Source organism: Scleropages formosus, chromosome 17 (assembly GCF_900964775.1).
Source record: "Scleropages formosus chromosome 17, fSclFor1.1, whole genome shotgun sequence".
In the NCBI taxonomy this organism is placed as follows: Eukaryota; Metazoa; Chordata; class Actinopteri; order Osteoglossiformes; family Osteoglossidae; genus Scleropages; species Scleropages formosus.
The window spans coordinates 20,241,675-20,530,032 of record NC_041822.1 but is presented as its reverse complement, the minus strand read 5'-3'; the positions used below and the strand labels follow the sequence as shown (position 1 = coordinate 20,530,032).

At 45.5% G+C, this 288,358-nt stretch overlaps 10 protein-coding genes across 20 annotated transcripts; 3 read left to right on the top strand and 7 right to left on the bottom strand.

Moving 5' to 3' along the window:
• Positions 1-20,593: 20,593 nt before the first annotated feature.
• Positions 20,594-54,954, bottom strand: LOC108937981 (NMDA receptor synaptonuclear signaling and neuronal migration factor-like). 4 transcript variants are annotated; one of them, XM_029259680.1, is made up of 15 exons: positions 54,513-54,954; positions 38,065-38,126; positions 37,109-37,762; positions 36,691-36,760; positions 33,234-33,302; positions 30,310-30,362; positions 29,521-29,610; positions 28,605-28,732; positions 28,192-28,275; positions 27,988-28,021; positions 27,758-27,828; positions 27,132-27,211; positions 26,924-27,026; positions 24,783-24,858; positions 20,594-22,491 (listed from the first exon to the last, which is right to left on the bottom strand). In XM_029259680.1, exons 1-15 carry the CDS (start codon positions 54,581-54,583, stop codon positions 22,394-22,396), a joined length of 1,743 nt encoding a protein of 580 aa, XP_029115513.1. In that variant the 5' UTR covers positions 54,584-54,954; the 3' UTR covers positions 20,594-22,393. The 4 variants fall into 4 exon arrangements, with proteins under 4 accessions (XP_029115513.1, XP_029115514.1, XP_029115515.1 ...); XM_029259681.1 differs by having other exon boundaries at positions 36,691-36,757; XM_029259682.1 differs by lacking the exon at positions 33,234-33,302.
• A 34,183-nt stretch (positions 54,955-89,137) lies between these two features.
• On the bottom strand, positions 89,138-116,432 carry pnpla7b (patatin-like phospholipase domain containing 7b). The gene is made up of 34 exons (XM_029259724.1): positions 116,394-116,432; positions 114,897-114,971; positions 114,556-114,643; positions 113,348-113,430; positions 113,104-113,195; positions 112,842-112,982; positions 111,199-111,358; positions 110,407-110,487; positions 110,185-110,331; positions 109,728-109,808; positions 108,945-109,086; positions 107,862-107,926; positions 107,625-107,777; positions 107,370-107,447; positions 106,232-106,437; positions 105,958-106,089; positions 105,747-105,870; positions 104,832-104,945; positions 104,630-104,705; positions 104,059-104,205; positions 103,671-103,734; positions 102,511-102,679; positions 101,164-101,346; positions 99,227-99,345; positions 97,435-97,591; positions 96,512-96,628; positions 94,391-94,460; positions 94,162-94,278; positions 93,779-93,927; positions 93,407-93,559; positions 91,910-92,023; positions 91,717-91,801; positions 91,484-91,596; positions 89,138-89,950 (listed from the first exon to the last, which is right to left on the bottom strand). Exons 1-34 carry the CDS (start codon positions 116,430-116,432, stop codon positions 89,909-89,911), a joined length of 3,876 nt encoding a protein of 1,291 aa, XP_029115557.1. The 3' UTR covers positions 89,138-89,908.
• A 1,633-nt stretch (positions 116,433-118,065) lies between these two features.
• mrpl41 (mitochondrial ribosomal protein L41) lies at positions 118,066-120,510 on the top strand. 2 transcript variants are annotated; one of them, XM_018758229.1, is made up of 2 exons: positions 118,066-118,117; positions 118,717-120,510. In XM_018758229.1, the coding sequence occupies exon 2, from the start codon at positions 118,743-118,745 to the stop codon at positions 119,148-119,150; it is 408 nt and encodes a 135-aa protein (XP_018613745.1). In that variant the 5' UTR covers positions 118,066-118,117; positions 118,717-118,742; the 3' UTR covers positions 119,151-120,510. The 2 variants fall into 2 exon arrangements, with proteins under 2 accessions (XP_018613745.1, XP_018613746.1); XM_018758230.1 differs by lacking the exon at positions 118,066-118,117 and adding an exon at positions 118,176-118,196.
• A 78-nt stretch (positions 120,511-120,588) lies between these two features.
• dph7 (diphthamide biosynthesis 7) lies at positions 120,589-125,545 on the bottom strand. 3 transcript variants are annotated; one of them, XM_018758226.2, is made up of 10 exons: positions 125,469-125,545; positions 124,710-124,892; positions 124,400-124,533; positions 123,745-123,832; positions 123,512-123,606; positions 122,984-123,141; positions 122,330-122,402; positions 121,883-121,948; positions 121,300-121,472; positions 120,589-121,171 (listed from the first exon to the last, which is right to left on the bottom strand). In XM_018758226.2, the coding sequence occupies exons 2-10, from the start codon at positions 124,848-124,850 to the stop codon at positions 120,675-120,677; spliced, it is 1,425 nt and encodes a 474-aa protein (XP_018613742.1). In that variant the 5' UTR covers positions 124,851-124,892; positions 125,469-125,545; the 3' UTR covers positions 120,589-120,674. The 3 variants fall into 3 exon arrangements, with proteins under 3 accessions (XP_018613742.1, XP_018613744.1, XP_018613743.1); XM_018758228.2 differs by having other exon boundaries at positions 120,589-121,168; XM_018758227.2 differs by having other exon boundaries at positions 125,473-125,544.
• A 46-nt stretch (positions 125,546-125,591) lies between these two features.
• On the top strand, positions 125,592-129,421 carry paxx (PAXX non-homologous end joining factor). The gene is made up of 7 exons (XM_018758220.2): positions 125,592-126,053; positions 126,904-126,964; positions 127,136-127,185; positions 128,050-128,234; positions 128,384-128,425; positions 128,898-128,988; positions 129,089-129,421. Exons 1-7 carry the CDS (start codon positions 125,950-125,952, stop codon positions 129,135-129,137), a joined length of 582 nt encoding a protein of 193 aa, XP_018613736.2. The 5' UTR covers positions 125,592-125,949; the 3' UTR covers positions 129,138-129,421.
• A 188-nt stretch (positions 129,422-129,609) lies between these two features.
• On the bottom strand, positions 129,610-133,663 carry clic3 (chloride intracellular channel 3). The gene is made up of 6 exons (XM_018758218.2): positions 133,560-133,663; positions 131,613-131,722; positions 131,118-131,243; positions 130,774-130,880; positions 130,512-130,687; positions 129,610-130,371 (listed from the first exon to the last, which is right to left on the bottom strand). Exons 1-6 carry the CDS (start codon positions 133,593-133,595, stop codon positions 130,207-130,209), a joined length of 720 nt encoding a protein of 239 aa, XP_018613734.1. The 5' UTR covers positions 133,596-133,663; the 3' UTR covers positions 129,610-130,206.
• Positions 133,664-135,195: 1,532 nt separating this feature from the next.
• abca2 (ATP-binding cassette, sub-family A (ABC1), member 2) lies at positions 135,196-216,764 on the bottom strand. 4 transcript variants are annotated; one of them, XM_018758405.2, is made up of 50 exons: positions 216,414-216,764; positions 177,971-178,064; positions 176,670-176,672; positions 174,491-174,602; positions 173,693-173,856; positions 172,260-172,381; positions 170,756-170,866; positions 170,069-170,245; positions 169,713-169,934; positions 168,570-168,922; positions 168,317-168,476; positions 165,500-165,628; positions 164,986-165,153; positions 163,303-163,399; positions 162,936-163,109; positions 159,070-159,172; positions 158,561-158,675; positions 158,063-158,253; positions 157,652-157,802; positions 157,246-157,450; positions 156,881-157,039; positions 155,928-156,108; positions 155,543-155,755; positions 154,555-154,751; positions 153,126-153,305; positions 152,759-152,961; positions 151,770-151,890; positions 151,342-151,617; positions 151,011-151,226; positions 150,378-150,480; positions 148,776-149,101; positions 147,475-147,688; positions 147,269-147,374; positions 147,078-147,189; positions 146,893-146,953; positions 145,788-145,962; positions 145,576-145,691; positions 143,883-144,030; positions 143,648-143,771; positions 143,425-143,557; positions 143,205-143,325; positions 141,343-141,521; positions 140,551-140,692; positions 140,311-140,445; positions 139,469-139,572; positions 139,286-139,378; positions 139,010-139,112; positions 138,701-138,838; positions 138,369-138,578; positions 135,196-138,245 (listed from the first exon to the last, which is right to left on the bottom strand). In XM_018758405.2, exons 1-50 carry the CDS (start codon positions 216,612-216,614, stop codon positions 138,210-138,212), a joined length of 7,677 nt encoding a protein of 2,558 aa, XP_018613921.2. In that variant the 5' UTR covers positions 216,615-216,764; the 3' UTR covers positions 135,196-138,209. The 4 variants fall into 4 exon arrangements, with proteins under 4 accessions (XP_018613921.2, XP_018613923.2, XP_018613922.2 ...); XM_018758407.2 differs by having other exon boundaries at positions 216,422-216,576; XM_018758406.2 differs by lacking the exon at positions 176,670-176,672.
• A 12,852-nt stretch (positions 216,765-229,616) lies between these two features.
• On the top strand, positions 229,617-232,155 carry LOC108938039 (alpha-(1,3)-fucosyltransferase 7). The gene is made up of 2 exons (XM_018758314.2): positions 229,617-229,871; positions 230,994-232,155. The coding sequence occupies exons 1-2, from the start codon at positions 229,786-229,788 to the stop codon at positions 232,096-232,098; spliced, it is 1,191 nt and encodes a 396-aa protein (XP_018613830.1). The 5' UTR covers positions 229,617-229,785; the 3' UTR covers positions 232,099-232,155.
• Positions 232,156-237,152: 4,997 nt separating this feature from the next.
• Positions 237,153-243,228, bottom strand: LOC108938066 (POU domain, class 5, transcription factor 3-like). Of its 2 annotated transcripts, XM_029259608.1 has the most exons (6): positions 242,894-243,228; positions 241,878-242,781; positions 240,425-240,536; positions 240,069-240,199; positions 238,964-239,131; positions 237,153-238,298 (listed from the first exon to the last, which is right to left on the bottom strand). In XM_029259608.1, exons 1-6 carry the CDS (start codon positions 243,175-243,177, stop codon positions 238,080-238,082), a joined length of 1,818 nt encoding a protein of 605 aa, XP_029115441.1. In that variant the 5' UTR covers positions 243,178-243,228; the 3' UTR covers positions 237,153-238,079. The 2 variants fall into 2 exon arrangements, with proteins under 2 accessions (XP_029115441.1, XP_018613861.2); XM_018758345.2 differs by having other exon boundaries at positions 241,878-243,156.
• Positions 243,229-247,071: 3,843 nt separating this feature from the next.
• On the bottom strand, positions 247,072-288,063 carry LOC108937960 (neural proliferation differentiation and control protein 1-like). Its single transcript, XM_018758204.2, has 9 exons — positions 287,505-288,063; positions 268,047-268,193; positions 256,659-256,751; positions 255,795-255,983; positions 253,071-253,137; positions 251,857-251,941; positions 251,658-251,737; positions 251,365-251,464; positions 247,072-250,522 (listed from the first exon to the last, which is right to left on the bottom strand). Exons 1-9 carry the CDS (start codon positions 287,638-287,640, stop codon positions 250,451-250,453), a joined length of 969 nt encoding a protein of 322 aa, XP_018613720.2. The 5' UTR covers positions 287,641-288,063; the 3' UTR covers positions 247,072-250,450.
• Between the last annotated feature and the right edge of the window lie 295 nt (positions 288,064-288,358).

Below are 288,358 nucleotides of genomic sequence, written 5' to 3'. Positions count from 1 at the left end.
GCCCTTGCAATAACAAACACGAGGCGGCATATTAAGGCTGACGGGCCTCGGGGGGGGAGTTGGGTTTGTCTGCTTGGCAGGGCAGTTTGTCGCAGATGAATGCGGGACAGAGTCCCTTGAGATGCGAACAGCAGGTCTTAGTGCCGAGAGGTGTGTGAGTCGCCGAGGAGCGCTAAACGGCAGGAGAGAAGTTTCGGGAGCGGAGGAACTAGGATGGCCCACATTCTCAGAATGGAAGCGTATTTAACAAAAGGCCGAGAGAAGAGTGTCGTTTATCATATTTTTAATGGCGCGAACCATTTGTTGCTGGATTTGTTTTCATACTCGCAACCGCAAGCAATGCAAAAAACGTAAAAATGGGCAAACGCACAATGTCAACCATTTCTAAGAAAACCGCACCACACACAGCCGGCTTTTTCTTTTTATAACCGACACAGATTTCTTGTACAACCACAAAAACACACATTGTCCTTTACCACTAATGAATGTACACATACAGTCAGAATGGAACAAATCCCCTGTCGATGGAGCACTACTTATCTGAAAGTACTACTTCTTCACCCCATCTATCTATCTATCTATCTCCTTCACACACTGCTTTACCTCTCATGAGTCCACAAGTCATATCTGGCCTTTTCCATTCTTACGAGCCACTGAGAGAATTATTGTAATCGTCATGTCAGGTCTAATCAATACCCATCCATAGAGGGCACCATGGTTGACCCAACAGCAGTGAAGGATGCTGTTTTGGGATCGAGGAGAAGGGTCAGGTAGGTGCGACGAGAGCGGAGAGAAGTACTCACAGTGCCATTTTTCATCGACGTGTTGGCGCAAATGGGGGAAAGGCACAGAAAAACTGATAGATGGAAGGAAACTGTAAATGGAAAACGTGGTAAGGCAGTACGAGTGAGCTGGAATATGAAGAGGAACAATAACTACGGGGAAATTACTCTGGCTATTGTATGAAATGAAATCTGAAATGAGCCACCCACAGCAGGGTAGTAGATGAAATTTGCGCATGTCGTGGTGCGTTGAAAAGTGGGCTGCGTCGGACACCTCCCACTTAAAAAAAAAAAAAATCGTCTATAAAATAAATATCTTCAAACATGCTTACCTTTTGTTTGTCATACTTCTTCAGTAATATTTACCTTTACATCCAGTAATTTACCAGTTTCCTCTAAAACATCATACAACTCAGACTTGAGCTGCAGTTGGAGTTGTGGAAATACAGAGGTGATTGTGATGGCTAAAATAGTGTGAGTTTTTGGAGTTAGGAGATCAGGGGCGAAGCGAGTCCAAAAGATATGTCCCAAGACCCTTCTTTAATGCAGAGAGGGATTCAGCAGCTCTGAGTGAGAGAGGGAGTTCATTCCATCACGCCAGAGACAAATGGAGAACATTCAGGCTTTTGATTTTGGGCCTTTGGTGGATGGAACCACCAGGCATCCAGAGATGGCGCACTGGAGCACCCTGGCTTGGGCATGGTGAGAGATCAGGTCCCATGGGTGTCAGTGTGCGGATCCTTTAATTATTTTTTTCAATATTACCACTCTTGTTTCTCAGTTCTGCAATCCCTATAACATTCAGCACCCATCCATCACGGGTAAAACTACCAGGTGAATGCAAAGGCAGTCTTCCTAGTCAAGCCACTGCGAAAATCAGTTCAGTTCAAATCAAGATTTGACAAAGTGTGCGACAATATTTAACTGTCATGCCCTAAATTAATGTGGATATTGGCACTTTGGTTACACATTAAAGGGGAGATTCATAAAGGGGTGCAGTATGTTGTCTGAGAAGGGGATCGAGAATATGCAAGTGGGAAAACGATTAAAGGAGTCTTCAGTTATGAAGTGGAGGAGAAGAGGAGTAGAGGTAGGTACAAGGGCATGGAGATGAGTGGATATGGGGGAGGGGGGTCAGGGAATGAGAGGGAGCAGATAACGGAACTGAAGTGATGGAGGGGGGATCGTGGGGAATGAGGAGGAAGGACAGCGCTGCCGTGATGAATGTAAGGCAGCGACGGGGGGAGCCTTAGAAGAAGGCAAAGAAATAGGCCACACTTTTCACCTCCAGCACTGGGGAAGCAGGGAGGTGGTGCCGGTGGAATGCTGGGGTTAGAGGAAAAGTGTGTGTGCGCTTGCGTGTGTCTACGCGCTCACGTGCCTGCATAGACACACGTGAGAGTGTGCGCCTACACGCAAACATCTGCAGGCAGAAGGAGTCTAAAAGTGCCGGTATGTGGGTCAGGTGGCAAGCGTGTGCACGTGTGTGCGTGCAAGTGTGCACGTGTGTGCGTGTGTGGATGTGAGCATGTGTAATTAACTGGTTTATTGCCAAGAAGCCCGGTGAGTGATGAGCTCTTGGTGTAAAACATAGTGCCCTCCTAGAAAAGCCATTAATTTTTAGTTCACAACCTCGCTCCATTGGGGTGGTACCGGGGATTGGGGTCCTGCGGAAAGGGAGGATTTAAAAAAATGGAAGCAGGTGAAAAGTTCATTTAGAAAAAAATGGAACTTGACACTGGAGCGGGATCCAAAGTGGTAAGGGCAGGATAATACGATATGCGGAGACGCTGAAGTGGTCGGCGGCGGAAGGTGATAGGGGTGCGGCAACATGGTGCGGAGAGCTGGATGGAGCAATATGACACTGTAATTTCCCATCACGGAGACTACAATCTGGACCCCGGGCGCCAAGATAAAGAGGACACCGGGAAAGCACTTCACTCAAGCTCATTTGATTGTGAAACACAGCGTGACCATTTAGTCGCCCAAAAAGGGAACTCAAGTCTGGCAGCGCTTGAGGAACAGAGAGGAAGAGAGGAGCGCGCTGTTAGGTTGCAGGAATTGTGAGACACAAGAGGAAGAAACACTGCGGAGAAGAACGGAGAGAGGCTCGGGTTTGCCAGAGACGTTGTCATGGTGCTTCTGAGCGAAGAAACTGCATCCCGGCTTTATCTCAGAACTGAGTTTAATATTTGATTTGCCGCCATACTGTCGTCTCGTAGGTGATTAGTGTGGATCAAACCCGAGTCCGGATTCCGGTTTCAGCACTTGTGTCTTACTTGGAGTTGGGTGTTGACTGTGCGGATACCTTACATACAACACTTATTCCCGCTGTCCAGTCCTAATTCATTTCAAAAGCAGACAGAATATCTAAATACCGGATTATGAATTTACTTATTCTGTTATTTCCGAGGGGGGCACAGTGGCACAGCATGTTGGACCGGGTCCTGCTCTCTGCTGGGTCTAGGGTTCAAGTCCTGCTTGGGATGCCTTGTGAGAGACTGATGTAATGTCCTGGGTGCGTCCCCTCCCCCTCCAACCTTATACCCCGTGTTGCCGGGTTAGGCTCCGGCTCTCCGCAACCCTGCATGGGACATGTGGTTTGTGTGTGTTATTTCCAACGGGGAAAAAATTCTAATTCCCTTTCAGCATATTCCACGTTCACCCCAAAATCACTTTAAATGATGTCTAATCTTCATAAAGAAAAAGTTGTGTGTTGCATTAAAACAGAATGAATAAAAGTGAACAAAAACATTATATGTGACATTTTTAAAAAAATATTTCATGAAGGTGCCTTGACAGTGTGCGTCGACTGGCTTGGGGAAGGTTATATGTCATATTTAAATTTAAAAAATTAGGAAAGTCAAGTACAAAACAGTGCAAAACAGAGAAAGCAAACCGAAACATAACATAAAACAGGCAAAATTATACAGTGCCAGACCATAAGTGAGAGTGCAGGTACACAGTCCCCACAATGCATTGCGTCTCACGGTCTCTCGCACAGCCGCTTCGTGCGATTTTCGAATGTGGCCTCAGTTAACGCACAGGACCAAATGTTGCAACTGGGACCAGACATCACAGACTGGATAAATGAAAATCCAGACCGATACAAGAATTGGTACTAATAATCATGGACTAGATAAGTAAAAAACAGGGTATTGAGAGACAAATAAAGAGGGATGAGTGTAGTGTGTATTTTCCCATGGCATCATCCACTGATCCATTCATTATCAATAACCACTTGTCCAAAGCAGGGTTGCGGTGGTCCAGAGCCTATCCTGGAAACATAGGGCACGAAGCCAGGTACATCAAGGTCCAAACCAAGAGCCCAGGACCTCTGAGCTCTTCCCACTGGCATCAACGTGTACCTTAACTAATAAAGTAGTCCACCAGAATCGTTCAGGTGAGAAACTTTTGCCAGTAAATGTAAAAAGAAATAAATTTGTGACATTAAAGACTTCAGCTCATGACTGACGATATGACTTGTGATGGCATGTGATGACATGTGAATGACATGTACTCTTCCCACGCTAGCGGATTCCTTCAGGCTCAAGGCAAAGGGGCCCTTGCTAACCGTCTGCACCTTGTTTCTGACAGTTTCCTTCATCGGTGTCTGGCTGAGCGATGAGGTGGATTTTCCGTGAGCTGGAGAACAAGGAGCAGAAAAGAGGAAGAGGGAGCGTGCATCGTGACTAGAGGTGGGGGGGGGGGGGGGTTGTGAGGGCTTCCAATCAGCTCCCTGACGACTGTCACTAATATGCACATCTTGGATGATTATGATTAAAGTCTCAATTAAAACAAAAGTTTCAGAGAAGATTCAAACTCCAGTGACGAGAAGGAAAGTCTACTTAAAGACTTTCAAACCACAAAAAGCTCATCAGTGATGATGAGTGCACTTCACGCATTGGCTTGAAACATTACGGCCTTACTATCCTATGAACTTACCACCATGGGTGTCAACCACCATCTGCACCCGGAGGAGGAATAAGAGCGGACTTGAGCAGCGATGTGACCTCGTGCGACAAAAAGCGCTTCCTGTGCACGGCTTCATCAGAGGGCGGCCGTACGCGTACACGCACACTGCGGGCAATTTAGAGACACCAGTTCACCTGAAACACGCGTCTCTGGACTGTGGGAGGAAACCAGAGCACCTGGAGAAAGTCCACACCAACAGCAGGAGCAAGAGAACGTGCAAAATCCAGCAATAAGATAGTCTCCACTGCCTGGCATCACAACCTTTTATGGCATTGAGGAGGAGATAGCTTTCAACATATTATAGAACAAAACCTAGCATTTCCCACTCTTCCTTCAACAAAGAGAAAAAAACCTTTAAATAAATTCCATGTGGAGACATTTCTCTATTTCTGGGATAGCTGGTAGCACAGTGGTAAGAGCTACTGCTTTTGGATCCAAAGGTTGCAGGTTTGATATCTACCTCCAGCTGTAGTACCCTTGAGTAAAGTACTTACCCTAAATTGCTCCAGTAAAACTACCCAGCTGTATAAATGGGTAAATAATTGTAACCTTAAAACTATAAGTCTCTTTGGAGCAAAGTGTCAGCTTAATGAATAGATGTAATTTCTGAGGCACATCAACAAGATCAATTCAGCTTTGAGGAGGGGAGTGGTGAGACCTATAGAGTTTCTGCCCAGACTGGCTCTCCAGCCTCCGATTTCTACTTTGCATGGGTGAAAGTCGAAGTTATTGACATGAACATTGCTCCTACCCCTTGACACCTCCTTGCAAGAGCCCCCCCCCCCCTCCCCAGAGTCTCCAGAGGGTGGGTGAGACATGCCAGGAGGAATCAAGTCCTTGTTTGTGCACTGGCAGACGTCACTGCATGACAGGCTACCTGGTGCGATGGAAGACAAATCAATGGGCTTCCATGGCTGTGGTGTATTTTAAAAACCTCTCTGGAGCCCTTAAGGAGAGAACATCAGTGGCTTCAGAGAGACTGCACACACAGTTTGTGCATTTAGCTTTGTCGATCAGGACTTTGACCAGTGAGAAGTCTGAGAACACCTGGGCAACCTGGGCATCACCTCTATGGGGACAAACTGAAGAGAAGAGTGGAACCAAAGCAACCCACTAGAGTCCTACATCTCTGGGAAGTGCTGCAGAAGAGCTGGGAAAACATGTCACAGGCTCATTTCCTGAACACAAAACCAATTTTTACAGCCCTATCAGAAAAACTGGCTTTGCAGTAAATGAATAAATAATCTCTTGCAGATTTTGAGCTAAATCCTTCACAAAAGCCCCTGGTTTTATATGTGGGTCACACAGCAAGCTGAGGCTCATCATGAATCTATGTGATGCGCATGATGGGGATCAAGTCCTCGGTGACTTGATTCAGGCGGACAGGCCCACCTGGCGAGAGAGCTGCGGGTGGGGCCATTATAAACCCGACAGGAAATGACAACAGTTTGGAGAACGGGGCCACAAAGCAGAGCCCCAACCTGTGCCCAATTCTAAGCTCTCATCAGAATCCTCCTTGGACGGAGAATGCCAGTGTAGCTGCTGAAGGGTACTACTGCTGGAGGTGGGATTCAAGCCTATGACTTAGAGTCTAAAAGCTGCATTTATAACCACTATACTACCGCTGCACTTTCAAGCATTTGGTTACAAGTTCCATTTTTCAAACAGTTATCTGTCCCTGTCACCTCGAGCCGCCACTCAAGCGGTCACCATTGCCCCACTCAACCTCAGCTTTGCCATTTCCCCCTTGCCTCCCGCCGCTGTTGACGGAGAGTAGTTGAGACGAGTTGATTAGATAAATGAGCATCATAATTAACGTTGCAATTTTCCGAGGAAGCTCGGCTGGAACGTAAGCCAAGGCGGCAGCGGGAGCGCAGGAGACACGTTAATTCCGTCTTATTCAGAGATTCCTCCCAGTGAGACGCACAAACACATCAGTCAAATGAGTATCTCAACAAAAAAATAAATCCGTTTTCCAAAGTGATGTGCTTCCATCGGGCATTCTGTCCTTTACCATGACTAATAGCTTCAAAGCAGCTGTATCAGTAATATTATTGACAGATCATCCACTTATTCTGAAGAAGCAAAACAACTTCAGAGAGAAATTCAGCCACATGGCACAAAATAAGCATAGTGATCAATGATGTTTTGAAAAAAGAGTTATAAAGATGCATTAAGAAGTATTCATCTGTATAACAGGAACAGAAAAATAACATAATAGGAACTAAATCCTCACCCAACATGTTTCTTCCCTGTCCTTCTGGATGTCTTGCTTAGCGCTGAGCTTCTTAAAATTCGGTACAAAGTAAGAGAACAGGAGATTGAGGGGCAAAACAGGGTTGTTATAACGAGAAGAAACCTCACGTTTGTTCCTAAGTCATTGTATGGCTCTATATATGTTTCATATCAATATTCATCCCAATCCAGTCAAATTTTCGTGTATCACAGAATTTATAGCACAACATATAGACAGACCCACATATTTAAAATATAACATTTAAAAGCCAATGTAACTGCTGTTCAGCACAAACCTTAACTGCAGTAGGCAGGTGTTAATGGCTCAGGAGTGTGATGGTGATGAAAACAGAAGAATTTCCCGGCGGTCCAGCACAACGTGACATTTTCCTTCCTCTGACAATAGGCAGGAACATTTAAAACATCTGGAAAGCAAATGTCATGGCATAATTTTTGGAAATCTTTAGATGAACATTTAATAAATCATGCCCACCTGGATGGTGTGAGAAAACATGGGTTTGATCCCTGCTCAGTCAGTGTGGAGTTTATATGCTCACCCCACGTATGTGCTCTGGTTTCCTCCGACCATCAAAGACATTTGCGCTAGGTAAACTGGTGACTCTACATTGCCCATAGTGTGTGTGAGTGTATTACATGGCTCTAGTGTACAGATAAGTGAATGACTGTAGATAGTTTAGAGCTGTTAACCAGCACTCTAAGTCTCCTTGGAAAAAAGCGTTAGAAATATGCGATGTGGAATTCATTGTAAGTTGCTTTGGAAAGTGTCAGTTAAATAAATAAATGTAATTAAAGTGTAAGAAGTGGGCCAAGACATTGACAACCTTTTGACCATCTGTAAATCAGAAGTTCATGCACGCTACAGCAAGTAGCGCTGCTGTCTCACACCGCCTGGGTGGTGCAAGAGAGTGTGGGTTAAATCCTCACTCAGTCTGTGTGGAGTTTGCGTGTTCTCCCTGTGTCTGCGTGGGTTTCCTCCAGGTGCTCTGGTTTCCTCCCACAGTCCAAAGACATGCTGTTCAGGTTCCCCCATAGTGTGTGAGTGACAGAGAGAGAGTGTGTGTGTTCCGCTGATGCATGGATGAGTGACCCATTGTAAGTAGTGTATCTAACAGTGTAAGTCACCTTGGTGAATAAGGTGTGTGGGCTGATAACACTACATAGAGTTCACTGGAAGTCATTTTGGAGCAAAGCATCTGCTAAATAAATGAATGTAATGTTAGGGGGTAAGTGAAAAAATTAAGTAAATAACTGATTATGCAGTTGACCTTTGTTTCATATGCATGAAAATGCTTACAGAGTGGGAATATTTGGTGTTAGCACATTCTCACATGTGAAGCAAAAATGTCACCCTGTTTCAAGAGTGATGTCTCATCCAACTTCATTAACTATGTTTCATCAAGCAACCCAAGCTAGGTGTCTGTGTTTTCCCTCCCTTTATTTTTTGGAATGCCCAAAATGAGATTTAAATTATTCCCAAACTACTTGTTAACTAGCGTAGTTGCTCACACATTCACACCACATGAAAACGATAATAAAATTCCAAAAGTTTGATGCAAGATCACATATGTTGGCTGCAAAAGATGGTCATGACACAGGCTAACATCATAAGTCTTGGAAGGTGCTCTGAAATTGTGGCTGTGAAAATCTGTTTATCTGTTTCTTAATTTCAGAAAATTCAACATGCAGCAAGCCCGAGGGTAGTTTAAATACTGCTACGGGAAACACTGTGATTTTACCTTGTTTTAGTCTACCTGTATCAGTTTTGCTGTACAGTCACAACCAAGATTCTTTGCATTGTAGTCATCAGCAAAAATTTTAAATGGTTTTTACACCTTACTTATGACCGAATGTGATTGCTTCTGTGATATTTAAATTTATGTATAGCACAGAATACACAAAAAACATTTTTTAAACGTTTGGAGTTCTTGTGCACCTATATGCTGCCACATTTTAAAGAACACTTGGTTTGACACTGATTTTTAATGGAAGGGGACCTAGGGTTTAACTGACAGGATAAGTATACATTTTATTTCTCCATTGCAAAAGCAACCATACAATTCGTTAATTGCGGATATATGTTAATTGCTTCAATGAGTTATGACTCGAAGTTCTGAATTAAGCTTTAGTGTCTTTATTTTGTAATTTGAATCTTAAATTCCGCGTTCTCATGCTTTTGCCTCGACCAATTATTCGTTGCTCCCGCGTTCCCAACAGTAGTCTAGAATATTCTCTACACTTTCCATGCCAGACTAACAACTATATTATCCAATGGGGTTTACGTCAGAAGCTTTGAGCTTACCTGATTGGTGTTCTCAAATGCCTGTCATCGAGCGGTAACTCTCATAGGTTCCTTCAACAGGCACCCGCAAGGCGGGAACTCTGTTATGTGATTGAAGAAAATGGCGGTGCGCGTGAATAAACGAGACAATCGTGGAAACTTGAACATAGAGTTTTGTGTTTCTCTTTAAGAAAGAAATCGAGTAAGTAGGATGTTCAGTTAAGATGTAAGCACCACATCTGTAGGAAAACAAAAAATAAACCCATAAAAACTTGACTGTAAATGACAAACGTAGCTTTCACGATTTTACATTTGAATATCACGTGAGCAACACTCTGAGAGAAGAAAAAAACATTAAGAAAAAACTCTCTCGCTTTCTGAAGTAGGAATAAATATTCCATAATGTATTTTAATACCACACGCAAATTTAATCATGAAATGTAATTTACTGAGACTTTTTTTCACATTTTATCCTTGTTAATGTATTTATTGCTGTAAAAGTATAACTTTTAAGTAAGAATAGTAAGATGATAGTGGAAACTGATTTTTAAATCTTTTAGATGTTTACCTGTATAACGGTAGCTGGTAAAGTAGTGGTTTGAGCTGCTGCTTTTGGACCCAAAAGTTGCAGGTTTAAATTGCACTTCCAGCAATTGTACCCTTGAGTAAAGGTATTCTAAATTTCTCCATTATTCTAAATTTCTCCATTAAAAGTGCCTAGCTAGCTGAATGCTGCAAGCGCCTTCGGCGAAAAGTATCAGCTACATTAATAAAAAGTGTCTGCTAAATAAGAAAATATAAATAAAAATAACAGGAATAATCTAGTGTAGATATAAACATAGTAGGACACGCATAAACACGAATTGCAAAAGCGAAAGCTTGACTTTATTTTCTCGTTTATTCATTTAGCTACTGCTTTCTTCAAAGTGACATATTACGTTAAGCTACCTACAGTTGTCTTTTTTTTTTTTATTAAATAAACTGAAGCCCTTGAGGGTTGTTACCTCCCTCATGGTTACTACAGAAGGAGATGCTCTTGAACCTGCAACCCAAGTCCAAAGCAGCAGCTCTATCCATTGCTCTGTCCTCTGCCCTTGATGTACAACCATACTTTGAAATTTGATACCAGTTTGTTCTGTTCTGTTTGGTTCCAAAATGTTGTAAACAATAAATTGGGTTAGTTGTATTTTAGAACATTCATAGGCTCCTTTCTGCTGACAGCCCTCGAGCTCTTCTGCTTGTTGATGGATTCCCACAGTCCCAGCATCTTTTTTTTTAATGTTTTTGCTGATTTTTTTTTTTTTGTCCTAATCTGTCCTGTGAAACCTTCAATCTGTACAGCCATCTAGAATACAGTTTCACTGAATAATAAATCTTAGGTCAATGTCCTTGTGTGTTGTTTTAAAGAAATTTAGGTTTTTCTCTTCAGTGTTTTTGAGGTCGTGGACATATAAATATTGCAGCTGAACCGACGAGAAAAGTCGGTGAGGTCTTTACTGCAGTTCTGCCCCCAATTCATATTTCCTTAGGATGTCTGTTTGAAGCTGTGTAAAATCAAGTTTTTTGAGACCCTTTGTTGATGTTCAAGGTCTATAAGATCATCTGAGCAGGCTAGGACATACAGGAAAATTATCTGGGTATAAGAAAATCGGATCTAGCTGCTAGCCTGGGTAAGGTACTGGATTTGTGACCTAAATGTTTGGTTCAAGACTAAGGAATCTAATTTTATTCCTTTTGTACAAAAAAACTTTGATCTAGTAAATAAACAGCTGAAGAACTAAGAAATGATGTTTGAAAAGGTATGATAAAAGCTTAGGCTGGCTTAGACATACATGCAGCAAACTACATGGAAAATATGACTTTCTTAAGCTGTGACAAAGTGAGGAGGTTACTGCCCTTTCGAGGGCCACACACTCCCCATAATGGCACACCACTTAATTTGGACCAGTTATTGCGTGTGTGGTCAGGTAAAGCTCAAGAGTTCCTTTTCTCCTTAATTTTAAGTTGTTCGTAGTGTGCGTTCTTTGGTTTGTTCGAAAATGTATTCTAATAACAGCTTGTGTAGATGTTAAAGGCATAATTTATGATCATATCACGCTGATGAAGAGCATTCCTGAGCTCCTCTACAGTTTCTGCAGCAGCAACTTGAGCACTAAGACAGAAGCTGTTTTCCTGCCATGAGTGCTTGGCACACTTCTGTTTCACAAAGTGAGGAGTGGGGCAGGGAAATACACCTGTCACTCTACATTTATACTTATTCATTTAGCAGATGCTTTTCTCTAAAGCCACGTACGTCTCATAGAAGATGCGGTGTGTGCATTACATTAGCAGAAAGAGACTTAGATGCAGATGCGTGATTCTTAAGGGCAGTTAGTTTCTTGCCACCATATGTTTCTTACCACTTTACAGCAGGGTGACAGTAAATCAACATGTCACTGGTATGCATGTGGAGTCAGGTGTCTGCAGAGCACTTGCTGTGATTGGATTCTGTGCGGCCCCTGTGCACCTCGCAGTCCTCTATAACGTGTCAAATGTTGAGAAGCCTTGGTGCGTGAAAGTTGTGCTATTTGGTGTCCGAAAAACCGAACACAGGAAATGCACTTAAGGATATCAGTTTAATGTGGTAAATAAGCAGCATGTAGTATAGTTGTTAAAGCTGTTATCTTGCAGCCAGTGAACCTGGGTTTGAATACCCGTTGTTGCCATAGTCCCCTTGGGCACAGTACCTATCCTGAAATGATATAGTAAAAAAAATTCCCAGCTGTATAAATCACTGAATATATAGCTTAGGGGGTGCGGTGGCGCAGTGGGTTGGACCACAGTCCTGCTGTCCGGTGGGTCTGGGGTTCGAGTCCCGCTTGGGGTGCCTTGTGACGGACTGGCGTCCTGTCCTGGGTGTGTCCCCTCCCCCTCTGGCCTTCCGCCCTGTGTTGCCGGGTAGGCTCCGGTTCCCCGTGACCCCGTACGGGACAAGCGGTTCTGAAAATGTGTGTGTGTGTGTATATAGCTTAGTATGGTAGGCATTTTGATGTTTTCCTGCACAAGAGTTTCAGCTACATAATAGTGAATAGTAAAAATATAGTAATCTAATAAATAAAACTGATAAAATACTTCAAAAGGTAGGTACTACAGGTACAGGTAGTTGAGACTTCATCTCTGATTGCAGATGGCTTTAGCATTTAATATCAATAAGTTAACTTTTCTAAAAAATTAGGACACTGAATCCTGTCTTTTTGTACGGTGCAGCTGCTAATCGTGACTCTGAAGGCTCCAGGTTCTTCTCTGCTGGTTCATCTGCAGGTCATATTCATAGTCTAATCTCGACAGCTTGGAAGCTCTGCTTCCATCAATGTTGTCAGTGTGGAAAGACAGTGGGGATGACTCACAGTTAATGAAGTGTACAGAAATCAAATTATTGATCGGGGAAATGTGTCATGCCAAATACTAGATCTATGAAACGGGAAGGTCACAGGCAGCACAGTCTGGGTGTGCTCTCAGTTAGGGTGTCACTGTTGTGAACTGCAATGCTGCTGACTAATTCTAAAGGATTAGAATTGGCAAAAGGACAGTATGAAAAGAATTATGTACTGTAGACCTATCAGTAATTCTTTTCCCTTGTGTCATTGCCTTTTGTGAGACTCCCTCTGTAAAGGCAGGAATGAAAGCAGTGGGAAGAGATTAATCTTAGTAAATAATAAGACACATTATTCCTTGGTGGCAGATCCTCCCAGACTTGCTCAGGGGTTCTCAATTTTAAATGAAAAAATGTATTTTTTATTTTTCAGACATGCTACCTACAGTGACTATGATACAATTACAGATGATACAGTTTTTGTGATTCTGTGCATCAGATCAGACTCAAGTTACAATTTTTGGCATACGTTAGTCAAGGAGTGCAGGTCAATTAGTTTCTTTATGTACACAATGGGTGACATGAACATCAGATCAGATTTTCTGCATGTTTACCTTAAACTTTCAGTGCACTACATTTACAGATAATTAAGGGTTATCAAAGTTAAAATGCAGTGTGTGTGGATATAAGATCTGGACAAAATGAAATTAATCTTTTCCATTAAGCTGATTCCTTTATCTAAGGAACAATACAATATGACATTAGAATAGTAAGCAACTTCATGATTTTTAACGATTTACTCATTTATATGGCTGGGTAACCTTTCCTGGAGCAATTTAAGTACTGTCCTCAAGGGTAGGGCAGTAAGAGTGGGGATTCAGACTGGGGTTGTGGCACTGGAATGCTTGGGCAGAGACTCTCCATGTGGCACCTCAGTCATGGGAGAAATGATACCAGCGAAGATGCTGACCCTATGTGACTCTTGCAGTGATGGGATTCGTGAAAGTGGTCCTACTCTCAGTTGAAGCACTCAAGTTTCTGGTTTCATCCACTTCATACAGTCGGCTGATTTATTGGAGCACTTTAATTAATTACTGTACTCAAACCAGCAACCTTCTTGATAAAAGTCAGGGTTCTTAACCGCTGCAGAACCTGCTACCTGCTGTAATTATAATTTCCATGAAACAGCGTGATCTTGTACATTCTGACATGTTTCATTTTTGAACTTAATTGTTACAGAAGCATACTTGGAGTTCTGTTCAGCCAAAAGTTTAATGTTTCACAAGCAGTTACAAAACTTTTCTTTGTTTTCTGGTTGCAAATCTGCCGTAACCACATGCAATTTATTTCACAGTTACAGGTTGCTTCTGTTCATTTATTTACATACGTGAATTATATTAATTCCAAAATGTGTCTGCTCTTCAGTTTTTTGTTCATTGAAGCTCAGTAACCAGAATTATGCCCCAAAAAGCTGCTGATAGATTCTGCTAGGAGATCTATAACAGGGCTTTGATTTCCCCATAAATTGGAATAAAATCTTTTTTCATAACTGTACTATCTGTGTCAGAAATATCAGGTCAGCAATTCCTATTCCACAGGCTAAGGAAAGAACAATATTTTTAATGCAATGATTTTATTATCTGTGGGTTTGGAAATCAGAGTCAATGTGCTTCAGCAATGCAGCATCTAATATTGCTGTTTTATTATTGCCTCTGAAAGAAGTGATGAAATTAAACACGCTCTTCATGCGTTAGGCATTTCAGACATAATCCTTAAACAAAATAATCAGTTTATGCATGAATGTGTGCACTATTGTGGTTATAGTTTATTAATAAGTTACAACTACTCGTACAACATTAATTATGGACTGTACTGCAGGAGTGATGCTGTGTTCCATTTTATGTACCAGGGCCATTTTTTACTCTGCCTAATGCTATGCAACATGGAACTTTAAGGTACATTCTTTCCAGCAGATTTAATTATTGAGGTTATGTTAGGATTAATAGGATCTAGTTAACAGTATTGTATTATTGTAGTGGCTTTATAATGTTCAGCATAGTGTTAGAGTGAGCCTGAAGAAAGCCAGTGCTTTCTAAAAGCGTAGCGTTAACATGGGCCTGTTCAAAGTAATGTTTCTGTCACAGGAATGTGAAAGTATTTGGGGAAAAGCCTAATATGCATGCATGAAGGGCACTTTAACGTGACTTTCAGCAAAGCGTTATTGCTCAGTGCTGAACAGCAGAAGCTGTTTCCATGTACATTTAATGAGGCTTCTTTGCTGTGTTCTGAGTCACATGTTGGTACCACATCCTGTCCAACGCACGCATGGCTTATAGCAGCGGCAGCACGGTATTGCATCCCAACTCCATGGAGCCTGTTTTCTCCATCGGTCAGAGCAGGCGTTGGGGGAGCGATAAGTATAGGCTGCCTCGCCCAGGCTTGCTCCACCCTGGGAAGGTGGAGGAAATTGATCACAGTCCCAGTACCGCTCTATGCTTGCATTTGCAGAGTTTGTACAAGCCCAGCTCACTCTCGCAAACAGAGGCCCCAGCGCAATTTTCACATTGTCGGTCTGGGATGCCTTACCCGAGGTGAGAACAGAGCCATCCAAAGCCCTTTACATTTTCATCAGCTTTAAGCAGCATTCCTGCCTGTTTTTCACCAGTCTTATGCCTCATAAAGCTATATGAGTCATAATTTTTAACAAGCAACTGCTCACGGACCCTCTAATGATGCCCATGGAATGCTTGAAAGCCTAATTAGATGCACAGAACCTCCGAATACATAGCATAACTTCATTGCCTGACCCTTTGGGGTTTTCTTGTATTAGGAGAGAGTGCCTGAGATTCCCATCTCACTTGAAGTAGCTTTGTCCCTTAGCGAAGACGTGCTGTACTGGCATGCACTCCCAGGGCTGTGTGTGTGTGTGTTTATGTCCTGTGGTGGAATCTTGGGATGGATTTTACTCTGGGCTGGGAAAAGCACTAGAAAGGCACAAAAATTAATTTGCCATGCTAGTCTCAAAGTTTTTTTTTTTTTTTTTTTTAATTTAAAGTATCCTGCGCTTATCACAGCTTGAAGGGGAAAGGTTGGAGTGAAGGGGCTTTAAGGGACATACAAAAGTTAGACTGTATTGGTTGTACAATGTGTGTGTGTGTGTGTGATTTGTGCAATGTGTGTGAGAAACATGACATGGAAAGCGTGCACATTGGAACATAGATGGAGTCCAGGTAGAGGAAAGCAATATCTCTGAAGTGCTGTTATTACACAGTGCATTTTTAAATGTACTTCCCCTCTCTTCTTGTCTACGCAGTCGTATCCTTGTATTAAATTAAACTTCAGATGGCCCTCATTGTCATGTCAAAAGACTTCCGTATTGTCCCAGTTGTACAATAGCACTTTGGCAACAAAGTCCTTTTGAGGATTAATTTCTAATGGAGGGTGCACAAGTGGTTTATTCCTACCTTTTTTACTCATATCGTACCATGGGAGGACATGCAGACTCCACTGTAATGAAGCCCATGTCCAAACCCAGAACCCAGGAGCTGTGAGACACCAGCACTATCCACAACTGAAGTTGAAACTAAGCTGTTGACATGTGAACAAGTCTTCTACTGTCGTACCCTTGAGCAACTGCTTCTGTTAAATGTCAGCTATATAATTTGATCAATTTTGTAACTGTAGACTGTGTAATGGCTTAGACTAAAAGTTTGCCACGTAACCTGATTAATTAATTTTGTTTATGGAAAGTGAAATTAAGGGGTTTTTTTTAACCCAAACAAAGGTAATAGTGGAGTGTGTCTTGATTGCAACAGCATGTGGCAGAAGAGGATGGAAGCTGATGTGCGTTCTGCTGATTGTTTCTATAATCACTGCTTTTGTCTGAAGCTGCCCCAGCACTCCGTGCTGTCCTGTGTAAGCAGTAATCCTGTGTGTTCACTGCAGCACAGTCACCTGGCAGGCTCACCTATCTAGCAAAAGGAGTTGACAAAGTTCCAGAAGTGGCGTACCATGCCGTCTACCGTACTGTGGAAACATGGAGCTGACGTCAGTAACACGGTAGATGAATATTTATGTTCAGGAGTAGCATCAGCTTTTTTTACTGTGCCATGAAGACAGGCACCATTATATGAACACAGCAGTGAAGAAAAATCAGTTCTGTTGGTAATTTGTTTTGCCCTTTAATATCTGAATATGGTGGATAAATATTTACATATTCAGGTTTTGTATTCAAAAGGCTCATCAGAATAACTGTGATGCCTTTCTATGTCTTGTGTGGTAAAGAATAACTCCAGTGCAGCATCATTCACACAGGGAATTCAGCTTAACCGTGTACATTACCAGAGATACATTGTGCATGTTTGAGTACTGGAGGTGGCATTTAATACTGAATCAGCCATAAAAACACTGGCAAATTGTGGATTTAAAACTGAATACATTTTACTGAAAAAACTATTAAAAACATTTGAATGCTGGTCAATATTTTACCAGTATCATAGTTTTACATACAGTACTGAAGATCCCATAAATAACAGTAAGCATCTCCCTTTAAATGCTACGCACTTAACATTTACTATTCATATTTTTGTCACTAGTAAATTTCTATTTTGATATTATTCAGTTATATTTCATTATTATGATAATGTTTCTCATCTTAAAACACTTCCTTGATTTGAAGAGCCATTTCTGATAAGTAATCACGAAACCTAAACTGGATTAATGGATATTCATTTTTCTAGCCCTCGCAGAATGCTACTCAAGGCAATCTACTTGCTACGGAAAATCTAGTTAAACGTTCAGTTACTCAGACACTGGCAGCAAATAAAACAAATCACACAAAATGATGGACCACCTTCCACCACCCCCCAGATGCCCTCCATCACAGATAAACAGACTCCACAAATGTGAGTCCCGTGGTGCCTTCCCAGCGGGCCGAGTCCAATCAAAGTGTAAGCCAGTCATTTCCCCAGACGTGGAAAGCCAAGTCATCTCTCTAGATGAAGTGTCATGTGACTGACGAGGAAAGCAGGAAAAAAGTCACAATCGCTGGGGGAAACAGTTACTTAATATAAAGCTAAAATATGAAGGATTTTCAACTCTTGGTTGAAAATGAGTATCCGTCCATGGAAGCTCCTTTTTCGAGGGCTCTGTGTACATGTTGTAATCACATTTTATTTATTATTCCGTCCTCAGCAGTGTTTTGCCGAGGAAACATTCTCTGACAAAGGAGCATCTTTGTTATCTCGTTCTTCCTCGGTTGATAGACGAGTGGCTTCTGTATCCCTCCCATGTGCTCATCCCGTATGATCAGTCCTTCATCACTCTTCCAGAATCCAAAGGTATGGGCTGTGTCTGGCCGACCGTCGGCTGTTCTCGGGTTCTGAGGCCAGTTTGAGTAGTCCACGAAGCAATCCTTAATTTTTTTTCGGTCCTTTCCAGACTTTGGTAGCTTTCTATATATTGCCATTCTGATGATTCATCTGCCCAGAGTTCATGAAAAGTCTTTTTTAAAAAAAAATTGGATGTTTCTAAGCATCTTTTTATGACTTTTATTTGGAAATCTGGCAAACATTTTTTTTTCTTTTTTTTGCACCTGCTATATTCTTGGCAAAGGGAAAATTTTGTCGTCCTGAAGGAAGGTGATCTTCAATTGATTATTAGTTACCTGGAACAAGCAGCAATTCTGAACAATCAAAAGCAGCAGTTAGTCACAAAAAAATCTGTACGGATCTGCCGTACCAAACTAACCGCAAACGGCAAGCAGCACGTAATACGTGACACCTGTGCATCTCCACACTGGTCCCCCACAATCCAATGCAAAGTCACTAGTGTTGAATTCCTGATCTGGGAAAAAGACCAGGCACATGGAAATGCATTACAAGGAAATAAAGGGAACAAGTGCTCTTTTAACAGTACAAATACTAAATTCTAATGTCACATTGTGTATTGCTACTGAAGAAACATTAAAACATTTTATTAAATGTTATACACTTCCACAGCTGAGAAATTCAAGCGCGCACACAGACACATGCGGGTTCCAGATCCACACATCAGCCTGGTGTTCAAATGTGGAAACTGTTGAAAATGTGGAGCAGCTGAAAAAATATACTGAGATAGAAGAGCTTTTCCATGGCTTAGCTGCCGCATGACTTTTCCATGTGGCCATCACTCCGAGAGCTGCCCTGTCCCTCACACACAGACACGACTGTCTTATACACACTCTACAGCTATGGTGCGATTCTGTGCAAGATGAGGTTTATTGCTATAGAGCTCCCCTCCCACTTGGGTCATTTACACGTAGTATCTGTATCCTATCGACAAACTGAAGCCGACTTCTGCCCAAGCCAGCAGACCTCGTTCACACCTCTACAAAGTGTTGCAGATGGCTCCCTAATTACCGAGTCTCTTCCTCATCCGTCCAGTTCGTTAAATCATTTATTCATGGCTGGATGGAGTCCCGGCAGGGGGACAGAAGGACTGGACGCCGTGTTGGCGTGCTTGTCCTGAGGGGTGATGGTTGCCCTGCCAGTGGACCTTGGTGAACATCTAAATCCCATGGCCACCTTGCTGAAAAAAGAATATCCCAATGACGCAGGGCGAAAAGCTAAAAATATAAATCGAAGCATCAGAGCCTCTCTCTGTTGACACATGATGAAAGTTTTAAATGTGGCCTCAGTCATGACAAAACACAGAGGCTGTGTTGAAGAGTGCTCAGCTGGAAAGTGTTTTATATCTCAAGACTAAGCTACAAGGAAAAGTAAATCCTTACGCCCTTAGCTATCATCATCCACAGTAGTCCATATAACCAGGAGCTCAAAAATCGTTTCAAAAGTAGTTGTGGCACACGGAGCTTAATTGCAGAACACTGACTTTATCTCTGCTGATTTTACCGAACATGGTTACAGGCAATCCTCAATTTATGACCGGATTACACTCCCATGACCTCACTGTACATAGACATCGTTGTTGGTCCAAAATCCCCTTATACTGTATTATATAAACCAAAAGGTTATATAAACAACACGCATGAATGCTACATTGTATAATAGGGCTTTATATTTTTCACTAATTCACACATTATTCCTGTTAAAATACTAATATAGAATAAAATAAAAAAAAAAAACAGTACAGTACTATTATATTTTCATGCCGCACTATTTTCACTTTCAATTTTAAGTCTTATTTCTTTTCAGCACCACCAGAATACTCCCTTATTTTGCTTTCTAGCTATTGGGAATAAAAAGTAACTTGATAGGAATCACAAATGAAAAATTTTGTAAATAAAATGCAGTTACTGCTAGACGGCCAAACACTGACAGAGCCCCAGACAGAAAATAACAGACACGGATGTCTTGCGGCAGCACAGCCAGCCAATGTTACCGTACAGCAGATGGAGCGGTTGTCGTTAGACATTACAACCGAATGTCAGGACTTGAAAATAATAGGTTGATAGGAGGGTTGTCGTTAGTATGGCTTGTCATAAGTCACATATGTTGTAAGTTGATGACAACTTGTACATTGAATGTGCCATTAAATAAAATTTCAACCTCATTTCAAAAAGATGAGGGAGAGATTCACAGCTATAACCCTTTCCCTGTTACTGCCGTCTGCTTCAGATGTGCAGAAGATGAAGTTACAGTAAAGGCGGAAGAAAACAATCTTTCCCTCACACCCTTTGCAGTTCCTGGACCAAACAGTCTGCAGACTTGTCTCACACAATTTCTGTTCCAGGACTGACATTCTGTGAGTGAAATTTAAAAAAAATGTAGCCTTCTCTGTCTTTATGGGCCTAGCATCTGAAGAGCAGCTGGCGATGAAGAGGTGTAGCGACCAGAGCACTGGGGCACTTGGACATGCACATTTTCCAGCCCGCAGTTACTACAATGTTCTTCATCTGCTATACCAAGCAATTCATCCATCCACCTGTCTATCCGAGTGAAAAACAAATAACACTTAACAGATCCTTCTCTGGGTTGCGGTATCACTGTATAGGCCAGGACCCAACTTTCAATTTGTCTGCTTCATTGGATTGATATTACCAAACGATAATTTTCAGGGCAACTGAATGATTCCATTAAGAATACAAACATAATTCAGTAAAAACTAATTTAAGAAATCAGTGGCTTTCCTTATAATTGAAGCTCAAGAGGAAAGCTTATATAATTTTGCTAAATATTTCACCCTGAATTTTTAGCCACGGGCAGCGGATGTAAAGTCTTGTACGGCTCTCATAAAGCAGTTGGCTCTAACTCTTCTGCAAAATGGTCAACCAATCAAGGGGGCAACATATATCTGCTTGAAACATCTAGTGACTATGAAGAAATTTATACAACACCCAAAAAACAAGCCTGACAGGCCAATAAAACAAGGGCATCAAGTAGCTCAACGTGTAAAGAATTGGATCCAGGCCCCATTTTAAAAACCTGTATTATAATGTTGCACTAATAGAGCAGTGATAGCGTTAACAGAGCAGTTTTCCAAATGATAAGGAGCTCTAAGGACTGAGTTCTTGCGTTTATTTTGATTTGTGCTACTTTGCCCTTGGCTTATATAGTGCGTTCAAATGCCCAGGCAATGTGTATGGTGAAAGTAAACAGTTGCAGAAGTCAGACAGCGATGTTTGACCCAGTAGGTTCTTCCTCCTCCGAAACTACAAGCACAACATTACAAGGCAGCCTGGAAAAAAAAGAAAGAAAAAAAAAAAAACTCTGCTTCCTTAAGCCTGGGAGCATTGGAGCCACTGCTGTATTAGCTGAAGCATGTGGGCAGAGCTGCCTGTTTACAGTCGTGTCTTTACAAAAACACATCTTTTTCTGGTCACCAACGCAGGTTTCCTCTACTGCTGGAAGGGAGCTGACACTAATAAAAAGCTTGCATATGCTCACTAAAGTGGTTGGGCTCCAGCATGGCACTGCTAGACATGCTTAAGTCCTACTTGACCCCTAATCAATGAAAGGTATAAAAACACACAAGAGCCCCCAAATGGTCACATTTCTGACCCAATAATCCCAGCTCTGAGTGACTTCAGTGATTTTTAATAACTTTGGAATATCCTTGAGTTACTCTTGAAATCCTTGAGAGACTCAAGTATCTCTTGAGCAAAGCAGTTCAAACCTCAAACTGACACAGCACAACCATGGATGGGGGCAGTAATCACTAAAAACCTGAGATATTCAAAGTAGTTCAGGAACTAACACCAATACAGTAAGTTTAAAATACAACTCTTAGTATCTAAATACAGAATATTTGTACCACTATAGATGTACGGTCTTCATGTGGCATGTATAGATGGTGTGATTTTTTTTTTTTTTTAAAACTGATTTTCATCCTTGAAAATGTTCATACAAACAGTGTTTGTGGACCCATTGCAGAGGGCTTAAGACAACTGACTGTTGGGTTCCTTAGTCACTGTAGAAGAAACTGAGATACTGGCTCTACCAAAAGGAGGTTCGCATCTCGCATGGTCTTCCTGCTGCCGTCTCTTCGCTCCTCTCTTCTGAAGGCTGGCCTCTTGACCTGGCCGAGTTCTCTTCAGCTCCTTCTCCACATCCTCCCGCCACAGAAAAATTGACAGGTCACTGGAGGACTGTTTTTTGTTTTTCTTAAAAGGAGGGTGGAACGTACACACTGCCACGGCGACCCCCTCCACTTCAACATCTCCGCTTCGGTTTCCATGGTGAAAACCATTACTGGAGGCTCTAGAAGTGCCACATCCAGCCAAATGTGCCGGTTTTAAAGACAGCCTAGAGGTCACAAGAGATCATCATAATCAAGCAATTTGGAGTGTTGCCGGGCCTTCCATAGACGGAAGAGGCGGAAGTCAAAGTACATCTCGATCATCTCTTTACCTGGAGAGAGAACAGGAGCAGGATGTTGTTTGTATGCACAGCTTATAGTACAACTTTGCCATCCTCTTTATTATCGCTCATGAAGATATATTTTATCCATCATCTCCTAAGTGTCTTTTTTAGTGGAAGCAGGTAGCATTGTAGTTAGAGCCACTGCTATGCGCTCAAAGGACCTGTCCTGACGCACATCTAACAATGACTACCATCTAGACCATGTCCTGCTGCAGTACTCTTGAGCAAGAGAACTCTGAATCAATAGTTTATAAAGAGGAGTATAAATCAGTATATCATAGTAATTTGCTTTGGAGAAAAGTGCCAACTACATGAGTAACTTCAGCTATCCATTGAAGAAACAGGGCCTCCTGTTATCGTGATTGTGTCTTTTACATTTACATTGACGTTTATTTGTTTAGCAGACACTTTACGCCGAAGTAACTTCCAGTGAATACTATGTACTAATAAAGTAAGTTGGGACAGCTGGTAGCATAGTGGTTAGACCCACTGCCTTTAGACCCAAAGGTTGCAGGTTTGAGCCTCACCTCTGGCTGTAGTACCCTTGAGCAAGGTACTTACCCTGAGTTGCTCCAGTAAAATTACCCAGCTGTTTAAATGGGTAAATAATTGTAACCTTAACATTGTAAGCTGCTTTGGAGAAAAGTGTCAAGTAAATGTAAGTCTTCTGATGCGCAAGCAAATGACACACTAGCTATGTAAGGGAACAGTGCTACTTTTGGCCAACTTGAGCAGTGGTGACAGTCTCACAAACATTAGATGATTTAGATTCTTCACACTTTTACAGGGAATTTGTTGGAGTCTGATCAAACTTGGGCCTGAAACTGAGCTGGCAGAGAGCTGCAGACAGAGACGGCTTGTGGCTCCTGAGGAAGAGTGACAGCAAGCAGTCGGGAGTGGAGCTTTGCTTATAAACTTAAGAAGTAATTATAAGGGCATCAATAAGTGTCACGGTAGTGTGGGGTACCAGCCCAGTTGTATTGACATCATTTCAACTGTGTGCTTTGTAGTTGATTAATTAAACTCATCATTATTCCCCAGTGAGTACCATGTTTTTTACATTATACACTATGCATTGCATGGTTAGAAGATGAGATACTTATCAATTTGATGCTATGCTTTTTTTGTTGTAAAGCATAAGGATGAAAATACGTGTATGGTAAGTGTGTGATTATGTAAAGTCAATTAATCGTTATTTAGGTGCGTTCAGATGAGTCCTTGCACATTTTTCACAGAAGCTCTCATACATTATAATTAAAAGTAATGCTCATTAGTTACAGCATAACCACTCTTCATGCTCTGCTACCTCTGTGATTACTGGCACAACAGCTCATTTATGGAGACAGCAGTAGATATCTGCAAATTGCGCCGCTATCAGTGCCTTTGGCTTACTATAATAAGATTTTAATGCACATCCCTTGTATCTGTTCTCTTGTGTTGTGGTTATAGTTTCTGACTCTTAAATATTTCTAATTTTGTGTAAAAGTAATGTTTATTATTTACATTTGTTTATTTAGCTGACACTTTCCTCCACAGTGACTTATAATGCTGATCTACTTACTATTATTTGCCCATTTATACAGCTGGGTCATTTTTACTGCAGCAATTTAGGGTAAATCCCTTGCTGAAAGGTACTACAGCTGGGATTAAAACCTACAATTTTTGGGTCCAAAGGCAGCAGCTCTAACCACTACGCTATGAGCTTATGCTTTTAGTGGTGTAGCACGTTTTCGAAAACATGGCTGCTAGAATGTGCAGACGTGTTTCTGTGGCATGCAGTTCCATACAGCTGTTTGCACAAAGTCTATGTTTAGCTGATGCTTTTCTGCAAAGTGACTTTAGAGTTATTTACCTGTTTATATAGCATGGCCATTATTTACTGAAGCAATTCAGGTGGCGGGGGCGTGGTGGCGCGGTGGCGCAGTGGGTTGGACCAGGGTCCTGCTCTCCAGTGGGTCTAGGGTTCGAGTCCCGCTTGGAGTGCCTTGCGACGGACTGGTGTCCCGTCCTGGGTGTGTCCCCTCCCCTTTCGGCCTTACGCCCTGTGTTGCCGGGTAGGCTCTGGTTCCCCGTGACCCCATATGGGACGAGCAGTTCCGAAAATGTGTATGTGTGCAATTCAGGTGAATATTTTGCTCAATGGTACTACAGTAGGATGTGGGATTCAACCTTGCAGCCCTTAACTCCAAAGGCATCAGCTCTAGCCACTATGGTACCTACTGCCCTGTGTCCATGTGTGTGGCCAGGAGTGTGTATTCATACGTGTGTGATCTGCTCACCCTGTGCCGACAGCTCCAACGGAGACTTGAATTCAATAGAGTAAGGCTTCATCAGATTCTTCAGGTTTTGGAACAGCTGCAGGGAAACAAGTCCGATATAAAGTGTTCAGCTCAATGGCTTTTACTGCTGTTCAGAAAAATTCCAAGAGCAGAAAGGAGACGTACTTTTACTACCACTGACGGTAACACATAAAAATGACTCTTTTTCAAGATTAATTGATCTCTGTAAATGCAAATCCATAAACTTTGCCATTATTTAGCTCACCTTTTCATCCAGTGTCACTTGGGATGTGAGGTTTCTACACTAAGCTATACTTAGAATGATTTACCAGTTTTTGCAGCTATGTAATTTTTGCCTTATAAGTTCAAGCTAAGGATGCTGAACAACACGACTACAGCAAGACTGGGCATTTGAACCCAGAGCTTTCAGGCAGCAACTCTGACCACAACACCACATGCTTTCTTTCAGCTTTTTTAGATGGAAGTGGAGCTGATGAAAGCAGTTAACATCAGGTGCCTTATCAATCAGCTTTATTAATTTTGTGGTATATCAGTTATGTTTTATACATTTGTTGAAAGGTCATATGTTTTGGTAGAAACCAGTGGAAAAGCTGTGCTTGTCTTACTGACCAATGTGTATTATGCTTATTTAGTTATGAATAGGGGGCGTGGCGAAGCAGAGGGTTTGCTGGGTCCTGCTCTCTGGTGGGTCTGGGTTTTGAGTCCTGCTTAGGATGTCTTGCGATGGGCTAGCGTCCCGTCCGGGGTGCGTCCCCTCCCCCTCCAGCCCTGCGCCCTGTGTTGCCGGGTTGGGCTATGGTTTGCTGCGACCCCACTTGGGGCAAGTGGTTTCAGACAGTATGTGTGTGTGTGTGTGTGTGTGTGTGTGTGTGTGTGTGTGTGTGGTTATGAATACTATACTATATGCAGCTGTTTCCACTGTAAGTCACTCTGCACACAGCAGTTCAGCATGAGCATCAGTCTTGTGTTCAGCTGAACCAATCTGTGGCCTCTGTGGAATAGTTTTTGAACTCGGAGTGCTGGACACTCTGTTAGGAGTCCATACACCCGTCGGCTCCTAAGAGACACTCAACGCCCCACCCTGGCTGGACAGCAGGATTACGCCCAGAGAGAGAATACAGTCAAGTTCCACCCAAACAAATTCCAAGGGCTCTTCCCTGAATATAAAGAGGATGGACAGGGACGTCAGGGTTGTGGTGAGGAGAGAGCTCAGTATTTACCAAGTGTGTAAAAGCAGGACTTTTGGCTCCTGGGGTGTGTAAAGTGGGTTGAGAAGAACAGCCTTGTTCTAAGATCTCCTCACTGGACCAGTAAAGCTATTATTAGACAAGCAACAAAAGTTTTTGGAGCAGATGCAGTTACGCATACTGACATTTACGGGGATGAGATAAAGGTAAAGCAGAAAATGCTCACAGTTTTTTTTTTTTTTTTTTGAGTCTTCTCCCGCACCACGTGTACCCGTCAGCACCTTTCTCACTGTGCCGTGCAGGTGGTATTTATGTGGACCATTATGTCTGTAGGCTCTATGTTTCTGCACCGTTCCAGGTATACCTGCAGGTGTGTTTATAATGACTGTGTGTCTGGCATGTGATTTCTATGAGTGCGGGATTATGTAAGTGTGTGTGTGAGCGAGCGTACAAGTGCGTGGGCGTGCGGCGACTGTGTGTCTGCCCTGTGCCAGCTGTCAGTCTAACTCAGCCTCTCTGGGCGCCGATTGTTGGAGCGGCGTTGGGGGTTGGGGATCTATCAGTCACAGCACAGCCACCCATCAATGTGGGCCTCCTCTTATCTCCATGGCTACAGCCTCAGCAGAGTGAAGTCCACAGCACGAGGCCTGCGGCACACCTCCACGACCCCGGGCAAAAGTGCTGCTCCGGAGCTGGGAAGCAGCTAGATGCAGATGCCCTGTTCTCATGATGCCGTAGGAGAAGAGGTAATAAAAGCCTGGTGGGAGGTGTACCGCTGCCACGCAGAATTAGGCCATATGGAGCAGTAAATATTAAAAGTCTCCGGGCTGCTGGAGAGCAAGAGAACGGAGCAGCGAGGGAGGTGATGCGCGACAAGGAAAGGGTTTTATCCAGGCTGTAACGACGGAGCGCGGTGCTGTGATGCACCCATACCTTCTCTCCGTTGGCGTTTCCCAGCACATAGCAGCCCATGATGTGAATGAGGTTGGGCTCGGGGTTCAGCTTGCTCATGAGCCGGCTCAGTCGCTTCCAGAAGCTGCAGACGGCGATGCAGATGAGGGTTAAGGTAAAGTGGGGTGAAGTGATTGACACTCTAACACAGCAGGCAGCTAATGATGCACAGCGATGGAAAAGGACTTACTTGATCATGTCTTCCTCCTTCTCCACTTTGGCAAAAGTGGCCACCTTGTTCTTCAACAGGTACAGGTGCCCTGGGCCTCCCTGTGATGTGGAGAGACTCATATTTACACTGACGTATTCATTTAGCCAACGCTTCTTTCCAAAGTGACTTACAGTGCTAAGCTACATACACTGATTTACCCAGTTATATAGCAGTGTCTTTCTTACTGGAACAGTACAGGGCAAGTACCATGATCAAGGGTACTACAGCAGTGGTGGTACTCAGACCAGGGTCTTTTGAGGTCAAAGATAGCACATGCTATTCTACCTGCTCCCTCTTATTGGGCACTACACATGCACACAAATTGTTTATCATTGTGAGGATGTCACACACTCTTGCCTCTTGTGGTGAGTACCACACACACACCTGAAAAACCCAAAACAACAATGCTTTTAGTTTCTTTGGAATAGCAAACTGTTTTAATGAAAATCAGTTTCTCTTATGGGTTTGGCTTGGGTGTTTTACTATCCTTGTGGGGACTTTTTTCACCAGAAACTGCCCCTGCAGTGTTAGGAATACACACACAGAAGCATTCAAGAAGAGGCTCTTTCTCTTCCTCTGCTTTCCCTCACAATGCTGCTGCTCACCTGACAGAAAATGAGCATCCTCCAGATCTTACAGCCGCGCCTGTAGGCCGTCAGTTTCTTCTCGATCTCTTCTGCAAGAAGATGAAAGAAAGACATTTCTACGCATGTCGGCTCCACAGGAGCAAGCGCTGAATAAAAAGCTCCCTTTCTGCTGCGTGACCTTCGGTAAACCCCACTAAAGGGTGGACTGGTGACACACGCAGGAAATATGTGGTCGGACTGATTCTCACCAATTATGTCATCGAAGGTGGCGTGCTCGTGATCCTGTGGAGAGAGGGAGGGATTGAAGAGTAGCTGTCAGTACCGAGCTGGCATGACCCGCTTTCACACACCCACATTGCCAACATTAGAACATCCAGGCTGGTGAGCGCAGAGCGACCACAAGGCCATTTCCGCGCACAAGGGTCCGGGGGCAGAGGCATGAGCAGACTCACGTAGAGGATGGGGATGATGGAGGGGTCGTCCCTGCGGATGATGGTGGGCACGTACTCTGCCTTCGGCACCTTGGAGGAGATGAGCTGACGGAGGGAAAGAGAGAGCGTGAGACTCGCACAGACCTGACTGCTGAGACTCTGTCTGACAGAAGAAGGGCAGTGGCCCCAAGACTGAGTGTTGGGCCTTTACCCTAAGTCTAACTCAGGTTCACTGCATCATGGAGACTTTTTAGCAGGTGCCACCCCACCAAGACTGTTTGTAATATTTGGTTTGCATTAACATTTATTTAGCTGACCACTGAAGGAGAAAAACCTTTGGATTTGAGACAGAGAACGTTTATCTCCGTCTCAAGACATCTGACACAAGCAGCAATGTCAGCGTATAGAGTTAAACAGCAGTTGTGCCTTCTCACCATTATTTTTGGGGGGATGAAGTCATCGCCCTGGCACGCCAATTTCTCCGCCTCGCGCTCCTCCTCCCAGTCCAGGTCCTCACACACCTCCTCATTGAGGGCCCCCGAGGAGGCCTGAAGATCCCCACCTTAGGACGGGAGTCACAGGGAGACGTTAGAGACGAGAAGTGAGGACGACAGATGATGGGACCATGTGGAACGCAAAGGTGGACCGCTGTTGTACAAAGGGGACAGAGACAGATACCCAGGTGACTGCTTGCCTGTCCATCGTGCTCCCGGACATGCGTGGCCGAACAAAAGCACACAGATGGACAGGCAGACGGCTGCCAGATGTAGGTGAGAAAAGAAAAACACACAGGCAGAAGCACACCAGAGGTGACGAACTGAACAGAGCCAAGTGCGAGCGTAATTGTGTGTGTGTGGGTCTCACACACACACACACACACACACACACACACACACACACACACACACACACACACATACATATACTGTATATCGATATTTCTTTTTGCACATTTATTCATTCAGCTAACATAGTGTTCAGCTACTCACAGTTGTTTACCCATTTATAAAACTGGGTGGATTTTACTGGAGCGTTTTAGGGTAAGTACCTTGCTTACTAAATCAGGAGATGGGATTCAAACCTGAAGCCCCAAAGGCAGCAGTTCTAACCACTACACTACCTGCTGTCCCATAAATATAATGGGAACATGTATATACAGTGTGTATGTGTGTGTGTGTGATATAATATGTATATACACGCACATAACGCACGTGCACACAGCATATGTATGATGTTCCCACATTGATGGTGCTTTATGATTTCTCCTTACTAATGTACTGGAGTGTGTGTGTGTGTGTGTGTGTGTGTGTGTGTGTGTGTGTGTGTGTGTGTGTGTGTGTGTAGACTCACTGTCTCTGGAGTCGTGCAGGGATTCAGGCTTTACGGGGGTGGGGTCACTCCAGGAGCGGCTGAAACTCTTCGCTCTGCGGTCGGCGAACGCTGGTGGAGGAGGTGGTGGGGTAAGAGAGCGTCTCAAATAAACACACACGGCCCTTTGCACATAAACACACACACAGAGGTCCTGCAGCCAGTTTCCCAGGGATGCTGGCTCTCTCCCACTCGGTCCCGGTCGCCCCAGTGCCGCAGGGGAGCTGGTCTCCAGCGTGGCAGCCAAGTGCAGCCTTTGTGGAGAACACCAGGGGCATTCTGGGGCTTTTAGCGTTAGGCATCCCTTTCGGGAAGACTCTCAACATCCAGCATCATCGGGACCCTCTAATTCTGCTCACCAGACACTCACATGCCCTTCTTCACAATCATTACAGAGCACAGCACAAAACAAAAGAGTGATTATATTCTTTTTTCTGCTGCTTCATTTGCATAAACTGGGAAATGAACCATTACTGCATCGTGTGGTATTGCGATTTAATGTCTGACATTCTTCTGCAAAATAACCCCAGAGAATCGAAGGAGAAAAAAAGCCCAAGAACTGAGAACAAGAGTGGAAAATCTCAGATTTTGAAAATTCTGCTGCAGATTATCACTACCTTCTCATCTACGTCATCTGGTATAGGCGTGTTGACAAGCATGCACGTGACAAACACACATACACACACACACGTGAGTACACACGTGTCAATGAAGGTGAACACAGAAGGGGTGATAGCTTTGAGTACAACGCACACGGACTGAAGGACTCACTCTGAGCTTTCATTCTTCTGCTCCCCACCATTCTCAGATGTTTCCGGAAGTTTCTGCGGAGGGGAATCAGAGGACAGGGTGGTGGTTAGAAATAAAATTGGTAGAGAGAAAAACGAAGAAACAGACATGAATACGGTGGAGGGTAAAAGAAAAGATGTCCAAGCAGTTAACACTGGACACTGGGGGTGTCTGTTCATGGAGACTGAAGATGAGTGTTTGAAGTTAAATGGAAACATCTCCCCTCCACCTTACACTCACTTTACATACCACGTTAGTCCCGTAACATAGTCAACGCAGACTGACACCGGCATGTTACCGGACTAAATGCTAGCAAAGAGGACTGTCCTTCATGAGATTAGAGCCTGGATTCTGAAATCGAATCGATACCAAACTTAGATTGTTCCGGTAATGTGGAAAAAAAAAAAAAAAAAAAAAAAATCAGACAATTTCACAACTTTGAGCAGATTTTGAGATACGCCCGCATTCATCCTGCTTTAATTACCTTCAGGAGCAGTAATTTGTCGTCTAAATCTACACGCCTGCGTCTTTCCAGCCTTTGATGTTCGGGTTTCTCGCCATTTCGTTCTTACGTAAGCCCATTTGCCGCTGCTCACTTTGAACCGGCATGTGCGCCGACACAGGTATATTTGTGATTCCAATAAAGGAGCCTATTATTAGCATTGAGAATCTTTTATTACCAAACACACACTACTCTCCCTGCTCCGTGTGTTGCCTGCTGTCTCTGACCTTTGCGGTGTGTGTCGTCGCTCGCAGGGATGCTCGTTCCAAGTCTTTTCATCTCCCGAAACAAAAAGGCTCTAAGGCATCAGGACCTTCCTTGAGTGCGAAAGACAGCACAGCGTCCCCCTGGAAGTGCTCCATAGTGCCTTTGTAACCATCTTATTATTGTGCGCGTGCGTGCGTGTTCGTTTATGAGTTGCGTATCCCTGTGTGTCCTGGCCCATTCTCCGTACCAACCTGTCTGCTTTCTGCGGTCTCCTCTCCATTCCCTCCACCCCCAGCCCTCGTCTCCCTCACGAGACAGCAAGATACCAGCATCCTGTAACCGCGGCAACAATCCGTACCACTTCAGAACGGGCACGCGTGGAGAGCTGTGCGAGGTACGAGAGAGAGCCTCTACGTGTTCGTGCGCGTCCTCGCCGGCCCAGAAGAAAAGTGTCGGAAAAACCAAAGACAAAAGGAAAACCGTGTAAATGTGTGCAAAACCACGCAAAATAACTGACAAGCCCAGGAATTGAGTTGTGTGCCGTTCACTCGGGTGCTGGTCCGCTTCCATTAGGCACCGGGACGCCATCCAAAAATGCGCCGCAGACGTGTCCACGATCTCTGGCAAGAGACGAGGCTCGGCGGAACAGTGCACTGCTTTGCGGCGTACTCACAAACGCTGCAATTGTATTGCACGGGAAACGGTGGGGAAGACGAGCAGAGCACCTTTATTCTCACCAGAGTCTCGCGTAATGCAACGCAGGTGTATTTATGTCTGACGGCGCTGAGAATAACATCTCATCTGAACAATGAATGTTAAGGAAAGATATGCCCAGAGATGAAATGTGTCTTTTATGACTGTTTGAGGCACCACTAAGAAAAAAATTGATAAACATAAACAGATGATATGGTACGTCGTGACAATTTATTTTCAAGGGTATAGACAGTATAGGCAGAGCATCCCTGCAAATTATAGCTTTAATCTGAGTGACGGCAAAATTGAAGAAACGGCACGGCCCTTAGTTCGGATGCACCGATAGAGTAGGGAGTGTAGCATCTTACAAAATAAAACATGAGGAGTGGAGAAAAAAAATGTAATAATTCCAAGGTAAGAGACAGGTATGGCTCGGCCTTTCAAAACATAATAAAAAAAAAATGAATAAATTTTCCACTGTTTCACTCTGTGACTCAGACAAGCAAAGCACTGGGGTAGACATACTAGCACATTACCGTAATTTCTCGTAATTATGCCAGCTTTACAGAATGTGCAGGTTTGTTGAGTCATGCCAAGCTGAACTCCGCCGGCAGCTTTCAGCCAACAAACGCAGGAGAAAAAAGGCCTTTCTGCTCTCAGAACGAGTGTGTTGTGTCCAGCATGTACAGAAAATGTTGACCAGCAGTTGTCTCCTCTTGTTTATGCTCCAGTTGAGATCCCACTGGAATTTGCCTGCTGGTACCTTGGTCTAAATGGGTATTTTTGTCTTGTCCCAAGTACAAAGCCCTGGCTACCCCCAGGGTGGCACCCTACCTGTTGCTACGGCAACAGTCTGTCGGCATGCTAACACCTTGCCGGTCCAGAGGGCAGACTTCCCCCTCAGCTGGTCCACAGGCCAACACCCATCTTCTTTTCCCAAGGGACACAGCGCCACACATTGCTGGACACCAATTAAGTGTGCCTCGTGCAGATTTCTCCCATCGTCTGCCCTCTGTACCCTCCCACAGCACAGTTATACACATTGAGCGCTGATTTATAAAGCCAAACAGCTCGATGATTAACACCATCACACGGCGCTGTAAGTCTTGACACCTTGATTTACACGTGTTACACATGAGTGGCCCCCTGTCAAATAATGGCATGGGCTGATTTATTCGGCGGTCCACCGCAGGCTCACTGTACAGCCCTGCAAGCGTGCTGGTTCAACTCGCTGCAGCTCCAAAGCAGGAATACCAAAGGTGGCTCCTTCCTGCATGCTGGCTCAGTTCCGACGGCCTGTGGAACACTGTGCTGGGGTGTGTGCTGGATGGCAGATGCGTGGTCAAAAATGGGACCACAGATGCTGTGCACTTCTGAGTGTGGTGTTTGCATGCATGCAGGACATTGTACACCAGTGAGTGCATCATGGAAACAAAGCCACTGTGTGCGGGTGTGAGGGGGGCGGAAGGGGGCAGAACAGGACAGGACAGCCAGGACACGGTACCTCTCAATAGTGGCGGTCGCCTCTTGCTCTCTTTTCCTCCTCTTTTTGTCAGCAATACCCCGGAATGCCCTGCTGGGACGTGTTACAGCATTAATGGGGGGGGGGAATGTTGGGGGCGCTGGCTCGGTTGGTGTGCGGGCATGGTGGGGTTACTGGGGCACGGGGCCGGTTTTGGTACTGGGTTGTTGGAAGTCATCCTCATAACTGCTGCAGAATCACAACATAGGATAACCTCAGAGTCAGCCGAGCCAGCCAATCAGGAGTCAGGAGTTTCGACCAGCAAATGTACTGTATGTGTATATGAATATGTGCATCTTTGTTTGTTTTTAGGTTCAGTCACTGTCACAAAAGCATAATTGAAGAGAATATTTGCTGTACCAAATGATCGAATGGCATATTTTCCCTGAATTACTTAACTGATACTTCTGTTCAAAGGAATTGGTTTTTACCCTTTTATACAGATGGATGGAGCAATTGAAGCTAAGTACCTTGCCCAAGGGTACTACAGCAATGGTAGGACTTAGGACTTAAACTGGCAACCTTCAGGTTACAAGCCATGTCCTCAGCTGCTACATGACTCGATGCTTGTTTCGTCCATGAAAGTGTTGGGATTTAATGGAGAGTCTAACAGATTTCATTAACACGATACACACAAAAGCACTACAGCACACTAGGACTAAGTCAATACACACTGCACACACACGAAAACTAACTAAAGCACAGAGGAACTGGCATCTGCTACAGCTCAGAGACTGAGCAAGCCCCTGCACTGAAGCCTGCATACTGACTAACTTCATACTTTGTGTTTCGATTGTGTGGAGTACCTTATAAATACACTGGCTCCTCACGATTCCAGCTGGGACCGGAAGTCTCTCTGTTTACTTATCTACTTGCTCATTTACGGGTTAGGTTTTGTAAAAAGTTGAGACAAGGCAATAAGAAGTTAAAAAAAAAAAAAAAAAAAAAAAAAAGTCTTTTGGTTTGGTTATTATTGTCTTCAAGCTATATTAAAACTCAAATTTATTTAAATTAACTGATAATAAAAAATACAAAATTTCCACTAGCCCCTATTCAGTGTCACTTGTTGACCACTTCATCCCATAAACATTTGCAAGGTTCATTGTCTTCTTCATTACTGACACTCAGGATCATGTAACTTGTAAACACTTTGGAACCAAGTTGACTTTAGAGGGTCTCACACTCCTTTGTTTTTGGGTGCACTTTACTGCCATCTGTTGACTTGGAGGGTAAATACAGGTCATGTTTACGCCACAAATCTAAGAAGAAAAACTAGTGCAAAAGCAATTGAAAATAAACTAAATGTAAAATTTTTATATTTACATTTCTCTGACACTTTTCTCCAAAAAAACTTACAATGTTAAAATTATTTACACATTTATAGAGCTGGGTTATTGTACTAGAACAATTAAGGCTAAGTACCTTACTCAAGGGTACTATAGCTGGAGGTGAGGCTTGAACCTGTAACCATGAGGCCCCAAGGCACATCTTCTAACCACTACACTACAGGCTGTCCTCATAGGCAGCGAACATACATTGTGCTTGTGTGAAATTTTATGCCGACAGTCACAAATGCATTAGGCTTTCATCCACCTCCATAATGTCTCCTGTGATAACGAAATGATAGTTTGTCTCATTTTCCCTCGGGTTGGAATCTCATGTATTTAATTGCTAAAGGTTTATTTCATGAATTTAAAAATTAGGCTCTACAAAGTACCACCAGTCTCTGTCAGTTTTTGCAGTTACTATGGTACTATAGCGCGTTACATAACATGACCTTCTGTTGTCCTAACAGTCTTCGTGAACTCTGCCTATAATATTTATTTCCCTTTGATGAACAACAGCTAAAAATGTAATAGAGCTTCAGTGATAACAATTGGGACTACAGGGTGATGGGGACTACAGGTGATCCCTGATTTACAACAGTTTGACTTGAAATTTTTTCGACTTTACTATGGTGAGCTGGCAATAGACATTCAGTAGAAACTGTATTTTGAATTTTGATTTTTTTTCCCGGGCAAGCGATACGCGGAGCAATACTCTCTTGCGATGCTGGGCAGCGACAGCGATCCGCATCTCCCAGTGTGTCACGCAGAGGCGTGTATTAGGTGTATTAAATGCATTTTTGACTTATGATGGCTTTCGGGGAACGTAACCCCATCGTAAATCGGGGACCACTTGTAATTGAAAAGTGCCTCAAAGAGGCTATTTGTTATCTACAAATTCTGTCGTGGTTGAAATATACTTGTTAAAAAATGTTAAAATCAAAAACATCTATGCCAGTTCATTGCTACAAAGCAGCTGTGGGCGACTTGGGGGTTTGAAGTGCTGTAACCATGTTCCTCTGTAACTTCAAACACTCAGCCCAGGACTTGGGTGTGAGGGACTGGGGTTGGGGAAGGTTGTAGTGCAACAGGATGGAGGTTGGCCACAGGAGAGCAGGGCGGGGTACACTGGGTATAGCTACAACACCCTGGAGGAAAGCCCATATGGCACAGTGAGGTACTTACGATATCCTTGAGGCCAAGAGGGTGGGGAGAGGCGTGAAAAAAGACAAGAGAAAGAAGTCAGGTGTCTCTGAGAGAATCAGTCACATCAAACAGCAAGAGAGACAGAGAAGAAAGAGATGATGAAGAGGAGATTCAGATGGATGGACGGAGGCAAGTGTCAGGACATGGAGAGAGAGAGAGGCTCCATGGGAGAGAATGCGGGGGACATAATTAGCACCTCCAGCAGACAGGTGATAATTAAGCAGTCAGCGGCACAGAGGCCCTGCGAGCATGGAGAACAATGAACCCACAACAGCAGCGTGAACTCCCTGGGTGCCCATCACTGGCCCAGAGGACCTGACGCCCTTTCTCTGCAGGGCGTCGTGCCAATAACCCAGCACCTCACCTCTTCTCCCTGTGCTGTCTCTGTGAGTCGGGTCAGGCTCCGTTCATGAGTTTATGAACGGCAAACATTTACATTTATGTATTAGCTGATGCTTTTCTCCAAAGCGACTCACAATGTTAAGCTACTTGCAGTGATTTTACCCATTTACATACCTGGGTAATTTTTACTACTTCATTTCTGGGTAAATACTTTGATCAAGCCTACTACAGCAAGAGCAAGGACTGGAACTGGAGTCCTTCGATTGGAAGGCATCAGCTATAAGCACTACGTCTCCTGCTGCTCAACTGCCTCGGACATTCACAGTCGCAATGTTTGCGAGCATGAGCATGTTTGTTTTGCTGGGGGTCTTTGTTAGACAAAGCAGTCTTTTCTGCAATCTAGTCAAAGATATTTCAGCACAAAGATGTTCGCCAGAAGCAGAAAATAACCAGTCAATTCGAGGAGTGAAAATGCTCATCTGTTTGCAGGACGCTACGTGACAGTGCGACTGTGAGCGTAGGAGTGGGCGCCAGCCTGTGCTGTGCCGGGGGTGTCCTGTACTCACGCCTGCATAGTCGTGGTGGCTGTCTGGAAGCTGAACATGTTCTCTTTCGGGAACCAGCTGCTGATGTCTTCTGAGGAGACAAAATGAGGGAATTGTAACTGATGAGACACTCATCTGCTGGGAGGACATGTAGTCTTCGAGACGAAAGGTGACTGAGGAAGACCTGATGCACCAGCTTCCCTTAAAGAGAATAACATTGAGATCTTGGGGTTAACCCTAACCTAAACCCTCGCTGTGCAACTCCACCCTTCCACACTTAACACCTGACTCTGCCCTGTCCAACCCTAACCCCACCTCATCTGTCTGACTCCACCCTGCCTTACCTGATCCAGATGTACCTGTACTCTTCTACCCCATCCTGGGAGCAAGCAGGAAAACCTCAGAGAAGTGAGGGGAATTAAGCACCACTATTCCTTACCTCTGTCCTCCCCAGACATCCGGTCTTCACTGTACATTCTTTCCAGCTTTTTACGTGCCTTGCTTGTTTCCCGGGGACAGGTCTCCAAGTCTAGGGACCGATGGCTGTGAGATGGAGGTCCCCGGCAGGCCTCGCAGTCCGGGCTACAGTCATCCCTGGAGCCCCCTCTCCGGACGCCCCAGTCACGGATGTTGTGGGCACTACCAGAGCTCTGCAGAGGCTGTGAGGGCTGGCCTGTGCGGTGATGGCGCCCGCGGTGGTGGCCGGCATGGTGGTGGTGCACACGTGGCTCCTGCACTTGGAGGCTGGGCTTGGAAGGCACTGGAAGCTGGGCTACCGGGGGCTCCTGACTGACCTTCAGCACCTCTAGCTCCAGGCTCTCCTGGCTGGCTCGGTCACCGAGCATGCCCCCCTCCCCGGTGATGGTGTAGACCTTTGGTGACTGAAGAGCACCCTCCTCTGGCTTAGACTCTGGCTCCTCTATGGAGAAACTGTGCTCGAGTGACAAAGAGTGCCTGGACGATGGGTGCAGCTGTGGGTTGCTGGGCTGGGGCTGTTCTGATCCAGGCTGCTCCGCTGGCGAGGGCTGGGGCTGCGGGCGGGCGTCTGGAGACTCCGAGTCTTGGCCGATGAAGGTGTCGGACAGCAGGTGGTCTAGATACGGGAGAGGCGAGATTGCTCATCTCAGTCCCAATGCCTTAGCAACCGCCAAGAGCACAGCAAACAAGGGCCCTCAGAGATCAAAGCAGAACGCAGCTCCGACACAAGAGCGGGGGCATGAGAGAGGTCAGCTATACATAAGGAGGGATAATTTGTGAAGAACTAAAGGGACTGTAACAAGCAGGAGACAGAAGGGGTGGATGGATACAGGATGAGGGGTTAGCCTATTATCGGGCAGCTCTCATGCACTACAATGGGAAGTAAGAGAAACGGGAAGGATGTGCAGGCTGTCTCACCTGATCCGTTGCGGTTCTCAGGGTTACTGTGGGACAGATACTCCCCAAATGCTCTGGCTGCTCTGGAGACAGAAAGAGTAATTGTAATTGCGTGACTATCTATCTATCTATGAGAGACAAGCAAAACACTGAGTTTGGGACACCTTTCTCACCCTCAGTTACTCACTGTCATCTAACTACCGTTTCAGCCATAATTTAAGACTATTTTTATGCTTTTTTTCAGCCATACTTGTATCTAAATTTATATTTCACTGCACTATCTCCCATGATGGTAAGCACTTTTTAAGTTTACTCAACACCTCTCCCAAAAAACTCTCGGCTGTGTCTATTTTTAGCTCAAAATATAGCTTACACTTCTTAAAATTCTCAAAGTGTTGCAGCAGTTTTTGGAATAATATAGCTCTCTGGTTATTTAAGGAATGTATGAACAAATAATCACCAGTGAAGTACTTTACAGTAGTACTGCGAACTCTGAGCAAAAGTAATTTAAATTCATCTACTGTTTTCCCTTGGTATTTGTATGAGATACAAGAAGGTGTACAGAAATTATTAAATTCTACTTTGCTGCATAATTTACAGTGATAAATATTTAACTTTACGCATGTGGGCACTCAAGTAATAGTGGTAGAAAGTGGTAGAAACATGAAAAGCCACTATTGTTTTAAAAATAGTGTGAAATGTGCATAAACTAACCAGACTCAGAGAGTGGCTCTATCCACATGATTGTTTCTCCTTTCATCACTACAGACCAGTGTCTGAGGTATTTTGTCAGTACTTTTAGCTATATGAAAGTAGATAACATGAATTGTAATTTTCTCATAATAAATGTCACAGTCAGTCCAGGTCTCAGATCACTTCTCTGATGCACTAATACTGACAGCACTTATCCCAAAGGAAACTGCCCAAACCTTAATACATAATAATAATAATAATAATAATAATAATAATAAAAACTGAACATCAGTGCCCCCTGCTGCTGAATATATCATGGAGAACACTCCCTAAGGAATGAAGTTAACCACACTTAGTCGCTGAAATTTTACATTTAATTTACTTCCTCTTCAGGACAGACATTGCATTCATACCACATGTATACTTCAGTGAAAACAGTTGCACTGAGAAGTATATACAGCTTAATATTTCTCTGCAAAAATATCAATCAATATCAATAATAGATATTAACGGATATTTTCCAGTTCAGGGTCAAGGTGGTCTGGCCCAGCAGAAGCAGACGACAGCACAGCTCTCCAGCGCACGGTGTCACAAACCAACATCTGGCCAATATACTGATATTACTATACAGCCATCAAGGTCTTCAAGGCTTAATGAAGTTTGATTTTTAATGGCTCTCTATTAATATCTATTAATATCTCCCTGACTTTCACTATATGTGTTCTGTAATGTAGATCTGGTACATGGGACTGCAGGCCTGTAGCTTTGGCACAAGGGATCTTTCTGGTGCCACGAGCAAAGGCATGTTCAGTATTCGTGGGACATCTCATAGCAATCGAAATGCCTCTGGTCCATCTCATCTGAGGTCGGAGATGCTGTTTTTGAAAGGCTGCCAGCCTTAAATGTGTTTGCGGGGGTAGCAAGGAGCGTACTCGTTAGAGATGTCCCCATCCACTCAGAGGATCCAGGTTCAAATCCCACTCCCACTGTAGTACCCCTCATAAATGCACGTACCCTGAACTGCTATAGTAAAAATTACTCAGCTACAAAAATGTAGCTAAAAATGTGATTTACACTTGCTGTGAATCATCGCATGTGGATTAAAGGTGTAAAGTGCTTTGGAGAAAAATAGCTAAATGTTTAAATGTTTCTCTTACAGTGGTGATAACCTTGTATTAGGTAAAATACCATCCGGGTTAGAAACTCATCAGGTTTTATGTATTGGGCATTAAACACTTGACTTGATATTAATTTTCTCAGCACTGACTGGGATTTTCATTGAACACATTGCAAAATACAGCATGGAATAAACTTTGTTACTGCAAAGAAAATCTGTAACAAGTGCATTTGTGCTAATAAAATGTTTTCCTTATTTGTCAAAGGCATAGAATAATTAACAGATGGTAATATTATTTTTTATTTTTAGGGACAAAAGAAATATTTAGAAACTGTCTTTTAACCATTACGATACATTTGTTCTTCGATTAATATTAATTCAGTTTAAGAAAACGCAGAAACAATTGCAACCAACATTTTTTGTAAACGGAAAAGAAAAACTTTCACACAGTCCGGACTGATTGCAAAAAGGCTTAAAATATGACTAATTACAAATTATAATTTTGACCGGCATGTGCTATGCTAAGTAAATGTGTCTGGTTAAAATGCTAGAGCCAATTTCTGGGAACTACAAAAATAAAAAGGCTTAAATATAGACTGTGCAGTAGCAGTATTAAGCATGAGTGTCACAGTATTGATATTTCGTGATTACCATGTAGCCCTGGTACCATAGTACATATGAACCTGATCCTACCCTAACCTACAGTGCACAGCCCACATCTGCATCCATGTCCTGTCCTGCGTATTTATTGTCTTGTACTCCTGTCCTTTGGTGCACCATGGTCTTCGGAGAAACAACATTTCATTCCACCGTATACAAGCTATATAGAGGAATGACAATAAAAACAACTTGAACTTGATACACATTTCTCATGAATGAGTCATGAGGGTCTTAAATAAGTTTGTAGAGACCTTTATAGAATATATTAAGTTCATGAAAGTATTTCTGAAGGCTATGCACATGCTTCAGAATGTGCTCCATCTTTTTTTTTTATTTGAAACTTTCCCCCCATTTATACAGCTGGGTAATTTTACTGGAGCAATCAGGGGTTAGTACCTTACTCAAAGGTACAGCAGCCAGAGATGGGACTCAAGTCAGCAACTCCTAGATCCAAAGGCAGTAGCTTTAACCACTACACTATCAACTATCCTGATTTGCTTTATTTAACAACAGAACAGAAGTAGGTCATAAGAGGTACTATGCGGAGTAATACAACACCAGGGCAAAAGGTTACGATATTAGCAGGGGTGGTCATGTAGCACAGCATAAAAAGTTCCAGAAAGAGAACCAAACATTCCAAAATTCATTAGAATTATGATGAAGGTCAAATATTAATTGTTCAAACGGAAGTAAGTCTGACTCTTGAGTGAACCATATATGTGTGGTGGGAGCTTCTGCTATGAACCATAGTCTAAAAAAAAAACACATTTTAGGTGCTCACCATGACTTTACATTTAAACCATGTCCTATGAAGATGTACTGGAATCAGTTTTGTTCCTGGATATGAAGAGAAGTATAGACAGAGAAGACATAAACACATAAGGAACCATCATCACTAAACTACAAGTGAAGTTCCTACTCCCACGTCTCCCAAAAAAGCACCATAAGAACAAGTACCAGTAGTTGGTAATACTGTATATAACATAGGCACTGTAGCCCTGGACGTGTCCAGAGAGACGAGCACTTTTTCCACTTTGGTAGCTCTAGCTGTAGTCTGACCTCAGAATGTTGTCACAGACAAAAAGATAATGATTTCTTGAAGTCCTTTCATAACATTATAGAACAAAAACAATAATTCTAAAGTGAGCATGGGATTTGCATAAAGTTTTATACCAAGCACTTATAAGTGTATAGTGGAGATACTGAAATGGTATATGATGTTATTATATACCTGATAGGAGAGATAAGGAGAGAATGCACCTCTTTTGGTTGTGTGTCCTTTGTACTGACTGATGAACTGATGAAGAATGGACCAAAGCAGCTGAGAGGAGAAGAAATTCTCCCAGCATAAACTGGACAAATGAAATATTGCTCATGGGCATTGATTTCTTCTTCCTTTTCGGAGCTGGGAAATTGGTCTTTCTTTTTTTTTTTTTTTTTTTAAATAGCTCAAAAGCTGTACAAACAGTGGTTCTGGCAAGTTCAGCAGCTGTCAGTTTGGTCAATTTACGGGTAAAAATTACAACCAGAATTGAATTCATGCCTTAGTGAAAATATATGGCGCTTTAGTCTAGTAACTACCAAGTTCTGTCTTTATTGAGCAAATTATCTCCATACCTATAGTAGGGCTGTTTCTGTGTGAAGAGAAAGGGGACAGTAAGGAAAGGGACCTTCACAAGCTCTAATGACAGCATGGTGACATAACTCAGAGCGCAATGGGCCGAACACTTATTCACCAGGACCACTGTCAGCAACAGCCCAACGGTTTCAGGTTCAAACCCTGGAGTGCACTACAGAAAGTGGTTTGGCCACAAAATCCAGGAGCTGTACACATTTTAGCTACAAAGAATGTTGCACACATAAGTGCTGTAGGGAATAGGTGACCTAGTGGTCAGAGCTGCTGCTTTCCACGCAAAGGACCCAGGTTCAGATCCTCCTCCTGACTCTGTTACGAAGATGTCCTCTAAAAGGTATTGAAACCTTGGGACCTCAACATTCCACTTTTTGATCTCAGATATACTGAACAAAGGGGCTTCAGTTAAAGAATATCAGTTTAATAAGCTGTAAACAAGCAACATACAGTATAGCAGAGTGGTTAGAGCTGTCACTTTGCAGTCAAAGGAACTAGGTTTGAGTACCTGCTCTTGCTGTAGTACCCTTGTGTACAGTACTTAGCATAAACTCATATAGCAAAAAATACCCAGTTGTATACATGAGTAAATAGGTGTGTGTAGCATGGTGCTGTACATCACTTTCAAGACTTTGAGTGAAATAAATGTATTTGTGTGACATGTTGTCAATATGATGGACAGCAAGATGCATTAAAGTAAACACAAACCATCCATAATAAGCAGAAACCATGTGCAGGTGGACACTACCATACAAATGAGAAAGGGAGAAGCTTCTGTGATCCTTGCTGTGTTTGGCAGTTGCTGTTGGCATCTAACTGGATCAATATTTAGAGTCAAAATTGTGAGTACACTTGTTGGAAAGTGGTTGTTGTCCACATTCGGAAACTGAATAACAAGATTCAGCAGGGAATGAGCCTCTGTGCGTGCGTGCGTGCGTGCGTGTTCATTCAGCAGCTCCCAGAGATGTAGGACACTTGTGTGTTGCCTTGCTTTCACTATCCACTCCAGTTTATACCGTACAGGTGGTGCCGAGGTGCCCAAACACACACACACACACGCACAGCATGCCCTCCCATACGTGGCCCACTTGAAGCAAAGCTCCAAGGAAGACTAATCCTCATCACAGAATAAATGGTCTCTCATGGAAAGATGTGGTTTATATACTCGTCCAGTTATTAATCTTCACATTTCCCCTTCACAGCTCTCTGTAGAGTAGATGCTGTTCTGACCACATGCAGCAGACCAGCTTTTAACACTGGGGTGCGAGCTGATGCAACATGGCCCAACTGGTTAAAACTTTTTTTTTTTTACCCATTTTATGTGAGCCGCTTTGGTGGTTGGAGAGGCGGGAGGCTGAAGGCACTGAGGATTCAGCCCTGATGCAGCTTTAGAAGCTGTAGCCCAGGGATGCTGAGCAGCATGTGCCATGTTTGTAAGACATCAACATCATCATCATCATCATCATCATGTCACCAAAGGCTAGAGCACATTTCTCCTGCGCTGCTCCAAGTTGAAACCAGTTAACACACCAGTTTGTCAGACTGTAACCTATCTGTGTGTAAATACCGTTCCAAAAACACTACTGAGCCGAATTCAATTTTTGCAGAAAATGTGACCTGGTGCAGTTTGCGGATGGCCATGTATAGGCTGGACCAGACCAACTGTACCTGTCACTGATATTCATCATTTTTTGAAAAAAAAACAGTATTTTTGGCATCTCCTCTTATTAAAAAAAAAGGAAAAGAATGTGTTCAGTTTGTCCTACATAGCCACATTTTTTCTTGTTCTGTCCCAAGCTGGTGATAACACCAGCCCACACAAACACGTTCCACAGATGCGTACTCGCGCACACACAGAGACAGGGGCACAAGGAACACACACACAAACACACGGAAGAACACAAACCGCTTCAGAAACACACACACACACACACATACAGAAAAAAAAAAAAAAAAAAAGAAAAAAAAAAAAAAAAAATATATATATATATATATATACACACACACACACACACACACACACACACACACACACACAGTACATAAAAACATGGAATCGCAGCAACACATTGATGCACACACACACACACGCAGGCAGAAAAAAGAAATAAAGCATAGTCAAGGGCAGCAAATTCAGATACGTTCACACACGCTGCTGGGCTCTTGCTGTATCCCTGGTGGGGGGAGAAAGCGGTAAGATGCAGCCGTAGCGTTTGTGGCTCCGCAACATTTCCACACAACGAAGGTCTTAAGTGAAGCCAACACGTTCGCTTCTCAACTGGATCTCCGGAATCCGACAGGGAAGGTGGTACCACTGTAAATTTAATGGACTGGACAGCATTAAGAAGTCATTTCACTGAGAAAGCACATAAGACACAGTTGAAGGACTGGTAACACCACACTACAGGTAATTAATACATTAAAGTAATAAAGGACTGGTAATGTACTTTGGCAACAAAACACTGGAATATACCTTGCTAGCAGAGTGCTGGTAATACACCACTCTGATGGAGGACTCAGTATACTTTACTAAGAGAGGACTGCTAATAAACTGCTTTATCAGAGGAGCGGTAAAATACCTTAAGAGAGTACATGTAATACAGCACTGGGGTGGCACAGCTGGGAGCGTAGTGGTTAGAGCTGCTACCTTTGGACCCAACAGTTGCAGGTTTAAATCTCTCTTCCCTTCAACAATAATCTCACCCATAAACGCTCCAGTAAAATTACCCAACTCTAAAAATGGGTAAACAATAATAAGAGGCTTTGGAGAAAAGTGTGAGCGAAATGAATAAATTTGATGGAAAACTACCAATATAGTACTCTGCCTGCAGAATACTAGTGGTGCACCGCTGTAATGAAAGAATAATAATATACTTTACCAGCAGAGGACTGGTAACACACTTTGTTAGCAGGGCACTGGTAATCTACCGCACTAACAGAGGACCAGTAATGAAGCTCATTAAGCGAGGACTGAAATATACTGTGCCTTGCTAACTGAGTACTGGTAAAGCTGTACATCGCTCTGATGGAGGACTAACAATATGCCCTAGTAACAGAGGACTGGTAACAACAAACTGCCTCCGCACTTGGAGACTGGAGCCAATGTCCGTTAAAGAGTCACCAGAGACTTTACTCCCCAAAGCCTCGAGTGCTGTTATATATAGAAATGAAGGCATGGGAGCCTCTGTGTGACCCTCCCCAGCTCCAGTGGTCTCCCCTGCCAGCTGCTCATGCCCCCGGCGTTGCGAGGACAGGCCTTGGCGCTACTAGTGAGGGCTGCTGAGAGCGGTGCGTCGAAAGCCATTAGCGAGCGTGTCCATGACCAGAGCGCTTCGCAACGACCGGGTGAACTCTGATTGAAAACAACTAAACACATTTACTATACTATGTATATGGCTGGGGAAGGGGTGGGGGGCTGCTGTATATGGAAAGATTACTGATTCGTGAAGAGGGTGTGGTGTGAGCAATAAGAAGAAGCTGTTACCTCTCCCCACACACGCACACGCACACAAGATCCCCACTGTCGGTGAACCGACTGGAGTCGCGTGCCACATGCTTGCAGGAGCCCACAGCTTGCTCTGCACCACGTGATGGACACAGGGACTGTAAGGGAGTGCATGAGGAGTGTTTAGAACAAAGTGGCTGGAGGAGGAAGAAGCAAGGAACACGGAACGGGGGAAGGATGGCTGAAGTCAAACAACCAAAGGTCCTGGATTTGAATTCCACCTCCCGCTGAAGTACCCTTGATCAAGGCGTTTACCCTGAACTGATGCAGTAAACATTACCCTGCTGTATGAATGGGTGAATCATCATAAGTCTCGTCACTTCTGGAGAAAGGTGTCAGATGAATGAATGAATGAATGAATGAATGAATGAATTTCAATTAAATATCATGTACCGTGACCTGTTAGTGCGTTTTCTGTTTGGCCAAAAGCATTAAGAGTCATCTCCTCTCTGCGATGTTTCCACCTGCAATTTTACACCTGTATTATGTGCCTAATGCAACTTCCTGGCAGCCTGCGTCCTCCCACCGTTCTCTCCCGCCGGGTCTCAGTGCCGGTAAACTGTGCTGCTTTAGTGCGTCACGCTCACCGTTGAAAAGCAGAGTGAGGCTGTCTTCCGTATTACCTCGCTTTCCTGGCAGCCGAGGCATCGCTTCAAGAAAGCAGCTCCTTCCTCCAAGCCGACCTCCTTCAGGGCAGCGTGCAGCACATCCCCCCTTCCTCCCTCCCTCATCCTCCAGCTCTCCTTTTCTATCCTCGGTGAGTTTGGCTCTCTTCGTTTCCTCCATCTCCCTTTCTCAAGTTCCCCCTGAAGAACAGACACACTTGGCTGGGCTGGACAAACTGAACAAACACTGCAGCAGATACCACACTGCCGTGAGCTGTGGATCCACCTTTACCTCACTCACTCTACGCTGTGGAGGGGATGCCAGTCCATTGCAGCCTTTACGTTTACATTTATTTGACTTTTCACCAACGCAACTAACAGTGATTTAAACAGGTACACAGCTGGGTCATTTTTACTATGAGTTCAGGGTAAGTACCTTAGGGTTGGATTTCCCATTAAGCACTATGGGAACAGTGCCTGGAGCCTACGAAATTCTTAGAGCTTGCAAAGGAAGAAAAACATTTAAAAAGCAGAAAAAAATAAGGGAAAACATAGTAAGATCAAATTTCAAAAATATAATTCCAGAATTTCAAGAAAGCTTCATTGGCTTCTCCATCGATGTCGTGGTTTAGCATTAGACCTGCATCGTGTCGATTCAACTGCTGTTTACCGCACTTTTCTCCAATTTTCAGAGTGAAAGTGCCCAGGGGCTGCAGAGACCAAAATCCAGTGCTGAGTACCTTAGGTCTCTCCAAAGCCAAAGAGCTGGAGCCACCATGAGTGGGTGTCACTGCTGTAGACCTTGTCAAAATCTCCTGCTTGCATTCAGAACCTCAGTCAAGTTCAAACTCAAAGACCTTGATTGGCACAAAGTACAAGAGTGTTGCCAAAGCGTCTCACTGTCAATGAAATCTCGACATTTTGACAATGAAACAGTCTTTCCCATTCGCCTATTCTACCACCATCCAGAACCCACTCCACCCCCCAACTTTACCCTGATCTTCAACATCTTTCCGTGTCCCTAGATCTTCGAGTCTGTCCTAGAGCGAGATGTGAGCCACTGGCTCTCTGTGCCTTTCTGATCACTCAACTGTCCCATCTCTACGAGTCTCTCGAAGAGTCGCCTTCCTCCCCCATCACGTTCACTCAGGCTGCCTTATCGCAAGGAAGACAAGTGTGAGAACATAACTGGAAGGACTGAGGAAACCCAATCGGATTGATCCCATATCAGGGCTCCCGAGGCGTTCCCGTCCTCCGGAGAGCAATTTTACCATAACCTTGCACTCCTCACCAAATAATCACGCAGCTGCATATTAGAAAGAAATATGGCACAGAGGAAATCAATTCCTTTTCCTGTCACTGAATAATATAGAGAGCGTTGCACAAAACATAATTTTCTGAAGAATTTATATGCAGCGATGAAAAACCAAGGGTTTGTGAAAAATAAATAAATAAAAATAAAGACATAAAGAGATGCTTCTTATTGGGAAAAGACTCTCTCTCTGGAGAAGTGATCTGAGACTCCTCACATGCGCTCAGTGAGCCCTCAGCCCGGGTCCCGAGGTGCTCAGGGTGGAGCATCCAGCTGGCCCCCATTGAAGAACAGAGCTCTCCGCTCAGACCCGTGCACATGGCCCGCCCCGCCGCCGCCTCAATGCTGTAATTGCACATTGTCTGCTCCATCCTGCCATCAGCTTCATCATGGGGAGGGGTCATCTAGTAATCGCTGTAATTACAGCCTGTGGGCTTCATCTTTCAGCCCTGACTGGGGAGGAGGGGAAGGAGCAGGAGGAGTGGCGAGCCCCATTATGGTGCCTCCTTTCGCTCTTGCCTCGCCTTATAAATTGTAGCTCTTCTGTAAGAGGAAATGACAAACAACACAGCTTTACAGAGGCCCACCGTAATGCACCATGGACTGCCATCCCAATTATAAAACCCCCAAAAAGATCAGTGTCCAGGCAGCATAATGTGATGCAATCCATGTGGCAGTGTTCACCTCCCCCCATCCCCTACACTTGCGGAGGAGTATACACACCCATGTGCTACCACATACTATAGCATTACAACGGAGGCAGCAGGGGTATAGTGGTTAGCAATGTCACCTTTGCTTTCAAAGGACCCAGGTTCAACTCTCATGTCCTGCTGTGATACCCTTGAGCAAAATATTTACCTCCAATTGCTCCAGTAAAAATAACCCAGCTCTATCAGTGGGTAATTAATCGTAAGTAGCTTAACACTGTAAGTCGCTTTGGCGAAAAGCGTCAGTGAAATGAATAAACGTACTATGTTTAACAGCAGTGATCTACGGGGCTCCATTTCAGACACTGACCCCTCATTCACCACTACATTTTGTACCAACAGAACTGAACTGCCACCCATTACAACTAATTCCTCGCACAGAGAGCTTTAATCAGTGTAGTGTCCATCTGATATCGAGTGGTCAGTAACTCCTGCCGGAGGTAATGAGCAGCGCTCGACTGTGAACCCGGCACCTCGACCGACAACCATCCTCCCCCGCCATGCTCCTTTCACAGGCCATGACCGTGCGCCACAGCAGACATGAAGCCTAGGGCGGAGGTCTGGTCCCCAGTCCTCCCGTGACCCCATCAACACTGCCGAGACGAGACCAGGCCGCACAACCACTGCCTTGAGGGACTTGTTCTCCAGCTTCCTGTCATCATTCTGTCAAAAAAAGTGCTGATGGAGAAAGAAACAACCCAAGACACTCAGGAAGCTTTTCTTTATATTAATGCTGACCGGTCCAGCAGGTGGCACAGAGGGTAGAAGCATCACCTTGGAGTCAAAACACCTGGGTTTGAATCCCCACTCCTTTTGTAGTACCCTTGATCAAGGCACTTACCCTGAGCTGACACAGTGAAAATTACCCAACTGTGTAGGGTGTGCAGCGGCAGCTGAGAGTGTAGTGGATAGAGCATAGAGGTGCTGCCCTAAGATCCGAAGGTTGCAGGCTCAAACTGGCTGTAGTACCCTTGATAAATGTACTTACCCTGAATTTCTCCAGTAAGAAAAAGTCACCCAGCTGTATAAATCAGTAAATGGTAAACTGTAGGTAGCATAACGTTGTAAATAGCTTTGGGGGGGGGATGTTGGGTAAGCAAATAAATGTGAATATATAAATAGGTGAATCAGTGTAGGTCACTTGGCGTACACACCTCACATCGTATATCTCTTTGGATAAATGCATCAAATAAGCAACCAAAGAATAAGCAACATTAACTCAAATCGTGCTGGATGATGCAGAAAATTCACCAAAGACTACAATATCGTAATCACAGAGCATCCCCATCGCAGACACCCAAACCGAAGTGCATCATTCCAGATAAACCGTGTAACGGCACCACTGCGTTACCAGGTTCCATACCTCGACCGCGTCCCGTTACGGCTTATTAGCAGCATTAGTTGCGCAATAGCGTGAAAACAACCATGTACAATGGCCTACTGTAATCCCCTGGAGAAAATAACTTCCCATTGGCTTGCATGGTAATTACATTTTAAATGACTCCCACAGCTCGTACTACAAAAAAGCTAAGCCCATAGTCCCTGTGCCCCCAACTCAACGCTTGGCGTCAGTCGCCCCTCCGCACGCCAGCCGAAACAGTGCCAGCCGGATTACACAACAACGCACAATAGACCCCAGCAAGCGCCGAGTCGCTTGTACGGCCTCGTACACAAAAGAAACACAACTACCGCAAGTTATGAAATAACCCCCCTGACCTCAGCTGGCTTGCAGTCTCTGGTATTATAAAACAGTACTCAGAGTGTAACTGGCAGCTGGGAATGTTTTACTTTTAATTGCTCAGTGATAAATTGCTTTAATTGCAATTTATCCCCCACTCCACACAGAACGTCTCGGTGTCCTTGAGCACATAACTGTCTCCATTAAGGCTTGCGGAAGATGGGTGGAATATAGCCAGCAACGCTCATGTAAAGGAGACGAGCCATGAAGGATGCTTCTGGAGCTTCCGTGGTCCTTCGGAGTGGGTTGTAGTGCTGCCATCCCCCAAAATACAGCACGAGCTCCCAACCCATCCCACCCAAAGGGTGCTGGGTTCAATGGACATCGTTACTGCAAGCAGTTCGCTGCACTACACTTACAAGGTCTGCCAAGCTTGTTCTCTGTCTAGGGCAGGACCACAGAAAGACTCCGGAATCACCATGCAGAAATCGTAAGGCTGCGAAAATGCAACACCAAGTTAGGGTCACATCTCTTTTTACGGACAGAACCGTGCTAGGATAACACAAGATCCATGGCACCATCTTGGTGGCAAGGCCACGAAGGATGGCCATGTATTAACGCACGATGCGAGTTACATTAGTGTTAAATGCCAAAAAACTATTTTTCCAAGCAAAATATGATTAAATAATCCTGAGATGTAATTTGTAGTAAATTCCACAGAGGAACAAGCTTCACAGAAAATTGTGTTTACTCTGACTCGGCAGGAGGTTAAGGACGTCACAAAAACGCTTTGGTACATTTTAAACTGGGGCACCCTCAGCAAAGCTCTGGGTTCACAGCAGCTGCTAAAAAAACACGGTATTACTGTATATCACCGGCAGACAAATACCTCATAGTCTGCAAACAAGGCAAAACAGGCACAGGCTTTGCTTTGATATATTACAATATAAAAACAGTGATAACTTACTTAAAGGTAAGTTCCTTAAAGGTATGAGTTACATGATAAGCCAGACACAAAAATATTTTATGGCATACTCATAATCCCTAATTTTTGTGACCTCAAATTACTGAAGACTTCCATTGCAGAACGGTATAATGTAAAAACTGCACAGTGTGCAAAGCAGTCTAACAATGATTTTGTTGCTGAATTCATGGTCAATCATGGAGTGTTCAGTAGACATTCCAAAAAAAAATCACTATAAAACAAATTTCTTCTGTTTTGGGGTTATTTTCAAACATGTTGCTTTCATTATATTAAATGGTCTCATATTAAATGGTTTCTTCCTTAATAAATAAATGGTAACAATGATAATTATAATAATGACATCATTATTAAAATGACAAAAAATTGGGTACCCATGTTCAGAGTGCAAAAACAGAGAGATTTTTTTTTTTTTGAAATTCTGACACTGAGTGTTTCCCACAGGACCATTTATCATGTTCAAGTAATTAGAGACCCATAACGGATCTTTGGCAGTTTAAAATGCGCTGCTGGCACGGTTGTCAAAGATTACCTGGGGCATTTTACTACACTCCAGCATATAATACAGACACTGCGCTGTGCACCCAGTGCCAGCAGTTTTTATTGCGTCCTGTGCTCAGGGTTTTACAACTCACAGAGCGCCTCTGTACGACAGTGTATGTCACAGCCGGCTGTGAGCAACTAGTGGGGACTGTCTCTATACTGGGGTGTGTCGGTGAATGTGTATGACCTCCTTTCTGCAGAGAAAAAATGTGAGATACAGAATGAGAAACAGTAAGATTATTTTGAAGGAACGTGGAATGACACTTGGTTCCCTGCAATAAAGTGGACCAGTAAAACAACAGACCGCATGTCCAAGGTGGGACTACAAAATAAACACAACCACATGGTCGATAACACTGCAGTGGGATGGGAACTTGTTTTGAGCCCACAGGGTTGTAGGCTCAAATCCGACACAGGGTGATGTTTCATTCAGCACAGGAAAATGGAATTCTATAAATAAAAATGCACCTGTGTGATCATAAATACAAAATGATATTGGACTTTTCCATCATGGATCCAAAGTTAAAAGAACCTCACTGCTACTATAGTATTAATTTACTTATATTTTTACTTAGATCTTTCTACATCTTACATCTGCCTCTGTGGCAATAGTTCAAAAATGCACTGTACACCATTGAATTGATATAGTTAAAATTAAATGAAATGATTATTTATATATTAAATTAAAACATTAAAAGCACAAGACAGGAGTATTCTCTGAATAACAGCCACAGGTAAATGCCACAGCTCTTTCTTCACAGTCACACACCCCCAAACGGGTCAAAATATAATGAAATTAACTGAGTCAAGCATGGCTGATAAATGAGTGGACGTGTTTAAAGAAATTATTAGTTTCCAGCTTTCGCAAACCATATGCACACACCAAGTGCCCCTTATTTTGGAGAGACAGGTATGCATATTGAGGTAATAAAGGGGAAAAAAGATTCTTTGCTTTGTCCTAATATAGTCTGAATAAAGAAAAAGGTTTGCTGTAATGTTATAAAGAAACGCTCACAATTTCGGTTCATTATGCATTATGGTCGTATTCCACAGAACAAATATTGACTCCTTATTCTGTTCATATGCTGATGTTATTCTCACAAGATGAATCCAGCAGGTACATTGACTCAACAAACAGGGAGTCATTGTAACAATAATAATTGATAATAAGCATCCTGTATTATACTTCTGTTATGAACACAGGACACCCAACAGTCAAAATATGTTGTTTGTAAAAGGTCCTCCTTCAGCCTGACGAATAAAAAATACAGGTTAAAGAATCACAGACAGAAAGACTATGTATTAAACAAATAAAACATCTGAGAAACATACGACATGCAAAAAAAAACACATGATCAAAATAAAGGTCATTTAACTCTCTAATCACCTGCATGTTTGGATACACACTGAGGTTTCAATGTGTTTGAAAGATTCACTTTACCATCCAGGGTGTTTTGTACTTCTGGGCTCGACAGATAAGGCACTAAATGTTTTGGCCCCCAATACTCAGAGAATACCGACAAACTGAATTAGAAATAAAGTATTTTACACATCTCCTGAGCCACAGAGAGCCACTGACAAAACCCCAAAACCAAGGGAGTCAGCCGCCATTCACAAAGGACGTGTTTACGCATTTTTTTTTTATTCCAGCCCATTTGCCAGGCATAACTGGTCCACTTAGTAGTTAATTATGCATACACAAGGGCCTCCAGGAGCTGAATATGACACCACGGCCCTAAACACAACACATGCCATATGCGAGGCACACTTTCGGCACAAGGTTCACTGAAATGGGAGGCAATTACAATGAAATTAAACCAACAGTCTGCTTTCAAATACTGTGATCCAGCTGTACTGTTATTATTTTATTATAGCCTGCTGTATGTGATGCACCTGTCTAGACTTCCAAAAGTAAGGAGATGTTTAGCAGAATCCCTCCAAACTGGTGCAGCGTTCTGGGTTATAGGGTCACACTGTCCTGGGTGAGCTGTTATTGAAGCAGGGGCGTTTAAATCTCACGTGCTGGGGGATCAAAAAAATATTACCAATATATTTCAGTCAGTTATATCCAGGGTTTCATGAACACTGGGGAACACACACCCCCTCAACCATACTCCAACAAACTGAAATAATAATCAGGCTTTTCCACCACACACACAGAATCACTGTTGAGCATCACTGAATACTGCTGGACTAATGCATTATTATTATTATAATAATTATTATTATTATTCATGCGTGTGGATGTGTCCCCAGAAAAAAAAAAAAAAAAAAAAAAAAAACACACACACACACACACACACACACACACACACACACACACACCAAACTTGTAACTCACGAATACAAACCAGCAAGTTTGCAGCGCCGCCGCCGCCGCCGCGCACGAGCCCGCAGACCCCGGAGCGCGCGGGCGACACGAGCGCAGAAACTATAGTAACCGTAGTAACAACAGATGCGACGTCGCCGCCGTGTACTTACTACACGACAAATAATGTGGACTTCGCTAAAATCGCGACGGAACGCGCTACAGATCGCACGCGCGCGCACACACACACACACACCGCCATACGTCACTGCGACTTTGTCTCAGAAATATAAAAAAAGATGCAAACGATCAAACATAAAAGGTCTCCGTGACAGTGATGCCGGCGATGAGTGACGAGGTGCTAGAACACAGCGGTCAGTTATTCATCAGTGGTCGTGCGTGGTGGTCGCTGAAACTGCAGTGTGTGTGTGTGTGTGTGTGTGTGTGTGTGTGAAAGTGGCTGAGGCTCGCGATTCTGCAGATATAATAATTAAGGCAGCACGATGCCGACGTCCCTCTCGATGCAGATGCTGCTCGTGATGCAGATGTGTTGAGCTCCCCCCCCGGGACGCTCCCAACTCTGGCGATGTCCGTCGCGGCGCGGCCAGGAGCTGCGCGTAACGGTGCGCCGCTGCGCTGGGGGTCGCGTTGCTGCACTGCACACCCCACAGCACCCGCACCCGCACCCCCACCCCCACACCGCGGACCCCCTTCCCCTCCAGAACTCACCGAACTTTTGCGGCCACCGAGGATATCGCATCGTTCCTCAGAGTCTTCCTCTTGGACACGGCAGTTCCCATGCTGGAGTGGAAACGACGCGGGCGTGGAAACCGCTCATTCCACTGAGCACGACTGACTCGGGGTCCGAGGAAAACACAACAGCAAGCAAGGAAAGAAACAAAAAGCAAAGAGAGCAAAAACAAGCGTGTCGGAATCAGAAAACGCTTCTTTTACGTATTTGAACGACTGACGAGAAGTGTGTGGCGGCGCTGCGACTTTTTGCCGCTCAGCTGCGGCTGGAAGGGCGCGAGGGTGAGTCCGAGCGCTCGCGCCGCTCCCCACGCGACTCCGTAGTAGGAATGAGCGCGAGGGACTCGGCGCTGTCAAAGCACCCAGTAAAAGAAAAAAAAAAAAAAAAAAGAAAAAAAAACAGGGATGCTCATAAACCGCCCCTCCCTCTTCCCCCCTCCCTCGCTCTTGTCCCCTCCCCTCATTGATCTGAAGGCGGGGGCCGGTCAACCGGAAGGAAGACACTACCTTATTAGGAGACCATGTGGAGACGCCCCGCGTTGACCACGCCCAAAAGTCCCAAACCCCGCCCACGTACCCGCCTTAGTGACGTCACCGCTCAAAAGGTGAGGTGAGCGCGTCAGTTCCCCAGAGAGGCTCCTTGAGGGAAAAATAGGTTAGACTGCAAAAAAGTAAGAGTAATAAAACACAATGTACTAACTGAATAAAATTTTATTTATTCAATAATCTGAATTTGTGTACTTTCTTATCGTAATCACCCAAAGAAAAAAGTTATGCAGTGATATTCAGTTAGTATGTTGAAAAGTGATTTTTATTTTTTTGTAGAATTTGCATTCGCACAGAATAACTGAGGGTCATATCAGGTCAACGTTGACTGGATAAACTTGAAAGTGTGTTTCTTTTTTCCTTAACAGTATAATTTAATAGCGGTGAACTAAAGAAACCCAAATGCAGTTTATACTTAAGGAAACAATGTAGAGGAAAAACAAGACTACGGATAGATGTCTTTTTCTTCTGTGTGTAGTGGTGCATGGGTGTGTGTGTGTGTGAGACATGAAGTGACAGGGTTGGACGGATGTTTTCAGTCAAGCTGTGTGAGGACAATGCAGCGATGCTGTGCAAGTGGGTGGACATGTTTATCAGCTTACTGTCAGCGCTGGGAAACAAATTATTATTTCAGTGCTGGGACTGTGCTCCTGTTATTATGTTTGCGTATCCGACCCATGTAAGCTGTAAACGGAGGTACAAACATGACGACTGGTGGATCCACAAGCACGTCTCCGGAGTCAAGAGCAGAGCGGACGCATCTCCGGAACAATCTGAGCTATGGCTGATTTGTGCCAAACGCTGAATATAGCATGAGCCGTAAGCCGGTTGCCATCCATTCGAGACACAAAGCTGTGCAGTGAGATTTTCACTACGTCTGCCATGCGCCTAGGGCCCCGCACGCACGTAACCAGGTAACGTAATAGCTTAGGTCAGTCAGTTTTGCTTTAAAGGACCCAGGTTCGAATCCCTCCTACTGCTGCAGTGCCCTTGATCAAGGTACTTGTATCCCGAACTGCTGCAGTAAAAACGACTCCGCTGTATAAATGGTTCAATAATCGTAAGTACTTTAGTATATACACCTCATTTTAAGTGCCTTTGGAGAAAAGTGTCAGATGGATGAAGAAATCGTAATGAAAACCAGGCTGTTCGCTTGGTTTTTATTATTTTGCAGTAATACCTGAGCCCAGAGCTGGAGAGAGATGCTTTTGCGTGCGATCTGGGCAGAGAGGTTGGAGGATACAAGCGTGGCTCCCAGGGGGTGTGAGTGTGTCTTCATGTGCATTCATCCACACTCCCCCCCCGTAGCTCTCCATACATTTTCTACAAGTTCATCCGAAACACCTGGCCAGCCTTGCGTTTCTGGCCACATCTCCGCGGGGTACAGTTAAACAGAGCTGCTCCGTGATTTACCGATGCTGTCAGTCAACACGGAGATGGAGAAAAATTTCAACAGGAACGGGCGGTTCATCAGGTTTCGTTCTGAAAAGTAGACCCGGAGAGGTGACGACTGGAATAATTACTTCAATAAATCCTGCAAGAGAAGGGCTCAAGGAGCAGGGCTGACCACCCTGGGTTACACTATCAGACATTTCATCTTGCCCAACGGAATGTGAGCGGAACACCGGAACGTCAGCGCCGGCCCCGATCGATGATGCAATCTGGGAAATCAACCGATCCCAGGCCTTGCAGCATCCTGGCCACCGTGGACTTACTCTCACTAGCTCTGAAAAGAGCCACAAATTTAGCAGTGTGTAATGACAGGTGATTATCAGTTCCTGATGACCGTACGAGGCATGATTATTAATGCCTTTTTTGAGCGATGCGAGTGCAGACAAGTGGGAGACAGACAGTGGCTGACTGCTGCATTGAGTTATAATGTCTTCAGTTTTGGTTCATTAAAGTTATAACCATCTACAATATGTTAGATCATTGATCCATAAACAAGAACATCGTGACAAGGTGCACTGTTGCAAGACATTGCCTCGCACTCTGTGTTTTTGGGATAAGCTCTGGACCACCATGACCCTGCGCTGCAAAAGCGGTTGCGGGAAATGGGTGGATGGATGGATGGATGGATGGATGGATGGATGAGGTGAAAGGTAATAGGTTGCAGAAGAGTAAGGTAAACAAAGGAACACGTGGAAAAAGCAAAGGCGACCTGTATTCTACGCTGGTCTGCAGTACCCATCTGTGAAATGTTGTGTGTGAGTGTGTGTGTGTGAGACAGAGAGAGAAGAAACTGTTTCTTCCTTATTTACAGTTTGAAAGGACTCTGTGTGAGTGTAAATGCTGAAATCAGAGGAGGAGATACTTTGCCAGAGGAGGACCATTTTCAGGCAGCGATGAATAATATACGCGCTTACTCGAGCGGGAGCTGCTGCTGTGTGCTACGGGTCGCCGAACCCCACCCTGCTTATGAAGGCGCATCGTTTCACAGCTGCGGATAAATGCAGGAGACAAATAACACGTAAGCGGTTTGCAGAACTCGGCGAGGTGGCGCACGCCGCAGGAGAAGCCACCTCCGCAGAGCGTTCGCACGGGCCTGTCGCGCCGCAGCAAAGGCAGGTCAGCAGAGCTCTCTCAGCGCTCTCGGTGCACCTGCACACTTTCCAGCACATGAACTCGTTCGAGTGGCATCAATAAGACCAAACCAGGCCATGAATCATACCGCAGTCGGTACACATCCCCTAAAAGAAGTATCATATATAGTAAGTGTCACATACTCACACATAGATGCATCACACAAACAGTATACAAACACATTTTGTCCACTTTCCTTCTCATTATTTACCTTACTATGATTTTCTCTCAATGCCGTGGTCTCTCTGTTGTTCTTTTGCTTTTTTTTTAATGCAGGTATGTATTACAAATGTCTTTGTGTTAGAGTTACAGCCCAGGTATCTATTTTCTTTATTCTAAGCACTTAAAGAAGCTGCTTTTTAAATTATTATTATTATTATTATTATTATTATTGTTGTTGTTGGTTGCTTTATGTGTGTACTTGTGTACATATATGTCATGCATTTCTCTGCATGTTATACATTGTATGATGTTTCAGTTAATATCGATTTACATATGGCAAGAGCAGTAGTCTGCACAAAATAATCGCAATCACATAAATCTCACCAAGATGTACTCACAATGTCAGGGTACCGTGATGCCTTAAAACTCTACCATTTCAGCCACATTATCCCAAGTGCCTTTGTGGTCTCGGTCAAAAATAAATGTTCATGTCCTTTTTCCCGAATCCCTGTCCTTTGAAAAACGTGAAAAAGCCCTGATGGGAGTATGAACTGGCACTGTGTGTTTAACCCCTATCTTACTGAGGAAGGATGAGCTCCAGCTCAGTGTCCTGAAGCAGACACACACAAAGTCACACACACCAACACACAAACTGACACACACATTGCTGGATGTAGCCATTTTCTCTTCATTAGCTGATACCTGGTCAACCTGTAAAACAAAATACTCAAGAGAATGTTCTGGAAACAAGGCAGTCACTGCATGTGATGTAGAGAAGAGGTCACATTTCTCCATATCCAAGCCTCACCAGACTCATAAGAATATTAAATGACTGAAAATGCTAAATGACTTCTTGTAGTAAAATAAAAAATGCCTTTTTGACGAGGAACCTCTTGACAACCCCGGAGAATCATCAGTCTGCAATATCTCTCGTGGCTCTATTAAATTAGCATTAAATATATTCTCGCACAGAGCAGTACCAGAGCACCAGACTTCTGCTGTGTGAGTCTGAGAACTTAGTGAACTGTTGTCTACAAAATCTGTAGTGAAACCTTGGATTAAATTTAGTGCAACAGATACAACAAACAACAAAACAATAGTATATGCAAATCATTTAACCCAAACCCTAACTCTAACCCTAACCCTCCTTGAACCCTCCCCTAACCATAACCCCTAACCCTAACTCTAACCCTCCCTAACCCTAAACTATAACCAAATTGCTAACCCTGACCCTTCCCCTAACCCTAACTTTAACCCTAACCCTAAACTATAACCAAAATGCTAACCCTAACCCTAACCCCTAACCCACTCCTTCTCCCCTAACCTTAAACTCTAACCAAAATGCTAACCCTAACCCTAACCCCCTCCCATAACCCAAATCTAACCCTAACACTAAGTATGTCCAGTACAGTAATTTTCAAAACCTAGCAGAATTCCTCAGAAAGATGACAATCCACCAGTTTCAAAAAAGTCTTGGAGAAGGGCTGTTTCAGATGCAAATCAGCCTTTGCTTCCATTTACTAGAAGACTCTCATATCTCAGAGAATGAAGCTCTTCAAGTGCAAGACCCTGAGAAAAAGATTAGAGATGCCCTGCCCCTGCTTTTCAGCTTCCTATATGCATAAAAACACAAAGGTGCTTGGGTTGTTATTTCCCCTGAATACACTCCCATATCAGGGAAATACAGTATGTTGTAGCTGTAGGTGAAACAGTGTGAAAAAGTGCACACAGTTTTGGTACCTGGTTCCACCAGCTGACCACCTAGACTGAGGTAACATGGGGTATAAAGCTGCTCTGCCAGTTTGGAGCTGTGTGCACTACTGCTCTAATGTACACACACACACACACACACACACACACACACACACACACACACACACACACACGCTCAGATCCCTAGAAGGTGTCTTTATATATTCACTCTATTAATGTTTAAACTCAAAAATGTATTGCATAGTTCTCTTGACCATCACTGAAACATATTTGCACTGAACTGAAATGTTACCTTGTATTTAGTATTTGGATGCAGGTTAGATGCGGAATTTTGAGGAAACTGGCCAAATCTCTTCCATGAGTTGAAGCGATGTGAAGCTGAAAGGTGAAAAGATGAGCATGCATAAGTTTTTCCCTTTAAATATGAAATCCGTTCAGTGCTCAATATGTCTCATTTCACGACATTATTTCTGGTGAGTGTGCATTTGAATGTACATGTGTTTTTTTGGTGTGAAATGCAGTTTAGTGAGCCTAGCACTTTATAACACACTCAGGTATGGCAATAATATTATTGCTTTTTAGCAGTATAAAAAGGTGGAGTAGCTTGCATGCAATTTCATTGTAGTGCTCAGCAATGTACTTAACCTGGATTGCTGCAGTAAAATACTCAGCTCTACAAGTGGGTGCTGGGAAAATTATGTAAATTAATTAATCTAAAAAAAACAGATAAGCAACTAAATCAGAGAAAACACTCTTTCCATTTTCATAAATAAATAGCAATGAACAACTGTTGTAGTTTGTTGTGTAACAGAAAACATGAAATAGCTTATAAAAAACTGAAATGATAACTTTACAAAATACAAATTTTGTGGGATGATTTTTTTTTTTCTTTCCAGTAAATCCAGTTATTGTTACCAATAGCACAATTTATTATGATTACTACACTGTGGTTGTTTGGAGTTTTCCTTTAGCTCTAGTAACACTTTCAACATAGCCATCCACATACTGTTAATGACTAATTAATATCACACACACACACACACACACACACACACACACACACACACACATTTTCAGAACCGCTTGTCCCATACGGGGTCGCGGGGAACTGGAGCCTACCCGGCAACACAGGGCGTAAGGCCAGGGGACACACCCAGGACGGGACGCCAGTCCATTGCAAGGCACCCCAAGTGGGACTCGAACCCCAGACCCACCAGAGAACAGGAGTGTGGTCCAACCCACTGCACCACCGTGCCCCCCATTAATACTATAAATGTCCATTATTGATTAAGAAGCTGAAAACGGTTTGAAATAATGTGATATTAACCCTTGCAGCTCATTAGAAACTGCGTTCTATTTTTGGCGTTCCTATCCAAAACTGGGCAGTCCTGTTTGCAAAGCAGTTATAGAACATAAATGATCACCGAATGTTGTGCTTCGTCTTTTTGCCAACTTCGTTCCAAGTCATTGGCTCTGATCTGACTGTACAGATCTGAGCACACCACAGACAGACAAAACTAGAATAAAACATGTAAAACTTAAGAAAACTTGTGATTATTAATTTATATACTGTATATCTATATAATTTATATATTCAGATGCTTGGTTTGGAAGATGTCATTAAAGATCATATTTATTTATTTAACACCCAGGAACTTTTCCCTGAAGTGACTCACAACCATATATTACCTACAAGTATGTTCCCAGTCATACAGCCGAGTAACTATGGGAACAGTTGAGAGTGAAAACCTTGCCCAGGGGTCCTAGAGTAGGAGTGGGATTTAAACCTACGACCGGTGAGCCCAAAGCCAGCAGGTCTAACAACTATGCTCCTTGCTGCACCTGAGTTATGCCAGTCAGATGAAAGAAACCATATTTATGATAGAGAAAAGCTGAAAATGGGTCAGATTTGATGGGAACACAGCCTGAGGGTTACATGATTTTTCACACAGGTTTTCAGATCAGTTTCAACATAAGCTCCATTTGAATCCCGAAGGGATGTAACGGCAAGCTTGCTTTCATAGAGAGGTCGTCCGCCTGCCTTTGTTGCTTGTGGTTTTAGGATCAGCTTGGATGGTGAACCCATTTCACTTGGTAGGGCTTCCCTGACTGCCCTCCAACCCCTCGGTTTCACACGTTATCTCCCATCTTCACATATGTACAGTCAATGGTGGCAAGTTTGTTCTCCTGTGCAATCGATTTAAATAAAAGCTCTCTGAACTGAGTCTCCCCAAAAGGAACGAGTGTACAAGTTCATTAAGTCTACAGAGACCAGGAGCTTTTCATTGAAGGTTCATATTAACTGGAATTAGTGGTCCGTACTTCTCAGATTTTCACTGTCTTGGCTACATCCACTAGGATGTTCTTTTTTCTCATTTCTTTGAAAAAGGTATTATCTGTTGAGCTTCTAATATCGCTGTCTAGCAGCATCATGCAGAAACAGCAACGACTTACACCTTAAGCCACGTATGATCATTTTCACTGGCTTAATCAGTATTTTTTTTTTCATGTGCAATGACATATGGATATAAGAAAGTAAAATCTGTGTAAATTTAAAATGTAGATATCTGAAAGAAATTAATTATTCAGTCCCGATATCCCTAACCGTAGCAAGGAGGGAATATAGATTTTACTTTGTATTCACAAGATGAAAATTTAATTAGAAACCCTGTAACTTAGATGAAGAGGACATGGAAAAGAAAGTAGAGCTCACATAAGCGCTGGGGGAGACATCCACCTGTAGCGAAGTAAGACGTGAACGAGGTCAAAAAAGGCCCAGCGATGGACAGCCGGTTTCCAAGGGGGGCGCAGGAGATCACACCACCCCTTCTCGAACCCTGCTTTGTAGGCTGCGAGACAAGCTGAAACACGATATGGAGAAGGTTGCTGGATCAAACCCACCACTCCGTCGACTCAAAAAGCCGAGCCAGGAAACCAGAAGATGGGATCCAGTTTCCAATTTAAGGATCCTTCACTGCAGGAACTGGGCTCTTCGGGCTGAGAAGCTCGTTTGAGAAACTCGGTTTGGCCTCCGAATTACATGCAGAAACTCATTTGCGGAGCATATGGCGGCGGATGATTCACACCGTCTCACATTCCTCCACAGCTCCGCAGCCTCCAGCACCGCTGAACTTGCCTGCAGCATCGCCAGGGGCTACGAGTGGGTATTGCTTAGCAGCCATAGCTACACTATTCCATCCCAGGAGGTGTTTGTCCTTCTCTGCACACAGGGATGAAGAAGTCCTCAGCCCACACTGGACTCCACGCACAGCTCATCTGTTGACTGTGATTTTTATTTAATTCATTTTGAGGACACTGTTCTCCAAAGCCACTACAGTGCTAGGTTTTCATATGAAGGTACTTACAACGATTTACCCATTTTTACTGCTGGGTAATTTTTACTGGAGCAATCCAAGGTATGTATAATGATTACAGCTGGTAAGAGTAGTACTTAGAGCTGCTGCCTTTGGACCCAAATGTTGCAGGTTTGATATCTACCTCCAGCTGTAGTACCCTTGAGCAAGGTGCTTACCCTAAATTGCTCCAGTAAAATTACCCAGCTGTATGAATGGGTAAATAATTGTCGGTACCTTAACATCACAAGGAGAAATGAATGAATATGTTGAATGTAAATGATCAAAGACCCTGCAGCAGGAGTAGGATTCAAACCCGGGTCCTTGACTCTAACCATTGCACCCTGGAGGCTTCAGCGATGTGCACCTGATATTGAACTGATTTCAGTTAAAACTCTACCCTGGCCAAGTTACATATATTTCCTGCCTCATTTCACTTAGGCACTGATCAGTTCACACAAGTTAATTCCAATTTACCAGCAGTGGTACTTACACACACCGGCTGAAACCGCTTGTCCTGAGTGGAGTTGTGGCAAGCCAGAGCCTAACCCAGAAACACAGGGCGCAAGGCTGGAAGGGGAGGGGACACACCCAGGACAGGATGCCAGTCCATCTCAAGGCACCCCAAGCAGGTCTCGAATGCCGGACCCACCAGAGAGCAGGACCCGGCCAAACCCGCTGCGCCACCACGCCCCCCCCGGTGGTACTTAGCAAATATTTAACTGCGGAAAATTGTCACTGTGAGCAATTAAACTGTGAATGTAACATATATCAGAGATATAACAAGGCAACAAATTCTATTCCACTGCTTCCTAAATTTTCTTCTCATGGGAAATCCTGCGAACACGAGAGTCCGGTCCTTCCATGCTTATTTTAATATGGCTTTGTGGCAGTATCTGCTTAAGTGTGACCTACAGGGCAGCTTATTCTGCGCAGACACACATGATAGGTCTGATTCTAAGGTAATTAAATTCTTTCCTGGTTTGTCGGGATTTTAATAAACTGCTGCGGAGCGCCGGTGTGGTATGTTGGTGGGAGAAGGAATGACAGACAAACAAAGAATCAGCCAGCAAAGAGTAAACATGAAGTAGGACAGGAGGACATGGGCTTCCAGATGGAGATCGAACTCACATTACAAAGCAGGGGGTAACAGGAGGCACATGGAGGCAGAGGGAACGTGCACGGTAGTGCGGACGTGGGGGGTGAGGTTGGGGGCGGTAAGTCAGGTAAAGCGCGGACAGGTAACTGGATTGGGGAAACGTTTAATTGGATCAGCCTTCTGTCTTGTTGAGGAGACGATGGGATGTCAGGTCCAACACAGAGCTGCCATCCAATATCCTCGCCTCCAGTCCTTTTCCTTCTGTTGTAGCCTCATCCCACTTGCAGTCACGCTTTCCTTTTTTCTCTCCAAATGTCATCCCTGGAACTCCCTCGCTCAACAGTGTGGTCCGGTGTGTATTCTCCCTAGCAAAAAGAACAATGTGCGTAACGTGGTTGTTCCACTAATAGGTTGAAATCCCACTTCATACTGTTGGGGCTTTGCTCAAGGTGCCTAAACTGAACTGATACAGTAAGACCAGACCCAGCTGTGAACATGGGTAAATTATTGTAAGAATCTTGAAACTGAAAGCTGCTGTGGAGAAAAGCATCATCTAAATGACTTTGAACATCTGCTACGCCCCAACCAGGGCACTACGCTCCTTCGTGGTCCCGCGCACAAGAGGTAAAATATGAAGGTTCTTGGTTCTGGATCCGTTGTGGTGGAACGACCTCCCCCCTCACTCAGAACCATTGAAATTCTGTCCACATTTAAAAAGGGTCTGAAAACTCACCTCTTGCAGACTCACTTCACCCATCATCTCTTAAGTTCATGTAAGGTGTAGATGTTCATACACTTTAACTTCAAGATCATGCCCGATAACCCTTTACGCAGCTACTCCTGTGATGTAATGTAGATGTTTCCATGTATCAAAAAAAAAAATTACTAGGAAGGTAATCTGGAATTGTCGATCTTTGGATGAAGTTTTATGCAGCTGCCCGTGTGATGAACATTGGTTCATATGGTGGAAAGAAACTAACTGCACTTAAGAGTCACACGTCTGCATCTATGTCTCTTTCTTCTAACGTAATGTACACATTGTATTTTGTAAGGGATGTACATTGCTTTGGAGAAAAGCATCTTCTAAATGAATAAATGTAAATGTATGAATAAATGTCAACTTGGTGAAAAATATGCATGTGAAAATGGACTCTGGCCATCCTGAAGATCATGGGGATTAAAACAGACTCACCATAATATAAGTGCATCCATTACATGGAGAAATTGTTACAACAGTTTATGCCAATTACTAACCTTTTCTCAAACAATCGACTTTATATTGTGTACCTTTTTGCCCGTTATGTGATCATCTGACTTCCACAACAGGTATTTTATTCTGTACAGTGGCTTTGCCATTTATGCCAAATGTTCTGAGAGAGATACAATTGTTGCCTCAAATCCAAGTGCTTTTGTCATGCAACGCTGTAGAATTGGCTATTTTCTGGCTAAATCGAGTGTATTGATCTCTACATTATCCTGGAAATAATGCCCACTGACACAAAAAAGCTTTAATCTGGCAATCAAATGAAGATTATCCAGCACTGGATGTAATAATATCCAGCTTAACGCTGCTGTTTCGGTAAAGCACGCAAGCTCTGCAGTTCTCAAGTGCGGCCAATACTGCATCATCACAAACACTGAATTAGTCACCCAGTGCGTTTTGTGAAGAGTCTGCCGCTGTGTACATTGTTTGGCACATACAGTAATACCCCGCTTAACGCTGCCCTGTTTAGAGCTGTTTCGTTATAGTATGCGTGCCAGTGGAAACCAGAAGTGCTGTGCTCTTTCTCTACGGTTAGGACAATTACAAAAACACGGGTTATTTAGTGTTCGCCAGCTCTGTTCCGTGCGTGGCATCCCTCCAGATTCAACGCTGCAAAGTGGTAAAGTGGCACTAGGAGCACATCTAGCTGTGCCACGTCCCCATGTCCATTCAGCTAAGCAACATGAAAGGGATGTGATCTTGTGAAATTTTTTCTTTATGTCATATGCCAAAATCCACAGAATACTCGTCCGGTGTAATATGCAGTACAGACAGCAACAGCATGGTAAAACATCTTTAGACATGGCAATAATATTATTGCTTTTCAGCAGTATGAAAAGGTGGAGTATCTTGCATGCAATTTCACTGTAGTGCTCAGCAATGTACTTAACCTGGATTGCTGCAGTAAAATACTCAGCTCTGTAAGTGGCTCCTGTGTAAGTTATGTAAATGGGCTTGTCTGAAAAAAAAACCTGACAAGCAACTAAATAAACCACCAGAGGTTTATTTTGAAGAGACTGTTTATAGTTTTTCATTTTATCATAAATAGATAACAATCACATCAATCAATGTAATATTAAATTTCAGAATTTACTGTACTTATATTAACAGATTTGTAACAATGTTACAAAAAGTTCCAAGAGTTACTTTCAAAGGTACTAAATGCAAGTGATCTAGGATGATTTTTAAAGGTAAATCCAGTTATTTATGTTTTATGAAAAGCTAGAGAAGAAAGTGCGAAAGACTATTTTATTTTCATTAGTTTTATGTGACATATTTTTGAGTGAGAAGAAATAATGGCCATTTAGTCCCCTCACAGCAAGAAATCTGCTAATGAGGCCATTCAATTGAATGAGTTTAACCCTGTTATGTAAAGAATGGGTAAATCGTGAGGCGCTCAGACATCTTTCAGATCACTCTCTCAGGACATATTTAATGCAACGGTGATATCCTAGCAATGCAATTGACACTATCCATAGTCGTCCTGAACTTCTCCATCTCCTAATAGGTCATATGCATCTTATGACTGTCAAAACTGCTGGGCCTCTCATTAGTTTTTCATAAGTTATAAGGTTTCCATCCTTGGACAAAGATCTCCATGGGACACATAGCACTGACATGCAGCCGGGCAGGAGAAGAAACAGTGGCATGGATGATCAAATTTAACACAGGTTTTCATGCATCTTACCAAGGCTACATCTCTGGGCTGAATGAGCGCTAAGTTAAACTGGCAGGAGGTGGTGGAAGGGGGTAGAGAGAAGCAGGCCAAGCATCGAGTAAAATCAGGCTGATGGAAGGATCTCTGCCAGCTGACTGCTGCGAGCCGACCAACAACACCTGTAAAGTTATACGCACACTCATACATGCACAGAGGGATGTGCTAGCCAGATGAACAATTGTTATACTGACCTCCAAACCAGCATTAAATTTATTAATTTAGCAGACGCTTTTCTTCAAAGCAATGCACAAATGTTACTAACAAGTATTTAATTGGTGCTTTCTAAAAGGTGACAGTGTTAGATACACTAAAACTCCCTAGTCATTCACCCATTTATACAGCATGTTGGTGTGCACTAACTTTTTATGATTTCATTATTATTTACTCTTTAATACATCATTATGATTTACTTTTAATTATCCTTTACTTACTTTTTAAATCATTCACTATATGCTGTTTTTTGGTGTCTTTTATTTTTACTCCATTGTATCTTATTTGTATTCTTTCCCTTGCCCTTTGTGCATTCCCTTTCCTTTGTATGTTGGGGAAATTTGTAGAATACCAATATGAGAGAGAATGAGGGTGTATAAGCACGGTGCAGCCATCTGTGATGGGGTAACTGATGAGAGTCTGCAAAATTATAAAAAACCACTTTTAATCTTATTTGTGTCTCATTACTGAAACTCCAAAGAACCTGACATTGTCCGAAAAACATTGATTCCAACAAGTGGATCGATGTAACGCTCAAATTCACCTGAAACACATGCTTCAAACACAAGGAGTACGTGCAAACTTCGCACAGACTGAGCCAGATTTGAACCCACACACAAATGCACAGCCCAGATGCTGTGGGCACCACAAATTGCAACCAGCTGATCAGCATAAGCTAGCTTCCAGCTGTGCAGTTAACTGTGTGTGTATGCATCCTCATTTGCATATGTAGTCATGTCTGCATGAGTATCTGTGCATTTACAACACTATAGTTGCAGATATGTGTTCTCACATCCTCGGCCGTGTGTTTTTCCGCATCTACTTTGGTGTAGGCGCACGAGCACGACCGAAGTGCAGGCTTACAAACTCTGAAACACCTCACAATATCACTGCCCTCACCTCAGCACCACTGCATCGCTTTCATAAAACATAATCCACTGTCTGCTGAACTCTGAAAAGGCGCACCACTACCTTAACTACAAAGTGGACGTGGCGGCAGCAAGCAGGGAAGGTGAGAACACATGTAACAAGACATGACATCTGCCACGCATCGCTGACCTCAAATACTAACGCTTGCCTTTTGTGTCTCTTTACGCCTGTGTGTGTGGGTGTAGGTGTTTTGTGTGGAGGTAGAGGAGGGGTCTGAATTATGATCATGTAGTAGGGGTAGTTTTGCTTAAAAAGTCCTTTACCTTGTCTAGGCTGCAGACTCTTAAGAATGTGATGAAAGCTAAGGATCCCCTCCTTGAAAAATGACCATGAATAAATTCTGAGAAAGCATTGCGTTAAAAATTGATTACATTTACATATTTATGTGATGCTTCTCTGCAGAGCGTCTTAGAATGGTCTGCACACCTAGGTGATTTTTTTACTAAACCAATTCAACGTAAGTACCTTGATGAAGGGTACAACAGTAAGAAGTAAGAACTGAACCTGGGTTTATTGACTGCAGGCAGGCAACAGTTCCAAATAATACACCACCTGCTGCCACTATGATTACATTCACATAGAATTATAGCATAAATAGTAATAGTCTGCTCTTCATGGAGCCCCGGAGGCTCATTGCCGCAGCTCCAAGGGTTTCGCAGACCCCAGGTTGAAAGGAAGCAGTATTTTGTACACGCTGACCACTGTCCTCTGCATAAGTGAGTTGGGGGAAAATATAGGTAAAGGAAGTCGGAGTGTGTTAAGCAGACTCGTAAGATGAGCACAAAACACATAGGAGAAAAGTCACGTTTCATTTGAGCTGCCACTCTTTTTATCAGCGAAAAAAAAGCAAACCTGTGCATCTGTGATGATTCTTCCAGTTTAGTCATTTCTAGTTCGGTTCCAGACTTGGCAGCTCTGTTTTAAACTTGGCTGTCTCAAACACCACCCACGCCCAACCAGGTGTCTCAAAAGCAGGATTTTCTCCCCTGATAAGCACCCCATCAGGCAGAATGCTTTCTTTACACACTGCGGGTCATATGCCAATGTGCAGGGGAGTTGGGGATAGTGGGAAGAAAGGTGGATCTCTCACTGCTGTCAATGGGCAGCCTGTAGGTATCTGACAGGCCTGATGAAGGTGCTTGAAGGTACATGTCCAGATGCCAGCAGAGTTAGTCCTGCTGGACTCAGACCTCCTCCAACCCTTGGCTCACAGTATGGACCAACAGTGCCGACATTATGCCAGAGTGCTGTGATCTCGCTGAGAAGAACCATCTGGAAACCACATTTCCCAAGACCCGTTTCACAGCAAAGGTTTCGAACACGGGGAACTAGCTGGCAGAAAATGAGACACCAAAAAAAAAGAAAAAAGAAGAAAGAAAACGAACAAGGAGGAGATGGAACGTGGGTAGAAGCTGGAAACAGCGAAATGACCTTTCCCAATTGAAAAATGTCAGAGAGCTCCCTGTTTGGGAAAATGGACAGAAAACCTGCAACATAGCGATGGCTTTTATGAAGTTCAGAGAGAAAGGATGATGACAGTTATTTATCTTTTTACAAAAGAGCAAACAAGCTTTTCACATAGAAGAAAAAAAGCCAGGCTTTGTGGAATCCCACAACGCATAGAGTGTCCATCAAAAAATAAATGACTAATGATTAATATTAATATCTAATTATTTTGTCCATTAAAAGGGGATCGATTATATCACTTGATGGGGTAGTGGGGTATTGGGCTGGAGCACCAAGGCTAATGCATAACCTCTTTGAAAAAATACTTCTGCACTGGCCTGACCATGAGATACAAGGAGCTCAGTATCACATTTAATTTACAAAATATCGTCAATATTTATCAACAGCTACAAGCACGGCATCCCTCACTGAGCTCCTCACAATGCTTTAGTATTTAAACAGATTGACTGTGATGCATGGGAAACAATGTCAGGAACACTTAAAATGTACAGAGAGCTCATGTGGGTGTGGATTCGATGGGGTGTACAATGTACATGTACAATGTACTAATACATTATTTATTAGCTAAGCAGATGTTTTTAAATCTAAACAAAGACATACTATATTTTTTCCATGTTACGTCCCTAACTAAAGTCTACAACAACAGGAGGCCTCAAGAAATTGAACTGGTTACTTTTTATAATATGCTGAGTCCTTTAACAACCCTGCCGCCTGCTGCTCCTAGCTGGATCCAACACGTGGCTCCTATAAATTTCCACTTAATTTAAATCAGACATCTGTACACATATACAACACTTCACACACATACACACACGCACATCATCCGAACTGCTTGTCCCATACGGGGTCACGGCGAGCCGGAGCCTAACCCGGAAACACAGGGCGTAAGGCTGGAGAGGGAGGGGACACACTCATGACGGGACGCCAGTCTGTTACAAGGCACCCCAAGCGGAACTCAAACCCCAACACCCACTAGAGAGCAGGACCTGGTCCAACCCACTGCACCACCACATCCCCCTATACAACACTTGCCAGCTGCATTACATACATTTTCTTCACCAGTGAAGCAAACTGGGTTTTTACTTTCAGCAGGTGGCCTAATGATCATGGTCCTTGAGACCAAAAAATTTGCATGGTACTTGAATAAAAACATACAGCAAAAGTTCAGCTCAGGTGGCCTTTAGACACTTAAATCTATATAAATTGTGTTTAAAATTCAGTACCGTTACTCATTTCCACAGCTGCACTGAAGTTCCTGGGCATCTTTTGGTTACAAGTTGCATAATTCCTAGGTCATCTGCCGGAAGTGAGAGTGTACAGGTGGGGAGAAGTTCTTTGGAGCAGCTAAATGACAGCAGTGGTCTAAATGGAGGACTGAGTTCAGCCCGGTGGGTGCGTGGCCCCCAGGTTATTAACCTAGAAGCCCCAAAGAGAGTTGCATCTGCTGGTTGCATATTTAGTCCAAGTTTTATATGAAATTTCCAGAGAGGAGCTTTCAGGCTTAACCCACAAATCAGGAGAAAGGTTTATTCTGAAATGTTAAAAACCCATAAAGCTTTCTGGTCCTGTGGAAGCTGTTGATGGTACTCTTCTCCTTCTACCTCATCCCCATCTCTGTATTCACACACACTGGCTGAGGCCGAGGCGAACCGGAGCCTAACCCGGAAACACAGGGCACAAAGCTGGAGGGGGTGGGGACACACCCTGGACAGAACACCAGTCCATCACAAGGCACTCTAAGCAGGACTCGAACCCCAGTCAGGCCAACCCGCTGTGCTACAGCACACCCGCACCTCTGTATTCTTTTGCCTATAGCCTCTGTATCACACAGTATATAAACAGGGGCCTCAACATCCTTGCCAATATAGTCAAATGTGATCTTTTCAGCAGACCCCAAGCCATAATGTTATTATTATTATTACTTAGGTAGCGTAGTGCTTAGAGTTGTTGCCTTTGGACCCAAAGAGAGACAGTCTGGATTCCACCTTCTGCTGTAATAGCTTTGAGCAAAGCACTCAACCAAAATTGTTCCATTAAAAAAAATTACCCAGCTGATGGGTAAACCACTGTAAGTTGCTTTGGAGGAAAACGTCAGGTAAGTGTATTATTATTTATGAGTAATTCATTTAGCTGACGCTTTTCACTAATACTCCTCACCATGTTCAGTTTATACACCCAGCTACTTACAGTTATTCCCCCAACCATACAGTTGGGTAGTTTTACTGTATCAATTCAGTACCTCCCAGCTGTAAAAGACTGCTGTGTTAATATTAGTTGTGTGTCGCATATGTGACGCACGGTTGCCTCCGGCGACCACAAGTCCCAACATGCAAGTGGGGTTCTTTTCAACGGAGCTTGGGGAATCGGAAGCAGATTCCCAGCTCTGCTGCTAGAGCTGACAGAAAAGGCAGCCAAAGCTCTGCTGAGCTCCTGCACCTGCCTGTGGACCCGACTGCCCCGACTCCGGATCGGAGTCCACACACACACACACACACACACACACACACCACATCCCCACCCTTCCAGACCCTCTCCCACTGTGCCAATGTCACAAGGCTGACCTCACACTAGACATGCATAGTAAGAGCCTAATTCTCAATGCCCGGCTTAAAGGGCATCTGATTGCATCGTTGAACTCAAACCTATATTTTTCCAATCTTCTGAGACCAGTTGATTTCATTTAATATTCAATCAGTCTCCTGTGTATTCAAAAAAGGTCACTTATAGGTGGTTTGTAAATTATTTCCCATAAGGTCAAATTTAGGTCTTGTTTCAAACCAACTTCATTATGTTTTGATCAATATGTTCATGAAAATTGGACGTCACGATGCATCGCATACGTCACCCTGCTGGGATTTTTCTGCTCTTTGGACAATTCACAAGAAGGAGCATTTCCATATTTTCACTGACACCCTCCTGTCCGGGTCCCGCGGGACCAGGCCTCCCCTGAGGGCCAGACCACACGGGAACAGCGGGGAAGTGAAAAGCGAATGCTCACATTTTCACAGCTGATGGTGTGACTTTTTTCATAAAAGGGACAAAATCAGCCAGACGGTAAGGTCAGCAAAATTGAACAGAGTCACCTCCAAACTATTCACCCTCTTTAAACTTCACTTAGTTCACTTTCATTTTACTGGACGTTCCCAAGATGCCATGGAATCATACAGAGTTTATAAATGTCTTATTTTATTTCAGTTTATAAATGCCTTTTCTCTCGTATTTTAAAAAGTTAGATAGATAGATAGATAGATAGATAGATAGATAGATAGATAGATAGATCTTTATTATTCACTTGACACACAATGTCCCATAATGACAAACCGAAAACAAGTTTAGGAATTTTTGGAAATTTACTAAAAGCAAAAAGCTGATATTTATTCGTACTGTAACTCTAACAAGGTAGCTTTTTCTGCATCAAATCCGGATCAAGTACCTCGATTAAAGATGATACAGCAGTGTATGGGACTCGAACCGCATTCCTTCAACTGCAAGGAAGTTCTGGCAACTTGAAAAATTAATATATCTAAATTTAAGCGGGAATCCCTCAAGGATTGACCTGCTGACTACGGTGACCTTGTAGATGTTCCTCCAACATCCGTTCCTCAGAAGACGGCTTCAAAGAGCCGCTGACCTCACTTTAGCCCCTTTAACGTGAGACTCGGCGTCTCAGGTCAACGCAGACGTCCTGCTTTCACGTCAGGGCCTGTCAACGCAGCCTCCGCAGAAACACAACACTGCACTTATATCAGACACATGGAGCACTTTGCCGTGCTTCTCGCAAAGGTTTGCAGTTTAAGGACACCCAAGGGAAACGGGGCCCCACTAAATAAATAACTACCCCAGTAATGCCGAAATGACATCAGATCCACTGATCATGAAAAATAGATTACAAGTTTTCCTAATTTATAGCTGAATAATTAACCACAGAATATTTTTGATAATGTCACAACAATTAATTGATAATTAATTGGGGACCCTGATAAATGCTAATAGCTGTAAAGGTTATGACCCTGCATCTCAATTTAGCAGACAGAATATTGCCAAGCCATTGTACTGACTGTCCTAAGTAGACCAGGCATCAAACTGGTCTGGTAAGCTCTACGAGTCACTTTCTTCCTCCTTCATCCACTGCGTGGAGGAGTTGCAGGATTTTGGCAGTATAATAAGCCGCAGATTGATTCTTGTGGTTAATGGAGGCTGTTCTATGCAGGACAACCTGAGTCATTTGTGCCGAGTCATTTGAGGAAGCTCTTCCTCAAAGGAAAAGGAAATTTGGGCTTACTAATCAGCATTGTTATCCAAGATCACATATGAGTCAGCCACGGCTCCAGAGAAAAGCCATTTAATGGAATTATCTACTGTACGACTAGTAAAACAAGTTGGGCTGTTTTTCTATAGCCTCATTCATCCTTATACCACACTTATCAAAACATCCATCCATCCATCCATCCATCCATCCATCCATCAAGAGCTGCTTGTACTGTAGAGGGTCACAGTGGACCAGAGCCCCTCTTCAAATCACAGGGCATGAGGCAGATATACCCAGTGCAGTCATGCACTATGGGCAATTTAGATTCCCAGTTCACCTAAAACAAATCTTTGGACTCTGGGAGGAAACCAGAGCACATGCGAGAAAAAACACAGGAGTTCAGGAGGAACTTAGAAACTCCACACAGATTGAGTGGAAGTTGAACCCACTTCTGAATGCACCGCCCAGATGTCACAAGGCACTGGCACTGCCTGAAGTGTCACAAAACGTATATTTAATAACTCGGGTAATTTTATTTACAACCCCCCTTGAACACAATTCTAAGGCACAGCCAAAGGAGCAGCTGCACCTTCCCATGTGATGGCCATACCGCGGTGAGGGCTTGTCCAAGAAAACACACCCAGGCACATCTATATAACACAAACTGAGCGCCATTCAATGCTCGAGAGATGGAGTGCAAAGGTGAAAGATCTGTGGACAGAAGAGAGTCTGGAAAGTTGGCTTTTAGGTTATTTTTTGCACTTTTATTGTGTTGTAACCTAGAAGGATTTTCTCTCTCCTTTTTTGCCAGTGTTTCAGCCTAGAGGTGCTTTATGTTTGATTTTTCCATTACTGTCATCTAGCGGGGTGGAGGTATTGTAGTGGTTAAAGCCACCTGGGTTTGAATTCCACCTCCTGCTATAACTTCCTTGATCATGGCTCTTATCCAGAACTGATACAGTAAAATTACCCAGCTGCATAAATAGATAAATCATTGTATTTTCATGTAAATGCCTAGGGAAAAAAAAAAGTCAGATAAATAATGGTTAATAATAATAGCGGCTTACCAGTTTTTCTAGGCTAGTAATGTGTAAGACAGGAAAGAAAATCTGGAAGTCAACCAACTGCCATCTCATACCTGGACACAACTTGTTGTGTCACAGTATTGCATTTATTCGTTTAGCTGATGTTTTCTCCAAAGTGGCTTACAAAGTTAACTACCTACAACTACTTACTCAATTACACAGCTGGTTAATTTGTATGGTATCAGATCAGGCTAGAGGGTACTACAGCAGAAGGTAGGCTTTGAACCAACAATCTCCGAGTCTACTAAGTCCACAAACCACTATGCCACCAACTGCTGATATGTGGCTATGACTATACAACTTAATAATTTGTGCATCTTCCTCAAGAATTTTCCCAAGAGTAAATAAAAGCCAAAATAAATTAGAATATAATAAATTTCTTCGTTCTAAGCACTATCTTCAATGTCTTTTTACATTTTCGGGAGGCCAGTAATTGCAAGTGAACAATATCAAAGCCATGTTTCGATGTGTCACACGCAGAAGAAGTTCTGCAATAACAGGAACATAAATATCACATGTGGATTGTATATTGCAAAGTAAGGTAACACTTCACAACAATTAAGCGTCAAACTCGAAAATGCGGTTTCGGGTAACAGCGAGCGGGGAGCTTATTCTGTTTCTAGTTGCAGCGGAACAGAGTGATGCCCTTTGAGTACTGCGACCATGAAGTGCCGAGGCAATTTATCATTGGCAGGCGATCGTTGAGGGAAGTCGCTACATGGAAGGGCAATGAGGCCAACGTCGTAGTTTAACAAGACTAATGGGCTCTCATGTTAAGTAAGTCAGCGCTCTAAGTCACGCTCATTGCCCAACACACTTCTGTTCTTCATCTTTCTGTCATGCCTGATGTGCCGCCCTCCTTCCCATCCTCTTTTTCTCTTTGTATTTAATAAAGCTTCACTTTACTCTCAAGCAGCATTAAGATATGCATTAGCTGATCTGATCATGCAGTTTTGATTGCAACGACCTGACTGATGTGTTCATGAGAAGCTCAAGTTCCTCAATCAGCTACCTTGATTTCAGCTGCTCTGTAGCACATCATCAGTGATAAGTGTCACACCAAAGTGTTCAACCTATCAATAAAGACAGTTTTAATACATATACAAGCCCTCAATTTATGGACTCTCTTTATGCAAAATTTCGGTATAAAGGCTCTTATCTTTGATTTCTTGAAAAAAACTGTGCAATGAAATTTTGTCTGAACCGTGTCCAAAAAATTTGAACATCATGCATCATGGAAGCCAAGCTGAAATGTAGTAACGCACTGTAGTTGGTGCAAGTGCACCATCAGCTGTTTCCTGCCTCATTTTTTCTGTTTTCCCCACCCATGCAGTAGCAGTGCAAGAACAACTGCCAAGCCTCCTCTCTCTTCCATCTCCCCACAACTCAGAATCATCTGATCTTTTTACTCAGCGAGAACAGTAACAGTTCATCACATTAAACTACCTTGTTTTATTTTAAATTGTTGTCTCTACTATTTTTCAGACTACATTAATTCATTTAGCTGACACTTTTCTCCAAAGCAACTTACAATGTTAAGGTCACAGTTACTCACCCATTTAATATACAGCTGGGTAATTTTACTGGAGCAATTCTTTTTTTTTTTTTGGATAGGTACCTTGCTCAAGGGTACTATAGCCAGAGGTGGGGATTGAATCTGCAACCTTTGGGTCTAAAGGCAGTAGCACTAATGACTACACTACCAACTGTCCTAGATAAAGGACATTACTGAATGCTTGTTGTTGTCTGCTTGATATGTGGAAAATGAAACATAACCATTAATGACATTCATGAAGTGAAATCACGTCTTTCTCTAGATCTCTGTTTGATGCCTTGCACAGTTGCATTGTCTTCTGAAATGTGTGTTGCTTTGGAGGAAAGTGTCTCTAAATGAATAAATGTAAGAGTAAATGTGTTTTAAATCATGGGCTGCGTCAAGGTGTCCCCCCGGTGGGGATGCGTCGGACCCAAGAGCGGAGCACAGGAAGTGAAGTCGAGGGGCAATCCAGTAGACATGGTCAGGAAAACAGGCAAAATGGTCACCGATCTGTGAACGGAATCCAAGGGTCAAATCCGAGAGTCGTTGTTGTCCAGTAAACAGGCAGGAAGTCATAGACAAGGAGCAGGACAAGGTTCCACAACTTCCTGCACTCCGGGCTGTCCTTTTATGTGCCCGGACCCTGATCAGCTGCAGACGTTGCCCGTTACTGAGGTGGAGGGCATGACAGGTTAGTAGTTATGTTGGTGTTTTACAGAGTTTTACTGATATTTTGGAAAATCTGTTTGGGGTTTTCACATAAACTGAGAATGTATTATAATTTTTAGCATTTAAAATTATAGCAAATAGGCTTTCATATCTGCACTTTTTTTCAGGAATTTATTCAGTACATTGAGGAATTGTCATATATATTTTTAATTATGGAATTTCTGTTTTAAAATTTAATTTAAAAGAATACAATTAGGTCATAAAAATATAAGCAATTCAATTAAAAAAAAAAGTACAACAATAAGACACAAATACAGATGCACAATACAACAAAGGGCAAAATGTTAATTATGGTCATTTAAGGTGGTCATGAAACAGTGTCTCAAAAGTTCCAGATGGGCTGCAAAATCCTCCAGAATCCTTAAGAATTTGGAGCACTGGTTCATTATTAACTTCTCTAGATGAAGAAAATTGGACACTTACAGAGGGATTTTCTAGTGGGCATTAGCAATAAGATGTTCTCTGGGAAATAGGTCAGAATAATTTTTTACACATTTTTATCTTCATCAAAATGAAAATATTTGTTGGAAAGTAACAGCAGTTAAAATGGGGACAAATAAAATGTTTTGTAAAAGTTTGATTGAATTAGTACCTTTCCGGTAAGCTTGTACCGAGCTACATTCCCACAATTCTCCATTTCAGCAGCGCTATTGTAATTAAAAGGTAAAAACTCATGCGGGGCTGTAGATTTATGACCGCAATGTTGTTATTTTAAATCCCAGCCCAGGCACTTTAGATTTCAATAGGAAATATAACTAAATTTAACAAACGCACGCAAGATGGCGGCACATTGAGGCGGCGGCTTTGCGCTCCCGTAAAAGTTCTCTGTTTTGTTTGTGCTGCTTTTTTTTTTATCGTTTATTTTGGACGGTAAAGTTGCCGCATGCTTAGCGTATAGCCGTCTTGATCTTCTCTATTATTCCGTTGTATTGCACAGCAGCACAATGACGATAAAGTCTTCGATTCAGTTCAGTTCAAACATGGCCGGAGGTTTTCTGAGGAAGAAATGAATCCTGAAATATCTGGGCTATGTTTCTTCGACTCACAAGTAAATTGTGAGTTTATTTTCGAGCAGCGCTGCCGTGTTGAGCCACATCTTCAGAATCCCGTCAAACTCTTCGCCGTGACGGGGCCATTAAAACGGAGCGTGCCTCACGGGTTTAGCGCGGGCTGGGCTTTCAACACACCTCATGGTGTCCGCTGTCAGGAAGTTTCAGCATCATAATTTTCTCAGGTAGGAGAGAATACATTATTTTGCGCTGCAATAGGGGGAGAAACCTGAGTGAACCAATAAAGCTTCTGAAACTCATCAAGGAGCGGAAATGTGGTTTCGATTCAAAGAATTACAGGTACCTGGCAGGACCTCCTTTCTTCTGTCCTTAATATAATAACAGTAGTACAACTGAAATGCATTTATAGAGCAGGGTAATTTCAGGTCTCTACTAACTTCTGGAACTGTCTTCAGCATGGTGGAAACAAAGCAGCGAGTTTATTTTTCAGCTTAGTAAATCCTTTCCTACCGATCGAGATTTTTCCATGGGAGAAATAATGGCGGACACGGACACCTGCTGCAGAACGGAACATGGTAAAGTACCTTCATTGATAGTTGAATAGTGGCAGACACTTTCTGGCGGTTGCACTCTCCATCACAACCGCAAAGGACACGACCCTTTTAAGGCTAAGGACACTGGTGGAGGACGGAACATTCTGGAGAGATGCCATACATGCGGCTGCCAAGAGTCAACTCGGACTCGAAAGCACTTAATGACAATAGTACGGCGGCACATTGAAACGTAGTGACCTACGATCAGGGCAGCAGGTGTAGTCGGCAGGAACGCACACTGGAGTGGATGAGCCAAAGCCTAAATTTTTATTCATTTAGCTGATGTTTTTTTTTCCAAAGCAACTTACAATGTTAAGGTTCTTACAGTTATTTACCCATTTAGACAGCTGGGAATGTTTTTTTACAGGAACACTTTAGGGGTAAGTACCTTGCTCAAGGGTACTACAGACAGAAGTGGGAATGAAACCTTCAACCTTTGGGTCCAAAGACAGTAGCTCTAACCATTATGGTAGCAGCTGTCCTGTTCCAGTCCAACACGCCATTGTCATGACCAGTTATTATTATTATTATGATTATTATTATTATTATTATTATTATTATTATAAATTAAATATTTTCTGCAATAACAATAATAACTGGACATGTCTTTCCACAGCAACATTAAGCCACTTTTCACCTATTTATACAGCTGGATCAGTTGTCCTGTATTAATTCAAGGTAAGTAGAAGGTGGGGTTCAAACCTGGATCCTTTGAGTGGAAGGTTGTGCCACCAGCCTCTACAGCACCAGTGGCCCCAAGGGAGTTGGGTCGCACTGATCACTCACATGTGACCAACCACTCAATAAACCCCCTTCTTTGACAGCTGAAGATGAGCCAACTGACATTCATCGAAAGTGACCGTGTCTGCCCAAGATGGGGCGGATATTTTGGAATGCGTCTCGTTCAACGGCAGGGTGCGGTTGACGTTCGGCGCAGGGCCCGGCACAATTAAGTAGGCTGTGAACTAGTTGTTTGTAACTGTGAAAATGTGTGTTGACGGATTCAGCTGCGCACTGATTGTGAGTCACTGGCACGCTGAAGAAAGAGCGCATCACCCTCCTTTACTGCACATTGCTTGAGAATCACTAGGAACAAATGACTCACGGATCAAAAAGGTTATGATTTAAATGTCATATTTTAGTCGTGGATCACGTATAAAAACAGTCGTTATCTTTAACTTTGTTCTGCAGTTTGCTTCTTCCCTCCTTTCTTTGCAGTACTCGTGATCTACATGTCCATGTGGGCTACTTCATAGGTGATGCAGGAGAGGTTATGGGATGTAGTGGTTAGCGACGCTGTCATGCACTTCAAGGACCTGGGTTCAAGTCCCACCTTCCACTGCAGTACCCTCAAATAAAGTAATTACCCTGAATTGTAACAGTAAACATTACACTGCTATTAAATAAGTAAATCATTATAAATAGATAAAGAAATGTAAACAATGTAATGCTGTTATTGGCTTTGGAGAAAAGCATCCACTAACATGTAAATGCGTAGTGATTTGTAATACTGTAGGACGGGGGGGTTGAATCCCGCTGCTGCATTAAATTTAATTAAAGTGCTTACTTTGAAATGATATGGTAAAAAATACCCTGCTATGCAAATAGGTCAATTTTTGTAAGTGGCTTACTGTACAGACTTAGTATTATGATTTGAATACATACAACAAAGTCTCAGTTATCTGGCCTTCGGTTATTCTATGTTCCAGAATATCCAATATGACTGGCAGATCGTGTGACGTCATCTACTCCAAGGCGCAAGCGTTCTGATACGAAACCGACTGATACGGAGGACAACATAACAATACAGGAGGGCTAAAAGTACATGGGTTCAAGAGTTTAGGATTTAGACAAAAAACACAGCCGGTCAGCAAAATCTCCATGCCCCTGATCAGGACAAGTGGTTAATGAATCTGGATCAATGTTCAACAAAGTAACAATGCTCATTCAATGTTCATCAAACTAACCGTATTTAGGAGTCACACGTCTGCAGCTGTGTCTCTTTCTCCTAAGGCAATGCAGAAATTGTATTTTCTATGAGATGTATGTCGCTTTGGAGAAAAGCATCTGCTAAATGAATAAATATAAATGTAAATGCAACACATGAAAACAACTTAAAACACTACACACACACACACACACAATCTGAAACCCCTTGTCCCAAGCAGGGTCACGGCAAACCAGAGCCTAACCTGGCAGCACAGGGCTGGAGGGCGAGGGGACACACCAGGACGGGGCGCCAGTCCGTTGCAAGACACCCCAAGCAGGACTCGAACCCCAGACCCCCTGAAGAGCAGGACCCAGGCAACCCCACTGCACCACCACACCCCCCACTTAAATCACTAATTTTATCTGAAAAAAAACTTTTATGCTGAACATATGATACCCTCAATCCAAGAGATTACCGTATTAATAAAAATGTTTTCCAATAAAAACTCTTTAAAAAATGTTTTATTCCGGACTTCCGTGTTTTTTTAAATCCCTCGTGGAACATTTCCGTATTATTCGGCATTTTCAGTTAATCGACCTGTCGTCTGTCCCGTTTAAATTGAATAATGGAGACTTTACTGTAAATATAAATTCTATTAGCGGCGGAATTAAGGTTGGGTTCGTGACGGCTGACTGAGACGAGAAGCAGAATAATATTGATGACGTTTCTGTTTGGACACACACCCTACCGGTGCTTATGTGAAGCATTTCAAGGCCCATGTTAGTGTAACTCTATTTATTCCCTTCCTCATAATTCACATCCCACTGTGTCGGAGATGGACAGGCACAGCAGTTTATACAAGCCCTCAGCTTCGCAGAAAATGTCATGTGTGACCCACTCTGTCACGATGTCCCCCCCCCCATCCCCACCCCCGGCGTGGGGTCGGCCAGGTCTGACTGACAGCAGGCTCTCATTGCACCGACGCAGACGCACACACACGCTCGCACACACACACACACACACAACTGTGGAAACACACTCTAGAAGCTGGACAAATATGCACCAGATGCGGTTTCTCCCCCTTTGCCATGTGCTGTGAATCAGAAGGGAAAACAATGCATTAATGACCAACTAAGAGAGGAAGCTCCATGACCGTCGCAAATTGAATGAGTAATCGGACAAATTAATAAATAAGCGGAATTTCGAGACTTCCCCGCCGTTGCCTCCTGCCTTGAATTGCAATTACCGAAACCGCTGATTCTTGATTGCTGCCGAACTGAATGACGGCGCGCCGAAGACAGGCTGCACTAAGTAACAGGACGGCCTCGGGCAAACTGGTAACGGCGCCGCGGGCAAGTGACCGGAAACAGAAGTGCTCGAGTTCAATTCCGAGTGGAAACTGAATTAAAACGCCTGGCTGTCCGCTTCACGGTCGATGAAGGCACATTTAGAGCACGCTGAGTGCACGTCAAAGGGACGAGCTGCTGAGCATCCTGTGGTTTCTCCAGGGACCTCTGAGTCATGGGGCACACGTGTCTGTCTGTGCATGTGTGTGTGTGTGTGTGTGTGTGTGTGAGACTTTAGCACCGACCAGGGAGGTCAGGGATTAGATCCAATACAATGCCCCATCTACCAGCAGAACGTGTGATCTAAAAATGACAGCACGGCCTGAGCAAAGCCGAGCCGCCATCCTACGGGGGTGGTGGAAAGCCACGTCAGATCAGGACGTCACGATTTCACGGTCTTATCCTAATCTAAGCTCCTCTTTTGTTCTCTTCCTGCTCATGTCCCTCCGAGGGCTCCGTCTTGTTCGATCCAGCTCACGGTTCTTCTACCCCGGCAGCCTGCCGTACTGTTTACTGTGACCTGCTTACTAATCCCCTTTTGTTCCATCACCTTCTCCTCGTCTGCTCTGCTGCCATGGCCCAGTTACACGGCGGCCTCGTGCTCTCATCCCCCCCTCTCCGGAACGGCCCCGCCTCCTTCCCCAACCTCCTCCGCTGCCCCCTCTGCTCTCTGCAAATCTAGTCAGATCTCAGGAAGAATCATCTGCACAATAGCGTCACCAGGTGGTTGCCCACACAGCAAAAGTACCCCCCCCCCCCCATTGTCTCTTTTTAATGTTGACCATGAGCCATAATCATATCAATAAAGACTGCAATAAAGGTAATGAGCTAAATCTAAATCAGACTCTCCTTGTTTAATGGCGTAATTCACTTTGGCTAAGAGGAATGCAGTGCATGTGGGCCAACGGATACGGCAGCGGATAAACCCGTCGTCTCGCATTTAAAGGACTCGGGTGCAAATCCCTGCCCCTGCTGCAATACCGTTGTGCAGAATACGTAACTCGAATTAATACAGTAAAAATTAACCCACGGAATAAATAGATAAATCGTTCTAAGCAGCTTACTGAATAGGCTTAACACTGTAAATAAATGGACAAAGGCATCAGATAAGTAAAAGTAGAACGTTTGGATCTTGACTCAGTTGACATATAATATTTAATAGCCAAAGAGGCTGACTTAGGTCACTTTTGTTTAAGGGGAAATTCTGACAACAGATACAGAGGAAGGAGCTATATTATTATGAACTTGAATAATAATATTCTTTTAATTATCAGAAGTTAAAAACTGAGGTTGGCTGTGCCATATTGCCTCTTCTTGGAGTCTTTTGGAGATTTCTCTTGACCTAGTGGGCTGTGATCAGCTGAAGACTCCGCTGCCTAATCTCTTCCCAGGAGGGGAACCCGACCTCTTCCCGGCTGTGAAACTGGAAAGCGCCTGATGTGTGAGGAGAAAGCGCTGGAAAGGGCTGGAAAGGCAGTAGATTATGCAGAAGACACACCAAGCATGCTGGGTAAACAGACGGCTCAAAGCGAACATTTGGCATTTCCATTTACCACCATCCGTAATAACCTGAAATGGCTAAAAATATTCCTGTCATGAGCTTGACTTATTTTTCTAGGATATGTAACCCTTCTTACAATCTTGGGTTTGGTCACTTATGCGTTGCAGTGCTCAGGTTCCTTCTCAGTCTAACAACCGCTCATACCTGGAAGACGTAGGAACGGACGACACAGGAATGTTCAAAATTAGTGCGGACATACCATGACCCCTACCTACCCAAAGTTCAGCAGTAATTATATGTCAAGGAACCTAGAGTCAGCTGGGCTCCCCTGGAGTGAAGTTATATCTGCAGGTCATGGGTTTTGGGAGGGACTTTCTGAAGCTTGGAGACACGTTCTCTGCTTTATGGATGACTGCCCGCATGTATTGTTCTACCTGAGCACTTACATCAATAACTTAACAATGGTTTAGATGTATCTTCTCAGTCTTCAGTGTTAATTCTTATCCACTACAAACAGAGTCCCTCCACGATGTTCTGTCCTCAACTCATGTCCTTCAGTTAAAGCATCCGTCCAATTCTAGGCCTGATCTATGACATCCCACTTGAGACTTCTAAACATTTCCAAGATGGTGTTGAGCTGTTTCGGCAATACTGATGAGCTGTTTGACATCATGTCATTTCACCACTCTTTTCTGCCTCTGATGTCCACGTGATTGAGTCCATCCATCTGGGTGCTGGTCATCCTCTTTATGCTCTTCTCTGGACGTCACAGTCTATTCCAGAGAATCCAGTTCTCTCATGATGTGTCCTAAGTCTTAAAATCTCAACCTCAGAATTTCTGCTTCCTTTGGGATTTCTGACCCAAAATGCATCTATTGTCCATCTCTCCTCAGTACCGATCTCTCCGATTCACCGCAACCTGAGCGCTCTGTTGGCCCTCCAGCACCCAAAGTGACGGACAACAACCCACTGAACTCATTACATGGGGAAAACACCTCATCTGGTGTCAAAAATTTCTTCACCAACTGTGTCTACGCATTTCCTGACAAAAGACAATGAAGCAGCGTCAGACTTCCAACCATCCCGTACGGCATGGCAGGGCTTTGGAAAGAAGCAGTTGCAGTCAATACCATGTGTCCTGCAAGATTAGTGTAATTAGTGGAGATCTGGGTCTAATATTGAAGATGTCACCGCAGGATGAAGAATTCTGAGAACTGCCCTAGGTGAGATAAGAAGAAAAAACTTCTCAATATCAATCAGCAAAGACATCAGTCATGCTTGCAGTTGCAGCCAATAAGGGATATTTTACGTAACGTATTTGTGCCAAGCCAATAAACACTGTTCTTTAAGTCAAAGTGGCAGCGAGGCCTTGGAGCTGTTTGAAGAGTTATGTAATAATATTAAAATAAGAGTTATTGTTTAGCCAACTATATGAATATATGGAATGGTTGGATTCCGCTCAGGAGCTGTGGTATCTGCTGGAACGTGAGCTGTGAGTTTGTGTGTATGTGTGTGTGTGGCTCTGGGTGTGCCTGTTAGAGCAAGATCTGAGCATTGCTGGAGCTCCAGTGTGTGTGAAGCGCCTGTCCTCTCCGTCACCTGCTCTTCGCTCGTCTTCATCTGGGAGAGCAAACGCTCGTGGGCGGCCTTCTGAGAGAGCAACCCCTCTCGGTGCTCCTACACGCAAACACACGGTCTAACGTACAGAAGCACACAGTGTTTTCACCAATATGAAATATTTCATATTTTGATGTTCTGCTCGATGTTTAAGCAGGCAGAGCATTAAATGTAACATTTGTAGATCTAAGTCTTCATTGGTCTCCATATAAACTGTCCCCTGTGAGGTGGGGGGGTGATGAAATGTGTGGAAGATGTTGCATAAGGGTGTCGAACATGAGGCTTGCTGTTTCCCGTAACAACATCTGTAAAATTATCACTCTACGGTATACCTACCATAAATACTACAAATTCTATTGAATTACGTAATAGTTTGTCACTCATTTAAACACACAGCATCTAAATAAAGCACAATGAAATAAATCATAATTTTTCTGTTTAGACATTTAAGATACAGTGTGTCACTAAGTAGAACTGTTACACCCGTGACCCTAGGACCAGTTCGTGGAGGTGACTGTGACCCTTGTCCTAAAAAAGGTCGGACATCCCTGGTGTAGGATGCTCTTTGCGAACCGTGTTGTTTTCTTGATTCATAGGAGGATTTTGGAGGATTCTATTGATTAAGAGTGCCGTTCATGTTACAGACCATCTGCAGGTCTTGGAGTTGCAGGATCATCTTGGTTTCTTGGTCTAGTTTCCAGGCTGTTTTCTAGCTGATATACTCCTAGACCAACAGGATCAGAACACACACACTCTGCGCTTCTTGGTCATTCGTAAGCAAATCGAGCGATCGCTTGAACTCGTGATTGCTTGGTTACATCGAGGGTACCGCGCCTCTCGTAGCGAAGACATTGCCTCCTGTGGATGAAGGTAAAAATGCGCGAAAGTCGCGAATTTCAACTTTGCTTCGATAAATAACGTACTTTCATTTGCAGCGAAAGTTTCGTGAAGATACGATTACCGTTTGTCGTGATGTTTGGTGACCCAAAATCTGGCACGCTTTTAAGCTCAGTATAAATGAGACATGCATTATCAAATTAAAATTTAAAGTAAAAATGAACTCTGCAACATACACACACACACACACACACACACACACACACACACACATTTTCAGAACCGCTTGTCCCTTACGGGGTCACGGGGAACCGGAGCCTAATCTGGCAACACAGGGCGTAAGGCCGGAGGGGGAAGGGGACGCACCCAGGACGGGACGCCAGTCCGTCACAAGGCACCCCAAGCGGGACTCGAACCCCAGACCCACCGGAGAGTAGGACTGCGGTCCAACCCACTGCGCCACCGCACCCCCCTCTGCAATATATATTAATCTAAATAACAAGCTAATTAAACTAAAACATATTGGACACATACATTGTCATTCTGTTGCCAGATGTCATTAAGTATGAAAGCTATAGACTGGTACTGGATATTAATTAAACGCAAAGTCAAAATAACTCTCTAGGGTTTATTCCTTTAGTTAAATGTAAAGCAGCAGTGATCAACAGCAAGAACTTTAGAGACCTGCTCGTGACACTGGCCAAGGAGATCCAGTAATAAAAGTGATCTATGCAGTAGGAAAGGTGATGAGGAAGAGTGTTTCCACAGCTCTTCATAGCTCTGTTTCCAGATGTCTTGAGTGCCCTTGAGGTCCTGGGTCCATAAGCTCATCTACAGGTCCAACAGAGACTTCCCTTGCATAAATGGAGGATTGCCAACAGCAGAATTTTAATGTCCATTCAAGTGTCGTACAGGTCGTGACATGGACTTCAGAGGTTGATGAGGGACATTGCTTGAGGGGAAAAAGTAATTTTTGCACCTTTTCCTTTGAATCCTAATGACCCTGTGTTGCTTCCAGCATGGAGTGGTGACAGGATGTGATGGCTGAGGTGTGAAGGGTCTACAATGACCTTGATCACTCTCTTTCTGGTCCAGGAAATCATAGATGTCTTGGTCTTTGGGTAGGGCACAGCCTGTCCCGTGCGGTGACCCCACAAACCAGAGCGGTATGGAGGAGGTGAAAATGAGGATGAAAGATGGTCTAGAACTGGACCAGCACTATAGAACCAGCAGAACAGCATCGCATCCCTTGGACAAAGGCATCCGATACATCATTTAGTGTTACTCAGGATCAGTTTCTTAATATCTCACTCTGTTCTAAACTCTTGCTTCTTCATAACAGATTGATTTCCTCTACTGCCACAGAATATTTCGCTCCTGGTCTCTATCACCTGAAATTCTGAGTTGGATTAAGCAAATATTGCATGCAATAATGCACAGAGATATTCATGTTCTCACCAAACGTTTTTATAAAGCGAAACAGTTTTGTCACTCAGGACAGGCCACAGGACAGCCAGTATTTTTACTGACAGACTGGATGAGATTTTATTCATTCATTTACAATATTATTGAATCATATACTAAATTCAACACTATACTGCTTGGAAAATCAGTACTGAAAGGACTCAAAGACATTATATCTTGTCTCTTATGTGTCTCTAATATTTCAAATCAAATCCTTACACTTCAGTATTACTGTATTAGAATGTGTAATAATATTTTAATATCCGTGATTTCTTAAATGGATAATGGTATTCATAAGGTTTGTTGCGGAGGAATAATAATCGTTCACCACTGAGTCATTCTTACCTTTAGCAGACCTGTGTCTTAGGATAAGAAGAGCATATGATATAAGAATAAGAACATGTCATATAAGGCTATGAGTTCAAATCCCATGAGTAGACATGGTGTGTAGACCCTTGGAAAAGTTACTTAACCTGAGCTGCTGCAGTAAATATTCACCTGGATTCAATAAAGTTGATGAGAACAAGGTGTAAAATGTACAGTATTTTGATAGGAAGTAACCAAAAATTGAGGGGAGTGCGGTGGAGCAGTGGATTGGACCGGGTCCTGCTCTTGGGTTGGTCTGGGGTTCGAGTCCCGCTTGGGGTGCCTTGCAACGGACGGGCGCCCTGTCCTATGTGTGTCCCCTCCCCCTCCAGCCTTATGCCCTGTGTTTCCGGGTTAGGCTCCGGCTCCCTCCGACCCCCTATGGGACAAGCGGTTCAGACAGTGTGTGTGTGTGTGTGTGTGTATAATCAAAAATTGTGGTAAAGCATATATGTACCAAAGAAACCTGAATCAACACTTGAATCTATACTATGAGTTCACAGCACTAACTACATTAAGCATATCAAACTGATGCCCAAAGGAAGATCATAATCCCTTATGATCATGTATCTCTTTGTAAATGGATATTTTGCTGCTGACTGAAAAATGTCACTTTACAATTAAATAAAAACTGTATAAATGTAACAACCGTATTGTATATTACAATTTTTTGGCTCAGTTTACAGAACAACAAATTGGAAATCTCATTCTTATTTGACCATTATGTTGGGTCATCATACTGGTAGGTAAAACGCGCACGCGCACACACACACACACACACACACACACACACACACACACACACACACACACACACACACACTACTGTGTAAAAGTCTTAGGCACCTAGATGTTTCACAAAAATATTTGTTTTAGACAGTTGTCTTCTGCATTAGTGTCAATGGGAAAGAGCATATTTTACATTTCCAAGCATTCTTTTTGCAAAAACTTACAGTATTACAGTAAGGGTGTTGTATGTCATTAAAGAAAGAAAGTACACACACACACACACACACACACACACACACACACACACACACACAGTCTGAAACCACTTATCCCAAGTGGGGTCATGGCAAAACGGAGCCTAATCTGGCAACACAGGGCGCAAGGCTGGAGGGGGATGGGACACACCCAGGACGGGACGCCAGTCCATTGCAAGGCTCCCCAAACAGGACTCGAACCTCAGACCCTCCAGAGAGCAGAACCCAGCCAAACCCACCGCAACCCCGATCAGGACAAGGAGTTGCTGGCGATGGATGGTTACTAAGCTTTATGGGAAGTTTATTAATTAAGAGCCTTATTTTTGGAAGCAATCTCACTTTACAGCTTTTCTCCCCAAGCGCCTAAAAGCTTTGCACAGTACTGCATATGTACATTATGTTTTATATATAAAGTCTTGCATTGATCCGCTTATCTGACAAAGTTTTGTGTGCATGTGTGTGCGTGTCACACCGCGTTTGGACGCGTCCATCTAAAGCGCGAGTCACCCAGGAAGTGTCAGTGTGTGATATACTGGCGCTGTCTGCGCAAATCATTTTCTTTGACACTTCTGATTTCACGCTGCATCCCAAAGCACCATGGGAAGGCTCAAAACCCTCCTCTCGTTCAGCTGAAAGATGCCAAAGATTAAAAAAGAAGTCGTCCCGGAGACAAAGTGTTTCTGCGTACGTGTTGCAGTGAGGCGTACTGCTCGTCCTCTGCGTGCTCGTGCGTGTGTGTCCGTGTGTGTCTGTGTGTGTCCGTGTGTGTGTGCGCGCGTCTTCATCAGCCTGTTGTGTAAGCGGTGTGACGTCTGGCACTTTCAATGGACTTGCTGAGGTTCACAGTTTGCCATCGATCTGCTTCTGCTTCTAATTCTTGTCAACTCAACTTTTGGAAACTTAAGTAATTCTAAAAAAAAAAAAAAAAAAAAAAAAAAAAAAAAAAAAAAAAACTGAAAATTTGATATTTTCTGCTCTCGTTACTGGAAATTCCCCAAAAATATCATAAAACACTGCAAAGTGGGAAATAAGAGCCATTTCCAGTACTGTTTTTGAAGCGATGTCCAGCGGGGCTGAGGACTGATCAGAGGCTTCGACCCCCACGCCTCATCTCCACTTCTTCATCCTGTGGGAAAGGAGCACAAACACGGTCCGTGACTGTGAGCTCACTTTTGGAATGGGATCCTAGTGGGGGAGAAGGTCCCTGGGGGCCAAATCCAGACGAGAATAAAAAACAGTCAAGCAAACACTTCAATAGCTTCTTAACTGCATATAGGGGCAGCGGGAGGGGTCGTGCTTACAGCTCTCGCATTGCAATCAGAAGGTTCTGGGGTCAAATCCCTGCCCTGCTATAATGCCCTTGATCAAGGTACTTATTCTAAATTGATGTGGCAAAAACACACACCCGAATATATGGTTAAATCTATGTAAGCAGCTTAGCGCACACACCGATGGATTCAGGACCATTTAAGATGCGTCATTTGTATCAGCTGTAACATTTATTATTTTACCCTATTAAATATATTTATTTCTTTTTTAAATCTTTATTATTTGACTTGCGGGCGTTGTTGTGACACTCCGCTGCTGTACAAAGTGCAAGAAAATTCAAAAGTTACCCTTGTTTATGATTTTCCATGCAGTTTTCCGTTTTCCGCGCGTACGTGCAAGAGTGAAAGACTGTGATTTGGGATTTTTTTAAGGGATGTTACTGCTAAGACTGTGTGTCCCTACAAGCAGAAATTAAGAAATTATTTTTGATGCCGAATTCTGTGCGGAAGAGAACAGAGCAGCTGCGTGATGGTACCATCTGGAAGGAAATTGTGAGCAAATAAAATATCTTAAAGTTTTATGGTGCCTCATCACTGGGCCGCCAATGAAGAGAGTAATCAGGAAGAGATCAATTCCAATAAAGTGTAAAATTTCTAAGTCCTTTTGAACAAATGTGTGAGCTAAATTAATCAATGTACATGTCTTGTATTAAGACCATGCTTTCCAATTATTTTGCATGCTGCGTTTCCCGAGCTCCGGGACACGTCGGCACCTCGATTCCCATTCCGCAAACCATCGCCGCTCCTTCGCCGGGATCTCGAACAACACTGACCACAATCCAGCATCGGAAATCAGCTGAAGCTGAAGTGCGAAAATCTAAATTACGTAACGATGTCCCACTTTTACTTGTTCTTATTTAAAAACTTTCTCACGCAGCAGTTCCTTGGCTTTCCTCGCAGGTACTTTATATTTCCTGCTACCATTTCCAGATCATTTTACTATAGGTTCGCTGTGCTTTTTCGATGTTTTGATGCATATCTCATCCGTAGTGACAGATGCATCCCAATAACCCATGAAACATCAGGTATTCTAACATCCTTCTCAGTGAAAAATGAGATCTTAGAAATTGGTACTGAGTGTAGGGATGGAGCTTGCGATCGAAGAATCTGGGATCAAATCCCAGTCCCGCTATACTACCCTCTATCAAAGTGCTTACCCTGAATTGAGTATATATTTAAATTTATTTTTTAAATATATTTCAAATTTATTTAAAAGAAATAGTACCCAGCTGTATGAATGGGTAAATCTCTCCAAGAGGTTTGGTGTACAGTCACTTTGGAAAGAATATAGTGGAGGAACAACGTGTTTTGGACCCAGCCGTTGGGCTCACTGTGTCCGCCGTGTCCTCCTCGGTGTGTTCGCTGTCCTGGTTGTACAGCTCAAAGTCCGACGGCGCGCTCTCAACCAGCTCTTCCTCGTAGTCTGTTTGGTAGTCCGACTCCTCTGGGAGGGGCAAACGGGAGAGTGAGGGGTTGGGGGGTGGCAAAGGAGAAGTCTGGAGAAAAGACAACAGAGGCGGCCAGGCTTCTGAAGGACGTCCTCTCTCCGCAGCCCCTCGGTTACCTTCCTCAAGAGGCTGTTTGACCGGCTCGATTCGGGACACGATCTCCGCCAGGTCGGTGAAGGAGGCATTGGGACATGTCACCACCTGCGGGCGGGACAGCAGACGCAGAGGAGGACGGTTGAGGAGTCCGTCCGCGTACGAGCTCACGCACGCCTATTGCGAGGTGTCGCCTGTGTGCCGCTCGCTACTCACGTGGCTGCTCTTGGTGTTGTGGTGCTCGTGGTGTCTGTCCTTCAGCATCTTGTCCATTACCCCGCTGCGACGCCACACGTCGAACACGGTCTTCCCGTGCTGGTAGCCCACTTCCTGAGAGGGACAGCGAGGGGAAAAGAGAGCGCAAGAAAAACAGAAAGAGAAAACACCCATGAACAGAAAACCTCAGTTATGGTGACAGTGGACACTTAATAAAGTGTTAATTATAATAAAGTTCTTATTATTATTAGAAGTACTACTACTATTATTGTTGTTGTAATAATAATAATAAGAAGAATAATAATGAGAATAATAATTTTTTTATACATATTAAATCCAAAGCAACTTCCATACAGGTTACAAGTCTTCCACTACAGAGATTTATAAATTTTCTTTTATTAACCATTATTTAGGCAACACTTTTCTTCAACTTGATTTACGGTGTTATGTTTGCAAACCAAGCTGCTTACAACTAATTTCCCATTGTTGAATTTTTTGAATTCTGAGTAATTTTTATTGTACTAATGGATGGTAAATGCCGTACGACAGCAGAGACGGGAATTCGAACCCAGGACCTTGGATTGCAAGGCCGTGGTTGTAACCTGTACGCGACTCCCATTGCATTTATTCCAGCAATTAACAGTTAAATACTTTGCTTGTTGGCCCAGGTCCTTAACCACCATGCTCGACCTATGGCCTTACTGCAAGGTGCTGATCTCAATCACTGCTCTAATTATCCATCGGAAATTTAATAAATAAAGAAAATGAAAGCTCAGTAAATTGCTCTGGATAAAAACATCTGCAAAGCAATTACCGTAAATAATGTAATAAAATTCAAAGAAGCACATACTTTTCATGCACCAGCAGTAGTTCTCTAAGTTTTCTGAAGAGGAAGAGGAACTGCTGCAAGGACATTTCAGCAACAGCAAACAAGTCCAAAACCAATTTTTATATTAATAATTATTAATTATTATTAAAAAAGAGCATTTCTGCACTGCCTGCCCCAGTATATCTATATAAACACTAAGGTGTGACTCCAGAAAAGGGTAAAACGATTTTAAAAAACGCCTTCCCTATAGGACATACTTGTTAAGATATGATTATACGCTGAGGGTTTGGAAATGGGTTCGAATCCTGCTCAGAATGTGCAGACTTTGCATGTTCTCATGTTTGAATGCATTTCCTCCAGGTGCTCTGGTTTCCTCCCATAGTCCAAATGTGTGTTTCAGGTGGACGGGAGCCTCTGAATTGGCCTTTGTGTGTGTGTGTGTGTGTGTGTGTGTGTGTGTGTGGGCGAATGTGTTTGTGATTGCCCTGCAATAGACTGTTGTCCCATCCTGACGCCCTATGCTTCTGGGATAGACTCTGGACCACTGCAACCCTGCACTGGACAAGCAGGTGTAGACAATGGATGCAGGAATGTTTGAGTCATCCTCCTGTCTGGTGTCCAATGGGGGTACGACATCGGGCTGGGGGGAGGTCGGACGCAGGACTCACGGCAATCTCGTCGAACTTGCCAAAGTCCAGCGTGCCGTAGCGGTCGATGGGCGGCCGGATGTACTCGCAGTAGTCGCTGTTCTTCACCGATTCCAGCTGCCGCACGCAGCACACGTAGGCGAGGCGGGTCTGGATCTCGTCCATGTTCAGAACCTGGGGGAGGGGCAGGAATTCACCGAAAAAGTGCTCGGAGTGAAAATGACAACGTGTAAACAGGAAAGCGGCGCGTCGGGAGTGTTACGACGCGACAGGGTAAACAGAGTGATTGTGTGGAGAGCAATACCTCTAACAGGGGGCTGACATGCAGTTCTGATTGGGATAATTACACAGGCATCAAGTGACATCCCAATGGGGGGGGGGCACTCCTCTCACCTTCACTCGCTCTGCCAGGGGGTTGAGTCGTCTCCACAGCAACCACCATCCCGACAGGGAGTCGCCGTAATTCGTGAGGTCCGTCTCGCCCTGGTTGCCCACGTCGACGGCGATGACCACCTTTGCTCCCATGGAGCGGGCGACATCCGCTGGGTGAGGGGCGGAGAGGAGGAGAACAAAAGCCGGCAATGGCCGCATAAAACCGCAGGACCGTCGATGGGTCGAGTCCGTGGGCGATGGGACATTTGCCCTGCTCTGCAATTTGTCAACGTTCTCCAACGTCGCCCCCTACAGGCACCATTTTCAAGCTTTGCTGTGCCTCGTCATCGAGGCTCCGAAGAACCTCGGAGGGTCTCGAGATGATCGATTCCGGCTGCACCTACCTGGTAAGTTGTTAATGTAACCGCCATCCATGAGCAGGTGTCCGTCCTTGGGGTCGCACAGAGGGGGCAGGTACCCCGACAGGGACATGCTCGCCCGGACATACCTCCACAGGGACCCTGACGGGGAGGAGGAGGAGGAGGAGGAGGGTGTAGGTACAAGGAGGCCCAAGAGGTCAGCTGCGTGTACGGGAGGGTCGTGATGAGAAGAGACCGCGGACCGTGGACTGACCGTCCGTGTGGACTCTCATGGCCGAGGCAGTGATGTCGGTGGTGATGGTGAAGTAAGGGATCCACAGGTCCTGCAGTGCGCAGTGAAGGTGCGAGAAGCAGCAGATGAGAGCAGAACTGCGGCTGGTTGAAGCAACAAAACCAGGTCGTAATTAGAGAAGCACAAACTCTACAGTGGAACGGAAAAATTCAGGCGCTACAAAAACAGAAAAAACTATGAAAATCATTAAACCACGATATCAGACACATGGGCTGTCTGTGTTACAAATAGTCGGTTGTACATTTTTTAAGGTGGCAACTTTATCCAGTTTAAAGTATTTGTTTAAATTTAAGAGCGACTTCTGTCTGAGTCGGAGCAAAAGCCTCCTGCATTTCTGCACCGAGCCACTAGATGGCAGTAAAGTGAACTGAGTCTGAACAACGGAGTGGAACCACCTTAGTTCAACTCGCTTCCACAGTGTTTATACCTCATCTGGTGTTCCAGAGAGCTGCTCGTTTCCGGGACAAATTGCTCCACAACCGGCAGTTTGTGAAGACAGTGCATTTTTACTTCGTCATTTAAAAAGTTTTCACTTTCAATGTCGCTCCAGCTTTATAAAAATCTTAATAATAATAATACACACACACATTTTCTGAACCGCATGTCCCATATGGGGTCGCGGGGAGCCGGAGCCTACCCGGCAACACAGGGTGTAAGGCCGGAGGGGGAGGGGACACACCCAGGACGGGACGCCAGTCCACCGCAAGGCACCCCAAGCGGGACTCGAACCCTAGACCCACCGGAGAGCAGGACCCGGTCCAACCCACTGCGCCACCGCGCCCCCTAAAATAATAATAATAATCTTTCAAACTATTGATTTTATTTGTTACAGCTGTATTTGAGACTTCAAGAGAAATTACCTGTAAATAAAGGTATGACCGTCATATTTTTATCGATTGTGACACAGGGGTGAAAGTGAATTCCAATTTACGAACAAACCGAGTTATGAACACGCAGGTCCAAATGTGGTCTGTCGGGTGAGGTGCCAGAGTATACGGACATGGGTCCTCAGCACCCAACACCTGCTCCTACGCACAGAGCAACGAACTACAACAGGAACCCTCCGCACTTTTTACCCATATAGGCATCGCACAGATTTAGCGCATCAACAAAATAACCACAACGTTGCACGGAGACTTTGCCTTATTTCGCAGCATGTATGATTTGCCCCGAAACGCCCCCATAAAAGGTTTAAAAATGCAGCAAAATAAAAACGATGCCGATGTGTAATTGAGTCAGTTGGAGTCACACAGATGTAAGTGTGAGACATGGCCGGGAAACGCATCACACCCCTGGCTAACGTACCACCCGTGACTCAGTGTATTCTGACACTTCGACAAGTTTGCATTTCTCTGCAGCTGCAAACAAAAATATAAGAATTTGGAATATGCGTCTCTTCATCTCTTCAAAATGTGTCAAATCTAAAAAAAAGAACTTTCTTCAACTATGTATAATGACATGACGCAACAGATGCTAAAAAATAATAAGATACTGTTGACAATATGAGAAATACGGCCCCTTTGCCTGTATTTGAATATTGTGAGAATGTCCTCTTTAAACAAAAGTGGCCTCAGTGACCCTGTTAAAATGCTGCGATATGAAACATTACATTTCAGCTGAATCAACATTTAACCGCAAATATTAATATTATTAATATTCATCTGACACCTTTAACCAAGACAACTAACTTCACTTACTATGTTTTACCCATTTACATTATATTTACTGTGTCTGTTCAGGGTACGAAACTAGATCCCAGCCGGAGTTCAAGGCAGGGACTGCAACCACTACACCACCTGCTCTCTTTAATATGTATAAATTCAACAGAAAATGTACAATTTCCACCAGAGACTGGTGAGAAAGGAGGAGGAATAAATCCTGAAAAAGACTGAATGGAAACATCGGAACATCTCACACGGCTCACACTTTCACGGATTTGACCCGGGAGACGCGACAGCGGTTAAGGTAAACATCGCATAGAGAGCCCCTTTAATTTAATGTTATACGTGATAATTATGTGGCGCTACAAGCTGCAATGTACTGGAGCGCCGCTGCGAGAGGCGAGGCGACGGGGTCTCTCGCCTCAATCTGCTTGTCCTTGAAGACGCCGCCGATGCTGGAGTTGAAAGCAGCTCCGGAGAACATGGAGGTGACTGGGTAGGTCAGGTCTAGAACCTTCTTGAACACCGATGTCATCTCCTGAAGGATAGTAGAGGTGGTGGTCATGTAACATCTTGTTATTATTTTGTTGCTTGTCCACTCTTTCACCCCAGAGTACCCATTTACATTTACATCTATTCATTTAGTAGACGCTTTTCTCCAAAGCGGTGCAGATCTCACAGAAATACGTGCGCATAACATTAGGAGAAAGAGACATAGTTGTAGACGTGTGATTCTTAAATAAACGTAGTTTGTTTCTTTCCACTTTATGCACCGATGTTCATCGCACGAGCAGCTGCGTAAAACTCAGAATATCGATGATTCCTGATCGGCTTATCTGAGGATGATCATAAAGTTATGGTGCGTGAACATTGACACCTTACATGAGCTGGAGAGATCTTGGGCGAAGTGAGTCCGGAAGAGGAGCGTTTTCAGACCCTTTTTGAATGCAGACAGAGATTCAGCAGTTCTGAGTGAGGGGGGGGGGGGAGGTCGTTCCGCCACGACGGAGCCAGAACCGAGAACCTCGGTGCTTTACCTTTCGTGCTCGGGACCACCAAGCGAGCAGAAGTAGACAAGCGAAGCGGACTGGTTGGGGTGTAGAGGTTGATCCAGTCTTGTGCATAGCTAGGAGCAGCACCTATTATGAAGCTCGTATCCAAGAGCATACAGGTGCACCACCTCGCTCAATGGCAGAACCTACATTGGGTCTCCTCCCGAGACCTGAACCGACAACCTCCGCGTCACACGCCCACATCGTTTGCTATGACTCTCCCGGCCACTCGCCGCCTTGCTCTGCGGGAGCGATGGAACGAACGTAGTAACCTCCTTGCCGTCCTGCTCACCTTGGACCACTCCCGAGCCCTGACCCGCATGCGACTGCTGCTCCGGTCCTCGGCGTACAGCGCCCCCATCAGGGAGCCGATGGAAGTGCCGCCCACCAGATCCGCAGGAATTCCCGCTTCGGTCAAGGCCCTCAGGACCCCCACCTGGGAGCACCCTCTGCATGCAGACAGAAGGACAGAGTCACATCACTCCATATATAAAGATATGAAATGTGTTTTATTACTGCAGTCCAAATCAGAAGCTCTGGCCACGAGAATGTTTCTGACCCAAGCGTCTAATTTATTTCTACTAGTAAGTGCAACAGAACAGCTCCTACGGTAGTGGTTAGAGTTACTGCCTTTGGATCCAAAGGTTGCGGGTTTGATCCCCACCTCTAGCTGTAGGGCCCTTGAACAAGGTACTTACTCTAAATTGCTCCAGTTAAAAATGACCCAGCTGTACAAATAGGTAAATTATAGTAACCTTAACACCGGAAGTCGCTTTGAAGAAGAGTGTCGGCTAAATGAATTAATGTCACGTAAACTTAATATCGTGATACTTGGACGCACTAATGGAAAGACAGACAGGAGTGCGTGGGGTCTGTGTCCATGAAGGACAAGCAGGAGGCAAGGAAACATGTGGGGGAGAAGTTAAATGAACTAAACGTGTGTGTTAACACACATCTGTATGTATATTTACATTAATTCATTTAGTTTATGCTTTACTCCAAAGTGAATTACAATGTTAAGGTACTTATAATTATTTACTCATTTATACAGCTGGGTAATTTTACGAGAGCAACTGAGGCCAGGTAACTTGCTTAAGAGCACTAGAGGTGGGAATCGAACCTGCAACCTTCAAGTTGAAATGCAGAAGCTGTAATCGCTGTGCCACCAGCTGTCCTCATGTTCTATATATGCCCACAGATTCTAAGGATCAAGGGAAAACTGCCATATTTAACGGCGTACAGGACGGGGTGATCAAGCCACAGAGGACAAAGCAATAGCTGAGACCGAAGTGGTTTTGTCAAGACTCTATTGATTCGGGGTTGGGGAATCGGGGAAGGCAAGGGAAGGGAAGGTCCAAGGGGTGTGCCCATGTCGACATGCCCTGACACTGAGAAACAAATCCCTCATATCAAAGGGACACATTCAACAGCGGTTACTAGGCAACAACCCCTTTTAAGTGTGGTAGTGTGTGTAACTGTACACATCATAAAACCAGTGACATCCATTTCCGTGGATGCTGCTTCAGCTGAGAACCTCAGTTACCCGAGCGGGGGAAGAGCTGAGCTGGTCAGTGACGGATGACCCCGGTGACCTCGGTGACCCTGCTGGCCACACCCCTCCAATATGACTTCTATGCCCCTCTGTAAAAAATGCCCTGGTTCTCATATGAAATTATAGTTAAACAGCTATTGCATCTAAATACTTCACCCTGGTCTATTTACAGACCATGAAAAGCAGTTAATCGCCCAGCTGCCTTCAAGTCACATTATTATTATTATTATTATTATTATCATCATCAGTAACAGTACTACTGTTAGTAGTAGTAGTAGTACATTAATTTATTTAATTGACACTTAGATCTAAAATAATTTACACTGTTATGTTTGTACACCAGGCTACTTAGTATTATATACTCATTGATGCAGCTGGGTAATTTTTACTACAGCTATTCAATCGATCAAGGGTACTACAGTGGGTGTGGGACAGGAACCCGCGCCTTTCAACAGTCAATAATATGTCTAAGGGCAGAGTCTGAATCTGAGCCAACAGCCCCACAGAGTCCGAGCGGCGCTCCGCAGCCTACCTGGCTCCGCCCCCTCCCAGCACCAGCGCGATGGCGTTCCCCGTGAGGACTCGGGCCAGGCGGGAGAAGTCCGAGTGCCGGTCGGGAGGCTTTTCGAACACACGCCGGTACATCTCGATCTAGTGGGGGCGACACTGCATTGGTACAGGCAGAGGGCGTTTTCAACGTACGGCTGTGAATTATACTATATGAACAGTAAGAGGGTTCAACAAAAATGGGAAGAAATCACAGCACTTGTATGGGAGCTGCCGGCAACTGGAATAACACTAAACACCAGTAAATGTGGGCGTTGCTATAGATACCCTCTGAAGATGTGGATTCTGAGGTCTAGCAACCAGAATAGGAAGCATCTCAAGGAAAAAAAAAGTGTGTGGAGTTTGCATGTTCTCCCCGTCTTTGAACGGATTTCCTCTGGGTGCTCTGGTTTCCTCCCACAATCCCAAGACACCTGTCTCAAGAGAACACGTGACTGTAAATTACCCACAGTACCCACTGTGTGCGAGAGTGTCTTTGCCTGTCGGTAGTGTACCGCACTGTACTATATCTAGCACAGTAAGTCAACACGGATAAAAAGGTGTCAGTTAAATTATACATGGTATTCATGGTAAGTCACTTTGGGGAAAACCACCTGCTACATTAATAAATGTAAAAGTGAAACAAACAATGAATGCAAATTGCAACAACCAAATCACAGTGGCAGAGGACAACTGACCAGCCAACACATTAAAAGGAGCCCTGAACAAAGGTGTCGGATAAACAGGTAATAATAATAATAATAATAATAATAATGACTGGTGGAATAACAGCTAAGCTACCCACATCCAGTTATTGTAAACAACATCCATATTTCACATGTACTCCATCACTTCATTATTCCAAAAGTGACAGCTTTCCCTCACCTAAGAATATTACATAACTCCATTGCACAAAGCACTTTAACCGCTTTCCTTGGCTAAGGGAGCTCTTACTGGATTTAAGAGCAGTTTGACATGAAATTTCCAGTTTCCATGGAGATTACATATAATTCCCTTAATTAGCTACCATGGCTAACTGATGTAGTCTTCTTTTATTCAGCCTAATAATCTAATTAACTGCAATAATCTTCTTAACTGGGAACCTTTACCCTACAATTCTTTGTTAACACGCTATATACATGCTATATCAGAGGTGATTCATTCACAAGTCACTGGAAGGTCTACTATCCAGTCCACTAGAACCAAGAAGCAGATGTGCAGCTATAGATACAACAGGGTAATTTTTACTGGTTCAATTCAGGGTAAGTACCTTGATCTTAGGTACAATAATAGGAGGTGGGATTTGAACCTGTGTCCCTCAAGAAGAAGACAGCAGCTCTAACCGCTACGCATCTAGAGGCACAATGACACGGAGAGGACTGCAACCGGTGAACCGTTGCACCATGTGTCTCTGGGATAGGCTCCGGACCACAGCAACCCAGACCCAGTCATTTTAAGGTGTTTGGTGCAATGAGAAGCCGAAAATGGGGTTGCGCAGTGATTAGCGCTGCTGCCTCACAGCGCCTGGGTGGTGTGAGAGGATGTGGGTTTGATCCCCACTCAGCCTGTGTGGAGTTTGTATATTCTCCTTGTGTCTGCGTGGGTTTCCTCCGGGTGCTCTGGTTTCCTCCCACACTCCAAAGACATGCTGTTCAGGTTCCCCCATAGTGTGTGAGTGACAGAGAGAGTGTGTGTTCCACTAATGTATGGATGAGTGACCCATTGTAAGTAGTGTATCTAGCAGTGTAAGTCACCGCGGTGAATAAGGTGTGTGGGCTCGTAAGACTACATAGAGTTCACTGGAATTTACTTTGGAGGAAAGTGTCCACTAAATAAATAAATGTAAAATGACACCATTATAGGAAAGGAAAAGGAATCGAGAGCGCGGAGGGAGAGGACACGCATCGGAGGCAGCCGAGGTACCAGCTTGGGCAGGCTCCTCCTGGAGAAGACCCGGCGGGGGCAGGACAGGTGCAGGTGCCTGGAGAGCCAGCTGCGCATGTTGAGCCACTCCACGGTGCCCTGGGGGGGCGGCCCGTCCTCGCGGTGCAGCAGGACGAGCTGCTTCTGGGCCCGCACGGCGCCGACCTCCAGCATGCGCTCCAGCTGCGGAGAGGCCGAAGGTCAAAGCTCCGCGCTCCTGTCCTGCGTCTCGTCTCGCCCCCTATTTCCGGCCGACGTGAAAATACTTGATCGCGGTTTCATCCGTCTTGTGTGTATTTGCATTCTTCTCCTTTGTTACGTCAACGTTATGTCAAATTAATTATCCGAAATAAGAGGCTCACTGAATGCTCAGTAATTCACGCTGGTAAGTTCATATTTTTATCTGTATGAAGCCCCAACTCATAACAATAACGAGTATATAAATTATACTATATATTAATACCATTATATGTATTAATAAATTACCCGTGTGACACCCAGATATGTTTTTATTGCCTTTTTACTCTGCCTTACATCCAAGTTCAAATGGGTGAAATTGAGCTGATGATAAATAAGTGACAAATTAATAATCTGGTTTTGCCACAGAGGTGTTGCTTTGCTCATGCTATTTTGTTAGTTTTTTAATCCGCATCGATCTGTTCTGCCACTAATTTGTTCATGTGATGACAAAAGGAAAAAACACCTTTTGCCAACATCCTCTGTCTCAGCACCAAAGCGCCCCCTACTGTCCAACATGAGTGCAGCTACTTTTTCTAACACTTTGACTCCAACCCTCCTTACATCCTCAACATCTTCCCCTCATCTCTCCCAGCTCTAGCCCCATCTCCATCATACCCTGCCCTACATCTTCCAGATGATCCACGCCCCCTGCTCCACCCCTCATCTCCATCATGCTCCACCCTACATCTCCCAGATACTCCGCTCCACCCCTCATCTCCATCATGCTCTGCCCCACCCTTCGCTGCTCCATCCCTCCTCTCCATCATGTCCTGCTTTATATCTCCCAACTGCTCCACCCCTCATCCTTCACTGCCCCACCCCCATCTCCTTCAAAGCCCACCCTACATCTCCCAGATGCTCCGCCCCATCCCTCCCTGCTCCACCCCGCATCTCCATCATGCCCTGCCCCACCCTTCGCTGTTCCACCCTCATCGCCATCATGCTCCACCCCATTCTTCGCTGTTCCACCCTCATCGCCATCCACCCTCATCGCCATCATGCTCCACCCCATTCTTCGCTGTTCCACCCTCATCGCCATCATGCTCCACCCCATTCTTCGCTGTTCCACCCTTATCTCCATCATGCTCCACCCTACATCTCCCCCACCTCCCCCACAGTGGGCTCCTGCTCTCCCAGGCCCACAATGATGATGCAGTCCGCCTGGCGGATACAGCGCTGGGTCCAGGGCGTGAGGGTCATGTCCGACTGGTACAACACTATGCGATGGATGTCCTCCTGGTGGCCGAGCCAGCTAGAGAGACGGTACTCATGTACACTACAGCGGGGCAGGGGAGGAGACACAGGAGACCGGGTCAATCTAAAGATCTGCACCAGATGCACAACTTACACCGATTCATTTAGCAGACGCTTTTCTCCAACGCGATGTACGTCTCAGAGAACAACACAAAGAGTCAGTAGATCAACAGAAGGAGAGATGCAGACACGTCATTCTAGAGTATTGTCACATAGCACCGTATGAACCTGCATACATTACACTAGTAGCTGCATGTAGGCCTTTAAAAAATGTTACCCTTCTTGAACACCGAGAGAGATTCAGCAGTTCTGAGTGAGAGGGGGAGGCCGTTCCACCACACTGCAGTCAGAACCGAAAACCTTCGTGCTTTTCACGTTGGACCTCTTGCACGTGCGACTGCCAAGCGGCCAGAGGTGGAGGAGCGGAGCGGTCGAGCCGGAGCGTAGTAAGCAATGAGGTCTTATACGTATCGGGGAGCAGATCCGTTGATTTTTGGAGTCTTGAATCCGATCTGGGCCGCTACGGGAATCCAATGCAGAGAGATCAAGAGGGGGGATACAGGAGGGCCTGGACCAGGAGTCGCGTAGAGTTTTTTTGTGCGACAAGGGTGGATCCTGCAAATCCTGGATGTATCTGCAGAAACAGGTTGTGGCTTCGATGTGTCGGGAGGAAGACGGAGCCGAGTCCACCATTACTCCCAGGCCCTTAGCGGACGAAGTAGTTAATCACTCATCGTTCCATTTCCAGCAGAATTTCAAACGCACTCTGATCCAAAGCGACGCTTAAATATACCTTACTTTTACCCACGTAGAACGTTAAATGCTTCATGACGTTCAGAATCTAATGAAAGGGTACGAGAGACGGAGACTTTTGGGACGTCCTGCGTTAGGATGTCAGGCAAATGTGGAGAAACTAATAACAGAGGGAAATGTGAGCATCCCTGCAACAAGCAGAGTAGGTCAACGCAACAGCGGATTTCATGAGGCCAGAGAGATGGGAGCGACTGACTCGCCTGTCCAGCGCAGCAGACCCCAGGCGCTGCTTGATGATGTCACTGGTGAGGAGCTGGGTGGGGCCTGGAAGGTACATTTCACACATCAGTTTATTGATTTAACTCATTTATGCACAGTGATTCTTCCATTGATACAACTAGGTAACTTGTACTGTATCAATTCAGGGTAAGTACCTTGATCAAAGGTATTAGAGCAGGGGGTGGGATTCAAACCTGTGTCCTACAGGTGGAAGGCAGCAGCTTTAACCACTACACATCTAACGCCTCACCCCAGGTATGATGACGGAGAAGGCTGCAATGGCGCTACGTGTCCAGCGGGGGTCAAACTTTCCAACAGAACCACACTCCGACGGTGGACGGAAAGTTCCGGAAGCGGAGGAGTTCTGACCTATGGCGCTCAGGGCGTGCTGAAGCTCCAGCGTGAAGGCAGTTAGGGGCACCTCTTCCGACACGGGCAGGATGGAGACGGTGGACAGGTTGGAGGCCGGGTTTCCCACGTCCCATTTACTAACCGGGGTGCGCAGACCCAGGCCTCCTGCGGGGAGGGGCAGGAAAGTCACATGACCACACATGCACATGTACAGACCATCATCTGCATCACCTCCCCTCTCCCTCACCCTCGATCTCCACCCCACACCCCTTTCCCAGCTTCCCCATGCTTTGGCGTCTGCCCTGATTTAGTTTAACTGATGAACTTATATATTTATTTACAGTATTTATTCATTTAGGTGACACTTTTCTCCACAGCGGCTTACAGTCATTTACCCATTTACACAGGTGGGTAATTTTTTGGGCACAAATCAAGGTGAACACCTTGCCCGAGGGTGCTACGGCAGGAGGTAGGATTCGAACCTGCCACTTCCAAGTCCAAAGGCGGCAGCTCTAACCACTACGCCACCTGCTGTTCAGTGAGGTACCAACAGTGCGCCCCCTTCAGGACTCAAAGTGCATCTGCTGACCTGTCAATGGCTCATTAACTTGCTGCAGGTTGCCCAAGATCTTCTGACCAAGGAGGTGGATCAACCGCGTTACAACCTGGGACAGACACGGAGCAGACGAGAGGGGAAAAGTCCGGGAAGTTGATCTGCAGTCCAGTATTCATGTAAATTAATGTGCATTAATATTTCTGAGTGTCACTCAGCGGAAGCCCATCAGCCAGACCTGTGGGTATCTCCTCTTGATGGAGCTGAGAGCTCCCTCTGGGAACTTGGCTAACTCGGAGTCTCGGACCGCGTGCACCGTTGTGGCTCGGTTCTGGTGGGCCAGGGCCTCCACCTTGGGCCGGAGCGAGAAAATATGAGGAATTCATAGAAAGTATGCGGAACCCACTGCTCCAGCACATACGCGATGACGACGAACGACCTCCTAACAACTGAGTGGCCTGAACTGGTTTTTTTCTCCTCCTAACAACTCTCTTGTATTTAATTCGATTCACTGATCACACAATGGAACAAAATTTTGTAAAATTCTTGGTTATGTCAATTTTTTTGCATTTATTATGATTACTTAAAGTTTACTGATTGCAAAAATACCACAAGTTCTTCTTGAGTGTCAGTTTTAGCCACAGAATCTTGCAGCCATTGGAAGATTCTAGAAGTCACCAGAACATTCGAGAAAGCATCGGATCCTAAAAGGTGCTGGAGTATTCGGTGCTTCGAGCCCCATGGCAAAATTTGCCAAAATTTGCTCATTTAAAAAAAGTGGAATATTTTTGTGAAAATTTTAGTTAATTTATTTGACATTTATAGGGGGGCGTGGTGGCGCAGTGGGTTGGACCGGGTCCTGCTCTCCGGTGTGTCTGGGGTTCGAGTCCCGCTTGGGGTGCCTTGCGATGGACTGGCGTCTCGTCCGGGAGAAGAGGACGCAGGGCTGGAGGAGAGGGGACACACCCCGGACGGGACGCCAGTCCATCACAAGGCACCCCAAGCGGGACTCGAACCCCAAACCCACCGGAGAGCAGGATGAGGTCCAACCCACTGCGCCACCACAGCCCCACATAATAAAACATTTGTACATAATTATTAGTTTATTGGAAATGACGGGAGCGATTGTTCACCGTTGACCGGTGACCCTTACCACCCCGATGAGGTCTCCACGTCCATACTCTCCTATGAGCTCCTTCTTCCCGTCGTCCTTCAAAATGACAGAGCGCAGGCGTCCGCTGAGGACAATGTAGGTGCTGTCTGACTTGTCCTCCTGTCTGGGGGGAGGAGGACGTTCCGGGGTGAAGCGGAGGATGCGAATGAGTGCGAACGAAAAGGCGCGTGGCTCATGGGTGAGCGGTCACCTGTAAATGGCACGGCCTGCCTCCACGGCCATCCAGTCGATGGCAAAATCGATTTGGCGGACGAAGGGGGACATCCTGCGAACCACCGTGTGGGCCACGCTCAGCACCACCCTGGGCTCCGCACGCATGATCCTGCACGTGCACACACACGCGGACACACACAATGATGCACACCTCGAGCGCCGACCTCATCAAGTGGTATTCGATCTCCGGTCCGAACGGTCCGAAGGCCACGGCAACGCTCTCGCGGTTGGACCTGGATGCTGTTACGCACTCGTAGAAGTGTGTCTTGGAGATGCAGAGGAAGGTGCAGTCGCGGTGCGCGCGGACACTGAAGATGAGCGGCTCTCCCGTGAGGACGGCGAGCTGGCCCACCATCTCTCCCGGGTGCGTCACAAAGAGACACGTGTCCTCCTCGCGGTCGATCATGCGCTGGTACACGTGCAGCAGGCCCGAGATCACGAACTGCATGCTCACGTCCTGGCGTGTGTACGTGCGTGTGTGTGAGAAAGAGAAATGCACAAAAAAACAAGGAAGCAGTTTAAGCGTTAAAGCCTCTGAAGGGGAGCCAGAGCCTAACCCGGCAACAGAGGGCGTGAGGCTGGAGGGGGAGGGGACACACCTAGGACGGGACGCCAGTCCGTTGCAAGGCACCTCAAGTGGGACTTGAACCCGAGGCCCACCGGAGAGCAGGACCCGGTCAAACCCACTGTGCCACTGTGCCCCCCCCAAAAATTTCGGCTGCGCAGCAAAAGCAACCTGCATTTCCAAGTCCAGCCAATAGATGGAAGTAAAACCCACAGAAACATAAGAGGAGCTTCGCACCATCTTGAATCAGCTCGCTTCCCCAGTGTTTACAGCTCGTGTCCGGCGCTGGCGATCGAAACCAAGATGATGAACGCTGCACGCATTGAATACGAATTGTGGAAGCAATGTGTTTTTATTTTCAGCAATTTAAATTTTTTACATTTTAACGTGGGGGCGTGGCGGCGCAGTGGGTTTGGCCAGTGCCCATCGTGTGGCAGGCCTGGGATTCGATCCCCGCTTGGGGTGCCTTGTGATGGACTGGTGTCCCGCCCTGGGTGTGTCCCCTCCCCCTTTGGCCTCGTGCACTGTGTTTCCAGGTAGGCTTCGGCTTGCCACGACCTCGCTTGGGACAAGCGGTTGTAGACATTGCAGACAAAAAAACATTAATGCAGCTTGAAATTAATTAAAAAATGAAAATAAAATGTTTTACAAAGCATAACAGCTATATCTCAGATTGTACAGACTCTAACCTGTAATAAGCCCTAGGGTGTCTGTATTAAAAAATTATGAACGTTCCGGTCCCGCTTGTGTTCATAAGCGGAAGAGCTGGTGAATATAACTCATTAGCAGAGACGAGACAAACAATCAGTCGGTTCTCGACGGACCTGGTCGCCTTGCTTTGCCACCAAAGACCCGGGTTTGACTTGACGCAGAGTCACTCGACCCTCCAGCAGGCTGGCGTCCTACCAGAGAAGACGGCTTGGTCAGGAAACACAGGCAGCGAGAGCAACAAAAATGAGCCCCCTGGTCCACAGTTAGAAGGCAGGATGGGAAAATTCATATTTCACCCCTCAGCAAACACACACACACACACACACACACACACAGAGGCATATAGAAACCCCCACAAACACACACACCTGCAGCTGAATGAGCCTCAGCAGGTCCTTCTTAGCTGCCTGGAAGATGGCGTTGACCTTGCCGTGATGCTCCCTGTAGTGCCCCCTGCTGTCAGAGTGGTGCATCGCGGCGGAGGGGCAGGCTTGCATCGTCACACTCTTCTTCAGGATCGACTTACAGGATGGAGAGGATCAGCGGTCGTAGCAGGTGTGTTTACAGCTGCCCTTCCGTACTTTAAATCACAGCGGACCAGTTACCTTGGAGACGGCAGGACTGGAGAGGCCGTCCTCTGTGGTGAGGTGACACTCTGTCTCGTGTACAACTGCAGGTTATGTGCACACAGATGTATTAATTAACATTTTGTCGGCTCACGCTTCTCCAAAGCGACTTAAAACATTAAGCTGCTTACAATTATTTAACTCTTTACAAACCGGGGTATTTTTTATTGCTTTAATTCAGGGGGGGGTACCTTGATCAAGGGTACTACAGCAGGAGGTGGGATTTGAACCCGGGCTCTTTCGGTGCAAGGCGGCAGTTTTAACCGCTACGCCACCTGCTGGCAAACTTAGCCAGATAGATTTAAACACAACACAAGAGAACACAGGCTGCAGTAGAGAAGAGGAAGATTGACCAGCTTCACACAATTATCATGATAGAAATATTTATTAAGCTCATTTTGTGTGATACTGTTGCGCTGATTTTTTTTTACATGCACTGACCACCACCACCACCCTGAGTTACATACACATTTGAGACCGTCTGTCCGTAACTTGAGTTGTTCGTAACTCCAAAGACATGACTATATTAAACGACAAAATTCTTCTTAAGCTCTTCTACTAACTTTGAGCTGAATAATAATTAAAACAATTTTTAAATGAAGGATAGATGAGGGTGAAAACAGACAGTTTTCTCAAACTCCTATTCAGCGTCGTTGTTAACCGATTCAACCCACACACACGTGCGACAGTCCTCGTTTTGCCATTGACCGCCAGCACTCGGGAAGTTCAAATGCGAACTGTAAACACTGTGGAGGCGAGTTGAATTAAAGCGGTCTCACACTCGGATTCTGCTTGGATGATCTTCGCTGCTGCCTAACCCAGTAGTCCCTGTACGTTGCTTTACACAAAGGCATTGGTTGTATGAAAAATAACAGTGAGTGGTTCTGAAAATGTGTGTGTGTGTGTGTGTGTGTCAAAACAGCAAAATAATATAAATAACAGTGTCAATGTGAAAAATAAGTATCGATGTCAATAGAGACTGTTTTGCTGTGCTGCAGGAATAAAAGTAAAAGTAAAGTAAAAGCACAGCCAATGGTGTTGGGGGTTGGGGTGGGTTCTGACCCGGGTTTGCAGGGGTCTCCTTATCAGGGGTGGACTCCTCTTCAGAGTGGGAAGGCTGGGAATGCTGTCTCCGCAGCGTCCTCCCCGGACCGCCTTCCCCGATCACGGTGCTCACCGACACCAGGGGGATTGCCTGACTCTCCTGGGAGACACCGGGGAGACGGAACCTGGACTTTACGGCACTGCAGGCTCAACACACACATTACTGCACACACAGCAGCCCCCTGTCCTCAACACTGTCTGCTGATGGAAATTATGAGCAAATAACATATTAAAGCGTCACCTTTAGTCTTAGTTTAACTAGCAAGACATCCATCCCTCCATCCATCCATCCATCCATCATCACTTGTCCTATGAAGGTTGCTGGTGTCCAGAGCCTATCCTGGAAACCTAGGGTGTGACGGAGGGAATTCCCAGGGCAGGACGACAGTCCACCAGAAGCAATCACACACTCACACACACACTAAAGGCAATTTAAAATGACCAATTCACCAGGCGATGTTGTAAACAGTCCAAACATGTCTGTAGACTATGGGAGGAAACCAGAGCACCTGGAGGAAATTCGCACCCACACAACAAGAAAATGCAAACTCAGCCGGGGCTGAGTTGTATTCAAACCCACGTCGAAATGAGCAGCACAGGAGATGGGAGATACCACTGCTGCCTGCCATAAATGTGAGCGTATCAGAGTAACCATAGCAACAAATAAACAGGTATTTATTACTACGGCCCTACATCCAAGATGCATTACTAAAATGTCACGGTGCGTGATGGGACTCTCACCGGATTGAAGAGCTCCGTGGTCAGGCCAAGGTAGTTGTGCAGAGCCATGAAGGTGACTCTCTGCAGACGCACCATGATGATCTGCGCAGATGGACCCACGAGACACAGGGAATGAGCTTTATGACGGCGGCGAAAATGTGACCGGTACACCGTCGACGTGGGAGATTTGCAAAATTCCCCATTAATATTTTTTCAGTCATAAATCACTGAAACGCTTGAACAAATTAATTCATCGGCTGCTGAGACACCGCTCCTCCGAAATGAGGATCTGCTGTCCTGTCTGTCTACACGTTGTCCAGTCAACATCCACGAAAACCAGAGTTCGAAAAAAAAACATAAATGCAGCAGGGCATTTATTTACAATATTCGGCATTATTTAGCAACGAGTCCAGCTGATTGTTTTCTTAATTAGTCTGTGGATCTAATTAATTAAGCGTCCCGCTGGAAAAAGGGAGACACTGATGCTGTGATGCACCTGGATGACCCGGACCAGGGTCTCTGGGTACTTCTCGAAGACGGCCTGGAACACGGTGGCTGGGAGGCGCAAGACGGTGGACCGCGAAGCCGCCCGCGCCGACACGGTCTTATAGGGAGCTGGGTAACCCTGGGGGAGACGGAGGGATGTGGACAACGTGGTACCGCTGTTTAATACGTAGTACAGGAGCCGGTGGGGACTCACCGTGATGACGTCCAGGATGCTGAGCAGGCTGTGGACGCTGTCTCCTGGCAGGACGTCCTTGACCACGGTCTCCGTGCCGTCCTGAGGGTGAGAAAAGGAAACTTCTCCATGTATAGAACACGATACGTTAACCGCTCTATGACCTGAAACTACACTTATTGTTACTGCTGTTCATCATTATGTATCTGGCATTGTTGTCTACGGCAACTTACAGGGTAACATTATGAACATTACTATGATTTTCCTATTTATACAGCATGGTACACTTACCGGAGTAATTAAGGGTAAATTCCATCAACGCTACTGCAGTAGGGAGGGGGATTTGATCCAGAGACCTTAGGTTTACGAGGTGGCAATGCTATCCACTACGCCACCTGCTGTCCCTTAATATCAAAGATGCATCACAAATGCCAGAATAAACATCTAATAAACGCGTAAGAAACAAAACTTACATACAAACTGAGATCATGAGGTCATGTATGGGTATGGTGAAATTGCCTGCATAGTAAATATCTAGTATACAGTGTAATTACCCTTATAATTAAATATAATGTAATACACACTTGATAGTTTTCAAAATTCAGCAGTCAGCAGGGGGCATGGCGGTTGGAGCCACTACCTTACAAGTGGAAGGTCTGGAAGTTACAGTATACCACAGTAGGTATGGTACTTTCCCTGAACTGATAGAGTAAGAATACCCGTGCTATGTAAAAAAGGGTAAATCGCTGTAAAGCTCTTCGTCTTACACCGTAAGCGACCTTGGAAAAAGGTGTCAGATGTTAAATGTCTTACGCTCTTGTGGACGCAGAGCTCCAGGTGGCCGTCCTGCACCACGTAGATGCTGTCGTCGGTGTCCCCCGGCCGGAAGAGAGCTTCTCCCTGCTGTAGCTCCACGAACACCATGTGGCGGCACAGCTCCAGGAAGAGGGGCTTCTCGAAGTGTCCGAGCACCCTGCGCACCACAGCATCCCGCAGTTACTGCCCCAACAGACGTGACCGCGCTGCTTATTATTCAATTTACCCCGGGTGCTCGACTCGTGAATATAAGTGGGAGCAAAAATCTGCTCATAACTCGATTTGTTCTTAAATCCAGCCGCTGTGCTGGACGGGACACCAATACATTTCAAAATTTCAATTTGAAAATTTCGATTTCAAAATTTCAATTTCAATTCAAAATTTCGAAATCTCAATTTCAAAAATTTCTAATTCAAAACACTTATCAGTATCTGGTTTGCTTTATTATCTATGCAATCAATAAAAGCCTAAAAACAGACGTTCCTCAATTTATTTGCTGGGCAATTTCTGTAAAAGTCTCAGATACAGCTATTATAATTTACTGATATGCGTTAAGACTTCCCCCATTTTTACTGAGTTGGTGCTACAATCAAATTAAAACCGATTTCAAATTAACAGAAATATATCTGCTCCATAAATTCAAATTTAAAGGCAATTATTAAAGAGATTTGCTCCGTTTGTCGTCTTGTTATTGTTCACCACCCAAAAACATCGACTTGACACATGAGAAATGAGTTGAATGAATGGAATCCTGAATTCCTCCTCCGGTAAACTTTACTGCGACCTACATTTACATTTACATTTACATTGATTCATTTAGCAGACACTTTTCTCCAAAGTGACCTACATCTCAGAAAACAACACAAATAGTTCAGTAAATGAACAGAAAGAAGGAGGGATCTGGATAATAGAGACATTCCTCAATTCATCTGCAGTTTCAGAAAAAGTCTTGGATATAGCTATAATCATTTGATGGTGTTACCATCAAATAAAAACTCATTTAAAATGACTAAAAATAAAAACATGCTTCAATCTGGGGCTTTTAGCTTTTATCCATGTCAAAACACGGAAACGCAGTTGCTCCGGAAGAGACAAAATTACACGAAAATAGACAAAGAAACATCATTCAAAACCTAAAACAATTAATAAATTTACATTTATTCATTTAGCAGACGCTTTTCTCTAAAGCGACTTCCAATGAACTCTATGTACTGTTACCAGCCCACACATTCTGAACAGCATGTCTTTGGAGTGTGGGAGGAAACCAGAGCACACAAAGACTTACACTGCTAGATACACTACTTACACTGGGTCACTCATCCATACATCAGTGGAACACACAAACTCTCTCTGTCACTCACCCACTATGGGGGAACCGGAAGAGCATGTCTTTGGAGTGTGGGAGGAAACCAGAGCACCCGGAGGAAACCCACGTAGACACGGAAAGAGCATGCAAACTCCACACAGACTGAGCGGGGATCGAACCCACGTCCTCTCGCACCACCCAGGTGCTGTGAGACAGCAGCGGTACCTGCTGTGCCCCCGTGCCACCCCCCAAGGCTTTTCATAACATGAGGATCCAGTGAACTGCTATTATTACTGCAAGTACGGGTTAGGGTTAGCGCCAGGAACTCCCTCACCTCACATTCTTCAGCATGTAGAGCACCTCGGAGGGCAGGTGTGACTTCTGCACGTCAAACTCGGTCAGGTCAGCCTCCAGCAGCGAGGGAGGGGGCTCCTTGGGCAGTAGGCTGGGCGGTTCTCTCCGGAGCCGCAAGATCCTGGGAGGTAGATGCGGTTGGGGTCAGAGCAAGTTACTCCCTGTTGTGAAAACCAAACATCCCCCCCCGACCCCGCCGCCACTAAGCCCTGCGGCAGGGGGTCATCAGACCCGCGACTTACCGACGGGCCAGAGACATCACTTTGGTCCTCTTGCGGGGGCGCTGACGTGAAGCCGAGCTCGAAGCCGGGGAGGGAGAAGACAGGGTCTGTACCTGGGCGGCAGGGGATGAGTACTTGGCCATCTATTCTCAGTATATGAGAGTCACAGGAGATGAGCAGCGCCACCCAGTGGAGACAATGCAGCACTACAACGGAGAAGTGGCACCGCTGGGTGTAGGAGCTGTACGTCAGCAGGAAACGTTACCTTTCTCATTATCTTTCTACCGTAGAAGAGCACCTTGTCTCTCTTCCTGAAGCGATAATGAGGAGCATCGGCCTTCTGCGCCTCTGAAACAGACGAACACGCAGAACGGCACGCGCCGCACGCGCAGGGCCGCAAAATTATTTAAAGGCCCCTCAAAAAATAGCTGCAGGCAGCGTAGAGGTGAAAGCCATTGCCATGCAATCAAAAGTCCCGGGTTCAGATGCCACCCCTGTTGCGGTACCCTTGATCCAGGTATTTACCCTGAACTGACTGTAGAAACTGCCCACCTATATAAAAAGCTAAGTGAACGTCTAGTCATCTATCTGATGCGTTTTGCCAACGCAACTTGCAATGTTAAGGTACTTACAATTATTTACCCATTTATACAGCCGAGTAATTTTTACTGGAGCAATTTAGGGTAAGTACCCTGCTCAAAGGTACGGCAGCCAGAGGGGGGAACTGAACCTGTGGGTCCAAAGACAGTAGATCTATTCACTACGCTACCAGCTCTCCCTGAACGATTATAGCTTTGCGAGTCATGATGGATAACAGTCAATTACAAGAATTAACTGATAAATAAATATATAAATAAAAATAAATAAGAACATGGTGTCTCATATTATGTACGTACATTCAGATAAATTTGGTGGTGTTTCTTAAAAAATAATTCCATAATTATTACTGTTTACATTTTTTTATATTTAGCAGACTCTTTTCTCCAAAGCGACATCCAATGAACTCTATGTAGTGTTACCAGCCCACACACCTTATTCACCGCGGTGACTTACACTGTTAGATACACTACTTACACTGGGTCACTCATCCATACATCAGTGGAACACACACACACTCTCTCTCTATCACTTACACACTACGGGGGAACCTGAACAGCATGTCTTTGGACTGTGCGAGGAAACCAGAGCACCGGAGGAAACCCATGCAGACTCCACACCGACTGAGTGCAGATCGAACCCACATCCTCTTGCACCACCCAGCGCTACTCGCTGTGCCACCATGCCATCCATGTTTTACATACTATGTATTGTTGTACATAATCGTACCTCATTTTCTTCCATCACGTATAGAATAAATTACGTTCATATTATTCTCTTATTTGCCACGGCGCGGAAATATTCTGTACTCTGTGTTACAGCAGGGCGCAAACGAAAACCGGTGCTGTTCAAGCGAAAAAAATAGGACCAACTGACCAGCCGGCTTGTGTCTCCTGTAAATGAAGAGCATCACGACAGTGATGAGCGAGAGGGCCACACCTGCCCAGATCACCGCACCTGTGAGCTGAGAAGGAACACACACGTGTGTCACTGCACGCAGGTTCATTCCCCCCCCAGTCATCCCTGACTGACCGACACACACTGCTGCAACGGGACACAAGCTGTGACACGGAGGAGGGGAGCTTGGGGCAGGAGCGACATCATCAGCGTGACATCGAAATCCAAAGGTGCTGATCACACACACACACACACACACACACACACACACACACACACACACACACACACACACACACGCACCAGAGATGGGGGCTCACCGTGGTGATGTGAAGTCTCTCCTCCAGGAAGTATCGCACCCGGGCCCAGATCTCTCCGCTGCTCGGAAGTACGGCCTGGAAAGCAAACGCACGCGGCAGGGCTTGATGATAACTAGAAACACACAAACAGGCAGAACGGCACATGCACGGCCCAGCCGACGCGCCAACACACACGCGTGTAGACACGCGCTCGGATCGGCGAGCACAAACACACGACCCTAACCTCAAAGACGTACGCACACGCATATTCGTGCTCGGACTGAAGCGGTTCAAACGCGATTCGCAGGAAAAACGCAGCGGATGGGCGAGAGGAATATAAAATCAGTGCGGCCTCTTCTCTACTTACGACCTATGCGACTTATGACCGTCCGGACATACAACCAAAAAAAAAAAAAAATACTGCATGAATTTTAAAAAAATAAAGAAAAAAATATACATAAATATAAAAAGTATGCTTGGTCGTACGTCCGCCAGCGCTAACGGCTGTGCGTGTACCATAGTGACCGCCAGACGAAATCCCGGCACTGTGTATATCGCAGCATCCCTCTCATCTCTCGCTCTCAGTGGCCATTTGGGAAGCGTGCCACGATGCCACGCCAGCGCGCCATCTAACGAACTTTCATGCCGGATTAAACCATTATTGTATTAAATCCTAAAGAAGATGATGAGCACGAAGAAAAACCCATCCCCTGCTGATACAATGATGAAATATGGACTAAAGAATCTTAAATAGAAGGTTAAAAAAAACTACAGAATCATAGAAAATGTCAATTGATAACGCTGGTTGATAAAAAACGAGATAATCATATTAGAAATTGAGTAGAATAAAAGAATGTTGTACAGATATACGACTTCTACACACAATGCTGACATACAGTTTTAGGCACTTGGGGAAAAAGCTGTAAAGTGAGAACGCTTCCAAAAATAATGCTCTTAATTAATAAAATTCCGACAAAGCTTAGTAACCATCTATCATCAACAACCGCTTGTCCCGAGTGGGGTCGCAGTGGGTTTGACCGGGTCCCGCTCTCTGGAGGGTCTGGGGTTCGAGTCCCGCTGGGGGTGCCTTGCGATGGACTGGCGTCCCATCCTGGGTGCGTCCCCTCCTCCTCCATCCTTGCGCCCTGTTCTGCCGGGTTAGGCTCCGGTTTGCCGTGACCCCGCTTGGGACAAGCGGTTTTAGACCGTGTATGTTTGTGTACTTTCTTTCTTTAGCGACATACAACACCCTTACTGTAATACTATAATTTTCTGCAAATGCTTGGAAATGTAAAATACGCTCTTCCCCATTGACACTAATGCAGAAGACATTAAATAACCGTCTAAAACAAATATTTTCGTGAAACCCCTAAGCGCCTAAGACTTTTGCACAGTTCCGCACGTCCGACTCGCGTCCTTTTCGAGATCCGACCGGTCGGTCGGAACGGATCTCGGACGTGCGTCGAGGAACGGCCGAGTTTGAGAGGATTTTACGGAAGGACTCGATGGTTTTCTTACCGGGTAAATGCTGCAGGTCGCGGCCTCTTGTTCTTCCATGGTCCCTGGGGAGAGACAAAGGTCGCCGAGGACAAGTAAAGGCAGGGCTGGTTAAGCGCGGCGGACCGTTCGAAAGCCGAACGGCTCCTTTCCTGCTTGACCGCTGCCGAGCATTTCGCCACATTTGCACCCCTTTCCTGCATGTAAATGCGCAGATTTCCTTTTTCTTCGTGTTTCACTGCTGAACACGTGTCAGAAGCTGTATTCCCCCAGGCTGATCAACGAAGTTCTCATTGAGCTGAAATTGGACTTTTTCAGACAATCTGAGGTTCTTTGGAGTCTCAACACACACACACACACACACACACACACACACACACACACACACACACACACCATCTGAAATTGCTTGTCCCAAGCAGGGTCGCGGCGAGCCGGAGCCTATCCCGGCAACACAGGGCACAAGGCTGGAGGGGGAGGGGACACACCCAGGACGGGACGCCAGTCCATCGCAAGGCACCCCAAGAAGGACTCGAACCCCTGACCTACCGGAGAGCAGGACCCGGTCCAACCTGGGTTAGGCTAGGGCTCCCCGCGACCCTGCTTGGGATGAGCGGTTTTGGACAATGTGTGTGTGTGTGTGTGTGTGTGTGTAAAAACGCAAGTACAAAGGAGTACTGTTTTCAGTATTTGCAGCCTAGTAGCTTGCAGGCTCTATCTGGTGGTCAATGCCCCCCCCCCGTAAATTATGAAGAACCTCAATAACAATCATGCTCAGCTGCCATATTCACTCATCGGATGGTAACTTTGGACTCAGGGCTGTAACAAGTTTGACCAAAAGAAATATTACAAGCGATCAGAGGGATACACAAAAATTTGGGGGGGGGGGCAAAACAGGATTGCCTGAACCTGCCATTGACCTCCCGTGATACCGCTGTGACCAGACAACTGAAAACAGTCGATAACATTTTATAAACAACGACACAGTGACATAATTCCAGGGGGGGGTGTTCGGATAGTGACCTTAAATGACCTTTACCAGTAACATTCCAACCGGGCACCGATTTCAATTCCGTCCACCACCGTCCACCACAATGCCAGTGTCCTCCCTGACAGCCCCAGCCCCAACCCCCCCCGACCCCCCCCAGAGCTGAAATCCAACATGCACATCCACAAGGACTAATAATTTACTTCAAAACATTTTACTTAAATTCATTACATTTAGAGCATTTCTAACTTAGACAGGTGACCCTTTTCAGTTGCTCTTAAGAGTTAGAACAGCAGGACAAGGGATCAGATCTAAAAACAACTCTCAGGGAGCAGTGGGGGGGGGTCTCTGGGGTTCACTGCCCACTCTGCTGCAGCCTCTGAGTGTCACAAACTGAGTGTGACAACACGCCTAACAGCTGCAGTCAGTGTGTGGCTGCAGCATCTGACACCAGCGTAACCCCCCACACACTGCAGAGTAGTAAAAAGTGCCCATTAAAGGGTACTTACTGCTTCTCCTCAACTGTTGTGTGTTTATTTCTCTCCAGCCAGCATGGCAGAGCACACCGCCCCCTAGCGTTCAACCTAGGCCATTACACAAACTGAAGAAAAAAAAACCGTTAGCATGGCGCATTCCTATTGGCTACAACGCCCGTGTTACACTATAATTGGCTGCCACTATTGTCATTTATCCAATCATCGTCGTCTTTGTTACGAAGTGTTTCATGCTTCCCGGTAGTTCACGTGGAACGGTCAAGGTGAGTGTTGGCGGTTGTGTTATTGTGCGTTATTTTTAGAATGTAGTATAATTTATATTACACGTAAAATTACTTAGCGGTAAGTAAACATTTTATTTTTGCTTACTGTAACTTTCTACTATATCAAAAGGATACCGCTTTTTTTTTTTTTTTGCCTAAAATTTAGGCGCCAATTTTTGCCGAGTAGCTAAGTTCACGTTGCGTCGTATTTACGATTGCGAAAAAAGAATGATTTAAAAAAAAAAAAAAAAAAAAAAGCCGTGTCACGAACAACAATTATCTACATTTATTGATTTAACTGATGCTTTTTTTTTTTTTTCTTTTCTTTTTCAAAGCACCTGACAAATTATTTACCCATACACACACCTGGGTAATTACACCGGGGGTAATGAATGAGATCAGTGGGATCTAAACCTGACCGTTGCGTTGCGAGCAGTTAGTATACATTTACACTTATTCATAGTAGACGCTTTTCTCCAGGAACACTAACACTGACTGGCTGCTCTGTATAACAATATCAGGTTGTAATATACGTGTTAATGTTAATAATGAAGCCTAATTGTTTGTTTTTGTTTTTTTTTTTTTTTTTTCCTCTGCAGAGGTGTGACCTGTAAACATCTGGGAGATGGGGGTGCTGTCAGCTTTGTCCCGGGGGCTGGTGAGGGGTGCGGACCGCATGGCCGAGTTCACCAGCAAGCGGGGCTCCAAGTCCTTCTACAAGGGCCGAGGCGCGAGGGCCACCGGGGTGCTCACGGCCAGCCGCAAGTTCGTCCGGATACGGGAAATGGTTCCGGAGTTTGTGGTGCCGTCCTTGGAGGGGTTCACACTGAGACCCTACGTGTCGTACCGCTCCCCGGACGGCACGGAGCCGCCTCTCACCCCCGAAGCGCTCTTCGCGCAGGCGGTCGCCCCGCAGATCCAGAAGGACGTTGAGAATGGCACCTTCGACAGGAACAACCTGGAGAAGTACGGGTTCGATCCCACGCAGGAGGGCAAGCTCTTCAAGCTCTTCCCCAAGAACTTTGTGCAGTAAAGAAGATCCGTTGGTGAACTCGAAGGGACGTTAATGAGGCGATTAGACCTCTGGAAAACGCAAACTCGTAGGAACATCCCAGATCTGGGTGTCGAAGCTGTTAACAGGTGCTACGAGGGATCTCGTTCAGTGCGTGTGGATCTGAAGAGGGGGTCGATGTTCAGGCAAAACTGTGCAAGTCACTGTGTGGAACATCTTGTAATATGAAGTGTTTATGGCTGATCAAAATTTGAACATTTTTCTGTATTTGTGAGAATTAGCTGAAGAGTTCATCATTTACATACAAAATAAAGATTTATGTGCAGCGCTGATATTTCAATATTTTAGTAGTGTGAGTCAGGAATATTTAGTGTAAGACCAATTTTGAAAAGGGGTCCATCCAGCTGCCACATTATCAATGCTTTTTTCAGTCCAGGGGTAGGGTGGTCTGGAGCCTATCCTGGAAACAGAAGGCCTGAGGAAGGGTGCACCTGAATGTGATACTACTATTCCAAGGGAAAGTGGTTCAACACTTGTTCAGAATGCTATCATTGTTTTGTCACTACTAATGCAGGCTAAATCTAACACAGTATTGTTTTCTTACACTTCGTTAATACGGTGTTTATATCTGCAAAGTATAAAATTTTGATCAATACCTTGAGTATTAGAACATGTTCAGCCTGGACCCTTTATTACCTTACTGACCTAATTTACTTGTGAGTATGCTAACTGTACTCAGATTTGTTCTAAGTTGAGCTGAACATACAAATGATTCTAAAATGGTCAGCCACACATTTTAAAGTAAACAACTGAAGAAAAGTATAAAAATTACAAATTTATTTGTATTGTTATACTGCCATTTCTTTGTCAAAGAAGGCTGTGCTACTGGGTTCAGCTCTGTAATACAACTGCATCCTGTCTTCATACAACAAGAGTGAATATAGAGAACAAATCACAAGATGCTAAACTGTTCTATTAACACACAGTCTCTACAGTATTCCAACATGGAATTAATTCTTTTGGTGTATAAGATCTTATTTGGCTCTTTCAGGTTTTCAACTGTTATCCAATTGTAAACTTTTGTCCGTGAATAGGTTAGTGTTCAATTACCTGTACTGACTGATGCAGGTAATTTGTCCCTGCCCAAATTGAAATATTCACCTGGAAAGCCAAAGCCTTGGGGGCAAACTGCAACCATACTAGACAAAAGGCTGACAATTACAGTTTTGAATGTTACAAAACAATCCACAGAGGAGTTTATGTACTCATGTCTGAAGCACTTAATGAAGCTTTGAAAATTTGTTGGTTATTAGGAATCTGCTTGAACACTGTCTGTGAAGCAGCGGCTTTGGTAACCTGCACCAGTACTGAGGAGTTCCATTAAAAAAAAAAAAAAAAAAAAGTCTGTACACTGCAGCCCCTCAATATCCTCACAGACAGGATGTCAGTGATATGTGAGCTTATTTGCCAATATGGTTTGTATGTATGTATGCAGCTCCCAGCCCTATCAGAAGAGGGACTGTGTCCCTAGAAAGTACCGGCTGCTCAGATCTCTCCCTCTGCAGCTTCTCCTGGGCAAGTGCGCAGCGTCACCTGCCCTTCATTATTTTGTTCTGCTCTGCCCTGACCCCCTTCCTCCATGGTATTGCCAGTTTCCTCTGGGGTCCAATCCCAGCGCCACACGTGCAACATGTGGTCATAGAAGGAGCACGTGGCCAGTAGGCAGGACAGAGAGTTGGGGTTGTCACTGGAAGGAATAGGGTTAGAAGCCTCAGATGTGCGGGCAACCAAAGGAACCTCATTCTCTGGAATGTACCTCCCTGTCTCATCCTCCAGTGACGTGTCGAAGCTGGCAGTGGGCGATTCGTACTGGATCCTCAAATGCCCTCCTACTTCTATTGCAGCCCCAGCGCTCTCCACGCCATCTTGAGAGGAGCATGGCAGGGGCCCTTCTAGGGAGAGCCGTGACCAGTCAGCTCCATAGGCTAGAGAGTTATGCAGAATGTAGGAGGCCAGGACTGGACACACCCCTCCACCACCTTCTGGATGTATAGAGAAATGATGTCATGTAATAATTGTGACCTAAAAAACTGCATTTCCCCATGAAGAAGCAGATATACACACACACACACACACACACACACACACACACCACTCCCAACTGGCTCACCCAGTGTTTGCTGGCAGTGGAGGATGTGGAAGTCATTATGCATACAGGCTGCCAGCAGCAGGTGCTCATGCGATGGATGCCACTTTAGCCGCCACACGCCACCGCCCAGTGGCGTCTCGCTAAGAGGCTGCCGTAAATTCCGCCCGTCCCACAGCAGTACATGCTCATCATAGCTGGGGAAAAAGAAAAGTATCCCATCACAACCATGTTCCATCGCTTCCGGGTTTTGTGTCCAATCTCTCAGTTACCTTGATGAACCTGACACTCAATACAATTTCTACGTTATAGTACAATTACAGCCTCCAAACTACATCCTAACCACCTACCATGAGAGCACCAAGTCACGTAATGTTGAAGGTTCAAAGTTGTCATCAAAATTTGGAGGAAAAACCACAACATGAACTGTTTCAAATAATACGACTGCAAAATACAGCTAAATATTACTTACACTTGAATATTTTACATTTTAAAGAGGAACTAAAGTATAATTTTGCAACATTTTTGTTATTTATGATGTTTCTGTCATTTACATTGTTTTGAGACAATGACAAATGTTACACATCAAAGGGGGCACAGTACCGACCTCCCCGTGGCGAGGACGTGCTCCCGGTGCGGGTTGCTGTGTACACTGCAGACTCCCATTGAGTGCCTGAAAGAAACAAGCAAGCACGTGACGCACGCTTCTCTGATAAACCACCTCTGTAACATTACTGACATTTTTCTAGTGACAGGAAGTTAGGAAAACCAGATACAGCTCTGCAAATGTTTGCGAAATTTGGATGATAACACCTGAAATGATGCATGGTGCAGAAAAATGCTCAAATACTGGCTCTGTGTGCACATAAAATTCTGCATTTAACCTCAGTGAGATAAAGCATGAACATCCCAAACAATACTTGCATTAAATAAGAGATTTTAAACAAATACTCAGTTCTTGTGTGAATTGTAGTCAAGTCACATTTTTTGCATGAGTTAGATACTGGAAATAGCGTTTAAGACAAGAACTAAATGTCTGAATGTTGTTTCTCACCTCTTACTGGTGAAGGTTGGACACGAAGTCCCCATTCTCAGATCCCACCCCTTCAGCTTGCAGTCATCACCACCTGAGTGTAAAGTAAAATTAAATTAAATTAAATATGAAGAAGCATGTACAAGGGTTGAGCTAATTTTGGACAATACAGACTAATACTGGGCAGCAGGTGGTGCAGTGGTTCCAGCTATCGTGCAAACAAAAGACCCAGGACTAAATGTCAGTTCCTCCTCAACTGCACCTTTGAAAAAGAGAATTACCCCCCCACACACAGTAAAAATTCATAATGTATAGATGAGTAAACCAATGTAAATTAGGTGTATAAACCTAACACTAAGTCACCTTAGAGAGGAGCATCAGCTAAGTGAATAAATAACTTTGAGGAACCATGAAAATTTCCATGACACAAACATTAGAAGAGATGTGTATTTTTTCAAAGACACAGTAGCAATAGACTAAGGGGTTTCCTATTTCTCCAGGCATCGCTAAGAGCTTGGAAAGTCAGCTAAATGGGTTCAGAAAAACAGGAAGATCACTGTCCACCTTTTAGATTTGACCCTCCACAACTGTAGCTAACTAGATTTGCACTAAAAGGGAAAATGGAATAAATTGAGAGTGCAGTCACAGCATAGATGGAAGAATGGGGGGATTTACCTGAATATACTAGCTGAGTGTCCCAGTAGCTGAAGGCGGAGATCCAGGCCTCGAAATCATGAGCCTTCCACTGAGAGAGGAGGTTGAGGCTGGTTTCCCCCAGAGACAGAACACTGACACAACCCGCAGAGTCACTGGTCACCACACGTGCGTCGGTGCTGCAGACACAGTGGGAGCACACTGACACATTAACATCGTCAGTCTTAGTCACTGACACAACATCACTCTCGGCATGTCAAAAAACAACATCGTCATCATCATTTCGTTGTTTGGCCCTTAAATCGATTTATAGAGCTTGTTCTTCCCTGCCTGATCAAGTACATTACCACATTGCTATCCCAAGGAAGGCTATCTTCTGATACCTGCACCAGCATTTTAAACATAATGGACAAAAACATTGTTTAAAATCATCATGCTGGTAGACTTTGTAATTTCACATACTACAGGAATATTTTCACCACTCCCAAGATCGTTGAGATGGGGAAAAAAACAGAAAACATGACATGAAAAGAGGATCCTGTCTCTTACCTGTCCCCTCTACCAGTGGACCAGTCTAAGGACAAAGCCAGTCTTTCTGGGCCCACTTCCTCACAGGACACCAATTCCAGGCCACAGCGGCCCTCCTACTGGAGAGAGAAGATCATGAACCCAGAGGAACAGTGAGTACTTTCCTCCTACCTCAGCCACTCTGGGTTCAGTCCGGCAAAAAACAACGAGCCATGGAACTGCAGGACGGAGTCATGTTTGGGTCATTCCCTCACCTCACTGTCAGTGAGCCTCCACAGTCTCAGTTCCCCGCAGGCAGTGGCCATGCCCAGGAGAGGGCGCTCCAGTACAGGGACATGACACCTGGGGATGAACGAGTTGCAACTTTCAAAGTCAAAACAAAGTCCTGAGTTAAAGTTACCGCTTATACAAAGATGACCAGAAACACTGCACTGTTGAATCAATTCTCTATACAGCTATTCATATAATGTATGCAGGGAATAACTGTGGTATCAGACTAAGCAACTGTACTTTGTGAGTTGTGTGTCTGCATCTGTATCTCTCCATCTGTCGGTGAAACACACTTATTTACTCCGAGTTGTATGTCACTTTGGAGAAATGTATCATTAATAAATGTAAATGTGTTACACCATCATTAAATATGATGGTGTACATCAGACACTCCAAAGTAGAAGCAAATGTCAGCTCAAAGCTATTAACTCAACCGTATTAACAAACTTGCATCTTTCTCAAGGTTAAAAAAAATAAAGAAAGCTTGTTGTTTTTAAAATGTTAAAAAAAGTTGTAGAAAGGCAATTTACAATGGATGGGAAACTCATTGTGACACTATTTATTACTGTAAAACACAAAGCAAATGTGATTCAATATACTTTTTTTTTTTTTAAAAAATGGATACTATAACATGTTTACCACTTAATATCTAGAATAGCCGGTGTGTCAATTCGCTGAATCTCAGTCAGAGGTGGACAAAGTGGTCCTTCTTGGTGAAACTGATAAAGGTACAACCGGCCAACACGGCTGGCCATGGGAGACTGAGCATCCACCTGGAGGGGATTTAAAAAAACAATATTCATACTCTTCACCACAGTGCTCATGAGGAAGCGGCGACATAATGTAATCAAGATCAACACGTTCAGCAGAAGTAACACTACCAGATTATCAGCTTCGCGACGGTAATGCTGCTGACTGAAAAAAGCCTAACAGCTGTCCTTGTGCTCACCCCATCGGGCGTCTTCACCAGCTGGTATGTTCCGCATGCCAGCACGTTGTGCCACTGCGACAAGGGGCACCACTCCACAGCGTCGGCGCTCAGTTCCGTGTCTAGCACCTGCAGGTTGCGAGTCCGTGAGCGAGGAACCATGGCAACGTGCTTCTGGCATTCTGCACCACACCGTGCTGGAGTCTGGTGGAAAAATAGCCTCAGTTACAACATGAAATACACAGGGGTGGGAGGCATAGCGATTAGGGCTTGCCCAATTTGCCTTGGAATCTGAGGGTTTTTTGTTCCAATCCTCCTGTGCTGCTGTGGTGTTGCTGCTCAACTCAAGGTACTTACCCTGAAGTAATACAATAAGAATACTTTGCTGACTGAAGCTGATTATCCCAGCGCCCCACATGATTGTGCTTGCTTGTTTTCTTTCAAAAATACTACTAGTAATTCCCGCAGAAACAAAGTGACGTCGGGAACACCGTGACCGTTTACTTCAAGAACAAGAAAGTTCAACTGCGTAGCCCGGTTCGCAGAACAATTAAGAGTAACAAAAACAAACTATTCACAAGTGTCTCTGTCCTATTCCTAGTTCCGGTCGAGCAGCTGGAAGACACTCGCTTCCTCAACTACTTGTTTAACTACAGCACCTGAGCTGAGGCTCAGGCTATAATAGCAATACCTCACTAAAAACCCAAAACACAACCACGTTGATTATCCGAAACGTTCTTTGTATTTGTTTACAATGCTGAGGGAAATTTCGATACATACTTAACTCATATTTCGTGCCATGACGAATCAGACGATTAGAAAAAATTCCGGAACTTGGACGTGACCTCACGAACAGAATTACATCCGGGTCATTTCTCATTGTTTGCATCATATCCGGTACTTTGTTGCGTGTAGTGCGAGTTCTTTTCCTACTGCTGTAGCTTGGTCTTTCGAAGTATGAGTTTGTAAAAAACGACGTGTGCTTTCTACAAGGATACAGGACGGATTAATGGTTGTAAACGAGTTATTGAAAAAAAAAATCGAAGGCAGCTGATGACGTTTTATAAGCTTAAGCCGTTTATTTAACTTAGTTTTAATTAATCCCGTGGAATTCAGTCTGCAGTCGACGAGTCGTGTTTCTCACAATTTATTTTTACTTGTAGTAAGTATAGGTTATTTCCACAGCTGCTCTTCGTCGGTGTCTTTTCATGTGAAAACGTGTAACTTAGGCATTTTGTCTCGTTTCTTGATTTACCAACCGATGGATCATAACACAAAGTCAAAATACTGCACGATTGTCAATAAAGCTGACAAGACAAAATATCTGTGTTTTTTACACACAAAAGAAGGGCTGCTAAATGTTGGGTAAGTTTTAATTAATACGTTATAAGTGACCACCTCAACTAAAGTCAAGTCAAGAATACATAATGCAGGCATTGGCAATTGGGTGTATTATACAAAATCGTGGTAATGCTTGCAGTTCATAACAATCACACAGACATGATGTATTTTTCTGTCAGATCTATGTCGCTTTGCCTTTGAGAAAAACGTCTGCTAAATGAATAAATGTCAGTAAATACACCTACATTTTATGTACTTAAAATAAAAATGAAATAATTAAAAATAACTAATACCAGTATAAGTATAAATATTCATCGTAATTAACATCAAAATTTATATTAATCAACTTCCACCAGGGTAGTTACTCCGAAATAGGTATTTATAAATTAAATGCCCAAAATTAGAGGGAAGTTGCGCGTTTCGCCGGTTGTCGGTTGGCGTTCCGCTTGTAACAGCGCCACCAGGCGGCGTGGAGGACTTGAGCGCGAGTTCGGGGGGCGCGTTGAATTCTCATTGGTCGCTTTAATATCTCTTTTTTTTCTGGCTGATTTTCATTATCATGGTATTGGAATAAATAATCATGATTTCCTATTGATCTATAAGAAGTAGTTAGTTAGATACTATGCTATAGCGCTCTGAGAAAAAAATGGACAACTTTTATTATTAATCTACTGCTATATTTGTCAAAATTCACTGTCAACTTAAAAATTCATGCTCATATATAGTTTAACGATGAAGTGCATCGAATCGGGGAACTACCTTTCATGAACCTGCACTGTCTGTATATAATAATTTCCCTCTAGGGTTTCTGTCAGTATTCAAAGGTTTTTATAACAATGCTTGATTATGAAATCACACATTTTCCCCCCACCAGCTTAACCAACGCTTCAGATGTTTGGAGTACAGACTTCACAGGGGAGACACTGGCCCAGCATGTAAGATATATTCAGTTAAATATATTCTCTAGTGATCACAGGCAGTACATCCCTTGTTAATCAACTTCAAGGGCACGCATGTAGGTTTTCAATTTTTTTTTTTTTTTTTCCGCTTGATTATTGTACCCTCGTGAGAATTGTTCTGACACCGTGCTGTGTTTTATGTTTCAGATGAAGGAGTTTCGCCTGAAGTCACTTGAAGGTTATTTTTCAAAAATTAGGTAAGGCTTTCCTCAACAGTTCTCTTGAATGCAGCTGTTTGTAATTAATATAATTTTTAATAACATTTTTTTTTTTTCTGGACTGCCCTCTGCTCAAGTGCTTCAAGGTGGCGCCGAGTGTGACTAACGCTCAGATGTAGTGTCGTGAAAGAGTACTGCTGCCCAGAGTTGTTCCACCGGAGTTTCTGTTGAACGAGCCATCTAGCGCATGCTGCGACCTGTTTTTCCAACACTGCCTGAAGCACTCTTGGCTCGACTTACATCTGTGCTTTCATTTCTGGGCAAATGAGTTAACTACATAGTTCACATTGTTACAGTGTTTATTTGTGCTGTTGAGTATTTCATTGAGTCCCTTTCTCTAAGGTACAGCCCTAAGCCCTCCTCCGGGGAACTCACCCTGCAGCCTATTGGTTAGAAGTTCCTTAACCGCTGCACAGTCTACTGACCTGCCCAGACCACCACTGTTTAATGCAGTCATTTAATAAGCATTCGTCTATCCATCCGTTATCAATAACCGCTTGTCTAATGCGGGTTGTGGTGGCGTGGAGTCTGTTCTGGAAGCATACGGTGTGATTCACTGTACATCCTGGACCTGGCAATGACACACACTCACATACACACAGTATGGGCTATTTAGAGCCACCTTTTCACCTGAAACACTTGTCTCTGGACTGCGGGCGGAAACAAACACGAGGAGAACATGCGAACGTCACGCAAACTAAGCTGAATTTGAACCCGTGTCCAAATGCACAGCCCAGGGCTCATGAAGACCTTGCACTACCTGTCTGACTGTTTGCAGTGTGCTGCAGTTTTTCAACTCTGTCTGTTTTTTGAGGCTTTTCAATCCTCCCTCTCCACCCATAGATATGCGTGTGGAAATGACAGTGCTTCTGTGCTGCTGGAAGACAGCGGTGTGGTTCTCCGTGTGGGATCCGCACCAGGGACTCTGACCCTGGCTCTTCCCAGGCTCGGTGACCCCGAGGGCAGGGAGGTGCTCAGAGACCTGCTCTTCAAGATGGCTGACAGTCTGAGTCACCTGGACAGCACAGGTAATGCTGACCACACCTGCGCTCTCTACTGGCGAGGGAGTGGAGAAAACGGGTCCGTGCCGACGATTTTCTCATGCATTTACCTCACCACATGTAGCAACAAAGAAGTCTGCACGAATTTATTTAATCTGTGTAATTCTCCTGCACAGCATCCGTCAGTCCTGCGAAGAGCCAGCAAAGGGGGTATGCAGGTATGTGTATTTAACAACATTATATTAAACTGTAGAGAAAACTGTACATTTTTAATTGGCTTTAGCCTCGTTCATTCCATTATGTACCATAGTGGGTTGGGCTGTTGCTTTGCATTAGAATGTCCCTGGTTCAAATCCCACTCCTGCTGTTGTGTATCTAGCATTGCAGGTCACCTTAGGTAAAGGTGTCAGCTAAATACTACTTATTAATCATTGGCTGTCACTTTGGAGAAAAGTGCTAAATTAAGAAATGAATTAATGCTGTAAGATGACCTTTCTGTATATGGGTAAAATAATTGTAAAGTTGTATAATTAACATTGTAAGTTGTCTTGTGTAAAGGCATCAGCTGAATAAAGGTTAATGATAATAATGAGTGAAGTGACGGGAATGTAAAATGCTTTTCTTTCTTTCTCTCTCTCTCTCTCTCTCTCTCTCTCTCTCTCTCTCTTACTCACTCACTCACTCACTCAGAGTTTGAGCCCAGGAGACAACATACTGGACCTGCTGTTACGGCCAGAAAGCGTGCGCCTGGGGATTCCCTCATCAACCCAGGAATGAGAAGGTTATCTTTCTTGAAGTCACCTTGTACATATACCAACATACCTACACATGCACAAACAAACTCATATGTCTCCAACAACTGCTCTGTGTATTTTCTCCAGAAAGAGGGCTGCAACTGGAGTCTCGTTTGATGACAGTGATGACCTCTGAGCATCGAAATGAAGAAGAAAACAGATGTTGACTTCAACACTTGTTAGTCCCAACTAGTGGGAGTGAAGGATCAGGCTTCGGTCAGATTTAGTTGCATGTCTTCATGTGACTGTACAACACTCGGCGTGAATTTATCAAACCACTATATGAAAGCATTTATATGTATGCTTTTAAACAACTTCTCTAACATGAATAGCTGAAAATGACATGGAAACTGTATATTTTATTTATTTTAATAATGTGCTGAATTTTTTTTTTTTTTTAAATATACTGAATCTGGGAGCTGTGCTTTTTAGTTTTCATAATCCATTTGTAATAAACCTGTTTCATGAACTTGTTTTGGGTTGACTCAGCTTGTTCTCTTCACATTTTTTTCGGGAAGGACATTCATATGATGATTTTACCAGTGAAACTGATTATCTCTATTTATTTGAAAATAGTGTGTACTTAGATGCATACACAATAAGCAGGGGCTTCTTACAAATAAAAAAGCTTCTTTAAAAGACTATTTCTTAACAGTTACACAAAACTAACCTTGCTGGATTTGTGAATCTGTTAAAAGATTTCATGAGCGTATAGCTGCTTTAACAGGAGTCAGCACACAGTTTGTTCCAGGAGACTGAAACTGCCCTCGCATTGAAAAATCTGGTTTTGAAACCACTTATGGTTAATTCTAGCAATAAAGCTTTATTGTCCTTAAAGTATATTTATTACCACTATTGAAAAAAGCATTACAGGGAAAAAGAATTTACATTAATATATTATATGCCTCGGAGGTGCTGCAGAGTCCAAGGAAATAAGCCATTTAATTTTTTCTTTTTTCTTTTGCTCATATCGCCACCAAGTACTATATTTGTATTTGTGTAGCCCTGTCAGAACTGGTTACAGGGTGAATAATGCATTAATCCAGAGTTTACAGAATGAATTGCAAAAGAAAATAAGCCTTTGCTGTAATATGGTACAATGGGCTGTTTCATCATTAGTGAAAAAGCATCCTACAGGAATCTGGTATTATTTCTGTTTCATTCACCGCAGACCTGCCTCTTTTTTTATCCGCCCCGCTCCCGCTCTACCTTTTGAGGAATTTAGCCACAGAGTGGTACGCCAGTAGAATTTCAGAGTCCTTGGGACAGGTGTTCCGGAATTCACTCTGTTTGTACACCTCCGCCAGGTAGCGTGTCAAGCCCTGCAGAGCTGCTGGAATCTCAAAATCTCGGTACTTCTTGCACACCACCTGTGAAGGACACAGGACTTTTGGTTTCAAAATTATTTAGGGCAGAACAGATGGAAGGAACTCGATGATCTCACAAGGGTTAAACATGAGGTAGCAAAGGGAGGGTGTGAAACCGATAGGAGATGAGAACCGTGACGTACCTTCACAATGTGGAGCTTGGGCAGCAAGTTGCAGTCTGCCAGCGTAAGCGAATCGCCATCCAGGAACTTCCTTTTTGACTCGCTCAAGTTGGGGTTCTGGTCCAGTTCGTAAGGAAGTGGAGTCAGCAGGTACTGGTCGAGCTTAACTAGACTCTTAAGGAACTTCTTTTCGAGCACTGAGAAAGCAACAAGAGAAGAATGTGAAGTAAGCAAGAGCGAGGCACAATGGGAGGTAAAAGGAATGGAAATGCAGGACACCAACTTTCATTGAGTCCAGGGTTGGGGTTCTTGATGTAGGCAGAGAACTTGTGGAAGATGTCGTCTCCAGCACCATTCGACTCTTTGTAGCGACAGCCGAGCTTAGGGTACCTGCAGCAGAGAGGTAAAACCCCCACAAGGAACCATGGGTTTTTTGATGAGAAAGCTGCTCCTTTCTCGCTGTGTTTTGCACTTATATAAAAAAATAAGATTAATGTAGCCTAAACTTATTAAACTGTGTAAAATGATTCAACATGAGCCTGATCATGCAAGCCTTATAAGCAGTAGTACAATTAAAACCACTGCCATTACATTTGATGATCTGAAACAAACTATGATGCTGCTCACTGTGGGGGTGCCAGGGTGGCCTCCAGGAACTCCTCAATCTTGTTGTTATCTGTGTGCACCTCTTTGTTATAGATGAGGAAGGGTGGCTGGGAGCCTGGGGCCAGGTCTTTAAGAACCTCTGGAGCTCTGGGAAGTAAGATAAATGAGAGGTATGCCAACCAGGAAGGTACGTGTACATGCTTTCTCTGATGTGACTGACATTTGCCTGCATGCCAGGGTGCCGACAACATTTCATGGAAAAAACCAGATTACCAAGCAGTCGACTGTAGAGAGATATCCATAAATTCAATTATGAATTCATTGCTGTTAAAAGAACATTCTATGACCAGAATTTGCGCACATATTGAGAAGGGGTTCCCCAGGGCACTGTTCTAGGTCCAAACTGCTGTATTACAGCACTAGGTTTCCCCACAGACAGAATTGCTCTTCCTGAGAGAAGGACTATGGGCAGGGCCTACTTCACAACTGTTAGCCAGATTGCATATGCAGTCTCACCTCTTCATGTCAACTGTGGTGAGAGTAAAGTTGACCCCTTTCAGAAAGAGGATCATGAACAGGCGATGGCAGAAGGGACAGTTTCCCACACTCTCACCATCATCGCTTGCCTGTTTGGAAAAATACAGACGAAAAATTCCTTCTGCATAGTAGAACACCACAATGGTATGAATGGGACTGGAGGAAGCAGAAAGTTTCACTGTTTCATTGTTTAAGGAAACAAAACAAAGGGAGATATGAGAAAATATTTTTACATATATATATATATATATATATATATAGTTAGATGACCATTTTCTGAAAAGCAACTTGCAATGTTAAGCTACTCTTTATTACTTATGGATTTGTACATCTGGGTGGTTTTTTCTGGAACTATTCAGGGTCAGTACTTTGCTTAGAGAAACTACAGTAAGAGCAGGGACTTGAAGTTGGGTTTTTAAGACAGGAGCTGTACCCACTCTGCTATGAATGCTTATTTTTCATTCTTCTTATCCACACGAAGGAATAACGTAATGCTTCGCCACGGTATGCCATTTTAACATCCACGCACATTCCCATCATTACATGTGTCTGTGTAGGGATAGCTACCTCACACAAGGGTACTATAGCAGGTGGTGGGATTTCAATCTGGGTCCCTCAAATGGAAAGCAGCAGAAACAGCCCCAACCACAGCCCTACCTGCTGCTGCTTAGTTAAGAGGAATGGTTAACCTTTGACTTGTTATTCCACCCTGCTTTAAATGTTCGTAGCTCAATGAAAAAACTACGGACATTTAGAGTATTTGCTGTTTTCCAGAACCTTCTGTATTCTGCGCTGCTGCTAACTATGAGGGCTTGACTGCACCAGTTGGTTTGAGCACAGAATCTTCCGTATTGGCTTTCTTGTTTTATATTTATGTCGCTGTCTTATTGGCTAAATATGACTAATCTTGTTGGGTAAACTCGTTCGCGTTCCGTTTGATTTACCCGCTGTATTTACTCTACTCTTAGTGAAGGCAGCGAATGCAATACAGAGGCTATTAGTCAAACACATTAGAGACGCTGCTCCAGACAAATTATGTTTTTATCTTGTAAGCTGCAAGGCTACATCGCTGTGATCTTTATCATCTCCTTCCATTCACAGTAAGGTGGTGAGAAGTGACTACCCTGTGGGATAGACTCGGCTATTATGAAAACGATGATACAGTCTTCCTTCAGCTGCCCAGTAGACTGAGTAGAGCATCCAAATGACGCTAAGAACCATCGATACAACACAGGGTAGCCTCGCAAAATCTTTCCGTAACATTCGTATGGATTCCCATCTGTGTTCCATACATGAAAACACGGCATTTTAGCGTGAAATGACAGACCCTTCATTCTCGAACCGCAAACAGTGCTTGCTTTTTCAGTCTAACAGTTTCTATTAAGGTTTCAGATCCTACCGAGAAATACAATACAAAGGCACCATTACTGGTTTCTTAAAAAGAGAAGTCAAAAAAGCTACGCTGTACAGAACAAGAAGAACAAGGATGGACGAGATTCTCTCCATACAGGTTAACCGATTGATGTATAACTTAAAGTTTCTAAGTCTGCTTTTAGGATTGTATATATTATGATGTGTGGACTGTATTAGCCATCTATTTTATAACCTGCCTTTTTCTTCTCATAATGCTAAGCTGCTTGCAATTATTTGCACATTTAATCAGTTAGGTCATTTTTACGGTATCAGTTCAGAGTAAGTACTCTCCTCAAGGGTACTACAGCAAGAAGTGGTTGCATATCACTTCAAAGACCAATGGCCTCATGTCCTAAATTAATAATTTCCATGTGTTTTTGGATTACACACACTCAGTACTGTGTTACCAGTACTCCCTCCCCCTTTAGATTCAACTTCAGTTAGAGGAGAACCGAGACTGTGGATTTCAAGGTTCTTCAGTCAAGTGCAGAAGGAACTGATCACCACACTTACCTTGATGAAAAGCTCGATTTCTGGAACTGCAGCCATTTCTCAGTGCCTCTCCAGTGCCAGGGTTAAGCTCTTCCTTCTCCCCTGTTCCACCAGAGAGAAGTCTCCAGGTCCTTCTCTCTTACCACGCCCATCAGTTTCGTTCCATGCACACCCACATATTGGTCTCACCAGTTAGACCTGTAGGGCCAGGTGACACAGTACTTCAAAAACAAAGAATTTTTGCTCTTCCTTCTGTCAAGAACTCACAGCAGGCCCAAGGTTTGGGGCAACAATGACCATCCCCAGTGATCATAGGGTGCTTTTCCGATGAGATTAACAGGGCTACAATGATCCTGACGCTGGGTCCCCTGTCCTTCCATGGCAGTCTTGCCGTTTCTAATATTTGGAGGCTCTTGTTACCAAAAATACAAGTATTTGTGCCTAACACACTGTTGTCACAAGTGCGGCCTACAGTGCGAGTCATAAAGCCAGCCATTTGTGATTTACATTTATTCATTTAGCTGATGCTCCTCTCCAAAGCAACTTACTTGCAATTATTTACCCATTTATACAGGTGGGTAATATTACTGCAGCAACTTTAAGGTAAATACCTTGCTGAAGGGTATTAGAGCTGCAGGTGAGACTTGGCTGCATCCAAAGGCAGCAGCTCTAACCACTAGGCTACCCGTTGCTCCAGTTTATTCTCATGTTATTCTCATTCTTTGTTTTATTCTCGTGTATAAAAATGAGAAAAGGCTGCATTTCTACAGCAGGGATTTAAATCAATAAAGGAAAATCTATAAATCTATCAATAAATCATCAGTAAAGGAAAATCTATTTTGATCAAGGGTCCAAGGCAAATAATGTGTAAAAGCAATCATCACAAACCTGTGCATTTCACAGACCTAATTCTATTTCACTGGTTTTCTTTTGCAGCAGAAGAATATGTGGCCTGTTGTGGTACCTACAGCATTTAGCAATTGCTAAACTGCTTGCACAGGCCACGCTGGGACACACCTGAATGGATGCATCGCCTGAAATATGCAATCAGGAACAGGACAGCATGGAATTTTTTTTTAGTAAATTGTGTCATGTTTCTTTACACAGCTTGTCCAGTCAACACGAAAACAAGTTGATAGCAATAAACTGCTTATCCTAAGGTAGTGTTATGGTGCTGTGGAGCTAGTGTAGAACCATAGGGCACAAGGATAGATTGAGTACACCCCGACTGGGGCGGTAGTTCATCACAACTTAAAAATAAGTACAACTGGATACTGTGGCTGATCTGTGATGAAGGAGAGGAAAGAGGTGTTTTTGAAATGGGAGGGTGTGAGAGTATCAGCATTCTGATCAGATAGCCAGAAGTGATACTTCGCAGGTCTCCAGCTGAGTGCAAAAACAAGCTGGAAAAAAAAATGCACCATTGTCTCTAAACTAGACAATCTCAGAGAGACATCACTCACGAAGTCGGGGCAAAACAAGGGCCGGACAGAAATGACAAACCACCCCAGTGAAAGAGAGGAGAACGACGCAAAGGATTTAACTCATACCTGATTTATTTATTTTTTGTTCCTTTTTTTCAGTAACTTCAAAAATATCAGATGACCTCTGTTGAAGCACAAGAAGTATGGAAACCACAAACGTTTTAATCAGAAACAAGCTCAGAATTTCAAGTCAAAATGTTACATGAATAGAACAGTAGCAGAAAAAATTCAAACATACATATTTGTAAAATATAAATATAAATATATTTATTTATATTCATGTACAATTGCGGATTTATTTCCAGGGCATTTTGCTCCAGAGTAAACCTGCGTCTTTGACCAAATCGACAGTTTATTTTTTCTTTTTTTGTTATTTAGATTGCACACCTTCAAATCACAAACAGTTAAGTACTTGCTGGTGTCTAATTTTCCAGTTTAATGTGTATTTGATCTGTGAATCATGGTAGCGTGTTGTTCTCTGAAGCAAAGAAACTGCGAAACAACCCCCCGCCTTTTTTCTTTTTTTTTGTTAATTTTAGTTACTGAATTCAAAGCTCTCCACGTTACCGAAGAGTAAAGGCCTTTCAGTCGCGATCCAAGGAAAAAGGTGTGGCAGCATGTCAGAAAGGTCAAAGGTCAAAAGGATGGTCAATGCCATTCCCAAGAGGGCGAGGCCCAGTTCGAAATCGCCGTAACCTAGAAGTCAAAGTTCACAGAGCTCTGACCAAAACTGAGCAAAACGGTCATCAGTTAAACCTTAGCAAAAGAGATGAAAGAAACGTTGAAGTGCGATTCAGTCCAAGTAAAACCACAGTTTAACCTTTGCACAAAAGTTACAACAACAACAAAAAAAAAAAAATACATTTTTGCTTTCACACAGTAATTACAGCTCATCATTTACAGGACAAGAAAATCAGTGTCCGTTTCTTAAATTTTCCCATCCCCTCCCCGTCATTTGCTTTAACATTCAGCATATAGTTTATCATTCAGTAAAAATTAGCACGACTTCCCTTTGGTACTAAACATTGGTTTTATATTAAAAGAGCATAACATCAACATTTGATCCCCATACTCATCATTTATCACATAAGAAATCGATCCTCCGTATCTGAAAACACCGCAGTGCAAATCAAGGATATTTTCTTAAATATTTTTTGTCCAAAAGTAAAACAACTGCCAAAAACAATTCAAAGAAAAACATTACAATTACAATGTCCTAAAGTTTCAAATGCAAAAAAAATGGCCCCGAGTCAAGCACATTTGAATGCCAGATGTGGGAGAGGTTCATTGCTAGGCAAAGGAGTGAGTTTGGCCCATTAAGTCTTAATAATATTTATTATTTCACATTTAATGGGATGGGAATTTTTCAAATGCTCGAAGGGGGTGGTGGGGGAGAGTTTCTCAGAATGAGTTAACACTGGATGGATGTTTTTGCAGAGTGTTAGTTAAAACAGTCATATTTCTGCCCCATCTGTAATACAGGACATATTGTATTCACACCAACCGATTGCTACCTTCCTTCTCTGTGGGACACTGTATTATATGGATATCATCTCCAGCGCACGTACCATAAAGACCGAGTGGAGAAGATATACGAGCAAGTCAGGTTCTGCTTCACAGTGCTGGTTATACAGAGGCCTGCGTGACACATGTTATTATCTCAGGTCACAGTAACATGGCCTGATGTATCTAGTTGGTTTCTCAAACTATTGTACCATCCCACACTGGAGTGCAAAAGATCATAATTAACATTCCATTCCAGAGACAAAATACTAGGGTGCTATTAAACTACATATGGGACCAAATCGGTTCAAGTTCAGGAGGTGCCAGCTTGTTCTAAGCTGTAATAACTCATTTCATGTAATGTACCACTGGGTACGGAAGGCTTGGTGCACCTTGGGGTGTGCTGTCCTACTTATAAATCCAGATTATTACGGTCGCAAAAGAGCATAATTGATATTGAGCTGTGCAGGAAAAACACTGCGGTGCTATGAACTATATATAGGGCAGAATAAGTTCAAGTGTAAGGAGGTGTCGGTTTCTCGTACCCTGTAGTATCACATTTTACGCAGTCAGCGGTTCGCAATAGGAGGTAAACGTGTTTAACACGTTTCCTTTTGGAGCGGGATGGTGGTTTCAACGCACTGAAAGCTGAAGCCCGGATATCAAAAGAAGCCTTGTTTATTCCAAGGTGCACTGGCTGCCACTTGTCAGTCAGTTAATAAAATGAACCGCATAAACACGACAAAATAAGACATCGTCACAGAAAATAAATCTTTTTTTTTTTTTTTCTCTCCACAAAAGAAATACACGACACTACACCGTTTCGACTCGTTTCTCTGAGTGACTTGTAAAGCTGCAGCATGCTTAAAAAGGCAAAAATGTACTAAACCTTAAAATCTGGATCCAATTACAATGGGAAAAAAAAAAAATCGTCGATAGCTTTGGAGGGAAGGAAAAAAAAAATTCCAGTCCTTAAAAAGTAATTTACATTCAGATTAGGACGTCTGCTGAAACGGAAGGGGTCGGAGTCGAACCCGAAGGTCCCGCCTTAAAGGAGAATGATATGTTGTTCTGTGACATCAGTGGCAATGCCGCCAACATATAATAAGAGCAATAACGATAATCGTTGGCTTCCCTGACTTCGCTCAGCACCTGGTCCTTGACAGCATCTTCTAAAGAAGCTCTTCCATATTGGGTTCTCTCCAACAGCGTCGCTTAGTGATCCCCAAACACTCGTTCGGTTTCCTTTAGGTGCGCCCATCCCGCAAACTGAAAGATTAAAACATGGCAAAGAAACGTTCCACTTAAAACACAAACGCTGCCGTCATCGTTTGCCAGTCCCCCCCACTTTACAACCCTTCTTGGTGGAAGCTGGCGAAGAGGCGGCGATACGCCGGTCCTCCCGTTTCCGCTTCTCCCGTCACGCGACCTGGCACGGCGCGGTCCGGCTGCGACGTTGCGATGCCGTTTCTCCAAATGTCCGAGCGTCCGTGGAGAAACCGCGTGCCCCTCACACTGACCGACAGGGAGGAAATCCTTGTTTAGGCAAACTTAAAGAAAATGCGCTCTTGCTCTTGGTTCACGTTCCTCAGGTCCACTCCTCGGCTCCCTCTATTTGTTCAGGAGTCAAATGGATCTCTAGACTCGTTGGGCTGCATGTCCCCATCTGTTAGGAGTTTGAGGTTCAGCAGAGGGTGTCTGTGTTAAAGGAAAGCTGCACCTAAAAAGAATCAAATGAAACACGACTGTGGGAGGAAACCAGAGCACCTGGAGGACAGCCACATGAACGCAAGATGAACATTCAAACACTCCCACCCCACCCTGCCCCGCCTCTGTCCCTCACCCTCTCTTCCTCAAAGCTGATGAGGCCTTCATCGTCATCACTCTCCAGCTCCTCGGGCTCCTCGCTGACCAGCGCGTTCAGCTCCGTGTTGGCGGCCCGCGGCCGAATGAGGCTGAGAATGCGCTGCAGCGGAGACTGGCCTCCACCGGACGGTGAGCTCTGCTGCTGCTCCAAGTTGTCGCTTTGCTTCTTGGCAAAGTTCACAAAAACCTAAGAGGGACCCAGAGAGGGAGGTTCTACCGCTGTCCATCTCATTGTACTTTGTTTTATGTATATTATTCTCATGTGGTGTATGTTGATGTATATAAGGAGCAGAGAGATGTCCAACTCACATTGTCCAGCGTGGTCTGGCTGACGGAGTAGTCCTCAATGCCCAGCACCTCCACCACCTGCTCCATCTTACTGAAGACCTGCGCCAGAGAGAGGCGCTCCGACTTCAGCTGGTACTGCACCTTGGTGTGGTGTCTCTCCTGGGGGGGGTGGAATGAATTTTTCTGATTCAACATCCCTGTATGAGCGAGACTTCGCGTAACATCCAAATAAAAATCAGTCTTCTTTCTCGCTCCGAAGGGCATTTTGAGATAAAAACTGAACTTCATCCCACAACTCTGGATATAACAATCGGGAGAGCGGTGCGGTACCTTCAGGATGGCCTCGGGGAAGTTCCTGTTGAAGAACCGCACCACTTCCTTGACGCTACTGCTGGACTTGGTGCGAACCGTGATCATGTAGCCGTCCCCAAACCTTAGGCAGAGCCGACAGAAAATCAAAAGGACAATATCAAAAGTACAGGACAAGGCCTTCATCCCGTCTGTTTCGGAACAACATTCACATTAGATGTACCAAAAATAGTGGGAACGTAAGCAGGAGTGACAGAGGAAATAGAAAGTAGAAATGATTAGAGCTCCAATTCCGACCTGTTTTTGAGATGCTGGATGCTGCCCAGACACTTGAACCGCCCATTGACCATGATTCCCAGGCGGGTGCAGAGAGCCTCACACTCCTCCATGCTGTGGGTAGACAGACAGCGCGTTGTCACCGCGACCGTGGGATGTGGAGAGGCGGGCACCCCGGGGACCGCGACGCCGTGGCCGACTCACCTGTGCGATGTCAGAACCACGGAGCGTCCCGTCTTGATGATGTCCAGGATGAGGTTCCACAGGAAACGCCGAGCCTTGGGGTCCATGCCTGTGGTGGGCTCATCCTGAATCACAAGGGATCATGGGAAGATGGTCAGTGTGGGAGCTGGGTGCCCAGACTGAAATAGGGATTGGGGGTTCGAAACCTGTATAATATGTTCGATCCCTGTTCATTGTGTGTGGAGTTTGCACGTTCTCCCCGTGTCTGCATGGGTTGCCTCCAGGTGCTCTGGTTTCCTCCCACAGTCCAAAGACATGTTGTTCAGGTTCCCCATAGTGTGTGAGTGACAGAAAGTGTGTGTGTGTGTTCCACTGATGCATGGATGAGGGACCCAGTGTAAGTAATGTATCTAGCAGTGTAAGTCACCGCAGTGAATAAGGTGTGTGGGGTCATGACACTACATAGAGTTCATTGGAAGTCGCTCTGGAGAAAAGCATCTCCTAGGTAAATAAATGTAAATGTGTACACTACCTTACCATGAATGTCATGCGAATGGCTGCTATTAATCAAATTCAAATTAACAGCACTTCCTCCCACCTTATTAATTATAATCATGAGATGAAACCACTGGCTTTCTCACCCTGCATTTTTTGTTGGTAATTTTTAACAAATTAGGGGGGGAATTGTATCCAGAAGACCACTGATTCAGATCCTAGAACTGGCGCTGCAATTGTACCTTAACCGCCCTGATTAAAGACCCAGCAATACACCGGTAAATGATGTAATGTGCAGTACAGGTGTCAGCAGGAATTCAGGCCAATCCTGCTCGCAGTAAGAGAAGTATTGAAGGAGCTGTTCTCACCAGGAAGATGAGGGAGGGGTATCCGATCAGGGCGATGGCGGTGGAGAGCTTACGCTTGTTGCCCCCGCTGTAAGTGCCGGCGGGCTTATCAGCATACTTGGAGAGTTCCAGCTTCTCCAGGGCCCACTGGACCACCTGGGACATGAAACAGAGAGTTAACTCTCTTCTTCACCTCTCTGCTTCTTTCCTTTGTTGTGGCAGTGGGGGTTTGTGGGGGGGGGGGGGGGGGTCACTCCTCACCCTCTCCTCATCCTTCCAAGGAATGCCCCGCAAGCGAGTGTAGAGCTCTAGGTGTTCTCTGGCTGTCAGATCCTCGAAAAGGGCGTCGAACTGGGGACAGTAGCCAATGCTCTGCTGTACCTTCAGCAAATCCCGCAGGATGCTGAAAGGAGGGAGGGGGTGGTTGTCTGACATCAGCATCATCCAATTTGAAAAATACAAACATCAGACTGTTAGGCGGCACATCGCAGAACAGAACTTACAGGACTGTACAGGAAAGCCATATGTTTTATATATGTAAACATATATATATATGACCAGTTCCTCGCTGTGTGGTGGGTCTGGGGTTCAAGTCCTGCTTGGGGTGGGGGCAGCTCTGTGTTTCTCCCTGCATTTGCCTCCCCCAGCATACAGGGGAAGGACCTGGCAACCCACCCCTGTTCAACTCAGCATCTTGTATGCATGCATGCACACACACAGTCTGAAGCTGCTTGTCCCAAGCGGGGGTCAGAGTGAACCGAAGGCTAACCCGTCAACACAGGGCGTAAGGCTGGAGGGGGGAGGGGACGCACCCAGGACGGGACACCAGTCCGCCACATGGCACCCTAAGCTGGACTTGAACCCCAGACCCACCAGAGAGCAGGACCTGCCCAAGCCTGCTGCACCACCACACCCCCTATACACACACACACACACGGCAGTGATTCCATGACTGAATGATGTTATATATGTGTGTCTATATACATACATCTCAACAACATCATTCACTTATGGAATCACAGCCATCAATCCATCATGGTCTCTCCTGCATACCTGCAGCCTCCAATGAAGGCCTCCCCGCCCGTGGTGCTCTCGTCTCCCGTCAGCATCTTGAAAGTGGTGGTCTTCCCCGCACCGTTCACACCCAGCAGCCCGAAACACTCCCCTGGACGAACCCCCAGGCACAGCCGATCCACTGCCAGAATGCGCCCCATCTTCCTGGACTTGTACACCTGAGAGGAAAAGATTTAAACGACAAACACAACTTAGTCATAATTCACAGCTGCTCCTGATCAAGGGGTAAGATTTGAGGCTCCTTGTGCTGGAAAACCGGGTTTGAATTAGGACAGAAAATAAGTAATCAACTCAGTTGTTACATAATTATATGGCAGCAGGTGGTGAAGTGATTAGAGCCACAGCCTTATGTTCTAAAAACCGAAATTCGATCCCGCCCTCCTACCGAAGGACCCTTGATCGAGGCACTTAGCCCTGTGGGGTTAAGTACAGTAAAATTATCATGCTTGATAAATGGCTAAAGAAACGGAAGTAGATTGATCGTTGTAAATCGGTTTGGAGAAAAGCATTAGTAAGTAATTTTTTTTTTTACACAGAACTATGGAAAAAGTCCTAGGCACTTAGATGTTTCACAAAAATGTTTGTTTTAGTTGATTATTTAATGTGTTCTGCATTAGTGTCTATAGGAAAGAGAATATTTTACATTTCCAAGCATTTCTTTTGCAGAAAGTTACAGTATTACAGTAAGGGTTTTGTATGTTGTTAAAGAAAGGAAGTGCGCGCGTGCACACACACACACACACACACACACACACACACACACACACACACAGTCTGACATCACTTATCCCAAGTGGGGTCACGGCAAACCGGAGCCTAACTCGACAATACAGTGCATAAGGCTGGCGGGGAGGGGACACACCCAGGACGGGACGCCAGTCCATTGCAAGGCACCCCAAGCATGACTCAAACCCCAGACCCACCGGAGAGCAAGACCCGGCCAAGCCCCCTGCGACCCCGCCCGGGACAAGCGGCTGTTGACGATGGATGGTTCCTAAGCTTTATAGGGAGTTTATTAATTAAGAGCATTATTTTGTGAAGCATTCTCACTTTAAACCTTTTCCCCGAAGTGCCTAAAACTCCTGCACAGCACTGTGAATAGACATACAAATAATTGATATTCATAAATTATGGTATGTCCCTTTAAATTCATTGTTTTTCATTCTCTGTTTTGTAGGGGAGGGGAGCGCAGTGGCGCAGTGGGTTGGACCAGGTCCTGCTCTTCAGTGGGTCTGGGGTTCGAGTCCCGCTTGGGGTGCCTTGCGACGGACTGGCGTCCCGTCCTGGGTGTGTCCCCTCCCCCTCTGGCCTTACGCCCCTGTGTTCCCGGGTAGGCTCCGGTTCCCCGTGACCCCGTATGGGACAAGCGGTTCTGAAAATGTGTGTGTGTGTGTAAATTACGGTATGTCCCTTTAAATTCATTGTTTTTCATTCTCTGTTTTGTAGGGGAGGGGAGCACAGTGGTGCAGTGGGTTGGACCAGGTCCTGCTCTTCAGTGGGTCTGGGGTTCGAGTCCCGCTTGGGGTGCCTTGCGACGGACTGGCGTCCCGTCCTGGGTGTGTCCCCTCCCCCTCCGGCCTTACGCCCTGTGTTGCCGGGTAGGCTCCGGTTCCCCGCGACCCCGTATGGGACAAAGCGGTTCAGAAAGTGTGTGTGTGTGTGTGTGTGTGTGTGTGTGTGTGTGTGTGTGTGTGTGTGTTTTGTAGGGTAATTTTCTCTCTGGGACAGTGTTTCTAAATTATATTGTTATAAAAAGGCAGAAGAGCATCTTAGCAGTGCTCCTCAAAAAGTCCCCTTCCCACTGACTCCGCCCAGTTGGCCACTCCCACTCCCTCTCGCACCTTGGTGAGGTTTTCTATCTTCAGCATGTCACTGTCGGCGTCTCCTCTCAGCACCCTGCGCCTCTCGCAGGCCACGTCAACGTCATCATCCTCCACCGGCTGACTGCTCACCGGGATCCTCCTGCAAACGGTCAGACATGTAGATGTGACACCGAGCTACCGATCTCCAAACGTCCGGGCGCACACGCACACTCTCAAATAGAAATGCACTCCGGCTCACTGAGGTTTCCTGAGGAAGTTGTACTGGCACATAATTGTGATGAAGAACCCCACAAAGCCTTCTATGGTCATGGCCACCAGCCCCCGTGTGACAATGTCCCACTCGAATGGCGACTTCATCTTGTCAAACTGACCTGGGAACGCAACGAAACAATGAGACAAGAGCTGAGAGTAAAGAACAGCCGGACCACGCTCTTGTGGACACAGACTTATGGAGACGCTACCGATCTTGGCGTAGTACTCGTTGATGTACTCGTTGTAGGCCATCTCCATGAGCCCATGGCCTAGGTTGTAGTTGGGGAAGATGAGAAAGCAAGACTTCAGGTAGCTGTTCACCACCTTCAGATCCTGAAAGAGAATTGAAAAACCAAAGATCATAGATAAAGGGTTAAAGGTTACAGCTGTGCTCTTGGAACCAGGAGCTTAAACCCAAGAGTCCACGTTGACGTTGAGCCTTACCTTGTCATGCTCGAAGAGCTGCAGGAGAAACGTGGCCACGGTGGCGGTGATGCCGATGAAGAGGTTGATGACGATGAGGAAAACGTAGGCCGTGCTGGGAACCTCGAACCAGAAGGAAGCTGGATACATGATGGGTGTGATGGACCAGCTGGAGAGAGCAAGACAGTGACTGTCGCACCGTCCTCCAGGAACACGGGACATCAAGGTGTTCTTCACCTCATTTATGGATTATGCCTCAACAACGAATGATGTTTCCATGGGCGATCGTTATTTAACGCAGCGGCTAATCAACTTATGATCACAATCCGGAGCAGAAATCAGTTCGTTAATTGTTTCCTTCGCACCTACGGTCACTTTTACTACTAAGTCACAAACAATAAAATGTTAATCTCACAGACAAGCATAACAACGTAAGACCCCTGGTGGCCGAATGATTAGGATTTGGTGCTCTCGCAGCCGTGGCCTGGGTTTGAACACCGCTCAGGGAATTTGTGTCACTGAAATTTCCCCCCAGGGATCAATAAAGTATTTATGTGTCTAACTCTCAGTTATTTATCAGTTCATTTCAGTAAGTCTCTCATATACCTATATTAAGTAAAAACGCTTCACAAGTGTGTTTTTACTACGGCCAAGCTACATTAAAATAAAGTTAAAAAAAAAAGCTTAAAATGAAAACTTTAAAATGTCTAACTGAAAATATGTTGCCTCCACAAGCTGCTATTGCATGTTGATTGTTGATCTATTCATCTGATGAAGTTCTGCAATGTCCTTCATCTTGTTACTGAGCAGCAGCACTCAGGAACGAGAGACATGAGCTGTAAACACTGCGTGGGTGAGTTGAATTAAGGTGGTCACACATTCCGTTTGTGTGCGTTTTACTGTCATTTATCAGCGCGGAGATTAATCAAAGCTCAACTTTGCCCTGCTAGAGGCAGAAGTTTTAGAAAATGGGGTGGCATGGTGGCACAGCGAGTAGCGCTGCTGCCTCACAGGGCCTGGGCGGTGCGAGAGGATGTGGGTTCAATCTGCATTCAGTCGGTGTGGAGTTTGCATGTTGTCCCTGTGTCTGCATGGGTTTCCTCTGGGTGCTCTGGTTTCCTCGCACAGTCCAAAGACATGCTGTTCAGGTTCCCCCACAGTGTGTGTGTGTGTGTGTGTGTGTGTGTGTGTGTGTGTGTGTGTGTGTGTGTGTGTGTGTGTGTTCCACTGATGTATGGATGAGTGACCCTGTCTAAGTAGTGTATCTAGCAGTGTAAGTCACCACGGTACATAAGGTGTGTGGGCTGATAACACTACATAGAGTTCATTGGAAGTCACTTTGGAGAAAAGCGTCTGATAAAAAAATGTAAAATATATAAGTAAAGAAAATGCTATTAAAATAAACTGTGAAATGTTTGAAAATTCAGAAGTAATATTTGCGACATGAGGGGCCAGCATACCACAGAAATGGAAAGCAAGGAAAAAAAAAAGAAAAAAGAAAAGGATGCTTAAATCAGTAGCAACACAAATCCATAAAATGTAAGATATATAAGCGTGAAAAGAAAACCAGTGCAATAAAAAAGAAATTTATATCTAATAGCAGGTGCTCGTAGAATGACTCAGAATGAGAAAAATTGCCATTTATTTGTGATATTAAATCTTGAGTTCAAGTGTCCTCATCTCATTTTGCTGCACCGTTCCGGTGTGTTCTCACCCATAGAGCAGGAAGAGAGAGAGGACTGCTGGGAAGTTGGTGGGAGACGTGTACGCCGGAAGGTCGAACACGAAGAGGATGATCACGCAGCAGGTCGCCGGGACCAGGTAGTTCAGCTGCGACAAAAAGACCGTGTTTTACCAACACGGATGCTGCACGCACCCAAGGCCGCGTGTCACACTGCTGCGCTCACACGCACCGCGCTCCCTCACCATGTCCCAGATGTAGTTGGCCAGCCAGTAGATGACGGGGTCGCATCCGCTGACGAACTGCAAATGCTTCGCTTTGGTGGACTTTTCGGCCACCAGAAAGACCACGAAGCTGGCTGGCACGAAGGACATGGCGACGATGATGAAAATGGCGATGACCACGTCGGTGCCCTGCAGCCTGGACGTGCAAAGACACAAAAGGCGGCAATCGGTCTCGGCAGCAAGGATGACACTCAACAACGGGAAACACGCGAGGTGAGAAAAAAAAAAAAAAAAAAAAAAAACAGATTTACTAATCAAAAAATTTTGTAATTGCATTATTTTGAACTTGAGATCCTTTGGGAAATCGTTTGTTCAGCTCCATTTCCCACTGTTTACTATTCCCTGTGTTCACTTTTGAATTGAATTTAAGACTTTATTGTCATTGCAATGCTGTGCAAAACAAAAAAATAAATAAATTTCGGAATTATACGAAATTATAAACTGTACAATTTTTTTTTGGCAAAATTTTAAAGTTAAATTTTCCTCGGCCACTGTGATTCGTGTCATTAAAATGGATCATTCACAAACCCCGCCGTTATGTCCATTCGGACTTTACACGTTTGTGTCAGGAACCCGTTTCCCACCATAACCCTTCCCTGTGAACATCTTATGGACCAACAGCGAACATCCTTATTACTAATCTGGCTCCAGCTCTTCCTGAAAATCCAGAATTACTACACAGTTGGCATATTGCTTAGAACCGTCAGCCTGCAATCAAAGAATCAGGGCACGAATCTCCAATCCCGCTGCAGTACCGTTGATCAGCGGCATAAATTATCTTACGTTGATGTAGTGAACAAACCATAGCTGCTATGGAAAGTGTCAGCTAAGTAGACTAATTATGGACGTGTGTGTGTGTGTGTGTGTGTGTGTGTCATTTTGGAGAAAAGCACCTCCTAAATAATAACATGCAAACGTACACGAATCCTGGATTTGAACACATTTACAGCACTCAAAAATATTCGCAAGCTGATGTGTAGCCTGGGCGCTGAGAAAAGGTCCCGGCTTAAGTAACCGTGTGTGAAATATTTTAAAAATATATATGTATATATTAGGAGACACTTACAGATAGTCCAGGGAGAGGCTGGCACTGGTCCGGTTCATGGGGTGGTTGGTCACGGTTATTCCTGTACGCACACAAACAAGCACATATGGTCGGTTTGGCAGCGGATCCGCAAAACTACCGAATATGTGCAACACACCGGATGAAACGATGCGGTCCGATCCCTCCCACGCTGGAGCGCCTCTGACCGTATGCCGCAGGGTTCCCCTTGCTCGGGGGCAGGTTGGCGCGCAGGATGGCGTTGTTGAGCACGTTCAGATAGGTGGGCATGCTGTGGTAGCCCTTGTTATTATACAGGACCTGCAGAAAGAGACGTGACCCGGTTACCCTGCGGTCGGCCGCGCACACGGAACGGCACCAAACGTACGCCGTCACGCACCTGGGCAGACCGGCGCACAGCGATCTTGCGAACCATTGGTGGGATGTTTTTCCCAAAGGAGGCTGGGATAGACTTCTGGATGTTCCCAACCGTGAACCCTCCGTATCTGCAGAAAAGAGGGCGTGTCTTTCACGTCTAAAACCGCCCAGATTAGGTTTAAGTCCCGCCCACTCACAAATAGCCCCGCCTCCTCCCGCAGGCCCTACCTGTGGAGGCGCAGGCGATCCGAGGTGTACAGAAGGTACTCGGACACGTTGCGGCCCGTGATGTCCACCAAGATGTCCCCCGTCACCACCTTGGTGAGCGGGGGCCGCCCTCCTACGCCGTTGGGGCAAGAGAAGCCGGTCCCCTGCATGGAGCAGATGCAGCGCACCGGCTCGCGGATGGTGAGCGGGAGGGACGGGGCCGACGTCACCGTCTCTGTGGACACGCGGTGAGAGGATGGGTGAGGTGCACGAGTTGGACTACGAAGGTTGACTTTCCTGGAACTTCTGTAAATCGACCGGAGAGACGTGCAGTTGGCCCCCTACTTGCGAACTTAATTGGGAAAAAAGAGTTGGTTCATTACTCAAAAAGTTCGTATCTCGAATGTGACGCATAGCGAACGAAGGGTTCGCCATCAATTCTATACGCAGCTACTCGTAAAAAGTACTACTTCCAAAAGTATTGATGCTGGGCTATACGTCATCACAGTTATATCGGATTCTCTGTCTCTTGATGCACTTTTATTTATTCTGACTTGTACCCCATTTTATAAAAAAAAAAAAAAAAGAGTCTTATAAATATAATGTAAATGTCAGTAACCCGGAGAGCTCCTCAGGGAGGGAGGCAACAACAAGGCCTTCTGGACAGGAGCATAGAGACACGGTGGATCGGCTCTCTCGCTCCCAGCTCCTCCCTTTGGTGAGCCGGGAGGACTTGTGCACATGCGTAGTTGGTTCAAGTCCCCTGGCAGGAGTATTTACGACACAGTGCAAATAAGAAAACCCAATAAAGAACCCTGCACAGAGTGGACCAGGGGGATTCCTTCTTTCACCCCACATATCCCATGAAATACACTAAAACAAGAAATAAAAGGATAATTATAATTCATTAAAAAAAGTTTAAGTCCTATGTTATTGACCTTGAGGCATAGCGGACAACTGTACATCAACGTAAATCCAGAGGTGGAAGATGATGGAGAGGCGGTTCAAAACCGGTAGGCGTGGAACTCGTAGGATCTTTCACAGCTTATTCGTCTTCCGTTTGATTTTTCCACCTTCTGAAAACCTCAAGGCAACTTAATATTCGCGATCACTATCTTCCGGAGCATCGGGAAAAGCTTCGCCGCGCAGTTCGAACTTGTATACTAGGTCGCTTTCTCTGACTAGTTCCTAAGAGCGAAAAGTTTGTTACTCAAAAGTTCGTAAGTTGGGGAGCCATTGTATTATGGTAAGTGTATAACAGATCTCCAGTTCAGTTAACTTCATAACTCCATCTGGCTCCAGGTTCCTACAGCCAGGCTCACCGTGGACAGTGGTGGGGGGAGTGGCGGTGTAGTTCCAGGTGCCGTCCTCAAAACTGGGGTCTGGGTCATCAGAGGGTGCCGGCGAGGGGGGCGGAGGCACGAAGTTGGAGAGGGGCACGCCCTGCGTGAAGGAGTCCAGACACATGGAGTCGAAGTAGCGGGCGGCCAGCGTCTTCGAGTTGTTGGCGCTGGGGTTGAGCGTCTGCGCTAGCTGGTCAAGTGTGCTGTTGAAGGGCGTCTTCAGCACACAGGTGGCGCCCACGCCGGAGGGCAGACGCAAGGTGTTGATGATCTTCTGGGGCCCGGCGTCCGGGGAGAACTTGGTCCTACGATGGGAAGGGAAAAAGAGCAAGATCATGTACGTCTATTCATTTCGCTGCCGCTTTTCTCAAAAGTCGACTTTACGACATTAAGCTACTTACAGTTGTTTATCAATCTGTACAGCAGGGTAACTTTTACTGTACCAATTCAGGGTAAGTGCCTTGGTCAAGGGTACTACAGCAGGGGGTGAGATTTAAACCCGGGTCCTTCGTGTGCAAGGCAGCAGCTCCAACCACTACGCCACCTGCTGCTCAGAGCATTCAATGTGACAGCGTTGCCATAGAAACACGATGCCGTCTGAGAACTTTGAGCGAAACTGACGCTAAGAGCTACTTGACGAACGCTCACGTAAAAATGAACCGCAGATCTTTCCCTGAATAATGACAAGTACAGCGACCGAGTGTCATCACATGACGAATGACTGCGGCTCCGTGATGAACGAGGGCGGCGCGATGACCGAGCACAGCTGTCGGAAGAATGATCGAAGGCGCCACATGAGCGATTACAAGGAAAGTTATATTGCAGTTGAATGACTGCATAGTTTATTATAAGCACCATGATTAACTTCACCCAAAATGTGAACGTTGTTTGAAGGCTGAACAATGGGAGCAGACAGGGTGGTCTACGCGGGTTATGAATAACCTGGACTTGCATGGCTACAGTTGTGTTGTTGTGCCTGCTCATTTCTGCAGACACAATTACAGATGTTATGTTGCATCTTTTTAAACCCTGTATGTAGAACACAGTTAGAATACAGTTTATTGCTATATGCCATTGCATCCTGAAGACACTCAAATGCGTTCAGATATTACAGATAAATTACAAAGCAAACCAACATATATAACACATCTGCAAGATTTTTCATATCCATATGTACACATTCATTTAGCTGATGCTCTTCTCCAAAGCAACTTGCAGTATTAAGCTCCGTGCTCCCACAATTAAATTAATGGATATATTAATAAATACAGTTTAAAAAGCCATCATGGATCTGCTTTATGATGATAAATTCATTTCCATTCACCTTTATTGCTATGATATAATTATGAAAAATTCAATTTCGCAACTCCGAGAGTGTGATGCAACATACAAATACAGAATATGCGGAATAAACAGTCGAATAAAATACAGAATAAAGGGATGGTTAAGTGTTTACGAAGTGGGACGACACTAATGGAAATGTTTCATGACAATATTCGGTTTCCCCTCTGTAAACAGGTGTATGAAAAGGTGTGCCGAACACAGGGATGTGGAGAGAAGAGCACGGAGCTGGTGTCTCACCGGTATTGGGCACGGTCCTCGTTGGCATAGGGGATGAAGTTGCCCCGGGGCTGAGTGTAGTTGTGGTACTGGGAGGGAGACAGGATAAGGGGGGGCAGGTCTCCTGGGGAGCAAAGGGAAAAAGTTGAGGTCACTACATCACACATCATCTGTAATGACTTTTCTTTCAAAGACTTAAAAACACTTTTATCTATTACTTTTATTATAACAGGTTTATTTTCCTGGACAACGACTCAGGTTAAGTATACAAGGCTACGGGCTATGAACCAACACCATATTGGACTGAAGTTCAACTCCTTTGCAGGGTTCCTTCAAAAAACTCTTAACAGCAGGTGGCACAGTGGTCAAACCTCCAAACTTGAAATAAGAATGTCCTGGGTTCAAATCCCTTCAGCAAGGTACTAACTGCAAATTGAAACTGTAAAAATTACCCAACTGCATACATGGAAAAATGACCATAAGCAGCTTTGGGTACAGAACTCACATTATAAGACATTAATAAGATGAAGGCGTTAGATAAATATTAATAGCTTTACAGCATCAGTGGTATGAGAAGCATCGGGTGATTCATTAGTCACATTGGCTCAGGGTGTGCAAGACGATGGTGCGTCGCGCCCCCCGTGATCTCCTTACCTATCTCAGGCACGGAGAGGGCGACCGTCATGGCCACGCAGACGAAGAAGGCGGGCAGCATAATCTGGGAGAAGAGCCCCTTGGTGTTCCTCTTGGCACAGTGGAAGCGCTTGACGATGAGGCCGTGGAACTGGCGTAGTCGCAGCCACCAGCCCTCCAGCTTGAAGCTACCCTGACCCTCCAGCACCGCCGTCTCCGGGGAAGGGTCCTCTGCATCTGCCGGGGGGGGGTGGCATGGGACAGCGTGTTTGAAACATCTGCCCAAAGCCTAAGTTCACATCCACCTAAAAACCACAGTGGTCCCAGGACCCATCACAGCACCCCACCTCACCTTGGGTGCTGGCGGAGTCGGGATCCTGGCCGCCGCCAAACAGAGGGCAGTAGTCGCCGTAGAAGTCGGAGTAGAGGCCGCCCTCGTCCCCTCGGACCGACCCCACCGAGGACACTGAGCGCAGGGAGCCCTGACTCTCACTCAGCTGGGAGCACGTCACCAAGTTGCTGAGCTCCACTTCGGGTCGGACGCTGCCCCCTGCAGGCTGGGCCTCAGACTGCGGCGCCGCCAGACACGAATTCTTGCCCGCTGAGCCGCTCGGGGACCCCTTCAGGTCTGAAAGACAGGCTTCAATGAGGCAAATGTCCTTGTCACGGAAACAAGAACACTGACGTAACGAGCGCGGTCAAAGCAGCTTGTAAATGGAAAGTTTGTTACCGTGTTTGATCACGCTGTACCGCATGAAACCCCACCCCCCTCCCATTTACCAGCGTCGCTGTTCTCCAGGGACTGGTCCTCCTCAGACACTTTGAGGAAGACCTCCTCCAGCGTGGTGTCCATCACCCCGAAGCTGGTGAGAGCAAGACTGTCGAGACTCTGCTCCAGCACCTGTGGGGCAAACAGGCACCACTGACTATGGGTGACTGGCCAACAGCTACTGCTGACTGGAGTCTTAGGGACTATATGTCCATTCTCACTTCAATCTTGGACAGGTGACAGCACCATAACATAATCCCTGTCCTGACTGGCACATTTGAAATTACCATCCTTTTCTCTGTTTGACCATCCCTGGTCATGGGTTCAGTTCCAGTCTCTGCCTTAGTGCACTCCCACCTCCTTGTTCCAACCTCACTTTTCCAAACTCCACCCCCATCTGTCCCTGTTCCAACCCCACTTTTCCAAACTCCACCCCCATCTGTCCCTGTTCCAACCCCACTTTTCCGAACTCCACCCCCCATCTGTCCCTGTTCCAACCCCACTTTTCCGAACTCCACCCCCCATCTGTCCCTGTTCCAGCCCCATTTTTCTATAGACTCCATCCCTCTGTCACTGGTCCAACCCCACTTTTTCCAAACCTCAGCCCCATCGGTCCTTGCTTCAGCTCAGTTTGTCTGATTTCACCCCTGTCTCACATTGGTTCAGCCACATTTTTTCTAGGCTCCACCCCCATCAGTCCCTGGTACAACCCCAAACTCTGCCAAACTCCACCTCCATCTGTCCCTGGTCCAGCCCACTTTTGCAGAGTCTACCCCTATCTCACTGGTTCAGCCCCATTTTTTTCTAGACTCCACCCCACCGATCCCTGGCCCAGCCCGAAACTCTGCCAAAGTCCACCACCAGGTGTCCCTAGTCCAGCCCACTTTTCCACCCACATTTCCCCCTGATTCTGCCCCGGTCGCTCTCTTCCTTGCCCATCCCCCAACATCCTTTCTGGTCCACTTCCATCTTCCTGGTTTGGACTCATCCTCTCCCATACCTGGAAGAGCCTTTCAAAGCAGCCCTTCTTAATGGCCTCCGAGGGCAGAACGTAGGACAGCTCCGTGTTGGAGTCAGACACCAGCAGGCAGGAGGCCACATACTGGCGGATGAACTGGGTGACGTGGGCCTCTGAGCACGGAGACAAGGAGGACGGTGGGACAGAGGAGGGGGACACGGAGCAGGGGGGCCGGCTTCCCGGTTCTGCAGGGGAGAGGAAAGGAGAGGAAGGTGAGAAGAAGCACAGAAAGAATAAAAGGTATTCAGAGAAGCAAGACGGCTGTTCCTGCGAGCTGAGTCATCAGCGTGTGGGTGCGAAGGAGAGCGGAAAGGATCAGAAGGCCGGGCGGTCGGCCAAGAACACTGACCGGTGCCGTGGGAGTCACTTTGCTTCTTGACCAGCGTCAGCTTGTAGCCGTCGCCGTAGGTGCTCTTGAGGAAGAGCGGCGAGCCGCAGCACTTGAGCTTGCCGTGGGAGATGATGGCGATGCGGTCGCCCAGCAGGTCGGCCTCGTCCATGTGGTGGGTGGACAACAGGATGGTGCGGCCTGGGATGCGGGTGGAGGATGGACCAGTTACACCAATCAGGAGCACAGCGCCCCCAAGTGGAAGCAATCAGCAAGTGGAACCCAGTACTTTTCCACTGAGTCTTTTGGCTTCAGCCAGCAATGTTTTTATGGGCATGAAATATGGGGGATGATTCAGCTTGAGCATCTACTGTGTTCTAAAAAATCCCACCTTTTAAAATATGCCAGGGAGCACTGTGGCCAAGACGGCTCTGGACATGGAAGGACACCCACCTCTTGCTGTAGTACCCTGGTATTACCCTCTAAAAATGTACCCAGGTCTATAAATGAGCAAATAATATTTAAATAAAGTATTTTTGAATACAAACATAACATTGGAAGACACATCAGAGAAAGAAAGTACAGTTAATTAAATGAAATAATGCAAAGTGAAACAGAAGGCAAAGGATGCTGCGTGCACCACCGAGGTCCTATTTTTTTTTTAGTAAAATTATAAATATTACACTATATATAAAAACAGCAGCTCAAACAAAATTTTTAAGTAAATTCTCGATTTCTAAATTATAATACAAAAAAACTGCTTTATATTTCATTATGTTTCTATGCTTGACTTATTATGCTGCAAGCACAGGCCGGGCATCGTTGGAGCTGCTTGTAAAATAGCTCTGAAAGGCAGCCAAGAACTGCATATATATATATATATATATATATATATAAAAAACTTACGTAAAAAAAGTCCCCTTTCATTTTATGATTACTTTTTTTGGCCAGGATGCTGCCTCGAGACCTCATGCCCGCTACAGCATCGAAGCCCTAAGGACCTTTTTCTTAGAATCAAAGTTACAGCCATACTTTTTTTTTTTTTTTAGCCAAACCACTTGAAGGAGTCAAATTAAAATGCAGAGAAAACCTGCCACAAAAACTGAAGAATAGTAACGCGGCTGCGTTATCGCCGAGAAACACAAACATCTCATCCAGCTGCTTTGTGAATGCAGACGTCTGGCACCCGCCACGCTGCGGAGTGTTCCCGACTCCCGTAGCCCTTCGGGGAGCTCTTTGGGTTCCCATCCAGCAGGGTAAAGTATGTAAAAGTGGAGTAGAGGTTTATTTTGGAGCCCCGATTACAAGCCAAGTGACTCACTGGGTCTGTGTGTTTATTTTTATATTCAATAATGAAGACAATTGCATTTCAAGAGGGCTGCCTGTCGGAGGAGTGCGTAATGAATATAAACGAGCGTCTCCTTGGTCGACACCCCGTATGTACGTGTACCTTGCTTATACTTGAGGATGAGGTCCCAGATAGCGCGCCGGGCGTAGGGGTCCACCCCGGCCGTGGGCTCGTCCAGAATGACGGCCCGGGAGCCGCCCACGAAGGCGATGGCCACCGACAGCTTCCTCTTCATCCCTCCCGACAGCGTCTGAACCAGGCAGTGGCGCTTGTTGGACAGCTCCAGGTCCTCGATCATCCTGAAATTGGACAAGGACATTAAAGCGATACCAGAGACTCCTCCAAGCCTTGATGGCGTACAACCCCCTAAAGAAAGCTGCTGTAATATGAGTACTACAGGTTCTCTCTCCATTTTAATTTTGGACTCATTCAAGCCAAATATATTTAATTTATGTATATGTTAAATTACATTGATGGAGATGCCAGTGAACATTTTTGAATATTTTTGGAAGGCTGACAGTTCTGCTCTGCATTTTTTTTTTTTTTTTTTTACTGTACAGGGTTATTAAGCTCTTAAATTCTTAACTTCTAATTTTAGTAAGGACCTTTGCTGTGCAATATGATGGTCCTTTGTTCGAATCCCAGCCCTTGCTCTAGAACCACTGTTTTTTTAAGCTGAAAAAATCAGCTTTTCCAAAGCAACTTACGATGTTAAGCTACTTACAATGATTTACCCATGTGTACAGCTGTTTTTTTTTTCTTTTTTTTTTTACTACAGAAAGACAGGGTAAGTATGTTGATCAAGGGAACTACACCAGGAGATGGGATTCAAACCCAAGTCCTTAAAAGCAACTTAGGTTGATACAGCAAAAATAACCCAGTTGTACAAAAGGATAAAATAACTGTATATATATATGTAACAGTATAATAATGGTATATAAATAACTGTTGATTCTAAGTGACCCTGAACACAGGCATCGGCTACATGTAGCAAATAAGAAAGCTGGGGGCGCTGCAGTGTCAGTGTCCAACCATGTAATGGCAGAGATTGACCACTAGGTGGCCAGAGGACGAGAGAGGCCCGGCGCACTTGTCCATCTCCTTGCGGATGTCCTCCTCGGCCATCCCCTTGAGGCGCGAGTAGAACCAGAGGTGCTCCTCCACCGTGAGCTTGTCGAAGAGCACGTTGTGTTGCGGGCACATGCCCAGGTTCTGCCGGATGCGCTCCATCTCCGTGCGGATGTCGTGTCCGTAGATGGTGGCGGAGCCGGAGGTGGGAGGGAAGAGGCCAGTCAGGATGGACCTGGGGGGAAAAGAATGGGGGGGGGGGGTTGCAGCCAGGATAAAGAACAATCAGGTCACAGTGATGCGAAAAATCTTGGCAAAACACGCACACGCGCGCGCACACACACACACACACACACACACACACACACACACACACACACACACACACACACGCACGCTGCTCTCACATGGTGGTGGTCTTGCCAGCGCCGTTGTGACCCAGGAAGGAGACCACTTGGTTCTCGTGGAGGTTCAGGCTGAGCTTGTTGAGAGCCAACTTGCTGCCCGTCTTGTAGACTTTGGTGAGCTTGTCGATGCACACCACGAGGGGCAGGTGGCTAGGCTCCTCCTCGATGCCCCGCGTTTCCTCTGCGGACAGGAAGAGAAAACATTTACTCCCCGACAGCCCATATCCCCCCCCCGCCCCAAGCACTGTACCATGCAGGTAAAAAATACGCGTAACTGAGACATAACATCAGCGATCCAAATAAGTATTGCAGTTATACCTTTGAGCAAGCTGCTTAAATTGCCCCCATAAATACATATATTGGGGTAAATGAGTGAAAATTTAAGTTGAATAAATTAATCGAATAACATTGATTCTGTGGCTCCTGTAAACACTGTGGAAATGAGTTGAACTAACGTGGTCTTTCTGCTTTTGGTGCACATTACTGCCACCTATCTGTCAGTTTGGAAAACACAGGTCACGTTTGCGCCACCTTACGCTGCAATTTACTGAAACAACGAAGGGAAGGGAATGCAATTAAAAATTAATCATATAAACCAGAGGATGTTTGTATCCGAGAACATAAATAACTTAATCGTTCGTAACTCGAGGAACCAGTGCAAAGGAACTAGACTTGGCTTCACATTTCTTGCTCTGGGAAAACAGCAATATACCCGAGATTATATAACACAGCAATTTACCTGATATTTTTAACAAAAGTCACTGACCCATTTACACAGCTAGGTAATTTCACTACAGGGATTTAGGGTAAGAACCTTGTGTAAAGGCACTACAGCTGCAGGTGGGATTTGACCCAACAACCTTCACGCTCTGGTGGGTGGGTTTGCAAGACCAGGTGCCCTTTGCTAAGCAACACGCCGGAGGGGCAGGAGAGAGTAGAGGGGCGGGGCATACCAGAGCGCCGGTGTTCCATTGCGCACGCCTGGTCCTCCTCCATCACACTGAGCCTGGCACTTCCACCCCAAGGCCACTCCCATGTCTCGACACGCCCACTGCCCAGCCAATAGGACTTCTGCAGGGGGAAGTACCAGGGGCGGGGCAACCCGTACATCCCTGTAAGTGGGCGGAGTCAAGGAAAGAAGATATGTGAGCATTTTTAATGTAGAGTTTACAAAAACCAGAGTGTGGACGACATATTTAAAAAGGATCATTCAGACAGGATTTGATCAAATTAAACGAATAATAACAAAGCATGTCGGGATACTTAATGCATATGAGCTACACCCTGGGGGCATGGGGACAGGGGTAGGGCAGCTCACCAGGATGCACCGCCTCGATGTACCAGGTGAGCACGCCGTACACACTGGCGTCGATGATCAGCATCACCATGGAGAGCAGCAGGTTGAAGTCATCGCCCTCCACAGGCGACTGGTTGATGGTGCGCCACTGGATGCCCACGCCGGCCACCTCGTACAGGGCAAAGTACTTGGAGCCCAAGCCGAAGGCTGTGGTGGACATCAGCGACTGAAAGGCGGTCAGAGAAACATACGCAGAACTTCAACACTAAAAAGTAATTTAAAAGATCTAAATTACATCAGAATTATTCATTTTTGCAATGCATGTGAAGCACGTGGTGAAAGTAGCAGCAGTACCCACACGACGAAGCACACATTGCAGCGGCACATGTGTGAGAGAGTGTGTGTGTGTGTGTGTGTGTGGTCGTACCGCAATGCACTTCTCGAAGGCCGTGATCTTGTCGTGGGCCACCTCCTCCCTGATGGCCACATACATGTAGGGTACGTAGCTAAGGAAGTAGATGATGCCCCCGCAGGCGGAGGCGAGCTTGGCTTTCGAGTAGATCACGGACACCAGAAAGCTTCGAGGACATATGGGGGGTGCAACACAGCCATGGGTGGGGGGGGCAAAAAAGTCGTTAAGGAAAACAAATTAATGTTACAACCACAACTGGGCTTTTAAAGGGTTTAATGGCAGAGCAGTTAAAGGAACTGGTCTGTTTTTGGAGAAACAATGACCATCGCCATCAGCGTATGTTCTCTGGACTCTTTGCAAAAGTGACTCGGATCTGCTGTGTGAGGAACGGTCGAGAGGTGAGAAAGAGGGGGGGAGAGAGCGTACCAGAACATGATGGTGGCGATGGCGTAAACCGTGAGGAAGAGCCAGATGATGAAGGGGTCGCTGTGCAGGAGCACCTTGCCGTACTTGAGGATGGCGGTGAGCGCGGTCACCGAGATGGAGAGCTGGACGAAGCCCGTGATGAACCAGGCCACCCAGTGGACCGCGTTGTTCAGGCCCATCATCTTCATCACCTGACAGAGAGAGCAGAGACAGGGAGGGACACAAATTAGCTCCAGCGTACATGGTGTGAACACAGAAACACATATAAAAGATCACTGTCAGCAGAAATGGACATCAGTCAAGGTTCAATGAGGGCAGGTGTTTAACTTAACAGCAGGGGGCAGTGTTGAGCCTTTCTCATCGGGAGAAATGGGGAGGGACATACAGTGAGCAACATGTGCTACTGGGTTTTGACATTGTTCATCTCACACATACACACACACACACACACACACACACAAACTGCACATATGGATGCACAAATACACCCTCACACACCTCTTTGAGGCGGTGCTCCTTCTCTGCTACGATGTGCTGGATCATCATGGCCACTGAGTAGACCCAGGAGATCACCATGCAGAGGGGCATCATGTGCTCGATCACAAACAGGAAGCTATGGGGGTTCGGACACACACACACACACACACACACACACACGTTACCATAGTGCTCGTGTGGGAGCTGCACAGGTGTACTGATGACTCGACTCTGGGCTGAATGTGTGGAGAACAGTGCCAAGATGTGTAAGAAGGGGAGGAAAGAAAAAAAAAAGCAGATACATAAAGAAAGGACACAAGAGACAGTAGAGGGACAACTGAGAGTGAGTCTGAAAGACAGAACAGCAGTAAACTGCGCTAATTACAATATGGCAAATTAAGGCACCTAATTATGAAGAATAAAAGACAGAAGACGACAGATATACAGCTCAGCATAAGAGAAAAGACGGCACAAAAAGCAGTGAAGAAGTGGGTCCGACGGCGAAGGACACACAACAGACACTGCCTTACTCATCCCGGGTGTAGCAGGGGTAAGGAAACATCTGGACGTAGTTCCCCGGTTCCACCACGTCATGGCCTACAAAGGTGTTGATGATGGCTCTCTCGATCATGTCTGTGGGACAGATACGACCGATCAATCGAGAGATCAATCAATCAATCAAAGCATCACAGACGTACGACTCACTGAAGTTCCCAAGTGAGGGACAGGCTGATGGGCGCTGGTAGAAGCAAGGGTAAGTGGGGCAAGTACCAGTGAGTCAAAGTCAACTTCTGGCGACTACTCAAGTGGTTTTCCCACAAAGGGAGGTTTGGAAGTGGTTTACTATGGTTTTGCCTTTCTGGCACTTCCCATAGGGAGAACATGCAAACTTCACAGACTGAGCAGGATTTGAACCCAAGTTTGATCCCACTGCTGTTTCATTACTACTTTGGGCTTCTAAAACCACCAAGAGAATGAGAACCAATGGCTCTGGGCACGGCTCCTGTTCGGGACGAGATCCGACAGAGAGCGTTGAAATCACCGCATGAGTCACAGGTCCTCTCTAGACCTTTCTGAGAACGTCGTCGGAGGCAATAAGACAAACCCGTCCAATGTTGCGAATGCAGCCTAATTTAAATAGAGCTGAAGAACTGCAATTTGTAACAGGACCGGTTTACGCAAAACTGGGGCCCAAACTGGGGGTGCGGTGGCGCGGTGGCGCAGTGGGTTGGACCACAGTCCTGCTCTCCGGTGGGTCTGGGGTTCGAGTCCCGCTTGGGGTGCCTTGCGACAGACTGGCGTCCCGTCCCGTCCTGGGTGGGTCCCCTCCCCCCCCTCCCCCTCCGGCCTTACGCCCTGTGTTGCCGGGTGGGCTCCGGTTCCCCGTGACCCCGTAAGGGACAAGCGGTTCTGAAAATGTGTGTGTGTGTGTGTGTGTGTGTGTGTGTGTGTGTGGGGTCCAAACTGGGCTGGTTTTAGCAAAACATCCTGGATTTAAAATGACCTCAAATTAATTATCAGGAATATATGATATTATGTTGTATGAAAAAAAAATGTGAACAAAATAATATCTCTGACCCCCCTTTCCACCCCCAACCTCTACTGTAGGACATTCCTTATTTTTTACAGCTGGGGTCAAACTGGCGCAACTGTCTTAATAATAAATCCAAGGCTTTTGCACAAAACACCCTGGACAGTGGACGTGTTCCACAGCTCCCAGGCTTAGCACTGAAACAAAATCAACATAATATGAACTACACAAGCCAGAATGAGGTTTCCTAACAAAAATCCAGTTTCTGGTTGCTTCCTGGTATGAAGGAAATAGAGTGATAGGTAATAGTCATTCATTCAAGATACACAGGAAAAGATGTTATACCCGATGCGTATTTTCCAACGACTGTATGCAAGGACCCAGTCCAACCACCAACCTCAAGTCACGGAGAACAACACCTCAGCATAGCCAACATACATCTTCATTCCCTGAAACCAAAACGCTTAACTAACATAACCCACCCAGCAAACCGAAACTAATCCCGCCAACTGACCAAACCAACAAACCAGATCTAACCCAGCAATACAAAACACCAAGCCATACCCACCAACAAAACACCTAAAGCAAGCCTAACCCAACAAACCAGCCATCCAGCCAACCCACTAACAATAACCAACCACCAAACCACACCCAACAAAGCCAAACCTATAGACTGAGTCACAACCTCCAACAGAAACCAACCAAGCCTACTCCCACCACCACACAAACAAACCCTCAAACCAAACAGACCAAGTCTAACACATCAACTCAGCACCATCAACCCATACCACCAGCAAAACCAAGCCAACAAACCAATCCTAACAATCAACCATCGAACCACACCCACTAACAAAAAACCGAACCAATAAACCAAGTCTAATCCACCAACACAAAAACCAACAAACCACACCCACCAAAAAACCAAACCAACAACCCACATCTGATCCACCACCAAAAAACCAAACCAACAACCCACATCTGATCCACCACCAAAAAACCAAACCAAGGCTAACCGCCAACGCAAAAAAACCATCAACCAAACCCAACAAAGCCAAATCAACAAACCAAGCCTAATTCACCAACTACATGAACAAACCACACCAGCCGGGTACCAACATGAATATTTCATTGAGGTTATGAAGTGGGCACCTCCCTTCGTCGGTGTTTCATTGAATTAGGCCCACGACACCTGTTATTATTATTATTATTTTTTTTTTTTTTTATTAACCACCCATTACTCCCCCACATCCATTCTCCCCAAGGCTGCTAAGGACTGAGGACTTCAAAGTTTTAATATAATTCTAATTTATTTATTTATTCACTCATTCATTCATTCAAATGTTCTTTCTGCTGCTGTTGTTCTGAGGGTTGCCACACAACATTCAGTTGTATTGCATGCAATGACAATAAAGCATATTATTATTATTATTATTATTGTTATTACAAAATGTCATTCAATTTCAGCAGTTTCCAAAGCAGACAGCAGTACCGAGAAAAAAGAATCTTCTGCGTTTTGAACCTTCAACCCTTAAGATATAAACCGTTCTTTTCAGCCACCCAGTGGGAGGATTCATAACCTTCAAAAAGAACAGCACTATGAACCACTAAGTAATAAGTCACTTGGGAGAATCTTCACACCAGATTAGTTTGTTTCACTCCCTACCAGCGACTATTCAACCCTTTAAACTAAACAAGGTTAAACTGCGCTGAAAAGACAACCGGTGCGAATGCAGACAAGGAGCCGATTCTGTTCCTCCTCATTTACATTTCTTTAAGTCTCATTTACACGCTCTGATGTTTACCCCTCGGTACACACCGATCCCGGCACCCCAGCCTGCGGGAACCAGGACGATCGCTGGAGAGTTAATAGCCCCCGAGAAGCTGCACGTCACTGCATCACAATCACCCTTTTCAGCACGTTGGACTTTCTCAAAGGCTGCTAGGAATGATAAGCTTGGGCCTCTAGGTTTCCCCAATACATTCAGGTCCACGCTCCTCTAAGATTGAGAGATGGAAGGAAGGAAATGCAAAATTTAATGCAAAAGAATCTGGTCCCAAAAGTCATTTTATAGGAAGCTATTTGACTAATGTGTGCCACCAATATGCAAAATGTGCCAACAGTCAAAAATTTGTATCTAAAGCTCTTTGTTATTGATGCACATTTACCCAGACTTCTCCACTGCTTCGGAGGAAGACATCTACCAAGTGTACAAATGTAAATGCAATAAAGTATCTACCATCAGGTTTCTTTGAAAATCATGAGCAGTCATATTACATCTGACCAACAGGTGGCGGAACGGCTAAGGAACACAAGAGGCACGCTGAAAAAGCCACAGGTTCAAACGAATGTAGTAGGCGGAGCACCCCTAAATGCCGAATTTATCTGGAAGACCCTCAGAAAACATCCAGCTGTATGAATGGGTTATAAATCTGTAAAATCACAGTGATAATGGAGGAGGGTCATTGAATCACAGCGACTCAGTGCAACACGTGAGAGTTTCACTCTAAAAATACAGCTCGGGCACGCGAAAGGTCATCTTCCTTTCCTCCCGTTTTTCATCTGCGGCCAAAGGGACGCCAGACACTTGTAGAAGAACGAGGACGGCATCGGTCCAGGTCCTGGATTATTAGCGAATAGCTCAATTCTATTGTTTCTCCATTCATTCTGACTGCAGCGAACCATCAGCGGCGAAGCGCCTGCTAAACATTTTTATTGAACCGGGAAAGAATTACTGGGCTATTCGTCCTGCTCGGCTCCATACCGAGCGACTCTATTGAGTTCGGAGTTATTCTATAGCTGGATATAAATACAGCGAGGATACGACAAAGCAGCGTCTCAAAGGCTCGTGGGAAACATCTCCGTACCCTGTATCCACACAAAGCCATAGAGGAAGTAGAACTTCCCCCCCGTGTTGGGCCCGGGGCGCCAGTAAGCCCGCCGGATCTCGTTGGTCTTCTCCGTGAAGCTGGAGTTCTGACGGATCTTGTAGAGGACGTGGGGAGGCAGGGTGCCATCCTTGTTCGTCTGAAATATCACACCTGGAGGGGGTCGGGGCGGGGGTGGAGGAGAGGGCGGAGAATCAGATTTCGTTACCGCCGTCGATCCTTCGCTTCTCCTCGGGTTGCATCCTGTCAGCGAAACAGACGGCATCCAAGTGGGATGCCGTGCGGGACAAGGGTACGGCGCTGAGGGAACAACCCAAGGAGAACTTTCCAGGCGGGGGGGACTCACTGGCGAAGACGGACACGTTGTCCTGGTAGGCCTGGTTCAGCGTGTAGTTCACGATGCTCTCCTCATCAGGGAAGCCCTTGAAGATGTCCACACTGACCTGTTCCCAGACACAGAGAGCAAGAGAAAGACAGCGGAACGTGCACAGGTTCACATTATTAGTTTTATCATTTACATATTTATTAATAACATTATTAATTATTTACAACTTTCCCCAAAAGGACTTCAGATGTCCAAATTCAAAGATGTTCAAATTCCGTCCTAAAGTATCTTCTGCTCTAAACAGGTTGAAAACGGAATCACGAGATATATATTATATACGGGCTTCCTTCGCATGACGAGCGTCATTCATTTCTCAAGATCAGCTCGCGAAGAGATTTCGCCTTCTTGTCCATCTCACGACCACCTGAGATGAACGAAAAGGAAACGAAATCCCGCAAAGACATTCGTAACGACGCTGCTGTTCAAGGGAATTCTCTGCATTTCACAGCTTCAAGCTTCAGACTGACAGGTAAGGCTTTCCTTTGCCTTTTTAACTTTCAACATGTTCTTTATTCTCTTATTGTTCCCTTTATTCTCTTTATGAGCATAGATGATGGAGAGTAACACTTGTGAGGAGGCACATGGCCACGCTGGCGGCTGAGGTTCGAGGGGGAAGCCCTGCACTGTGTGTGGTCTGGGGAGGCTGGGCACCTTGTGTAGGACTCAGCCTCACCCAGGCTTGCATTTTGAGCCGAATTTTCCTTCCTCCTAAGGCATGTTTCAATGAACATCCGTAAGAAGCGATTTCACCGTTCTTTTGTGAATTTTACATAAATTAATCAAAACTAACAAAAGTGGCATTTGCTCATATGTCTGCATTCTTGCGAAAGGAAGCCTGTATAGCAGCACGGTGAAAACCGAAGGCAAGCAAGTACCAGTGTGTGTTCATCGACATCACGAGGTGTTACATGTAGCATTATTTGCCTTTTTCATTTGCTTTTTATTTTTGATATTTTACATGTGGGGAATAACTATCCATTCTTACAGATAGCATCAAAATTTCACGTTAAAACATTCATTTAACATGAATGCTATGTTAAGGTTCATTTAAGTGTTTTTGGTCTCGCTGCACGTAATCTAGCTGATTTTTTTTTTTATTAAATTAATAACTGCAGATATGAAAGCCGTATTATGACAGAAGGGTGTGCCGACGTAAATCACACTCTTATAGCAGCGTTTTGCAGCAGTCGGGGCAGAAAGGAATTTATGGTGCTGGATAAACAAGTTCTGTTTAGAACTGTAGTCCAAAAAATACAACCAAATGGGCTTTTTTTTTAAAAAAGAAAAAAAAATCAATCACTTAAATCACTTCCTTGCTACAGAGGAACACACACACACACACACACACACACGCTGAAACCACTTGTCTCGAGCAGGGTGCCGGCAAACCAGAGCCTAACCCAACAGCACAGGGTGCAAGGCTGGAGGGGGAGGGGACACACCCCCGATGGGACACCAGTCCATTGCAAGGCACCCCAAGCAGGATTCGAACCCCAGGCCCATCAGAGAGCAGGACCTGGCCAAACCTGCTGTGCCACCGCAGCCCCCTCCCTTGCTATACATTCATCCTACTTTGCGTTTCACGGTTCTGCAAGTGGGCATCGGGTTCAAAGCGAATCGCCGGGTCTGTTCTTCCCGCCCGACCTTGGACATGAAGCGCGTCCAGCCGCAGGCGGCGTTGTCGATGGTGTCCAGCTGCTCCAGCAGGGTGCCCGTGTCCGGCAGGGTGAAGTTCCCCTCCAGCAGGCTGCGCACGAACTCGCTGTCCGTGGCGTTCAGCAGCTCGGGGTGCCGGCGCAGGTCCGAGGTGAACTGCGGGGACGACCAAACACAGACGTCCCATCCACAGACTCGCAACTCTTCAGATGTTTTTCCCAATAAACCGGATTCAGTGGATTTCAGCAGCTGGACATGTTAATTCAATTCAATGTACCGAAGGCGATGGCTCACGAACCCATCCTGTCCTACCGTTGAGCTCCAAACCCAGCAGACTATAGAAATTCAATCTAGTTCAAACTCGGCTCCCAGTCCAATTTCAGAGAGCGCTGAACCAGCACGGAACAGCGAAATGGAGCCCCCCCACCCCCCCAAAAAAAAACAGGAGACAAGTTTGATCAAATGGAGCCTCGACCTGTTGCATTGTGGGTATGCGAGATACCTGCTGTAGCCAGGTCATGCGGTTGTGCAGCTTTCCCTCCTCCAGGAAGGCACGCAGCTCCGCCGAGATGTTGAGCCACACGCGGGCGTAGCGCGTCACGTTCCCCACGAAGGCAAACGTCTCGTTGGCCTGCAGGAAGGGCAGTGTGTAAGGGGCAGGAAGTGGAACCATCTGCTCCTGGCAGGGCTTCTTACACCAACACCCCCAGACTGCATCCTACCTGGCTCTCATATTATATTATATTATATTATATTATATTATATATGAATTCTCATTCAAAGGAACATAGTTTGCAGAAAATGCAATAAAATACAATAAAGGGATATACAGTATTTATTTATGCAGCTGATGCTTTAGTCCAGCTCAAATAAATGTAAGGTCTTCTCTTTTTTCCCCCAGACTAAGCTACTTACCAATTTATATAGCCTGGTAATTATATTTATTTACTAGAAAAATTCATGGTAAGCGCCTTGCTCTAGGGTACAACAGAAGGTGCTGAATTAAACCTGGGTCAATGCAAAGGTTTAAACTACTATGCCAGCCGCTGACCCATTTATGGGTACCGTACCGATCTGAAGTATCATTTATTTAAATTTTATTTATATCATTCAGTAATCTCATTGATGATTTTCTCATCGGCGAGATGACTGAATGATATAAATAGAAGCAAGCTACTTACAGTTATTTACCCATTTATACAGCTGGGCAATTTAGGGGAAGTACTTTGCTCACAATTACTACAGCTGGAGGTGGGATTCGAACCTGCAACCTTTGGGTCCAAAAAGCAACGTCTATAGCCACTATGCTACCAGCTGTCCCTCGTTATCACATTTGCTGAATGTGTTTGAATGAACATCCACCATGTAAGAGTCCATTGTAAATCTCGATGTACTTGACAATTAAAGTATTCATCTTAATTTTTTCATCATTAGTGTCTCCTGACCTCACTCATTTATTACTATAAGCAGCCTTTATTCCGCTGTCACCTTTGTCCTGGGAGATTTGCAGTGTTAGATCGACTTCACCGTGGTTTAACATTTCATACAGCATGGAATTCATACTGGAGTAATTCACGGTAAATAGTACTTTGCTTGACGCTTTAAATCTTCTATGAACTAAAATGTATCTGCCTTTTCTCGTGAACTCTGCAGTGTATTTCTAGAGTTACAGTAGAGTAGATACAATATTTACAGCCAATTAAAGCTGGTAAACTGGCTGTGAAAGTCCTCCCACTGTTCAGAAAATGGTTAGTGCTGTTACTGTACAATCTGAAGGTTGTGGGTTCAGATCCCTATTCCTGCTTTAATACCCTTGATCAAAGCAGTTAACCCTGAACTGGTCCGGTAAGAATGACCCCAGCTGTGTAAAGTGATAAATCGGTGTGAGAGGCTTAGAGCTGTAAGCGGCTTTGGAGAAAAAGTGTGAGATACATAATAAAGGAATTTGAAACCATGATCATCAGATGACCAGACAACACTTATGCCGCGGGGTGGCGCAGCGAGTACTTCTGCTGTTTCATAGCACCTGGGGGGTGCAGGAGGACAGGGGTTTGATCCCTGCTTGGGATGTTTAAAGTTTAAATGTTCTCCCTGTGTCTGTGTGGGTTTCCTCTGGGTGCTCTGGTTTCCTCCCACACCCCAAAAACATGCTGTTTAGGTTCACCCACAGTGTGTGTGACAGAGAGAGTGTGTTCCACAGATGTATGGATGAGTGACCCAGTGTAAGTAGTGTATCTAGCAGTGTAAGTCACTGTGGTGAATAAGGTGTTTGGGCTGATAACACTACATAGAGTTCTCTGGAGAAAAGCATCTCCTAAATAAATAAAAGTAAGCACTGGGCAACATGATGCTCGTTGTCATTAGAATCAAAGTTATTCTTCCACTCAAACGGTTGCCGACTGACACCCGTTACCTGACCATTTCGTACCCTTCCCTGCTTCTCCTCCTGGTCTGATTACGTTGACGTGAGGTGACCAATACCTGCTACATGTGGCTGACTGACTGAGCCAGGAGTCAATAGCTCATTTAGCTCGTGTGCAGCTGGGAGAGTTGAAATGAGAATGGATGGGCAGAGTGACTAATAGATCAAATGATTCATTGACCGGCAATCAGGGGAAAAGTAACTCTTCCTGTACTAAGTGACATGTGTGATTGTTGTGTAGAAAGCACCTCACTACAGACTTCCTCTTGTTTTCTTAATTAAATCCTTAACCGCTTTTCTGCCTCCTCATTTAATTGTTCTAACTGTAGAAATTCAATATTACTACAATTTATGTGGGGGGCGTGGTGGCATAGTGGGTTTGACTGGGTCCTGCTCTCTGGTGGGTCTAGGGTTCGATTCCCGCTTGGGGTACCGTGCGACAGCCTGGTGTCCCGTCCTGGGTGTGTCCCCTCCCCCTCCAGCCTCACGCCCTGTGTTGCCGGATTAGGCTCTGGCTCCCCAGGACCCCGCATGGGACAAGCAGCTTCAGATAGTGTGTGTGCATACAATTTATGTGGGATCTTGTGTCACATACTTTTTTTTCGATTTAACTTCTGCCTCTCGGACAACTGGACCTGTCGGCACACGAAGAACGAACGTGCGCACGATAACGGTTGCTGGATATGGTTTTTGTTAATGAGGTATTTGGTTAAAAATTCTGATCAGGGAATGAGGCGCCAGGTCTTCCCAGCTCTTCGGCATCAGTTCCCAGAGACGTAGGACACCGCGTGTTACTTTGCTTTCGCTCTCCTGTCCCGTTTTTCCTACACAGGTATTGCCCAGCTGCGCTCAAACTTTTAACTTGTTTTGTCGGTGCACATCTGAAGGCGTACTTACCTTCTGGATGACCTTGTCAACCTGTGAACCAATGGGAGAGTAGAGGATCTTGGGATTTGTAGTCATGAGATGCACCAGGAGGCCCAGGTTTCGCTGCTCCTTGCTGGTGAACCCCAAGGAACTCATGTTGCCCTGCTTCAGAGCCTCCGGCTCGATGATTCTGAATGCACAGAGGGAGAACGTGTTGTGGAACGATGGATCCGAGCTCCAAATAGGTCCAAACCCCACTCTTATAGCATCTCCCTGCTCGCACCTGTTATTCCCACACAGGATGGGCTGCAGACCCGCCCACAGCTGCACGAAGGCAGAGAACTGTGAGCGCGGGTTTTCTCCTTCTGCTTCACTGCCCGCCGCCCCGTCGCCCTCCTCCCCAGGGGTGTCTGTGGAGTTTGGCCCCCAGGTGGTATTATTGGAGCTCCAGGCGGTGGCATTGGCCGGCGGAGGGGGTTGGTGACCCGCACAGGCCCCCTTGGGCAGGAGACGGGCCAAACCCGACAGAAGGTCCACGTCCCTCAGCAGCCGCTCCACGTCGGCCAGATCCTTCAGCAGAGCACCCAGGTGGGACTGAGAAGGCAGCACCGAGGAGTTGAACTGCTCCAGACGCAGCTGTGAAAATGAATATACGGATATTTGAATATGCAAATACCATCAATGTATTAATACCATATATATCACCATGCGAAATGGCAGTAATGAATAACTTTATTACAAAGCAAGAGCAACATAACACACATGACCGTAAGAGAAATAAAAAGAATGAGGTCACTTTCGTATATAACATAGGTAGACCTCGACTTATGACATTTGCATTTTACATCAACCCAGACTAATAACAGCCCTCCCATCGACTTTATAATTATAATACTTTTGAGTCGCGACATTTGGTTGTAATGTGTAACAATGACGCTCCACCTACCATTTAATTGAATTTTGACAGGTCGCGCTGCAGCAAAACACCATATTTCTTATCGACTCAGTGCGTGTGTCTATCAGAACTTGCGTTTTATTTACAAAAGCGCTGTTTTGCCTACAGAACATTTCGCCCGCGATCCCATTTAATAGCTATCAGGTGAAAACGGGACTATTCAGGTGGCGCGGAAAAGAAAAAACAAGGAGGTGAAAACAACAGCATAAAAAGAAAACGCTGTACTTTATTCCTATTATTTTTCTACATTTGTATCGATTTGCATTATTGATTTGATTCTAATTGATTTGATTCATATATCACAGTATAAGGGAATTTGCAAATTGCAAGGTGATCGGAACGGAAGCTCGTCAAGTCGACGACCAACTCTACTTGATTTAAACTATACTTCTAGGATGTCGTAGGTTCTATGGTTCCATAGGGTTGTATATGATATAGTTTCCCTACCCAGGTGACCCTCTACCGCGTTACCTTCTCTATGACTGTCTGGGTGTCTATCTGGTCCCTCAACTCCTGGCTCATCTCGCCGAAGCGCTGAGCCCGTTGGCCTTCCTCTCCGCCGCACACAGCTCTGCGATAGGCCTGCAGCGCCGACTGCTGCTTCTCGGACACCATTAGGATCCTGCTCAGCTCGCCGGTCTCGTCCTTCCCGCAGGTGAGCAGCTCCAGCATGGTGCTAGTCAGCAGGACACCCTGGACGTTGAGGGACGCCAACGAAAACGCAACGTGATGCTTAACACCAGAGGGCAACTCGGGTGTAGAAACACAAGGATGCCCTTGCAGAAGAGCAAAAAAACGGGACACGAGCCCGATCTGGGGGGACGAACCTCCACGTCGCGCAGTCCCTGGGGGTCGTAGGGTTTGCCTGCACCTCCTGCGGCGAGACCCAGAGCCTGGGACATGAGCTTGAGCAGGCTTCGCCTGTGGGCCGCCTTGGTGGGGTCTCGCAGGGCTTTGTGGATCAGACCTCCTTCCAGGCTGCGCCAGCCTTCTAGAAGCTGGTCCTGAAGCAGGTTTGACAAACAACGACACACCGATGGTGGATCAGCAGCACGGAGGGTCACTGCGTACGGAGCTCTATAGCATGTATGAATATACAAATACCATCAATATATTAATGCCATATATATCACCATGCGTAGCTGCATATGTGCAAAGGCCTTATATGGGAAGCCTGTATATATGTCATATACTGGATCAATTATTGTACATTTTTATATAGATCCCTGGTTCATATGTCGCATACAGGGTCAGTTAGTGTGAAGGTATGTACAGTATATACAGGTAATCAGGAATTCAATTAAAAAAGTATAATTTTTTATTATATAATTTCAATATCACGTATCCTATGTATTGGGTTAGAGGTCGAAATCACTATTAATGAAGAAAAATTGCCTGTGTAAGGGCTGGAACTAGTACCAGTATGACAGGAGTATAATAATACTAAAGAAAATATACAAACTGGAACCAATAACATCAGTCAACCATCATGATGACTATAATTAAGGTTATACCTCTATCTTAAGTGCTTTCTCGCCTGGGCCATAGGCATCACTGGTACCCTCGCTGGACCCCTGGCCGTCGGCTCTCGCTCCAGGAAACGAGCCAAAAATGAGGTTATACACCTGTCAAAAGGAGAGAGTCCCTTACGCACTGTTAGCGTGGCAGAATAATGTACCGAGAACAACGGACGGAACCGATGGGTCGATGGGAAAGGATGTGCTGCGAGAGCGCCGCGGAAAGGAAGCGGGTTGGAAGAACGGCGCGTCGGCACGGCAGGGTGTGGGATGGTGGGATGTTGAGAGGAGGACAGGAAGAGAGGGCCTCGCATTTGAGCTGCATGATAATTCAAATTAATTCTAGAAGGTCTGGAGCCCATTCTGGAACACCTTAGCGCTATATGATCGCATCTGGGACGTATTGTACCCTTTCATCCTTGTTTTACAGTGCTGTGAAAAAGAATTCGCCCCCTTCCTGATTTTTTTCCTTCCATATTTGTCACAGTTAAATGATTGTGATCATCAAACAAATTTTAATATTACACAGAGATAACCCGAGTAAATACAAAATGCAGTTTTTAAATGATAATTTAATTTATTAAGGGAAAAAAACCTGTCCAAACCTACCTGGCCCTATGTGAAAAAGTAATTGCCCCCCTTGTTAAATCATGAATGAACTGTGATTAACCACATTTTTTGGAAAGCTGAGTTAAATTTCACTTGCCACACCCATATATTATATATATACAGTGCTGCAGTTCCTTAGTTTTACCACAAAATGGTAATTTAATGAGAATCAGCCTTTCTCATGTGACATAATAGGTGTGTCAAGACCCGTTCCATGTGCTGTTCAGAGGAAATCGTGTGTGTGGTAGAAACACGGTAGTAGTGCAGGTGTAGAAATAAGTAAAGCCCAAGTTGCACTGGGTAAACCAAGTAGGTAAGCGGAATCAGGGGTGTAAATCATAATCACACACACACACACACACACACACATTTACAGAACCGCTTGTCCCATATGGGGTCACGGGGAACCGGAGCCTAACCCGGCAACTCAGGGCGCAAGGCTGGAGGGAACACACCCAGGACGGGACGCCAGTCCGTCACAAGGCACCCCAAGCGGGACTTGAACCCCAGACCCACCGAAGAGCAGGACTGTGGTCCAACCCACTGCGCCACCGCACCCCCTAAATCATAATCATTTATTCCTTTTATACATCTATTTTAAGATTCAAGATTTCAATTTTTCAAGTTTATTTTAATATTTTATACAAGAATAAAGACCACCCCTGGAGGGTTCACACACTGTCCAGCAGCTCTATATGCAGATGTATGTGCAGTCAGTTGGTGCACCGAGTCTCTCTGTGCTGCTGTGTTTAAGTGCTGTTAATTAATTATAATAGAAAAGAAAGAGAGGGTTCGAGGTGGGGGTTGGGGGGGGGGGGAGCAGCAGGGAGCAGGGTGTTGGAGCGTAAAAGTGCTACTTAGGGGCCGCTTCCCTGGTGGCGGCGGGACCGACCTCCTTGAGGTTGACGGGGGACGAGAGCAGGAGACCGGCCGTGTCGTTGGACAGCGACAGGTTTCTGAGCAGGAACTGCTGGAATGTGGACTGGTTCCTCAGCACACTGCCCAGCGTGAACCCTGGGAGGGTCAGGGGGTAATAAGCAACACACACACACACACACACACACACAGGGACTTACAGTCTGCTTTTTCGCTTTTAAACCACTCAGTTCCGGGGTTTAATTACTCCATAATAAATATATTAATTATTCATCGTTTACCTACAACATGCGATGAAATTTCTGTTTGTCAGCTCACGTTTTCCTCTTCATTTATTCAGCTCAATTTTTAGATCAGAACGTTCACTAAAACTACTTACAACGTTTTACCCGTTTATGCAGCTCGAGAGTTTTTACGCTATTATTCCAGGGCGTGTACCTTGATCGGGGTGCTACGGCAGGAAGTGGGATTCGAACCTGGGTCTTTCAGCCGAATGCAGGAAACTATGATCATTACGCCCGCTGCGTTCAGTGATGAAAAATACAACGACCGGTCCTCCACTCTTGCGGTTTGTTGCCCTTGTTTCCCCAAAGAATGAGCTTCTTAAACTGCTCTTTAGTCCTTAATCTGCTGATTTCTGAATTCTAATGCATCGTGGTGGAGAAAAACAATCTTCCAAGCAGAGGTGCTGCAGCTGGAGTTAAAAATAAACCCTGCTGACTGACTTGAACCAAGACCAGGCGAAAATTCAGCTGAGTGTTGCGTGTCGGGGCAGCTGGGTGGCCGCGGGTCGTCCCTCCCAACTCCCCTTTTGTCGCCCTGGACGGGCACACCTGGTCCACCAAAGCTGGCTCTCTGTGTGTGTGTGTGTGTGTGTGTGTGTGTGTGTGTGTGTGTGTGTGTGTGTGTGTGTGTGTGTCTGGGGGATTGGGGGGGGGGGGGGTTCCTTGACAGCGCCCATAGGGAGTGGGCTGGTTACTACAGTGCGCTGCTATACTCATCCACATCATCCCACCTGCACATCATATTCATCCTGCTCTTATTTATGCACCACTTATTGATGCACAAGGAAAATATGGATTGGTGATATGAAATAATATTCAGACTTTAAAAACCCTCAGCGGAGCAGCGGGGAGTGCTGCAGTTAGAGTTGTCAAGCTCGTAATCAAAGGACCTGGGTTCGAATCCCACTTCCTGCTGCAGTAGTTACGGATCACGGCGCTTAACCCAAATCGATACAGTAAAATTCACCCAGCGCTATGAATAAATCATTCAATAACAGAGTATAATATTCCAAGTTGCTTTGGGCAAATGCATCAGCTAGGTGCAGAAACGTAAATGATGGCTTGATAGGCTGTTTTTCTAAAAGCAGTGGTAATACACAGTAGTAATGCTCAAATCCAGCATGTACACACACACACACGCACGCACGCAGAGACTTGGCCTCACCACGGCTAGCGTTGAAGCGGGGATCCAGCGGGCCCGGCGACGTGCTCAGACTCTCCAGATGTCGCTGCAGGGATTCCAGCTCCTCCCCAAGTCCGGGCCGGTCGGCAGTGAACAGGTGGTTCTGCTCAACCACCTCGCCGATCCGCTCCAGGAGCTGGGTCACGCTAATGAGGGGGACAGAGAGGGACACACAGGGTCCATCAGGGAGGTAAGGGAGAGCTGAATGAGACACGCAACACGACAATAATACAGCCGCTTCTCCTCATCATTACACACACACACACACACACACACACACACACACACACACACACACACACACACTTTTTATATCACAATCTCTAGTTTGCCCATCATAATATTTCCCTTGATACTGAGAAAGTATTTCAATGTCACAACAACAAAAAAAACAAGTTCTATATTTTTCTGACTTAGTGATTTTCTCCAACGTTAGGTTTGTACACTAAGGCCCTTACAATGATTTACCGCTTTATACACCTGGGTAATTTCCACTGTATCACTTCAGGGTAAGCGCCTTGATCAAGGCCACTGCAGCAAAAGCTGGATTCGAACCCGGAGCCTTCGAGTGGCTCCAGCTATTACACTATCCACAGACCCCTATATCTACATCTGTACGTACTTCTAAGTGTACAATGAAAGTCTAACACAGATGCATAAACACAGATAGATAGATAGATAGATAGATAGATAGATAGATAGATAGATAGATAGATAGATAGATAGAAACACTGGTTACATGGATGGTTCCTGTTACACAGCCACACGGGACAGACTCACGTGGAGTTCTTGTACTGCAGGAAGCCAAATTCGTCCCGCTGGCCGTCAGGACACAGCGACTGCATGATGGGAATGATCCCAGCAGAAGTGAGGGGCGCCGCGCTGTAGAACGCTGCGGGGAGGGGTGTGGGGATGGGGGCAGGAAGGTGGGCGAGGGGGAAAGAGACAGAAGGAGACAGAGCACCGAGGGTGGGGGGGGGAGACGGATGGATGGTGAAAGAGGAGATGCGGGACAAGTCGAAGGTGAGAAGGAAGAATGTAAATAAACAAAAATAGAGAGCAGTGGAGCATGTGTGCGGCAGAAGTTGGGAGAATGGAAAAAAGATGGTAAGAGGAGAGGAGGGATCCGGTAAAAAGGGAGTACAGAGGTGGAACAGAGAGAGGGGGTTTCAGTTAGGATATAAAACCCAAATCCGAAGAGGCAGAGAGAGAGAGAGAGAGAGAGAGAGAGAGAGAGAAGGGACACCCATCACAAATCACAGAGGAGTCAGAGAAGGTCACAGATGTCAGCATCTCCCTCACCGCGACCCCAAAGCATCATGGGAGTTTCGGCAGGTGTCAGAACCCTAACTGCTGCTCGTGTTTGAGCGCCGGTCCTCAATGCGTAGAAATTGCGAAATACGTTTATTCATTTAGCAGACGCTTTTGTCCAAAGCGACGTTCATTCCAAATCCTGCCTTCTGGGCGAAAACAGTGTTTCGTTAATTGCTCATTTACACGTATTTACGGTATATTTACCATTTCACTCCCTCGGCTCGTGCCTTTTTCAGGCAGACGTACCAGAGCGAAGGTGCAGTAAAAGTGTGATTCTTCAGGCACGACAAGGAGAAAACCCAAAGGGGGCTGGCCGGGCAATTGAAGGGATGCGACTCATAACCTATCGAAAGAGTCGCCCTTAGTCCCCAAACACGGATAGTGCACGGAACAGCCGAGTTCTGGCCTTCGCCGAGCACCGTTAAGAGAGCGGCGGCCGAGCCGAGACGCTGCCGCTCCGCATCGGGCATCAAACCGGGCCGTTTAACACAAATCGCGTTACTCTGACAGGCGCCTGTTTCATATCCCGCATCTTCATATCTAATACGCTCGCTGGTGACATCTGCTCACCCTCTGTCCCGAAAGCTGAGGATAAAACAGCATTAGATCTTCGGAGGGCAAATCGATAGTTAAGTGGATCAGCGAACCAGTAGGACGGTGGATCAGAGTGTCAGTCGGTCAGTAGCATGTCAGTCCTGCAGGGGGGGTGGTGGCGCTGGTATGTGGGCATGGTGGCAGGGGGGCGGGGGAGTTGAGCGTGGTACTGGGTTAGCCAACAGCAGGAATATGTGCTTAATATCACTAAAAGAAGACCCACGGTCCCGCGAGCCTCATATAATGACATATAATAGTTCGTAATTATATTGCTGACATAACGAGTCATGTCTGCTAACGCTGAGTCATTGTACCACCTGTGAGGGGAACCATACTGGACCATCAACGAAAACTTTCCACAACCATTCTTTCCAGCGTAGAGGGCGACACCGATGTCTCACAGCTCCTGGGCTTTGGGTTTGAGTCTAACTCCGTTCACGTGGAGTTTGCACTTTTACCAAGAATACGTTTGGGTTTCCTTCAGGTGCTCTGGTTTCCTCCCACAGTCCAAAGAGGTGTTCCACAGGGACTGTTGACGCTAAATTGCGTGTAGCATGTGTGAGTGAACGAGCGTGAGCGGTTGCCCCGTGACAGAAGACCTCCCGTACGCTGTGTAGCCAAACTCATGCCCCATGCTTCCAGGATAGGCTCCGGACCACCACGACCCTGCACTGGTAAAGTCTTTACTGACAATTGTTAGAACGATCGAGGGGTTTACCTCTTCCTGCGAGACAGGCACATCACACACCTGTGTGTGTTTGAGCGTCTCCTCACATCTGATGTGACTTCTTTGTTCGGTCTGTTTCGTTTTACTACATGTGACCCCAGCAGTCAACCCAGAGGTTGTAAAGTGGGGTAAGGAGGCGTGGGGGACACACCAGTGGCACAAACGTGGAAGCACAGGCAGGGTGGGGCACGTGGACGTAAAACAGACACCCAGACGCGGTAACTCTAGGCAAGGAGAGCTGCGGCGCACGGTTATCTTGGGTGGAAACGAACACGGCGAGGAAAAGAAAGGACTGAAAACGAGAGCGGCGTTGGAGTAACTTACAGACTGGTGCGTCATGCAGTGTTGGAGCGAAAAAGTGGGGAAGGGAAGAAAAGAAAGGAGGAGGAAACGAGAGAAAGAAAAGGACGGGGAAAAAACCAGAGGAGAAGGAACAAAAGAAAATGGGATGATTCGTTTCCATATTCAAAACAAGATAAACACAGGAAAAATGAGAAATGAAAACTAAAAAATGATCCAGTTTAACTACAACAAACTACAGCAAGTATGGTAACTAACAAGCATGACAGGCAGTGCTCATCTGACACACACACACACACACACACACACACACACACACACACACACACACACACTTTGCTTGAAAGTATGCGAACCCCTTGTGTCCCTTAGTTTTACCACAAAAATGGTTATTTAATGAGGATCAGTGTTTCCCATGTGACGCAATAGATGTGTGATGACCAGTCCCATATGTTGCTTTAGAGGAAACTGTGTGCGTGTAGTAAAAACACAGTAACGCAGGTGTGAAAATAAGTCAAGCCCAAGTTATATTGGTTGAACCAAGTAGGTAGGTAGAATCAGGAGTGTAAATCAATCATTCTTTAATTTTATACATTTAAGATTCATATTTACAGGTTTATTTTAATATTTCATACAGGAATAATGACCATCCCTATAGGATTCACATACTTTCAAGCAGTGCTGTATATACACACACACATAAATACACACACACTTCGCAATCAGTCCTTGAGCGACAGATTTGCAAAGCTGTGGTAAAACAGTGTGATTGTTTCCTTCGTGTTCTCATGTTAGGAAAATACGCAGAGTTACAGTGGACGTATTTTACACTGGACATACCGCTACATCAAGGCGTAACAAGGTAAAACGAACAAAATGCAGTTAATTTGACACTTAATTTCCGATACGCTTTCCGAGATGTAGCACTGGAGGTGTAACTAAGGTGAGCTAAGGGTATGATGACCGTGGACCTTTCCATTCTCATATCCCTGTCTACATTCAACCTTGAGATGTTTCCCACCCTTTTGATAAGACAATTTTGGACTCATTGCATCCGCCCCCCCTTTATTGTGCTGCAAGGGGGGTGGAGGAACAATGTCACCGGTGGGATGTGAAAGCGCTGGTTTCTACGGACCGCCGTGGACGCGATCCTTCTGCCCGGGAGCCGACGGGGAGCAAAAACCAGGAGGAGCGGGGTTCCTGAGTAGGGCTTTATGGACAACTCAGGACAACCTTCCGTCCATCATGATGTCTCCAGTCCTGTCCCCAAAAGGCCGAGTACTTCCGGCATTCGAGCGCATCCCGACCCGGTTCGACCGCCCTACCTTCCTTCACGGGGATGGCGGGCTTCTTCTGCCTCAAACCCAGAAGGATGAAGAAGAGGACCAGGGGGATGAAGATCTCAAACGCCAACACCCACTGCGCGGAGACAAAACAGAGATAACGGTGAAAGATAAACACACAAATTAAAAAAACGTAAACCTTCAATAGCGGATCTGACACATCTAAGGCTAACACACACACACACACACACACACACACACACACACACGCGCTCGCGCTCGCGCAACAACCAAGGTGACGGCAACCTCCAGAAATGACTGATGCACACGCAACATTAGAGACTTAAGGTGTTTTGATTCCGAGCTGAAACCTGCCCGTTTTTATTTTCCTTGTCATATTTCATCACGCAACGAACGAATTAGGCTGCTTTAGTCGGAGACGGATATCGATCCGTTAAATCGAAAGTCCATTGTGAAGCTCGTTCGGGCTGCAGTTTTGCCATACACGCAGAACTGAGTTCCAGCTGAGTTTCCGAGAGAGGAGCAAGCGCATTATCAAAAACCATTTTATGCAACGTTAAACACGCGTACGCAGAAGCCATGGAAAGCGCTGCCAAAATACATAGAAGAAAAAGCAAACACGCATCCCTGTGCCGAGGCGTTACTCACTCGTAGGATTTCAGAGAGGCCGCAACAGGCCTTCGCCAAAAATCTTTGGTTCCTCTCCTGTTATTAAGAAAAATTCTTTTCTTCCCTTATGTAAGAGCATCATATATACATGTATAAGTGGCGTTTGAAAGTAGGTGAACCCTACAGGGATGGTCATTAATCTTGCATAAAATATTAAAACAAACAAAATCTAAAAATAGACACAAAAAATTAGTAGATGATTATGATGCCACTTACTTGGTTTACCCAATGCAACTCGGGCTTTACTTATTTTTGCACCTGCACTACTTGCGCGTTTCTCCTACACACACAATTTCTTCTAAAGCAACATATGGAACTGGTCTTTACGTCTATTGTGTCGCACGAGAAAGACCGATTGTCACTAAATAACCATTTTGTGGTAAAACTAAGGCACGCAAGGGGTTCACATACTTTCAAGCAACACTGTGTGTAAAGGTGGTCCCCGACTTACGAAGGGGTTACGTTCCGCGAAACCCATCATAAGTCGAAAATATCGTAAGTAGAAAATGCATGCAATACACCTACTGAACATCATAGCCTAGCACACGTGCGATGGCCATTACAGCCTTGCCGCCTGCATGCTGGGCAATTATCTTGAGTTTCTCCTCAAGGGAAATTGCCTTCCTCTTCTTCTTCCCGCCGGTAGCAGGAGACACGGATGGGCATTTCTGTGACATTATGGGTGCACAAAACACATCGTAGATAGAGGGGGGTATCTGCATAGCGACTGTGTGGTAGTCTGGGAGATGCGGATCGCTGCCGTTGCCCAGCATCGCGAAAGAGTATCGCACTGCATATCGGTTGCCCGAGGAAAAAAAAAAAATTCGAAGTACGGTTTCTACCGAATGCCTATCGCCAGCTCACCATCGTAGTCGAAAAATTGTAAGTCGAGAAGCATCTGTATCTGTGTGACTAAACACACACACACACACACACTAGCTGAAACAGCTTGTCCCCAGCAGGGTCACGGTGAGCTGGGGCCTGGCCCGGTGGCACGGGGAAGGCACAACCAGGGCGGACGCCAATCCGTCGCAGGGCACCCCAAATGGGACTCGAGGCCCAGACCCACCAAGGAGCGGGACCCGACCGAGCCCGGCACCTGACACTTGAAAGGTTTGGTTGCATTTGGTTGACATCACGGCCATGTGTTTCATTCAAATATGTGTCCCCAACCCAAGTCCTTCACCCACATCTTTGCCTTCAGTACAACCCTTTGTCCTCGACCCCAGCATGTGTCCTTCACCCAAGTGTCTGCCCTCAGCTCAAGTCTTAGCCCTTTGATTAGTCTTTGTCTTCAGTGCAAACCTATGTCCACAGCTCAAGTAGCCTATGCGTCCATTAGCCAAGTCTGTGCCATCCACCCATGTCTGTGTCCTTTACCCAAGTCTCTACTCGCACCTTGAACCGCCCTTAGCGGTTTCTCCCTCACACTCACTAAATGGTTTTACAATTGCTCACAGTCAAACATGATTGTATTTTTTCCTTTTGTTCACAGAGTACTTTAGCCCACCAGGGCTAGAGTAGTGCTTCACCAAACACATATCACCGGGAAGAAATTGCGCGCTATTTACGTACGACACGGTCAAGGCCTACAGCCTTGTACCGCAGCAACAAATTTATTCGATATTCCACTACTAAAATTTTTTCCTGCTAGGTTTACTGCATTTTTTACTTTGTCACATCTCTAAACCCTTCCAACACATTTAAAACCCAAATCAAGCCCTGAACCACAGAACAGGTGCTGCAGAAAGCAACCCAAACATTTGCATTCACATCAGAAGGCGTGCGCATGCCTTAATTTTCTTGTCATTTCTTAGAAGATACTAGAAAAGCCTGTGCTCTTTTCTGAAACACAAAAATAAATAAATAATCCAACGTTTTGAATACATCAGTCTTTTCATCTACCTTAGCAACCGTAGGATGGTTTTTTTAAGAAGCACCTCACAACCATAATGTGTATTTCATTACTTCCTGAAGTGTTTGTGCTGCATAATCAACTGCTAAAATGCATAAAATAATTTTTGCCTTTTTTTATTCTGCATGTGACAAAGACGTCGGGCTTTCTACGTAATGGCACACCGCATTAGCTAATTACTAGGACATTTCCGGCTGGCCTTTCAAAGAGATGAAAGAAGGCCGAGATCTTCCCATCTGCAATTTACTGATGGCATTTGAGGACTTCATAGGGGTTCAGGTTTATCCACTGACGTTCCTCGTAAATGTAATTTCTCGGCACCTGTTCTTTACCTCTTTATCATCTATTTTTCTGGCAGACCGGCCTGGACGCTTCCCCACCGAGAACGTGCGTCTGAGCTGTAATCTGGAACAAACTGCTGGGTTTTCCAGAGACAAAGAAAACTTCCACTTAGTACAATAAAGAGAAGACGGAATGCAGCTGGAGCCTAATGGAAGAACCACAGGACAAACAACCGCAAGACAAAACCTTTAAACAATCCAAGCAACAAATAGCATACAAGCAACCGGTTCTGAAATTAAATAAGCATTTCAATTTCCCACCTGGTATTATACTGTTAGGGCTGTTGACTCTTGGAAGTACAATATAGAAATATAATTTTTTTTCCACAGATATTCGTTTCAGACTTTATTCTGTGTAACACATTATTGGATGTGACCATCCGAAACATCCTCTCACGCCCTGCGGCTTTCTTTACACACTACGGGTAAATCACGTGGTGCCCTATGAAAAAACAACCCATCTCAGAAAACTGCAAGTACCTACAACAGCAGCGAAACGTTTGAGGACGCTTTGACAACCGTTTTTTTTTTTCCCCCCATCAATTTTGTTTCATGTCCTGGTCAGTTCTTAGACAGCTCTGGGGTGTGTTTTGGGTCGGTATCTTGCTGAAGAATGAAGGACTGCTCAGCTAGCCCTAACCAAATGGAATGCATGTCTCTGAAGGATGTTATGACTACCTTGCTGGTTGAGATCACCATAGACTTGGCAAAGCAACCCCACAGCATTACACTGCCACCTCCACACTGGATGGAGGGAACAAAAGAGGCACAACTCATGTTCTCATCCGCTCTGTGTCTAACAAATAGAACCACACACATTGACTGAAACCACTTGTCCCAAGTGGGGTCGCAGCAAACCGGAGCCTAACCCGGCAACACAGTGCAAGGCTGGAGGGGACACACCCTGGACAGGACGCCAGCCTGCCATAAGGCACCCTAAGCAAGACTTGAACCCCAGACCCACCAGAGAACAGGACCTGGCCAAGCCAGCTGCACCAATGCGACCCCCTTTTAGATTAACCAAATTTAAAAAAATTTGGTTCCATTGGCCCATGAATGATGTCCACTTCTGAGTTCAGGTTTTGTACCCTACAAAAGGGTACAAGGGGAAGATACCTTCGGAGTTTCAACATTTATAGTTCAAGGCTGTATGATTACAATGCTGCTTCCAGTTTTAAAATCCATATTAATAACATGATTGCACATGAATCTGACAAGACTATTTATTGTAACCATGTGTTCATTCAGTCTAACAGCTAAATGTTTCCTCTACGTGCCTTCAAAATGCAAGCTATTGAGGATATGGCAGAATATTTCATTATTTAGAAATATTACATGATGAGAATGCCAATTCCCCAAATAACTATACCAATTTGAAACACGAAGAAGAATCAAAGGCGCTGCTAAGGCATTACTCATGTTTTGTTTATGTTTCCATCTCCCCTTGAAAGTGCAAATGAGTGCAACTGAGAGATCATACAAAGTACTTAGTGGGGAAAGTGTGAGAGTTATTCTGGGGTGGATTCTAATATGTGGTTAGGGGAAGGGTGTCCCTTGGCTCAGCATGGTTGAGTGCTCGAGTACTAGATCTAGCAGCAGTAGGTTGCAGGTTCAAACTCGTGAGAATCAACATCATGGCACTATATAGCATATACTTATTCCGTGACGACAAACATCCAGTACTCATATTATCCATTCAGTATCAACAGCTGCTTCCCCAGTGCGGTGTCACAATGGTCCAGAGCTTATCCTGGAAGCAGAGTGCATGAAGCAGGGTTCAACTTAGACATGACACCACTAGTACTTCTCCAGATCTATGTAAATTTCCTGCTCCATTTCATGTAAATCATTCTGGACAAGAGAATCTGCAAAGCAAATTAATGACATAACACGGCACTCCCGGTTTGCCTCTTTCCCATTTAGTCGTTCACCCTAGTGGTCAGCTGTCACTCCCTCATCCTCAACCCACACACTTCCTGTCTGGGGACCGTAGGTCCAGTTTCCTACTGCCCTGCATGCTACCCTCCCTTTCTCGTTCCTCTACCTCATCCCACTACCCAGCTGTTGTGCCCTGCTGCCCATGAGTAATGCGACCGGGGGGCACTGACAGAGCTGGGATTGTGTACCACCGTTTGACAATGTGGCCCTTGGGATGGGTGGCAGCTACCTCACAGGCATGGGGAGGTGGTGTCAGGCTGCGGCCTTTCCAGAAAGCAGGGCCTTGCCTGGACACACACACACACACACAGACACACACACACACACACACACACACACACACACAGTGGTGCAAAACAAACAGGCTCGCAGAAAGCCCTCTGAGACCTGATGCCGCTATAGCGCAGAGCCAGGTGTGACGTGACAACATAATGTTAATGCGCTCCCCTGACGGTGCGCCTAATGGGTTCCCCTGACAACGTTTGCTAATACGTTCCCCTGGCACCAAGACTGCGGTGCTGACTGCAGGCACACGGCCCCTTACCGCATCCCTGAAGCGCCCTGTCCGCCTAGATATGGTGAATAACATACAGCGCCCGGGTACCCTGGGGGGTTTACCTGTCAGTTCCCTCCCATCCTCCCTGCCTTTTCCTTCCTGCTAACTCCCCCTGTGGTTCCTTCAATCCTGAAGTCTCCCGCTGAGGGTCTGGAGGGCTGCAAACATTTCTTCTGTCTTTCTGTCCACAGATCCCATCATCCTCATGTCTCATCCCCTCCAGTAAATGGATGAGTAAACCATATAGTCATCATCCATCATCTTTATATTACTCACTCCTTCAAATTGGGCCTGTCTGCCTTGTACAACCAGCATGTGCAACTGCTCAGAGGCAGTAGGTGGTGCAGTGGTTAAAGCTGCTACCTTGCAGACAAAAGAACAAGGTTCAAATCCAACCTCCTGCTGTAACACCCAGATGCAAAGTATTTACCCTGAACTGACTCAGAAAAAATGACTTTTCTGTATAACATGGTAAATTTCACATTTCCAGAACCGCTTGTCCCATACGGGGTCATGGGGAACCGGAGCCTAACCCGGCAACACAGGGCGTAAGGCTGGAGGAGGAGGGGACGCACCAAGGACGGGACGCCAGTCCGTCGCAAGGCACCCCAAGCAGGACTCGAACCCCAGACCCACTAGAGAGGAGGACTGTGGTCCAACCCACTGCGCCCCCAACATGGTAAATCACTGCAGTTAATTTAGTATAGAAATGTAATACTAACTCACCTGACATTTACATTCTTTAATTTAGCTGATGCTCTTCTCCAAAGAATCTCACAATGTTAAGCTCCTTGCAGTGATTTAGCCATTTATACAGTTGGGCAGCTTGTACCTTGGTAACAGCTGGGCAAATGAATGTAAAGGATCTCTTCATATCGGTAGGGTTGTCCTAAAGATGCAATGAAATTTGTTGAGATTTTTTTTTTTTTTTTTTACTTTTAGCAGATCCTTGATCGTCACTCTGGATTACGATTCGGCAGAAGCCCAAGCGTCGTGAACAGATCCTCTTTCTCCATCACCCTCATTTTGCTTCCGCATTGAAGAATCATGTTTTGTGCTCTGCTGATGTGTACGTCACCCTGGATGAGAGTCAGTCTCAACAGATCAGTGAAAACAAAGGGAAGCAAAACATGCTGGGTGTCTAGAGTTCCCCCCACAGAGATTCCCGACTGGTTTCCGACCATCGCCGGTTCTCCGAGTATCAGAGAAGCCTCATCTCGAGATCGTGGGAAGCAGTGAGGCTTGTCTCCTGCAAAGGGCGTGTCACCTTCCTTTGGACCTTCCGCTCACACCGAGGCTGTCGGAGCCTCCGAAGATTGACGAACGGGCAAATGAGCGACAATGTCGAGGCGCGAAGATCCCTGGGACTATGACAGCTGACAGTTTGGAGGGATTTAGAGAAGAGACGATGAGCGATCAGTCAGAGACACACACACTCAGACACACACTCGCTCCCTGCTCCATCTCTGAAGGTCATGACAGACAAACAGCTCTTTTTTCGTGCGGCTCCCACAACGCACAGAAGGCCGACTGAGGTGCAGAACAAAGCTGCTGTTATAACTTCCCAGGCAGCAAACACCAGTCCTCTTGTGCACGCGCGCACTCACACGCACAGCTGAAATCACAACCCGAGCAAATGTTTCCATCCTTCCCCACAAGCCCTTTAAAGGGCAAACAGAACTATTTGATTTGAATTTAGAACAGAATCCCTTGCGTATTTTCAGATCTCAAACTGTGACTCAAGTTTAAAAAATATTCACGTTGGCGGACGACCTTACATTAGTTAAAGGGGCGCCGGCGCATCTGTCCAGCGGCAACTCCCCTGCCGTCCAGACAGCCGGAGGGGGGGTGGTGCAGAATAACGCGGACTGACACACCCACCGTAGCACCCATCAGGGCACAAAATACTCCATTCATCCATATTACACTTTTTCATGAAAAGATTCTGTCTCCGAGCACAAACTAACCAAAGAGGACAAACCTGCTCTGAAAGCTCCAACTGTGCAAAACAATTCACAATAGTTGCCATCGGGGGGGGGGGGGGGGGGGGGGGGGTGAAAATGGTACCAATGATTACGTATTTAATAAACAGAAGGGTTTTTGTCGATATGATGAAACGCTTCGCTGACATCGCGTCTAAACAACATGCTTCTGTGTGAGGGGCCACATGAATATTAAATCGCTTTTATGCGTTTTATGCGTGAATAAATGTTGAATGGCTGCACTGTAACCCATGCTGGGGAGGGACAGAGGGAGGAAATCTGTTTCGCATTTCCACCTGCGTACTGGCATTCTGGAAAAATCGATTCCGCAGAACTTTCCCATCGTCTACAGTTGGCAGGAAGGGCGAACGAATGGAAAGAGTGGAGAGAGAGAGAGAGATATCACCGGTGAGGCTGCAAGATGTCGCTCACTCGCTCGCTCGCTCGTGCACTTCCCTGCGGCCAGCAGCTTCGCCGGAATGAACCTGTCGCTGACGGTTCGGCTCCCCCCGTACCAGTCCGCCATAAAGAACAGACGGCATCTGCCATAGACCGACCCGCTTATTTCCCCTGGGAAAGGCTGTCTCATTACCCAAGTGTTGGGGGCTGTTTGCAAAAACATGGGCTTCTATCTGCTCTGCTGAAAACACACCTCGGGGCCTCTCGCCGGTCAAGAGCGGCGCCACGGCAACAGGCCCCGCGACATTCATCGCTCAAGAAGGGCTTTTTTTCGAAATTGCGCTCAGCTGATAGAGGCGACTCGAAGCGTCGAACCTGGCCTGCTCCGAGTTTCGTCGATCGCATCTTTAAGAGGCCGTTCCGAACGGAGCAATAACGGCCGACGTATTTCCGCAGAGACGCAAACTTCTCGAAAATCAGCGAAGGAATTTTGATCTCTCTCCGGACCTATTGAAAACAATATCAAATCGATAAGCCACCAAACGGCTGCTCCTGTTTACATAAATGATTGCAGATAAGCTACCCTTTCGCAGGAGACGCCGTTGGAACCCTTGATCGGGGTTCTCTCATTTGGCCTGGAGACACAGTGACCGCCGTGACCGAGCGCACGTGCCCAGCAAGGCCAAAGTCGAGTGCCGCGAGACACAAATGGATGACCATTACCTACAAGGGCTGATCCGAAACATCCGTCGTCACCTTCGTAACCCTCGGACAGCAAGTGCTGCAGCGGTGAAGGCACCAGGTTTACAAGTTGGGAGTTCAAATCCTAGCAGAAAGACCACTGCTGGACCCTGAAACCCAGCATCTAAATCAATCCTCTTATTTTTACATGAAAAAAAAAAAATCTACTTTTCCAGTTTCTTCCCACAATCCAAACGTGACGTTTGGATGAAGTCGAGAATCTACCATTACGCTGATCTCACTTGCAGATGATGATTATAGGGGGTTTACTGTAGTGAATCTAGCACTGTAAGTCACCCCCGATAAAGGCGTCCGCTAAGCACTGCTTAATAATTGCAACTGTAAATTGTTTTGGAGAAGTGTCTGCTCAAAGAACAAATGTAAAGACACAAGGTGTCAGCTAGCGAAAGAGGATTTTATGGTTGTGAGGTACCACACATCTTCTCAGACACCTTACAGCTGTTGCGGTCCTGGATTCGGGAGGTATCGTGTGGCTCTAAGCCATCTCAGAGCACCAGATAACCACAAGTGGTGTTATTCTTGGCATCCTGTTCGAGCTCTTGGATCCACAGCGGCACCGTCCTTGAGACCCTGGGTTCAAGCCAGCTTCCAGTCCAATAAAGCCCAGGCTGATATTTTTACATGGAGCTGCTCACGGTATTTTGCACTGGACATATATCAGTCCTGCTGGAACATTAAATTAGCTATTCAATATCGTCCTAGCGCCCGTCATCGTAAACATTCGGGCCGAAAGAGCTCAGCCCAGTGATGTGGCGAAGCGCAGGACGTCAAGGTGATTCTCAGTCTACTGACGATCGCACACCCCTTTGAGACACGGAATCGCAGCATCGCCTTACTTTGCCGACGTGTGCATCCCGTTTCCCGGCAACCAAGACCGCAAACAAGATACGGGATTTGGTCGCCGGGCCAGGAGGGATGACAGCAACGCGTTGAAGAATCGATCACGATCGCCGTTGTTACCATAGGATTCTGCGGAGAGCAGAGCAGGTGCAAAGCAAACAGAGGATCCGTCTTCATTCGAGTGCTCCTGCGGCCTGCATTAATTATTTCCAACAAACTGCCTCGAGCCCTTTCGCGTAACACTTGAAAATGAAAGCGTTCCACCTCCGGTCTCATAAGCAGGGGAGCGGGGACCGGTAGGCAACGTGTGTCATTCTGGAATCAACACCGCATGGCATCTGCAGGAGGTTCGCTGAGCTCTTCTACTGTACGTGATTTATTAATGCTTAATCTCGCACTCAAAGGGGATTAGAGCGAAATCCTTGGGCTGCGGTTTCTACGTGGTACCGAAGGAGATCCTTACGAAGCGGTCCGGTGCCGCCCGCCCGAGTTTTCCTTTCCTCGTCGTCCGCGTTACGGGAGCCGGGAAAACGGGGATTCGTTAATCCGACACGTGACACCTCCGCGCCCCGATCCGTACCTTCCGTTTCACCCATCTGATTTGGCAGCGCCGCCCTTCCAGGACGACCCAAAGCGATTCTTAACGGTTCTGCTCCGGGGGACCGCAGCATAGCCTCCGCGATACAATCGAGTTGATCAATTATTGAGCCTTCTCGGTACTCCGCTGCTAAATTATTAAGAGTGGCAGAACATGAGAGCAGGACTGCGATGAAGTGTCTGGGAAGGGACCTGGAGCTGGGTGTGTGTGTGTGTGTGTGTGTGTGTGTGTGTGTGTGTGTGTGTGTGTGTGTGTGTGTGTGTGTGTGTGTGTGTCTGAGTATTCCATCAGGAAGGTAGGTGTGCGCTCGTTTCGGTCCTCGTACGGCCGTCTCCTTATCCAGTCACGTCTCAAGTCCTCCCCAAACCTAGTGCCAGTTTTCGCTCCAATTTGGCCACTTCAAACCGAACCCCCTAACTGAGATGATCCCTTCCAATTATGCAGAAGTCCCCCCCCCCAAAGAAAAACTGTAGATTTAAATTGTTATGCTTGGTACCAAGAGCGATTTTAGGACTGTGACGTTGTGTGTGTGTGTGTGTTCCTCCACGCTGCCAGTCCACAAAAGCTTTCGGAAGTCATGCTCCTCAGTCACCGAACTACGACTCCACACGATAAGCACTTAAAAGGCCTTTTAATGTAACTCTAAATGCCTTAACATTGCAGGCGTGATCTGAGGGCAAAGGAGCCAAATTACAGCGGTGACAGGGCTCCGCCGGCCCCCACCCTCACCCCCCCCAACCGCACCCCCTCCGCCGAGCACCGACCAGCGAGCGCGGTTTCGCTCGCCTATGGGAAATCGCAGTTTGCGATGTCTCACGGGCAGCTGCAATTTCTGAGAAACAGCTGCTCACGAGTACCGACATCGGAGAGTAAAGGGAGCATCATGGGAAGAAGGGAAAAAAAAAAGAAAAAAAAACAGCACACGGGTGCCAGATGTTCTACCAGAATAAACTACATCCTAAGAAGTGCGGAGTCATGAAAATTAATGATAATGCTGTTTATGTGTTCCGTTTGTTCCTTCTTGTCTTTGGCTCGGCTGGACCCGGGCCGACTCGCTGTTCGCGTCACGGTTCGACTCCCGCGTCGACCGTCCCAGGACAACACGCAGGAAAAGTGGCAGGGAATCGCAGAACGCGGCACGGCGCTGAAACTAACCGGCTGCGCCGTCTCCGCACATCTGGAAGACGAAACACTCGGGCGCCTCGTAGAGACCGCAGTCCACTTCAGACGCCTATACAAGCGGGGAGAAGATCTACAACACAGACCTCAGGGGGTATGCGGAGACAGCCCAAGAAGAAGAAGCCCAAGTTGCACTGAGTAAACCAAGTACATGTGTGGAATCGAGGGTGTAAACCACAAACAGATGGTAGTGTAGCTATTGGAGCTGCCACCTTTAGACCCAAAGGTTGCAGGTTTGAATCCCCCTCCAGCTGTTGTACCATTGAGCAAGGTACTTACCCTGAATTGCTCTAGTAAAATTACCCAGCTGTATAAATCATGGGTAAACAACTAAGATACACTGGAGAAAACAACTATTTCATACAGTAATAATAAAGATCCCTATGGGGTTCACATACTTTCAAAAAGCACGGTGCATTTTGACACGAATAACACTTTAGAAGGGTGGTGGACATTCGGAAACCGGCATCTGTCTCAGTACTTGGTCGTTAAGTGAGCAGTCGCTGGGAATTCGGTAGGTTCATCGATAGCCAAATGTGCTCTTCACATCCCTGATCCAACGGCAGCTCCATTTTTGGAAGCCAAATACACACATGGCGACTGTTAATGGGGCTAATATATCCAATTAGCCTCGCTCCATGACCGAGAGCGAAGGAGCCCACCGCTCCGACTGTGTGGATAGACAGAGCCGCAATACGAGGGCACCTCAGTGGGACGAGAAACAAACCAAACAGCAGGCGGGGGTGGCATTTTGTCTCGTGTCCCCAAAACACACACACACACACACACACACACACACACAGCTGTAGCTCCTGTCCTAGTTCACCCTGCAGTCATTCGGGCTGCTGACAAGCCTGTCTACTAGAGCCTGAATTATTAATGGATTAAATTTCACAGTTGTCACTTAAAAACTCACAATGACTGAGCTAATCTGGGAAAAAAAAAATAATGACGAGGAACTAACTAGAATTTACAGGAAACAACTAGAGTTAAGTAATTACAACTAATTATAACTGTCTGCAAATGGAGTGTAGCAACAGCTATACTTACGTAACGGTTTATCTCATATCAGCTGTTACGTGTTCAGAATAACCTCTTTAGCGACACGGAAACAGCAGATCTTCAGTGTGGGGGTAAAATCTTACATTTTATGCATTCATTTAGCCGACATTTTTCTCCAGCGTTCAGCTACATATCGCTATTTAACCATTTAAACAGCTGGACAACTTTCACCGGAGTAGTTAAGGATACGTACCTTGATAAGGAGGTAAGGAGTAATTAAGGACAGGTACCTTGCTGAAGGTTACTACAAAGTATGAACCTGGATCAGCCCAACTACACCACCATCATTCCAATGCATGCACTCATTGTTACACTATGCACATGTCTTTCTAATTAATTAAAATGTTCGTTTTATATACAGATGCTCCTCAACTTGCGATGGTTCGACTTATGATGTTTTTTTACCTAACGATGGTGAATTTTGATTTTTCCCCCGAGCAACCGATATGCAGTGGGGCACTCTCTCGCGATCCTGGGCAGCGGCAGCGATCCGCATCCATCTCCCAGACTGTCACGTAGAGGTGTGTATTAGGTGTACTAAATGCATTTTCGATTTACGATATTTCCGATTTACGACGGATTTCGCGGAGCGTGATCCCCTCGTAAGTCTGGGACCACCTGTACTTAACTTTGATTGATTCATTGGAATAAATTGCTCAAAAATGAGTAAAACTCTTCGTCCATCGTTGTCGACGAAGACCTCGACATCGCTGATCGGCTGACTGGCCAGTAGTACTAATATGACGATGATGTTGATGATGATGATGATGATGAAGAAACCGCAGGTAGTGAAGTGGTTAGAGCCATTGCATTGCACTTAAAGCACTTGAGCCCATGTGTTTGGTGTTTTGAGCTTCATCTTACAGTTGCAGAACCCGGCGTTGAATTCCACCTGCTGCTGCAGAACCTTTGACCAAGGTACTTTACACTGAACTAATATAGTAAAAAATTACCCAGCTGTATAAATGGACAAATTGTTCACAGCTTAGTGTACAAACCAAATATACCAAGTAGCTTTAGACAAAAACAGGACATACTGTAAATTAAGAAATAATCACAGTGAGTAAGTAGCATGTGCCTGAATGATGAACACAAAGGGTCCTAGATGTGGGGGGTCTACATGGACCCCTTGTGTAAATCCGCTTGTTTTGGACCCCCCACTGGTGCTGAGGGTCTTACAGCCCAGTCATCCAATCAGTGCACTGTTATAGGAACTGTCAACCTTCTGTCTGAACACAGCCAGTTTGAAACGGGTGGTGGGGGGGGGGCAGAGACAGGTAAAACACCTGAGACAGGAAGGCTGAGAAGCACGGGTGCGAGCGGAGCTCAGAGACGGACGCAAACAGCGAGAGCTGACACGCACACGCGCACGTTGTGACGGGACGCTAAGTTTTTAACATGATGCAGCAGCAGCAGGTAACTTCCAGCTGCTGCAACTTTCAAGTGACATTTCCTGCCATGGGCGCCTTCTCTCGCTGCGGCGCCTCCCGGCCGGAAACCCGCAGAGAACGTTTCGAAGAAGATAACAAACCATTTTTATCAATCTCAACATCTATATTTATTAATTTCTCCAAAGCAGCTTACAGCTTTGGGTGACTTCCAATCATCTGCCAATTTATACAGCTGGATAATTTTTACTGGAGCGGCTTAGGGTCAGTACCTTGCGGCATGTGGGATTCGAACCTGGGTCCTCAAAGTCGAAAGGCAGCAGCTCCAACCACTAGTGCCCCAGAAATCGACTACACGCACGTAACTCCACGCTCAGTTATGCAAACGAAGGTTATTACAGCAGGAGCTGGAATTCAAACCCAGGTCCTTCAGGAGAAAGGGAGCAGTAGGATCTCATCGTGATGCCAACTGCTATTCCTGGAACCGTTCAGCCACCTTCCCCAGTGACCCCCTGCAACTGCGTCATCACAGCAAGGCCCTTGCGCGTGCACTGGCTACCCCACCAACGCGACCGCGTCCTTCTCGGCACCTCCTCTTGGTTCACCTCCGAGTCGCCGTAAAAGCCAGAATTACATCTCGCATTCCGGCCACGGTCATTTGTCCCCCCCCCCCAAACCGCAATGACACCTAAACGGATAAGCCCCATCCGCGCTCGCCGACTTTGACGAATGACGGCGTTTGCATTTAATTAATGGCAGTGATTACAGCTGGTGCGGGCAGGTAGCGAGGACAGGTGTCGGTGCCGACCCGGAGGGAGAGGGATGCGCCGCGCCCCGCCGCGCCGCGCCGCACCGTCAGGGCTCACGGCTGCGTAGAAACCTTTCAACAACCATCCCGCAACGCTGCTCGCTGCTGGCAGGCCGGGGCCGAGGATAATCCTCCGACTGGGAGAGCTGCAGCAGCACACAGCTTTGCTCTCTTTATCTAAATCCCTCTCTTTTTCGCTCTCCCTCCGTCTCTTCCCCACGTCTTTCATTTGACACTCATTTGCCGCGTCCCCCCCCACCCCCAGCACGGCAATCGCCTTTTTTTTTTTCCCTGTCCGTCGGTGGGAGCAGCCTTCGTGCCCCGTTGCCTGCCTCCCTAATCGGCTCTTTCCTTTCCCCTCCCGTGCCCTTCACGAAGTCAGGAACGATGCCCGGCTGGCAGGAGGGTGACAGCGCATTGATCGGAATGACAAGCGCTCTTGGACGATGTCCAAGTCATTCATCGCTGTCCTGCCCAGAGTGGACGGGATTATCAAAGCGCTCCACCAAACGATTTCGGTGTTGACAAACACTCGCGCACAAGTGTGTTTACGCAGACGTCGCTTCCTTCCCCCGAACGACAAGGTTTTTTTTTTTTTCCCCCTAGCGCTTTGAAGTGGGCACACGAGTCATCATCAGCCAGACTGAAGCAGCGTTCACCCGTTTCGAATCGAGGAAATTGCACTTTTCTCACGACGCTGCTGCTGCTGCTGCTGAATGTATTATCGCACTTCTGCTTTCAACTTCAACTTTAGCGGCAGGCCTCCGAAAAGTGCACATGAGCACACAAACACGCAATCCCACCAGTATGAGGAATGAAAGGCAGATTCCCAGTGGATCTGGGGGAACCTCTAGGGGTTTAATTACGCTCCAGTATGAAGATACAGATGCAAGAGTAGTCGTGATCATTAATATAGTCCTTTAACAGGCTGCATGGCTGCGTGTTGGGAGATGGGTTTGAGTTTGTCTTGGCCTGTGTGGAATTGGTGTGTTTGCACGGATTAAGAAATCTGGGTTCTCCAGTTTCCTGCCACGGTGCAGAAACATGCGTCTCAGACTGGAGACTCCAAATTACCCGTAGGTTGTGTATATGTGAGTAAATGCGTGTGCGATCGCGCTGCGGTGGAGTGGCGTCCCGCCCGAGGTGTACCCTGCCTTACACTCTATGCTTCCAGGAAAGGCTCTGGACCACCGTGACTCTGCACTGAACAATTAGTGAAAATGTAAATGTTCCTTTCTGAACTATGAGGAGCAGAGAAGACCAACCACAACCCCTTTACCACCATCTGCCAATAAACCTGCAACTTTCCTAAATTAAACCTTGCAACTCTCTCCTGTGTGGCCTTCCTGCAACTGCCCTCAAACTTCTACAGTTGATACAGAACGTTGCTGCACGAGCTGTGTTTGACTTTCCGAAGCACACACGTGTATCTCCTCTACTCGTTTCTCTGCACTGGGTTCCTATAGCTGCTGGATCAAATTTAAGACCCTGGTTACGGCCTACAAATGAATCAATAGAACTGCTCCCAGATATCTACAAGACTCGATCATCCGCTACACCCCAACCAGACTGCTACGCTCTTCCACATCTGCCCGCTTGGTGGTTCTCGGTTCTGGATCCGTTGTGGTGGAACAACCTCCCCCTGTCACTCAGAACTGCTGAATCTCTGTCGACATTTAAAAAAGGTCTGAAAACACACCTCTTCCATGCTCACGTCACCCAAGATGTCTTAAGTTCATGTAATGCGTAATCGTTCATGCACCATAACTTTAAGATCATGTTCGGATAAGCCTTTACGCAGCTACTCTCGTAATATATAAATTTTTGTGTACCGGGGGAAAAAAAAATTCGTTAGTACGAAGGTGATCACGAATTTTGGATACTTGGATAAAGTTTTATGCAGCTACCCGTGTGATGAACATTGGTTCATATGGTGGAAAGAAACAAACTGTACTTGAGAATCACGCTTCTACAACTATGTCTCTCTTTCTCCTAATATAATGAAAACATTGTATGTTCCATGAGATGTACGTCACTTTGGAGAAAAGTGTCTGCTAAATGAATAAATGTAAACACAAACCTTCCCCGTCCAGAACACGGCACAAGATCACAAATGACCAATGAAAGGGGCACCGGACGCCAGAACAGACTCCGCACTTTGACACCGTCGGCCATAGAAAAACTAAAACTAGAGGAAAGCGGCGGCAAGGGCAGTCAGGAGGACAGCGCGTCAAAGAAATGTGGAAGAAAAATTGTCCCCTGTCGGCCGAATAAGACCCATGAGGCCGGAGAGCGAGGCCAGTCTATCTGCACGGCCCGACGGAGAGGGTCGCCACGGTGACAGATGAAACGATTGTGTAATCCTGGAGAAAGATGGCGACATTGGCCGCCTCCTCGGCCTCTCCTTCCTCCCCGTATCCGCAGCCGATCCGACAATTTGTTTGCGAGAGGGAGCGGACGACGCTCGTGCTCTGCGGAAGTCACAGTCCGCCGCGCGGTGCCGCTCCACCCTCAAATAACTTGTGCAAATGACTGCTGAGGAGGTTTTGTCTGGAGGACAGATGAGCTTTATCTCAAACACAAAAGATGTCAGATTCGTGATTCTCAAACACACAGTATCTCACATGGGGGAAAAACTTCTGGGGCTCGTCATCACTTTTATATGCGGCTACTTGAGTGATGTACGCTGGCAAAACCAGGGGTACCGGGTTATACGGCTGTACTTTGAACTGCATGTCTGTATCTCAATCTGTTCGTTGGTGAAATGCACTTCACACTGTTTTATGTCGCTTTGGAGAAAAGGATCTGTTAAATTAATAAATGTAAATGTGTAGGGTAGGAGGCAACAACGGGGCGTTTTATTGCTTTATCAGATGCTTTTCGCCAAAGCGACTTCCAATCAACTCTATGTAGTGTTATGAGCCCACACACTTTATTCACCGTGGTGACTTACACTGCTAGATACACTACTTACACTGGGTCACTCATCCATACATCAGTGGAACACACACACTCTCTCTGTCACTCACACACTGTGGAGGAACCTGAACAGCATGTCTGGAGTGTGGGAGGAAACCAGAGCACTCAGAGGAAACCCATGCAGACTCCACACCGACTGAGCAGGGATTGAACCCACGTCCTCTCACGCCACCCAGGCACCGTGCTACCGTGCCGCCCCACAGCAGAGCCCAGGCAGCAGTATTTACAACATGGCACAAGTAAGAAGGCGCAATAAAAAACCCTTCCCAGAGCAGACCAGAGTGTTTGTGTTCACCTGTGGTGATGGATCCCTTTTTGTTACCCTAAAAATCACACAAAATCCACTAACACCAAATACGAGTGTAATAATAAGTAATAAAAGCACAATTATTTTTTTTAAAAAATGAAAGTGAATTTGAAAAACGTCAGGCAGCACTTATTATTCATGATCCCCGTCTGCTCACAAAGTCTTTCTGCGTGATTCAAACCAGTGTGCTGGCTCTCCTTATAAAAAAGATAAATGTTAAAGACTTCAAGAAGTTTGTAAACGCAAAAAAATTTATTTACTGAATGTTTGTAAGCGTGGGGGTGTGGTGATGCAGCGGATTTGGCCTGTGCCTGCTCTCTGGTGGGTCTGGGGTTTGAGTTCCACTCGGGGTGCCTTCTGATGGACTAGCGTCGCGTCCCGTCCCGGGCGTGTCCCCTCCACCCCCAGCCTTGCACCCTGTGTTGCCGGAATAGGCTCCGGTTCGCCACGACCCCGCTTGGAACAAGCGGTGTGTGTTACAGAGAAGCAGGGAGATGGGGAAATCCAGTACTGTACTGGTTAGCGCAACTCCCTGTGGGTCCAAAGGTTGCAGGTTCGATGCCTACCCCTGGATGCAGTACCCTTGAGCAACATACTTCCCCTAAATTGTGCCAGTAAAATTACCCAGTTGTGTAAACAAGTAAATAATTGCAACCTTAACACTGTAAGTTGCTTCGGAGAAACCCGTCTAATATACGTGAACATAACCTAGTCCTTTAACAATGGGCAAAAAAGTCCATTTGCTCTATAATATAACCTCAGACTGCATAATCTCAATGTGGAACCCACATTTTTGAGTATTATAAGGAAAAAAAAATCCCTCCCATGAATAATTCATGTTTATCAAAGTTGTAAATATTTCATGGTATGGTTTATACATGAGGAGCTGAATTAGCTGGGCCTGAAAGGCAATTTTCTATTGATTAATCTCTAGCTGCGCCGCACGCGCTGATTGCGGCGGACGGATCCGAGGAAGGCGGAGAGCGAGGGAAGGAGCTGGGAGGGCAAGATGGAGAGATGGAGAGAGGAAAGGAGAGATCGGGAGATGCGGAAAGGAAGCGGCAGCGGATGATCAAAGCGGGCGGGCTCAAAGCGGGAACGTCGGAGAGATGCTGAGACGCGACGACGAAATGAGGTGCAGAATGTGACAGCGACACTAATAATTAAACAAAGAAAGGAATCAAATGTGATGCAGGTGAAGAGGAACAGAGCGAGCGGTGGGAGACGGTTTGGAGGGTTTTCAACAGGATGCTCGAGACCCCGCACAGCCAGACCGCGACGCCGCTGCTCACATCACCCTACGGCTTCTCTCAACGGCCTTTTCTCCGTGTGGATCAAATTGTCTGTTCTTCCTTCACGCTGCAATTTCGTTTTGCCATATACAACCTTTCCTGTTGTCTGCAGAAGAGATGACAGCAAGGATCTACAAACTAACACAAAATTGAATGATACATATTAGACACGTTGAGCCTCCGGCTGTTTCGTGGTCATTTTTAGGTTGTCGGTGTTCAGGGGTTTCTGTGAAAGTTCTTCAGTGGCACGATGGCACAGCGAGTAGCGCCTGCTGTCTCACAGCACCTGGGTGGTGCAAGAGGATGTGGGTTCAATCCCCACCCAGTCTGTGTGGAGTTTGCCTGTTCTCCCCATGTCTGTGTTGATTCCCTCTGGGTGCTCTGGTTTCCTCTCACAGTCCAAAGATGTGCTGTTCAGGTTCCCCCATAGTGTGTGAGTGACAGAGGGAGGGTGTGTGTGTTCCACTGATGTATGGGCGGGTGACCGATTGTATCTAGCAGTGTAAGTCACCGCAGTGAATAAGGTCTGTGGGCTGATGACACTACATAGAGTTCATTGGAAGTTGCTTTGGGGGAAAAAAAAGCATCTGATAAATTAATGTAATGTATGTATATACAGGCAATGCAGTGGTTAGATCAGTCACCTAACAATTGAAGGACCTGGGTTTGAATTGCTACTCCTATGGTAGTACCCTTGAGCAAGGTCCTTACCCTGAATTGACAGTGGATGATCAAAGCAGGCTCTGCTGTATAAATGGGTAAATAAGTGTAACTAGCTTAGTATAGAATATGCAACATAGCAAACTTGGGGAAAGGTGCCAGCTAAATGAATGTGGTAAATATAAATAAAATTACACTCCACCCAACAAATTGACTGTGCAAAAATCTCAAAACTCCACACAATAAGGGTTCTGCACGAGACCTACGGTATATTGTGAGTTCTGCTCACGAAAACCTCTTTTACAAGGGGTGGGGAGTGGGGGGGCTCTTTGGAGTTTTCAAAGAACTAACAGGAAGCGAACAGGTAAGCAGCACCTAGCAGCATATCTGCCGAAACGTGACAGCGAACACGGGCGCTCCGGCGCAACGAGGAATCCGACGTTCCCTCGGGGCTCAGCGTTCGGACAGAGGAAAAGTTGATTTAAATATAATCTTAACAGCAAAAACAGAGAGACGGCAGTTCTTTGCCCTCAGGTGTCACCTCAACTGCTTCCCGAACCCTCAAAATCCACTCGGCCCACAGGCTGTAGCAGTCGGCCCGGACCAGCGGTTTCCGCAGGATGCGAAATAGACTTCATTAACATAAAACCCTACCGGACATGGATTAAAAACGGCGGTTGGGGGGAGGGGGGGGGGGTATTAGGCAACTGAAGGGCATTAGGGAAAGATAAAAAAATGACATATTGACTCCTAATATCAAAGTGTCCTTGACTTAATGGTGCAGTTAATCCTGTGTCAACTCCGTCCAGAAGCCCCTTGAAAGCCGACATTAATATTCCGGTACGAAACAAACAAGGAGAGCGGAGCGCTCGCCAAAAGCGGGCCCGTCTTTCCCGAAAAGCCGCGTCCGCAGCTCCGCGGAGCGGTTCCGAAGATTACGGGCGGCGCGGATCACGCGCCGCGTTCATTTCATATCCTATCCAACGCGAGGAACGCTTGCGCGAAGCGGCAGTTTCCGCCGGGTGACTCATTTCGTCTCCCGCGCTCGGCTCTCGCTTCGTGGGCGCGTTCTCCCACATTGCCGCGTCGTCCGTAGTAAAAATTAGAGGTGCTTTGACCCTCTACCTGAAATATTTAGTGTCTGGCCCAAAGTACACGTCCCTATTTCAATGACGTAATGGAAACGAAAGGTTACATTGCCGTTACCGTATTGCCCAACGGCTGGTGCAAAGTTTGACTTTTTTTTCTTTTTTTTAACCATCAGGTGTGGCAGCAGAGAGAGACAGATAAGCAAGGCAGTAAAGAAGCAGAATGCCCACTGAGAAGGGCAAACAAGGCCCGCTAATCTAAAAGCACAGAAAGACAAACGGATTCGGTCACGCAGTCACGGCACGATCCGTTTTATCAGGGGCGTCTCCACCTCTCCTAATATTATCCGTCGACGGACGACGGAGAGACGCGTTCGGCTTTAGGTGCGAATCACTTACGTTCCGACGTCCTCTTTAACCTCTCGGCTTCTACAAGGTTGAAGTTCCATATGTGTAGCCTGCTGAATTTTTACCCTGATGCTACCAACCGACTAATTTCAAGAGCTGCTTGTCCTGAGCAGGGTCGCGGTGAGCCGGAGCCTATCCCTGTCCCAGAGACATTGCGGACACACCCTGGACAGGACACCAGTCCATTACAAGGCCACGACTAGGTACCCAGGTGCAAAGCCGGAGGAAAGTACCGGAGCAACCGGAGGGCAAGCGCCTTGTTTAAGGGTACCGTAGCCGGAGATGGGGATCGAACCAGGAACCTTCGGAGCCAAAGGAAGCTGTTCCAACCATGGCGTCACCAGCCTCCCTCCCGAGTTTACTATTTCTGTTAAATATTTTGAACGCGGCGTTTACGCTTCCATCTTTAACTGATGCGTTCGCATCAAAATAGAGAGGATGGCCTGTTCTAGAACCGCCGTGATTTAAAAGGGTGACACACCACCCAAGCATCCTCGGTGTCCTCGCGGTAAGAAGGAAGCCTAACAGACATGGTTCAGACAGCAGTAAAATCACTGCACTGAGAACTGGAGGAGTAGCGAGGAGTCAGACATTTTATGGCTAACAACGGAAATAAAAGCACAGGTTCCCCTGCTCAATGGGCCCAATTTGTTCTGCGAATTCACTGAATCTCAGAGTCACTCAGCTAAAAAAAATTAAAAAAAAAAATAAAAACACAAAAGCATCAAAATAAAGACACTGGAAGCAATAAAATGATCGCACTGACATTATTTTATTGGTCATAATATTTGTTGCACGGTGCCCACTTAACGTCGCTTACCTGCACTGTTTTGTTCTAGTCTAAGTAATATTTTATATTTTTAGCATGTCCCTTTTATATATGTATGCATGTATTATTTACATTAAAAATAATTGTTTCTGAACTATTTTGAAGATTAACTCCATAGATCTAGCATGAAATGGCCAAAACGGTATCACTGGATTAGATTAAATATTTTAGGTAGGTAGGTTTAATCATGTCATGGCTGGAATACCTTAAACGCCACCAGCACTAGACGAAGCAGCAGCATAAGGCAAATTTGGTACTGGGATGAAAAAGGTCCATTTGACAAGGGGGGGGGGGGGGGGAGAAAAAAAAAAAAAAAAAAAAAAAATCACTGTATCGAGAAATTATTTTCATATACTGCTATGGGAATTTTTGTTATGCAAGACCCTGTTCTACAGAGATGAATGTGTGTTATACTTCACCTCTCGCTATACATAACCTGACCAATCTCTCCAAACCATAAATCGTTCTGAAACACAGATTTTTGAGTCATTACTTTAGCGTTTCTTTCAGGGTCTGTTGCCAACCTCAGTAGAACTCCAGAATAGATAACATTTCGCTGCTACTAATTAAGCGGACGATTTGTCACGTAAAATACAAATTATATTCAGTTTTTCTATGTGTTACGCCTACCATTATCGCTGCCAGCTTGACTACAGACCCATCCTCGGTAGAATACTTGGCAGTTGCTAAAATTATCAGACATTGTTCGGAATGAGAGTGTCTACGGCAAACAGCGACAGCTTTCGAAGACGAACAAATCGTTAAGTGTGTTTACCTTTTTTTTTTAAATATATATATTTTTCACCTTCGTTGCAGACAAAAGAGATGTTCTGTGCACATTTGTCAATTAATTCAATAAAACACAGAGCGACTCGCAAGTTCACATTTAGTCAGCGCATCTCCCTTCTGCCTCGAACACAGAGCGTGCCATTTATCTTCATAATAATTAATGTTGTTTGTACATACTGCATCAACACATTTCAGGCCTATTTATATCATCAGGGAGGAGGTGGCGGTAGTGGTTACAACATTCCTTTAACCCGAAGTTTGCCGATTTGAGTCGAAGAATTTAAATAAAAAATGGCAGATTATATACCAGTATTGGCAATCCCCTTTCACCCTCAGAACTGCTGACTCCTTTGAAAACCCATCTCTTGAGGTGACTTTGGCTAAATGAACTGATGTAAATCTAAGTGAGGGCACTTCCAAAAACTTTATAATGTTCAAGGTTACTTCCGATTCATGGAAATGTACCTGTAAATTCTTTTTACCTCGTAATAAATGTGTCTAATTGGAAGCTATGCTGCAGAGTAGACCAATGTCACCATGATCACTGTCTTCTGATGGAGGGGCAACTCCCAAAAGGACAAAATAAAGTATATTGGGGCCTGAGAGAAAATGTTCCACATTCCCCCCATTTATCACAATAATAATAATAATAATAATAATAATAATAATAACAACAACAATACATTGGTGGTTCATGCTCCCAAAGGGCTATAAAGTGTCAAGCTATAAGCTTGGCAACTCGTTGTCAATAAAAGCACCTGCTAAGCATCTAAAGAGAATTAATTAAAGACCTTTATTTAAATCAATGACGCCGAGACAAGGGGTGCCCAAGATTATTTGTTTCTATATTTAGATCGCAGGGTTGGACGTTAAATTAATTTTAATGCTCAAAAACCTCTTGGGCAAAACCACCCAAGGAGAACCCAACGAAAACGCTCCACTTTCGCAGATCAAGGATTCCGCTTTTCGAAATAATTTCAAGTCAATTTGCCAGCAGCCTGCAACTTGATGTGTTTTGAACCGGAGACCAGAGGAGAAAAGCAGGGGAGCTGTGAACAATGGGGATTGTTACGCTGGCAACCGCATGAAGGACCGTCTAAAAACACCCATCACAAAACCGCTTGTATCAAAAAATAATAATTATATATATATTCATTTATTTCATACATAGCAGCAATAACAATGTACACAATATCATATGCAAATGAGACATCTGCTATTTTTTTTGCCTCCTTAACTTGGATTTTTCACCGCCAAGAGCCGGGCGATTAAAATTAATGCTATTGATAATATTCTAATGTTAACGCGCTGCCATCTGTGTTTTATCTGAATGACATCTCCTGCATCTCGGCATGTTATGCAATTTGTTTGCGCTGGACTTTCGATGAATAATTCTGTTTTGTAATCTCCCAGATGAGAGGCTGCGAGATCCTCTCCGAGGTGCCGAACGCTGCGGGCTGAATGCATCTGCCATGCAGTTTTACAGCGCGCGTCCGCCGATCGGAAGCCTCGGCACCCGTGCAGCGGGCTGTCGGGGCCGCGTCGGCCGGCGCCGCGGTTAAGGGCCGGGGCGAAGAACCTGCCAGTTCCAGTCCCGCGGGGGATCGTGCCGTTTTTAGGTTCAGCACTTAAGCAAAAATGCCTGTGTGCGTGGAATAAAAATAACTGGCTGTAAACAGGTGGGTAAAGTGAAATCTGTCAGCAAAGCAAGTCTTCCTGTATAAAAGCATTAGCGAAGCATCTAAATAATGCAAAACGATGCAAAAGCAGAACAGGTGCAGCAGATGAGACCAACAAAACAGAGGCTATATATATATATATATAGCCTATATAGTGAGGACTGGTCAATCAGGAGGAAACGAGGGGTGGCGGTCAAAGTGGCGTTCACTTCTAAGACACGACAGTAATGTGACCCGCGAAATGCCAAAGGATTTCCGAGGGCAGGCGCACGCCACAGTCAGACGGTCGTGCAGAACGGACGCTGAACTGTCTGCGCATTTTTATCGAGTGTGACTTTTGAGGTTGCATGGAGGGAAAAATAATGGCCCGTTTAAGCGGGCCACACCACCCACACACACACACACACAAACACAGAGTCTGAAACCGCTTGTCCCGAGGTGACCCAGAGCCTAACCCAGTAACACAGGGAGCAAGGCTGTAGGGGGAAAGGACACACCCAGGATGGGATGCCAGAATGTTGTAGGGCCCCTCAAGCAGGACTCGAACCCCAGACCCACCAGAGAGTGGGACCCAGCCACTGCATACCCCCAGGGAGCACCACACACACACACACACACACACACACACACAGTCTGAAACCTCTTGTCCCAAGAGGGGTTGCTGCAAACCGGAGCCTAACCTGGCAACACAGGGTGCAAGGCCGAAGGGGGGAGGGGACACACCCAGGATGGGATGCGAGCCCATCGCAAGGCACCCCAAGCAGGACTCGAACCCCAGACCCGCCATAGAGCAGGACCCGGCCAAACCCGCTGCCCCGCCGCCCCCCCTCCTACTAGGCCACACTAATAACATTTAAAAATGTAAGCACTGCTTAAGAGATCAAGAGTAAGGTAATGCTTCTATTTTAAGGGCCCCGTTTCCATGGAAATGAGCTACCCAGGATGCATACGTTCCACGCATCCGCAAGCGGAAGAGTAATATTTCTACCGATGTTCTAACGCGGCTGACGTCACGCCCGGTTTCACTCTTCCGACCACAAAAGTGCATTTCGATTGCGATATGTGCCTAAGGTCTTTTTTTTTTTTTTTTTTTTTAAACTTTGGCAAACATATAAAACGTGTGAACATGACTTAATTGAATGAGTTCACTACTCATCTGTCTTCATTCAGAATGACTCACACATACAGGCACAGGAAGATACAGCACAGTGCTTGCGCACACACACACACACACACACACACACACACACACACACACACAGTACACACTCAGAAAGATAAAGTATGCTGCTTTATTACACCCAAGATATACTGGATGACTGCTCCCCCTCCCCATCCCCATCCCGCCGGTCACACACGGTTGCATACACACACACACATGCGGTGTGACGGAGTGAGACGCTGCGCAGGTGGTTCAGCTGGCTGCTGATCTGTCGCAGCAAACAGGTGGTTCTCACAGCAGGTCCGGGGACGGATCTGTCCGCAGCAGGAGGAGAGGGCGAGACGCACCGAAAGGCAGTAACTATACACGAACCTGGACGGTGTCCACAATTAAAGCAGTTTATTACACTCATTTATTTACTTGCTCAGCGGAAGCTTCACATTCCTCTTTTTTTTTAAACCGATCTGCCGAAGGTATTCGCTGCTACAGCTGCGATCAAAGGTACAACAGCAGGTTCCTACTGAGGGCCTTGAACCCGCAACCCTTTGGATCCAAAGCCAGATCCTTGACTGCTTATGCTACCAACTGCTCTACGCTGACAATCTGAGGCTGAAACATCAAAAAAGAAAAATCATTTCGGGTTCATGAGGTTGTTTATTTAGCTGACGCTATTGTCCAAAGCGAGTTACAATGTTCAGCTCCTTAAATTATTTACCCGTTTACACAGAAAGGTAATTTTTACTGGAATAATTTAGGGTAAGTACCATGTTCGAGCACTAAAGCAGAAGGTCGGATTTGAATACAGGTCCTTAGACGCAAAGGTGGTTTTCCAACCACTGACATCTACTGCACTCCCATCAGCTTCTTGCTTTATTTCATGTTTTTTTAAACTTAAAGTAATATACAATGAGGGGGCGTGGTGACACAGTGGGTTTGACCGGGTCCTGTTCTCCGGTGGGTCTGTGGGTCGAGTCCCGCTTGGGGTGCCTTGCGATGGACTGGCGTCCCGTCCTGGGTGTGTCCCCTCCCCCTCCATCCCTGTGTTGCCAGGTTAGGCTCCAGTTTGCCGCGACCCCGCTCGGGACAAGCGGTTTCAGACAGTGTGTGTGTGTGTGTGTGTGTTTATTTGGCCTGTACACAGGAATGTATTTTACTGTATCAGTAGGAGGTAATCACCTTATTCAGGGGTACTACAGCTGGAACACGCAGTGGGGATTGAACCAACAACCTTCAGGTTACAACGCCTATATCCTTAACTGGTACTCTTCCTACAGAATGGGTCAACGGTCAACAGCAGGTGAGATATAATACGAAAGGTGAGCCCATGACGAATTTACTCCGCAGCGTTGCGATGCCCGTGTCATTAATGGACGTCTTATTTTACGCTCATGCCAGCACCCGCAGGGGGGAACTCGCCCGACGATTCCCAGAGGGGTGAGCTTAATGGGCGGCATGTGTTCCACGCCCGACAGACACCCCGAGTCGCACAACCCTGCGAAGGCGCAAAACGTCACCGAACACACATCGAACCAGAAGGCCTCGCAGGGACTGCGCGGCGCTCTGGCTGCTCTCTTGACACCGAAGCGCCGATTCGAGTAACACGAACGCCGGGGTCGCGCCACCACCTCCTTCGCCTCCTCCACTGAGACGAGCGCTCGCTTAATGCCTTTTTAACGCGCGCTTTAATGACGGCCATTATCGTTTAAGGCAGGCGATCTCGCGCGAAGGCCGTCGCTCGAAAACCGCGAACATCCGGCGAGACTCGAAGCAAGGACTCTGAAGCGTCACCCCCACCGTAAGGGTTGGGTTCTCATTCCCTCGGAACACGTTCCCCTCTCCCTCCCTCACCGCCCGCTATTTTGACAGATCTCTCCAGCATCCACCCCTCCCCCTCCGTCTCCTCCGGTCCCCTTTACTGGGGGGGGTCCGCTCCGATTTGGAGCTCCTCACATCAGAACGCCGCGCGTCGCCCCTTTCTGACACGCTCCCGCTATTACGCTCCCGTCCAATTTCCCTCCTCGCTTTTCAGGCTCCGCTCGGCCTTCCGAGGCTTTCATGTTTTTCCTCTTTCATTAATACTTCCACCACTGGTCTCGCCGTCGCCCCGCACTCCTATTCGTGAACCCAGCCCCCCACCCCCCCCCTCGATCTCAATGCTCGACCGCCCCCCCCCACCCCAAACACACATCATCATGTATATTTCATCTGCTCTTTCGCCAGTGCAGTTATTCCCTGGAGTAAATGAGACACTCAATAATTCACCGGCTCGTCTAGGGCTCCAGCACAGCCCCTCCCCCACCCCCACCCCCAATGGCTGCGCTCGTAGGGGGTCCAGGGCAGGGGGTCTGAGGTTTTGTGTCCCGAAAGCCTAAGACAATATCCAGCACGACCCTTCCAAAACGGGCCTCTTTTGCATACGAACAAAAGATTTCGGGAACCTGTGCTCATCTGCCGTTTCCAAACGCTCACCTTTTGTCTGCCTGCCGAACTTTGCTTGCTAACGCATCATTTATTACAGGTGAAAAGGCAGCGTCTGAAAAGCAACTACCCACAATGCCGTAGCCCTTGGCCGTAGGAGCCACGCTGCTCCCAGGAATGCACAACGGCGGCCAGGATGATGCTCTCCGTGCCCGAAAGTTCAAAGGAAGCTCGTTTGAATAATTTTAATTTTCTATCGACTCAAAAGCCAAATATTCAAATACACCCATCAATACTTTGTACCCTCTCTCAGCAAACCTCCTTCACCTGCAGGGAAACCTGTATTCAGAAGCATTTCTGAGAAGGTAAATAGAGAAACAATGGAAAAGAGGAGGAAAAAAAAAAAAAAAACTGCTATATATTCTAAGCATGTTTTTTCATGCTGTACAGTATAAATATTTATGAGGTAGAAACTTGAGATTTAATTCAGATCACCAATTAGTCGTCTTCTGGCCAAATTTCCATACAATCCGAGAAATTATAATTGTCCCCCATTAAGATACCATCCTATAATGTCAATAAAGAAATTTGGAACCAGATCATGTTCTTACACTGGAGCACAATAACTCAAATTAACTTTTTCATACCCCGAAGCTTTTTTCATATGAACTATAGAGCAGAATCTGCAAGAGGGTTAAGATCACTATGACTATGACCAACACTTTTGACCCACCTTTCAACAATTGTTTCACATACGGTACTTTTACAAGCTTCTAAATATTAAAATATTACAAATTATGAAATAGATTAACATCTCCTGATGTTGACACATGTCCTTATACTTTGAGCTCAGACTCAATAAGCCTAAATAAACAAGACGGGTTGGTGTAACATAGGACATTTGTCCCCTCTTTGATCAGGATTTTGCAAGGATGGCAATGATAGATACAGTCTGCATATTGACAGAAAAAAAAACTGTCTATACGTATAAGATATGCTGCACAGTGTTCAAACGAAACAATATCCGACAAAAGGTGCTGATAACAGAGGAACCTTGTGATTCGTGTATAAAAGACTCAGTCTTCTCATAGACATAATCAGGAAGTATTAAAGAAATAGAATTAGTGTCCAACTGACTGTCAGCTCAAACTGGAGAGGAAAAAAAATAAAATAACCTTTAATTTAATGTGTTTTTGATTATGAGTTTGGTAATGAATAATTAAAGTGGAGCACATTGCCAGCACCCATTACATGTAATTGACCGCAGTGAAATGATGTGCAAAATATTACTCCGTGCCAAACCATTACATCTGTATAGATATATATCCATGTGTGTGTAGATAAACACACATTACATTTTTCCTTCTCTGAATATCGAATTGTTTTTAAAAAAAAAAAAAAAAAAAAACTATACTACTGCGCTCAGTCTTAGAGTTTTTTTTTGCTATTATTTCATTCAGTTTTTTTATACAAAAAATGTCTGAAACCGCTTGTCCCAAGTGGGGTCCCGGCGAACCGGAGCCTAAGCCCGCAACACAGGGTGCAAGGCTGGAGGGAGAAGGGACACACCCTGGACGGGACGCTAGTCCATTGCAAGGCACCCCAAGCGGGACTCAAACCCCAGACCCGCCGGAGAGCAGGACCCGGTCAAACCTGCTGCGCCACCGCGCCCCCTCCAGTTTTTCACACTCATTCCTAAATTGTTGCATAATGTAGACCCCATCTGTTTTCTATATTAGTTTTTATTTTCCTTTGGGTCACTCCGGACCATCGGAGGACTGTTTTTCCATTAGATTTTTCCTATTTTGTCATGGAGTCACGTTCCCCTTGAAACATTTCTACGAGCTCTAGGCTTCTGGAAACGTGCCGAGAAATGCGTGTGTGTTTGTGCGGTGCTTTCTAGGGGGAGAAGCACAAGGAAACAAGAACCAGATGTAGAACGTGATCCAAAACCAGAACACAACCAGACTGGAATTAAAACCAGAAGAGAGTCAGACAAGGACTCAGTAGCGTCAGGCATTTAACAGTTTTCAGGGAACACTTGACTATTTTGGAACAGTTTAAAACCTAGAAAACCACTACAGAAGGGTGTAATAAACGCTGTAAGGGACCGAGACTACTAGGCTACATCATTTTCGAAAGCGAAATATAGCAACATGCTGACCAACATTGTGAAATATGCAAGCAACCACCCTGTTAAGAGTTTTATTCTTTTAAGATGGGTAAAGCAAGGTTGTTGTTATGAGTTAATTTATATTTATTAACATTTATTGATCGGACACTTTCCTCCAAGGTGACTTCCACTCTTAGGTAATCAACAATGATTCCCCTCTTTAAACAACTGAGTAATTTCACTGCATCAATTCATGGTAAGTACCTTGATCAAGGACCTGGGATTCGAACCAAAAGACTCCAAATGACAAGGTGAGAGCCCAAAACAGATGCTACTAAAGAGCTGAAAAGGAAGAGCAGCACCTTCAAACCAGTGGGAAGATTTTTATAGTTAATATTGGTTTTTATTAACTATTTGTTAGGTATTTTTCTGTACAGTATCTACTGGAACTTGAAATTCACTGCAAAGAGAAGGGCCAGATAAATTTAAGTTTATAAACTACTTAATGCCCTACTATGGAAATACATATCAAATCTTACCGGAAAGACACCGAACTGGCATAGTTATATATTTTTTATGGAAATACAGGGACCCAGATACCATTGCCAACAGTCCTTTCTTGTAATCTGCATCGCAGTGTTACCGCACATTAACTGTGGAGTACAAACTATTTACACCACAAATGACAGTTGCTGAGGATGCAAGGGAAGCTAGGGATAAGCGACATTTGATCCTAAAAATGGCATGAAATAAATCCAGATAACTGGCCAACACATCAACGAAGAACACGTAGAACACATACAGCGTAAAGGTTAAAGGGTTAAAAATAAGCATGCAAACCGACCGTAATAAACACCTTACAGATATCTAACGCGGCATCCTTTAAGCCACTCAGAACATTTTAAGCTTAAGAGTGAATTATTTGGTTTGCTCGGTGTATTTATAAATTCTGACAACGATCCAAATTCTCAAACACAAAATTAAATTATATTTAAAATCCCATTTAGTCAAACACGAAGACTGACGTTTTGTTCGTTTGATTCCGTAATCGCTGGCTGAAACTTGTCATACTAATTTCAGAACGTTAAAGAACAATTCAGCATCAATCATATTGAACCAATCGGTTTACGGTCCTATATTTTGTAATTCGTAAAGGATAAAGTTTAAACACCAGATACCCCAAAAGCGACCGCACACTAGTATTGGCAGGGACCACCTAGTTGCTTTCACAGAACTAGTTGATTACATTTTTGCAAAAGCAGCTGAGTGGTTTATAAATTGCATTAAAAATTCATTTAACATCGAGCCTTATACACAGGTAAGTGTTCTTACTCTTTATTATCTGGTTCATTTAGTAAATACATTAAAATCTCCTGTATTCACTACATTCCATGCATTTATGCACTTTATGATTTATGACGTTAATTACGTTTTTCTTGGTTTCTTCCTTTTTGCATCTTTCTATACCGGGGAAATGTCGATAACTGGAAGGCACTTTTGAACAGTGTTTACAATACGTGACATAAGCTATTTTTGCGCAGTATCGGCCGATTGCTTCACTTCCAGAGTTTACCGAGCATGACTTGACTGAAGAAACCGGGAATAAAACGACCCAAAAAGAATGATTATATATACACACATACGTGTACAGAATTGAGCAGATTAATCTTGGGCTAGTAGTGGTGATATCAAGAGCAAACTCACACAGCAAAAGAATGCATTTGAAATATTACTCAGCCATAAATATCATTTCAGGATTTTCTTTTTGAAAACACACTGAAATCTATACTGTGATCAAACGTTCAAAATAACTGACTGTTACTGCAATACTAAACAGAAAAGCATTGAATATAAAAAAAAAAAAAAACCTTAAGATCTTTCTTGAATTTCTATCTGTGGCACAAGAATTTTTAGTGATACATTAAGTACGAAAAAGGCAAATTTTCGTTTGATATGAACAGTGAAAAACTTTTGAACCTGATGGATAAAACTGAATTGAAAACAAGCTCCCCTTTAAATGTTTTATTTAATTTACATTAATCAAAATCCTGGACTCCAACACAGAACTTTGAAACATGGGACAAATCGCATGTGGCCAAAATATAAGTCCATGCAATATTTGAGGGAAACTCACTTTTATAAACTACAATAAATTATTTGTAAAATGAAACAATCATGTTGTGCTGTGCTGTATTTCTCAATAGTAGCAAAGGAAATTAAGATGCTGTTAAGAGCAAGTTCATTAATCATGAGACAATGTCACAGTCATTTCAAGAGACGCTATATTTAACATTTGATCGCCCACAATATGAATGAATGACTATAAAACAATACGTTGCAAAGCTAAAATGTAAACTGAGTGAGTGCATATTGAATTACATCAATGGCAGATTATTGTGAACATGAATAATGTAAATGGCTTTAACAGTGGCTCAGTAGCAGAGATCCATGCCCCCCCCCCCCCCCCCCAAGGGTGCTTGAAACCTGATCAGCATTCTGTAAATGACATTTGAAGACTTAAATTAATATTGGACACGTATGAGATATGACACGCCACCGCATGGTACAGAGGTAAAAAGGGTTTTAAGCACCATCCACCAAAAGAAGCAGCAGATAACGGTGCTTAGTATCCTTGCCTGGCAATCAAAAGACCTGGGTTCAAATCTCTGCTCACACTGCAGTACCTTTGATCAAGGTATGAATCATAAAGTGATGCATTAAAGGTAACCCTGCTGCATGTATGGGTAAATCTTTGTTAGCCGTTTACTATACAACTTAACACTGTAAATTACTTTAGAGGAGAGTGTCTGATAAATAGGAGGGTGTAGTGGGTTTGGCTAGGGCCTGCTCTCCGGTGGGTCCGGGGTTCGAGTCCTGCTTAGGGTGCCTTGTGACGGACTGGTGTCCCGTCCTGGGTGTGTCCCCTCCCCTCCCCCCTCCAGCCCTGCTCCCTGTGCTGCCAGGTTAGGCTCCGGCTCGCCACGACCCCGCTCGGGACAAGTGGTTTCGGACAAGGTGTGCGTGTCAGATAAATAAATAATAAATATTTAAAATATAATGCACCAACAGCATGTTACAATTTAGCAGCAGAGCATCTCTTATCCAGAGCGCCCGCTTAAATGCAAAATGTGCTGTTTAATTTGAGACTTGTGACACCACAATGCGACACACCTGGCACCTGGCACCTGGACTGTCTGGATCGCTGACTTTTGACCTTCCGCTTTGACTCGGGCCAACAGGTTCAGTTCATGGAGCTGGGATTTGTTCTTGACTCCATCAGCTAGGTGTGCAGTTCTGATCCAGCTCTCCCGATTGTACCCCTCTGCCCACCGTCCATAGGTACCCAGGTAGCCTGACCTGGATGCCCATCAGACAGTGAGTCAGGGATGTGAGGGAGTGGGGTAGAATCAGGTCGGCGAGCTTCTGTGCCTCGCAGAGAGATTATCGTGCGGCTTTGCCCACCGTGTCCGGCGAAGGCTCGCAGGGGACGCGTCCAAACGGGACCGAGAACATGCTTTCGCGCTACACCTCGAAGAGCTGACAGCCACTGCAGAGCAGTGCCGAAAGGACTTGACCTGTGAATAAAAACTAGCCATGGGTTTAAAAAGAGAAACAGACACGGCCATTGCTATGGCAACCATCAGCAAACGGCCAGACTAAACGCTTCGCTGAAAAAGGCTCGCGTGACGCATGACTCGCGAGTGTGTCGGCGAGGACGGCAGCGGGGCGCTGACCCTCGGGAGGAGAGAAGGGCACTCGATGTCGTGACGCCATAGAGTCCACCTCTCACGCCCGCTTTAGCCTGAACGGAGCCATCGGCACTCGATTCAATTAAATCAGTTCAATTGTACTTAATTACATAAGACCTACTGGTGTCATTTTGGGGATATAATATTGCCGAAGCTAATGCGCGCGTGTTTTAAATAAATAACTTGTTAAAAAAAAAAAGTTATATATGATAATGAGGTCACCGCTGCCCAAGGTGTGGCAAAGTATGAGTGGCTGCAAATATTTAGCAGATTTTTTTGAAAAACTTCTCAAAATTCAGGAAAATTTTTTATTATTATTTTTCAGAGTATTTTCGGTGCACGTCGGCCGTTAGGGGGAAATATGTTTATTTGCATGTCTTGCACCTAAGCCAGGAAACAACTCTGTCTCAGCCTCAGTCTCCAGCCAGCCTGAACATAACCTTTCTTCTCCTGGGAACGTATTTTCGCTTGCGGCTTTTAACGACGCTGCTGTTACTCTAGAGCCCGAAGACTTCGGGTTAGTGAGGGTCAGCGAAGCGTGCGCCGGGCCCAGCTGACTCACGTAGACCTTTTCTGGACTATTCCGTTGAATTCCAGGTCTCGCTAATTGCATGACGGGAACTCACGGTCGTTTAAATTCCAACGTGAACTTTATTACCCCTTTTCGATGAATCAGTAATGAACACTGGCCTCTTCCCCCCCTCGCTGTGCAGCTGACTCCAGAACAATGTTTTTAAGGGCATTTCCTCCCCTTTGGAAAATCCCGATCGGCAAGCGGACACCGTCCGAGTCAAACAAATAAGGAACGACAAGGCCCGTTTTCGCTTGACCGCGTGCGTTTTCTGAACGTTGTGTTGCAGCGGCTCCCGAAATAAGAAATCCTGACTTCTCCGGTCGCTCCGGTCCGCATCACACCAGCACTTCGGCTTTATGAATGATTAACGCTGTGTGCCCCACCGCTGTAAATCTCTGCCAGGAAGACGGATTGAAACGTGCCCGGTGCTTCCCGACTACGCTGTCGGTACAGGGAATAAATAAAAGTTTATTGCACTGACGGAGAAAAGGGACAAAGGTGGCATTTTAATTTAAGGCCCTCTGCTTCCTGAAGTGAACATCTGCCATGCAAATCGGAGGCGTTTATACAAACCGGTTCATCGGTTTCGTGTCGACAGCTGCATGACATAGGCGTCGGACGCCCAAGGGCCGGCTGACCACTGCTGAACACACACTTTAGCAGCATCCATCAGACCGAGCAGCTATAACTCTCTCCCTGAACGGGGCCAACGGCAAAAACGCACCGGATGATGTCGCTGATTGCACCTATTTTTAGGCCGGCAATCCTCTCCTCCAGGGTCCCTGGTGCCTACGTTGCGGGTGATTTGCAGGGTCGGCTGTGATAAAAATAGCACGCAGAAGGGACCGGAAAACAAGCGTAGTAACAATGCGCTTAATATGAATAACTCAGACATGGCAAACAAGGGCTGTATTGAGCTTCCTGGTGCAAAACAAATTAAAGCTCATTTTAAATCCTTCAGTTCCGTGTCAGCTGCAGACTGGTGGACTGTTGTAATCCCTGGGGGGGTGCAGTTCCAACAAACAATTTCGCCATATCCTCTTTAAAAACACTATCATTATGTTAAAAAAAAAAAGTGTGTTTTTGCTAATTAAAATAGTTTGTTGATGTGGCACACAGACTGAGGGTCCCTGGTTTCAATCCCACTCCTTCTGCAGTGACCTAAGTCAAAGTCCCCGAATTGATAGAGCAAAAACACCCTACTTTATAAATGGGTAACATCTTGTAAAGTTTATCAACAATTCTCCTTGCAGTTCTGACCCAACTGTGGAGCATCAATCTGGACCCATGTCTGCTCTATCAACCTCTAAATGAGCTAAACAGCATTGTGTGTGTGTGTGTGTGTGTGTGTGTGTGTCTCTCCCTCTCTCTCTCTCATGCACGCGGTCGAATTTTATACATTATAAGAAACTGTGGAGAAGATGAAAGATGATGAGACCAGCACATTCCACCTCTGCAAGCATGGAGTCTTAAAGGCCTTTGGCTGAGTCAAGTCAAACCACCCCCGCACCACACCCATGACCTCCTAAAAATATCTAAGGGCTCGATGGGGCTTTGAATCGGTACCTGAAGGCATCAGTCCACAACTAGATGGAAAAGGTCCGGTAGCAAAGAGGACCATTTACAGGAATCTTGACACATGTTTATAGAAATGCTGTTGGCTGCATTTTTTGGGGGAAATGTTTATTCAATTTTAACAGCACATAGCATATTTCCATCCCCCATGCTGGTTATGGAAATTAATTTAATAAAAATGTCAGCTGCCATTCATCATCATCACCATCATTATTCATTTAGCAGAGGCTTTTCTAAAAAGAAACATACAATATTAAGCTGGCATACATTTAACTGATACCTTTGTCCAAGGTAAATCGACTTTCCTCGTGATAAAACCATTTACACCACATGATCTCTTACTGTATTAATTGTGCGTAAGTAGAGTAAGCAAGGGTATTACAGTGATACCAGGGGGTATCTGGTAGCATAGCGGTCAGATCTGCTGCCTCCAGAAGTTGCTGGTTTGAATCTCAACTGATGGAGTAAGTACCTTGTTCAAGGGTACTACAACAAGTTGCTTGAGTAAAATGACCCAGGCATAAAAGGGTGAATAACTGCAGACTTTAACTAGCTTAACGTTTTAAGTCGCATCGGAGAAAAGCATCAGCTAAATGACTAAACGTAATAGTGGAATTCAAACCCACAACCATCAGAGTGCAAAGTGTCAGGTCTAACTCCTACACTGCCTCCTTAGGAAGACACCCAATTAGCTTCACTAACACTCACAATGTAATGTAACCATTAATCACAATATTTCTTTAATAATGCTTTAGCTACTAAATTCTTACTACATTTATTCATTTAGCTGATGCCTTGATCCAAAGCGACTTACAACGATGAGGTTATAATTATTACAAGCTTACAGTTATTTACCCATTTATACAGCTGGGTAATTTTTCTTCTTTACTGGAGAAATTTTAGGGTAAGCACCTTGCTCAAAGGTACTACAGCAAGAGGTGGGGATCCAATCTCCGACCTTTGGATCCAAAGGCAGTAACTCCAACCACTACGCTACCAGCTGTCCCAATACAGTTATTATTATTACGGTATGATCATTATTATTTTATTGGCATAATTTGGGGTGACCTAAGCACGTTGGTCTTGCAATTTTTAAAATCAAGCAATCTTGATCTTAAAGCGAGCAACCTTGATGCTCCAAGTCTATGTCTTTTGTCAGTTGGGCCTAGAAACGGCAATGTTACCGGCTAAAAGGAATATTCACACAGTCCATTATTCTTTGGAGACTCCTCCAAGACACTGACGTTACTTAAGAAGCACGGATCCAAGAAATGAGTCAGAGCTTTCAGAGCTTTTCAGTTGGAAGCCATTCTCATCCCAGCCCCCTCTCCCTGTCCTATAAGGGCAACAAATACCTACAGAAAACCACTTGTATCTTCACCATGTCCCACCCATCAAAAAAACAAGAGCAAAAACCCTATAAAACACACTATTAGACTGAACATGTAAAACATGCCTGGAAAGAGCCCAAACTACTTGAGGGAATGTCTTGACGCACATCCCCTAAACGCAACAAAATGTATATTCTATATATAGCCTGCTTCTCACACAAGTGTATTCATTTTTGATGTGATGCCAATCAGGAATTGTATCTGACGTATTATAATTAATGTTAAATTAATGAGCACACAAGACCTGGGAGCACAAATGTAATTATAAATAAATGTACATGATCGATAGTGCAGCCAGACATTGTTACTGCCATCATGCCTGTTGTTCTGAAAGACTGACTGAGAAGTCAAGTTTTTTTTAAAAAAAAAGAAAAAAAATTCATACTATTGAAAACACACACACACACACACACACACACACACACACACACACACACCGACAAGTGAAGCCCAGAGCGAGCGATGCGATGTGACCGTACTACCTGTCCGATCAAAAGTCATAACCTGTTGGATAATAATGTTACATTGTTGCAGCGGTCAAGCTGAGAACAGTTAAAAATAGGCTAATTGATACGTTAAGCGCTTTATATTACGTAGCCGCGGGGGGTCGAGACAGAAAAACAATACAATAGACTATATAGTTGCACGTTCTAAATGGGTCGGGATGCGCGGTGGGGAAGAGCTCTGCGTGGAGACGATCGATCAATGAACGAAAAGGAAGGAGAAAGAAATACTGAGGGAGCCATAAGCACAGATTGCGGGGAAGGAGGGACGAGCGCGAGCGGGTTGGGTCGGTTGTGGCTGCGGGGTGAAGCTATGCAGCAGCAGCCGGGGAAAAGAGCCCCTCCAGCGGGGCTGTCCTGCCGTGGATGCCGCGTCCGTCCGGTCCCGTCGGTCCCGTCGGTCCAGGCCCCTGGGTGGACACCTCCCCGCGCCGGGAACACGAACACACACATACACACATACACACCATACGACGGACGCGGGTCCGGGATGCGATCGCGCGACACGCACTCGCTTACCGGCCCTCTGCGCTTCAGAGACACATTCTTCCACAGCAAAAGGTGGAGCTGGTGGAGGAATCCCATGGTCGCTCGCGTCGATCACACGACGATCTCGGGCTTTCGCATCGGTGTGTTTTCGCGTGTTCGCGCTGCGTGAATCAGAAGCCCAGCGCCGAATTTCCGAAAGGCATGTTTGCAGCCGGCGGCTCATAAATACAGGAGCTGCACGAGCGCGTATTTAAAGAGCCCGAGTCACGCAGCGCGACGCGCAGCTGCTGCAGATGATGGTGTTCACCAGGAAGCGGGAGGAGGATGGTGGTGTTCATCAGAGAGCAGGCTGGGGATGGTTGTGTTTACCAGAGGGCAGGTTGAGGATGGTGTTTTTCACCAGAGAACACGTTGAGGATGATGGTTTTCACCAGAGAACACGTTGAGGATGGTGGTTTTCACCAGAGAACACGTTGAGGATGGTGGTTTTCACCAGAGAGCAGGTTGAGGATGGTGGTGTCCACCAGAGAGCAGGTTGAGGATGGTGTTTTTTACCAGAGAACAGGCTGAGGATGGTGGTGTCCACCAGAAAGCAGGCTGAGGATGGTGGTTTTCACCAGAGAACAGGCTGAGGATGGTGGTGTCCACCAGAAAGCAGGCTGAGGATGGTGGTTTTCACCAGAGAACAGGCTGAGGATGGTGGTGTCCACCAGAAAGCAGGCTGAGGATGGTGGTTTTCACCAGAGAACAGGTTGAGGATGGTGCTGTTCACCAGAAACCAGGCTGTGACCTGAAATATAGGATGGATGGATTTTTCCCACACACAGCCTTGAACATCTCATTCATTTGCTGCAAGGCACATCCATTTAGACCAACATATGTGTCACAAAGAGTACTCTTGACCACTGTCCTGCCTACAGATGAACTTGTCCTCTATTTATTTCACGTTAACATGTATTAAACACATGTTATTTGTGCTTGTTGTGCATTGCTAGACTTTTGTTCTCATGGATTTCAGACTGGGATTTTATTATCCATTTGCCTTTATATACAGTCGTTTTACGTTCACTCCTTGCACTTTGTCTTGTTTGTGATTTCAGCCTTGTCCCAAATGCAATTTTTATGCAGCAAACAGAAACACTTAGAAATTACCAACACTACCAAATCATTTATTCAACTAAATTTTGATTCAGACCTTTAGATTTTTCCCCTCGACCACTAAAACTCCCTCTCACATACGCACACACTGGCTGAAGCTGCTTATCCTGAGGGGGGTCAGGGCAAGCCAGAGCCTAGCCTGGCAACACAGGGCGTAGGGTTAGAGGGGGAGGGGACACACCCCAGACAGGATGCCAGTCCGTCACAAGACACCCCAAGTGGGACTCGCACCCCTGACCGGCCAGAGAGAAGGACCCGGCCAAGCCCGCTGTGCCACTGTGCCACCATGCCCCCCCTTAAGTTAAAGTAACTGAAGATGGATATAAAACCACTACGTCTATACAATGTGGCCTCAAAATACACACACGCACAGTCCGAAGCCACTTGTCCCAGTGAACCAGAGCCTAACCCGACAACACAGGGCGCTTGGCTAGAGGGGACACACCCAGGACAGGGTGCCAGTCCGTCACAAGATACCCCAAGCAGGACTTGAATGCCAGACCTGCCAGAGAACAGGCTCCAGCCAAACCTGCTGCACCATCGCACCACCGCGCCCTCATACCCCCCACCTCAAAACACATAAAGACAGCAAAAATTTTGACGTTCCTCTAATAATGACTCAGTATGTATTACAACATTCACCATCACATACATACATCAAACATTTAATATAGCTTGTCATCCTGTTGCTTCAGCTAAGTTTGTTATATGATGCAAAATTTTATTGACGTCCTATGTTGATTAGTATTTTCATTTTTCATGCAATCCCTCAAAAAGAAGCAGTGTCTTGTCGTCCCCTAGTGGTTATGCTTTCAATCCACAATTCTGGCTCTCAAGATTTACTATATTTTATAGACCACTCAGTAAAACACAGGGGATTTGCCCTGTACAACACTAATTTGGACTGGAAAAGTATGTCTTATAGGAGTATTTCGCGGATTTTTCCCCTAAAAAGGAATAGAGAATGCAGTTTGTGTGGACCAATGTGGCATAATAACTGAAAAACAAACGGGACCCTAAACTAGGGATGCTGGCCTCTCCCCACCACCTATGGACTCTACTCATCGCTCATCCCTCGTTGCCCAGGAGATGAGTTTCTGCTTGCATCTTCCATCGTTGTTGGTTAGTTATAGAACAAGACTCTTTGATTGGCCTGCTTTGTATATTCTAGGTGTGCGCTACAGTTATCTGTGTTGATATCTGTATTTTTGTTTTTAGAACAATGGATTCCAAAACTGTGAGAACACGGGTTGCAAATACCCAAAAATGTATGAAAAAAACTTGAACTTCACACACGGACATTAGCATATTGCATCTGTCAAGTCCTGCTAATGACTACGAGTAAGGGAACTATATAGACAGATATTAAGCAACTAAACCAACATTTGCATTTCATTTACATTTATTCATTTTGTTCATGCTCTGGCACACACACCAAGCTGCAAAAAATAAAAACATTGGTTCCCTGACAGCCCTGTTTACATCCCTGCTTGACAGAAGGTTTTCCTGTGAAGGAGACACAGCTAGATCAGAGACCAGAGTCTGGGAGTTCAAATCTCTGCCTGCTGTTCTGCTTCTCCTTCTCCGTGAACTTTGTCCAGCTTAAAGAGTTCCAGAATATAAAGCTTGGTTAAAATCAGTGTTCCTGTGTCTGTATTTTTTTTATGACATTTTTCTTCAAGGCGCTGGCAACAGGTAAAGAATGACTCGGTGATTGTAAAGAAGGTCAACAATCCATCACAGAACACCAAATAAGCAGAATGTGAGTCCATATAGCAACATGTCCTTATATTCTGACAGAAAAGCTGCATCCTATGGCTGGTGGGCCATTTGAACAAGTGCTGCAGCACAAAGTACCAATGGGTCATCCAAGCACTGAGTTCTTTGCTGTGGAGACACTGGAGAAAGGTGCAGATGGCATAGATTTCCCACCCCAGGAGGTCATATCAGAGCGTTACAACCAATCTCTGAATAGCCAAATATTCATTTTTTATGGTACTATATTGCAGATCCCTCAATGACAGCTTTTGCTAATGTTCATGTTAATAATGTTTTATGCAGCTACTCGTGTGATGTACATTGGTTCATATGGTGGAAAGTAACAAACTAAATGTACTTTAAAATGATGTGTCTGCATCTAAGTAACTCTTTCTGCTAATGTAATGCACACACTGTATTTTCTATGAGGTGTATGTCGCTTAGGAGAAAAGCATCTGCTAAATGAATAAATGTAAATGCAATGTAAATGTATATTCAAAAATAAAAAAAAGGACCTCAACTAGTTTTTGGTCTTTTGTGTGGGACAGACAGAGATGGTCTTTGTAGGTGGACTGCCCCATGCCTCAGAAGAACCTCAAATACTGCGCTTCAGTCCACCTGGTTGCACATTTTATTGGATTCATTGAGAGTCCAGCCCACCTGAGCACTTCCAGGATTGCCTTCAGGTGTACTAAATGCTATAGAAAAGATTATTATGTAGGTATGCAGAAATGTGGATGTGATTTTGTTAATAAGCCACTGAAATATGAAAGGGGCCCCGTTCAGTCCAAAGAGAAAAATGACAAATTGGTGAAAGCCAAAAGGAATCAAGAAAACTCAAATCTCCTTGGACTCTCGAGGCCTTTAAGGGAATCTGCCAATAGTTCGTGCTTAAGTTCAGCATCAAATAAAATCAGGGAGTTCTAAGCCTGTTCAATTGTTTATCCATCTGAGGCTTTGAGTGTGCATCACTCTTCATGAATGCATTTACTTTTCTATGATCAACACAGAAGCAAACAGAAATGCCAAGTTTAGGTACATCAACAAAAGAATTATTCAGTTTGTGTTGATTCCTCTGTTGCTTCCATCTCCATTATTTTATCAGTTTCGTCATTCACAACCTTTTGTGTTTGACTGGGATTGTCATGCGGAACCGAGGACGCAGGGGCGGCTGGACCCAAGTGCAGGATCGGTCATCAGGAACCAAGGGATCAGGCAAGTTCTTGTTATCAGGGACGGGCAAAGGTTCGGTCGATCGGCAGTCAGAGTGAGAGCGAGGATCCAAGGACGCGGCCAGGGGCCGAGGCGAAGAGTCGAAAGCCAGGGACCGGAGACAGGAAGCAAGGGACGAGGAAGCCCAGGACATAGCACAGGAGGGCCGGTTGTCTCCATGAGATTCCACGAGTGTACGAAAGCTAAGGAGGGTCTTTTAAAGGTGAGCGCTCAGTCAGGTGCTTGATTGGTGTCAGGTGCTGTTGATTGTGGTGCGGGTGTGGACATGACAGGGATGATGATCAGCGCAGCATCAAACTACAATCCCAGGTTGGGGTTATATGTGATCCTTCATCGGATGGATTTGAAAGAACCAAAAATATTTGTGCTTTTGATTTTTGACCGCTTGTTGTGTTGGAGCACCAAGCGGGCAGGGGCGGAGGAGCATAGCAGTGTAATTGGGTGTAGTGAGTGATCAGGTGGTGCAGATATCAGGGAGCAGATTTATTGATAGTGTTGTATGCCAAAACACAGTTTTGAATTTGATCCAGGCAGCTATAGGAAGCCAATGCAGAGAAGCAAGGAGGAGGTTACATGACCTGGACCAGAAGTTGTGTAGAATTTGCTGTGGTAACCGCAGATCCTGTGGATGTCATGCAGGATGTATCTGCAGGAACAGGTTGTGGTTTCGATATGTGGAGAAAAGGACAGGCTTGTGTCAATCATTACTCCCCGGCTCTTAGCCGATGAGACAGGTGAAACAAACAAGTTGTCCAGATTGATAGCGTTCCTGACAGGACGACAGACCAGTTGGGAAGTGAAGGATCTCTCTTTTGGAGAGACTGAGTTGTAGGTGGTGATCAGACGTCTCCAAGCAAAGATCGGAGGCGGGGAGGTGGTTAAGGAGGTGGGGCAAAAGCAAGTCATCTACCATAAATGATCCTTCCCCCAGAGGTCACATTCTGGCTTAGGGTTCCTGTGCTCAGCAAGGTGCCAAGGTTAGGAGTCTCAAGCACCTCTTCTCTCGGTTCAAGAATCAAATGAAGTAGTTTCAGGCAACAACAAACTTTCTCACATTGCTAATGAGAGAGGACACAGTTGGTCAGAAAGCACATGCATACATAAGGTCATCATGTTGTAAATGTAAAGAGTTATGCTTTTTTGAAGGTTACAAATATTTTGGAGTTTATTTGTTTTAATTGTATTTCCTTCATTTGTTGTTTTTCAAAAATTTTCTTTTTGGGGAGTGAACAAACCCCACTACATTACACTACCTCCTTTACATTACTATGTTCGGCCAATTCACTTTTTTCACATATGATGTTAAGGATACTTTAACTGAATCGTATCCTCCCTTTCTCACCCACACATGCACACACTTAGTGGCCAGCAAACATATTTGGAAGTTTGTATACCAGGGCAGCATTTTCTTCAAAATCCTTCATATTCAATACAAAATACTTTTTCTAAACAAAAGTAGAAGTATATACTTGCATTTCTTGTTGAAAATATACCCTTCTGGAGGATGTAGTGATGTATCTGGTAAGTGCAAATATCTATCATTTAATACTTATCTGTATATATTGTGAATCCATGTATTCTGATTCATATGCTGTGCATTGAGCAAACTACGTGGTTTACTTCTTACATAATTAATTAGTCGAGTCCTGTCATAAGAGAAATCTGATGATATTTTGAGCTGGTGGCGTATTTGGGCCGTAGCTATTTGTCAGAAAATGATGACAAAGGACTTTCAGTGAAATCTGAAACTTTTTGTGCCAAATTTTCTTAAGCAAGTTGAGTTAAGGTTTGACATAATAAGCAAAGGCAACATTTTTCCTCTTTCTCTCACATGTTTACGTTAGCATAGTACATTTCATCTAAGTGTTTATTACCTTCTTTTGAAACAGCACACCTAGTATACAGTATATCTACATGCTGTGTCCGATTGGTTTTGAACAGCAGCTTCCATTATTATTTCCTGTCTCTCCTGAAAAAATAAAAATTTCCGAAATAATAAAATGCACAAAAAAATATACTGATTTGCCATGTAAGTGACAGCTGATAACAAATCATGGTAAAAGACACAGTACAAAAATTTCCAGTAAATATATTACATTTCAGATGTTGCCTCTTTACCGTCATATGGGAAGTGAGCCAACAGTAAGTTCATTTCTGTTGAAATTTTGGTGCATTTCAACTCATTTCCTGCCCATACTTACATTCATATGTCACGCATCATCATGCATTCATGTAAGGTTACTTCCTGGAAATCAAAGCCAGAATAACAGTGTATTGTTAAAAGATTGTATTTGTTCATTTAGGTTTGTAAATGTAGGCATTATTAACAAATTGTATTACCGGTTTTGAAGAAAGATCACACATTGCCCTTCAGCGGATTGTTCTGGTTAAGGGCGCAGTTTGATTCGCTTTTAAACCCTCAAAGATGAGAGCAGTTTCCGTAGTAAGGGGGGTATCTTAATCTTACCGATGTCATTTTTCAAAAATGCAGGAGATTGAAATGATATATGGTATTTATACATACCCAACATACATACATGCATTGCCTAAAATCCACTGAGTGATGTGTAAAAAGAGAAGAACTTCCTCCTAACCTGAATCTGCACGGACTATTTATTTTTCATTGCCGGATCCATTTTTGGCCTTCTCTGCTGCTGATAGTGGTGGAAGGGTGTGGAGGAGCTGTTGTGATGGCAGACTCTCAGTGCAAGTCATAAACTTCCTTTGTGCCACAGTATGTTGGGCGTGGTGTCACACCGCTGCTCACCACACAGCTGTGCTTCACCTCGCAGACGAGCGTACCATCCTTGGGATGACGCTGCAGATGGATGCATGAATTACGGGTGTCCCCACACCCAAACGGACAGCCACCATGTTCAGGGAGATGCCCAGAAAACTAATAACATGAAAATACACCCTTTCAAATGTAGTAAAACCGAGACCACGCGGTCACTATATGTTTGGCTGGCAGTTTTCTCGTTCTTAGTACAAAGCTGCTGTACATCAGCTCTAAACGTATATTACAATTAAATGCAAGACACAAAGCCAAACTATTGTCCCAACACGTTAAACTGACTCACATCCCATTGTGTAAAGCCTGGGTATTTTTAACAGGTTTAATTTACATTTTTGTAAATATCTTTGAAAAAATCGAAAACTTCATATAAGATTGTCAACCGCACGTGCATTCCGAAGGATGCGGAACACGGCATATACGTGCCTCAAAACATTTGTTTCTGGGTAGTTATGTATAATGCATACATCCGTATACAAGGAATATGCAAATATTAATCTGTGGCACAGCTTTTAAGCGTGTCATGTCTGCTGGCCTTCAGCATTTCTGTTTCACGGGAAGCATCTTTTTATTATTTTCCCTCAGATTTCAAAGGATTTTCTGAAGATTGGCATCCACTCCAGAATGCCAAGGGCTGCACTTTCATTATTTATTAATGCAGCGTACTCTCCAACTCAAAGAGACATTTTCAGGGTACATCTACTGATTTCCACATCTGTCACTGATTTGTCACTGATAACAGAGTTATAATCTCGCCGTTTTACCATGAGGGAAACACACCCTTCGGTCTTCATTTGTTTTTTCAGTTCCTGCAAGGGCCTTTTTAGCACTCCGTTCCTTTAGTCTCCTTCCTCTGAACGGTGGCTACCCTTTATCGGCTGGTTGACACCAACTATCTATCTTAAAATAACATCAAACATGTGTGTCCACAGTTAGCAGCAAGAGCTGCAAAGAGCACCGCTCATTGCCTCGCGGACGCATATCTAACCAGAACACGGGGTGGTATAAATAAGCACTAACTCGCCCTTTCTCACATTGTATGTTTAGAATACAACTGTAAGAGCTGCTTTCAAATTATTTGTGCTCCCATGTGTCACCCCTCCTCATCTTATGCTAGATTTTTATCTTACTTTATTTCATTTTTTAATTATTACTTATTCTATCCTGTTTTAATCATTATATATCCGTCATACTTCTGCAGTATGTTTCTAATTTCTACTTTATTTGTATTGTCTTATTTACACGATCTCTTATATGAGTCTGTATTACGGACAGTCGGAAAAGCATTTCACTGCACGTCGTAGTAAGCGTAGTTGTGTATGTGACAAATAAAACTTGAACCTGAACTCGAAAGGTCCAAGACGCTAGATAAAGCCTGAAAACGCTTAAAGGATCTGTACAGTGATGCCGACAGGACCCGATCATACCATGCACCCCAAAAGAGCGTTGCACTCCTCCATCTCTGTCCACTTGCTTGTCCCGCTCAAAAGGAGTCCAAAACCGAACGCATGTCAGTTTTGGTTTTGGTTTTGGTTTTCCGTGTGGTGGAATGAGCAGTTGTTCTCTCCTTCAGAACTGCTGAATCCCTATCGACTTTCAAGAGGAGTCCCAAAGCCAGCCTCTTCGGGACATTAATTGTAATTAATGTAATTGACATACAGTATTTCTCTCCTGACAGCCGCATGAATACGATCAACAGCATCTGCTATGACCACCTATGTGTTTGGAGCCTGATTCTCACTTCTACAGGCAGCTATCTGAGTGGTGTGTAACAGCAACATGGTTGCATCAGACAAACAAGCTGTACTTTGATAATCAAGTGTCTGTATGTAAAGTTCAACTGCTGCTCATTGCACTTTCAAATGCTTTGAATTTTTTGTCTCTGGAAAAAAAGCTTCTGCCCATGTAAATGTACGCACACACACACACACACATACACACACTGGCTGAAGCTGCTTGTCCTAAGTGGGGTCACGGCAAACCGGAGCCTAACCCAGCAACACAGGGCACAAGGCTCGAGGGGGAGGGGACACACCCAGGACAGGACACCAGTCCATCACAAGGCACCCCAAGCAGGACTCGAACCCCAGACCCACCAGAGAGGGGGACCTGGCCAAACCCTTCTGCACCAACTCACCCCCTTTGGATATGCAAATGTATATTCAAGTGTAAATGTGGTAGTAAAAATACATACAGCAGGACCTGGGTAACCCCTCTCTGCTGGCAGGCAGATAACAAAGTTTGAATTTTGTCTGATGAAATATCCATGTTCCAGCATTTTGGGAATCTGGCGGAAGCAACTCCTAACCGCCTTCCAACTGCCGCGACTTAAAATTAACAATCCCACGCAGAATTCTCTGAAAAATTTGCTAACATTTCGGATTTTTAGCAAAGGCAAAGCAGAAGCCAAGTGAGGAACGGTGCGGAAACAGGTAGGTTGGTTTTTTTTTTTTGGTTTTTTTTTTTTTGCTTGGTGTTAGCAGGTCCACCACAAAGGGGCCACCGTAAGGGAAAAACAAGGCTTGCATGCGTATCGTCTTGAAAAGCAGAAGTCAGGAAGGCAGGAAGCTGGAGGTAAAAAGATAGTAAAGATATTTCAGCACCAGTGTCTAACTGTGGGGGGGGGGTACGATGGTGCAGTGGGTTGGACCAGGTCCTGCTCTCCAGTGGGTCTGGGGTTTGAGTCCCGTTTGGGGTGCCTTGCGACAGACTGGCGTCCCGTCCTGGGTGTGTCCCCTTGCACCCTGTGTTACCGGGTTAGGCTCTGGCTCCCTGCAACCACCTATGGGACAAGCGGTTCAGACAGCGTGTGTGTGTGTGTGTGTCTGTGTCTGGCTGTGCAGTAGAAGATCATGTAGGACCTTTAAGAGGTTTGTGTTTCACTACTGCTGAAAGTGAAACTCACATTTAATGCTAGACATTTAAGGAGTGTTTCCTTTTATCATTTTTAATAGTTAACTCTAGTATAATGCATTAAAATAATATAAAATAGTTTGTGGGGTGTAAAGCTTCTTGTGGGATCTTTTATCCAGTTTTTGTGGGCTTTTTTCCCTTTCATGCTTCTAGGATTAAATTTTGCACTTTGTTTCAAATTTTGGATTTAACTTTGTCATATTTATTAAATGGTGTATTACAGTAATGTAGGCCAATTCCTCCGTTAAAGCAATGCTGTTTTGATATGAAAGGGGGTGCGGTGGCGCAGTGGGTTGGACCACAGTCCTGCTCTCCGGTGGGTCTGGGGTTCAAGTCCCGCTTGGGGTGCCTTGCGGCAGACTGGCGTCCCGTCCTGGGTGTGTCCCCTTCCCCCTCCGGCCTTACGCCCTGTGTTGCCGGGTAGGCTCCGGTTCCCCGTGACCCCGTCAGGGACAAGCGGTTCTGAAAGTGTGTGTGTGTGTGTGTGTGTGTGTGTGTGTGTTTTGATATGTAATTGAATATACTACAGAACAAAGTGTTAATATTTTATATCTTCAAAGAATTAGAGGCCAAAGAATAATTTAACAGAGACTGAAGCATAAGCCATGTCTACAATCATATGTGTACCTAGACATGTATATAGAGTAAAAAGCATCAAAGGGGACCTGATGCTGGGCTTCATCTTCACACATTTGGCAGACAGTTTCCATTTTTTGTTGTAAGACTTCAGGTCATGCAACAGAGATGAAACAAAGATTTGAAAACGCTTTTGCAGCTACCCTCCGGATCTGATTATTACCGTAGAGAAGAGGCCTCACCCTTCCCAGCGATTTGTGGTTTGAACAGGAGTGTGGCTGCTCTACCTGCCAGATTTGTGTTTCCGCCTGGGTGGAGCGTTGTGGTCTCCGATCATTTTGTTCAGATTAGCTGACTGCATCAGGACAGGAGCAGGGGAATTCCTTAATAAGACGAAAAATGCACGCACGCAAACAAAAACAAACATCGAATAAAGGTCACAGCCGTGAATGTAGTGCATCTCTTTGCAGAAGATGCACAAATGCACTCTTACAGTGCATGTGTCAGTGGCTGAACAGTCAAAGAGTCTGTTGCTCTTTGCTCAAGTCCCGCTTTAATGTGAGTAAATGCTCTAACAAGTGAAAATCACCAGTGAACGCTTGTGTAGAGTTACAAACTTCCTGTAGGGTAAATTTAAAGTTTTACCTGGGCTGTTTGATCAGGTTTACTAGCAATGCATTATTTGTATTGTAATCTCATTATCGATAATGTATGGTAACGGTTCTGTATTATCAAATCACAGTTTTTGGTACAAGCTCTCAGTGGGTTTGTGAACCTTAGAAATCAAAATTAAAAATCAGAAATGCTCAGAGGTTAAGGTGTCTCTCAAGATTGATCGAAAGGCTGCACCTATTACGCTGTATTATGATTTGCATCTCCTTGTCAGCGTGGGGTCTCGGCCTCGCATCACCTTTCCTCCCTGCCACTGCTCATCCCTCAGACAGGTTATGTGAAGCTGTGCAGGCAGGGCTAATCTCACGAGAAGCACTAGATCATAATCCCGGCGCTCGCCGGGCCGCGCACCCGTTGCCCACGCGGCTCGCGAGCTGGATTCTGTGAAAACAAAAATACCATGGCTGGTTGGCTGCTGTCCTGAGTGTGAACACTGCGCGCTGCAACCCCAGGTGTTTGTGTGGGAGGTAAGGAAGCCATGCGTGCAGTCAGGTGAGCAGCAGCTGCAGGGAGTGCCTTCAAGCCCCTCGTGGCCCTCTGATCAAACTGATCTACCAATTTTCTACACCGTGTGCTTCAGCAGCTCTGGGATACTTCTTCACTATGACCCCAAGGCTGGGTACACAGAGAGAGGCAGACATCCCTAAGTGAACCATGACTAAGAACCACTGAGTTAAGTGCACTGTATTATCTATTTTCTGAGTGTTTTTTTTTTTTTTTTTTAATTTTCTTACTTTTTGTTATCATTTTCTGTGTGCGATCTTTCGGGAAGTGCAACTGAAACAGGGTACATGGTTGGACATTTCAACATATGTTGGATGCAGCCCGTATATAGTGACAGTTCATGACTTGAAAAGCAATGTGTTTGGTGCAATATCATGGCAGGAATGTGGAAGTGGAAAGTTAGCATAAGCGTAAAAAAGTTGCTGTGCCTCGGTGGGGTGTATCAGGCTCAGGAAGTGATGGGGTAGGAGGCAGAAGAAAACAGGTATGTGGATTCCATTGCTGTCTTTTGCCATAACAACACCGATCCTTATCCCTAACCCTAACTCTAACCCTAGCCCTAACTCTAATCCTAACTCAAACCCTAACCCTAATCCTAACCCTAACTGTGACACCAAAGCTTAACTCTTACCCAGACCCTAACTCTAACCCTAGCCCTAGCACTAACTCTAATCCTAACTCAAACCCTAACCCTAAGCCTAACCCTAACTCTAACCCTATTTCTAACCCTAATCCTAATTGTAACCCTAACTCTACCTTTAACTCTAACCCTAACCCTAACTCCTAACCCTAACCCTAACTGTGACACCAAAGCCTAACTCTAACCCTAAACCTAACCCTAATCCTAACCCTAACTTTGACACCAAATCCCAACTCTAACCCAATCCCTAACCCTAAGCCTACCCCTAACTCTAACCCTATTTCTAACCCTAACCTTAACCCTAACCCTAATTCTAACCCTAACTCTACCCCTAACCTTAACTCTAACCCTACTCCTAACCCTAACCATAACTCCAACTCCTAACCCTAACCCTAACCCTAACCCTAATAGGGGCAGCTGGTAGCACAGTGGTTAGACCTGGTGCTTTTGAACCCAAAGGTTACAAATTTGAATCTCATCTCTAGTGATAGTACCCTTGAGTGAAGCACTTAGCCTAAATTGTGCCAGTAAAAAATTACCGTGCTCTATAAATTGGCAAAGAACTGCAGGTCCCTTACCATTGTAAGTCACTCTGGTCGCCTAAATGTAAACGTAAACCCCTCACCCACCCTGGAGTGACTTCAGGACAGAGTCCAAAGAGCAAAATCATAAACTTGGCCTTCCATAAAGTTCACGCATAAATCTAAGCAAGTGAATTGTCCCATTTTCCATCCCTATTCCCCAAATCCTCCTCTTAAATAGAGTCAAGTGATGAATCCTGGTACTCAGTGTCGCTTTATAAGCTTGTGTCAGGCTTGGAGATGGGGGTGTGGTCTAGGTCACCTGCCACAGCTGTATTAATATCACTCGTTGAATATTAATGGAAAGATTGGGCAACACGGTAAAGGCTTCCATGAACCTTTGAATAAAGGAAGTAACACATTAGATAATGTTTATTATGGTTTTCTTACCTTCACTAATGACACCCAGCTCATCTATGTGGGTGCTTTGTGTAAGTGCATGGCACACGAAGCGAGAGAGAGCGAGTGAGCGAGAGAGCGAGGCAGGGCGGGTGGTAAATGGTAAAACTGCACCACAGGATGCAGTTGTTTCCTATATACCAGCTTTCCCTCATGAGCTGCCCTGATGAACCAACCCGCCAGTACACCCCACCACTGCTCTGCACCCGCACGGAAACAGCGTGGAACCTGCCTGGACCTTTGTGATCCCAGGTGAGCAGGGTGAAGGGGCTCCACACTCAGGCAGCCTGTAGTACAGGGAAGGCAGAGCACTGGGTTGTACACGTTAGGGATGCAATGTAGAGGCTCTGCACATATTTATTTTATTTCACCCTCACATCATGCTGTCTTTCCCCAGACTTACTCTCTGATCCACACCTTTACTCACATTTAAATCACTAGTGCAGGGAGAAAATTCAAAGTGCTGGATCTTTAAAGGGGGTTTTGTGTCTTTTTTTGTTCCAGTGTTGTGCGGAACAGCAGAAAATGTTGTGCTGTTTCACAAGGTGTCACTGAGCTGTTTACCCCCAGCAAGAATTTGTCTTTTTAAAAAATGTAGGATGTGCATAGGATCCATATATAGCAAGAGGAACTAAGAGTCTCACATATTGTTGAAATGTGCAAGAATCTTCCCCAGTGTCCTGCTGACGCTCTTTAAAGCTTCCTCAGAAACATTTCCATTCCCATTTGCATTTTCATGAGTTTATAACTGGTGTCTGTTTACTGAAAGCTTAGGAAATACTTTTGTAATTAAATTAACTTAAAATATTAAATGTATTCAGGAGAGTGGGGAGTTTTGGGAAAGTATTGATTTGTGCGGTTTGTCACATAGTGAAAAAGCAAATATGACTTGAATAGAAGACACAAGAAGAATATGTATTTTATGTGCTTTATTGCACTCAATTATTGCACTGAATTATTGCTCTGACTTGCCTTGGACAGATAAATATTTTCAAAAATCACTGAATTTTCATGGTGCTGCAGATTTAGGAAATGACATGTTAGTATTTCTTAATTTGTTTGTTTTCTCATTCTAATGAATCGCATGATAAAGCCTAAGATCTGAGTAAATGAACTTGCCGTGGTAAAGGACTGTGAAATTCATAATGAAAAATTTATACATCACAAATCCCTTCATTTGCTTTACATTTTTGGTGTCTTATAGTGTAAAATAAATACTCGAAAAAATGGAAGTGTTTGGGGCAGTCTTTACGAAAGCAGCAAACGCTACAATTTCTCCGCTCAGTTTCATCACTGTTCGTTGCTGTTGACACTGCAAAGAATTTGGCTCATTTTGACAATCGCTGCCAATATTTGAATTGCTCTTTTCTACAGCAACATGAGCTTCTTCCGCGAGGGTGGAAAGACTCTGTCCTCCATCGGCATCCTGTCCACGTTTTCTGCAAGAAGCCCCACGCGCCATCTGTTCAAGGCCCTCACTGTGGTCTTCAGCCTCAGCACCTATGTTGTGTACCTCTGGGCCGTGACCCTGTACAACAGTGGCGGAAGACTTGCCACTAATCATCGCAACCTCACCATCCTCCTGTGGCACTGGCCATTCAGGAAGCCGTACAACCTGGCTGGAGACGTTTGCGGCGACTGGTACAGCATACCCGGCTGCCTCTTGAAGGACAACCGTAGCCTGTTCCACCAGGCCGATATCGTGGTCTTCCACCACACCGAGCTAAAAACGAGATCCTCGGGCCTTCCGCTTCATTTGCCGCGTCCACCCAGACAGAAGTGGGTGTGGATGTCCCTGGAGTCCCCAGCCACCAATCAAGACCTGACCTCCTTCAATGGCCTGTTTAACTGGACGATGTCTTACCGGCTGGACGCCGACATCTTCATCCCCTATGGAAAGCTGATCCCCAGGACGAGTCAGGAAGATTACACTGTTCCCAACAAGAACTGCCTAGTGTGCTGGGTGGTCAGCAACTTCCAGGCGAAACATAAGAGGACCGCGGTCTACAGGAGCCTGAGACAGTTGATCCCCATTGAGGTGTACGGGATGTTGGCGAAGAAGCGGCTGCCTGCCAGTCAACTCCTGCCCACGATCTCTCGTTGCCGCTTCTACCTGGCTTTTGAAAACTCCCAATCCAGGGATTACATCACTGAGAAGCTGTGGCGAAACTCCTTCCAGGCAGGCACCGTGCCTGTAGTGCTGGGCCCGCCGCGGCCCAACTACGAAGCCATGGTGCCGGGCAACTCCTTCATCCACGTGGACGACTTCAACTCCACTGCGGAGTTGGCCCGGTTCCTTATCCAGCTGGCGTCCGATGAAGAGCGCTACCGCTCCTACTTCCGGTGGCACCGGCACTACGACGTCAAGCTCTACACGGATTGGAGGGAAAGACTTTGCAGTATTTGCGCCCGCTACAACCAGCTACCTCACAACAAGGTGTATCATGACCTAAACTCCTGGGCCAACAAGACCATGTGACCATATGGTTCTGCATCATATTGCAAAGCTCTTCTGGAATTTAAACACTGATGAAAAACAGGGAATCTGGTGGGTCAGTTGTGTTGCCTTATTATTTTACAACATATGTACTGTATTCTATACATTATGTTTTAGAATTACTTTATTACCAAATGTTCATAGTTTATTAGTGTCATTAGTTTTGATGGGAATTTTTCCAAACGCTGACAGTGAGCTAGATGTTTACTGACCACTGGTGATGAAGCAGGCTTCATTACCAAATCACATTCATTCTGATGCTGAAATATATTATTTATGCAAGAGGCTGAAGTGAGGTAATGCACATGTATTTCATAAAATATTGACGACATCTTTGAGGAAATGGCAAAAAAAAAACCCACAAGGTGGGGTAACACCCAAGTCACTGTCTGTTTTAACGCTGTGTCATTTTCTGACCTTTGAAACCACCGAGGGTCAAAGTCGGTCATGTCTTCTAATATCAGCCTTAAACCTTAAATGTTTTCCTGATTTCACAGAAAAACAAGGCGTCTGTTAAAATGTAAAAGCACAGCCTTAATCTTGGGGATCTTACGTCAGAACACGCCCGAAGATGTGGACAAAAGTAAAATTACTCAATGACTTGACTGCACATCGCAAACACCTCGCCAATAATGAGCCCTCAATTATAGACAGATGAACTCATACAGAAAAAATATTACTTCTAGTTATTGCTGCTCAACTGCAATTTCTTCAAACTACTTAATCATACGGTGAATTTTTTTCACATATTGCTTGTGCATGTTTACATTTTTGGATGAATACATAATAACCATGTTAAATCTGTCCTGGCATATTTGTCACATGGAAGCAGATTTATCTATGGTAAGGACTTGGTGAGGACCAGATGAGGGTTAGTTTGGCCCCGAAAATCACAGAATTTAAAGACGGTGTTGATTCTTTGTCATATCACTTAATCTCATGTCACAGGCATGTTTCTGGCTGTTAATTACATTTCCATAGTAAGAATTATTCATGTATCAACACTCTCTGGCGATAACAGATACGAAGCTGTAAATAAATTACTGTTAACTGCAATAGCCTGCTTTCCATAATTTTGCATCCTCACAGAAGATTGCTTAGCATAAAAGAAAATCCAGTAGTTTAGGCAACCAGAGAAGTTCTGCACACAATAGCAGCAAAAATAACTTCTACTGTGGTTTGCTCTTGGTGCAGTACAGCAAATTTAATCCAGTTACAGCATTTTTGGTTCAAGTCAGCAGCAAGCAGTTGCTACTTAGCTACAAAAAATATACATATTATACATATATATATATACAGTGTGTGTGTGTATATATATATATATATATATATATATATATATATTTGTGGGGGCGTAGTGGCGCAGCGGGTTTTACCGGGGCCTGCTTTCTGGTGGGCCTGAGGTTCGAGTCCTGCTTGGGGTGTCTTGCAACGGACTGGCGGCCCATCCTGGTGTGTCCCCTCCCCCTCCAGCCCTGTGCTGCCAGGTTAGGCTCTGGTTTGCCGTGACCCTGCTTGGGACAAGGGGTTTCAGACTGTGTGTGTGTGTACATATGTATGTGATATTATATACTCCCTAATAAAAATATAAATTTTATTTTTCTAACAAAATACATTTCCTACAAAAACAGTGTAGGCTCCAGCAAGCAGTTCCTATTTAACTACGAAAAAATAAAATATTTATAAATGTGTGTGTGATAAATTTCCTATTAAGAATATAAATTTTATTTTTCCAATAAAATACATTTCCTATAAAAATAGTGTAGGTTCCAGCCAGCAGCAAGCAGTTCCTATTTAACTACAAAACAATTCAATATTTTATATATATATAGTTTAAATTATATATTTCCTATTAAGAATATAAATTTTATTTTTCCGATAAAATACATTTCCTATAAAAATAGTGTAGGTTCCAGCCAGCAGCAAGCAGTTCCTATTTAACTACAAAACAATTCAATATTTTATATATATATAGTTTAAATTATATATTTCCTATTAAGAATATAAATTTTATTTTTCCGATAAAATACATTTCCTATAAAAATAGTGTAGGTTCCAGCCAGCAGCAAGCAGTTCCTATTTAACTACAAAACAATTCAATATTTTATATATATATATATATATATATATATATAGTTTAAATTATATATTTCCAATTAAAAATATAAATTTTATTTTTCCGATAAAATACATTTCCTATAAAAATACCGTAGATTCTAGCCAGCAGCAGGCAGTTCTGATTTAACTACAAAACAATTAAATATTTTATATATATATATATATATATATATATATAGTTTATATATTTCCGATTAAAAATATAAATTTTATTTTTCAGATAAAATACGTTTCCTATAAAAATAGTGCACAAGGTTAGTGCTGCAGCTGGTGCATCATCTATATGTTTTCACGGTGACAATAGTACGTCAATTGTATTATACTCTGACTTCATTTTCCAGGCCAGGGCCGTGAGAGCTGTTAGCTAGAGTTCTAACTCTGGCTCTACGACTATAAATGTGATCAAATTTCCCAGCAAAAGAGTTCAAATGCAGCTCAGTCTGTGCAAAGTTTGCATTTTCTCCGCGTGTTCGCGTGGGTTTCCATGCGTGGAAGAAGGCGATGGTAAACCACATCCGAACCTCCACCTCACCATGAAAACCATGCGAGCGATCGCCACGAGTCGACGACGGGGCGTTCTTCAGTCCCGTGCCTTTGCCGACAAGCGCAAGAGCGAGGTTTTGTTTGACAACTCATTCGGCAACTTTTAAGCAACGTGTCATCGACCTCTTGGTAGCTTAGAGAGCTTCCTCAAGAATCCAGCGCAAACCTTACGTGAAGCCACCCTGTGCTCACAGTCCAGCATGGAGAATTTACCCCATCCGCTGTATCATTTCAATGCGCAGCATAAGCAGTTAGATCATGTTTTTTTTTTTTTTTTTAATTCAGGGCACTAAAATAAGACATGAAAGCAAATTTTTCACATTACAGGCAGCACGGGCCTGGCTGGTGCGAGAGGGCGTGGGTTTGATTCCCACTCAGTCTGTGTGGAGTCTGCATGTTCATGTCTATGTGGGTTTCCTCCAGGTGCTCTGGTTTCCTCCCACAGTCCAGAGATATGCTGCTCAGGTTCCCCCATACTGTGTGAGTGACAGAGAGAGTGTTCCCCTGATGTATGGATGAGTGAGCCATTGTAAGTAGTGTATCTAGCAGTGTGAGTCACCGCGATGAATAAGGTGCGTGGGCTGATAACACTACATAGTTCGTTGGAAGTCCCTTTGGAGAAAAGTGCCTGCTAAACAAATGTTTAAAAAAAAAAAAAAAAAAAATACATTTATAGCGCCACTTTGTGCTGGTTAATCACCTCGTTCTTAAAAGTTTAACCATTGTTACACAGCTCGGTAATTTTCTTTTCCACAGGTTCTGGAACAGTGGCTCACATGAACCAGCAACCTTATGGTCTCCATCCTTAGCAGCAGTACAATCTAGGCTCAGTGCACTCATCCACTTGATCATGGCCAGAAACAACGATACATTATTAGGCAGTTATGCATATGATTAATTCACCGAGCTGACACTTTTCTCCAAAGTAACTTACAACGTTTAGCTGCCAACAGTTGCTTAATTTTACCAGAGAAACGTATGATAAATACTTTGCTACAGGGTACTACATTTACATTTATTCATTTAGCTGATGCTTTTCTCCAGACTGCCTCACAATTATTTACTCATTTATACAGCTGGGCAATTTTACTGGAGCACCTGAGGGTAAGTACCTTGCTCGAAGGGATCACAGCTAAAGGAGGCATTTGAACCTGAAACCACTGGGTCCCAAGGCAGCAGCTTGAACCACTACACTAGCAGCTGTCTCAATCTGCAGCGCTAGGGCAGATTCTAACTACCATTCTACATTAGGAATACCATCAGAGTAAAGGGTATTTCCAAATCAACAGATTTCGAACTAACCAAGTAATGTACCCATCGCTACCCTTGACTGGTGTGGCTTCTGTCACTGCCGATGTACAGGCTACAAGCCGATGGCTCCTTGCACCCAGTCCTTCTGGAATAGGCTCCAGTTCACCATAACCCTCCTCAGGACAAGTGAGTTACTGAAATGGAACAGATAGGTGGGCAGACAGACAGACAGACACACACACGGCTACAACTGCTTGTCCTGAGCAGGGTTGCAGCAAACCAGAGCCTAACCCAGCAACACAGACCGCAAGGCTGGAGGAAGAAGAAACACACCCCGGGCAGGACGCCAGTCCACTGCAAGGCACGCCAAGCAGGGCTTGAACCCAGCCCCACCGCAGCGCGGTCCCCGGCCGAACCCGCTGCGCCATCGCGTCCCCCGATGGACAGATACTGAGAGCTAAAGAATTTAAACTTACAGGCCAAGACCATTTGCAGAAGCACTGAATTTCATGCTTTGGCTGGACATTCACAGCAAAAGTTTGAGCGAAATGAAGGGGGGGGGGGGGATCAAAGTATTGCACATATTTCAATAACGTGACGCTCGCGCATTCAGTGGATAGTACCACTACGCATGTTTTGAACACACTCTGCTGAGCATAGCTGCTTCAAGAGCCAGCAGCAGATGTCAGCACTACAACCAGAGCAAAACCGCAAAGGCTGAGGTGGCACAGCTAGCAGAAAGGTTGGCGGTTGATCAGTAATTTTGCAACTGTCCATCATTTCCTCAGTTAGAAAGCAGTGCTGCAGCTCAGTCATAAAGCTGAGTAGTTAAGTGCTGAAATGTGTCAGAGCGATTCTCGAGTGGGATCAGAAACTCGCAATACACACTTCGTGTGTGTGTGTGTGTGTGTGTGTGTGTGTGTGTGTGTGTGGCAGGGGTGCTGGATGTGTTTCCCCCCCGTTGAAAAGTTAAAACTTGATTTCCTTTCCAGTCAATTAGAAATAATCTACCAAATCATGTGGAAAGACTTTATTATATTTTCACAACAGACAATAGACATTAGAAAGTGTGACCCCCCCCAAAAAAAAAAAAAAAAAAAAAGTTTTCAAAGCTAAAATGCAAATCATTCAAATTGATCTTGAAACACTTCAGCAAGTTCTGGCACGCACCAGAAAAAGCAAGCCAGATGAGCGCTTAAAAAGAAAATACGTAGGTGTCCTAAACGATACGCAATGGCATCGTCTCAGAAATAAGCTACCGACCTACATTTAAGATCTTGAATTCGAGGTAGTGTTAATGGACCAAGTCACACTGTACATTTAAATTTTTAAAAATAAAATAAAAAACACACATCTGAATCAAACATTTAACTATCACTACTTTAGACAAAACAAGATTGGTTTTAAAATAGAAAAGAGAGAGTCAAGTTTGCGCAATATGACTAGTGTTAATTTAGCAGGAGGACTGACTGCACTGGAACACATCTCCACACTATGCTGTCTTCACGCCAAAAGCAAGAGCCACATCAGCCTGCATCAAAAGCCACTGCCTTCTCTCCATTGTCCATGCGGTGTTGGCAGGAAGACAGTGTAACCCTGCTAATAACATGGTAAACAGGCAGCTAGATGTGCCTGTACCATGAGATGTACAAGAACACATTTTAAAAATAGAGGACAAAGTACAAAAAGAGTCTTGATTACCACAGCATCTCACATCCATCATCTGTAGAAATAACATTGCAATAAAGAATGATCACCCACCACCACCCCCCCCGACACAATCTCTCACATTCGTTATTCCAGAATCTGTAAAACGAGTCGCTGTCATTCAACTTCACTTACTGCGAGATCCATTTTTCTCTGTGTATTTCTGAAAAAAAATCCAAAAGACTAAAAGCTACACGACCTACCAGCCCTGGGAACCAGTAGCATTTAACATCCGCAGCACAGGATTCTTTTTCTCCTGTTAGCATCAGGGTAGCTTAAGCCTATTAGAGTATTTTTTCCCCCCCTCTATAAAGTTAATATAAAGGGTTATCATATGACTTTATTTACATCTTGGGCTTCGGGTGGCTCTGAGCTTCTGGGTGCACATACAGAGCAGGGTTGTTGGGAATCGTCGGCCTACTGGGGTCATTCTGCTCCAAGGCAGAGGAGGAGCCTGGGGTGGCAGCCTCCAGGTGCATCTGCTCCATGCGGAACCTGTCTTCCACGACAGTGTTCTCGCGCCTCCCCTTCTGCCTGCGGTTGCAGAACCAGATGCGCACCACCTGAACAGAGCAAAACCAGTCAGGTATCAGCACCACAAGGTCACTTAAGGGTTGCCTTTCTTTTTATTCGTGGTTTGAGGTGGGGGAAGAGGACAGTTGTATGGTTTGTTCATCGTTTACGCTAAACTACTTAAGGAAAACGAAAAACTGCTTTTACCCCCCACGTGCCATATGGGAACTTCGCACCTACCCGTTAAGTCGATATTCATTATTTTTTATTTAGCCTTCAAATCCATGGAAAGGGGGGGAAGGGAAAGACAAGTCTGAGAGGACTCGACACCATGAACTTCACCGATTTGACAGCGTAAAGCTTACGGGCTGCGTTTCTGTTCCATGAAAGGGGTAAGTTTTTAAAGTGTATTTAAATATTTTATACAAAAACTGGGTATCGGCTCAAGGAAGCGAGGGGAAAACATGAGCAAAAGTGAGCCGGTTGGAAGATTTCTCTAACAGGTACCTGTACTGTTCGAGTCACCCTCCACCCACCCATTCCCAAAAAGGGGCATTAAAATACAATTTCCTCAACAGGCAGAGAAACGGCATGAGACCGCAGCCATCTTTTCGGGCATCAGCTGGTTACGGCAAGTCGGAAGCAAACAAAGCCCTCACGCATACTGCCCTCCGGGGGGTTATCCGGCAAGGCCTGAGGTGGGAGGGTAACTCACGTCTCTTTGCAGATTCAGTCTCTTCGCAATGTTCGTGATCTCGTTCGCAGAGGGTCTGGGGCACATGACGAAGTAGTGTTCCAGGGTGGTGCGCGACGCGCCATCCAGGTTAGTGCGGCGCTTGCGCGTGCGGACTTCCACCTTGGGTGGTTCCGCCGGCCTGCACATCTGGAGATGAGAGGTGCGTTGGCCGGCAGCAAGGACAGCAGACATCGTCCTGACTCAGTTAGAAGGGGGGAAAACTTTTCCGCAAATATCTTCCGCAAACAGTGATACGTGCAAAGTGAGATATGGTGCAAAACTAGTGCGAGCGGGATAAATAAAACCTTGAAAATACTGTAGGATTTAAACTAGCCAACACTACAATGGTTATTCTAAGTATTTAAACTATAGGGACGTTTTACGGAACAAATATTGGGCAGCCCTGCACTTTTTCCATCATTCACTTGTTCCAGCATGGGGTGGCACGGCAAGTAATGCTGCTGTCTCACAGCACCTGGGTGGTGGAAGAGGGTGTTAGTTCGATCCCCACCCAGTCCGTGTGGAGCTTCCATGTTCTGTGTGGGTTTTCTCCAAGTGCTCTGGTTTCCTCCCACAGTCCAAAGACTTGCTGTTCAGGTTCCACCACAGTGTGTGAGTGACAGAGAGAGTGTGTGTGTGTGTTCTACTGATGTATGGATGAGTGACCCACTGTAAGTAGTGTATCTAGCAGTGTAACTCACTGCGGTGAATTAGGTGTGTGGCCTGATAACATTAGAGTTCACTGGAAGTTGATTTGGAGAAAAGCATCTGCTAAGTAAATAAACGTAAGGTAAATATAAGTATAAAATGGAATTAAAACTCAGAAGTTACACTCCCTTAACGCTGTACTGCTGCACCTGACCACTAGGGGGCACCACTGACTCTCACCAATCAAAGCTTCCCTCCACCATACAGGTAGCAGAAATTTGCATTGAACAGCATTCAGCCGCACTTCATGGTACCCAAGAGATTTCCCATCTGCATCCTGCTAGTCAAATTCAGCTGACAGCTGCCTTTTTTGGAACAACTTCTGTTTTTTTTTTTCTTCCTTTTTTTTTAAAATGACACCAGCTGTGTAACATACGTCTTGGGGGTCATCCATCATCTGGACTGCCACCATCCACTGCTCCAGCACCTCCTTCAGGTCACACATGTTCCTATAGCTCAGCTGCATAGCCTCAAACCGGCAAATTGTCGTCTGGCTGAAAAGTTTCCCTGCACGAGGAGCACAGACCAGTTCAGATAGTGCTAAACCAGCATTACAATATTAGCAAAGAGCAGAACTTTGGGACAGAATAACAGCATTTTGAGTACAGTAACTGAACCTTCTAGCCAGTTACAATCCAAAATGTCATGATGATCAGTATAATATGGAAACAAGTTCCGATATCTACCTATTAGGGTGGCACGGGGGGTTGCACCAAAGTACATGCAGCTCACCTGAGAGGTTACCCAAGGCGATTCCCAAATCCGACTGCGTGAAGCCCATCGTGACCCGCAGTTGCTTCAGTCGTCTGGCAAACTGCCTCATTTCTTCATGAGGAACAGTATCCTGCAAAATATTATGTGGTGGTGTATGGATAAGCGATAAACTTGGCAGAAGAAAGGCACCTGGGTGTGTGTCACGTGCAGAATACACACACACACACACACACGACGTGCAGAATAATTAATACTAAATATAAACAGAGCCACAGCAATAGCTCTTCAAACACATTCGAACGGGGCACATCTGGGACAGGAGTTAAATGGACTGAGGGACAGTATTAAGTGATTTCAGATATACACATCTCATGACTGAGGACACAAAACTGTCCACACAGCTATTTTTCATAAAGTTTGCAGCTTTTATGAGCATCTGGTCATTTTCAGTTAGCATTTAGAAATGGGTAAGAGGCATTTATAACTGCAGAGTAAATTCTTCACTCTTGGCCATTTAAAAACAAAATGCATATACCCTCCCCCTCTCATAAAAAAAAAAGCAGGTTTCAATTTTAAAGAAAATTTTGAGTGTACAGAAACCAGCCTCTGACTCTGCAAAAGTTAGAGAGAACTATGACAAGTGCAATGAAGATCTGCAGTTACGCTGCCAGCCGCTAGGTGGCGGTAGACAGCCCCCGAACAACAAGTTACGCACACGGTCATCCCACGGAAATGCGAAGAGCTCAATTCAGTCATTAACTCTTCCGTCCTCCTGTCAATCCTATTTCATGTAGTGAGGGTTAAACTTCGAGAAATGTATAAAATTATGTTAAAGAGACGAGGCACCGTGTGTGAGCTTGGATTTTTATTTATTTACCTCTTATCCGGGGCCACTTACTGTGTCTCTAGTTTTATTTGTGATGGTCCGTTATTTGAACCCCCTGCATACTAGGAACGAATTAGTTGGTAATGCTTTGCACTAATTCCTATATGAAATAAATAGTTAAAAGGATTAAGCTCAACTCTTTATTCGCTGAAGTCAACAACTGATTTTAACAGTCCAGTGTAATGAACCTGTGCAAAATAAAAAAAAAAAAAGAAACGGATTTAAACTATGATATCTAGGTAAACACTACTAAATGTAAGCAGGGAAAAAAAAAAAAAAAAAAAAAAAAAAAAAAAAAAAAAACGGATTTAAACTACAGGCCTATCTGATCTAGGTAAACACTACTAAATGTAAGCAGGAAAAAAAAAAATTTCCATTCATATAGAATTTGCTTCTGCACGTTAAACAGCTGTTTTCAAGAATTAAAAAACACCACCACGCCTTTCCTGAAGGAAGTTAATTAAGAGGCAATTACTTTAAATATCCTAACGTATATTAAAATGTTTCAGAAAAACACAAGATATCATTTTTCATTAATCAAACATTAATAAAACGCTCATCATGCCGCGGTTAACAACCCCTCACCTCCACATCCGTGTCGCCACCGCTGCGAGACCGGATTCGAGCCGAGGCGGCGGCGGCGGCGGCGGAGCCGGAGGCGGCGACCTGTTCAACGTGTTGTTGTCGGGGGCGGCGCACTTGCGACGTGCCAGGCACTCCGGGCGCTCCGGGGGTCCCTCCTCCTCCTCCTCCTCCTCCGGGGAAGCGCTCGCAGGGGGGCGACGGCGACTCGGAAGACGAGGACGCGACGGTCGCCGCGGGGCTGCCGTTGACCGTGGGGTGGCGGGGGTACCCGGGCCAGAAGGAGCGGGCCTTGGGGTGGACGTAGCAGAGCTCGCCGCCCGAGCCGGACGTGGCGGTGGCGGTGGAGGGACCGGCGGCGGGGGAGGAGGGCGAATACGGAGGGCGAAGCTCGGGTTCCGACACCAACTGCTCTCCGTCTTCCGCTTTCACCCCCGCAGGAGGCATCACGAGCCGCTCCCTGCTGCCGCCGTCCGGCGCGGCGAAAGTGGGGCTGAAGAGGTGCGCGGCCGCCCTGACCCCTGTGACCCCGGTCACCCAGGCCGTGTAGTCGGACTCGGACAGGTGGTAGCCCGGCCTCGGCGGAGCCACGGCGCTGCGCGCTTCCGGCCCGGTGTACGTGTAGTCTCCCGCGACCGACAAGAACTGCACGAACTGCTGATGGTGCTGATGATGCTGATGATGATGCTGCTGGTGGTGGTGGTGGTGCTGCTGCTGCTGCTGTGCACGCGGCGGAGCGGCCGTCCCCGGGGGGCTTCTACCGAACTGAGTCGGGTCCTCGGGCAGGGCCTCCGCCAGGCCGTGCGGGAAGTGCGCCTGCGCCGCACCGAATCCATCCTCCGGGCACACGGGTTTACCGAGTTCATAATAGCGATTCATGTAATCCGAACCAGGGCTGTCAGGCTGCCTGGACATAGTTCAAGATCAAGGTCCGAAATTCAGATCAGTGGAAGTGGTCGCAAAATTTCGGAAGAGGCCTTTAAAAATTTAAAGAAAAAATTTAAAAAGATAAAACCTACCAACATGATGGCAAAGCAAATAAAACTAGGCGACCGTCCGTCCTCTGTTTTGACCCAAGGAAAGTTGACGGCAAGCTGACGGGGTCGCGAAAGGAGGGAGCGCGCGCGTGTGCGCGCCAATGACCAATGACCCTAAACGTGACCCATTCGGAGCGCGAGGAGGAGTCCTTCGCCGATCGATGGACTGTCCCAAAAGTGGGGCTGATGAATCGATATCGCCTCGGTGCCAAACGTACCCTCTTTAAGGACGGGCGTGTCCCGAACCCGACACTCGAAATTACCATAAGAGTGAAGATATTGCCCTTCAACCGCCTCAAAATCGACCGCCACAGTGAGAGGTCAATGACGCTGGGGGGGGAGGGACTACGAGTCGAACATTCCGCCTTCGCCTTGTCGCTCATTGGTTAACTCGAGGTTTCCTCAATGGAACGCCGTTCCATATACGTTGCATTAATTAACACCAGTCGCCCAATGCCTGTGGCGGACGGAGATCACGTGACCAGTTCGGGACTTGCCGAATGAGTTCGGCGCTCATGGGCGTCCGCTTTCGGCCGAGCGCACATCTGACCTTCAATGAAGGTGTCTGCAATAAATAATTAAATAACTCGGTAAATTATCATTATAATAAAATACAACTAAGTTAAAAAAAAACCTCCTGTTCAGCAACAGTTTATATAATATATGCCAAAAGCAAACACCGATTTTGCAGTGCAAAATTGTGAGCGCTGAAAACATGATATAAAGCGTATATATTAGATGGTGGGATTGAGCCGTTTTCTCACAACCAAAGCCAAAAATAAATTTTCCAGCATTTTGCAAACTCGCTGCCTTATATTGCGAATTATTTAATTCAGTTAAAGTAGACGGGACTAAATTATTTTACCTTGCATTGGATTTTACCTTTGAAGACAAACAGTGAATTAAGTAAATCAAGTAATTTATCGAATAAAATATAATTACTTTGACAAGTGTAACTATATATGCCGACATACAGGAAAATTAAACGTAACTGTCCTTTCAGAAGATAAAAATGAAAACATCTATAGTATGTAGTTACACATGAGTGCTAACAAAAGAAATACACCTATTCTAATCACCCAGCAGCTCTTATGAATTATATGGGCACTGTGAATGTCAACTGCAAATCAGCATTTTTTTTCTCGGGGAAAAAATGTTGAAGAGGCCTTAAAATCCACCGAAACTTTCTATATTTTAGGCTCTCTTTAGCAGCGTTGGTAACACTCGGCAATTCAGGGTAATTCATTCATGCCATCAAAAAGTTAAATATCACTTAGTGTACAACGCTCGTATAATATTATAATTGTAGTATAAATACAACACGTGTAATATGCAATTATTACAAACAACAGGTGATACATGTTTTGATACCAGTTTAAACTGAGGGATTTATGGTTTTGAATTATTTTTTAGGGAAAAGCGGAATATCGCGCCTATTTATTTTGAACAGTTTTTTTTTTTTTTTCTTTTTTTGCTGATGTTTTTCCCGACTTTCTGGGTAGTTTCACGCCCTCCCCCCACAGGTAGCTGCAGGAAAGAGCTGCGCGGGGGGTGTCTATTGAGACCCGCGGTGAAGAGCCCCCCCCACCCCCCTGCGCGCGCACCCCCTGCGGCGTCCGGCCGCAGCCGTTTGATTCTGTTTCCCGCAAACCCCCCACCTAAGGCAAGGTAAAAAAAAAAAAAAGAAAAAACTGCAATTGTGCAGGACACCCCTTTTTGACAAGGTCCCAGGAGGGAGGCAGTTCAAAACCTAATCAGGACAATGATTCTCCCTGTGTGCGGTTCTTTTCTCTCTCTCTGCCTCACCTGTCTCAGCACATCGCATAGTAGCGCCTCATCTCTTCCTCTGCTGTATAATATTCCTCTGCTATTTATAGCAAAGCAACAAAACAACTAACAGGAGAGCAGCAGCACATCAGACATGTCACCTGATCCAAGAAAGGAGGACAATGAATGTTTCATCTGAATTTCTCTCAAAGCATGTAGCTTTAAAACTGTGGAAAAGTATAAGTAAATTTGTAAAACCTTGGCAGAGCATATAACAACGGTAATAATAATAATAATATTAATGTTTTAAGAATGTTATAATTTGTCTTGAGAGTCATCTTGGAAGAAATATAGAAAACTGAACTAATAAACTGAACAAATGGACAAAGAAAAAAGCAGCAAATAAACTAATTAATTAAATTAATCAAATAATTAAATACATAAGTTAGTAAGTAAGCACTGCCATAAGAACAATGTATGTGTGAAACCACCAGTTTCATGCACACGTTTTCAGCGTGTTGAAACAGGACTTTTCAGCCGGGACTGTTTCCGAATTTCTGCCTTTCTCGAGTTTCTCGATTACAAAGAGAAAAGGGGGGGGAGGCCGGCGAAGCCTGTGTCTCGAAGACATCAAACTCGGGTTCCGCAAGTATGTGCTGCTACCAAAAAGAAAAAAAGTGTGTGCTGCTACAGATCCAGGGTTTGTCATGCAAAGCGAGAGATCAGGGACACAGTGAGACACAGTGAGACGCAAGGTCACCAAGTCCAGCTTCGGCCTCCTTCACTGTCTTTAAAATGAGTCTTGCGAGGATTAAGGACACCTAGAAAGCCTTGATCACTTCTGAGCTTGTCCATCAACACCTTTTTTGTTCTCTTTAAACTATTTTCTCTTTACAAAACTGCCTAAATCTAATGACAAATTCTCTGTGACATTATCATTAATGTTGCAGTTGTAAATGTATGATGATGTGGCCCAGTGTATCACAGACCCACTCATTATTTTTATTAAAATACATAAAAAAATGAATGGTAACTTCTATACCACTTTTAAACCACCACGTTTTTTTAAGTACAGTTTTTAAAATACGTTTATTATAAATGATACAGGTGAAGGACAAATATCCATGCAGAAATGCCATGCATGTTCAAATGCCACTACATGTCTATATTGCGCTCTCACATACTAAGGTTTTAATTTATGTAAATTTAAATTGTATTATTTTATACAGAGTAACATGATGAAGAACGTGACTGTAGATTACACATCATGAATTCAGAAAGATGGTAGTGATCCCCAGCTAAAGCCTTTGAGTCCCTTCTAAACTGAACAGTCCAGGCTGCAGGCTGATGAATCGATATCGCCTGTGGGTTCGAGTGTTGCCTTCAGCACATCACGCGGCATTTCATCGGCTTCCACGTTCCGTCATGTGAGGTGAAAATAAACCGCGGTGCAGGTAAACATTTACACTGGTGCAGTTTCCCTACGCCTTGACCTGATCAACTCAATACATATTGAAACATATTACAGATGTTTCAATTTCACATTATCAGAATAATAATCGTACCAATGAGGTTCCACACAATGGGACTTAACTGTCATTGTTAGAGCTGAAAGTGTGGAATTTGCAGCATGTTGTTAGTAGTTTGGCAGCTGTTAATATGCACCGACATGTTAATGAGGGACGAGGCTTTATGCATGTCTGTGCTTCTGAGAAGTTTCTCCGAGAACTAAAAATGTAATTTAATACATTTTTTAGATGATTAATTTCACCGGTAAATCGAAATGTAGTTTAATATAGCATTTAGATGTCAGATTTCAGCAGGAAATAAAGATATAGTTAAAACATTTACATTTATTTATTTAGCAGACGCTTTTGTCCAAAGCGACGTACATCTCGGCAAAAGTACAATTTATGCGTTACATTAAAATAAAGTACATAAAACTTACCAATGTTTGATGTCACCAGTAAAAATAACGTATAGTTTATTATTAGTGAGAAGTTAGATTTTAACAAGAGATGAAAAAGACCTGAAGACATTCTGTTATTTTTTAGCAGACCTAAGCATTATTATAAGAGCACATAATGATGTTGATTTATTTAACATTTATAGCAGGGTAAGTTTTACCACATCAGCATCTTGATTAAGAGTACTACAGCAAGAGATGGGATGTGAACCCATGTCCCTTGAGTGCAAGTTTGGGGCTCTAACCACAAAGCTAAGTATGCAATACATTTAAAAAAAAAAAAAAAAATCTTAGAGATGTTAAATTTTGCAAAGAAATAAAAATACATTTCAAAATCTTATTGAGATATTAAACACAATAATAATAATAATAATAATAATAATAATAATAATAATAATAACAGTAGACTTTAGACCATTTAGGATAATATAAATATTTATTTCTCTAGTTTTCCAGTGTTTACATGCAGGTCAAACAGCCTGAATAGTAAAACAACAGGTTTCAAAACGTGGCTGTTGGGTCGTTTTCATCATACTTGAAAAAAACAGTCCTCGGGTGGGTCTGGGGAACCGATTTTCGGCGCTACCACCCTGTGTGACGTTTCGCGTTTAGTCCATCGCCCTCCAGCCACGTTCACGCCATGCACTTCCTTTTTTCCTGTATTTTTACTAATTTTTAATGAGTTCCTTTAATCCCGTTACGAACGCAAACCAGCAGCCCTTACTCCCCTTCTTCACTACAGTCTTTCTTACTTCTTTAAATTATAAAGGACCCGAAGAATTTAGACACTCTTATCACTGACCCCCCTCCCTCATCCCGAAACTACACCTCAGGTGGTTGAAGTGTCGCGAATAAACAGTCCCGCGTTTCTGGCAGGGACAGAAGGGTAAAAAATGTGGCGCGAGTCAGCGTGTTTCAAAAAGGGGGAGCCGATACGGGCAGCGCGGTGCTGCTTCCTCGGCACTTTTCGGAAGAAAGCTCACCTGGCGCCCAGGGCGGATCCCGCAGGACCGTTCGGAAACATTAAAGGGAGAAACATTTTTCTCATTCCTATCACCTACCCGTTACGACATACGCACAATACCTGGAAAAACAGTTTTCTTGCTGAGCCGAGAGGTGCAGAGGCGCGGTGGTCATATTTCCCACCCGTGCGAGCGCACGTGCCCACCCTCGACGACCACGTTTACGGGAACAAACACGCCTGCCCAGAAAAACAGGAAAAACAACAGCAAGGCCCAAGCGGGTTATGTTCCTCCAGCCGGTAACGCCGCCCCTCCAATGAACCCCATTCATCAGTTTCCTCCTTTCTTTTGGAGGCGGGGGGGGGGTCAACAGACTTTTACAGCAGAAGTGTGGTTTGATATGACCTTCCGCATCTCCAGCTCCTTCCATTCAAGGTCCATCAATGATCCCTAGAGACACACACACAGGGGATTTTTTTTTTTTTGTAATGGAATAAAAGTCTGCATAGAGGATAAAGGAGCACAGTTCGATTTGCTGATGGCAGATTCAGTGGGACGTCAGACCTGTGTGAGTCACAACACAGAAGGGTGGTCAGTTAAGGTCTGCGGGTTTTACCGCGTTCCGCAAAAATCGGTTTCGTCCCTCTGTCTTCCTTCATCCCGTCCTCTCTCCGCGGACAAAGCGGAGACGCGGTCACGAGGGAGAAAACTCCCGACCGACCGAACGGGGGGAGTTCCATCTCCTCCGTGAGCCGCCCAGCAAGACGTTTCGCAGAGCTGAGTGGCGATTTGTCCGGAGCGGAGACGGCCGACGACTTTCCCGGCAACTCCATCCAAAAGACACATTTACTCAACTCGGAAGAGCACGGTACATTTTCAGCAAAACTTTGTACAAACGCAACGTTCTTTGACATTTCTATCTGTACACAGTTTAATGTATAATAAAGGTTCACACAGTGATGCTTCGCGGGGGGTTCGGAGAAGACCGGCGTGACCCTGTCCCAGTATGTACACTGTTTATACATGTTGCTGTTGACTAAAGCATCTTGTTCAATGTCCAAAGACATGCTTTAGGTTAACTGGTGAGTCTACAAAGTCCTTTGGTGTGTGTGTGTGTGTGTGTTTTTTCCAGCATTGCTATGCATGTGGCTTACACAGCTATGCAGTAAAAAAAAAAGGTGAAAGATGGATAAAATGCCTTAGACAAAGACGTCACGCGGTCAATAATAATAATTGCACGTCGCTCTCGAGAAACGTGCTCGCTAAATGAATAAACGGAAAAACATCGGAGGAAAAAATGTATGTTTTTCCTAGTAAATGCAAATGAGAAAATTTGGCCTACGCTGTGTCATCGCTGCTCCAAATGTCGTCATCTGCATACAGATCACGAACATTTCGTGCAGATTCCAAAAGCATCATTTAAAGGACAGATTAGCTGCTCCCGAACACATCTTAACATAGCGATGGTCAAGCCGTGTTTACGTTCAGGGTACCGCGGTCCGTTTCACCCCTAGGAAATAAGAAGAGGCACTGTGTCGACTGAGTTTCTCGCAAGTCAGACTTAATCTGGCGGCCGTGTCGCATAAAAATGACACTCAATGTTGCGCTAAAACCGGAATTTTCCTGCATCGATTCTCTCCTGCGCCATTGGCCATGTTGATATTTTTCAAAGCTTCCATCTCTGAAAGGTGAATAAATCTCGCTTCCTTTTGGCACCAATCAGGATCGGTCATCTTTAACTGTACGGAACCAGCCGAATAAATCAAGCCGACAATAAATCAACAAATCGGGACTATAACACAGAAGAAATCTGCTTTTACATCACCATCCCTGGCATAAAATGTATATTAAAAATACAAATTGGTAGTAAATAAGTGCAGCCGGGGACAGGATTTGTACTCCCTCGAACCTCCCTGATTGACACTTTTTCTTTTTTTTTTTTTTTCCAGGCAGAACAGGAATGACGCCGCGTGTCTTCAAGTTTATAAAGAGACCTGCATTCATTACTACCAACGTCATTTCAAACAAGGAAACTTGCGGTGTGAACCAGAGGAGCAGCCCTTGCAAAAAAAGGACATGCAAATTTCAGCGTTTTGTGTTTGAGTGGGGGCCAAAACAGGAGAACATGTGACCGTGATACAGTTGTTAATTAGGGCTCAGCATGAGGCCTGGGAAACAGGAGAGATATGCAAAAAAAGGGGGATGGGGGATGGGGGGGCAGGGGGGTCACACACCGAAACACTGCGACGGCTCACGAGACCCACGAAACAGAGAAAAGAGAGAGAGGAGGAGCGGAAGAGCTACGCGGCGGGGTCAGATATATTTACTGTAACGGGACAGGCACCCAAAGGCAAGCTGACTTCGAGCAAAACACAGTACGGTACTACCTTTTTTACAGCGGCTGCACCAAATGCCACCAGATTTTAAAATGGAAAGGGATAGAGAGAAACAAACTGCGCAATGCAGGGGCCCAGAGTCATCGGACGCGGTGAACGATCTGTCCCAGATCGGCGAGCGCGAAAGGAGCGGGGAGGAGGGGCGGCAGCACGGAGTGTCCAACAGGGGGCGGTGTGGCTCAAGCGCTCACAATCCGCCTCTCGTTTCCTCTTCGCCGCAGCTTCCGCTCCCTCGAGCCCTTCCTTCGTTCTGCATCCTTGCTAGAAGGCCGGGGCGAGCGCGGCCCTGCGGCAGGCCTCTCGGAGACGTACGAGCGCGCGTAGGTGCAAATGCGTGAGTCCGTTAGGCTGCGGACCTGGGGATCCTGCGTGATGTGTGCGCGTGGCGTTATGTGGGACGCGGTAATCTCCTGCCTGCACGCCTGTGCGTTTCGACGGCTGTCCGGGTTTACTTGTGGTTCCTCTGAGGGTGCAGAGAGGAGTCATCAAACAGAGGGTTCTTCACTTCCATCTCTCCGGTCTAAGGGAAGGACACAGGAGAGATCACTAATGTTGCAAACTGATTTTAATTCTCTCTCACACACATATTTGCTGAAACCGCTTGTCCCAAGCAGGGTCACGGTGAGCTGGAGCCTAACCCGGAAACGCAGGGCGTAAGGCCGGAGGGGGAGGGGACACACCCAGGACGGGACGCCAGTCCACCGCAAGGCGACCCATGCGGGACACGAACCCCCGACCCACCGGAGAACAGGGCCCAGCCAAACCCGCTGCGCCACCGCATTTTGATTCGAATCGATTAAATTAATGATTTTATTATTTATTTATTTTTATTTAGTGTTATTAATACTGCAATAGAATTTAGCTCCACACTTACCATGGTTGGAACACTAGAACTGTGCATGTTCTTTTTGGGAGCAAGGGGTGAGAAAGTAAAATAAATAAAGAAATAAATAGATAAATGAAAAATTAAATATGAACTAAAATAAAAATAGAAGCTGAATTTCTCTGACACTTTTTTCCAACGCAGCTTACAATGCTAGCCTGCTTATGAAAATGTATCCCTTTACACAGCAGAGTAATTTTTCTTGTATTAATACAGGGTAAGTACGGAGCTCAGTGGTGCTACAGCAAGATGTGGGGTTCGAACCCAACTTCCACAAGTGGAATGCAGCGGCTCCAACCACTACATTACTTGCTCCCCCGGTTTTTATACGCTCTAGGACTCACAGCCACAAATTAAAGACCTACGTGTGACACCGTGACACACTCTCATATGCAGAGGTCTTAGTGGTAACACAGCAAGCGGCGGAAAGTGCCGAGCTGCGATGTGGCCCCCGGCAGCCCCCGAGGCATCCGACCTACCGGCGCCAGGCCGGGACACTCGTACACCGTGAAGTCCCCGTCCTCGTTCTCCTCGTCCGACGTGGCCCCCGAGTCTGGGATCTTGGGCTCGCATCTGTGCCTGGGGTCGGTGGAGGGGTGGAGGTGAGAAACACTCAGTGAGTCGGGGACGGTGGGGGTGGGGGGCTACGGGCCCTTGAGGGTAAGGACTGTTTTCAGGAAAACAAGGGAAGAAATGAACTGTTTCGTAGCGATTTGGCGACCTTTCCCGGGTGCCGGCAGGATGACTCAGCAGCGGCACGCGGAGCGCTCACCTCTCCAGGGACAGCATCTGCTGCTTCTGGTGCTGGTAGTGGTACATCTGAGCACTCTGGGCCAGCTTCTTGTCCCCAACCTGGGTGGGACCGACCGAGCACACGGCATCGACTGTAAGCGCTTCCTTCTGCTCGCTCAACTTCTGCTTCGTTCCAATTTGGAGAAAAGACGCCTGTAGAGGCTGGGGGCGGGACTCACCATGGTGCTGTCAAAGGAATGGGGTCCCATCACGCGGAAAGCTGGGTAATCCACCTTCTCGGTGAGACGTGTTCCCCTTCGCTGCCTGGGGTGGGGAGTAGGAGCGCTGGGTTACCGCCAGACATATTTTCAAGGGGCAACTGCCTTTGGATTCAAAGGAACCAGCTTCAAACTCTACCTCCTACTGTAGTACTCTTGAGCAAGGTGCTTAACCTGAATTACTCCGGTAAAAAAAAACCCAGCTGTACATCGCTTAATGCTGTGAAAAAGAAAGCGAACCCTCCTTTGCGTCCACAGTTTTACATATTAGGACAAACTGTAACTAACCCTCAACTAGTCCTAGTCCTCACAGGCAATAAATCCAATCTCATGTGATAAATGACACAAACCACATATTACGGGTTATTTATTCACCCAAAAATAAGTCAACGTACAGAAGCCATATGGGAAACACTGCAGTCCATGACTCAATGGCTTGTAGGGCACCTTATAGCTAGATAGATGGTCCCCTAGTTAGAGCTGCTGCTTTTAGACCCAAAGATCCCAGGTTCAATTCCTACCTCTAGCTGTTGTACCTCTTGAGCAAGGTACTTACCCTAAATTGCTACAGTAAAATTATCCAGAAGTATAAAGAGGTGAATAATTGTAGGTCTCTTAATGTTGTAAGTTGATTTGGAGAAAAGCATTAATTAATGTAAACTGATATGAGTTGGGGAGGGGCGCGGTGGCGCAGTGGGTTGGACCACGGTCCTGCTCTCTGGTGGGTCTGGGGTTCGAGTCCCGCTTGGGGTGCCTTGTGACGGACTGGCGTCCCGTCCTGGGTGTGTTCCCTCTCCCTCCGGCCTTACGCCCTGTGTTACCGGGTGGGCTCCGGTTCCCCGTGACCCCGTATGGGACAAGCGGATCTGAAACTGTGTGTGTGTGTGTGTGATATGAGTTGGGGTTGATTGACTGTGAGGACTCAAGAAGGGTTTGTCATGTCCCCCTACATAAACCACGGAAGTAAAAGAATGTTGAATAAAAAGAAAACACATTTGGGCCCATGACTTGCGGTAAATAAACACATCAGAGACTCCAGCTGGAAACTTGATGGTATTTAGGTAAATCCCTGGAAGAACCTCTTAAAGCTCAGTAAATCACTTCAAGGGAAGGGTGAGGGTAATTGGACTGTTTTTTAATACTAAAATGAAGCGATGTGAAATAAATAAACTTACCTGATCCAGCAGACACCTGCCAAGAGAAGGCCAGTCACCCCCATGATGAGAAACACACCTGTCATTACTACACACATGGGGGGGGGGGGTGATGGAAAAGGCCAAAAAGAGAGGGAAGCAGAGAAAAGGAGAGGAGAGAAGAAGAAGAAGGGGGGTCTGTTAATGGTTCACTTGAAGGGAGGGGTTTCTTCATGACTTTCTGAGTTCGGAGTCTGCTGTCTCTATCTAAGCAACGTCACAGTAGTGTGTTTAGTGTGTGTGTGTGTGTGTGTGTGTGTGTGTGTGTGTGTGTGTGTGTGTGTGTGTGTCCGTTCACAAACGTATAAGCAGCCTACAGTCCAACAGGTGTGTTCTTTGCAGTTGTGAGTCTGAACACATGATTGTGTGTGGCTTTCAGATACAGCGGCTCTTCGTACGATAAACTTTCGAGTTACGAATTTTCAAAGATTTTACGAAGATATGAACATTTATTTTTCTTCTTTTCAACTGCACTGTCTACACTCACCTGTTTCCGAACATTTCTGCATTTTTCAAAGCAAAAGCAACCTGCGTTGATGCCGATAGGAAGCAGCAAAGAGCACCCAAAGGCGACGGGAGGTTGGAACCACCTTAATTCAACTCCCTTCCACGGTGTTTACAGCACCTATCTCAGTATTGGTGATCAAGAGAAGCCGCAGCACACATTTATGGGATAAAACAAACAATCTACACTGGACAGGAGTATTATTTTGATCTACTTTAAATAATTTTTAATGTAGCTTCAATTTAATAAAAATGTTAAAATGAAAATACTAATGCTCACATTATTGCACTATTGTATTGTATACAGTGACAATAAAGTATCTTATCTTATCTTTATTGTCCTTTGATTGATTGTGACATTGTGGTAAAAATTACACTAGTTTTATGAACACATTGAGATACATCCGCTCCCAGTTGTATTTCGCAAAGATGACTGCATATGGGTATCAGGTCATCTGGAAGTAGACTGGTTAAGGACATGTACACGTGGCGAAACACCCATCCCCGCCGCAACAGCGCCGGCAACAATAACAACAACGACGAAAACATGGGTCCGTGTGACATCTGCTCCGTTACAAGTGCTGCCGAGCGCTAATGCCGCCCATCCCAGATGCTAATTCCATTTCAGGGAAGTGCGAGGGGGGGGGGCAGCCCTCCGAGTTGAGCGCCTGCACCGAGGCTACCCTAATGGGATTAAGTGGGCCATTTCGCAGCTTGCTGGTGTGTCCTGCTGGCAGCACCGGCGTTGCCCCGTAATGTCGTTTTGCGAACACTCAGCCGAGTCACGTGACCACAGATCTGATTTGGGTTTCTGGGCGCACGGCTACATGCCATTCTGGAAATGACGCAATAGAAACGTCGGCTCTGTCCGTGGGCCCGGCGACTTCTTGCCATTGGCTACGGCAAACCAGCCGAGTCCCGGAGGCTGGACCCGCTACGCCCGCAAGCTTACCGCTTCATTAACTACCTTTAAATCAAATAGTGTGGATCCCAAAAACATCTATCAGACTGAATAAACAAGATCCGGGTGAGTTTTCGCACGTGGGTTGCCGATCTTTCCAAAACTGTGCAAAGCAGGACTGGGTAAACAGCATAACAGGGTTTACCGGCTGGTATAGCGTTCATGTTTCATTTGAACGCTTGAACGGTACCCTGAGCAGCAGAGCAGAGTCGCTGACAGCCTGAAGAGGTACTGTGGCTAAAGGGGCACTAGGTGGCGTAGCAGTTAAAGCAGCTGCGTTGTAATCAGAGGACCTGGGTTTGAAGCCCTGCTGCCACTGTAGTAGCCTTGCTCAAAGCACTTACTCTAAAAAGTCCAGCTGTATAAATGAGTAAATCACAGGAAGTAGCCTAGTACATGAACGTAACGCTCTAAGATGCCTCCGGCAGTTGTGTTTGATCTGCCAAAGCATTCCTATGTCTCCCCTCCTTGACTCTGTTCATTGGCTTCCTGTAGCTGTCTATATCAAGTTCAACGTTCTGCCTACTGCCTACTAGACCATCGACACATCTGCTCCCCAGTACCTACAGGACCTGATCGCTCTTACTCCCCTCCCACAGTGCCATACTCCTCCATTCCGTTGGTGGTGTTTTGTCCGAAGTTTGTCAGTTCTGCCTCCACTGTGGTGGAATGACCTCCCTCCGTCATTCAGAGCTGCTGAATCCTTCTCAACATTCAAGAAGGGTCTCAAAACACATCCCCTGCACATTCATTTCCCTCTTGATCTCTTCTGTACTCCTGTACCTTCGCTACGTTATCTGCTAAAAATTACTCCCTATCAATTCCATACACAGCCATTCATGTCATGTACACCAGCAAAAACGGTGGTATTGGAGTGAGTGTGCTTGTCTGTTGGCGAAATGCACTATTAAGCGAAAAGGCTTCGGCAAAATGAATAAATGAGAATGTAAATGTGTGAGTAAGTTATGCCGAGCAAAAACATCAGCCAAACGAATACTTGCTCACAGCAGTAGTGCCTTTTCAGACCTCACTTCTGCAGTTTACTCTTCCTGCACCACATTCACCTGTCCTACTGCGTGGAATCCGGCCAGGGGTGCAGGATTTTGAGAAATCTCGGTTTTCAACCGCCACCGGAGATCCGGAACATAACTAAGACGACGGACCACAGCTCTTACACCAGCCTGCCTGTTCTCTAGAACCAGCCCTACGTGGCATGCGGAGAAGCAGGAGAAGATGTGTACCAGTGAGGGCCTTTTCCTTGGTGGGGTAGGGGGCGGCCAGGGGCTCCCTCCGAACAGCAGACTGTGCCCCGGTCTGGGGGGGCGAGGTAGGGGCGGGTTTTGTTCCAGGAGAGGCTGTAGGCACATTGGTGGTGTTCCACTGCTTGGGGTCACCTGGATTGGACTTGGGAGCATCCTGAGGGGACGGTGCTGTGGAGGTGCACATGGGACAGAGAGAGGGCGTTGAACTGGGATTGGTACCCTGCCTTTATGTACATATAACTATGACGCTGCAGCAGGTGGTGTAGTGGTTACAACCGTTGCCTTGTAATTGAAGGACATGGGTTTGAATCGCACTCCTGATGTAAAGCCCTTGATCATGGTACTTACGTTACATTCGGCATTTAGCCTTTCTCCAAAGCGACTTACCGTGTTGAACTTCTTACAGCAATTTACCCATTTACATAGCAGGGTAATTTTTACTCGAGCAATTTGGGGTAAGCACCTTGCTCGAGGGCAGTGCAGAAGAGGTGGGATTTGAACCTGCAACCTTCACATTCGAAGAAGCCAAGTCAAACTGACACAGCAAAAATTACACAACCTCATTAATAGATAAATTATTAGTGGCTTAGCATACAAACCTCACCATAAGTTGCGTTGGAGACAAGATCAAGCTAAATGAGTAAATTATTTACGGTGTGTATGTGCCAAAAATCCAATCCGACCGTGTGAAATGATCAATGCCGTGTGAAAAAGATCAATGTTTGCATGCAATAAATACATTATCTATATATATCAGTATATTATCCATCATTATTTCAGTAATTCTTCAGCTTTAGAGATCAGGGAGGAGAGGGCAGCACTAAGAGTCTAGCGCAGCCTTACCTGCGTGTTTCACCTCAGCTTCCTGCTGTTTGGCGATGATGGAGGACAGGAAGTCAATTTCTTCATCCAGGTCCGGTAGAGTGGTCACCTTGGCTGAGAACGGGACGGGAACACGTTTTGACTGAGTGAGAAATGGCCCAAGTCCATGGAAATATCACTTCTAAAATAAAACCAGTATAATGTGGGTATAGTTGCAAAGCACATTGTGAATGGAATTCGAGCCTTTCTAGGATTTTTTTTTTTTTTGACTGTGAATAAGAGAGGAGGGTGCGGTGGGTTTGGCCAGGTCCCGCTGCGGGGCAGGTCTGGGGTTCGAGTCCCGCTTGGGGTGCCTTGCGATGGACCGGCGTCCCGTCCTGGGTGTGTCCTCTCCCCCCCAACAGCCTTGCGCCCTGTTTTGCCGGGTTAGACTCCGGTTTGCCGTGTCTCCGTTTGGGACAAGTGATTTCAGACAGTGTGTGTGTGTGAATAAGAAAGTGAACACAAAGGTGTTTGTACTGCTGTGATAGTGAGGAAATACTGAGGTTCTTTATATCTCTGTATAAATAAGTTTAAGTATCTCTGTGTGTCATACAAATAAGGAAAAATGAAGTCACCGGTGTCATCGGTGCAGTGTGTTTCGGGACCTGAATGGTTTGACACAGCAAGCAGGTGCCTATGTATTAGGAGGCCACAGGCTACCCCTGGGACACCTGTACCCGCTGTACTTAGGGCATAGAACTCATCTGCACCGGCAGGACACCTGATCGTGGACTGTTTTATTTGTACCTCCCACATCACGTCTTGCACAAAGTCTCAAACAACCGGCCAACTTCAACAATCGCTTCTCTCGAGCGGGGTCACGGCGAGCCGGAGCCTGTCCCGGAAACACGGGGCGCGTACAACGGGCACTGGCCAAAACCCACTGTGCCACCAGACCCCCCCCGCCAAGTCTCACACAACCAAAGCTTAATAAAACAGATACCCTGTGACTGAATGACAGACTGGGTTTTGTAAAAATATTGAGTATAGCGATGCTAAAAATAAGTCATCTAAAAGATTTTCGTATTTTATGCACCTCAAGGTATGGAAATTAACTGAAAAAGACAGAAACTGAAATAGATGTTTGTCTCCACAAACTTCTGTTCAGTCACCATTGTTTTATCCACATTCATCCCACAGGAGTGTCGTTACTGGTCACCCAATAGACACAAGGCGTAAACACGGTGGAAGTGGGGTGACCGACCGACGGGGGGTCCCGCGCTCCCAACCTGCGCGAGTGCTCCGTACCGCCGTCCGGTCACTCGGTGGATAAACACGACCTGCTGTGTTACGTGAACTAAACGCTGTCGCAGCTATTTCATAATACACTGGAAATGTTTGTATCTTCGAAGGTTTGGAACTCCATTGATGTTAGAAAGGGGATGTAGTACACATCATGAACACAAATACCTGGGAAGCTCATTTTGTGTGTGTGTGTGTGTGTGTGTGTGTGTGTGTGCGTGTGTGCGCGCGCGCAAGTTAGAATAGGTCTGTCAGCAGTGTTGATTGGGCTTGCAGCCCACCATCTGGATGATTGCAGGTTGCCGCGGCCGTTCTGTAATTACACATCTCTGGGGGACTGTTTATACACAAAGAGCAAATCTGTGTCTCTTGCCACAAACAGACAAAAAAAGGAATGTGGTAAGAAAAGGTCCAGCGCATGGAGCACAGAAAGAAAGAAGAGTCTTAGAAAACCTAAATAAAAAAGTGAAAATGAAGACATGAAATCAGTTGAAAAATTAGGAAGTGAAGTTCGAAGCTTGGGGGTGTGGTGGCGCAAGGGGTTTGACCGGGTCCTGCTCTCAGGTGGGTCTGGGGTTCGAGTCCCGCTTGGGGTGCCTTGCGACGGACTGCTGTCCCGTCCTGGGTGTGTCCCCTCCCCCTCCAGCCTTGTGCCCTGTGTTGCCGGGATAGGCTCCGGCTTGCCGCGACCCTGCATGGGACATGTGGTTTTAGATGCTGCGTGTGTGTATGTGAGAGTTTAAAGCTTCTTTTGAAATTTTCAAATGGTTTATTGTAGTAGATGTAGAAATGAGTGATTGTGGCACGCGATGTGTGTGTGCCGCTACTTTGCACTAATTCTATGGTGAGTGAGACTACAATGACAACGCAAAGCATTAAGCAAAACAACCCCCTCAACACACACACACACAATTATACTGCCATACACCCCATAGTGTACAAATACAAATGTACATAAATATACAAACCCCACATAAACAGCAACCCCAGTGACGGTACACAAATGAAAACAGTCGCAATAAAGACATTAAATCAGAAAACTCAGGCTCTTTCCTCGATATCATAAATCATACTTCGACCTGTATTTATGTACATTTGTATTTGTACACTATGGGGTGTAAGTATAAACTTGTCACTTTACAACAAGTGTGGAAAAGGCTAGAAGGCAACAGAGAAGAAGAAACAAAAGGCCTCAAGGTGGTGAAAGAGAACAGAACGGTTGGGGGTCCAAGACCAACTGGCTGCCCAACCCCCCCCCACCCCCCATGATGACATTATACAATTAGAAGACAAACTTGGTTTGTCTTAATTTGACAACGTGACAATTCTAGGGTGCTCAGGAGGTGCTTCGCACACTACTTGATGGGACTTGCAGATGAACACAACAGGTAGTGTAAAAAAACACACCCCAGGGGAAGAGCCCACGCCAAAAGGGACTCTCCAGCGGTGCTTGTACAAAACACCTTTCTTTACATTCATCCGGCGGTTTCTTCCGCACCAGCCCGCACTTATTTACCCCTCTATACAGCCTGGCAATCTTTACCGGAGCGATTATGGACAAGTATGTTGCTCAGCTTTACCGCAGCAAGAGAAGAGATTCAAACCAGCAACCTTGGCATCCAAAGGCAGCAGCTCTAAGCCATGAATGGTAGGAGCTGCCATACATTCAAACTTGTCCCGTCGAACAGATCCCAATTCGTTTCCGGGAACCGACTGTATATTAAAATACCGAACAATGAAATTACAATTACACGCACACTTTCTGAACCGCTCGTCCCATACGGGGTCGCGGGGAGCTGGAGCCCAATCCAGCAACACAGAGCGCAAGGCTAAAAGGGGAGGGGACACACCGAGGATGGGACGCAAGTCCGTCGCAAGGCACCCCAAGTGGGACTCGAACCCCAGACCTACCGGAGAGCGGGACCCGGTACAACCCACTGCGCCACAGCGCCCCCTATATATATAAAATATATATAGTAAAAACTTAAATTCCAATTTATTCCACCCCCATCCCAAGTTCAGCCCAAAATCACCCTAATATGCATAATATCATAAGGGAAATGTAGAAAATAATAGTTGGTAGATAACAAGTCTGCTCTGCAAACCATTTTTGGATGATACATGTGTCTGGGAGACCTTAGTGAGTCGCACTCGGTTGAGGTGGCAACCAGGGGACTGTATCTGAAAAGCTTCCTCATTGTTATGTACATGAGATTTTTTTTTTCTTTTAATTATTTATGATTTTTAGCCTTGGGGTATATCTTTTAGTGTCTTAAAGGTCCAGTCATGCTGTTTTCCTGTTAGTTGGTTTTATTGATTTTATTGTTTTATTTTTGAGTTTATTATTTGCATTACAACTTTTAGGATTTATTTAGCGAATAAAGATTTTAACTGTCGGAAATGAGGAATGGAGAAATTTTTACCTGTCGAGTTGGACAGTGTATGGAACCAGACACCTTTGGTGGGCTGGTAATCCATTCTGATCCGTAGAAGGAAAAAAAAAAAAATTAAATTTCAGTCGACGTGTGAAATAGAGGTCGGAACAATTAATTTTTCTTTTATTTGATTATATCGTATTTTAAGCATCTTTCTTCTAATTAATAAACTGATACAGAAACGGAAGGTTTGGCGAAAAGCTAAATGAATAAATGAAAGTAAGGAAAACCGGTTTATTATCTCACTGTCTGACTTCTTGTGTAAGTGAATGCAACTGCGAAGTTTGAGCTATTTTAGTCCATTTGAATGAAGCCATCTGCCAAGTAGCTAATAAAAGAAATAAAAGAATTTCCAGCACGGGCTGCATATTTCAGGCTCATGAATATAACATTTATTAATTAGCTGAGGCTTTTTTCCAAAGTACCTTACGGTATTACGCTACTTATCCTAATTTACACCATTACAGAACTGGGTCATTCTTACCGTAGCAATTCACGGTAAGTACCTGGTTCAAGGGTACTACAGGAGTAGCGGGGATTTGAACCTGAGTCCTTCGAGTCCAAAAGGAGTAGCGTTAGATGCAATATTACCTTCTCGAACCCGGAACCTGTTCATGCCACATCTAGTTTTTTCCTGAAACATCACGTTGATGCGTGCCCTATAGCTGCCCATAATCATCACACTCATCCCTGGCATCTCCCTCTCCCTCCCGGCCCACAAGCCCAAGGGGCGACCCATAAGACCTGCTCAGCTGTCAGCCGCTGATGACTCCTGCCGGGAGCTCACGATACACAGGCCTGGCGGCGGGAGAGCTGGTGGGGTCGTGGCACGGCGGAGCTCGGACCCGAGCGACCGTCGCGGGCCGGGCTTTTAGACCTCCACGCGCGTCAATCTACAGAGCATCCGGGGGGCAGAGATGAGCGCGACAGCATCGGTGCAGGCATCCGGGCCAGGAATGTGAAAGAGATATTTGCACGGCTACATCTCTCTGTGTGTTCACGCATCGGGATCTGAGGGTCAGAGAGCAGAGTTCTGCTTCTGTGTGTGTGTGTGTGTGTGTGTGTGAGGGCTGGCACTAATGTACTGCAGGGAATTCCTAATGGGGTGATCGCTGCAATAAACACTTCACCCAGTAATATATGTACTCAGCAGATTTTTATAAATAAATTCTATATATATCTATATATACTGTATGTGTGTCTATGTACATATATATGCATACACACACACACACACACACACACACGTACTGTATATGCATATATGAACACAGACACATATATAAAGTGTGTTTGCAAGGTGCTGCAGTACAACAGAATGGGCAGAATGGGTGTGAGTTTCCAGTGTTTGATAGTTTGCTGCAATACGTACGTGTGTGTGAGTGCGCGAGTGTGCGCGCGCGTGCCGCAGCACGGCTGTAATTGCGCGTGGGTGGATGGATCAGCTGGCCTGCAGCGCTGAGCACGGGGGCGGAGCGAGGCGCGGGAGGACACGGCGCACGGAGCGCACTGGCGCACTGGCGCACTTCCACAAGGTTATGAATGAAACAGCCATCGCCACGGCAACTGGGAGAGCATGAAAAAATCGAGAGTGTACCGTAAATGATGATCCGACCCGATAGCGAAGGATGAACAATCGGCATACTGTTACCCACAATTCAAAGCGCAGATGATGCATCGCTCAGCCTTTTGCTATGAGGTCACCCCTCTTTAGTCCTATAGATGACAAAAGGCCATCGAAAAGGAAAAGAGCAATTATTCACTTATCATAATTCATATGAAGGGACAATTACTTTTGTAAGAACATTAATGTCACATCAGTGATCAATTGACACCAAATGCCATCAACCTGACCACTTGGCGTAAGATAAATCGCAAATGTTTTGGGCAAATCGTGACGGATCAACGAGGCGTGGCGATGTGGAACCCGTTAAGAGGATTTCTGTAAACCGCTCAGGGAGAGCGCGCCGACCGCTCCTAAAATAGCGTCGAGCTCATCGGCCTGGACGAGGCCGACGGCAACGTGAACGAGAGTCACACACACCTGCCGCCGCCACCGCCTTCGCTCCACAGTGAATTCCAAAGCATGCACTAAAATCACGCTTCTCTGCACAAGCACTTCCACTCATCCCACCTCCCGGGATGCTCAGATGAGGGAGGTTCTAGTAAACGTTGGAGTAAAGTCCTTGGTGAGTCACTCTCTCTATAGCTGAACACCATTACCTTATCTACTGTAAACACTTATATATAAATAATAAACTATTCGATTGGGTGCGGTGGCGCAGCAGGTTTGGCTGGGGCCCGCTCTCCGGTGGGTCTGGGGTTCGAGTCCCACCTGGGGTGCCTTGCGACGGCTTGGCGTCCCATCCTGGGTGTGTCCCCTCCAGCCTTGTGCCCTGTGTTGCTGGGTTAGGCTGTGGTTTGCTGTGACCCTGCTTGGGACAAGTGGTTTCTGTGTGTGTGTGTGTGTGTGTGTGTGTGTGTGTGTGTGTGTTACACCAACCTTCCTTACATGCCTACATATACATAGGTGTATATATCGATTACCGTTTGCTGTTACCTCCCTGCCGTTCTGAACTGTGATGGTGTCTGTCGAGTGCACTGTTGCACCATGGCCCAAGGCAGCTGTGTTTTGTTTTGTTGTATTTACATTCATATTTATTTATTTAGCAGACGCTTTTCTCCAAAGCGACTTCCAATGAACTCTGTGTAGTGTTATCAGCCCACACACCTTATTCACCGCGGTGACTTACACTGCTAGATACACTACTTACACTGGGTCACTCATCCACACACCAGTGGAACACACACACTCTGTCACTCACACATTATGGGTGAACCTGAACAGCATGTCTTTGGAGTATGGGAGGAAACCAGAGCACACGAAGACTTCCACTGCTAGATACACTACTTACAATGGGTCACTCATCCATACATCAGTGGAACACACACTCTCTCTCTGTCGCTCACACACTATGGGTGAACCTGAACAGCATGTCTTTGGAGTGTGGGAGGAAACCAGAGCACCCAGAGGAAATCCACGCAGACATGGGGAGAACATGCAAACTCCACACAGACTGAATGGAGATGAAAACCGTGTCTTCTTCCACCACCCATGGCGCTGTGAGACAGCAGCGCTACTCACTGTGCCGCCCCAGTTAAACATTTATATAAGTGTGGAATGGCAATAAAGTGAACCTCGAACTTTGATCTGACCGCAAGTGACCAACAAGGGGTGCGCCAGCAGCGAAGAGTGCGAGTGCACCGGAGCGGCATGGGCAACATCTGTATGGGATGAGCTGGACAGAAGAGGGAAAGCACAGTGACCCATGGATATCCTACATCTGTGGGAACCGCTACAGAAGGGGAGGGAAGACACGTGAGCTCAATTCCGCGTCTAACTCGCTGTCCGAAGGCCGAATGTGAGAAGAAGCCAGTTTAAAAGTGCGTGTACTCAAACTTTTGACTGGTTCCGAATGCATGCGCAAATGAAACGTGAACTCCACATGCCGCTCAGTGCGACAGCCGTCCTGCTCAAGGACACTAGTTACTGACCCATTTCGATGCTCTGGAGGGGGGTAGGAGCCCAAAGGGCCCTTGTGCAGATGAATGATCATCATCTCCCCGCAAACTCGCCTAAAGCCGAGACACCATTTTTATGGGAAAAAGCTTCGCTTACCAAACCTCCGTAACGTTCATATCGAATCAGCTAAAAGGAACAATCAAATACATGTGTTTCAGCCCATCTGGTGTCTCTAATTACACAAGCGCGCGTGTGTGTGTGTGTGTGTGTGTGTGTGTGTGTGTGTGTGTGTGTGTGTGTGCGATTTCCTTGTCATGGACCGACATCATGGCTAGGATGTAACCTGCTTCACACCCTGTGCTTCCAAAATAGACTCCAGACCCCTGTGACCCTGAACTGGCCAAAGTGGTTATTGATAATGAAATGGTGAAAGGAATAACTGTAATTTTATTAATTATAATTATTATTACAGAAGCTCTTCTGTTTCATCCACGTGATTCCTGCTCTCTCGCCCTTCTGCATGTCCCCCATCTCCTGACTCAGGTGGATTAAACAAAGGGAGCACCAGCACTGTACGCTCACCCCCCCAACCCTCCCACCAGCCAAGTGACAGACAGCCAGGGAGAACATGGAGTGACATCACCGGCAGCCAATCCGAGAAAAGGAGGGCGGGGCTGACCTCCGCTCGATGCCATGTGGTATTTTGACAATTCAGCCGACTCCTCGACCGCCCGCACGTCAGTCGCCCGCACATGAGTCGTGTTTCACACAAAGGGACGCTGAAGCACGTTGACGACGTTGGACTTGCAGCATCCCCAGCTCAGCTCACGTCCCTTTAGCCCATATTCAGCGGACGCTGTCACGCTGGACACGTTGAGATGTTTCTCTGGATACTGCATACCATACCTACTGTGGGATCATGATGTCATTCACAGTCATTTTTCTCCCAAACGAAATGATGCACGCATCCATTATGATGACCTCACGCAGGTATTTATGAGTAAGCTGTTTGCCGCCTGCTGAGAAAAACCTGGCAAAATCAGCTCCGGTTCCCTTCCACTGATTGATTGTTCAGGTCTTAACGTGCAATTCAGGGACGGCCTTGAGCTGGAACTGAAGCCATTAAAAAAATTACATAACCTTCCATTTTACATGATAAAAAACGAGTCATAGCAGAGGCTAAAGCGAACTCGCAGCCCAGACGCATGACATCGGCCGCCTCGTTCCAGAGACAAAGACGAGAGGAGGTAGCTGGGGGAATAAGACCATCGGGCGACAAAGCGGTAGTTAAGGGCCATGGGAGCATCATTGAAGGGAAGGACATGAAAGGATAACGATGAGAGGAGAAAGTGGGCGGAGACTATCAATGTCACGTTCCGTTATCATTATCGTTATTCTGCAGTGTATTTAGTGGATGAACAGAGATGCGTTGACTCTTTGCACCGCACTCATTCCATTGACAGCGATCGCATCCGCGGAGATGCTCTTCACCACGGTAGTGCCGATGAATTATTCAGCAAACATTTACGTTCACGAGTATTAATACAATACCCAGCTGGCCTGTTTTAATTTGCACCATAATAGACCTTCTCCGCCAGAAGCGGGTTCCAGTCACCTACTGTCATTCCAAGGAACCGTCTTCTGTTGCCTAGCGCATCTCAGGGCAGCAGGTGGCATAGTGGTTGGAGCTGTTAAATTGCATTGGAATGAAATGGATTCAAATCCCTGCTTCAGCTGTAGTTCCAAGCTATAAAAATTGGTAAATAATTGTAAAAATGTTGGTGAATGAACCTAGCATCAGAGAAAAGCATCAGTTAAACTATTACTGTTAATAATTTTCGGCCTCTGGACACCTTCCTGGCTGAGTCCACCTTGTTATATTACAGTCCACTCAGGTGGATGGACAATTGGTTGACGCTGTCTTGCTGACCCTGGCAGGATGCACAGGACACTAGGTAATAAGCGAGCAGCAAGTCCACGGGATCCGTGTGTGTGTGTGTTTTTCTCTTTTCTAAGAACCATTTCTTGTTAGATGCTAATGATATCATCAGTTATATACGTGCTCCCTGCTGGGTGCTCAACATGAGGGCAATAAAAAGAACGTGACCACAATAAAAAAAAAAAAAAAAAAAAAAGAAGTGCAACGGCAAAAGAGGGTTGCGGGGCTTGTGTTTAATTACCGAGACACGTTGCACAGCCCATCATCATCTGAGGGCACGGCGGGTAACCTACCAGCTAAGGATGTGGATGTGCTAGAAAGGAACCCTGCTGTTTTACCTTTTACAAAAGTACTTGACCCAAACCATTTAGATAAAAATATCGAACTGTAGACTTTTACACCTGCTAAGCAACCAAAATCAGTAAGAATAAATTTTCCCTGCAGAATTAAACGTGTAACCTCCAGGTTACAAGACTCCTTTCTGAGCTGCTGATAGTTGATGGTGACTCGAGGTGCTGCCGGAGCCCTTAGAACCCCTGGTAGGTGTTACAGCAGCCCTAAGTTTGAGTCCCACCTCTTCCCTCGGTACACCTGAGCAACAATTGACAGAGCAAAAATCAAACTGCTTTATAAATAGCTCATTGTAAATGTGATATTGCTAGTCTGAGTGTATCCCACTTCTGACACAAGTCTAGTTTTGGGGAGGCTGATAGTGCAGTGATTGGAGCTGCTGCCTTTTTGAAGGTTGCTGCGTTGAATCGCACCTACTGCTGTGGTACCCTTGAGCAAGGTACTTAACCAGTAACACTCCAGTAGAATTACTCAAGTATATAAATAGTCGAAGGTAGCTCAGTATCGTCAGTCGCTTTATAGGAAAGCGTCAGCTAAACGAATAAAAGGAAGCTGCTTTGGAGAAAAATTTCAGCTCACTAAATGAATGCAAAATGTGAAGGTAACATCGCTCTCTCATTCTGTTCACGTTCTGCTGGGCACGTGAGGCTTTCTGGGCCAGCTGCCACCACCGCGACCCCTCTGGCTCCCCGGGATCCAGGCATCACTCATCCCCGCCGGTGCCGCTTGCCCACTAGCAGCAGCTATGCGCCGAGCTCACGAAGGCGGGAGGAGCCGGGGGTCTCATCGGGACGAATTCTCAATAAACAGCCTGAGACTCTCCTGACCCTTTCAAATAAACACTAGATATTTCCAGTCACGCCATCGTCCACAAGTCGAACCCTGCTGGCTAATGGCTAAATAAATCTGGACAATCTATGGCTGACATTAAACCCTTCGCTGTGCTGTACTTGCTCCCCGCATATTCCCAGTGGTAATGAGTTCATACACAGCCAGAGAACTAACGACAGTAATGGATATAAACTACGAAGTGGAAACCATATTACTACAGTAATCCCCTTTCATCTGGCTCCACTATTACAAGCCTGCCTCCGAAGAAGCAATATTCATCGTGAAATATGCTTTAATTACATTGATATGCTTTAATAATGATGAATAATGCACTGTGTAAAGATTGGTTCTTTCTGCAGGGCTGCCGCATTTGGCGATAACATTATTAGGAATCGGAACGTCACCTCTGTAATTCATAGCTCAGCAGCTGTAGTGCCGTTCAGGCCGGTCAGAGACCTGTCAATCACGGTCCCGGCAGCGTGTGGGAGCTCTGAGAGATGGGTGCCAGGGGAGCGCAGGACTGCCGATATGCAGGTTTACCGGACCCCTCCTTGGGTGCTGAATAGGTCTCGTGTTGGTCTATATGAGTCTCGTCTAGAGACATATAGTCTCGACTAGACACTGTTGGTCTCTAGCTGTCTCTGTTGGACCCTGATCTCTACTGGACTCGACGGGTCTTCATACGGGGGATGTGGTGGCGCAGTGGGTTTGGCTGGGTCCCGCTCTCTGGTGGGTCTGAGGTTCGATCCCTGCTTGGGGTTCCTTCTGATGAACCGGTGTCCCATGCTGGGTGTGTCTCCTCCCTATCCAACCTTGCACCCGCTGTTACTGGATTAGGCTCCAGCTCGCCACGATCTCGCTCAGGACAAGTGGTTTCCGACAGTGTGTATGTGTGTGGTCTTCATATACTTCCATCGGGCCCAAATTTCAGCAGAATCCACCTTCCCAACATCACAAGTCAACCCAACAATGAAAACACCATTTCATCATCAACCACAATGTTTACATGGCTGCCACAAAATCCTATTGAAAACCACCGAACATACCAATGTGGGAATGCCTCTTCTTGACCACGCATTTGCCCTTTGTGTTCTCCTCCAGCGGGGTGAGGCATGGGCCACAGTGGGAGGAGCCTGGTCGGCAGAAGTGCCGTCCCTCTCTGGCGCAGTCCAGGCTGCGGGGACATTTGTCCGCTGCAGAAAGAAAGACAAAACCGCACGTTGAGTCCAGCTCTGTCTAAAACCATACCGCCGCTGAGGTGACTGACAGCCCCAGATGTTGGAGGTAAAATCCCTAGGATGTAGCAGCTTCAGCAAATCAGCCCCATGAGTTGTGGTCTTCTGGACCATCTAAGCGTGTTACCGGAAACGACCACTGTGAAAGCACGTCCGGAGGCAAGCAGGCACACAATAAAACACCAGGCACACTCGTGCAGGAGATCTTCGAGAATCATAGCAGCCTTCCAATTCCGCAAGTGCACAATGACTCATTTTCGGAGCAGCTCCCCTGCGACACACCGTCTCCAAGTCGACGGCTTTTACTGGAGCGCTACACTTCACGAGGAGGCAAACGCTTCATTGCGCACTCACGGTAACTCAATAAAACCGGCCGTCGTCTCAGAAAACGACGGACCTGGGTGCGGGGAACGGTCTGAACGCTGGGACGGATATTTTCCCGCGTTTGGCCCCGAGCAAATCTCAAGCGAGTTTTTTTGGGCCCTCGTTCATCCAAGTGTATTTTCAACAACTGACACAAACTACCAGGAGAAACACAGCGCGAAGGAATCCATCAAACTCTCGCTTCAGCTCCAGGGTTGACATTTTTGTAGCTTGCACTTGTGGGTTTGGCATCCAAATACCCAAAGGAACGTCATCCAAGTGTATATACTGCCGGTCAAAAGTCTGAGTGCGCTTCTAGGAAACTAGTTTTGTGTTCTGTATGCATTCTGTCAACAAGTTCGATCGGGAAATGAACCCACGTGTGTTCCCAGCTCTTCTGCAGCAGTTCCCAGTGATGTAGGACACTTGTGTGCTGCTTTGCTCCCACTCTTCTACCCAGCTCTTCCAGTGAAGGTGCCAACCATGATTTTTGGGTGTACTCTCGATCAACCGCTACACCCCAACCAGACCCCTTCGCTCGTCTACTTCTGCTCGCTTGGTGGTCCCGCGCACGAAAGGTATAGCACGGAGGTTCTTGGTTCTGGCTCTGTTGTGGAGCAATGACCTCCCCCTCTCACTCAGAACTGCTGAAACTCTATCTGCATTTAAGAAGGGTCTGAAAACTCGCCTCTTCTGGACTCACTTCGCCCAAGATCTCTCTTGCTCGTGCATGGTGTAAATGTTCATGCACCGTAACTTCACGATCATCCCCGGATAAACCTTTACACAACTACTCCTGTATAGCATGTAAATGTTTGTGTACCTTATAAAAATTTTAAAAAATTGTAGGAAGGTGATCCGTATTAATCTATCCTGCATTTTATGCACCTACTTGAGCGATGAACATCGGTGCATCAAGTAGAAAGTAACAAACTAGGTTTACTTAAGAATCACGTCTGCAGCCATGTAACTTTCTCTTAATGTAATGCGCAAATTGTATTTTTGCTAAGATGTACATTGCTTTGGAAAAAAGCGTCTGCTAAATGAATAAATGTAACTAATGTACTCAAACTTATGACCTTTTACTTAATGTGTCTGGAAGAAACACATCGTTGTCTTACTAGGCCTCATCTTTATAGATGGATAAAAAATTTAGCACGATGTGTCCAAAAGAAAGATATTCATACACGTGTTCTGGTTTTGGCCGTGTTGGCAGTGGCCTTTTTACGGCACGTTTTTCCTCCTTCCGCACCTCGGGGGCGTCCCTGCGCCGGCCCGCCCCGGGCACCTACTCGCCTTGCCTGTCAAGTCGTGCGAATGCACATGTTCATCGACTGGGGGGTCAGAGGACACTTGGGGACACGTGTAGTCGAGGGAAGTGGGTCACCGTGTGAGTGCTGTGCCGGCGCCACCGCGGGTGCTACCAACTGCGGTTTACAGTGCTCTCATGCCACACACACTGCCGGTCACAGCGCATCCAGGAACGCTGCTGTTCCGCCGTACAAGCGCTGAAAACACCACAATTTAAAGTGCTCACAATGAAAACACAGGCGTCACACTTCCCCAGCCCGGCTGTTCACACCGTTTTCGTGAGCAAAATGCTTTTTACACTGTTTCCGCAAGCGAAAAACACCGGTCTCACATTATTTCGGCTGCGACAAGACTGGTGTCAAAACTGAAATCAAAATAATATTTATTTACATGGGTAAGAGGCAAAAATGCAATTGCTTGCACTATTCGGATGAAAGCGTCCCCGAAAAATTGTGGCCCGTTCTGTCTCAGACACTGGGAGAGCATTTCCGGAATATGCGTTCCTGAAGGTCCGGTGGGCAGCGGGAAGCGGGTAATTAATGGTATATAAATCAATGTAGAGCAACCATTTCCCCATCTGCATCACTCCATTACACAACCGTTTCACAGCTCCAGTTTCCATGACAACCAACCAGGCAATGGAAGGAAAGACTTTGCTGCGAGTTTGAACGTTAAAGCTCGTGTCGTAGCGAGGGGTGCGCGTGGGGAGTATACTCGACGGGGTGGGAGGTGTAGGATACCATTCGGCCGGGTGGCAAAGAAGACACAGAGCAGGGAAGTGAGGAAGATGGGGATAATGAAGGGAAGTGTGTCAGACTTCTGCATTTCCACAACCTTAGTTAATTAAAAACCTTACATTCTTATTGCCACCTAGCAGACACTTTTCTCCAAAGCGACTTCCAGTGAACTCTACGTAGTGTTATCAGCATGTCTTTGGACTGTGGGAGGAAACCAGAGCACCCAGAGGAAATCCACGCAGACACAGGAGAACACGCAAATTCCACACAGACTGAGGGCGGATCGAACCTACGTCCTCGACACAGCCTTCTGCAGGGGTTCTCAACTTTCGATAACACCGCATCGCAGTCAAGCTTGTGACTAACAGAAAGTGGAAAAATTTTTGTGGTTTGTGGACATAAGGCACCAAGAATGACTTTACAAACTGGCGGTCCAGACTGCTGGCCAACCGTCGTGTCGAAATGTGTCAGGATGTGCGAAGACACGAGGGTACGTCATTACTGACGACTTCGCAGAGACATTCGTCCAATAACTAGAGTAGTGAAGACATGAAATCAAGCTGTCAATTGGCTTCATTTCCCAACCAACGTTCGAAGATTTTATTGACGCTCGCTACAAATGTCAAGGAAAAATTACTCTACTAGGTGCTGAATTCTCTGAGATAAATAAAGTACCACCAGGAGAGCACTCATGGTTGTAAAGTAATTTGTTTACTGCAATACAGAAATGAAAGTTAATTGTGTCACATGACCGCCTATGTTTATTTGTTCGAATGCCTGTATACACTGATGTAGACCTGCGGCTGAATCGCATCTGTGTGTCATTTTCACAATTGCACCTCATTGTAATAAACTATATATATATAGAAACGGGGGGCATCGTGGTGCAGGGGGTTTGGCTGGGGCCTGCTCACTGGTGGGTCTGGGGTTCGAGTCCCGCTTGGGGTGCCTTGTGATGGACTGGCGTCCCATCCTGGGTCTGTCCCCTCATCCTTGCGCCCTGTGTTGTCGTTTATGCATTGGCTCGCCACAACCCTGCTTGGAACAAGCAGTTTTAGACTCTGTGTGTGTGTGTGTATATATATATATAAACTGATTATCTACTTGTTAGTTGTTTTAAAGAAAATACTTGGTCAATGTGACAATTTAAATCCTTAGCAGCGTTTAGAATGGCACAACTGCTTACATGCGTTTGTGCGGGTTGTGGCGAGTCGAGAAGAAGTAATTTCACGGCTCTGATGTCTCCGGCTCCCTTCTCATATTCCTTCGTGTCACAGTGGAAAACGACGGAACGCTGTTTCAGCCTCTGAACTCTCTGATTATAGGGATTTTCTTGCAGTTACGGTGCAGGGACCCCCCCCAAAAAAATCAAATTTAAGGTGTTAACGTTAAATACGGTGCCACAGCGAGTAGTGCTGCTGTCTCACAGCACCTGGTAGTGCAGGACTATGTGGGTTCGATCCCCACTCAGCCCGTGTGGAGTTTGCATGTTCTCACTGTGTCTGCGTGGGTTTCCCCCGTCTGCTCTGGTTTCCTCACACAGTCCAAAGAGATGCTGTTCAGGTTCACCCACAGTGTGTGAGTTTCACAGAGAGAGAGTGTGTTCCACTGATGTATGGATGAGTGACCCAGTGTAAATAGTGTATCTAGCAGTGTAAATCACCTTGGTGAATAAGGTGTGTGGGCTGATAACACTACATAGAGTTCATTGGAAATCGCTTGGAAAAAAAATGTCTGCTAATTAAATAAATGCAAATTTAACTGTCTCTGAAAGGTAGCTCTCCCAACCTAGAAATTTTTGTAAATGGGGTTAAATGTGTCTTTGTAGTCCAAACCCAACCCAGTCTATATAAAGTAAAATTGAATTAAAGTAAAAACGACTCTGTAAAGTCTCTTAGCTATGTACAGTTCTCATCACCGTGTCATAGACGGCCATTAACCACTTTTCTTTGAAACACTCCAGGAGGTAATCGAAGACGGTCCTCTGCATGCGAAGGTCGGCACTTTCAACGATCAGCGCAGTGTTATCTGCAATCTGTCTGGCTCCGCACTCTTAGCCTGCTCCCATTCTCCTTTCGTCGTCCACGCCTGTCTGCTGTCACGGATTCAATTTGCCGTTGGGGTCTTTTGCGGACCGTCTAAATGCCGAGGTCGTGCCGGAGGCGTGGGCTTTGCCCTCATGAGCGCGCTGCCCTTTAGAAAGTACGCTGGGATTTTTTAAGGAAAAGCACATCGGTGCCCAGAAAGAACTCGTGACCGTACCTCATGATTTCAGCCCTATCTGGGGCGACCAGGCAGCGCGTCTTGGAGGAGTGTTACGATAAGACCGCATGCTAATGTAACGGTTAAGGATATATTTTCAGTTCAAGAGGGGCTCTGCTATATGGCCCTGGTAAAGGCGCTTATCCTTATCTGCTCCAGCATAATATCCAGCTATATAAAAAGGTAATTATAAGCAACTTTTGCCTTAGCAGGACACGTAGTTTGGGAAGATGACTATTTTAATGGGAGGTATAATAGTAGTTAGAGCTGCCGTCTTTGGACTCAAAGGCTGCGGGTTTGAATTCCAAATCCCTCCAGTTACTTTAAAGGAACTCTCAGAAAAATTAATTAAGTACTTTATGGATGTGAATGAGTTTGGAAGGAAATTCACAGCTATACTAACGGAGGAGATTAGATGATTTTGGTGTAACTCAATGGAGGCTGGAGAAAAGCATCTGCTAATTTAATAAATGTAAATGTAAATGCAAACAAAACCGATGAAAAGTGTAGACATGAGTGAAGAGCATTCTGGGTATGGCTCCAACTGCCTGAAGAACGAAAGTTCACATAACTGCGCTTGTTAGGAGAGAAAAGGAGATCTTCACATCGTCGAAGGCTGGCAGCAAGCGTTACCATGGAAACAATGTACATACATTGCCGTATATCACACTGGACAGGATGGAGCAGTGGGGACAAGGACCTGATGGGCTGTGGTTGAGGAGCACTAGTTAAGAGTTAGTGCTGATTGACCAGGAATGTTGGACACAATAAGGAACAACCGAAGCTGACCTTCTTCCCGACCAGATGCAACTCCCTCACAGAAGACTTACGGGTCACCGTGTGTTTTGTGGGTGGGGCTGAAAAATTTAAAAATGTATTTGTTCAACCGCTCTAATCCAGTTGACGCGTGGGGTGAGAGCCCAAGATGTTGGACCTCATGTTCCATGGATTATGCACAAGTCCTCAAATCATTAAAGACTTCTTGAGATGCTGGTCAAGCACCAACTCCCTGACAAGAAGCCTGGTCCATGTGGGTCACTTTCAGGCCACGCCTTCACTGTCAGATGTCCTGCCCACTTCGGTTTCCCTTGCTAGAAGAACAGATGGGATCCTCTAACCCCGTTACACTTCCTAGACCTAATTCCCTGGGTGAGCCTATCACTCCAACAAGATGCCACCTTACACACACACACACACACGTTTAGGAAATAAAACCAAACACATAAAGTGACTTAATCTCCGGCTACTTCAAACACACCACGTACTGATGCGCAGTTAACAATTTTTAATAACTACCAGCCTTAAGTAACTCTCCCTCATCATCGTTGCCACCGAACTCATAACAGCCTCTCCTCGATCAGCTGTTGCCCGGCAACCTTTTTCACCTACACGTAAACAAATGCAGCGCAAGGAGATGGTGCAGGACGCGATGCTCTTTGGCGAGTTTCCCCTCTCCCACGTTCCTTGCGGAAAACTCCTTCAGATGGGCGCTGCTCTTGCGGTGTGCAGTTAACCACGCTCTGTTCTCTTCACCCACTTCACTGCTGATCTCTAAACTCGCCCTCGTTGCTTTTTTTCCCCTCGCGCCTACCCACGTCTCTTCTGTCCTGTCAAGTCACCAAGTTCAAAAGCGCAGTTCGATCCCTGAGAGCCTTGTGCCACATTCTTCCTCTGGGTCATCTGGTATGACATCAGCACAAAGCCCCGTGAATTTTAATGACCGCTTCCACCAAGCCGGCCTCGGGGACGAGAATCGATAGGGATTCTGCCATGCGGCTACCATCCGCGCTGGGGGCACGGGCGGATTAATCCTGGTGCACTTCCACTCGTCCCTGGCTCCCTCTGATCTGCATCTCCAGAGTCCATCTCTATCACACGCTAACTTGTGCGTGGGCCGGTGTCAGTGCTGATCCCCGCTGGGCTGCCTGCCTCCTCGCTGTACGTCCCGCATGTTCTCACGGATTTCGCTACAGTTCCCGGATACCTGCGCTCCATGGGATTCACACAGCCGCTCTGTAGCTGCGGCTGGACACCTGTACACATGGGCACCTTCAGTCCACCCTTCTTATTCTTCTTCCTGAACGTCTCCTCCCGTCCATCCTTGTCATTCCGTCCTTAACGGTCCAAAATATAGGGTTCTTAATGTTCTGGAATGTTCCCTTCCCTCCTTTTCACTCAGTTGTTAACAGTCCAAAATATCTCCTGCCTCCCCTTCTCATTCCATCTTTACGTTTATCCGGCATTTTTCTTCACAGAAACTTGGAACTGTCACGTCCGCGCCCACAGCACAAGCAACAACACCTGACTCCGCGCTAACTCACGAGTAATCACTCACCTTATAAAGACCCTCTTCAGCTCCCGTACCGCTGCGGAATCTCGTTTGGGACAACCGCCCTTCCTCGCGTTACTACACGCACTCTTGCTCTGTCCACGATCTCCGCTTTTTTTGACTCCTTGCTTCGTTCTCCGACCACGTCCGCGGATCCTCGTTCTTGTCCCGTCCGCCGATCGACCGACCCTTCGCCCGTCCCTGGTTTTGAGGACTCGCCTCTTCCCTCACCTTCCGACGAACAACGTTGCACTTGGGTTCAGCCATCCCGGCTCCCTGTGTTCCGCGTGACAGGAACGTTAAGCTTCTTAGAATTATTTACCCATTTATACAGCTGGGCAAGTTTTTTTTTTTTACTGGAACAATTTAGGATAAGTACCTTCCTCAAGGGTACAATTAAGGGTAACTACTTTACTAGTGATTCGAAACTGCGACCATTGGGTCCAAAGGCAGCAGATGTAACTACTACACTACCAGCTGCCCCTGTTTAATGTTCTATACCATCTCCTTCTGCTCCTTCTTCTCATTCTCTCCTTAACGTTGTAGAATATTTCCCTCCTGCCCCCATATTCTCAATTTGTCCTTAATGTTCCAAGACTTCCCTTGCCGCCCTATCCTTCTTGCACGTTCCGTGCTCCTCTCTTTTTATTCCGGTCGCTTGCTGAAGTCGCCTGCAGCACAAAGAATAAGGACATCGCTCACGATCAAATATTTAGCAGTCGCAGACGGCTCCTTGCCGAACTCGCTGATGGGATGTCGCAGCAAAGAAAAGACTTCTCTCCGCATTTTCAAGGTTTTGATGGTGGTACGCAATTTATCATCTGCTTTAGTGCATTTACATTTACCGTCTCCAAAGCGACATACATCTCAGGAAACAACAGAAAAGCGCAGTACAACCAACAGATGGAGAGACGCAGATGCGGATGTGATTTTTGAGTACAGATGCTCCCCGATTTCCGATGATTCGACTTAACGATTTTATCGACTTTACGATGGTGAGCTGGTCATAGAGAATTTTGAATTTTGAGTTTTTTTTCCCAGGCAAGCGATACGCGGAGCAATATCGTGATACTGGACAGCGGCGGCGATGCCCATCTTCCGGTCTGTCACGCAGAGGTGTGTATTAGGTGTATTAAATGCATTTTCGATTTACGATATTTTCAACTTACGATGGGTTTCATGGAACGTAATCCCATCGTAAATCAGGGACCACCCGTAAAGTCAATTTGTCATATACTACCATGTACACCAGGATACATTACCGAAGCAGCTGCATGCAGGGTTTTTTCGTGTAAAAACAAAGTAGAAGAAATTAAGTGAAAACTCCCCTCCGCTTCTACCTCAACGGAGTTTGTTGCTTACAGTTTGCAGTTTCGCCCCAGTTACACAGCTGCTGGCTGTTTACTGAAGATCCGGTTCAGTACCTTTCCTGTGCACACAAAGGCAGAACAGCGTTACATATCGTGAACCTGCAGCATCTACTGCACTTTCCCCCCGCTGGCCATTTCATGGGAGGGAGGGCACCAGAATACATGTACTTATCAAACTGACACTTCTCTCTAAAGCAACTCACAATGTTAATCTACCAACCATTATTTGCCCATTTATACAGCTGGGTAATTTTACAGAAGCAACTTCAGGTAAGCACCTCGTTTCAGGGTACTAGAGTTGAAGCTAGGATTCAAACCTGTGATCTGGGGGGTGTGAGGGAAGCTGCTCTAACCACTGTGCTACCGGCTGACACTCAAGCCGCTCGTTCCTTTACTGTCTGGTTAGGGTTACGGCAGTTATTTACCGTCATGGTGTCTATAGCCAGGGTTGCGCTCACCAAATCGTGACGGGGATACACCGACTTGAACTTAATTTAAACTCCTGCCTGCGGCGGGTTCAGCCGGTGCCTGCTGTGAGGCAGGTCTGGGGTTCGAGCCCCGCTTGGGGTGCCTTGCGATGGACCGGCGTCCCGTCCTGGCTGTGTCCCCTCCCCCCCCTCCAGCCTCGCGCCCCGCGTTGCCGGGTTAGGCTCCGGCTCGCCGTGACCCCGCTTGGGACAAGCGGTTGTTGATATTGATTGATTGGTTGGTTGAACTCCTGCCGGATGTTCCTGCAGTGCTCTGTTGCGCCAGCGCGAGGAAACATCCCTCTTTATCGCTGACGCTGTCCCGTACGGTAATTCTGCGAAACCTTATAATCAAAAAGGTTGATTCTCGCCGAGGCCTTCTCTGATGTACAGCTACCCCGTCGCAACCAAAGTTATGTATGCTGTTACATAACAACACAAAAAGTAGACTGCCAGAACAGATGAGCCATCTTTTTTTTTTTTCTTTAAATTTTCACGCGATTTTAGATGTTGCTCACTTGCTATGAGACACGGCCGTCCACAACGCCTCCCACGCCCGCCCAGATGCCCTGCGGGACAGCAGACCGTGTTCTTCGCACGCCGCAGGTGGCTCGGCATCCGGGTGCACAGTTACAGCTGCAGAGCCACGATTTTGCCAGTGCTGCGGAATAACCGCAGCGGTTCTTTTAACGGCAGACCGGCAGTTCGTCTCAGGGTGGCAAACCTTACTCTGTTATCCCAAACTGGAAACTGTTGAACCGTAATGGCAGTTTCCCTGCAGCGGGCTGCAGCGGTGCACCCTGCCTAGTCGAGCTCCTTATGCCTCCAGGATAGGATCCGAATCACCGCGACCCTGCCTAGAATAAGGTTCATTGATAATGAGGGGATAATGATGGCAGAATTCTCGTCCCACTATCTATCATACGCTCCTGCCAGTTAATTACAAATAGACCCTAACAAGCTTAATGGGCTCCCGCTGGCGGCCAACTTTTGAGAGCCTCCAAGCAGACAAACCACAGAGGAAATCTAGGAATTCAGTCCCATTATGTGGACTTCCTTACTGTGGCTATAAACAGGAAGCCGGCACCGTATTTGTTCTCTCTTACTAAGGCTTATCCACGCGAGCAGGTTTCTCCTCCTAGGTACACCCCCAGTTTCCAGGAAGGGTCCGAGTACTGGTGCATGGCGGTCGCTGACCGACAGAAAGCGGGTTTGTTTGAGCAGCACGCTTGTCTGATTCATCCTAAATTGCTCTCTCGCTGCAGCAAACGTCCTGAGCGGCGCATCACGATGGCCAAGAGCCAGCGCACTAGCGCACTGCACAGAATTATAGTTACAGAAAGCAGAGTTAGTCATGCCCACATGAAGGGTGTGCAGATCATGCAGGGGACATTACATCGACGGCCTCCACTGGCCGCCTTCACCTGGTCCCGCATGCACCGCTCGTTCCTGGCTCTAATTCACCTTCCCCACATGGTCATTATTCGCTACGTGGGGAACATGCCATTTAGAATTGAAAAAAATTGCACTGACGTTATTTACAAGCCTCGGTAGCTCATCAGTCTTCTGGAGCCGTTTTTTTACTCATTACCATTTCGGCGCATTATTCCAAAATCTGTGTTTGGCACTATGTGCACAGTATTATGACACGAAAACGGTGTGGCTCCAATTTATAAAGAACATATACTGTATATATGTGATGGGGGCGCGGTCCAACCCACTGCGCCACCGCACCCCCCCGCTATATATATATTTTGTATATGTATATAATTTGGTGTTCAATTACAAATAATTTTAGCACAAAGATATTGTTTTAAATAATACTGAACATATTATATACATACACACACATATAAATGTATATATACAGTATATTGCTGTTAGAGGACAAGGGCTTTTACTGGGAGCATTCTGGTTATTAACTCTGGACATTAACCAGGTAATGACTGGTTCATTTACACCTGGTTTTCACTTATTTGGCAACGCACAGTTGTACGTACACAGATGAACCCTATGAAATTCTGGCACAAAGTAAATGAGGGTTATAACTGGTGGATTGTGTAAATATTGACCACAATACAGACTTCTGTGACAAAGGATCAGATATGCTATATAGACTGTTTGAAGCATTTTCCCCTTACTTCTGCATACTCATATTGCAGTGTGGCCTGTTTATATAGTGCGTATCGTTCAGCATTTGGCAAAATGATCAGCCTGCTTATTCCTACTACACCCATTTAAATAGATTATTGGGTCAACATACATATCTGAGTAGCTCAACGCATCCTCGAGACACACCACTGACCTTGTAACTAGAAAATCCAAACCAGACCCACCCCAGCACAGCATTTTGGTTAGTATGAAGTTCAGACCTAAACATCCATTTAAAAAGTGGGTTAACTGGATTTTGTTTAGAACCCGAGACCAGTAGACAAGGGTCCACCGACTGTGGGTATTTTGTTTAAATGGGCAAATAAGGAAAAAATTCCATATGGATAACTGGAACACTTGGTGTCAGTCGCACTCGGACTCGTGGAAACACGCAGGTGGCAGCAGCATGGAGCCACCTGTCTGATGGTGTGTGAATACAGGAAGAACCAAACTCTCTAAAGCTCATTAGCACCCTTGTTCCATGAACCACTCAACACAGTTCCCGCTTCCTGAAACGGCAAGCAACTATCAAGGGGCATCATGTTTTCCCATCACTTGAAAGCGTGCCTTATCTTTACTAGGGCGGGTGGTTCAGCCGGCCAACTGCCGTTTTCCACGTACAACGAGAAAATAGCAGCCGGATCAAGAGCTCCCATTTCCTACGTTCATTAGTCGTTCGCAGGTTCTTGGGTGGCTCGACTTTACTTAGACAGCAGGACCAACTGCAGTGACCCTTATCAGCATGAGTCATTGCAAACTGCTGTTTGACGAGCGGAGCACGGTGGCACGGCAAGTAGCGCTGCTGCCTCACGGTGCCTGCGTGGTGTGAGAGGATGTGGGTTTGATTCCTGCTCAGTATGTGTGGGGTTTGCGTGTTCTCCCCACGTCTGTGCGGGTTTGCTCTGGTTTCCTCACACAGTCCAAATACATGCTGTTCAGCTTCACCCATAGTGTGTGAGTGACAGAGAGAGAGTGTGTGTGTTCCACTGATGTATGGATGAGTGTCCCAGTGCAAGTAGTGTATCTAGCAGTGTAAGTCACCGCGGTGAATAAGGTGTGTGGAATGATAACACTACATAGACCTCGTTGGAAATTGCTTTGGAGAAAAGCATTTGCTCAATAACTAAATGTAAACTGATATTTGCATGGGGGGCATGGTGGTGCAGTGGGTTTGGCCAGGTACTGCTCTCTGATGGGTCTGGGGTTTGAGTCCTGCTTGGGGTGCCTTGTGTTGGACTGGTGTCCTGTCCAGGGGGTGTCCCCTCCCCCCTCCAGCCTTGTGCCCTGTGTTGCCAGGTTAGGCTCCGGTTTGCTGTGACCCTGCTCGGGACAAGCAGTTGGTCCAAAAAGTGAAGCCAGTAGTCCTATACAGCCTTCCATCTGGTAGCTGAACCAGTCCTTCAGGGTCATAGGTTGCGTTGGCAACATGATGGGTGCTCACAGCTGTGACGAGCAAGCCAGGACCACCAGCCAGGAATGTAATCCTTGACATTTCCTGGTATCTTTTGAACAGAATGGCAGCACTGTAGATAAACCTTTGAAATGACCCAATGGGCTATTCAGTCATACATCGGTGGGAAATGAAAAGGCTCCAAGCTGTTCTCCACTGTTGGCGTTGGGCAATGGCATTGTGCCTTCATGCTAGCAACAGCATGGATGGAACACTTTCCTAGCAAAAGAAAAGTGTAAGGTTCTCTCGTGCGGAATGGGTGTACAAACACTGCACTGTCCACTCAGTGCCACTGCCATCCACCTGAGGCCCCTTTGCATTCACAACCGCATAGAGCGGTTAAGAACCTGCCCTTGAAACGTGAATATCCTCGAAGGGGCCCTGCTCTACTTTAGTTCTCTTCAGCAAAGTCCTTACACTGGGTTGCTGCAATAAAGCACCGAGCTGTAGAAACAGGTAAAAACTGTAATTCGCTCCCAGCAGGAATGTTGGGGAGGTTAGGCTATGATATCTACGGATGCTCTGGCATCAGCTGCCAAACACGGCCAAAGACGTCAAAGATCAGGGACATGTTTCTTGTTTCTTCAGTACTGCGGGCTTGTTAATCATGTGCAGCTCATAGAACATACATCCCACAGCGCTGGACAGCCCTGCCCAGGTTGCACTGTCTTCTTCCCCCGCTTCAGGAACACCAACACAACAGGTTCGAGTGCTTGCTGCACGGCATCGGGGCGATCAATAGGCCTCCTCTGGGTTGCATAAGCGTATTTTCACAACGCCCCTGCATGGATTCCGCTCATCCGCTCGGAGTCAGCTTGGTGTTCGTTACCCTCTGCGCTCTGTCAACCAGGTGCTCGTTGTGGATTTCTGATTATGATGTGTTGTTCTATAAAGGCTCTCGTTACATCGGGGACCTTCGATGGTGTTTACGTGCCCTACACATGGGATCTAGCCATCCTTGCTTCAAAGATTGAGCCAATCCTGAAATCAGAGTGCCAGCCACTGTTTTTGTTTGATTTTTTTAATGTATTCTTTCTTGTTCCTGGAAGAAAAACATCTGATCTCTTCCTCAGGAACCAGCCGACATGCTCAGCTAGGAACACCCAGAGGCTATCGAGGGGCCTGGTTGCCAGTGAAGAGGACCCTTTGAAGGGAGAACAAGGAGTGTAGTTGGAAGGGTTGGCCAGAAGCCAATCAGGGTGCTCTGGATTCAGCTCAGTGAGGGTGGGATGACCTGTAGACATCTAGTCCATGCACTGAATGCTCTCAGCCGAAATCTATAAGGAACAGCATCAAAACTGTGTGGAGTTTGCATGTTCTCCCCATGTCTGCGTGGGTTTCCGCCAGGTGCTCTGGTTTCCTCCCACAATCCAAAGAAACGCTGTTCAGGTTCACCCACAGTGTGTGAGTGACAGAGAGAGTGTGTGTGTTCCACTGATGTATGGATGAGTGAGCCAGTGTAAGTAGTGTATCTAGCAGTGTAAGTCACCGCGGTGAATAAGGTGTGTGGGCTCATAACATTGGAAGTCGCTTTGGAGAAAAGTATCTGCTAAATAAATAGACGTAATGTGTGTAAATGGTATGTATATGCAGGCAATGCAGTGGTTAGATCAGTCACCTTGCAATTGAAGGACCCGGGTTTGCTAAATATATAAATGTAAAAGTAGAACATGTTTTCATGACCCAGTCTAAGATGCCGCATAGTCAGTATTCCACACTGCGAAGGAATACAGACAATAAAAATGTTATTTAGAAAATCCCCAATTTAACCACTTTGCAAAAAAGCACTAGGAATCGACCGGCAAATAAAATCTGTCACCACTCTCCAGAACTCGCCACGCGCCACGAAAAACGTGGCCGGAAAAGGAGGATGAGTCAGAGGGCTCCGTTCCCCGCCGAAGCGCTGCTATTCTCCTCGCCCCCGGTTCCTAATCTCGTTACCTCTCGCGCTCGGCCGTGGCACAAAGCCCTGCCGCAGTCGCTCGGCGAGGCGCGCAGTTGCGCTCGCGCGGTCAGAGGATTTGCCGCATTTATTTTGACATCGTGCGAAGAGGCTGTATTTGTTTGTGCCCCTTTGCACAAGCGCTTTGTGGTGGGTGGAGCTGTGTTACTGCACTTTTGCTTTTTTAATTAAAAAAGGAGTCTTTAACAAAGGGGATTCCCTGTCAATGCGAGGGATAAGGCAAATGTCCTCAGCATATTTTATCCCAAGAAGAGCCCGGGGTTTTCCTTCCCTTCATCAGCCATAGGGCAAGCTGCCTACGCATTTTCTTCTGCATCCTGAGCCAAAAGCACATTTTTTCGGTCATTATTTCATGCCTTTGTTACTTTAATTTAGCAAATCCACAAACCAGATTATAACCGTTCCGTTGCAGTCATGATCCAGCGCTAGCCGGCGAGGCACATCTTGGAAGTGTCAAAACCACGTCATTTTTGTCCTCATTTAAAGGCCTAATTGTTCAAAATTCCATAATTACTCACACATTGTGTTGGATTTATCACATGACAATTGGCTATATCCGACTAACACCTCCCACCGGATTGAAAACAGAAATCTAATAAAAAAAAAAAAAAATTCCAGCACTTGCAAAAAAGCCATTATTTAACTGCAATAGCGCTCGCCAGCCGCTTACTGAGAAGTGCGCGTGCAGGTATGCGCTGCGGGGAGCTGTGCGTGCAGGCAGGGATGTGGAGAAGGAAGAAAAAGAAAAAACAAGAGGCCGTATGAGAGCCGAAAGCGAGAGGCCGGTCTCCACGGAGCTGCGGCGCGCGACCCTCGACGTGCAGAACGGAACGTGCCGCAGTCTATTCCCGCTCTTCTGCCGACAGCTTCTTTCCATTGCGCCACTGAAATGCCTGCGCAAGAGGGTGCCGACAGGCTCCGCCTCCGGCTGCCAAACGACACCTGACCACTCAGGATTAGAGTAATCTCTCCGTCTGTGCGCGTGCGTGTTTGGAGAAGCGCTGCGCAGGGGTGCGGGAGTCCGCTCTCGCGTCTTTGCAGATCTGCCTCCAACGTGGCCATGGCTAGGGACACGGGTCCCAGGAGGCGATGGGACACTGCCCAGACTGTCGCAGCACTCCTTTGAAAACAGGAGGGTCAGGGTTAGGGTTACACTCCGGCTCCAGATAAAGGACCGTGTGCAGTAATGCAGGGTTGACGCAAGGGAAATTTAAAGGACAAAACCTCCAACGACCTATGAACTGATGATCAGAGTGAGAACTTATACACTCCAGCAGGTCTTGAAGGGTGTAAGGCGGATGCTTCAGTAAATACCGAGGTAATAAAGGTGTGTTATTCGTGACACTTTTGGTAAAATTACAAATAAATATATCTATGATTTGACACCTTTGCCCAAAGCAACTTAAAGTCCAAAGACATGCAATTCAAGTGAAGTGGTGATGCCACATTTTCTTAGTGTGTGTGTGTGTGTGTGTGTGTGGTTACCCTCTGATGGACTAGCATCCTGTCCAGGGTGTACCCTCCTCGGCCTTGTGCCCAACGCTTCCAGGATAGGATCCACTTCACCACGACCCAGCTCAGAACAAGCAGTTATTGCAACTGGATGGATGGGACCGTAATTTTAATTCTATTAATTCATGCTAAATACCTTGATCGAGGGCACCGAAGCCGGAACAGGGACTTCAGCCCTGGTCCGTTGATTGGATGGGAGTGCCCTTAACCACCACATTACCTGCTGCCCCAATATAAGCTTACATCGAGGAGAACGAAGAAAAGAATGGAAAGTAAAAGTTATGTGGATTTTGGTCTCCCTCTGGTCAGTATTAACCTAAAAATCACAGTATTGGTCCACGTATCATAAGTCAATGAAATCAACCAGTCAGTCATCCCCACAGCTGACCGCCAACACCAGCCTCAAGGTTTCCCCCAAAAAAGGGTTTGGACAGCTTTCGGGGGAACTCCTCCATTCCAGCACTCAGAGCAGTGAAAATTTCCACGCGTTAACAAGATTCCGAAACGCAATTTCACGCATGTTCTTCCTCATCAGCCTTAAGATTACTGGATATAAATTGGACATAAGTATCTATTACGAAGCAATCATAATCAGTAATGTTGGATTAAAATCGATGATGACATGATAAAATATACATTATGCCCCACGCCAACATTGCATGACTGACATGATCCAATTAGCACAATATATAATTAGTTATGTAAAATCTGAGCACTGAAGTTTTACACATGTTCCTCCCTGTGCATTTTTTCTTTAACAACGTCTCTCACTTTGCAGCTCGGGTTCAAGGCAACAGCCCAAGATGTAATTTCTTTTGAGGAACTAAGGGACATTTCCATATCTGCGTATTTTCTATATGCCCATTATTAAAACCGTAACGAAGACCAGGGAGGGGAGCTTTCAGAAATGCACATGAAAAGGTCTACCAGCCTGTTTGGTACCATGTCAGCTGTTCGTAGCATCTCTTCTCCTCCCAGCCTCCAGCTCTCAGTGCAGTTCATTAGCACCCACAGAGTGTTAGTCAATGATGACCTCATGCAAATGGCCAGGTGGGATTCTTCTAGAGACTCCAAGCCAAAAAGAACCACAGAAAGGTTTGTATTGATCATAACTCGAGTACAATACCGTAGAAAACATGCCTGGAAAGTTGTATAGGCTCAAGTATGGGGAGAGCATACGCATGATATCCATCCATCCATCCATCCATCCATCCATCCATCCATGCATCCGTCCATCTATCCATCCATCCATGCATCCATCCATGCATCCATCATGCATCCATCCATCCATCCATCCATTCCCAACAATCACCAACCCAAGCAGTGCTGCAATGATGTGGAGTCTCTCCTCAGAAACATAATCCATAGAACACTACGGACAGGATGATAATCCACTGTAGACAAAACGGTGCCCACACTCATACACAAACACACATACACGCACATGGTCGTTGAAGGAAAACATACCGAGGGCAACGCAAAGCTAGCTGTTCACCTGAAGATCACATCCTCTGTTGGAGTGTTTAACTATGTTTCTACAGGACTAGACACTCTGCATTGGAGCACACGATGGGCTGGACGTGTTCGTGTTCATATCAAACGAGATTTAGAGTCCAAGTGTGTTCTGAATACTGACTTTAACACAGTAATTGGTTCCTATCCCAACACTGACCGTAAGCATATGAAAATAGACAACAAAAAGCGTTTGCACGCCGACCTTTTATACCAGCTGATGTGAAAACCTTTCCTTTGAGTGTCCCCACAAGGAAGAATTGTCAGGGTGTACTATGCTCACATATATTTTGTTCTTATTAGTCTTAACCTAGCATTCAACTTTGTCAAAGATAATTTACAGTGTTAGGTAATCAGCTTTCCAATAATTGACCCATTTATACAGCAGGGTATTCTTACTGTATCAATTCAGGGTAAGCTCCTTGATCCAGGGTATTACGACAGGAGGGGAATTCAAACAAGAGACCTTCAGACTAACAATGACAGCCCCGGGTACCATACACAACTTACACGTGCCGTCTCATTTTGAAGAAAAACATGCACACGCTCAGGTTTCATCACGGGGGTTAACAGGATACATCCGCCCCACCCTTCACGCGGAAGCACGGGACACTCGGCTTGTTTCTTTCCCGCACTTCTCATCTCGTCGAGCCACTTCGGCCTGGGTGATGTTGACACTGGCAGCCCTCGCTATTGTCTCAACATCACATGTGCGCCGGTGACATCAGAGCACACAGCAGGCCTGTAATATAATCACCTGGGCTGGAGAGAACGCCGCATTCACGCTGACAGGCATGATAAATATTGTGCGGCTATGATGAATATGCACGTCGGAGCCTGAACGCAGCCTCTGAAAGCAGTAAAACATTGTATTTCACAGTGGATGCACGGGGTGCGTGGCAGCTCCGGGGAGTTGAACCCAGGACGCAACGCGGCGGACCCGGCCGATGCCGGATGCCTTAATGTAATGAAAAAGCGACGTGAGAGGTCATCACTGCACAGCATTCTATCGAGAGCTCTTTACACTGTAAAATTAATTTTATTAGAAAGGGAAATGTCTCCAAATGGCAACAAAACACTGAAATCCCCTCTGTTCTGGTGTGACAGTAACACATGTGCACAGGACCTTGTTTTATGTAAATTGTTTATACATACAGTATATATATATATATACTGTACATACACATGTACATATAAACAAGGGATCTGTGCACCTTACATTGTTAACGCCGCTGCTGTATTACAGTGTTATTTATGAGAAAACATGTTATTTATATATATAAATAACATTTTTTTTTAAATAAATAAATAACACAGTTTGAGGAGGAAACTGATGGAAAAACAACTTGTTAAACAGATTTCTTCGCCCTCTGCTTTGTCACGATATGAATATGCCAGAAAACAACTCTACAGTACGTTCTACTGTATGTGTATAAATAATAATAATAGTAATAATAATAATAATGTAAGAAGTGGATACGTTGATGAAACAACGAAGCAAGCCTTTACAAAACTGAAAAAGACACAATTTCGCAGGGGACGTGTGTGTCATGCAGTTCTGATGTTGACAATTTCAGCGCGAGCCAATAATAATTCGGAACTCATGATGATTCTGAGCGCAGCCGAAAACGAGCGACCGAAGGAAGATTCAACAAAGAGCGTTTCCACGACCCCCCGTCCGTCGTCACGCGATCGTCACCGCAGTGAGACCGTCGTCAGCCTCGGTACATTTTCGGTCTTATTATAATTATAATGAGGATCATCACGCATCTTCCCTCCTTTCATTCTGCAGGCGCCGCAGTGTCAAGAAGAAGGAGCGGCGCCGCGTTTCGGGCGTCTTACCGGGCAGAGCGCCGCCCATGGCCACCAGGGTGGCGCACAGCAGCGGCAGCAGCCGGAGCAGCCGGAGCAGCCGGGACCCGCCGAGCCTGAGGAGCCCCGCGCCGCCGCCGCCGCTGCCGCCGTTGCGGGACAGCATCCTCCTGCGGAGCGCTGCTCAAGCCGGGTGCGCGATCGGGCGCGGGGGCCAGGGGCTGTTCATACCCCCCCGGTCCCTCCCTGTCCAAGGTACCGGAGCCCCGCCGCCGAGCCGAGGTCCACTCTTTCCCGCACCGACCGAGGCGAGGGGGCTCCGGGCTCTAGCTGCGAGACCGCGGAGAAGCGCCGACACGGACGCGATCGCGGATGATGCGGCGGCGCGCAGGACTGGCGTGCGGACCAGGAGCAGGAGCAGGAGCAGGAGCAGGAGCAGGAGCAGGGGGAGGAGGAGGAGGAGGAGGCGCGCGGCTCTGACAGCGCGAGTCTGCAGCAGCGGGAGGCACGCGGCACGGAGAGTCGTGTCGTCACGACGCTTTCGCCAGTGCAGGTGCCCCGGCGGTGGGGAGAAGGGGGCGTGGGTGGAGACACGGGGGCGGAGTTTATAGCCGAAAAGGGTGCGCGCGTGCCACGTTAGGATTTGGCCGAGTTCACTCGTCGCGCGATTTATTAAGTTATAAGATATAACAATGCTCTTATGCGGTAATGATGCAGAAAAAAATCATTTTTAATGCAACAATCATATTTAATACAGTTAAATAAAGAATATAAACGCTTTATTTATTACATATTATATGAAAATATACCGTTGTTGGGTATTGTATTTTTAAAATGGTATTGTTAATTGTATTGTTGCTCAGTACTGTTTATCGAAAATATTG

Excerpts from the sequence above, each read along its gene's own strand:
- LOC108937981 (XM_029259680.1), bottom strand. The coding sequence starts at position 54,583 with ATGGGAACTGCCGTGTCCAAGAGGAAGACTCTGAGGAACGATGCGATA. Across the intron at positions 28,276-28,604 it reads TCATCCCCCCAAAAATAATG|CTCATCTCCTCCAAGGTGCC; the intron begins GTGAGAAGGCAC and ends TCCCTCCGTCAG. Across the intron at positions 22,492-24,782 it reads GTTGGAGCTGTCGGCACAGG|GTAAAGAGATGATCGAGATG; the intron begins GTGAGCAGATCA and ends TTCTCTCTCCAG.
- pnpla7b (XM_029259724.1), bottom strand. The coding sequence starts at position 116,432 with ATGGAAGAACAAGAGGCCGCGACCTGCAGCATTTACCCG. Across the intron at positions 96,629-97,434 it reads GGGCTCGGGAGTGGTCCAAG|GAGATGACATCGGTGTTCAA; the intron begins GTGAGCAGGACG and ends ACTATCCTTCAG. Across the intron at positions 94,279-94,390 it reads CATGAGAGTCCACACGGACG|GGTCCCTGTGGAGGTATGTC; the intron begins GTCAGTCCACGG and ends CCTCCCCGTCAG.
- mrpl41 (XM_018758229.1), top strand. The coding sequence starts at position 118,743 with ATGGGGGTGCTGTCAGCTTTGTCCCGGGGGCTGGTGAGGGGTGCGGAC.
- dph7 (XM_018758226.2), bottom strand. The coding sequence starts at position 124,850 with ATGGTTCCTCGCTCACGGACTCGCAACCTGCAGGTGCTAGACACGGAA. Across the intron at positions 122,403-122,983 it reads CACTCAGCTAGTATATTCAG|GTGGTGATGACTGCAAGCTG; the intron begins GTAAATCCCCCC and ends CTTTACACTCAG. Across the intron at positions 121,473-121,882 it reads CACGTCCTCGCCACGGGGAG|CTATGATGAGCATGTACTGC; the intron begins GTCGGTACTGTG and ends CTTTTTCCCCAG.
- paxx (XM_018758220.2), top strand. The coding sequence starts at position 125,950 with ATGGATCATAACACAAAGTCAAAATACTGCACGATTGTCAATAAAGCT. Across the intron at positions 126,965-127,135 it reads GGGAGACACTGGCCCAGCAT|ATGAAGGAGTTTCGCCTGAA; the intron begins GTAAGATATATT and ends TTTATGTTTCAG. Across the intron at positions 128,426-128,897 it reads CCAGCAAAGGGGGTATGCAG|AGTTTGAGCCCAGGAGACAA; the intron begins GTATGTGTATTT and ends TCACTCACTCAG.
- clic3 (XM_018758218.2), bottom strand. The coding sequence starts at position 133,595 with ATGGCTGCAGTTCCAGAAATCGAGCTTTTCATCAAG. Across the intron at positions 131,244-131,612 it reads ACCACAGTTGACATGAAGAG|AGCTCCAGAGGTTCTTAAAG; the intron begins GTGAGACTGCAT and ends CTTACTTCCCAG. Across the intron at positions 130,881-131,117 it reads GCCACCCTGGCACCCCCACA|GTACCCTAAGCTCGGCTGTC; the intron begins GTGAGCAGCATC and ends TCTCTGCTGCAG.
- abca2 (XM_018758405.2), bottom strand. The coding sequence starts at position 216,614 with ATGAGCCGCCGGCTGCAAACATGCCTTTCGGAAATTCGGCGCTGGGCT. Across the intron at positions 168,923-169,712 it reads CCCAGACAGTCATAGAGAAG|CTGCGTCTGGAGCAGTTCAA; the intron begins GTAACGCGGTAG and ends TCATTTTCACAG. Across the intron at positions 151,891-152,758 it reads GCTTTGAAAGGCTCTTCCAG|GTGCTGGAGCAGAGTCTCGA; the intron begins GTATGGGAGAGG and ends TTTGCCCCACAG.
- LOC108938039 (XM_018758314.2), top strand. The coding sequence starts at position 229,786 with ATGAACCAACCCGCCAGTACACCCCACCACTGCTCTGCACCCGCACGG. Across the intron at positions 229,872-230,993 it reads CTGGACCTTTGTGATCCCAG|CAACATGAGCTTCTTCCGCG; the intron begins GTGAGCAGGGTG and ends TCTTTTCTACAG.
- LOC108938066 (XM_029259608.1), bottom strand. The coding sequence starts at position 243,177 with ATGGTAATTTCGAGTGTCGGGTTCGGGACACGCCCGTCCTTAAAGAGG. Across the intron at positions 240,200-240,424 it reads CGCCTTGGGTAACCTCTCAG|GGAAACTTTTCAGCCAGACG; the intron begins GTGAGCTGCATG and ends CTCCTCGTGCAG. Across the intron at positions 239,132-240,068 it reads TGATGGATGACCCCCAAGAC|ATGTGCAGGCCGGCGGAACC; the intron begins GTATGTTACACA and ends TCTCATCTCCAG.
- LOC108937960 (XM_018758204.2), bottom strand. The coding sequence starts at position 287,640 with ATGCTGTCCCGCAACGGCGGCAGCGGCGGCGGCGGCGCGGGGCTCCTC. Across the intron at positions 255,984-256,658 it reads AGCTGAGGTGAAACACGCAG|CACCGTCCCCTCAGGATGCT; the intron begins GTAAGGCTGCGC and ends GCACCTCCACAG. Across the intron at positions 250,523-251,364 it reads AGTGTCCCGGCCTGGCGCCG|ACCGGAGAGATGGAAGTGAA; the intron begins GTAGGTCGGATG and ends TCCTTCCCTTAG.